Raw genomic sequence first — 243,793 nt, forward strand, 5'->3', positions numbered from 1 at the left:
CTGGGTGGATGATAGGGGGCCAGGAACAACTGAATACACCTGAGGTCCAGAAAGAATGAGGAAGGGAGATTTTGTTACCAAGTATGCAGAAATGAATGCATTCCCTGCCTGGTGCGTTCTGGGACTGGGGCTGTCCAGGAGTCTCTGTGCTTCTCCCTCTGCCCTGGGAGGCTGTCTCAGGACAGCACAGCCCACAGGCCCACCACCTCAGGGGAGCAGCAACGGGGCATGGTAGCAGGAAGATGTGGGCAAGCATGACGCAGGGAGCCCCTCCCAGCATGTGGCCACCTTCACTTGTTCGCACAGATCTGATTCAAATGCCAGCTCCATCACCTACTAGATATATGACCTTTGGGCAAATTGTTTAATCTCGTTAAAGCTCAGTTTCCCCATCTGTGAAGTGGGAATGATGACAGCAATCACTAGAGGGTGGTTGTGAGGATCCCATGAGCCAATGCATGTAAGCCCTTGTCACAGGGCCTGGACCACAGTGCAGTCTTGGAAATTCTTAATTATTAGCATTCTTCCCTTTTGCTACCCTAAACAGATTGCCAGACTAGATTAGTACCATCTCTCTGCACATTTGGAACACAGTTGACATCCTATGGCAGGATACTGGTAACTTCTGCCAAATGACCCTGCTGCTTCCATTTTCTAAACACAGCAAACCTGACCCTTCACGGTCAGCTTCAAGGATCAGGGGCTGGAGATCACGCAGCACAAACTCCACCCGGGCGTGTTCTCGTGCAAGAACCCGAGGAAACCCGACACTGCCCTATTGATCTCCTCTCTGGGAAGCTGGTGAATCGCGCATGTTCATTTTTCAACGCACTGTGTTCAGGACAGCTTCCTTCTTCTAGAAATTTGGGATGGAATCTCATAACTGATTGAGTCAAAGCACCAGGAGGAGGGTGAGTGTGCACGTACACGTGTGTGTGTGTGTGTGTGTGATCTTATTCTGGGTGGTTGCTGAGTTCTCATTTCTGGTTTTCATTTTATGGCACCTGCACGCAGCTCCAGCCCAGGCCGAGTAGGTCAGCCAATGTTTACGCCTGGTGTTGGCAGGTTAGCTTTGCCAGGAATTATGAGCACTGTTTTGAAATCTGTACTGATGGCACTAGATTGCAGCATGGCAATAATTACAGGACAACACAGAGTTTCACTGGGACAAAGGGTGGAGCAGCTCTTTGAGGTGAGATTACAGAGAGGCTCAAAACTGCCCCACCCTCTGTGTGATGGAGGGCAGAGGAGAGAAGGGCCCCCTGGGAGGAGTGGGGCACGCAGCTGTGAGCCCCAGCCTGTGGCAGTTCTACCCTCAAAAGCACAAGTAAACAAGTATAACACATGGGGTTGACTCCTCAGATGTTTGCAGAAGGTGCCAGATTATGAACCGCCGGTGGTCAGCGACTGTTCTCCCAGAAGCTGGCACGGGGCCTGTCTCAAAGTAGCTGCTCAGTAACTGCAAAATAGACTCCAGGATTGAGGGAATTTGATTAAAGCTTAGAACAGAAAGTAGCTGTCCCATCTTTGTGCAGTGCAGCTGGCTAAAATGAATACCAGATCTTATGCACATAAGGACATCTGACTGCCACTTTATTGGCTTCTGATCTCTGTTTCCTTTTAGGAATGCAAACTGCAGAGTCTCCCTGGATGTCATCTATATGAACACTCTTGCCAGCTTAGCACTATATTCCTGTTGGCATCGGTGTAGCATTTATGAACCTGCAAAATGCCTCTGATGATGATTCTTTGCTTCACTGGCTAAAAGCAAGGTCTGGGAGACTGGGGCATCTCCAGTTTCCACCGCAGGGTCCAGGTGGGAGCAGGGCAGGATCAGTGGATGTACAGTTGATGAGCCAGGAGAAAGCGAGGTCAATCTCTCTCCTGCCACCTGGGGTCCTGTCTCTCTTAAACCTGCTGAGTCAGACCGCCTGACACTTAAAGAAACAAGGAGAACAGAGGTTCCTTCTCTCTCCTGTGTTTTGCATCTGGTCTTCCAAATCATTTCAAGGCATCTTGTTCTTCCGAATAGCTGCTGACTACCGCAATCCATTTTAGGCAGACACAAGTCGTGTGAACCCAGCGTGCTGAGCTTGTGTCCCTGGCAAACTTCAAACTGGGTCTGATGCTGACTCCCTTATGCTCTTTACTGTGAACATCTCTTCTTTTTAGCATGAGAAGTTATCTTTGCTAGCTGAATCACACGATACTGCAAATATATTACTACCCATGGATAATTTCCTTCCAAGATTCCCCCAGCCTTCTGAGTTTAGAGCCAAAAAAGTTTTCGCTGTCTGGATAAACTGAATCTATGGGAGCAGGTTTGCCTTTTAGTTGTTGTCTTACAGACAATGGTAACTGATAGTCTTCCTTTCTCCTTCAGCAAATCGATCTCAGTTTTGGAAAGAACTGGCTGAAAAGCTGGTATTCCGACTTGGATCAAGAAGGTCAGCCTCATTGAAAAAAAAGGGCAGGTTTTCAATTTATTACCAAATCCTTTTTAGAGAAGGGCATAACAGCTGTCCTCATGGCTAGGTATCATAAGAGGAAATTAGAATTAAAAAATGTAGTGGTTTCTTGCTTAATGAAGACCGTCTTCTGGTTGCCTGTGTCCTGGAACCAGAGCCCTGGAAGAAGAGCATTTAAGGAGCAGTGGAAAGAACATGGAATTCGAAGCCAGATATGCTTGGTTTGCAATGCTGCTCTGCTGTTTCTATAGCAAAATCGAGAACCTCTCGGTGCTGTTTGATGGTCTAGCTGACAGTTAAGGCCCTGGCTCCCTGCCAATGCACCTGCGTTCACATCCTAGCTCTGTATTTTCTTTTTGAGCAGTTTTGGGCAAATTACTTAATACACCTTGGCCTCAATTACCTCAGTTGTAAAATGAGAATAATCGTTGTACCTATTTGTAAAGTTGTTCTGAGGATTAAATGACTGAATTTATGTAAAGCTTGCAGAATAATACCAGGGACCATGACAATCCACTCAGAAAAAAAAGTGGGGAAATGTAGCTGATGTTTTTACAAGTGAAGTTGTGAGGAAGATTAGAAAAGCTATCATTTATTATGTATTTATTTTTTTTTCCGAGGAAGATTAGCCCTGAGCTAACATCTGCTAATCCTCCTCTTCTTGCTGAGGAAGGCTGGCCCTGAGCTGACATGCATGCCCGGCTTTGTCTACTTTATATGTGGGATGCCTGCATGGTGTGCCAAGCGGTGCCATGTCCACACCCAGGATCCGAAGTGGCGAACCCCAGGCTGCCGAAGTGGAACGTGCAAACTTAACTGCTGCGCCACTGGGCCAGCCCCAAGCTACCATTTAAATATCTGGCTCCTACCAGATCCTCAGAATGCTTGCATCCCCCACTGACATTGATATACCTGGAACGTTTACTTATCATGAGCTCGTACAGAAGCTTTGAAAGAGGAAAAAGCAGGACGCAGATAATTTGAGGGAGGGTGTGTTAAAAGCACATGGCAGGTGAGGGTGTCCTTCCCCAGCCTTCGTCCCAGGAGGTCTCGGCCCTTCGTCCTCTCTGCCATCCCCTATGCCTCCTGACCTTGCAGCTCAGTGGAGGGGGCCCTTGTAGGATGCTGGACTGGATTCTCTCTCTTTGACGAACCTTTCTTTATAGGGCGGTTTTATCAAGAAAGTGGCCCCAGTCTGGACCCTGAGGCTCTGGCGTGGTGCACCTTCATGTGGAAGCACGGTGCATCCTCCAGAGCAAGGGTCAGCAAACTTCTTAAAGGGCCTCCCAGAAAGTAGTTTCCACTTTGCAGCCATATGGTCTCTGTGGCTGTTACTCAGCTCCACCATTATAGCTCCAAAGCACCACAGACAAGACCTAAAGGAATGGGAGTGCTTGTGTTCCGGTAAAGGTTTGTCCAAGGGCACTGAAATTCCATTTCATTTTCATGTGTCACGAAATAGTATTTTTCTCTTGATTTTTTTTTCTCAGCCGTTTGAAAATAGGAACACCATTCTCAGCTCGCAGGCCACACAAAACAGGTGCGGGGCTGTGTTTGGCGGGTGGGCCGTAGTTTGCCAACCCCTGAAGATCCCTTTTCCAGGCTCAAAGATTTCCTCTTGAAAATGTCTAGTCATTGTTATTTATTTTTTATTCTAATTTGATGTCAGACTTAATGCCGGCCGTATAGCTCACCACCGTGTGCGTGGGCTTTCTTCTCTTTGAGTAGACGTGATTTTGATCGTAACATTTGTGTATCTATGAACTACGGTATGGATGGGCTCATGTAATAATGGACTTGGGCAGCTTTGAGCTTTTTATTCTCTTTTTATTTCAGTTTCTGAATCAGTGTCTGATGGGCACTCATTAATTTTTTTATTGTGATAAAATACACAAAAGGTGAGGATCACCATTGTAACCATTTTGAAGTGTACAACTCAGTGACATTAAGTACATTCACGATGTTGTGCAACCATCAGCACTCTCTGGTTCCAGCAGTTTTTCATCACCCCATCCTTAACTTATTTTTCCATCCCTTTGGAGGTTGTCTATGCTACAGTGCGAGCTCTTAGAGGACAGGACCCCATCTTACAAGCAACAGTCAACGCTCCAGGAACACGGCGACAACTCTGCCTTCATCAAGTTAAGAGTCAAAGAGAGAAATTAAGACAGCTAGACTGGCTTTCAGGAAAAAAACAACAGTTACATTTATCTTCATATTTTTTCTTTCTTGATTTTTCTTTTATTCTACTGTAATTTTAAGCATGCAGTTATACACACCATGACTTGGTAGTTTCGTTTTTCAAGACTTATCCCCAAAATGAATTCTTTTCTCCTAAAATAACTATCACTTCAGTCTCTCTTTCTTGGTGAAGAGTGGGACCCCAACACTATAGCACAAGAACCAAACCAAAGGAGTCCAGTTGGCATAAAGAAGTAAAATAAACGTGTGTACATTTTCCTCATTTTGTTTTCATCCGCATAGATGTCTTTGACATATTGTTAAAGTAAAATAATAAATATTTAATAATTTAATGTTTAATAATCAACAATTAATGATATTTAATTAAATAATTAATATTCAAAGTAAAATAAATACTAAGTAAATAAATAAAGTAAAATAACAAATGGCCCATGGTAAAACACTACATCTATGTGAATCTTAACACTGCTGGATGAGCAGTAACCCTCTGTTTAAGACGAGGAAAGACCTAGCAGGTCCCTTTCACACTCTTCAGCTGTTTGTCTCAATATCTGGTTTCTCTAAACCAGGCATCCTCAGACTCATGCAGAAAATGGACTGTGGAGACACCCTATCCTTATTTTGGAGTCACAACCCCAGTGGCGTGCATGTAAAACTGAGTTCTAGCTCTGTCAGTGCAGCGCTTCAAGACAGCTTGGCATCAAAAATCCTTTTAGGTGGTTTTTCACCAATAGAAGCTTTCAACTGCCAATTTAAACTTGTCAGGGAGAAGGTGCTAGAAGGTCACGCTCCTGGCACGCCCAGTTGGCAATCTTCCGCCTAACCTCCCAGTTCCTGTTTCTTCGCATGAGGGAGAAGCATGCTTAACAAACCACGTGGCTTGGTGAATGGCGGGAGGGGTGAGCCTGAGATCGGCTCGTAGAGTACTTAAATCCCCAGGCACAGGCAGACGTGGGAGGAATCAATTTCCCCACAGACGTGGTAGTTTTCTCAGAACTGGGTTTACAGCACCTGTAATACATTATTTTTCCCCAAAATAAATATTGCTGCCTGAAGTTGTCTTCATAGCCACCATAACTCTTGTCAGTATTTTATATGTACAATATACATATATGTGTATATATTTATATATACATATATACTTGCATATACATACATATGTACATATATACACACGTATAATACATGTGTGTGAGTGTGTGTGTATATGTGTATATATACTCACACAGAAAGCCAAAAGACCAATGTGTGACCTCTAAGCTGGATTTGCGGGCTGCTAACCTCAACATTTCAGATCATCTTTTTTTTCTCCGGAAGGAGAAGGGATAACAGACAGTGCTTAGATTCTTGAGTTTAACTGAGGAATGTATTCTTCCCTGTGATCTATTCTGAGGCAGGAGTTTCACGACATCAGAGTGTGAATCCAGTTACCAAGTTGCCCCTCTTCTTCTCACCTGTCAGCACTGCTGCACACGATAGGAAGGAAATAGACTCTTAAATAAATAGACGAGAGGCTCTGATCTCTGCCACCAAGAATGTATTGGAAACCCAGAAAAGCAGTGAATGCGGGAGCTGAGCCCCGCCTGCCGGGGCCTGCTTGTGCCGCTGCGGCTATAATTGCCCTCCTGTGTACATTACAGCAGAGTCGCAGTCTGACAGGGACAGGCTGCAGAATTTGATCTGGGGAAGTTCTCGTAATTGGATTCTTAGACATGGGCCTGGATGGACCTTCACTTTGGCTGACTTGTCTGGACCATGTTACACCATCTACAAAATCCCAGGGTGTTTTTAGCAGGTGAAATGAAAGACTCAGTGTTGGAATGGCTTTCATGGGCATTCTCTGGGCTGTTTCACCCAGTACAGGCCTGACCACTGCAGTGCCCAGCAGATTCTTCTCCAGCGCAGACAGCAGGGAGCTCACTGCCTTCCTTCCCCACTAAGCCAGCACCCAGGGCTGGCCTCACGGGCAAGCGACTGACTGTACAGTTGCACAGGACCCACACTCAGAAGGGCCTCGCACTTGGTTTAATGCTCTGCTGTTGCTGTCTTGGAATTCTCAACTTTTGAGCAATGAGGCCCTGCATTTTCATTTTTCCTTGGCCCTCTCAAATTACGTAGTCAGTCCTGACAGCACACTTAAACTCCCCTTACCCACCAACCGCACACAGCACGTTGATGCAAATGGTCAACAATTATCTAGAACCCTCTCCCTTGGATCCTGCCCTTGCTCTTGCTTCCTGCTGTGCTCCAGGCTCTAATCCACTTCCGACTCTGGGCTTTTCCACCTGATTCCGGTGCTGCTTTGACTAGAAGTCTTGACACTTAAAGGTTAAACCCTCAGAGGTTGCAGGCTGTGTTCACGTCTTGGTTTTTCCCACTTCTGACGACTTGGGGTAAACTCACTGTCCCCCCCTTGCCCCCCCCCCCCCCAGCTCGGGTCACAAACTCCTGATGTAGACAGGCCTCAGCCCTATGGGTTCAGTCAGCTGATTCTATTTATAGAGAGTTATTTTGGACTTTTGTTAAAAATTCTTTACATTGAGCCAAAAGTCTACTTCCCTGTGACTCCTACACATTACCAGGTAAATGTGATAGATTACAAGTTATTGAATCAGCAAGTCAATTAACCCAGAAATAAACCTATTGAAATTAAGCATGTCTGTTATAGCTGACAATATTAAACACTCTCGCCCCCAATTAAAACATCAGAATGATTCTTCCAGTCATTGTTCACACATCCCTCCACAACCAGCTCAGCCTCAGACTTGCAGGTCAGCATCCAACAGACCATCCCCAAACCCCCAGTGTCCCCACTCACCTGCCTCTTGGCTCTCCCTGGCTCCCATTCAGATGGACCTGCTTATGGCTCTTTATCAGACCCTCTTCTCTGACCCCCTTACTCCTCCCGTGCAGCCACCAGGCCCGGCATGTCATTTCATGGTGACAAAAGTCTTCCTAAAAATCATTCACTGGGTTCTGTTTTGTACCCATCACACTGCTAGCATCCCCTGTGTGCCATGCCCTGAATTCTCCCCAGCCCTGGCACAGCAGTGTTCATTTTGACCAATGCTCTGGGTATGCATCCTGCAGCTACGGTTCCCCCAGACAGGACTGCAGCCACCTCCAACAATTCTCTTCTTTCCTGGACCATCCCTCATGATCTTCCTAGACTTGCTCGTGGTAACTCTCACACTCCTTTGTAGCACAGCCTTTCGATGGCACACATGTCGTGTGCGCAAGTGTATTTGTGTGTGTATGTATATGCATGTGTATGTGTGCATGCGTGTGTACATACACAAAGATCATTTCACTCATACCAAGAGGGTTCATTTCATTATGAGGAACTAGCCTCAGACATCATCAAGCCTCTGCCATTTGTGTTCTGAGGTCAACTTTAGCTCAGTACTCTATATGTTATATGACAGCATCTCCAAACTGCATCATCTCCTATCTAAACCCAAACCCCTGGTGGGCCCCCCAGGCCTACCTGCTGTTAATGAACAGCAGTGTTCATTAACCTAGTGGCTCTCGAACCTGGAAGTCCATCAGAATCACTTGGAAAACATTTTTTCTGTGTATATTCTGTGGTAGCACCTCAGACCACTGAATCAGAGGCTCTAGGAGAGGGACTCTGGAATCTGGATATTTCAAAAGCTCCCCAGGCTGACCCAAGTTTGAGAACCATTGCCCTAACAGCAAGCCATCCTCTCCCAAACATAAATAGAGCTTAAGCAGGCATCTGGTCTATCACCCTGCATGAGGTAGGTATCATTATCTCAATATTATGGCTGGAATAACCGAGGCCCTGGGAGACTATGTGACTTGTCCGAGAGGTAGAATGGTGCTAGGACTCAGCTCGTTTGCCTCCCAGGGTCTTCTCTGTCCACCGTCCATGGTACCGCTCACATGTGTGTGTAGGGCAAGATCTATGAGCCCTTGACACGTGTTTGCTATACCACATTCTAGCCCATAACCCTGGAACTGACTTGAGCACACAGGCCACATCCAGACACCACCTGCTTGAAGCTGCCTCTAAAACCCCATGGCCCCATCACAACACTCCCTACTCTGTGCTCTCACAGTCTTGCACAGAGCAGTCATGGAACTGTCGGGGGGTCATTTGCTCATTTGCCTGTACCCCACTACACTCCAGGCTCATTGAGATGGTTGTGGTGCTGTGGAATATGCGCAGACCAGGTTTGACTCAGTTTGGCCAGTGTTTTAGTTTGCTTGGGCTGCCATACAAAGTACCCCAGATTGGGTGGCTTAAAACAACTAAAGCTTATTGTCAAACAGTTCTGAAGGATGGAAGTCCGAAATCAAGTTGTTGGCACGGTTGGTTCCTTCTGAGGGCTGTGAGGAAGAATCTGTTCCATATCTCTCCTCGGCTTCTGGTTTGCTAGCCATCTTAGGCATCCCTTGGCTTGTAGAAACATCATCCTGATTTCTGCCTTCCTCTTCACACGGTATTCTCCCTGTATACGTGTCTGTGCCCAAATTTCCTTTTTATTATGTCACCAGTCATATTGGATTAGAGTCCACCTAATGACCTAATTTTAACTTGTTTTACTTTTGTAAAGACCCTATCTCCAAATGAGATCACATTCTGAGGGGTGAGGACACCAACATCATCTTTAAGGGAACACAATTCAACCCATAATAGCCAGTAACTGGTTTCATGACTTTGAGCAAGTATCCGAGACTCAGAATCTCAGTTTCTTCAACTGTGAAATCAGGATTAAAAAAAATACACACTGCACAGGCTTTTTCTTAATAATGATTATCAGATTCGACAAAGCAACTTAAAAAATTTTTTTAAAAACAAGGTATAAAACAGTAAGGTTAGTTGTTATAATTTGGGTTAAAGGAGGTGGGCAACTCTCCATGCTTTCTGTGTGTGTGTGTGCGCACGCACACGGGTACCATGGACTGTGACTGCCTGAATCATCAGCTCATCAGAGCCTGAGGCAGACTCTAACAGAAGCCATATATCAAGCAAACATGATGATTTCAAATTTTCACTCAAACGCAAGGATATAGCAGCACTGAAATCAAGAACCAGGCACCTTTGATGCCACTACGTCAGTCTTATCATTTCGTTCACAGTTAGTGGCATGTTCCCCAAACCTCCTGACCAGAAAGTCAGGTCTGGTTGGTCTGGGCAGGGCCAAGGGATCTGCATTTTACCTACGACTCAGGTGAGCTTGTTGGACAAAGTGGGAACGCAGGTGTAGCGGAACAGCGCCGCTCTCACCACGGTGGACCTGATTTCCCACCTTGGCTCTTTCTGCTGCTGACCAGCCAGGTCTAAGACACTGAATATGGGGACGGGGTTGGGGTGGAGGAGGTGCCTTAGTTTCCTCAACTTTAACCTTGTGGCTGACTTGAAGTTGAGATCTCAAAGTCCTTTCCAGCTCTAAAACATCTCTTTGCTTGTTGGTTCAGACATGTCTACATTATAATATGCTCCTTGGACAACCTCTGACATCTTTTTCCACATGTCTTTCCACCAGCTGGAGAGATGAGCGCTCTATGCTCAGTGGGTGTCCAGCCAAGCTGACCTGCTGATGGACCAGAGTAAAACATGGAGAAGAGCAACTGACAGGGGAGCCAGCCCAGGAATAGAATGACTTCAGCTCGATCTTTCCCCCTAAGGCAGGGGAAAGGCCATCTCGTTCGTTCTGTCCTCGAGGTTAAGTTGCCAATGAGCTGGACGTGTTCATTTTAGGCGAAGCTTTCCACACAGCCACTTTGTGAACCACTGTTAGGAAAGATGGTTGGTTATTTAAATACCCTTGGCAGACTAAGAGTTTTATGGTGAGCAAATTCTTTTGCTGATTTTGTTTTGTTTCGTTGGATGAAAGAGAGAGAGAGAGAGATCCTTCTACACTGCTGGTGGGAATGCAAAATGGTGCAATCTCTTTGGAAAACAATTTTCTAGATCCTCAAAACGTTAAACACAGAGTTACAATATGACCCAGCAATTCTACTTCTAGATATATACCCTAGAGAAAGAAAATACATCTACACAGAAACTTGTGTATGAATGATTATAGCAGCACTATTCACTATAGCCAAAAGGTGGAAACAACCCAAATGCCCATCAATGGATGAATGGATAAACAATTGTGGTAAATCCACACAATGGACTATTATACAGCCATAAAAAGTAATGAAGTGCTGTTACATCCTACAACTTGGATGAACCTCTAAAATATAACGTTAAGTGAAAGATATCAGACACAAGAGGTCACATATTGTATGATTCTTTTTATATGAAATGTCCAGAGCGGGCAAATCTATAGAAACAGAAAGCAGGTTAGTGGCTGCTGCCAAGGCCTAGGGGAAGGGGAAATGAGAGTGATTGTTTAATACTCCAGGGTGTTCTGCAGTGATGAAAAAGATTTGAAACTAGAGAGAGGTGATGGTTGCACAATATTGTGAATGCACTAAATGCCACTGAGTCATACACTTCAAAATGGTTAATTGTGTGTTATATGAATTTCACATCAATAAAAATATAGAGAAAAAAGGTAAGGAAGGGTGTGGTGGAGGGAAGGGAGGAAGAATGGGAAGGAGAGAGGGGGAGGCAATATTATTATTCCTGACATGTGAATTTTCTTAGTTTCAAAGATAATGTGACCATTGAGTCACTGAAACAGAACAGAGTATTACTCTGATTACAGTGACCACAGATCTCCTCTGAGGGGTGGCGGCTCAGCGTTTCCTTTCACCAGGAGCAGCCTTTGATACTGCAAGTCACGAGCTGCAGTAGCCAACATTAAGTCTCTGGGTACCGGCCGAGGCCCCTCCAGCGTTCTCTCAATCAAGCACCTCCAGCTCAGATGACTCTGCTCTGAGACTGAGCCACACAAGGCTCTTCCAGCCCTGGCGTCTGGTCAACCACCTCAAGGCTCAGTGGTGGGTGGCGTACCCAGGGGAGTATGAGCCCTTCTGGACTGCAAGGTCACTAGTCCTAGAGTCACTAGGGACCCCTTTTCATCAGCTCGTAACTGTATAAATCACGTTTTCCCTAGTGCTTGGCAGGGTAAAGACTTGGATTTAAAAAAAAACAAAACGAAACCTGATGGGGATTCAAGCTGGACAACAGAGAAGACAAGTTGGTCGGTCAGTCTAGAGAAGCATTTGGAAGAGTTTCAGCACACGTCCTTTGCTGCTGGGCTTTGCCGCCCTCATTCGGGTCCCTTTCGGACAGGTCTGGATATGAAGGTCCCAGACAGAGTTGACCACGTAACATAACCAGTTCAGTATGAGAATGGAGTTCTGCAGAATTGGTTAACTCACCAGTCAAACCCACATGGGCCGTGTAACTGACTGATCTTGGCCGCTTCCCTGGATTTCCCCAGTCAGGACCAGCCTGCTGGCAGTTTGGCGTCTACCGGTGGGCTTGAGCCGCCACCACCACCATCAGCCTTAACCAACGGCTGCTTCCCAGATCTCTGACTGAATCTACGTCCCGCTCAGGGGCACTCAGCACTAACTCTGACCATTCCTGGATTCGGGGTCTAGATGGGCTGTCGCTGCAGGATCTCAGCGGAGAGGTTATTTGAAAAGAGGCCGTTGGGACTCCCAGCATAGGCCTTGTCATGGTCAGAGTGAGGCACTTTCCAGGCTACGCATAGTGCACGTGCTCCCTCAGACCCCTCGGAGCGGAAGCTTCCCCACTGAGCAGGTGGCTGCACCCGGCCGACCCAGGCCCCTGCCCTATCCAGGACAGCCAGTCAGCTTTGTGGGGCAAGATGGACACTCAGCAGATGAGTCAGCATCACAGCCACCTGGGGGATGCCTGCTGGAGTCCCCTGCTCCATGGGAGAGGAGGGGATCCTCAAAGGGACAATACCTACAGAACCTCGCCGCAGTGAGCCTGTTCCGATGCCAAACTCACGGTTCCCTCAACTTTCTGTTACTACTGCTATTTTTTTCTTTTTTAAATATTTTGACAAATGACTTCATTGTTCTCCAGCCTAAGACTTTCATTAAGCACACAGTCTTTTAATCAAGTAATTAAAAGTAAAGGAAAATTTTAATTTTCAGGGAAAAATTCAAATTTCACTTAAAATTAAATGAAAACAGAATATAGTATTTACGCTAAAAGAAAAAAATGCAGCGTAGTTGTGCGACCGGAGTCCTGATCTGCTTTTCCCCCCAGAAGTGTAATCCTGCCTGAATACCGTCCTCCCACGCCCACAGTAGAATCTGTGCCAGATCATGTCCCCAGGGCTGGAGCTTCCAGGCTCCCGATCACATGGTACGGCAACTCATGCTTCTTAATCAGAGTATCAGATGATCTAGTCGATGCAGTCTTAGCTTTACAAAGCTTCTCCCCAGCAAGGCCTGCTCGGAGATTGTGAGCCTTTCCTTGGCTCCACTCCAACACCACCACTAGTTTCCTGTGCTGAGGGCTCTTTCACCGAGACTTCTCCTCACATGAGCCACGGCGTTAAAGCCCGGACCTGTTTCAGAGCGTCCATTGAGAGAGGGCCGTTCCACACTTGGCTTGAGTACTGGGGAAAAAGAGCTCCAAAATAGGAGACTGGGTCTGGGCTTCAATTCTGGCTTTGCTCCTTAGTAGCTGTGTGACTTTGTAGAAGTTGGTTAACTTCTCTGGGCTTCTATTTCTACATCAGTAAAACAGGACTTATAAACAGGATGCAAAGAGAGAAACAAGCTCAGGCCCCAGAGGGAGACAGAGATGCATTCAAACCCCAGCTCTCGGCCTTGTTCATTTGGGGACCTTGGCTGTCCCCTAACGTGCCAGTGCCTCAGATGTCAGCCTCTGTGAATGGAAGAGACTCTATCCACCTCTGGGATTTCTTGTGGAAATTAAAAGTGAAAATGTATGCACCATGCCTAGCATGTGGTTAAGCACCGAAGAAATGTTTTTGTTGACTATAAAATAAAGATAGAGGCCGACCCGGTGGCGTAGTGGTTAAGTTGGCGTACTCTGCTTTGGCAACCCAGGGTTCCCAGGTTTGGATGCCAGGCGCTGACCTACACATCCCACTCGCAGAAGAGAGGAAGATCGACACAGATCTTAGCTCAGGGCCAGTCTTCCCTGAGCAAAAAGAGGAGGATTGGTAACAGATGTTAGCTCAGGGCCAATCTTCCTTGAGCAAAAAGAGGAGGATTGGCAGCAGATGTTAGCTCAGTGCCAATCTTCCTCACCCAAAATAATTAATTAATTAATCAAAGAGAAAACACATCATGTGTCTATCTCTGTGGACTTTTGAAAGAAACAAATTAACAATATATGTGAAAATATGCCATAAACCATAAAGTAATGTAAAATGCCATTACCGTTATTGGAATCTATTTTTTCTCTCAGACCTTTCAAATCTTGAAAAAGTTAGAAAAAACAGTAGTTAAACATCCGAACATCCTTTCCCTAGACTTACCGATTATTATCTGCTCACCCTCTCTTTATATCTACCTCTGTCTCTATTTATCTACTTACCGTCTATCTATAATTTGTTGAACCATTTGAAAGTAAGACATCATACTCTACGCCGAAGTACTTTAGCAAATATCTCCTGAGAATAACGTTGTTCTCCTGTATAACTAAGTACTATTGTTACCCAGGACTTTCACACATATATAATAATATTATCTAGTATATTGTCTATACTTAAATTCAAATTTAAATTTCCCCAACTATCCCCTTATACAATCTCCCTTATAGCTATTTTCTGTTCCAATGAAGGATCCCACATTTCATTTGGTTGTTAGGTCTCTTTAGTCCTCTTTAATCTAGAACTGTGCTGTCCAGGACGGAAGCCCCCGGCCGTATGTGGCTACTGAGCACTGGAAATGTGGTTGGTCCAAACTGATTGTATTGAATACTTAGCACACATACGCAAGAATATTTATTATCTCATTAGTAATTCTGTATATCGATTGCCTGTTGAAATGATAATCCATTGAACATATTGGACTAAAAATATGTTATTAAAATTAATTTTACATCTCTTTACTTTTTGATGTGGCTATTTAAGAATTTTAAATTGCATATATGGCTCACATTACATTTCCATTGGACAGAGCTGCTCTAGAATATTCTCTCCTGCCTTTATTTTTCTTTTGTGACCAGACATTTTTGAAGAATCCACAGTTGTCTTGTAGACAATTGAATCTGAATTTGTCTGTTTCCTTTTGACTAGATTCCGGTTAAATCTTGCTGACAAGAATACGACCTAGATGGTGTTGGTGCTTCATGAGGTATCACGTCAGGAGGCTCACGGCATCAGTTTGTGTCATCGTTGGGATCACAAAGTCTGATCGCTCAGCAAAAGTGGCATCTGCCAGACTTCTGCAGTATAAAAGTCCCTTTTTCCCTTTGTAATCAATAAATAACTTCAGGGGTGACCTTTTGAGACCCTGTGAACATCCTGCTCCCATAACCTTTTACCCAATGGTTTTAGCACCCAGTGATGATCTATCAGTTATTCGTTAGTGGTTGCAAAAAGCACAGGCATTTTAACTTTTCATTTTAACTCAATGGCTTGACTAATTTCTCATTCTCTCACGTCTCTGATGCTAAAACAGGATGGAAACAATTCACTGCTCTCTAGATCTCATCATATTACTGGTTGCCTAGCGTTCCATTGTATAGAATCTGAGATACAACACAGTTTGTATAATCTTTATTGATGGTTATTTAGGTCATTTCTGGGTTTTTGCTATTAAAAATATTGATTCCATGAACATCCTTTTACACTGTCCGTACAATAATTTTCCTCCTTTGAGATACATTCCTAGAAGTGGTATTGCTGAGTATGTTTAATTAAATTTTTGACACCTATAGTCAGATTGCCCTCCAGAAATACTACGCAGTTCACACTTTCAGTGAATCATCCATGATGCTTTCAGCTGCAAGGGGCCACCAATCCCAACACAAATTGGCTTAAATAATAAAGACATTTATTGTCTCACACAAACCAGATGAAAGGTGTGATACACTCTATTTTTACTCAATTTCATTTTTAGAAAGACACTGGCTGTAATCCACCAAATGAACTTCACTTTTACTAGTTTGAAAAACACCCACCTAAGAACGAGCGGCTCCCATTCTGGAGCTGGAGATAGGCGGCTACCTGAACAAATCCTGACTTCCGTTAGGAAAGGAGGAATGGATGTCCATCATCTTATCTACACAGGGTAGCAGAGCACAGCTTTCCCCAAGACATCCTCAATCTAATAAGTGAATAAACTATCTCTCTTTTTTATTTCATCCACATGGGCAAGCAACATTGTATAGTGCAGGCTCTTGTGAGAAACCTGCCTGGGTTCGTAGTCTGGAACCACTACTTATCAGCTGTGTGACTTTGAACAAGTTATTTGACCTTTCTGTGCCTCTGGCTCCTCATCTCTAAGACAGAGACAATAATATCTACCTTATAGATTTGTTATGAGACTTAGAGAATTTGTGTAAAGTGCTTAGCACAGCAAGTGTGTTTCAAAAAGCAACTGCTTTTTCATTTGCAGATTTCTGTGGCTCTACTGAGATGAAATCTGGGTTGAACCCACCACACCAGGGAAAAGAAGTCAACATGCACTTGAGCTCTGCCAGCCCCACTGGGTCCTGGTTTCCCCAGACCCCACACAGCTCGTGGTACATGGAGAGCTTTGGGAAGAGCTGCTCGTGGGGCAGTGTGGACAGACCTGGGCCCTGTGAGGCCAAGAGAGTAGATAACAAAGACTCTGTCTTCTAGGGGCTTCATTAAGGAAAAGAAGGCAAATGAACATTAAAATACAAACACCCTCAGCACGTTTTACACATCGTACCCAGCTCCTTATCCCCTTTCATAGGTCCACGGCGGCCACTTCACCAAGTCCAGTGTCTGTCTTCCTTCGGGGTTCTCTATTTGGTCTGAGCTCCTTGAGCATCGGTCATGTCTGCCCATCTTTGAACAGGTGCCAGCATCTTGCCTGATATGTTGTGAGCCCTGAATAGATGGTAGATTTTTGGCTAAGTAAATGCAATTTGCAACTGTAGGGGAGGAAGACGTTTCCTCTACCCCCTCTGGGTCCTTCTGGGTTTTAAAGGAATTAAATTCATATGAGACAGAGTAACAGGAGAAAAATTAAACAAAGCTTTATAACATGTATACAAGGAGAGGCTCAGGCAACATGTGCAACTTGCCAAAATGGCTGAAGCCACCACCTTAAATATCATCTTCAGCTAAAGACAAAGGAGGATGTTGGGGGTGGGGGGAGTCAGTTACGGGAGGTTACCAGACAAGTACAGTAAGAAGAGCAAGGTTACTATGCATATTTAAGTCCTTGTCTTCCTCACTGATAAGAGTTTCTAGAATTAAGGTCATCCCCCTTCTTCCTGGTACAGAGAGGGAGACACCTTTACAGATGGAGATTTCCTTTACAATGTAAATGTCTCTTAACAAAGGATAAGTAAATTCTAATTTTCAGAGTTTCTTTCCTGTCTGCAGTTTTTTAAAGGTTACCAGCCCCAAACAGTCCTCACACCAATGAGACATATCTTGGGGGGCCAATTTCAGTCCCCCACACAACTATGCAGTGGAAGATGCCAGAGTAATTGGAGTGTAGTTTTTCCTTTGATTTCGGTTTTCCCTCTGGGATCCATAGTGGTTTACATACAAAATCTCATGGTTTTGTATGTAACAGAAGCAGAAATCCATAAATGAAAAGCAGTTACTTTCTGAAACGCATTTACTGTGCTAAGCACTTTACACGAATTGTCCCCTTTAATCCTCTCAACAAATCTATAAGGTAGATATTTTTATCCCCATTTTAGAGATGAGGAGTCAGCGGCTCCTTAACAAAGAGGTTAAGTAACTTGCTCAAAGTCACACAGCAGAGAATCAGTGGTTCCAGATTATGAACCCAGGCAGGTGTCTCACAGAGCCTGTCCTGTACAATATTGCCTGTATATGGAACCTCAGTGTTATACAGATGGAATAAAAAGGCAGTTGCTTTCTGAAATGTAAGCACACCTTATAGTATTAACTTGACATATAGAGAAGTCCCCTAGACTGGTGACACCAGTTACTGTAGGATAATGGTGACGCTGAAATTTCCAATGACCTTAAAAAATACTTGGGGTTTGGGGCAGCCACTTCTTCAACCTTCACTAGGGGAAATAATCAAATCTAGGTCCTCTCACTCTGTGACTAATTCCCTTTCTGGGGCTGTCCCATTATGCTGCCATACCCCCTGTAAGGACGAAGCCGAAGCCGTCAAGAGAGATTGTTTTCTAAGGACATATGCTGCATAGGACCAAATTCTATTAAGCCAGCCTTTGAGTCTAGACCTGGAGGGGAGATGGTATCTCTGTTTTCAAAATTGGGCTAAAAGAGGCAGTATCTGTTAGCATAACTGGCCAAGTTCTCAGTCTTCTAGGATGCCTGACCCCAACTCGTTCTCATCTCTTCCCTAGTGAACCGGCTTCAGACTCATTTTGGGGAGCTCACCGTGACCTAGTCTCCCAGGGAAGGGGGAGTTGGGCTGGCCAGGCTTACAGGCCCCTCAGCACCTTCCCAGGCATCATGCCTCCACCTGGGGCCGTGTTACAGTTACTCAGGGCCACAGAAATGGACAGCGAGAAACTAACGTAGCAAACCAGGAAAAACGACCCCCATTCAGTGTGCCAATGCCTTTATTTTAAAGCAGACCCCCTCTGAGGTCCCTTCTGACCCTGACATCCTGTCATTGTGAACCTAATAATATTTATCTAGACAACAGCGCATGCACAGTTGGTGACTTCCCTTGTTACTTATAAACTGCAAGGGTCGGAGGTAAAGAACTAAGTACAATTAAGTGTCTGGAAATTGAAATTGTTTCAGTTCTTGAAACAGAACTACTGAAATAAAACTGAAATTGCTTGAGGTCTAATTATTGGTGTACTTAGCTCTTCCCAACTGAAATCCTGGCCTGCTTCTCAGCTTTTGAGAACAGAGAATCTGATGAGACCAGTCCTCAGTTTAGAACTCGCCAGTGGCTCACTCTCCCCCCAGGATAAAATCCAACCCTTTTATCATGGTAAAAAAAGTTCTTCACAATCAGTTCCCTGCTTTCCTGTTAAGCCTTATCTCTCAACACCCCTCCCCTATGCCCCCAGCTAAGCCTCAGAGGTACTTCACCAACACGCCAGAGGTCTCTCTGTCTCTTAGTGAGCCCGGGGCACCCTCATCCTGAAACATCCCTCCACACCCTCACTTGGCTGAGGGAGTCTTCACACTTCTGTCTCAGCTAAGATGTCATTTCCTCCAAGAAGCTTCTCCCCTCCCCAACAACCCCTGAGTGGGTGCTGCTCTCGAATATTCCAACGGAGGAGCCAGCAATGTTCATGGCGTGTTATAATGGCCCATGGGTTTATGCCTCTCCCTCTCTGACCATAAATCCTTGAGAGCCAAGACTATGTTGCCTTCACTGCTACATTCCCAGCACCCAGCCATAGTGTCTGACGCTTAGTAGATGCTTGATAAAGATATGTTACTGAATGTTATTCATGCCCATAGGATTTTTGCTCTTTTTCTGCTATTTACAATGCAGTTATCTATCCTCTTTGTATACTCTCTGCCACTTACTGAGAACAACCAAGTGACTCATATTCTCTCCCACCCCAAGCTGACGCCACCTCATGCCATCCGGAGTCCTCTCCTTGTCCCCTCACACCCCCTGAGCCAAGCTTCAACCTTACTGTGTAGGAACTTGAATATTTCTTTGAGGAAAAACTCAGTTATTCAAATAAGGATTATAGATAATATGTATTAAATGATTACTATGTGCCGATCACTTTACAAAATTAACTTCTTTAATGCTTACTACAACATTATGAGGTACATTCTGTTATTCTCCCCATTTTATAAATAAGGAAACTGAGGTTTAACTCACTTGTCCACATTCGCACAGCTGTTCTGAGTGATAGAATTTGAGATTCAGCTTGGGCTCTGTGACCCCAGCACCTTCAATATGTGGAAACTGAGGCTCCAGAGACGGCTCAGAGCTCTCTGTAAACTTCAGGGCGGTCCACATTAGGAAGTTAATTAAACACTGTAGGACGAGTTTATATCAAGGGAGATAACATGCACAGGAAAGAGCTGAGAACTGAGAATGGACATGGAGAGCTAAGAGAAAGCAGGCACAGGGAAGAAGAGAAGCCAGAGCGGAGACTAAGCTGGAGCAGCCGAGAAGGAGAGTGGATAGACTAAAGCATCATAGAGTAAAGTGGAACATGTTCTAGAAGAGGATGATAGCGCCAAGTGCTGTATAGAGAGGTCAAGAAAGAAAAGTACCATAAGGCCATGGGATTGTTTCTCATGTGTTGATTGGTCGGGTTAATAATCAGTACGTTTTCTGGAGTGTTCCTGGGCATCTGCAGGGCAGAAAGCAGAGAAATGTCGAGGAAGCAATTTGGGTAACAGCAGCAGCAGTCAGAGAATCGTACTAGGACCGGCACAGAAAGGTGGAGGGAAATTTGTGTGTGGTTTCCGTGCTCCAAAGATGCAAAGCTGTGACATTAAGGTTGCTTGAAACCCAGAGGGTATCACTCCAGCACAACTAAAGCCTCAGAATCGCTCTAGGTTAGCAAATTGGGATTTGGTTTGAACACATCACCTGAGACAGCACTGACCCTACTGTACTGGGGCTCCTGAGATCATTTACCAAAGATCCAGATCTTATTTCAAGCTCTCCTTTCAGGCTCTGGCACCAGATAACATGGAGTATGGCCATTTCTGGAACTGGCTAGAACTATTTTTCATCTATAACCATTTAAATAATCCTTTACATGCAATGACAGCATTTACAAACTAAGATCATTCTCTTCAGCTTTGTCAGTTCCTAAGTAGTCTTTCAGCTTGGTCGGTAGAGTTTCTGAAACTCAGGGAATTTAAGACGATCTCTGCTAACACTGACCCCTTTGGAGGAGGACAGGTTTCTTTCCTTTTCCTTGGTTAAATAATAGATGAACTGGCATCCAAGTTGGCTTCAAAGTATGCGCACCACAGAGGAGGAATGGGACATACTGGTAGTAGTGAGAAATTGTAAGATGTTAAAACAAGGAACATCCAAACCTATCTAGCTCAAGCTCTCATTGTGCAGATGAGCAAAATGAGGCGCAAAAACGTGAAAGGGTTTGCTAGAGTCTCAGAGCTACTTAGTACCAGTACCAAGACTAGAGCCTAAGTTTCTTAACTTCAACCCAGTTCTCTTTCCACTATACTATGCAAAAAACAATTCATCAGGGGCCCGCCCAGTGGCGCAGCGGTTAAGTTTACATGTTCCACTTCGGTGGCCCACTGGTTCGGATCCCAGGTGCTGACATGGTATCGCTTGGCAAGCCATGCTGTGGTAGGCATCCCACATATAAAGTAGAGGAAGATGGGCACGGATGTTAGCTCAGGGCCAATCTTCCTCAGTAAAAAGAGGAGGATTGGCAGCAGATGTTAGCTCAAGGCTAACATCAGGGTTAATCTTCCTCAAAAAAAAAAACAACAAAACCAATTCATCAATCCACGAATCTTTGTCCTCTATCTAGCATTCCAGTATTTTAGCATCTAATACCACTTACTATCCCCGTAAGTATGCACTCTGCCTTAGGCAAGAGAGAAGAGAAGGAGACTGGCAGACAAGTTCTTCAAAACATACTGAGCAAATACCCAAGGAGTTTCTTAAGAGGCAACATAAGTTTTGGGGAAAGACCACCTGGGCTTTGGAATATTCACTCTTTGTTTTAGTCCTGGCTTCATTCGATCTAGTTTGTGACATTGGGCAAGTTATTACTTAAACTCTGTATTGCTTTCTTATTGCTGTTGTAACAGATGAGCTCAAACCTAGCAGCTTAAAACAACACAAGTTTATTCTATTACAGTTCTAGAAGAAGTGCAAAATGAGTCTTAGAGACTAAAACCAAGTGTTTGCAGGGTGTGGTCCTTCAGGAGGGTCTAAAGGAGAAATCTGTTTCCTTGCCTTTTCCAGCTTCTAGAGGCCACCTGTATTCCTTAGATTGTGATCCCTGCCTGTCATCACTCCAATCTCTTGCTTCCATCACCACATCTCCCATGGTTGACTTTGACCCTCTTGCTTTCCTCTTATAAAGGATTACATGTGATTACATTGGGCCCACCCAGATAACCCAAAATAAACTCTCCGTCTCACGATTTTTAACTTAACCACATCAGCAAAGTCCCTTTTGCCAATATAAAGTAACATATTCACAGGTTCTTGAGATTAGGATGTGGGCATTTTTAGGGGCCAGTGTTCTGTCTTCCACAAACCCTGTGAGGCTCAGAGATAACTCTGGGGACAATAATTTCCATTGAATAGTGTTTAGACATGACTTCCTACAAGAAGACTTTCTTGGCACCCCAAAACTGGGTTAGGGTCTCCTCCTATGTGCTCCCATAGCCCCCTGGGCTCACCTCTTTGCCCTTATAATACTATATTATAATTACTTGATCATGATTATATCTTCCACACTAGACTATGCAACTCTGGAGAGCCGGGACTGCACCCAATTTATTTTTGCATCTCTTGTCACCAATGTCTGACACATGGTAGTTGCTCAATAAATATTGGTTGTCATGAGGATTAAATGAGACCATACCAAATGCCCCGGGCTACCTAGCTCAAATGTGTGTTCAGGAGATGATGGATGCTTTTGCTAACACCCATTATACTCAAGAAAGTGGGAGACTTCCTATAGGTGCCAAGTAAGATATCTTCATCCCTAACGGGAAAATGCAAGATAACATGTCTTCTAGTTTAGAGACAAAGACCCTTTGGGGCACTTAGAGCCAATGTCATGGTTCATCTTTTCTGTTTTTATCATAATGTTGTTTTGTCCAGAATCCAGCACACATTTGCTGAAGAGAGAGTGCTGGCTGACTTTCAGAGGCCAAGTGGGACAGGAGCAGGTGAGAAGGAATAGGCTCACCACCTATATTTCTTCACCCCAACTGGGCAGAAGAGAAATGCAACCTGGGTCTTTCTTTACCCTTTCAAATGTTGTGAACTCTTGGCTTCTGTCTCTTTTCCTCTCAATGGGCTGTAATCGCTTTCCTCTACTAATGTTTACACCTGGTACGGGGAAGCATGAGAAGATGGGCAGCAGGCCAGTAGTTCTGGCCAGCCTCATAGAGCTGGATGCACTGTATTCTTGGAGTTGCTGTCTGGCCCCAAAGCAAGTCATTCTGCTTTCAATTTCTAAATCTATAAAATGCATGACTCATCTCACAGACGCCAAGAAATTCAAAGACTTTGTGTTCCTGCTGTTAAAAGGGAAAAGTTAAATAAAAATGCTGCTGTAGACATACCTATCAAACTATTGTTAGACCAAAGCTAAAGTCAAGGCTAAGGCAAGCTTTGATTTCATTTCAAAGCCTGAAGCAGAGGATCTAGTGCCAGAACGTTAAAGGGGCATGTTGCTTAAAGTGAGATGCCCTCCCTACAACTTGCCTTCAGATTCAAACATGTCCCGCGATAAGGACCCTGATTCCCCTACAGGTGCACACAGTAGGTCTTGAACCAGCATCCTTGCCTAACAAGCCAAGAAGTAACACGTATTGATTACACCGACAGCCAGAGCCTGATTGGCATACAAACCATATTTGCTGATAAAATTAAGTCACGAGGTCTGCAGAAGAAATTTTTAATGATTTATGAATGTGTTTCTATGAAAAGTATAACAAAGGAACAAATATTAAACCAAACTTAGTTTGCATTCAACAGGACACTTTCTTTCTAAGAAGAAAAAATTTTAAAATCAGGCCACCATGAGCTCCTCGAAGACCACTGTGTTTTCTTTATTTTCAAATCCCTGTCTTTAAAATGTCCTTAAAATAGTTTGTGCTCAAATAAATGTTGACTGGTTAATTGAATAGTCAAAATTAAGTATTCAACCGAACACTAGTGCTATTGTCTGTTGCAAGGATAAAAGGGGACTAGAAGTCACGGTTTTTGCCGCCCATTGGAGGCAATAGAGCAAAGGGATTAGAAAGACATATAGCAAAGGGATGCTGTACAAGTGAAAACAAATCTGCATTGACATGGAACTTATGCAGGTCAGTAATACTGATCATTCATTCATTTACTCTCTCATTTTTATCATTCAACAAATATTTTGCAAGTACCTTGGCCCTGAGCTAATATCTGTTGCCAATTTTCCCTTTTTCTTTTTTCCCCCCAAAGCTCCAGTACATAGTCGTATGTCCTAGTTGTAAGTCGTTCTAGTTCTTCTCTGCCGGATGCCTCCACAGCATGGCTTGATGAGCCGTGTGTAGGTCCATGCCCAGGATCAGAACTAGCAAACCCCAGGCCACTGAAGCCGAGCGCGTGAACTTAACCACTCAGCCATTGGGCCGGCCCCTATGCTCAGAGTCCTTGAGCCTTCTTGGACTTATTAAACGATCACATGGATAATGCAGTAAGGTAAGTGCTGCTTTAGCGAAGCAAGAGTTACCATGGAGCCCAAGGAGGATGCCAACCCAGGCTGGGGGTGACAGAGGGTCAATCTCAATCATGAAAGAGCACCTGCCTTCAGTCACATTATTTTCAAATGTAAGAGTAAAGAAGGGAAGTGCAGCATACTATTCTGGAAAGACAACTTGTCCCATACCTCAGGAACCTTAAGAGCCAATAGACTGGAAGTCCAATGAATGCTTCAGATTCAGAGATTTAGGACTGTGGTTTAACAAAACTAATAATCGTAACACAAGTGACCTTTTACTCTGGACAAAGGCAATCCTGCTATTATCATTATCACCACCAGCCTCTGTCCAGAGGAATAAAATTCCTCTTCACTATGCTCTACTTCTGTAGATTCCTGAAACTCGGGCCAGCCAACTCCCAACTGCCCAAGCTCTCCTGAACCTTCCCCTCTATTACAGATGGGGTCCCCGAGAAGCAGGAGGCTTCTTGAGCAAGCGATTCATTGGGGAGTATTCTTAGAAGGGGAGTGAGGAAAGCAAGATAGGACGGGGGAAAGTCCAAGCAAGGATGGGTCTCAGCTGGAAGCTGGCTTCAAGGTGATCCCTCCAGGAAGTTCTGGAAACCTGATCTGCACCACACAGTCAAACCCTCTTTTGTACTTCAGTGCCAGACAGCTGGTGAGGGTGGGGCATGGCCTGTGGGAGCCCTGACTCCTGTTTGCTAGGAGACCATTCCCAGGAGGAGGGAGGGTTTGTGCATTATCATCAGCACTCACTGCCAGGGACAGAAGCACCTGTAGGTAAAAGGGACCCAGGAGGGGCACCCCTAGCGTCTACCATGGAGAACACTGCTAACCACTGAGTTGAGTCCTCACTGTTGTGTTAGGAAAGGCCATTTCCCAGAATACAGGTGAGCTCAATTGAGGGAGATGTTGATGCCACAAAACCTGTTTCTTGCCATTATATGTATACACATTACCAAAAGCCTCTCCCCACACCCTTCATCCGTGGCTTCTGCCCCGTCTTTGTGTCCTACACTGCAAGCCAGGCCTCGCTACCTCCTGTTCCTTGAGCACTTTGAGCTCATTCTCTATTCATTTGCTTATTTTCTAATAGGAATATGCCCCCTTTGATATAGTGGTACCATTTTCTAAGGTGAGGATGGGATGAAACAGCATGGGGAGGGCAGAGCAGGGGGGGATGTGGGTATCAGGAGTTGTGTCTAAGGTACCTCTTAGGTGCCCAGGGAGCACTGTAAAAATAGACACTTGGATATGAGTCTGGAGTTGTGGTTCTTATAAGCAGCCTGCGTCAGAATCCCCCGGAGGGCTTGTTACAACAGATTGCTGGGCCCCCTCTGAGTTTCTGATTCAATTGGTCTGGGGTGGGGCCTGAAAATCTGCATTTTTAACAAGTTCCCAAGTGATATTGATGCCCCTAATTGGGAGCCATGCTCTGAGAATAATTAGTCTGGAGTTCTAGGAGTAGGTCGGGGCTGGGTATAGAACTGGGAGGCATTGGCATATAGACAAGATTTAAGCCATGGGATGATGCAAGATCATCTGAGACAGAAGGAAGCCCCAAGATGGTGTTATGGTTTGAATTGTGTCCCTTCCCGCAAAAAAAATTTCATGTGTTTGTTGACGAAAATAATCCATAACCAATCTATAAATGAAAATTTGGGATGAGTTTATTCTGAGCTAAAATCTGAGGACCATGGCCCAGGGCCTTTCTTCCCGAAGGAAGAAAGGGCACCAAAGAAGTGAGGTGTACAGAGTGGTTATATACCCCCAAACAGGATGTTTCACATATGATTGAAATGTCCATTTTACAATAGTCGAGAGACTGCTCTGTCGGCACAGCAATTGATGGAAACAGCAGGTAGGTCTGCTGTCTCGGTGAACACAGCAGGGTGGCAGGTTTGTTCTCCAGCTGGGTGGTCACAGGTGAGCTGGGTGGTCAAAGGTGAGTGCAGCAATCAGTTCCCTAGCCTAAGGAAAGATGCTTATCCCTAAGGAAATGCCAATGTGGGAGGAAGTTGCACCTTTATCTTAAGGCCATTTGTTCTTGCCATAGGAAATGTTTTAAAGCAGATGTACAATGCGTGCTCAACGGCCACAGTCAGGCCCTTTTGGAAAAAACAAAGTCAGGCCGGATGAGGTTTACACCAAATGGCTTCCACAGATACTCCGATATATCCTATTGCTTGCCATTTCAGTTTGTCATGTTGAATTTCTAACCTCCAGTGCTTCAGAATGTGACCTTATTTGGAAATAGGGTTGTTGCAGGTTTAATTAGTTAAGGTGAGGTCACATTGGAATAAAGTGGCCCTTAATCCAATATGACTGGTGTCCTTATAAAAAGGAAAAATTTGGACACAGAGACATGCACACAGGGAGAAGCCCATGTGAATATGAAGGCAGAGAGCTACTAGCCATGGAAGACCAAAGATTGCCAGCAAACCACCAGAAACTGAGTGGCATGGAGCGGAGTCTCCCTCACAGCCTTCACAAGGAATCAACCCTGCCGAGACCTCAATCTTGGACTTCTGGCCTCCAGGACGGTGAGACAATAAATTTCTGTTGTGTAAGCCACCCAGTTCATGGTACTTTGTTACAGCAGCCCTAGCGAATTAATATGACTGGGATCCACCAAAATTCACGGATCCAGTGGGCAGGGAGGAGCCAGCAAAGAAGAAGCCATCGGAAAACCAAGGAGAAAATGATATTTCTGAAGCCAAGGAGAGACAGTGCGTAAATAGGGGACTGGCTACCCACTCCAAAAGGTGCTGAAAAGTCAAGTCAAATGAGGACAGAGGGACGACTATTTAAACGGCAGTGTGGTCTCCGACAACCTTGAAAGGGCAGTGTTAGTGGAAAGGGAGGGGCCAGAGCCGACTGGAGTAGGTTGAAGAGAGAAAGCAATAAGGATGTGGACAGTTTTCCTGGGAGGGGCTGTGAATCGATGGAGCTGCAGATAGAGGAGAATTCAGGATCAAAGTTCCTTTTGTAAAGATAGCATCTTAGAAATAATTGATACTCCCATAAGACTGAAAGAAAGAGGGAGAAATTGATGGTACTGGAGAGAGGGGGTAACTGAGGGGGGAAGTCCTTGAGAAAACTAGAGGCATCTCAGAAGGAGTCGGGCCCTGCGTTCAGGGTAACAAGGTGAAAGGCTAAGAGTGAGGGGCAGAGAGGCTGATGTTAAATTTAGTTTTGTTTCTTGGGCTCTCAATAATCGATCAGGATTTGAGCAAAAGAGATATTAGAAAAACAAAACAGAAACAAAAACCTATGACTAAATGATTAAATTGGAGTCCAGACTGGAAAAAAGAGCGTGTGTTGGTGGGGGAGAGGGGGCAGTGGAAGAATAGCAGGGGGAATGTGTGAATTGTGAAATAACCATTGAAAGGAAGAGATGCAAATAGCAGTGTTTGCCAAACTAGGCTGGACGGTAAAACTGGAATTTTGACAGCCGTTGCAGAGGCCGGGGCTGCCCCGGGCTGTGCTTCTGTATGACGCAGGGAGCTGTTCTCACTCCTGTTTTTTTGACCAGCTCAGCTGATGGGAAAGGTCAAGGCACTGATACATTCCGAAAGTTCAAAATCTGTCATGCTTTATTCAAAGGAGGTAAAAAGATAGCCTTTACCTTTTATCTTCCCACCTGCCTAGGGCTGAAGCCCTGCATCCGGAGGAAGGAATTCTGGGAGTTCAGTAGCAGCATGACCTCATCTTCTAGTAGCTATTGACCTTTGGCCAATTACAAAATAACAATAAACGTTTATTAAATGCTTGCTATGTGCAAGGCACTGAGCTGAGTACTTCAAGTATATTATCTTATTTAAGCCTTGTGTAGACCTACGAGACATGTGACTTGAAAGGAATCTGAGGCTCTGGGTGGTTGAGTCACAGGAAGTGTGACAGAGGTACGCTTTGGAGCCGGTCTGTCTCCAGGCGCTGCATTTACCTCTGAACTTCTCTGAGCCTCAGTTTTCTCACCATAAAGTGGGACTAAAAACACCCAGGAGTGTTCCATGGATTACATGACGTAATGTATAAAGTTGGCTATAGTTAATAGTTTCAGCTGCTATTATAATACTGGGAATGTTTACATCTGAATAAAGGACTATCGAGGGAGAATGTGTTTGTATCAGTGTTGATATGTGTGTGTGACAGAGAGCAACAACGATCAGAAAGTGAGAAATTAGAGCTGACAAAGTGTTCAGTATTGTAGAGATGTTGTGCAGGTGCTTTCTCTTAAGTTTCTCAAATCCTACGATAGACACTAGTCCTTCAAGATGGTTTGACTTTTCAGGGCCGGAACTCGAATCAGGTGAATGGGGCCACTAGCCTCCGGTGTAACATTTCAGGGAACCCAAAAAACTCAGTTGTCAAGATAAACTATATAGATATATTTTTTACCCCTCTGAATGCACTGGTTCTATAAAAGCATGTGTTTGTCCTAAAACATTTTAAGATGGATTTTTGGTACTTTAGCTTTCTTCAAATGGGTGAAATGAATGATTTCTCCTTTTCGCCTTATTTTCAGACTTCTTTGGAAATAGTGTCTAAATCTCTATAGCTCTCCATTTCTGCCCAGAGAAGTTAGAAATTCTGTTTATTTTTTTTAATCGAGATATACTTGACATACGTTATAATAGTTTCAGGTGTACCACATAATGATTCGATATATGTATATATTGCAAAATGATCACCACAATAAGTCTAGTTAATATCCATCACTGCACACACATAGTTACGAATTTTATTTCTTGTGATAAGAACTTTTAATATCTATTCTCTTAGCAACTTTGAAACTTACAGCACAGTATTATTAACTATTGATGGCCTAGTGGTTAAGATTCAGTACTGTCACCACCACGGTCCAGGTTCCTTTTGCAGTCAGGGAACCACATTACCTGTCTGTTGGTTTAATACTGTGGCAGCTGTGTGTTGCTGTGATGCTGAAAGCTATGCCACCAGTATTTCAAATATCAACAGGGTCATCCATGGGGGACAGGTTTCAGCAGAGCTTCCAGACTAAGACAGACTAGGGAGAAGGATCTGGCCACCCACTTCCAAACAAAGAAAAATTGGCCATGGAAACCCTCTGAATAGCAGCAGAGCCTTGTCTGATATAGTGCTGGAACGTGAGAAGATGGTGCAAAAAGACCCTGTACACAGGGTTGCTAGGAGTTGGAATTGACATAACGGCACCAACAAAGAAATTTTAGGATTGTTTGCTCTATTTCTGTGAAAAATGCCATTGGAACTTTGATAGGGATTGCTTTGCATCTGTAGATGACTTTGGATAGTTATGAGCATTTTAACAATGCTAATACTTCCAATCCATGGACATGGAATATCTTTCCTTCATTTGCGTCTTCTTCACTGTCTTTCATCAATGTCCTACAGTCTTCAATGTACAGGTCTTTCACCTGCTTGGTTAAATTTATTTCTAGGTATTTTATTCTTTTTGATGCAATTGTGAATGTGATTGTTTTCTTCATTTCTCTTTCTGGTAGTTTGTTGTTAATGTATAGAAACGCAACTGATTTTTGTACGTTGATTTTGTATCCTGCAACTTCTACTGAATTTGTTTATTAGTTCTAAGAGGCTTTTGGTGGAATCTTTAGGGTTTTTAACGTATAATATCATGTCATCTGCAAATAGAGACAGTTTTACTTCTTCCTTTCCAATTTGGATGTCTTTTATTTCTTTTTCTTGATTAATTTTTCTGGTTAGGACTTCCAATACTATGTTGAATAAAAGTGGTGAGAGTGGGTATCCTTGTCTTCTTCCTGATCTTGGAGGAAACGCTTTCAGATAAATAATATTTTACTATAATATTTTTAAAAAATCAAATTGACAAACTATGGCCTGTGGGCAGCCACCCATTTTTATAAATAAAGTTTTAACTTCTAACTTACAACAGAATTCTTGGTTATACTATCATGCCAGCAAGCATATAAAATAGTTCTAGGGTATTTCCATACGTTCACTGATCCATCAATAAAAAGTTCATGTTCCTAGCATTTTTTCTTTGAATGCTTTATAACAGGTCATCATTTTTCAGCTTTGGATATAACTTCAGAAAATATAACAATACCCAAAATTACAAAAAAGTTCTCTATAAAATGACTAGGTGATATGGTGAGTCTTGGATCTACCCCCCAAAGTTACATAATGAAGCCACAGAATAAAGCTATATAATAAAGTTCTTTTACATGCAAAGTGTTTTACAATACACTGTTCAAGGTTAGGAATCGTGGTGGGAGTGTGCAGAAGGCCCTCATAGCTCTGCTTGGTGCAGTATCTACAACATAATGTGAGAGCTCTATCACACGATCTGTGTGTCTCGGCACTGGCATGCTCATCCTAAAACAAAGGATATTTACAGGAATTGTATGCACATCAGAATGAGGGCACCCTGCCATACTCAGCAACATTTATTCAGTTTTGAACACTAGTACTTAAGAGAGAAACCAAAATTAACTCATGATAAGGCTAATTGGAATCTAGACCTCGTTAAAAAGTTATTTCTCAGGGGGCCCGGTGATGCAGCAGTTAAGTTCGCACGTTCCACTTCTCGGTGGCCCGGGGTTCGCCAGTTCGGATCCCGGGTGCGGACATGGTGCCGCTTGGCAAAAGCCATGCTGTGGTAGGCGTCCCACGTATAAAGTAGAGGAAGATGGGCATAGATGTTAGCTCAGGGCAAGTCTTCCTCAGCAAAAAGAGGAGGATTGGTAGTAGTTAGCTCAGGGCTAATCTTCCTCAAAAAAAAAAAAAGTTATTTCTCTCTTTAGTAATCTCTTTAGATCCTGGAAACATTAACAAGCAACACCGTGGCTTTCATTTTGTCTCTAAGAGAAAGACAGGGAAAATTAAAGGAAGTGCTTTGCATCTGATTTATGAAAGACAAGCAGTTGCTGCAGCCCCCCTCCTCCAGAGAAGGAATTGCCCCAGGTAGGGTGGCTTCCCCTACTTATAAAAAGTCTGACCTTGGGCAGGCTGCTTACTCATGCATCTGTTTTGTCATCTCAAAAAATGGGGGGAACCACCTCATGGAGCTTTCCTGAGGAGCGAAGAAATCAATACAGGCGAAGCACTTAGAATATATGCAATACATAATAACTACTCAATAAATGATGGCTATTGTTAGCTATTAGAGATTGGCTACCCAAGCCTAAGGGAGGTCTGAAGGCAACAGGAACCAGACTAACAAGCATGGAAGAATGGATAACTAGAGGGAACGCTCACTCCATCTATCCTTCTCTCACTCCAGCTAAGAACAAATATGGCAGTTTCCCTGGACCCTATCCTTGGCCTGCTGCTCATTGCATTCCAAATACTCTCTGGGGGGTGATGACTCCTAAACCTAGGGTTCTATCCCTGATCTCTGGGCCTACTTCTCCCGGGTTCCCACAAGCACCTGTTGAAAACGATAAAAGAAATCTTAGCTAAATATGAGTCAGGAAGGCCTGTAGGGGGAGCTCTCATGCCCTATGACATATGGTCAATTACATTAACCAGAAAGAGAGCTAAGCTTGCATCTTGAGGGGAAGTAAAACTACTTTACAACTGAAGGAAGATTTCTCTCCCTACCCAGCAACAGTGCAGCCAATGAGAAACACCACAGCTCAGCCAATGAGAAGCCATTGCTGCCCTGAACGGTCACTTTCCCCCAATGGACTTTGGTTTAGAACAGCCCCTCTCTACTCCCCCTTTTTCTTTATAAAAGCATCTCCCCACTTTGTTTTCTGGGTTTGCCTGTAGTTTGCCATAGCGTGCACATCCTGAATTGCAATTCTTTTGGCTATTCCCAAATAAACTCATTTGAGGCTAAGATAGAGGAATTTGCTTTTTAAGTTGACACACCTCAGATTCAACATGTCCCAAACCTGATGTAGTGCCTCACTCTCTCTCCAGCTCACCAAACCTGCTCCCAGATCTTCTCTTTGTTGATGGAATTCCATCATAACTGCATCCCTCAAGCTGTTGATTCTCCTTTCTCAGCAACCTTCCAGCCAACCTGCCCCACGCTGAATCAGTAACCAAGCCCTACCAGGTTTACCCCTTACAGTTTCCTGAAACTGCCCCTGACTCTCCCTCTACAGCTCAGATCCTCATCATATTTCACCTGGTCTCCCTACCTACAAATGTGTCCTTCTCAGATCTACCACCTCCCCAGCCCACCGCCCACCCGCCATTTAAACTTTCAGTGACCTCCTCCTGCTTAACTGCCCAGCTTCCAACCATGACTTCCAGTGCCCTCCCTGATCAGGCCCCAGCCTATCCTCTGACTTCTTTTTTAGCACTTTCTGATTTGCACTTTATTTTCTAGCAGCTTTAAACTGCTGAGTGTTTCTCTGCTCACAAAATATTGCCTTTCAGATATGAGCCCGTATCTGGGCTCATGCGGTTCCCTGTGCTTGCAATGCCTTCCTCCCCTTCATCTAGCTCAGATCTGATGACATGTCCTTCAGGAAGCCTGCCTGGATCTTCCTCTCTCTCAAACTGGGTTAGATCTCCTTCCCCGTGAGACTGTCTTTGTCTTTGTCTTTGTCTTTTACGTCACAAGTCATTGCCCTTGCTGCGTAATATTACAGTTGTGCGCTTCACTCCCTAGACTGTGAGCTCCTTGAATTAGGAAATGCTGTCTCTTATTCATCTCTGTATCCTGAGCGCTTAGTATAGTGCCTGGTGCTTAATGAATAAATACTGAATGGATGAATATTTATTGAAACCCCCCACCTCTTGAGACAGAGTACCATTTGAAGAAACTAGATGAGGGTGGTACATGGTTCCCTCAGAGGGGAGCCACTCCAAAGACTGAACAAACAGTACAAAATAGCAGATATTTCATTTCAGAGCTGCAGAAGTTGAAACAGAAAGCAGGAACTCAGAGATGGCGGATAGGAGGGGTCAGAGATGGCTAGATCAGAAAGAGAGCTGCCCAGATGGACAGGTCACAAAGATTTGAGGGCTACCTTGGCGTATCACAGAGCTATGAGTATACAAGCCACCAACCCAGAGGAAAACTGAAGTGGTTATTCACTCATTCCACCAGTGTTTATTGAGCATCTACTAATGAGACAGGCACTGGGCATACGGCATTGAACCAAAAAGGCCTTGTCTCTATTCTCATTGAGCTTACCAGGTGGTGGGGAGACAGAAAGTACCAAAAGTAAGCAAAGAAATATATAATTACACACAGTAATAAGAACTGTGAAGGGACTAAACAGGATGCTGTGAGAAAAAATAGCAGATGGGGTGGGGAAGGTCTCTTTAAGGATGTGGTTTTTCAGCTGAAGTAGGCAAGGGCAGGAAGGAGCAGGAGGAGTCCAGGAAACAGGCCTGGGGGACTGGCTGTGGGAGGAACTAAAAGAGGCCAGCACAGCCTTGAAAACGTGGGCAAGGGAGATGGAGGCCTGACAATATCTGCATTTTTTCATCCATTGCAGATGGGAATGTAAGCTGCTACAGTCTTTCTAGGAGAAAACCCAGTGCCTTAAAGATATGTGCCCTCCTGGAGTCCCCAATTCCAGTTTTAGGAATCCTAAAAAAAAAAAACCCAATTACCAATTAAACTAATCTGATCACAGCTGTCTGAACAAGTCTTATTTATCAACATTTGTAATAGCAAAATAGGGCATTGATAAAATAGACTCCAGCACTACGCAGTAAATAACCGATAGTTTATTGGCATGGAAAGACGCTACAAAATTGCTCAGTGAGAAAACTGGATTACCAAAACATATAGAGTATGATCCTGTTTTGTAAAATATGTGTGTATATAGAGAAGAAATTCGGGAAAGAGCTATTAAGATTGGCTTAAGAGTGGCTATCTCCAGAAAATGGGAAATCGGGAGATTTTTGTTGTTGTCGCTACTGTTTTTTATCCATGGTGTCTAATTTTTCTAAATCAAAAATTTTAACTTTTTATTGAAGTGTAGCATACACACAGAAAAGGGCATCCATTCTATGCTCGCAACTTGATGAGTGATCACAAACTGAACCACCCATGTAAACAACACACAGATCTAGAAACAGAAAACTCCCAGCCTCCTAGAAGCCTCCCGTGTAGAATCCTATAGAACCCACTGTATTGTTTCTGGCTTCTTTCCCTCAACATCATGTTTTATGCAATTCTTCCATGTGGTTGCATTGAATTGTGGTAAATTAATTAATTATTTAAAATCTTACGATGTTAATAACTTGTCTTTTATAAATATGACACCTTAGAATTTAGGATAATCATCAGCATTTTTGTCACCTTATAAAGTACTTTTCACGGATATCGGCTGTAAGCATTATTATCCTCACTTAGACAAAGGGATAATTTACCCTGCTCAAGTTCACACAAAGCTGGTAGGCGGCAAAGCCAGGACAGGTTCATATCTAAATCCATGCCCTTTTTGCCCCACCTCATGGGATTAAGAGCAAAGGTAGCAGAGGATTAAGTGAAAGGAATAATTTGCTCACTTTTAGGCTCTTTAGACATTGAGACAATTATCTGGGACACTCGTTTAAACTTCTTTTCTGAAAACCATCCAGAATAGAATATATAGACCCTTTTAATTCAAAATGTGAATGTCCCATAGTCAACCAATTTCAATATTAATCATCTCTGGAGAGAATTTTTTTGCTAAAAATCTGTGATAACAACATTTCCCATTTAACCCTATTAATCATAGTGCCGTCATTATTATGTTGTATATGTCGTATGTGTACATGTATACTTGTCATGTGGATTTTATGTTTGCACATGTCCACTTTCCTCTCCAGCTTTATAATAATATCAATTATAGCCCTCGTAGTGAACATGGACAGGAGATTCACTTCTCACTCACAGATAGGCAAATTGGGGCACACTGTCAAATACCCGGTTACTGCAGGGCTTGGGGAGAACCCCGGTCCTCTGGCTTTCAGTCCACAGTGATTTGGACCACACATCACTGCAGCATAAAGTGAGAAACTTTTTTCTACTTGGAAACTTAAACATGGTCCTGATTGTTAACAAAACTGTGACAGTGTTGTTGGTGTTTTTCAAGAAAGTAGCTTTACGTATCATAAAATCCTATTTCACTCTAAGACCCATGATGATCGTTCTTTAAAACATTCTAGGTGTTTGTATTATGAAACAAATTTCTCAATCCAGTACTCTTCGTAGAAATTTCAAAAGAAATTAGGTGAATTAGTAGAGAAAACAGGAACATATCAGCTCAAATATTTGCTTAAGCAGGAACACAAGTATCCTTGTCCAGTAGGTTAGAGGTGTCAGCCGTTTAAAGCTGCAGCGAGGTAACAGAGGGGCTTAGTCTGAACTCTCCCTCTCCTTCCCCATTTCGACGTCCCCTCGTGTGGATATTCTCTTTTTTGCGTTAATTTTAGGGGAAAAAACCCCACAAACAAGCAATTCACATCTGCAGTCCTTCTATCTCTGAACCTAGCATTGGCCGCACTGTACGGGGGAGAATTTAGGAGCTGGATTCCCCCGGAAGTGGGCTCTGCATCCCCTTTCAGGAATCCAAAAACTGGAGGGTCTGTTTTTTCTGACAAAAGAGTAGTCATTGCAGGTCAAAGGACAATTGATAAGCCTATTTATTTCCCCAGAGACTTTGGCCAAGCCCTTCCCCCTTCTTAACTTTTCCTGGTCAGCAGCCTTGACCAGGCCCCAGGCCTTCTGTTCTGCCCTCCCTGTTGGGCTTTCTCCTCTTTGAGAGCCTCTGTGAATCTCTATCTTCACAGTTACCTTTTTATAAATAGACATGGGGAAGGGGGGAATCTTTAAACAGATGAATGAGGTCTCTGAGCTGTCGCCCTTCTAATGACATTTAGACATAAGGGAAATGCCTGCCGCAGCCTCCGGAGCAGTGAAAGGAGCCCTCAGAGCTCCGGACCTTCCCTCTTATCATGCAGGGTCCCCTAGGGTGGGGTGTTGGTCTAGGTGCACAGCTTGAGTGCTGAGTGAATGGAGAGCCTTCTGGCTTTCAGTGGGAACTCTACACTTAGAACATGCCCCATGGCGTAAATATTGACTCTCCTACAGAAAATGACTGAGCCTCAAGACTCTTGTTTGCTGACCTAGGCTATAACAGAGACTGGCAACTCTCAGAGGTCTTCTTTTGCCTTCAAGCTCGGAGAAATTTTCCTGCACAGTGTCAGGGAAAGGTTGAGTGAAAGGGGCTGCAGGGAGGAAGTAGCAATGGCCTACGGGTGGCATCTTTGAGGAGGTGTAGCGGGACCAAGCCTGTGGCCTGGGTGGCTGGTCAGGGTGAAAGTAGGTTGATCAAGGAAGGGGCTCTATGTGGAGGAGGGGTAGGGTCTCTAGGAAGAACCTCACTCTCAACCTCTCACTGAAGTTCAAAGGCCTTAAGAAATCCTCTTTTTAACAAGGTGTTGCTCTTGGCTTACACAACTAATAGTTGTGCTAGGCTCTTTGAATGATAAGCACCACATTCTGGATAATGATTACCTCTGAGGAGGGGCCACAGGAGAAACGTATCAATGAGATTTCATATCCATAACAATTGTTGTTTTTAATAAACGTTTTATTTTGGAATAATTTTGGATTTATAGAAAATTTGCAAAGATAATACAGAGAGTTCCCATATACCCTTCACCGAGTTTCCCCTAATGTTGACATCTTATGTAACCATGGTACATTTATCAAAACTAAGAAATTAACATTAGTACAACTAAAAATTAGACTTTATTTGGATTTTGTCAGTTTTTCCACTAATGTCCTTTTTCTGTCCCAGGATCCAATCCAGGATACCACATTGCATTTAGCATGGCCATACGGTTTTGCGTCTTTAAAAAGTCTGAAGAAATTATGGTAAATATTAAGATTTGATTAAACTTTCTTGATATGTAAACTTTCTTGTATGATTTTCTTGCAGCTGTAAAAAGAACAGAAGGTCATTATATTGCTTTCTAGCTAATATAGGAGAGAAGATATTATGCAGCGATTATGTGGGAGACTCTGGAAATAGACTGCCCAGTTCAAATTCTGGCTCCAGCACTCTCCAGCTGTGTTACCAGGTGGTTACTTAACCTCCCTGCCTAAATTTCCTATCTCAGAAAGAGCGATAATCACCATACCTCCTTTTTGGGATTACTCTGAGGCTTAAGTGTATTGGTTCATGTAAAGCGACTGGAACAGTGCTCAATAAATGTTAGCTATTATTATTAATTACATACATAATATTTCACAATAAATTTTTTTTAAACAGCTCCATTGAGCTTCTCTAGGTCCCACTTTGACAGGACATCACAATCTTCTTTGTACATTCATTACCCATGTCGTAAAACATACCACACCGTATTGTGATTATTTGTTTCTGTTGTGTCCTCAACAATGGACTCCACCTAGCACATCTCGGCAGAGACAGGATTAAAGTGTTCCCGGTCTGAAGGAAAGAAGAAATAAAGGGGGCAGGAAGGCAAGCTGAGCAGCTAGGAAGGATTTAGCAGTGATAAGAAGATAGAGTAACAGCACAGAGTGCTCCCAGCACGGGGCAGAGGGGCGTGGATGCATGGGTCAAGATGCAAAGAAAGAGCTCTCTGTACAGTTCTTTTCCAGAGTATGTGCAGTGTAGGGCCTGGGAAGAACTTTTCATCCCCAGGGCTGAACTGAAAATTCCAGTGCGCTTACCAACTGGAGCGCAACTGGGACAACGTCTGCAGTTAGCTTTCATCCTTGGACACTGGGTAACACGTCCCCCACCCCCACCTTCTTAAATTTAATCAGTTCAGTGACATTAAGTACACTCACAATGTTGTGCAACCATTACCACCATCCATCTCCAGAAGTTTTTCATCTTCCCAAACTGAAACTCTGTTCCCATTAAGCAATAACTTCCGATTCCCCCCATCCTCCCAGCCTCTAGAAAGCACAATTCTACTTTCTATTGCTATGAATTTGCCTATTCTAGTGCCTCATATGAGTGGAATCATACAGTATTTGTCCCTTTGTGTCTGGCTTATTTCACTCAGCTTAATGTCTCCAAGAATTTCCTTATTTTTAAGGCTGAACAATATTCCATTGTATATATTACCACGTTTTGTTTATCCATTCGTCCACTGATGGACACTCAGGTTGCTTCCACCTTTTGGCTATTGTGAAAATAAGGCTGCTATGAACATAAGTGTATAAACATCCTGCTTTCAATTCTTTGGGCAATATACCCAGAAGTAGAATTGCTGGATCATATGGTAATCCTATGTTTAACTTTTTGAGGAAGTGCCCCTTTTTACATATCAAGAAAGTATGCCAGGGGGTGGGAAGGTGGGGAGGGAGGATAGTAGTTCCAAGAATCAAGAGACAGGAGTCCTTAGAAAAGAGGTCAATTGAGTTTTTCCGTCCTCTTTGTAAAGTAGTGTACTATATGCCAGCCCAGCAGGGTGGCAAAGCATTTATCTTTCCCATCCAACTCATCTCTCACAGCTTCCAAACAGCAAGACATGTATCGAAGGCCTGGGAATAATAACGACTTGAAGTTTTATCTATACTCCACCCCTCCCAGTAACTTCTGACATATTTTTAGTGTGCCATTCTCTCATTTCTAATAAGAATAGTAGACAACCTATAAATAGGGTAAATATTTAATGAGTTTTATGTCTTCCCATTGATATTTTTAAAAGAGTCCAATAACTTTTTAGGGGATAAATGGTTTATTCCTCCTTGAATTTAATGCCAATTAATTTGTCATCGATCTTTATCAGATAAAAGATAAAACATTCTTTTTTTTTTTTTTTTTTTTTGGTCTGACCTATAGTTTCCATCCTTTTTTCCTTTTTGCATTGGTAACCAGGAATCTAGGCAAAATTCAGAGCCCAGCTACAGTAATCAGCTCATCTCAGGTGCCTAGTTATATTCAGCCAATTTGTTGTTATTAGTTCCCTCAAGTAGATTCCAATTCCTAGGACCCTGTGTACAGCAGAGAGGAACCCAGCCCTGTCTTTTTGCACCATCCTCTCACCTGGTGCTATATCAGACAATTCTCCACTGTTATTCATAGAGTTTTCATGGCCAATATTTTTTTTTGTTTGGAAGTGGGTGGCCAGGTCCTTCTTCCTAGTCTGTCTTAGTCTGGAAGCTCCACTTGAAGCTGTCCACCATGGGTGACCCTGCTGGTATTTGAAATACCAGTGGCATAGCTTTCAGAATCACAGCAATACATAGCCACCACAGTATGACAACCAGTAGATGGGTGGGGTGGTTCTCTGACTACTAGACCAGTTGGGTTGGCTTCACCCCATTTACAGAGTCTCTACTATATTTTCTGTCTTAAATTACCCTATTTTTTATAATGTCTAAGTTTGAGAACTATCTTGTGCCCTTTTAGAACTAGGCAGGATATAAATTCTAAATAAGGGAAAGTAATACTATACCTTTAGGAAACTAACTCTTTTATACCACCTGAGTCCCACTTAGTGCATTATAGCAATAGAATAATAGATATGCCCAGATTTTCGAGTTGGAAGTATCTTAGAGAAAAGCTACACTACTGTTTGTGTTGCCCTAACTGACCTGTTTATCTGGCAAAATCAGGACCTCCAAGGCCTCTAAGAGAGAGTCACTGCTACTGAGGATGTAAATCAGGCATTTTGGAATTTGCGTCAACTTTTTCAAGCCACTTGATATATCTCTGAGCATCAGAAGAATGTTTAACTAAATGGCAGCAACCCCTCAAAGGTGCTCTGTCTTCCAAATGAATCATTTGAATCCTACTCATTAACAAGGGTCTTCAAGTTCATAATAGGGCCAAGACATTTTCCTCCAGAAAGCTTTCAGGAGGAAAACATTAATTCAGTACACCAAGTTTTGATAGGTGACCAGACAGTGGTGGAATTCAATGAGTCAAGGAAGTATCATGATAAATGCAAGTAACACTTAAGTAGGTCTTCACAGGTTTTAAAAATACTTCAGGGCTTTTTTTGTGTGTGACAAAGAAAAACAGAGCTAACAAACTTTTCAAAGTAAAGAGGGATTTTTTTCCCCTAGAGGTATGCATTGATGGTGACTTTATCATCTGTAGCACTCAGACAGTTTCCATGCAGGAAAGATAAAGAACTTTCTCTCAGTCCCTTTGACCTACATCTCTGTTGGCTGTGTGCCACTGAGTTAAACTGGAGCTGATATGAGATGGTAAATACGGTCAAACCTACATTGTTTCACTGAGGGTAGCTGGGGGGGGGGGGGGGCGGTGGCGGTGCAGCTCACAGACGTGGCCCAAACAGTGATAGACATTATAGGCAGAGATTGCAATCACTATTCATTGGAAAGCTATGTACTGAGGGACAAACACATACGGCACATAATATATTAAAATACATTTAAAACTATTTGTTTCAGAACTAATTATAAAGACTATGTCACGCACTTTAGGGTTCAGCCAGGCGTGGAAATTGAGAACCAGAAGTAATGTGGTAATATCTATTATAAGCATCCACTTTAATAGCCGTTGTTCTAGCTCCACCATGATATTATAATATGAGTTTTTTTAGCTATAATTCTGCATCCAGAATATAACATGATTAGCATCAATTTCTAGCTACAGTAATAACCCTGAAACTTCTGAGCAAATACATACAACACATAGTAGTCATTCAACAAATTCATAGCATCTACTCTGTAGTGTATATACACATGTATGCATTGCACACACACACACAAACAGAAGTCTAGTTAGCAGTTAAGAGGATGGAATTGGAAGTTAAATAGGCCTGGATTCACATGTTGGTGCCACCATTTAAAAGCAGTGTGATACTGAGCAACTATCAGATTCCTTATCTATAAAATGGGAATAAAAATACCTACCTGGCAGAATTGTTGTGAGGATTAAATCCAATAAAGTTTGTAAAGTGTTAGCCCAGAACCTAGCTTAAATCCTCAATAAAAGGTAGCAATTTATTGTTTTTATACACACATGTACATATACTAATAAACTTGCTAATAAAAATACTAACTCAGAAGTCCATAATCCGCCTGGGATTAAAAAGATAATGGTAGCTTTTAATCAATATTTTAAAAAAGAAATAATAGCAGGAAAAAAAGGAGAGAGAGAGATGCCAGCACAAGGAAGGGCAAAAAAACTACATTCTGAGTTTGGTGAAAGTTTGCAACCAGATGGTTCGTGGCAGTGGCTAGGCTCAGGACTGACATTCTGGTGTATAGTTCAGTTCTATGTCCTCCAAGGGCAGCAGAATTCTCAAATCAAGAGTAATGATGAGCCTCTCGGGGACAGACTTAGGCCCGCCCCCTCTGCAGGAGAATCGGGGTGCTATGACTCATAGGAGCCACCATGAGATCACTAACTGGAAATCCTTGCTGCAGCTACACTGCAAAGGAACCAGGCTTGATTTGCCAAACACCCCATGTGATCCAGGCATGGCCACCTGCCAAAGAGCCAGAGGGAGAGCAGGCCACTCGCCTTCCTGGCAACACAGAGATTTCCTAGCCCTATCACCGAACGAAAAAGCTGCATAGGGCTGACAAGAAGCCATTTCCAATGAAGATTTGGCTTTGGATAAGAGTAGCTGTAGTGACAGAATGTTTGGTGCATTGCCTCTTTCGGCAGCTTCTTTATCCTTCCATGGGGAAGTTGTGTTCTGAGGTTCTTGCCCAGGAAGCTATTACCTTCACCATCTGCTCCTGCATCTTCCTCCGGTGACATCAGAGTGCAGCAGGATTTGCCTTTGCCATCTAATGGGGTTTCAGGCTGTTTGACTCAACTGTGCATGTTCATGTAATGCCAGGAGAATGAGACTACTCTAAGTCAGCTGAACAGACGCCAGAAGTTAACTGCAAACAAGCGAGACCCAGCTTGTTTAACAGCGTAGAGGAGACCAGTTTCACTGCAGCTAACAGAGTAGATGGTTGCTAACTAGCCCGCAGTGAAGATGCCTACAGAGTGACTACCAAAGAGAAGAGTTCCTTGCTCACCTGAAGAAGGTAATCACTGTGCAGGTAGGTTAAAGTGTTTCTGAGACTTCCCAGTGCCAGCCAAGAGTGTGGGCAGCTTTGGTGGGCAGGCTGGGTACAGGCTGAGAGCTTTAGAACCACTGAGAAAGGGGATTAGCAAATGGATTCCTGGCAGCCCTGGTGGTATCAGGAGCTGGTTCCTACATACTGCTTGCTCAGAGTGGCCAAAGACTGTGCAGAAAGGAAAGAAAATGAAGACATTTCTCTGGAATGGGATGAGCCAAGACCCTCGTTGGAAAGAGTCCAGCTCTGATTCTTGGTTGCCGGTAAACTGAGATTGTTTGTCTGGGGTGTGGCGTAGTTACAAGGACTTGTCAATAAATGGGTGCAGATGGGCTCATGAGGAATGCTATTAGCCAAGGGGCACCAAACCCAGCATATCCAAAATGCATTCCTTCTTTCTCTCTCTCTCTCATCCCTCACTGCTAGCCCTCTCTAACCCTTCAGCCTCTATTATATTCCCTATGTATGCTAAGGATACCTTAAGTTCCTCCTATCTTAGAGACTAGAGACTGGTCGAGGAGGAAGAGGGAGGCAGCCCATAACTAAGGATTGGCATGGGGAATTTTGAAGAGATACATAAGAAATTCCTTGGCTAGAGTTGGAGGGGAAGGGAAAGACTGTGGATGAACTGTGAAGGACAGCTAGGAGGAACAAGAATGCCTGCCAAATTGAGAGGGGGCTAAGAATAGTAGGGACGTCAGGAACTTAGAGATTGAGAGGTAAGAAGAAGCCCAAGAAGAGTCAAGGTTGAGAGAGGTCTTGAGCAATTGTTCTGTGAGCCGGGAGACCTAGGCAGCATGTGGGTGGGTGAACCTGTCTGGTGGGGGGTGATCAGAAGTGGATGAAAAGACAACTCTGTCCACTCAAATGCCAAGCAAGTAGCCTGGGAGCTGTCCTCCACTCCACAAGCCTTCTCACTCCCCACCTCTCCTTGGTTCCCACATCCTCCCAAACAGCCCTCTCCCTTCCCACATCCTCTCAGCTTGGGCCCTCATAATGTCTCTCTTGGGCTTTTGCGAGAGTCTCCCTACAGTGTCCCTACCTCTAGTCTCTTTCCCCTCCAATCCATTCCTCACACAACGGCCAACATTATCTTTCTAAAGTGCAAGCTTGAACATGTCCCCAGGCTTAAAGAGCTCCAGTGGCTTCCCATTGCCTACAGAATAAAGCCCAAACTTCTTTCATGGCACGCAGGAGCCTTCAAGATCTGGCCCCCCTGTCACTGCAGCTTCAACTGCTATAACTTACCTGCAAGTATCCAGTCACCTAGATTATTTGCTGTTCCTTCAATATGACCTTGTAATTGCCTTCTTACTTCCTGATGTTATTCTCTCAGTACAGAATACCTTTTCTTCTGTCCTGCCTACCAAACCTCTCTTCATCTTTCAAGACAAAGCTACCCCCTGTGAAGCCTTCCAACCCCCCTCCCTTCAGATCAGGGCTAATTGTTTTATCTCCTATTCTTTGTGTGTGTGATAAAATGTATATAACATGAAATTTACCACTTTAACCATTTTAAGTGTATAGTTCTGTGGCATTAGTACATTCATATTGTTGTACAACCATCATCACTACCCATCTCCAGAAATTTTTCATCATCACCAACTAAAACTCTGTCCTCATTAAACACTAACTCCCCATTATTCCCTCCCCCGGTCCCTAGCAACCATCATTCTACTTTCCGTCTCTGTGAATTTCACTCTTCTAGGTGACTCATACAAGCGGAATCATACAACATATTTCCCTTTGTGATTAGCTTGTTTCACTCAGCATCAGGTTCTCAAGTTCATGCATGTTGTAGATTTCCTTTTTAAGACTGAATATTATTCTATTGTATGGATATACCACATTTTGTTTATCTATCCATTTGTCTATGGATACTTGTGTTGCTTCCACCTTTTGGTTATTGTGAATAATGCTGCCAGGAACATCAGTGGTATAACTATCTGTTTGAGTGCCTGCTTTCAGTTCTTGGGGTATACACCTAGAAGTGGAATTGCTGGGTCATATGGTAATTCTAACTCCTAGCCTTTGTCCTCAAAGGTAATCATGCATGTTAAGTGTACATCTTCAATATGGTAATGTAGCCAAATATAAATTCCCTTGGAGCAACGTTAGATAATTAAAGCACAGCAAAGACCTGCAAAGAATATTTGTCTCTTGCCTGCAGTAAAAGTATGTTTTCCACATGGAGAAGCTGCAAACCAGTTGAAACACGACAGTGCTAATAACACTTGAACTCTCAAATAAGACTCTGGCAAAAGACTTCTAAGAAAATCCTTTCAAGAAACCCAGTTAGTACGTTTTGTCATTATTACTTTCTTATGATCTGCTTGGGAATTTGGAGTCAAGAAACCCAAGTTCCAGCCCTGCCCTGCTCCTTACTAACAGTAAGTTACTTCATTCTCTCGGCTCTAATTTTCTGATTTTACTGTCAGTAAAATAACAAATGTCCCTGTATGTTCACAGGAAATGAGCAAGCCAAATGAAAACATTCTGGTAACCTAAAAAAAAAAAAAAAGGATCATCTGAATTGTCATAATGATTGGCATGCCATGCAACACTGGGGCACTTAGCAGACTTGCGTGGTAGTAAATTGGACTCCTGGTCCTCTGTCAAAAGAAGCTAACTGGAATTCTTTAAAGGATGGAGTGCAGCAATGCTTGATCATTCCCATCTGGATAAGAAAAATCTTTGAGTAAGAAGTGGAATTCCAGGGACATTTAATGAGTGATAGGAAAGCTGCCAGTGGGATTTTAAAATGTGGCAGTTGAGGAGACAGTTTTCCATAAATAAAGAATAGGCACAGAGAAAGAAAGCCTTGAGCCAAGATTATAAAAAACGCTCTTGGTAAAAATAGATGGTAAGTCCTATACAATATGTATGCATTCCATCCAGGCAGTATCAATGTGATGTTTTTTTGTTTTGTTTTGTTTTGTTTTGTTGTTGTTTTTTCTCCCCCAGTCCCCCCAGTACATAGTTGTATATTTTAGTTCTGGGTCCTTCTAGTTGTGACATGTGGGACGCCACCTCAGTGTGGCCCAATGAGTGGTGCCATGTCCGTGCCCAGGATGCAAACCGGTGAAACCCTGGGCCACCTTAGCAGAGCACACGAACTTAACCACTCGGCCATGGGGCCAGCCCCCAATGTGAGTTTTTATGAAAACCTGAAGGTAGAATAAATACTCTAACCTACTTCACCTGGTTATTTCTGGCCTTTAGTACATATTAGGTGTGGCAAAAATGTGTTTACTATAGTCACTGTTAAGGTGTTGGTGCCAAATTATGACACTTTTACTGCGTAATAAATCAACACAGCTTCCTTGCCTTAGAAGAACTGACCAATAAACTTACGTTTAGATCTTAGAACCTCCATTCTTCTCTCCCGTTTTTCAGAATGTCTGTGCTATTGATTCTCCAGAAGGGAAAGCAGTATAAGGCAAGACTACTGATTTTTTTCACATAGACTGATAAATTAATATTGAATGGGATATATTTTTGCTCCTTCATTCCTTCCTCTCTACTCCCTGAAATTGAAGAAGTGGCCAGTCAAAAGAACACATGTTTGGAACAATTACAGAATTCAGGTGATATAATCAATTACTTATATATACAAGATAGAAGGCACTAGGCTATCCAGGTATAGCAGTTAAATCAAAGAAAAACTGAGACAGCAGTTCTTCTGAAAATTAAGATCCATTTTCAGAGCTGTCAGTTTATGTATATTTCTCTATTCTCGAGAATTCAGAAATAATGTGAAGAAAAGAAAGGTATTTAGTATGTGATAAAGGTGGCATTTCTTTTTTTTCTTTTTTAAAGATTGGCACCTGAGCTAACAACTGTTGCCAATCTCCTTCTTTTTTGGGGGGGGGGTTTTTCTCCCCAAATCCTCCCAGTACAGAGTTGTATATTTTAGTTGTGGGTCCTTCTAGTTGTGGCATATGGGATGACGCCACAACATGGCCTGATGAGCAGTGCCACGTCCGTGCCCAGGATCCAAACCGGCGAAACCCTGGACCGCTGAAGCAGAGCGCATGAACTTAACCACTCGGCCATGGGGCCGGCCCCAAAGGTGGCATTTCTAATTAGAAGGGAAAGATGAGTATCATGCATGGCGCTAAAACAAGAGACTATCCATTTGGAGGAAAACGTTTTTTCCCTGTTCTCTTTCCCTTTAAATGGTGTCTTTCACACTTATTCTCAGGCATCTGGTTAGGGTGCCAGTAAACAGAGGTGACAGTTGAGGTGAATGTTGTCGGCACTCAACCATTTCCCACGGTCTGTTCCTCCTTGGCTAATCCAGTCCCCAGTGGCCAACGATTTATCTTATTTTCAAAGATATCTACTATGTGTCTGACTTGAATTTATCAGACTTCAGGAAACTCGCACATCCCTGCTGCATGTGTCCCAGTGATGAACATTCTAATACCATTCCTCTTTGGTAAGAATCAGCCATGGTGGGTAGGATGTTCACCTGATAGCTGCCTTCAACATGGGAAGAACTCAGTTCGCCTGATGCCTGAGTTGGGTGTGGTGGATAGCAAGCACAGGGTTAAAAGCCAGGTTTCCAACAATTAGCAGAGGCACAGCTGCCAGTAAATGCGGTGTTGTCTGCATCCCATCACAAAACCCTTGCTCTCTATTAGGCCTAATTATCAGTCAGCAGCTGAGTTCCAGAAATGGCGCTATAGGTTGGGCAGGAAACAAGTCAAGAGAGGTTATCCTGAGGGGTGAGTGGCCCTGTGATGGTGCTTTACAGTACATTTCCTGGTCATCTATTACTTTGATTTGGTGACTCAAATTCTGGGCTGATGCTTTTAATGTCTGGAAAAGAAACTTGTACAGTATGAGCAGCAAGAGCAGAAGCAGGGCTGTAATCATTATTTTTACTTTAGGATTCTGGTATCTGATTCTTAGGGAGAGTGTCTGACGATGGGGGCAGGGAGAGTGGGAATGGAAGGGGGAGTATCTTCCAGAAATCACATAGAATCAAGAGTAGCTGAGCCAAGTGGCAGCTTGCACATTGGCCACGAAGTCCCCCCATAGGGACGGAGTCACTTGCCACAAAGCCACTTCCCCCTTGCCCAGGGAAGCAATAGGTTTTGGTGAGACTGTCTCCTGGCCAGGAGTCCTCATCCAGTGAAGGCTGAGCTCACCTGCTCCTGGGATGTAGCCTTGGGGCTTTGCTGATTAAGCAACTCTACCACGCTGACCTATGTGAAGTGACATGATTTTTTTTAAATATGGATAAAAATCCAGAAGACTACATTATTAAATAGGTCCAAATATTTTTCAATATCTTGCTTATTTAAGGACCTTTACAGTTCACAAAGGTGCTTCAATATGTCTTATCTGATAAACTGTTTTCCTCAGATATCTAGAATCTAGAACCACCCTGTCTTCTCTATTTTATATTTCAGTGGTTGGTTTTCCAACATAATGTCTGCATTTTTTCCAACATGACTGTGTGTTTCGGACCTCTTTTCCGTGTTGGATACTGTTATACTCCCAAACAGATTACACATTTTATTTTCAATAAGATGGCACACCTGGGCTGCACCTATACTCCTAAGTGATACCGCTGTCTCAGAACTTTACTCACGGAATAGCTGCATTAAAAAGACACAAGTTGGCAGTAAGTCAACTGTTTACAAAATGAGTTCTATGCTCCCATGGAGTCCTGTGTTTCCTGCATTGCTCCAGTGTCAGCACAAGCTGGGCAGGGCGAAGCGTTTACGCTTCAGTTCAAGGCTCCAGGCGTACATCCGATGAAGGGAGTGACCTCCCTCCGCCATGGCTGGTGTGCCGCAGGCCTCTTCACATGGCAGAGTGGGGCCACTCGCTTTTCTCTGATGTGACTACTTGGTTGCATGGATACGAAGGAAATGCTGCCTGGGACCAGTGATTCTACAGATACTTTAGTGAAAACAGGCCTTCCAGTTTTTAATCTCCGATGCCTTTAAAGCATCTTTGAAATTTCAGGATTTAGAACTACTTAGGATGCTGGTGGGGAGCAAATTTGGATACCAGACACTATGTCATACATACAATCACTCCTTCCCTTCTGCAACCCAAGTTTTATTATTAGATGAGCTGTGTACCAGAGAAACTTAGAAGGAGAGCTTCCCCAGAATACTCTTCACTCACTCATATGAACGATTCCTGGAGAGCCCCACCAGGACCCCTACAACTCCCACCATCTGAATTCCAGAGGTAAACATAGTTTAGGCTTAAGGTGGGACCACACTACATTAACATTCAGTTTTGACTCCAAATATGTGGCAGCTCTATGCCTCTCAAACTAGTTTACATAGGGAACTGGGGAAGCGATTATGTAATTTTTACAAGTTTGATTTCTCTTTACAGCACTTTACTAACAAACAGGGTGCCACATCACAACGCACGCAGATATATAACGCATCATAACACAGATATATAAATATTCTGATATTCCAGGCACAAAAATAAAGATGTAAATAAAATTTTCCAAAGTGTAAGGAGACACACAGCCTCTAATAACTGTTGACCATGAGACAATGGGTAATAGAGAATTCTTCCAGCTGCTTGTATTCTTCAGTACTATCATCTTCTTCATTTATTCAAAAAATTCACAAAAAGCTGAAATACAATCCCCACAACTTAACAAATTCAAAGTGTATTTGAGAAGACAAACGAATAAAAATAATAACAGTTATTGGGAGGTAGGGGAGGTTGGGAAGACTATACTAGATTGTGTTCTGGCTTCTCTGTCAGACTTAGCTGGGATATTCTTTACCTTTTAGCAGACAAAAGAATAAAATACATACTTTAATTTAAATCCTAAATTATAAATACCAAAAGGGCAGGACAATGCCTTTGTACATTCAGTGCAGTCGTATGCCAGCACAGGATAAAAATTAATTGAGACATCAAAGCAGTTGGGTGGGACAGGGCATCTTTCATCTGTGTGATGGAGTAGCATGCTGGCTTAGGATAAAGCTTTATTCTTTGGTATCTGGTCCTAATTAAAACAGATTCTCAGGGCAGCCTCATGGCCTAGAGGTTAAGTTCAGTACATTCTGCTTCAGTGGCCCGGGTTTGGCTTCCAGGCACACGGACATACACCACTTGTCAGCAGCCATTCTGTGGTAGCGACCCACATGCAAAATAGAGGAAGATTAGCACAGATGTTAGCTTGGGGCAAATCTTCCTCACCAAAAAAAACCCAGATTCTCCACCAGCCACTCTGGAGAGTCAGCACACCCTGTTATTACAGTTGTGATATGCAGTATCAGCATCCCACTAATTGCTACAAAATGGGCCAAAGATAAGACATTTATTTACCCAAGAAGAGTTTAACCTGTGTTTTGAGGTTCTTCAACAAGTGATTGAACATTTTAAGCAATATGGAACCTGACTTAGTTAAAAATGACCAGGATGAAATATGGAGCAATTATCTATCTGGCTACAGTTGAAGCAAAAGGAAAATATTAATCATCTTCATCCACCTCCTGCCTGCCTTCTCAGCATCTCTTACCCTCCCTGAAATGTGGCTTTTACTCTTTCTACTTTGGAAAGGACCTTCAAGCCACTATGATCTCTCTCCCCAGTTTTTACACATATTGTTCCCTCTCCAGAATAGTGCTTCTTAAACTTTAATGTGCATTTTAATCACCTGAGGATCTTGTTGAACTGCTAAGTAAGACTCAATACTAAGTATGAAATGATAAGTAAGTATGGAGCATGTCCTGAGATTCTAGATTTCTCACAAGTTCCCAGGTGATGCTGGTCCAAGTAGGAGCACGGGCCTAGAACACACTGCCTGGCCCATCTTGGCCTAGCTGCACACATAGATTCTATAGATTGCTACAAAAAAATAAAAACGACAACCTCATCAACTACAAGAACAAAACAACAAACCCTTTCAGAGACCAATCAGCTTGCCAATGCTTTATTGCCAATTAATTGGTCAAGAAAGGGCATTAAACATGTGCATGACTATTATTGCCATATTATAAAGGAATGTTATTTAAACTCCAAAAAAGTAGGAAGGGCATAGTTTCAGAATAGAGGACAGCCTTTTGAATTGAACAAACTTAACTTTGTGAAAAATTCACTACATTGATCTCATTTTTAAAATTTTGTCCTAGACTGCGGACACTAAAAGCATTTAGGAAAAACTGACCTGCCTGAAGCCTGCTGAGCCTTTAAGTCTCAAGTCTAGAGTCAGCTTTTCTGAGAAGCCTTTTCTGATCCTGGATGTGGGGTTGGGTGTCCCTCTGCAGTACCCCAGAGATCCCTGTGTGTGACGCTGTCATCACCCTCATCACTATAATTGCTTGTTTACCTGTCTGGAGTCCCCAACAGTCCTAGAATATCTTTCGTCTACCTTTGTATCCCAAAGCCTTGAACACAGAAAATTCCTAGTAATTGAGTGAAGGCCTGAAATAATGGATCAATCTAACAATCTTCCTAGTGGATTCTGTGCGTGGTATGAGGTCAAGTTAGAGACATTTTTTGAAGTGGTCCAAAATTGTGATGTGAATGAAATTATAGAGAAAGTGTACATATGAAGAATCCTTTTATGTAGCACAGTTTTTTTTGAGAAGGCAGTTAAACGCATATATATCTTTTCCTGTTCCTTACCTTGAACCTGACTGGCCCTTTTCAACTCTTGCCTTGAACTGATCAAGTGACACTCTTTTCTGTGAACCTGATGATAACATGAATTATCTCTTTGTTTTTCTGGTCTTCTGAATGAGGTATCATGAGCTTTAAAGGGTCCTTGTGATTTTTTAATCTGTTCCAATCCACTGGGCTCTTAGCTTTGTCAACACAAATGGATAGCAAATAAGCATTTCTTATGATAACTTTTCATTATTTCCTTCCACTTCTTAGCCACTTCTTAGTCTGTTGTGTAGGATAGACTTAGTTTGTTCTCCCAAAATAAACAGCTCATGCAAGTTAACAGGTTAAAGTTAATCATAAATTTGTTGACCAAAGGAATATATTGTGAATCAAGACAGACAAATATCAAGTATTAAAATGAGAAACGGCAAGTAAATCACTTGGCTAAGAATTATGTTCAACAATGGACTCAAAACCCTCTTTGTTCAATTATGATGATGGTAATAATAACAACTTAGTGTGTGCATATTATATATATATATAAAATAAGTAACTAACACACCTGTAGGCATGCACATCAGTTCATCAGTTACTAGAAATTATTTCTGGGATGATATCACAGAAGACCTTTATTTTCTATATTATATATTTGTCTTAACATTTGTATTTATTACTATAGCATATATTTTCTGTTCTAAGCAGAAAAACAATTCAGAATTTAAAAAGAAAAAAAAAACTTTTACGAGAACTAACAACACTGTTGCCCACAAGTACAGTTTTTCCCTTCGCATGAAGTTTCCACAGCAAAGACGGCAAGTTTGTGTTGTTTTAACACTTTTAGCTGGTTGAAAAGATCACATCATAAATTTTTTTTTATATTTACAAATACTTTAATGCAATTACATAAGAGTTTTTAAAGTAAAGTATACATACTTTTGGGGATTTAAAATGCTATCAGTGATTTAGAAGAGAAAATTACCTAAAAGATTCTTAAGGAAACCTAATCTAGTAAATTTTGCAAAAAGGAGTAGATGTTGCTAACCAACTTAATGGAGACACTAATTATGAATTGACCTCTTCAATAAAGTTTCAAGGTACGTATTAAAAAAGCACATCTTTTAAAGATTCAATTCATCCTAATAAAGTAAAGCACTCCAAAACTAAATTTATACATCGATAATTTTTTAATGTAGCAATTCCGTGGTCTGTAGTCAGCTGTGGACCATCTGTACAATTTTGACCATGTTACTATTACTGAAACGACAGCCCTGTTTCCCCTCTACTGCATCTTCACAAATCCATTTCTGCTCCAGCGCAATGTGGTGGGCATTAAAGTTGTCGAATTTCATCTAAAATTATAAGTAACTTACCATTTGGATATTTATTTGAATTTAAACAAAATTTTCTTTTCTTTCTTTCTTTTTTTTTTTTTTTGCTGGGAAAGATTCATCCTGAGCTAACATCTATTGTCAATCTTCCTCTCGTCCTCCTCTCCCTCACCTCACCCAGCCAAAGCCCCAGTACATAGTTCTATATTCTAGTTGTAGGTCCTTCTAGTTCTTCTATGTGATGAGGGGTGTGGTTCCATACCCGCAAAGTGAACCCAGGCCACCAAAGTGGGGCACGCCGAACTTTAATCACTAGGCCATCAGGGCTGCCTCTAAACAAAATGTTCTTAATTAAACCATTCATTCAATTTACTGAGTGCTTACTATGGGCCAGGTACTGTTCTGGCACTGTGATACATCACAAAGAGAACAAAGGTTCTTAGCTGCCTTAGAGAAGCTTATAGTCTAAATGGGAGAGACAATAAAAATAAACATGGTAAGTGGGTAAATTATGCAGCATTTAGAAGCTGATAGGTACAACAAAAGAGATGACATTTAGGATCACACCATGCCAACTCTCAGCACCAGATCTCAGTGCCAGAGAACCTATGTGTTCTTTAATAAAATGAGTTTTAGCGGTGTATTAGTCTGCTAGGGTTAATAATAAAATAATAAAATACTACAGACTGGTGGCTTAAATAGCAGAAGTTTATTTTCTCACGGTTCTGGAGGCTAGAAGTCCAAGATCAAGGTGCTGGCAGGGCTTGTTCCTGGTGAGAGCTCTCTTCTTGGCTTGTAGACAGCTGCCATCTCGCTGTGTCTTCACATGGCCTTTCCTCTGTGCACGTGTGGAGAGCTCTGGTGTCTCTTCTGCTTCTATATAGACCCCAGTCCTACGGATGTAGGCCCCATCCTTATGATCTCATTTAACCTTAATTACCTCCTTAAAGGTTCTATCTCCAAATATGGTCACATTGTAGGTTAGGGCTTCAACATATGACTTTGGGGGAGTGGGGAGGGGCAGACAATTCCATCCATAACAGATGGCATTTGTGATATGAGGGACACTCAAGTGTGGGGCCCAGGGCAGAGTTCCCTCTTGCCTAGGTTTAATGGCAGTGTTGAGGTAGACTTCATTGAGAAGGTGAAATCTGAGCAAAGACATGAAGGAAGTAAGGGAGTTATGTGGCTAGCTGGAGAAAAAGTATTTCAGGCAGAGGGAATAGCCAGTGCAAAGGCCTTAAGGCAGGAATGTGCCTGGAATGTTGGGTAAACAGTAAAGAGGCCAGTACGTCTGGAGAGATGGGAAAGGAGGAAGAGATAAGGTTATGGGGAACCAGAGGGTATAGAGCTCTGTAGGCCGTTGTACGGACTTTGGTTTGTACCTGAGTGAAATGGGGAGCCAGGGCAGGTTTCTGAGCAGAGGTGTTCCATGGTCTGATTTACATGTCCATGTAGGCATGAAATTATTATTTGAAGGTATTTTGGGGTATAATTAATGTGAAATTATGCAAAATACATTAACTGCATCTTTTAAAATCTTGAACTTATAATCTCATTTTAGAATCTAATTTTAGAGTCAAATTATCTGGAGAATTTCCCACTTACAAAGTTTGCCAGTGTGTGATGTATACATAGGTAGGTCTTCCTCCTTGGTATCTATTACTTTTTCTCTATTCTTTCTTCTATTGTGTATACTTGATTACAGATTTTTTTTGTGTTCATTTGAAATCTTTTAAACTAAGTTTATCTAATATGTATACTTAATATGGATGTCCTAAGATACTCTCCAACCAAGTCAAAACTGCAGCAGCTTGGTTAAAATACTTTATGATTCAGATATACAGACAAAAAAGTAGTCACAAATAACATCACTTTGTGCCTTTTAGAAATAAATAATACTTTGAGGGTGAATTGTGTACCATTGTCACATAAAGTCTGTTTCATTCTCTTTGGGTTGAATGAAATCATGATTATCTGTTCTCTTCCATTCAAGAGAAAACAGAAATTGATGTGTTAGCTAACAATTCTGTGACTTCTGTTGTCCATTAAAAAAAAAAGAGGTCTATTTGAGATTTGTGGGTGACAGTTGATATGTAAATAAGAGTAGGTTAGTTCTAGGTAAAACTGTGAAATAGGCCAGGTTTGGCTTCCTCTTCTTCTGAGTTCAGGAAAATTCACACGAATATCTCCAATATCCAGGACAGTACCTAGACACCGTAGGCGCTCATTATCTGTTAAATGACGATTTCCCTGGGACATTTCTTTCACTAACTTGTTAGGAACTTCGTGCGCAGCCCATCCCTGGAGTATTTGCATTTTAAGATTGCCAGAGGAAGTGGGCAACCTCTGCCTAAAGCTATTAACTGCTAAAGGTTGAACTTCAGACGTCAGTGGAGAGATATTTTCAAGAGCGGAATTTTCCCCCGAGAGCCCCTTCAAACCACATCACTGGGCAACTATTTACTTTGCCTGTCATTGGGTCAGATGGGAGTTTGAGGTATTAAAAGTTGCATCTGGTGTACGGCCTTAGGATATAATATCCTGAACTATTCTATTTCTTGATACCTGTGCAAAAATTACTGGAATTGTTGATTCTAAAGCAATTCGAGTCAATTTGTAGACCATTAGCTTACAGTTTGTATTGTTAGGTAGGACTTGAACCCTGGACCCTCAGACCCCAAAGTTCAGCCTTCTTCCCAATACTTTTGACATTCCGCCAGAAGGCCTGTCACAGTGACTGGGTGGTAAGGAGGCTTGTCTTCTAAAATGACAAAGTGCCAGCAGCGGCAGCAATCCGTCAGCTGTATGCTGGGCCCGGCAGTCAGTGATGCAGCCAAAACATCCTTGTATTTAACCTACGGCTCCCACCCTCTAGAGGCACCGCTATTTTAGGGCATAAAACGCTGACAGCGCACGCTGTACATGAAATGTTCGAAGAGGGCTAAGTTGAAAATTACACATTTGCGTTAAATTAATTCTACGGTGCCTTCGTAAACCTCTTTACGTTGCTTGAAAGAAGCCTACAGTAACCCTTGCAAAATGACTTTTTCCAGGCCCCAGAAGAAGGCTGGCGTTCCTCGTAGGTACGCTTCCTCCCTCCCTCTCCTAGTCCCTTCGCATATTTCTTCTACCCCTATCCTCTGAACCTACACAAGAGGGACACGAGGACAGTCTGTGTTGAATGGAGGAAGCGGACGCTGCACATGCGCCCGACGCGTTTCAAACGGCGCTCGCTCTCCCCCGGGCCTGACGCAGCCCGCCTCTCGGGGCACCGGGACCGTGAGGATGCGGGCCAGGCCTCCTCTGCGCGCGGAGGAACCCCACAGCCCCCAACCCCGCGGCTCAGCCCGCCCTCCTCCCTCCCCCATTGGCTCAGCGGCGCCTCGCGTCACGCCTGCGACGGCGGCGCTGCCCGACCAGCAAAGGGCGGGGCTCGGGACACGCGAGGCGGGGCCCGCGCGCACGCGCAGGCGAGCGGGTCTGGGTCCAGACGGGGGGAGGGAGGGGGTGGTGTTCCCGGTTTCCCGGGTTACCTGAGGGGGCGGGGGTGGGGAGTTCGGTGGCGGCGGCGGCGGCGGCGGTGGCAGCGGCAGCGACGACGACTCCGGATTCTCCTGGTGAGGGGGAGCGCGCGGCGCTGGCGGCGGCAACAGAGCAGGTAAAGGCGGCCGCCGGGTGCCGACGGTGACAGCAGAGTGCTTGGGATACCGGCCCCTCTCGGTGGCCTGGAGGAAAGGCGGCTTGCGGGTGTTGGCAGGCTGCCCGGGCTGGGGGTCGCGGCCGCCTGGCTGAGGGCGCGGGGCCCCCTGCCGGATGCCCGGCCCGAGCTGCTTCTCCGCCTCCGGGGCTCCGGGACGTCTCCCCGCGGCGCGGGCCGCCTTTGACAGCAGCCGAACGGCGGGCGGAGTTCCGTCCGGCCCCTCCGGACCTTTGCGGGGGCTGCGCGGCCATCCGCCACTAACTTTATTTCCCCGCGCGCGAGGGTCGGAGGTCGCGCAGGCTGGCGGCGATTTGCTGCTGTCTTCAGTTTGTTTGTTATCCTGTGCCGGGGCACCCCCTCCTCCCCGACCGGGCCCAGCCTAGCGGGTGGACGACTAGAGTTGACGGTGTGCCGCGCCACCACCCTTGCGGTTCCTTGCGCTCTTGTCCCGAGGTGCTCGCCCACCTGTCATCTCCCCCATGTGCCTTGGTCCGCTGCTTTTCTCCTGCCTGTGACACCCTTTGCCCGGGCGAGAGACTCTGCGGAGGTTTCCTCTTGAGACATCTGCCCTCTGTCCTGGACATCATTGGAGCCTGGGCTGAGATGCCCCTTCGCCTCTGGCGGGATTACACTGTATGGGAAATAACCCAGGAAGACCCCGGCGCCACAGTGTGGAGGCCAACGGGTTGTTTGGTGGTGGCGGGGATAAGCTCAGAGGATTTAAGAAACGCTTCCTCGCCCTGATTATTATCCGGTTAAACAAAACAAAACATTCCCTATATGCTCTGCAGACCATACACACCCAGGGACAGGACTTGGGAGTTGGTGAGGTTTGTTTTAAGCAGATAGAAAATTTTAAGGGAGTTGAATCTTGTGTTGAATACATTGGTGTTGAATTCGGACCAATGTTTTCTTGAGTAATGAATTTCGCTCGCATTTTCCCTAGGGTTTCTTTAATAGGTTGATAGGACAAACTGAACTGGGCTTTTCTTCCTGATGGTTCTTGGCTTCCACACCCAGAAACCTTATGCTAATAAAGATGTTGACTCTGAGCTTTCATTTTATAGATGTAGATAATTAATATGGGTATCTGTTTTAAAGAGCTTTGCAAGTAGCCAGCAACTTTTTTCTGATGGGCTCTTTGCTATCATCCATGCTGTTACTGCAAAGGTTGGAGAATTTGCAGAAGAGAGGGCATAAGAAGAAAATGAGTTACTATATAATTTACATAAAAACAATTTGTAAACTATAAAATCATATATAAATTTAGTAAATGCTTACATTCTAGTGGGAGGCCTCAGATAATGAACAAATACAGTATGTGCTATGTCAGATGGTGTTAAGAACGATAGAGAAAAAGCAGGGAGGAGGGAGGATAGGGAATGGAGAGAGGGGTGCAGTTTTAGCTACAGATAGCCAGAGAAGACTGCCTGGAAAGATGACATTTGAGCCCAAGACCAGAAGGAAGTGAGAAGGTAATCCATGCACCTCTCTAGGGAAGAGTGTTCAAGCAGAGGGAAAGGCATTTGCAAAAGCTTCGAAGCACAAGTGTACTGGGCATGTTTGAGGATAGCAGAGAAGCTGATTTGTCTGTGCTGGAGTGTGCAAGGTAAGATGAGTAGAAATGAAGTCTGAGGTAAGAGGGAATAGGGAATCAGGTTGGTTGAGGCCTTGTACACCTTTGTAAGGACTTGGGCTTCCACTCTGAGTGAAAAGGGGACTCATCTCTTTGAATCGAGGAGGGATACCATCAGACTTGCCTTTTAAAAGGGTCGCTCTGGTGGCTAGATGGACAGTAGACTTTGTTTGGGGCCAGGCGGGGAGGGGTTGGGCAGGAGCAGAAGCAGGGATATCAGTTCGTGGACTCTTGCCGTAATCCAGGCCAGAGATGATGTAGCTTGGACCACAGTAGAATTGGTGGAGTGGTTGATTTGTGGGAAAGATGAGGGTGGAGTCAACAGGAGATTTAAAAGACACCAAAATTTTGTCCTGAGCAAGTAGAAAGATGGGATAGACGTGTACTGAGGTGAAGTTTATGAGAAGAGCAGTTTGGTGAGGAAGAGGTTTAAGAGTTGATTAGAAACAATAAAATTAGACATCTAAGTGGAGATTAGTACTAGTAAACCTTAGTGACTTTGTATTGAGGACACTTTTTATATCATCTTGACTATAACAGGGACTTAATATTTTCACCCATAAACTGCCAACCTTTTTCCTGCTCATTTTCTTTTTAGTTCTTTCGACTAGCCTAGTCATTCTTTTCAGCAAATCTAGTTTTGTTTTTATTTGCTTGCTCAGAGCATCTGTTTGTTAGTGTCAGTTGTAGAGAAAGCCATATAATCTAGAATTTCAGAGTACCTTTTTAGTTTGTTGCTGTATTTAACTTGAACGCCTTCATCTGATTAATCTTTTTCTGAATTATGTTTAGATGCCTGGCTTAAGTTCACGAACTTTTTTTTTAAGCCTCAGTAATCTTGTTATCAAATGTGGTTTCACTTCACTTGGCCATTTGTGAAATTAAAATGGAAATGACCTATATTTTTAATACTTTACTAATAGGTCAGTAATATACAGGGATCATCCCAATTCTTCTGTTTCATTAAAGTTGGCTGTTTCATTAAAGAGGGCCATTGCATGTTAAATGGAGATCTTTTTCATCAAGTAATGCAGTGTTTGGAGCAATAGAATTTGACCTGTAAAACTTGTATCAAAAATATATCAGGCTCAGGGCCAGCCCAGTGGCACAGCGGTTAAGTTTGCACGTTCCGCTTCAGTGGCCCAGGGTTCACCAGTTTGGATCCCAGGTGCTATACACCCCTTATCAAGCCATGCTGTGGCAGGCATCCCACATATAAAATGAAGGAAGATGGACACTGATGTTAGCTTAGGGCCAGTCTTCCTCAGCCAAAAGAGGAGGATTGGTGGCAGATGTTAGCTCAGGGCTAATCGTCCTCAAAAAAAAAATAATAAATAATTATATATATATATATATATATATATAAAATCAGGCTCGGGGCTGGCCCCATGGCTGAGTGGTTAAGTTTGCACACTCTCCTTCGGCTCCCCAGGGTTTCGCCGGTTCGGATCCTGGGCACCAATGTAGCACTTTTCCTCAGGCCGTACTGAGACGGCATCCCACAAAGCACAACTAGAAGGATCTACAACTAGAATATACAACTATGTACTTGGGGGCTTTAGGGAGAAAGAAAAAAAAAAAAAGATGGGCAGCAGATGTTAGCTCAGGTGCCAATCTTTAAAAAATATATATACATATATCAGGCTCCTAGAATTTAAGGTCTGCCCCTTCCATTAAGAACCGAGGTAATGAGCTAATATTTTTAAATGGATTTACAACCTAAATATATCCTGAAAGTATATAAAAATCTTTCAAATTAATAACTAATTATAAACTGATCTTGAAGTTGATGGAGACACTATATTCTATTTGATACTACTATCATTTGCTGTTGCTTCTCACCAGTATTTGTCCTTGTACCTCTTAATCCTTCTGGGCTTGTTTTATGGTAATTGAGAGAGTTACATTTGGAAATTTTGAATGCTTTCCAGGTCTAACTGCTGGGAAGAAAGAAAAAAGAAAAATCTTATCTAATAATATGAAAGAGTAATGCTTAAAGTGTGATCATCTTAATTAATCAAGAAAGGAATCAAACAGTTTTCCAAAAGGCTAGTCATTATTGCAGTCAAATGTGATTCTTTGAAATTGAAACTCAAAAAGGATGAGGAAATAGCAGAGCTTCTAGCTACTGTAAATGAGGGGAAGAAATAGATGAATGATAAGATAGAGTACTACACATATTTTATACAACTGCTGCCACTTGTTTTTAAAAAGTAAAGAGAATAGAAGATTTTTGCCAGAAACATGAAGAATTGCATATTTTAAATTTAAAAATGGAGTGGGGGGAGGTGAAGCCAAGAAACTATACATTGAACATCTTGAAACTGATTCTTAGAAAAATTATAGACCAGATTGCTGAACAGATGCTTCATGATTTATGATTAGAAAAGAAAGCCCTCATTGCTAAGACCCAGAATTGGTTTTTTAAGAACAAGTCATATTAACCGCATGCTCACTTTGCCAAAGATATAATAATATTAAATAATCTTTGTAAGCACCTCACATCTTAGAGTTCATTCCCATTTATTATTTCATTTAACCCTTACAACCTCCCTGTGAAGTGGTGTCAGATGAGGAGGGCCCCAATAGTGGGAGCCCTTGCAAGACACAAAGAGGACAGAGGTGGGAGATTTTAGAAAGGACTTGCTTAGATATGGGGTAAAGATGAGGGAGGGATCAAAGTGGGCTTTAAGGATTCTACATTATCTGGGTGAATGGTGATGCTGGTAATTGGTCTTAATTTTAAAAATACAGTTGGAGAAGTAGATTTGGAGACATGAAATTCATCAGTTCACACCACTTTGGTGGAAATAGTTGTTATATTTTCTTTGTTGGAACTGACTCAGACATAATTAAATTTTTAAAAATATATAGGTCTGGAACTTGGGAGAGAAGTCTGGAACAAATTTTAAAAATCTTCATTCATTTAGTAAATATATTCTTTCAAATACTTTTGGTAAGGAAAGGAGGACAGTGGGTGGAAGCTTGAGTGGGGAGATGTGATCAGGGAAGGTTTCTTTTTCTTTAAAGATGGTAGACTCAGGGACACTTAACTGGACTGAGGGAAAGGGGCCATTGAAGAGGAAAGAAAATTGAAGCCACAAGTGAAAGGAGATAATCAGACATAATCTCTGAGGAAATAGAAAGGTTGGGAACAAGAGCATAGGTGAAAGGGTTACCTTGAAGAAGAGCGGTGATGCATCTTCCTATTTAAAAAAGAAAAGGAAATAGGGAATAGGTACACTATAAATAAGTATCCAGGATGGCATCTCTTGTCTCCATGAAGCAAGGTTATCTGCTGAGATTGAGAAGGAAGAGCATGGGTTGAGGTGTGTTTGAGGGGAAAAGAAAAGTTACTATTGTGATTGGAAAAGGGACTTGACCAGGGACAATGACCTAATTGCTGAATAGTGATAAACACCCTTGAAGTCACAAATGTAGAAAGAGGCCAATCAGAATAGTTAAGCAGCTTTCTCCAGCAGCTCTTTATAACAGTACAGAAAGCAAATAGGCTGAACCTGGGTAGGGATTGGAAGGGAAGGTAGGATGGAGAACTTGGGTAGGGTGGTGGTATGAATCAAGAAATTGAAAGGCTGAACCATAGTATCCTGCTTGATTAAGGAAGAAAGCCAAGCCAAGATGGGGCTGATAAATGTGGAGAAGGAAGAATGTGAAGAATCTCAGTGAGTAAGCCGAGTAAAGGAAGTAAAGGAGTACTAGAGATGGGAAAATAGGCACATGGGATGTGAGAGTCGTAAATTTAAGACTGTGGAGTTGGAAAAATTGCAAGTGATGATAAAGGCCAGGATATGACCAATGATGGTGGGTAGCCAAGATTAATGGTATTAATTACAATAGTAATATTAGTAAAAGCTACTATTCATTGAGTACTTTACTAGTCACTATATTAGATGCTTTCCATAGATTATCGTACTTATTTTTCACAATTATTCTGTAAGGCACATGTTAGCTTCTCCATTTTACAAATGAGAAAACTGGGGCTCAGTGAGGTTAAGTAACTTTCCCCAAGGCACACAGCTGGGAAGTACTTGAGTCTTTCTAGCCCCAAAGCCCTTATGCCCTACTGCTAAACCAAGCTAGCCTTCTGCCAAGTAGGGGTCACTGAAGAAGATGAAGTCAAAGAGCTCTAAATCCTAGTATGCTGAGATTAATTGTTATTACAGATAGTAAAGCCCCCAGAACAATAGATCTTGTGTGGAGAGGAAGACAGAGTTGTATGACAAAAAGTTCTCAGTAAATGGAGATGAATGACTCCAAGGTCAATAGGTGACAACTATAAATATATAATATAGCCTTAGAAGTGGATAAAACGGGGGGCCAGCCCGGTGGTGCAGCGGTTAAGTGTGCACGTTCTGCTTTGGCAGCGCAGGGTTCGCCGGTTCGGATCCTGGGTGCGGACTTGGCACAGCTTGGCACCCATGCTGTGGTAGGCGTCCCACATATAAGAAAAGTAGAGGAAGATGGACAGGGATGTTAGCTCAGGGCCAGTTTTCCTCAACAAATGAGGAGGATCGGCAGCAGTTAGCTCCAGGCTAATCTTCCTCAAAAAAAAAAAAAAAAAGTGGATACAATGGGATAATAATGATGCCCAAGTCACCTTTGGAAACCCGAATAACACTGACTTGTCTTCCTGGGCTGGGATCTGGGTGTATATAGTGATTTTTTAAGAGGAGGAGATGAAGTGATCCCTCTGTGTGAATGTAGAGGATATGGGAAAGTTTCCTAGTAATAGAACTAGGGTTTCTAAAAGTAGGGAGTAAAGAATCCAGGGAGGGAGAAGGATGGGTGGGCAGGTAGGGTGATCATATAGTTTATTGACCAAACAGTTGTTATTTTGAAAATGAAGCTATTAATTTCAGTAATAGTTACTCTGGGAAAACGGGCATAAACCAGGACTGTCCCAGGCAAGTGGAGATGGTTAGTCATATTAGTGATAGGTAACCAGAGGAGCTGTCACTTCAGAAAGAGGTTGTGGAGGCTGAGAAGGAATGAACTGAACCCTAAATTAGAGGGACGTAAATGGAGCTTATTAGCCTAAGATTATTCCCTCTAGCCCCGTGGTACTGCCCTGAAATGTTCTGGGTATGTCTCGTTTTATAAGGGTCTGGAGATTTGAAGGAAGTTCTGGATGCATCTTTAGATGAAGATTTGAAGGCCGTTAACATATAGATGATACTTGAAACCTTACAAGTGGATGAGATCATCAAAGAAGAACATGAAGAAAGGGAAGTGAGGAGGGGGAGAGAATCCAGAGGCTCACCAACATGAAGGAGCTGGCAAAGAAGAATCCAGCCAAGGAGACTGAGAAGGAGTGGTCAGAGGAGTAGGAGGAAAACCAAGAGATTTGGCATCTCACAAGTCAAGAGAGAAGAGAGATTTAAGAAATGAATGATTAATAGCCTCATTTGCTTCGTGTTCCTCAGAGAGGTCAAATAAGATAAGGACTGGAACGTGTCCATTAGATTGGATTTGGCGCTTAGAAGGTTATTGTTGGTAGTGGCCTGAGTAGTTTCGGTAGAGTAGTATGGGCAGAAGGCAGACTGCAGTGCACAGAGAGGGGAGTGGAGGCGGGAAGACCGCTTCTGGTATAGACTCCCCTGGTAATCTTGAAAGAGGAGGGTGGCAACAGGATTTTTTTTTCTTTTTAAATTTAGGCAGTGAAGAAGCCATTGGAGATGAGGGGTTAAAAACTAAGAGAGAGCTGTAAGTCCAACCACTGCCTCCTGGTAATGTCTAGTCAGTAATTTTGTTGTCATTGAAAGACTGAAAGTAAGAGGAACTTCATAATAACTACAATTTGTCGGAAGCTGGAATGGGTGGGAAGAGTTGATTGAAAAGAGAGAATTCCTAATTTGGGTGAAATATTGGAAAGTGACATCTAGATTGTGGACTAACCCTAGGATTCTATTTTTTCCTCTACTTTTAAACTTTTTTGGGGGAATGGTTTAACCATGTTCCACACCCACAATTGTTATTGGGATGGTTTACTACTTTCTAGGGATTTCTTATACTTTTTTTTTTTTTTTAAGTTACCTGTGTCTTTGTACATTGGAAATATTTTCTGGTTAAGTATATTTAAATTTTCTGTTGTAGTAGTGTTTGATTCTTGGCTGAATTTACTTTTTTAGTAACTTCTATTTATTTAGCATAAGTGAAATCAAATCTTTCTGCTTGTTTTAGTATTATGAACTTTTAAAGACCAGTGATAGTATATTAATTTTTTTCCTTTCTTTTTCCTCTTTAAGATTGCTCTGATTGTAATTTGCTACAATGGAATTTTTGTTAGTTCTTGTTCACTTGTTTGAGTTGCTTAGATGGAAGAATAGTCATAATTGCATACATATTATTTCAACAACATAATTATTATACTTAGTTTAGATGAGTACAAAATTAAAACAATGGTAAGAATGATTTCCTCTTTTATTATAGTAATGTGGCTTATTTGAAAGGGCAACAAAACTTATTTATCAGTTCATAAAATGCATTCATTGTTATTGCTTGTGGGCATTCATTCATTGAAGTGCAGAATTCAGTGTATCCTGACCAATGGTAAAAGGAGATTTTACTGGTGTAACTGTAGGACAGCTGCTTATATCCATCAGCTTGCTCTTATACTACTCTTTAATATTTACTTGTCTAGATTTTGTTGAACCTTTAATGCATTATGATTTAGAGTTTATTAAAAATTAAAATCCTTTGTCATTTTCTGGATTTCCTCTTAAAGATGCTTCTAAAGACAGTAGTGCTGACAACTATTCTTGAAGTTTTTTCTCTGTTAGCCTTGTTTAAATATTTTGGAGACTATTTCTAAGTCATACGTTCCACACTACTGAAATATCTTTATTTTCTCTTCAGCTTATTTTTAAAAAACAGAATTTCAGTAAGGTAGTTTTGACAAAACCTGATTATGCAAAATTTAAGGAAACATTTAGAATGTGTAATTTTAATCTTAATCTTGATGCTTAGTATTACTATATTACTGTTTTCTGAATGTTGTACTGTCATAAAGTTCACAGCCTAAAAGACATTTAGAGATGCTCTAGTTTTGTTTTTGTTTTTGTTTTTGTTTTGATATGTGTAAGAAGAATGGGGATCAGAAAGATTAAGCACTTTGCCTGAGATCCTGAAGAGAGTTTGAGGCAAAACAGAAAACTGAGTTTCTTGACTTTTAGTCTAGTATACTTTCTACTATACCACCAACCTCTGGACATTTTAATGCATTTTAAGAAAGTAATCTCATAGCCGAGAGATACCGTACACATACATAGAAATGATAGTGTTTGTTTCTAGTTGGTAATTCATTTTTAACTGTAACCGTTTTTCTTCACATATGTCTGCATTTAGACCGCAGTGATAGGAACTAAATTGTGATGCTCCCCATTGTGGTAGAAAAAATATTAAGTATATGTTGAATTTGAAATGCATTTTCTCGGAAAGTGTTTAATATATTTTCCTTTTTTACTTCTGTTCTCTATCACTCCTAGTCCCTATGACCTTCTCTCCTACTATCCATCTTCATGGATGGTTAGGGAGCAATAGGTTAAGCAACCGGATCTCAGCTTGATCTCACTGTTATCTTTCTGATGTGAAATGTTTTGCAACAGTAAACACATTTGTCTGTAACTGACTGCCTCAACTAAATTGTTTTCTTTGAAAGAGAAGCTAGTTTTCATTGTGTCTATAAGAATTACGAAGGAATAAGAGGAAACTAGTACTGTCTATACTTGCAAGGTGTCTTTAAAGCTTGTAAATATCTGTGTTTAGGGGCTGGCCCGGTGGCGCAGCGGTTAAACTTGCACGTTCCATTTCTGTGGCCCGGGGTTCGCCAGTTCGGATCCTGGGTGCAGGCATGGCACCGCTTGGCAAGCCATGCTGTGGTAGGTGTCCCATGTATAAAGTTGAGGAAGATGGGCATGGATGTGAGTTCAGGGCCAGTCTTCGTCAGCAAAAAGAGGAGGATTGGCAGCAGATGTTAGCTCAGGGTGAATCTTCCTCAAAAAAAAAAAGATTAAAAAAAAAGATTAAAAAAATCTGTGTTTAGTATTTCTGAAACTTACTTTGCAGAATCTTTTACCTTATACAAAATATATATTAAAAAATATTGATCATTATGGTGTTGCCATATAAATTATTTTTATTATTTTCATTTCACATTCAGGATAAGGCTCCAAGCTGTGTTTTTAGTGTTCCTTTAGGAGGTATGGAAAACCATCATGTCTACAATTGATTTTAAAGAACTTTTAAACTGTATATTCTAAATTATAATATTTAACATAGGAAGAATAAACATCCAAGATTTTATTGCTGAAGTTGTTTGTTTTTAATCTAAAAAAATTTTGGTAAGGCTTTTAGGTGTTTCTGTAGTATTTTCCTTAGTACCTTAAATGCTTGCTGTGGAATGGAGAGAGGCTTTTGTAAATGTGTCTATTTATTTCTCAGAGTTTTAGTCTTGGGGAGATTTCCTAAAGGAATTTGAATGTTAAATATTTTCAAAGTTAGTATTAAGTGAATTGGTGTTTATTTATTGAGCTTTTGCCATTTGTGGCACAGTGTTAGGCACAAATAATTTTTTTTTTTTTTTAACAACTAAGGCCTAATTTCCCTTCTTGAGGAAAGTATAGTCTAGCTTGGAAAGAAATAATACAATACTGTAATAACAATGTAGTGAGTCCTAAGGTAGAGACATGTAGAAAAGTAATTGATTGGGGGTTAATGGGAATTTCTGTAGCAGCAGCACATGATTAAAAAAAAAATAGTGAAATCATGTTGAAAAAGTGTGTACCTTAAGGAGGAATTATGGGGTAGTACAGTGTGATATGAGATGTGTTGAGAGATTAGAAAGGTTAGATGGTGGAGGGAATTGCATAGCACCATAATAAGGAGTTGGGATTTTATTCCCTAGGAATTGGAGTGTCATTTATGATTTTAAGGAATGTGAGTGACATTTTTAGCAGTAGTAGAATTTAGATTGCAGGGAAAATAGACCAGGCAGACTGACCCAGTAAGAGGTTGTTGGCATTGTAAGTGAGAGGAAATGGGCCTGAGCGTGCTTAGGCATAAGGTTAGAGGGGAAGGACCAAATTCAAGGTGATGATCATAATAGCTAATAATTCTTGATCTTCCTACAATCTGCCGTGCACTATGCTATGCATCTCATTTAATTTTAGTCTTCACAATAAAGTTAGTTCTCTTAGAAACTCGGTTTTATAGGTAACTAAGGCTTACAGAGAGGAGGTCAGGTACCCTAGGTCGTAGACTTAGCGAGTAGCAAGGCTATGCAGGGATGAACCAGCAAGCTGCCAAAGGAAGAATTGACTAGGTCCCAGATGAAGTTCTATTCTGGTTTCTCTCCTGAGTGACTGGATAGAGGCCATTAACTGAAACAGGAATGAGGAAGGAAGAATTGGTTTGTTGGAGGGAGGACTCAATGTTTGCTTTCAAGAATAGAAATTTATGTACAGAGTACAGTGAGATTACCTGGGTCTGATTCCTGCCTCTGACACTTAGTAGCTCTGTGACTTTGAGCAATTGCCTAACCTCAGTATGCTTCAGATCCAAACATGTGACAAATAGGGATGTAATTGTACTTATGAGATTGTTATGAGGATTAAACCGACTGCTATAGTAGAGCGTTTACTCTAGTGCCTGATGTGTCATAATCAGTCATCATAGGTGTTAGCTCTTATCATCATCATTATTATCATTATTCTATAAAAATCCAGAGATCTGTTTTGAATATGGATAAGCCATTCAGTATAAAACTTATAGCACATTCCTTCTGGCAGGGATATAAAGCCAGGGGAGATGATTTACCTGGATGGGCCTTCATAGTTTCCTTTGGTGCAGCCTCGCTATAAGCCCAACGTCTCAGAATTTTCATTTTTTTATGGTGCTTATGACCAAACGTAGGTTCTTCTCAGATATCTGCTTGCCCAATTTGTTTGTTTTAGGGAAAATGAACTGTTTGTTGAAGGGCTTAAGTTTGATACATTTTGGTGTGACTTCCTTTGAGTTTCCTTTACAATTCTACCTTGCTACACTGTGCCTGGGTTTCCTTTATTTCCTCGTCAGCTTTGTCATACGAGGAGCCAGGATGACCTCTCCCCTCTGGGCCAGTCACAGGTTTCAAGGCAACTATAATGGAGAATGTTAACCAAGTCTTCATGGGCTTGAGGAGGGGGAAGGAAGCAGGTGGTGGTGTTTGTCAACTCCCTGAAATATGAAAAAAATAGTATGTACACTTTTCTGGGGCCATTGCTTTCTTAGATCTCCCCTCTCCCCCCGCAAAACCATTGCCCTTTTTTCATTTTATTGTTTCTTTATTTGAACAGCCCATACAGTTCTACATAAATTGAAAATATTTCATTCAACATATTTCTGTATTTTGTTTAGCCTAAATGCATAATATAGAATGAAAGTAGAAAGAGTACAACTGTTTTTTCCCCACATTTACTGGCTAAGGATTATTATAGTCCTACATTTTTAATATGGTACATCTAGGTCAGAGTCAACTTTTACTCCTTTTGTGTTGCAATTCCAGTTAGAGCTGAAAGTGTTACTTCTTGTTAAAATGTAAGCACTTCTTTCTAGGAGGAGCAGAATCTTTTTTTTCCAATTCATTTACTTCTTGATGTAAACGAGAAATGTGAAAACATACAGGAAAATATAATGTGAAGCAGTGGAACACCTTGAGAAGTTTGGGGTGGCAGGCTGTATCGCCTGGAGGGGTGTAACAGTGTGGGACAGAGAGGCGGGATCACTGCCTGCTTACCATTACGTCAGTCCCAGACCTCACCACTAAACTGCTCTGACACATAGCTTTCGGAAAGTAGTTTAGCTGAGAGAAGGCTCTCAAAAACTTCATGCAGTACTAAGAAGAATATTGGGTAGGAATCTGAGGACCTAGCTATGAAGTCCTGTGACTTTTGGGAAATCTCTTGACCTCCATTTGCCTTAAAGTTTTTTTTTTTTTTTAAAGATTGACACCTGAGCTAGCAACTGTTGGCAATCTTTTTTTTCCTTCTTCTTCTTCTCCCCAAAACCCCCCAGTACATAGTTGTATATTCTAGTTGTGAGGGCCTCTGGTTGTGCTATGTGGGACGCCACTTCAGCATGGCTTGCCAAGAGGTGTCATGTCCATGTCCAGGATCCGAATCAGCGAAACCCTGGGCCGCTGCAGCGGAGCTCGAGAACTTAACTACTCGGCCACGAGGCCGGCCCCTGTAAGCTTCTTATCTGTAAAATTTTTTTTCTTTTTAAAGATTTTATTTTTTTCCTTTTTCTTCCCAAAGCCCCCCAGTACACAGTTGTATATTCTTCGTTGTGGGTCCTTCTAGTTGTGGCATGTGGGATGCTGCCTCAGCGTGGTTCAATGAGCAGTGCCATGTCCACACCCAGGATTTGAACCAACGAAACACTGGGCCGCCTGCAGCAGAGCACGCGAACTTAACCACTCAGCCACGGGGCCAGCCCCTCTTATCTGTAAAATTTTGAGGGAAGTACTAAGGTCATTTAACTTTGTGAGTGTTGATTCCAGAATAGATTCTCATTATCAAATCATTCATGAAATGCAAACTCCCCTGCTGTTTTTCTTTACTGGCAGTGAACTTGTTACTTACTTCAATGGTAATTGAAAAAACTTCGTTTTGAGTATGGCAGCTACTTCGTATGAATGGTTGTCTTCTGAAGGTTCATTTCTAAGGTGGTTGTTTAGAACGTAAATGATTTGCCCTTACAGACAATGTTATATGAAGTGTTTTTATCCATAGGGCTCTTCTTCTCCAGGCTGTTTTAGGTTACACTATACCTGAATGTGGCCTTGTGAGAGAACCCTGGGAAGAAGGTCTGGGGAAGTGCAGATTGCCTCATGAAGCTTAACTGGCTTACTCTTTGCCTCACATGCTGCTGCCCTACTTTTGGAGCCCTTGCCCAGATCATCGTGGCCACCGCAAATGGCTTGAAGGCGTGGGAATCCCCTCTCCCCTTGCCTGATAGGCAGGGTGCTGGGGGAGGGTGGGGTAGAAATGTGTTGCTAGTAATCGAAGGTGGAACTCTGAATTCATTTTCCCATGGGGGCATGTATTACTCAGACTCCATGGGCTCTGGAGTTCAAAGCCTTAACGACATTTCCTTCGTGATGCCACATTAGTGCCCAAGGAACTGGAGACCACAATGCAAACTTCATAAGGATGTGTGACATCCTGACTTCCATTCGGAAGTTCTTTAGTGCAGAATTCAGAAAATCAGGTTCAGTGTTTGTCAAGAAGGGCCTGAGCTCTAAACAACTGCTATCATCTAAACGACTGTTGTGAGTTCTTTTGAAGTTAATTGGTTCAATGAAAGTTGAACATCCCTCCAAGTATGGTGAATTATCAGTAATTAGGGGGTTGTGATTTGTCTTGTGGAAGTTTTTAATTTGTGAAACCATTTGTCTTATTGCTAAAGTGGTTTTTATGGATTCTCTCATTCAATTATTTAATTTAGAACTTTGTTAAGGTGTCATATCCTTCCCTAATCCGCATTTTAAAGTCCAAAATTTTGTTAAAACACCCATTAAAATATATTTTAATTTTTCATTTTCAATGACTATCAAATTTTACTTCAGTTTTCTCAAGAGAATATTTATTATCCACTATAGCATAGGTTGTAAACATCCTTATGTTAATAAAAAAATGTGGTATGCAAATAGTATCCTAGCGAACTTTCTGTTTTAAATGTGTAGTTGGGGAATTATTCTAGTGGTTATTGTTTAACACATCTAGTATGACCAAAAATTTACAAGGTAAAGCTCAGATTAACAGATATTTGCTTGCTTAAATATTGTATAATTTAATTCAGCTCATGTGCCTTAACTAGCTTATTCCTTAGAATTCTGTTAGTCTGAACAAGGTCAGGTCATAGTCTCTTCTCTCCTCCCCCACCCAAGTTTCCTGCATTTCAAACATATAGCTCTGTGTATATAGTTATAGTTACGAAAGTTTGTAGAGAGAGAGATTTTTCTTTTCTTTTCTTTCCTTTTTTTTTTGTGAGGAAGATTCGCCCTGAGCTAACATCTGTTTCCAATCCTCCTCTTTTTGTGCTTGAGGAAGATTAGCACTGAGCTAACATCTGTGCCAGTCGTCCTCTACTTTGTATGTGGGACGCCTCCATGCATGGCTGATGAGTGGAGTAGGTCCACACCTGGGATCCGAACCCAAAAACTCTGGGCTGCCAAAGCAGAGTGTACAGAACTTTAACCACTCGGCCACCGGGCTGGCCCCTAGAGAGAGATTTTTAAATCTTGTTTCCAAGTGTACAGATTGCAGGTGAACTTGAGTAAAGGTTCTGGATGACATTTAGAGATGGTATTTAATGTTAAGGAAACTTCCTTGCCTGTTGTCTAATTTTTAATTGACCTAATAGAAAGGCTGTCTCTTCTAAACTTGGTTATTTTAGTTCTAACTAATTAGCTCCAAAAACATATAACTCCAAGACAACTGTCATGGAACCTAACCATGGGACTTTGGACCTATGGGCTTCAGTTTTTGTCACGTGTAGAATGTAGGATTGGAGAATATGATGTCTAAAGTTTCTGCCATTGTGAAAATGTGTGATCCTAACTTGTTTGTGTTCATTCCTTTATTCATGTCATTTATGAAGTGATATAAATAGTGTGATTTTTTTCTCCTAAGGTTTTTTGATTTTTACTGATGTGTTGCAAAGAATATATGAAATCATTGGGAAAGTCACTAATCAGTCTATAATCAATATGTATTGAACTCTGGAGAGATGAGATTTAGCATAGTTAAGAGTCCATATCAATCAAGCCTATTTTCAGGAATTCTGCTTCAAATTGTGGCAGATTCTGATTCAACAGAATTTATTAAGTACTTATTACTCTGTACATTATTTTGTTTAGTTCTCAAAATAGTCCTCTGATTTATAGCAGTCTCCTCCTTTTTGGCACATAATATATTTTTGAAAAATATTGTTTCCAGTGGTAATTTCTCTAATATTGTTGTAATTTAGAAATTTAGGCAAGTATATCATAGTACTTTGAGTTGGAGTCTACCAGGATTTTTGGCGTTTGGTGAGAGATTGGGAATTGAGTCCCTCAGGTGTTACTGTTTGATGAGGAAAAAAGTATGCCTTCTAATCAGGCTATAAGAATAAAGTTCATTATTATAACATTTTTTCTTGTCGTTTTCCCTTTATTGCTTCTTTTCCGGAGAAGTCACAAGGCAGGGAAAAGGCAAAATATACAGTTGCTCCCTGCTTTTATTTTGAACAGCTCTTTGGAAACTACATCGTCATAAAGCAGAACATCAACACCTCCCCACAAACTGTTCTGTGAGGAGAGGCTGCAGTGGTCTCTTTCTTCCTCCAGATGGCACTCTCCGTTGTAATGTGTTCAGCTGGTGCTGAGCATTTTAAAGAGAACTGTGACATTTACCGAGAATGTTTATATGTTGTTAGAGAATCTCTGAAGATCCACATATCGACTCGGTGGGATAGACATTGTATAGAAAAGACAGCCAGACTTCACACAGCTCTATGTGACTGGCTAGTAATTGCTAGATTCCCAATCTGCCCCCTTTGTTTTCACCAGTGTCACAATGATGACTATTTGACTATTCAGAACCGATTCAGAAACTAGCGAAAATAGAATGAGTAAGCAGATTAATAAATATTTATTGAATAAATAAGAAATATTAGTTGAATGAATGAATGAATGACTGAAAAAGGGAACTGTAGCACAATGGATTCTTCCTTTCTTATCACCATGCCCACTGGCTGTTTGACAGTTCTTGAGGAAGAAACATGGTGATCTAGGGAGCACTTCTTGCCCTATTGTTGAGCTTGAGATTTTATTTTCAATGGTAGATGTCATGTCAATGGTAGCACTGACTAAAACACAGAAGTGACAAGGTATTAAAAAATGTCTAAAAGTTAAGAATATCGATAGTAATGACTTGGTGTAGGGGGCAGGTGTAGTAGTTCTGTATGTCAAGAAGATAAATGTGTGAAGATCCACAAGACTAAGGGTGGTGGCTTAATTCTGTGATCTTTTGGGTAATAGGTTGTGGAAATTAATCACAGAACCAGAACAGAGCTAAGATATCAAAGTCAGTTGTCCACATGTCTGTGGGAAGTCTCACTCAATCAAAACAGAGCCACTGTTGACTTATTTTATTGACCATTTCATTTCCAGAAGGTAAGGGAAATAATCAAGGGAGCTGATACTCTGAGCCTGATTTTGACACATTGTGAGGGCTGAATTAGACAAGTGAACATAATGGGAATCCTGAGAGAAAGGCCATGTCATTCATTCAACAAATTCAACAAATGACCGAATGCCTTCTATGAGCCATGTACTGTTCTAGATGCTACAGATTTAGCAGTAAATGCAACAGACAAAATCTCTGTCATCAAGGAGCTTTCATTTTAAGTGCTTACAATGATCTGTTGTCTGAAAAACTAGCCTCATGGTTACTTAACTGCAGTGACCTTAACTTTCACTTCACTTCAGACACTTACCTGCAGGGTCACACTCTGGGTGTTGTCATCATCTGGAACTGCTTGTTCCTGAAATCTAAAAATTCCAAGATCCTTCTTTCCCACATTTTCTGTTCTTCAGTCTCCTAGGGATTGATTACCTGTATTTTTCCTGTGTATCAACATTTGCCTGGCCTCCTTCTCTTTCCTGTCCAGCCTGTATCCCATTTTGACCACATGGATTGTTTTCTCACCTGTACCCTTGATTGTGTTCCACTTGTGCTTCTGCTGCCTCCACCCACCAAAACTCCCATTTCTAGATCAGTGATACAATCTGCATTCCCTACTATTAGATCAAAGTAGCTGAATCCTGCTGGAGAATCTCAAATATCAGGAAAATTGATACTACCAGAAATTGATGGTTTTCAGCCTCTACTGAGCTCTCAGCCCACTGGGAAATCATTTTATTTATCCTTGGCCACTACTCTTTCCATTCTTGTTTTCCTGCTTCTCATTTTGCATTTTGACACCAAATTTACTGTAATTCTCTCAGAAATTTGACTTGAGCTGCTCTTTCTGTCTGTAATGACTTTCTTCCCTCCTTTTCTTCCTTTACCTGTTCAACTTTTCTCAAAGATTGCCTCCTTCATGAAGCTTCCCTGACCACTGAAATTGGGTTCAGTGCCCCTTATCAGTACACAATTCCCTGTGTATTGTTTGCCTTTGCCATCATAATGTGATCTTCTTGGGGGCAGAAACTGAGATTACTTCCACATTTTGTATTCTTAGTGTCTGGCACAAAGTGCCAAATGATAGCCAAATGAATAAATAATAACAGGAAGAAGAGAATGAAGCAAAGCTGGAATATAGAGAATTGGGAATAAAGAGTTCCTAAATTTCAAAGAAAAGATAGGTGAGATGCCACAAAAGGGAAAGTGGTTCTAAGGTGGCCATAGACAGAGTCTTTAACGAACAATTGGAAATCGTATGTGAGAAAAAGGGGTAGGTAAAGTGGCCAAGTGAACTCAAATTTAAAAATAACATGTGCGGAAGAAGGAAAGAGGGATATGAAACAAACAAAAAAGGATATAGATATAGCTCTCTCATAGAAAAGAGGAACACAACCCTATGAGAATAATGAGCTGAGGTTTTGAAAAAGGTTAAGGCTGACCTTTTACATTTTATATGCAGAAAATGAAAACAACAAATAATACATTCATTTAAACAAACTGTCCTTATAATTGGATACAGAGAGTAAATGAAACTTCTCAGCTTCTGTTTTCTTTCTGTCTTGTCTGACATGAAGAATGATCTACACACCAACTAATAAGGATGTAAGTAAGAATATTAAGAGGAGAAAATTTAAGCCCAAGATTGGGGAGGAGTTTGTACCAGAACCTCTGGCTGCTCTAAATGAGTTCACATCTCAGGTTCAGGTTCTGAGAAAATTTGTTAATGTTACTGATGAACTAGTAATCTTTGAGTAATTGCGGTGAATTTGAAAACTTTTAGAAGACCGTGGGGGAATAAACTTCCAAAATTATAAAAAAGAACGTAGATTCCATAGATCTTAGTGAGCTTGATGTTACTTCCACAAAAGATTCGAGAGATCATTTTTAAATATATGCAAATATTTACATAAGGAAAAGATGAGCAGTCAGGTTATGGGGTTTTCTAAGAATAATTCATTCCAGATAACCCAGTTTTCACTTTAGGCAAGCATGCTACATGTACCGATTAGGTGAATGCTGCAGCTGTAATATTTCTAGATTCCCATAATATATTTGACATCATCTATTCTGTCATTCTAGTCTTGGAGACATGATGGAGAATTGGACTATAGCATGGGTTCGTTATGGAACAACAGAATTCAATCTTAGTTACTTATTGTCAGCCTCTCGGAAGTCTCTTAGGGGCTGCTGGTTTTGACCTTGTTCCACTCGTCAGTTTAACACCTGCTTCCACTTCTCACTCTCAGCTGGTAACCTTGCAGTTTGTTTCACTGAGAAAATAGAAGTATCCAAACCTTGGTCCTTTCACTGCCAGATATACTCATCTTCCTGCATCTGTACTCATGTACTCTGTCATCCTTCGTATTCCTTTAGATGAACTGTCACTGTTCCTAGATCTTATACATTGGATACTCTTTATTTTGCCTACCCTTTGTTCATGGAATTATCTCCTCTCATTCTAATTTTTCATCTATTTTTCCTTTCTCTGTTGGAGAAACATGCTATACAAACATGCTATAATCTCTCTCTCTTTTTAAACCTCCCGTATCCCAGTCTCCTTCAAGCTAACACCCATATTCTTGCTACCTTTCATGGCAGAACTTCTCAAAAGAGCTGTCTAAACTCCTTGCCTCCATTTCCTCACCACTCTTTGCTACTCCACTGAGACTACAAGTCTTGGACAGGTTTGTCAGTAACTTCGATGTTTCTAAATCCAGTGGCCAGTTCCCAGTCTTCGTCTTACTCAACCTCTCAGCAATATTTCCTGTTTCAAGCTTTCTTCACTTGGTTTCTGAGAGGCCCCACTCTCTTGATTTTTATTCTGCCTTACTTGTTCCTTCTCGGTCTTCTATGGTGGATTCTCCTCCTCTCCCTGACTTGATGACGCTAAGCCCAAGGCTCAGTCCTAGAATCTCTTCTCTGCTCCATTTATACTCATTCTCTATGTCCCCACTCTTCAGACTTTAGCCACTAGCCACAGTTCTATCATTGTGGAACATTCTATTGGACAGCACTGCTCAGGGTTATTTCATCCTTCTAGTCCCATTAAAATACATCTATATGCTGATAACTTCCAAATTGATTCACTAGTTCCAGCCTCCCCTGAACTCCAATTTGGTATATACAAATGCTTACTTGGTTTCCAGACACCTGTCAAAGTTAACATGGCTAAAACAGAACCTTATTTTCCCTCCCATCCTGCTCTTCTGTAAGTCTTACCTATAAGTGGATAGTGCTGTTCTTCACACAGCCTTTAAAAACCTTGTGGTCTTTTTTTTGGTTAGGGGAGGGAAGGGTGGGCAGGAAGGAGACTTCCTTTCTTAGGGAGAAACAGTTCCAGGGGAACACTTCTATTTCCTCTTTCCACACCTTACTTCAGTCACTGAGAAGTAGGAGTGAGTGCCTTTTCTCACTCTTTGTAGTAATTTTTAACTTCTCTTTTTCTTTTGCACTCAGTATCCAATGCGCCAAACATGTGCTAATCTCAAAGCCCAGGAATACTCTTCTTGGATACCCACAAGGCCCATTTTCTTACTTCATTCAGATTTTTGCTCAGATATCACCTCTTCAGATATTTCTTGTCCACCCTATCTAAAATAGCACTCTGTCACTCTGTACCCTTCTTCTGTTCTCCTTTATTTTCATAACACTTACCACTGCCTGACATTACAATGTTTGTTTTTCATCTGTCTCTACCCCACTAGAAACCATGAGGGGTAGGGATTTTATTTTTTCTCTGTCCCCAGTGCAAAAAATAGTAGCTGGCATATACTAAATGTTCAGTAAACATTTGTTGAATTAAATGTCATATTGATGCAATTTCTGATGACATAAAACTAGGTGGTGTAGCTAATACATTGTCAGTTTTTTGCTTTTTGTTTTTGCCATTCATGTTTTATCCTTTACCAGTCACCAGTATTAGAGAAAATGAAATCTATTTTTCTGAGAAGGTGGTTTATATCATGATAGGTATTTAGTTATTATGCTTTTCATATATGGTAAATTTTAAGAATACAAAAATTTGGGGGCACTGGGCTCATGGCATAGTGGTTGAGTTCAGTGCACTCTCCTTTGGTGGCTTGGGTTCGGATCCTGGCCATGGACCTGTACCACTTGTCAGCCATGCTGTGGCAGAAACCCACATATAAAGTGGAGGAAGATTGGAATGGATGTTAGCTCAGGGCTTATCTTCCTCAGCAAAAAAAAAAAAAAAAGAAGAAGAAGAAGGGGCCGGCCCGGTGGCGCAGCAGTTAAGTTTGCCCGTTCCGCTTCTCGGTGGCCCGGGGTTCGCTGGTTCGGATCCCGGGTGCGGACATGGCACTGCTTGGCAGCCATGCTGTGGTAGGCGTCCCACGTATAAACTAGAGGAAGATGGGCACGGATGTTAGCTCAGAGCCAGGCTTCCTCAGCAAAAAGAGGAGGACTGGCAGTAGTTAGCTGAGGGCTAATCTTCCTCCAAAAAAAAAAAAAAGAAGAAGAAGAAAAAGAAGAAAAAGTTTTGGTAATATTGTTGGAAGCAAGTTTTATTTGTTATGACATTATAACAATAGTTGTATTAGCAGTTGAAAATTATAGTAATAATAATGATTTTTCAATCTGGCATTGTAGCTATAAAATGCAAAAAGTAATAAGGCAGAGTCCCTGGCCTTAAGAAACTTGTGACCTAGCAGGTAATACAGTCATATAGATAAGTAACTACAGAGTGTCCCTGTGTTTTGGAAACAGAGGCGAATATATATAATGCCCTAAAGAATCTTCAATCTATTAAAAACTGTATTTCCAGATTTTATGGGCACTTGGTATAATATAGGGTGATAAAAATTAGAATACGGCTATGTATAGAGAGTGATGGCAGAGTAAGGAGCGCTAAGCTGACTATCCTGGCAGATAGAACTGTGATCTTGGGTAGAGTGAAACTCCATGGATATCCAAGCTGGGCTTTGCAAAATACAGAGATAAGGAAGCCTTGCCAGTTTAAGAGCATTAGAGAAATGCCTCAGCTTGGCCTGCAAATGTCCCTCAATGAGAGAGAAAAACAGAAGGATCCAGTTGTCTGCAAGCTTTCAATTGTAATGGCTGCGCTGAGTTAGCTGGAATCATTGTAGCATCCCAAGATAGATGTCTCCAGCTGATAGTAGTCCAAGCTAGAGGGTGCTAGTAGTCAGAGCAATCAATATGATACCGTCTTTATGCTCATAATTTGATTGATAATTTCCCCTTCCATAATTTTAGAGGTAAAAATATATGGATGATTTTGATTAGCTGAGGAGGCAGCAGGTGCCGGTGTAGAAGGTGTAATGAGACTCCATTCTAGGGATGTTCCATTTGGTTGAGCAGTTGATGCACTGGCCACTGGTGCTTGTCCAGCAGAGTGGCCTTGTGGGACTGAAATCGAGCCTGCGCTTTGATAGCTGTGTGCCTGATGTGGGGCTGCACCAGCCTGGGAAGAGGTGTTTTTTCCTAATTCACACGAAGCCTTGTGTGGTCTAATAGCAGCTGTGTCGGATTTCCTGCCTACTTTATCCTCAAGTGCCTAGAATAGTGTGATACAAGTACTGAAAGGAATTGAAGACAGTTCTCTGGATTTGAGCATTTTGAAGCAATTAAAGATCATTCTGATTAAAAAACTGTGGTTCAAAGTAAACCTTCATGTTTGCCTTATAACTGTAATAAAATATTTTGCGTGCCTCTGCCTGGTAAGAACTATAGAGAAGGGGGAAATAGCTAACTAAAGAGAAGCAACTTGTTGCTATCCCAGAAGTAGGAATTTATCCTTTACTTACTATTCTAGAAAATTGGTGGTCTAGTGGTTAAGATTCACAGCCCAGATTCGTTTCCCGGTCAAGGAACCACATCACTGTCTGTCTGTTATGACTCTGTGGCAGCTGCCTGTTGCTGTGATGCTGAAAGCTATGCCGCCAGTTATTCAAATACCAGCAGGGTCACCCATGGTGGACAGGTTTCCACAGAGCTTCCAGACTAAGACAAACTAGGAAGAAGGACCAAGCCACCCACTTAGGAAAAAATTGGCCATGAAAACCCTGTGAATAGCATTAGGACATTGTCTGATATAGCGCCAGAAGGTGAGGCGACGGTGCAACAGACCAGGCAGGGTTCTGCTCTCCTGTACACAGGGATGCTAGGAGTCAGAATCAACTCTACTGGCACACATAACAGATTCTAGAAATAGCCTTCATTGTATTGTACACAAAAGATTAATTCATGTAAAAAATTCAACCTGGATATAAAATTTGGTGGTGGTTTATTCATTGTTTGTTAGTGTTTTCTGAGTTTGTGTGTATCTTCAAATATCTTTCACTCTTACAGGAGAGTAATAACTTCTCTGTCCCATAGTATGTAGAAGATATTCCACTGCCTGCCAGATTCCAGTGTTGAAAAGACTGAATTTCCTTCCTTTGTAGTTAACTGGTGATTTACCTCGAGGTTGTAAGTTAGGAGTTGGGAGAGGAGGGGTAGGGAGCTACAATCAAGTTGCCTTGTTGAGATAAATATGTTCCCAGACTCCTGCTCTCAAGATTCCATTCTTGAAGCTATAGGCATTTTTTAGTGTGCTCTTGAGATTCAAAAATTTTGTTGGCTGTTTCATACATCAAATAGACTGGCCACTGGTTTTTATGTCAGAACTTTATTTGTTAAAATTATTTGTGTTTTACTATTGCCATTAATATGTTTGTCTTTTTTTTCTTTGCAGTTGAAGCTTTATTCTAAGAATTATTTGTTTCATCTAGTTCAAGAGCTCAAATTATAAAGACTCTAAATGTTACAGAAGTGTTGAAAGATTGGTAAGTATTTAATGTAATAAATATTAGGAGTCAGAATACTTAGTTCAGTCTAAGGCTTTGAAATGACATAGTTATATGACATGAATTAAACCCCAAAGTAAAAACAACGAAACTTTCCATTAGTAGAGATGGATATATAAATTGTGGTTTATTCATATAATGGCATATTGCACAATGGTTTAAAGGAATGAACTTAATGTTGAGAGGGAAAAGCAAAGTTATAAAAAGATACATATAGTATACTATTTATATAAATTTTAAAATAACTAAAGCCATACTGAATATTTTTATGGCTATAAACATATAAAAATTATAAAAATATGTATGGAAATGACAAACACCAAGTAGGGAGGGTGAAGAGGTGTGGGTGGGGTCTGACTTTGCTGTACTGAAAGGTCTGATTTCTTTATACACGCACACGCACACACTGACCTAAACATAGCACAATGCTAATACTTACTGGATCTGAGTATTGGCTATAACCTCATGTTATATGTTCTTTGTACTTTTCTGGGTATTTGAAATATTCAAATAAATCTTTTAAAAATACCATGCAATCATCTTTTCACTTGGCATCCAGAATGGCTGAAAGGCATTCAAATTCAGCATTCCTATTAGATGAGAAGGATGAAATGAGTATTTCTTAATGTGCAAAGCAAAAATGTGCCCCATCACCCCTACCAATGTTGTTCTAATGCAGTTAGACAGAAGAATAGAAACTGTGTGAATATTGGATAGGAAAATTCAAAAGTTTTGTTATTTGTAGATGGTAGGGTTTTATATCTGGAAATTCCCAGAAAATCAAAAGAGTTCGGTAATAAGTTTGGATATATGATTAAATTTGGAAATATCAAAATAAATCTACTTCCTTTATGCCTCCTATATACCAGTTTTCTATCCTAGTTAGAATATATAGTGGAAAACAAAATCCCATTCAGAATAATGGTGAAAACTATAAAATACCTTGGAATAAACCTAACAAGAAATATGTAAAACCTATTATATGAAGTAACAGCACTTTCTACTTCAAGGAAATAATAGGATAAATGTGCAAGTAGTATGAGGATGTCCATTACAGCTTTGTTTATAATAATAAAAAAATAGAAATAACCTAAATATTCAACAATGGGAGATTTGCTACATCTGTATAATGAAATATATGTAATATATACATGCAGCGGATGCCATGCAGCTGTTAAAAAGAGTAAGAGAGGGGCCAGCCCAGTGGCTCAGTGGTTAAGTGTGCATGTTCTGCTTCAGGCGGCCCTGGGTTCACCGGTTCGGATCCCAGGTGCAGACATGGCACTGCTTGGCAAGCCATGCTGTGATAGGCGTCCCACATATAAAGTAGAGAAAGAAGGGCACAGATGTTAGATCAAGGCCAATCTTCCTCAGCAAAAAGAGGAGGATTGGCAGCAGATGTTAGCTCAGGGTTGATTGTCCTCAAAAAAAAAAAAAAAAAGAGTAAGAGAGAGCTCATGTGAATAGATTTCCAAAATATCTAATGAAACAAAGCACGTAACAGATCATTTATATAAAATATTTATGTAACTGTGTATATATTTTATGAACGTTTTTAGATCAGGAAAAACATACATTTCTGCATATATTATGCTTTTTACTGACATGGCATCTTGTGATTTTAGAAAGTGGGGTTGAAATTATTTCCTCATTAATTGTCGTATTTAAAAATCTATGTTAATTTCCCTTATCTTAATTTCTAGAAGATAGGCCTTATTTATTTATTTATTTATTTTTGAGGAAGATTAGCCCTGAGCTAACATCCACTGCTAATTCTCCTCTTTTTGCTGAGGAAGATTGGCCCTGAGCTAACATCTGTGCCCATCTTCCACTACTTTATATGTGGGACATCTGCCACAGCATGGCTTGATAAGCAGTGCGTAGATCTGCACCCAGGTTCCGAACTGGCGAACCGCCCCCAGGCTGCCTAAGTGGAACACAGGAACTTAACTGCTACGCCACCCGGCCAGCCTGATGGGCTCTAATTATTACCGTGGTTTTTTAGTTTTTCATGTTTTTAATATTTGTAAAGTTGCAGTGTGCCTTGCAATTGATGGTGTCTTATAAGCACCAGTGGACTGCACTTGTGAAGGAGTTGTTCTTGCCTGCTCATGAGTGAACTTGGTCATAGCTATTCACATTGTCAGTGCTTCATTTGAGTTAATGCATTGTCGGTACTATATCTGATGAGTTTTAAATGTTTCCTGGTTGTTCTCTGAAACTTTCTGCTGATTTCATCTGGTAAGATCAAGAAAGTACCAGCATCAAAACTTATAGAACAATGTCAGCATCTTTGGAAGAAAATCTCAGGAACAATAGTATAGCACTCTTAAAAAATGTTGCGTAGTGGATGGTTTTCATGGGCCAGGTGATATTGTATGGAAAATTTTAAGTGATAAGAAAGCCTTGTGTTATAGTTTAATTGGCAGTGTTTTTTCTTTTTTAGTGGTACACTAGATAATTATGTATCTTAAAATCAGTAAGAGATTAGGTGAAATAAATTAATAAAGTTGGATAAATATGGACTGAATACAAATTAAGTTATTTGATTTATGGAGCAATTTTACCCTATGAAAGCTTACAAAGAATCAATATTATATATAATAGAGATCACTGCTGCATTTTGGGATAATAAGTGATGTATGTGTAATTTTTTTAATACTTTTCTGTCTTTTGCCTCATGTCCAATAATATTTAAAATGATGATTTTATACTAAAGAGGGGATTGTTACTGTAATAATACCTAGAATTCTGATGGGAATCCAAGAATTAAACCATCAAGCCCTAGGATGAACAGTAACCAAAGTAGTATTAGGAATTTCTTTGGTCTCTCCCTTTCATGTTTATTTGCTTCTCTTTGTATCCTTTTGGTTCATTTTCACCCAGTTGGCTTCTTCTGAGCCTCAGCTACCTCAGAATGAGCACCGCAGGCCCATCTTTATGATACTTTTCTGCATAACTGTGCTCCTTAATTCAAATTCCTATGAGGGAGAAAGAAAACTTTATTGGCCCAGTGCCTCTTTGCAAGTTGTACCACACAAGTCATATCTTGCAGGCAGCATGTTTGCTGGCTTCTCCTGACTCAGGTTACGTCAGTTGATTAGGGCTCAGAACCTGGCTGTTATTGTCATATGATGATGAGAAGGGAGTGAAGGAAGACTCCACAACACACATTTAATTTAACCTCTCCAAGTTAAAAAATTTTTAAAGTTACTGGATGTCTCAAAATTACTTTTAGCCCTAAGATAAAACTATTTTGAAGTTCTTTGAGGATTTTATTGTTCTTGATTTTTCCTTTTCTGAAGATTTATACATTTTTTTTACTTTATGTTTGTGTTTTCTTCTCTCTTTTGTCTGCTTTACCTTACTATTTTCCTTAATCTGGTAATGTCATATTGCCCTTTGTTTGATTCGACTGTGAAGCAATAAGTGAAGTGGCATAACCTTAGCTGCTAGAATTCTTCAGTTTTTATTCACCTGGTGGTAAATCCCTTGTTCCACCCATTAACTGAACTCCAGTGTGTAGGGAGGGTGGGTCAGTGATTGTGAGTTTTATCAAGTGAAAACAGTTTATATTTTTAAGAGATTCATTATCTTTTAAACCATGTAGAGCAAGAATATAAGTAATGGGTTCATTTTTATTCTATGGTGAGGCTATTTAAGGGAGAAAGTCTGGATCTGCCTTAACTGCCACCACTCACTAGTGTTTTCTGTCTGGGTGCTTCACTTACCCCTTCTTGGTTATGCTCTGGCATTTCACAGCCAGGACTAATTTCTGCCATATAGGATTATTTAAGGAGTACCTGACCAGGTCAGAACTATGTCCAAAAAGATTATAGAGTTAAGTACCGATGCCCAGTAATTCAAAGTCAGTCTTTAGTTAAAAACAAACAAACAACAAAAAGACATTGTTTTAAACATACATTTTTGTTTTTCTAATCTTTTTTGTGATATTTATTTTATAGCTCGGTCATGAGCACCGACAGTAACTCATTGGCACGTGAATTTCTGACCGATGTCAACCGGCTTTGCAATGCAGTGGTCCAGAGGGTGGAGGCCAGGGAGGAAGAAGAGGAGGAGACGCACATGGCAACCCTTGGACAATACCTTGTCCACGGCCGAGGATTTCTGTTACTAACCAAGCTAAATTCTATCATTGATCAGGTAACATTTTCATATCAAATAATTTTTTCATTAGTATATTATAATTAATTATAGGTGCATAATTTATGGGTTACATAGTTTCTAAGAGTCTCTTTGAGATCAAGTCCTATTTCTCACATCACTCCAATAAAGAAAAGTAGCACAATTTATGAACATATTGTTTATTTGGATACTTTTCAAATTATCTGAAATATCTAGAATTACAAATGGCCTTTCTTCTAAAATGGCTTTATATATACTGTGGTTTTTATCCTAATATCAGTGTGAGATAACTACGATTATTGGTAGAGATATAAGATCATGATTCAAAAACATGATGAATTTGCACTTTCAATAAACACCATATATGTTTTTGAAAAGTTTAGCATAAATTATATTTAGGGAGCTTACTCATTCTGGAGTGAAAGTAGAGAATCCTTTGTGTAAACTAGTAATTACTGAGTCCCTTAGCTTGTATACATCTAGTTTTTTGCACACTATTGTGTTTGCTTAAAGTATTGTATGACCATATGGCATTTTGCTGTTTCCTTATTATGGAATTAACAGGATTTTAAAGTTAGTGGGGACTATAGAGATGTGTTCATCCAACCTCCTTTTGTAGATGAAAAACTGAGATGCAGAAATATTAAATAACCCAGACAAGGTTAACTTGAAGCCTAAATGTGACTTATACCTTTGTTTCATTTTAGTAGAAAACAAATAATTATTTTATGAAAGAAAAACTGTACCATCTGCTTTCAGGAGACTGATTAATGTAGTTAGATAATAATATTTCATTTAACTTGAGAAGATAATAAGGTCATGGTAGCATCAATATGACAGATATTTTTAAACACTTTAAATGTTACTTTAGATGTAAACTTAACCATTGTTAAAATTTTTTTGCTATGAAAGCATTTTGCTAATAAGTACATATATTTGGGTAACTATAGAGACTAAAATTACACAGTGCCTCTGTTTTCACTATAAACTGAGACACCTAACAAATATAATCAGGAAATATTTGTTCACTATGGTGTCTACCTGTAATGGAATTTTCCAGAATATTTGCAGGTTTATGTATTTTTATTATTTTTCATGAATGTGATTTATTAAATGTGACTAAATGTAACTTAATTTTTATATATTTGTATGACTTTTTTAATAAATTTAAAAATCAGAAAAAATTATTTATTAGACTATGTGTAGTGTTTTTATTTCAAAATTTTGATGTTTTAATATGTATATTATGCTCTGTTGTCTTCTTACCCCACATTAGAACAATTCATTGCTTTCTCTTTTTTTTAAGATGCTATGCAAATAGCATCAGAAATATCAAGTACCCAGGAATAAATTTTAATAAAATACGTACAGACTTCTGTATAGAATTCTATAAAACATTGTGAAGAGGAATGAAAGGAGACCCAAATAAATGCAGAACTCATAATTTTCATGTATTGGAAAAATCAATATTGCAAAGATGTCTGTTTTCTCCATATTGATCTATAGATTCCAATGCAATCTTAATCAAAATTTATGATTTTTTTGACAGCTGTATTGAGAGATAATTCACATATCATAGAATTCACCCATTTCATATGTACAATTTGATCGTTGTTAGTGTAGTCAAAGATAAGTGTAACTATCATCTCAGTCAGTTTTAGCACATTTTCATCACATCAAATAGAAACCCCCTGCCTTTTTAGCTCTCGCTCCTCTTCCCCTTGCGATTCCCCTCAACCCTAAGCAAGCACTAATCTCCTTTCCGTCTGTAGATTTTATGCTTTCTAAGTCATGAAGTATCTTTTAATGCATTATGAAATGACTGAAATCATTGAAGTCATAGTTGCAACAATAGTTTTTCCTCTGGTAATATTTTTTATCCTCTTTTCCCTCATCACTCACTTTTTGGAATGTCTGTAGGAATGATAACAGGAACAGTAGAAGAAGAGTGAAAATAAATAGCCATTTAAAAAATAGGGCTTATCAACATTTAATTGTTTATACCAGAAAATGGAGAATGATCATTTGGATCTTTAAGGGGCATTTAATTGCTCTGGTTTATTCATTTAAGGTAGAATCAAAACACTAGATTCAAAGGTGTACATTTCAGGAGGAACTTTAGCTTTTGTATCTGTGCTTCTCATGGATAGGAACACTTCGTGGGTACTCTGGAGAAGAGGCAGTTTAAGCCCTTGCCCTTCCACTGCAGTCCTTTTGTACAAGGACTTTATTAGTATATATTTATTAATAGATAGTTAATATCGAGTGTTAATCAGACTTTTTATTGGTATATAATTTACGTATAGTAAATGCACAAATGTTAAGTGTCTGGTTGGATGAGTTTTGACGAATATATATACATCTATGTCACCTCCATCTAGATCAATGTTTAGAACATTTCCACCTACCTAGAAGGTTTTGTCATGCCCCTTTTCAGTCAACCCCTCCCCTTTCCCCACTGGAAGATAACCACTGTTCTGATTTCTAACTTCTAAGTATAGTTTTGCTTGTTCTAGAACTTTACATAAATGGAATCACGCAGTATGTACTCTTGTGTCTCAGAGATTCATCCATGTTTTGTGAATCAGTAGTTCCCTACTTTTTGTTTCTGGTTAGTATTTTGTTGTATGGATATACTACAATTTATTTACCTGTTCACCTGTTTAATCGTTTGGGTTTGTTTCCATTTGGCTGATATTAATAAAGCTGCTGTGAACATTCTTATAAAAGTCTTTGTGTGAATATATTTTCATTTATGCTGGGTAAATATCTAGGCATACAATTGCTGGGTCAAAGAGCAGTTGTTTAACTTTAGAAGAAACTGCCAAACTGTTTTTCAAAGTGGTTGTACCACTTTTCATTCTCACCAGCAATCTATGAGAATTCCACTTGTTCTGCATCCTTTCTAATATTTGACATTGCCAGTCTTTTTAGTATTAGTCATTCTAAGTGAATATGAAGTAGTATCTCACTGTGGTTTTAATTTGCATTTCTCTGACAACTAAGGATGTTGAGCACTTTTTTGTGTGCTTATTGGCCCCATTTATATATCTTCTTTTGTGAATGTCTGTTTAAGCCTTGTGCCCATTTTTAAAGTCCAGGTATTCATTATCCAGTTGTAGTTGTTCTTTATGTATTCTGGACTCCAAATATGTTCTTTGTGGCTTACCTTTTCATTTCTTAGCAATGTCTTTAGAAGACATTTTTTCTTTTGTGATTAGTGCTTTTTGTATCCTGTCTAAGAAATCTCTATTTTGCAACCCCACAGTTACAAAGATATTCTCCTATTTTTTTTTCTAGGAGCTTTTTAGTTATTATTTTTACTTTTAAGTCTGTGATCCATTTTGAATTAATATTTGTGTATGGTGGGAGATAGGAGTTACGCTTCCTTTCGGCTCCTCCTGCCTGTGTAGATACCCAGTTGTTCCAGCAACATTTCTTCTTAAAAGTCTGCTCTTTCCCCCACTGAATAACCTTGACACCTTTGTTGAAAATCAATTGACCATACATTTAAATGTGGGTTTATTTCTAGACTCTATTCTGCTCCATTTGTCTGTCATCTCCTCTTTCACTAATACCATACTGTTTTGACTACTGTGGCTTTCATGGTAAGTCTAGAAATTAGGTGGTGTAAATTCTCCCATGTGTTCTTCATTTTTGAGAATGTTTGACTATTCTAGGTCTTTTGCATTTCTATATAAATTTTAGAATCAGCTTATTATTTCTACAAAAATGCCTGTTAGGATTTCAGTTGTGATGGCACTGAATTCAGAAATCAGTTTGGAGAGAATTGATGACAATGTTGAGTTTCTCAATCCATGCACATAATATAAATCTCTGTTTATTTGAGTCTTCTCTAATTTCTCTGCGATATTTTGTGATTTTCAGTGTAGAGGTCTTGCATGTTTTTTGGTTAAATTTATTCTAAATATTTTATTTTTTGGTGCTATTGTAAATGGCGTTTACAATTTTTATTTTCTGTTGTTTGTTGCTCATAGACATAGTTAATTTTTGTATGCTGACCTTATGTCCTGTGCCTTTGCTAAATTAACTTATTTACATTTATTTTGAAAATTTTCTGTAGATTCCTTAAGATTTTCTATGTACATAATCATGTCATGTGTGAATATGATAATTTCACTTCTTTTCCAATTTTTATACCTCTTATTTCATATTCTTGCCTTTTGCACTGACTGTTAGTGCAAAGGTGGACGGACTGATGAGAGTGGACATCCTGCCTGTGTCTGACCTTAGAGGGAAAGTGTTCAGTATTTCACCATTAAATGTGACATCAGCTCTAGGTGGTTCTCAGATGCCTTTTATCAGGATGAGGAAGTTCTCTTCTCGACTTGTTGAGAGTTTTTAATCCTGAATGGATGTTGGATCTTGTCAGATGCCTTTTCTGAATCTATTAAGAGTATCATATTATTTTTCTTTTTTATTCTGTTAATGTTGGTTAATTACGTAAATGGTTCTAAATATTGAAGCAACTTTGCATTCCTGGGATAAACCCCATTTGGTCATGATTTATTATACAGAGAGATGTTAATCTATTTATTCTAATGAAAAAAACAGTCCACATAAATAGCAAAAATTTATTCTTTTTAATGGTTATAGATGGCAGAGTTGAAGTTTATGGACAGACTCTTACAAGTTTTTTGAAAGAAACTTGACCCAGCCTAAAAAGTAACAATTATCTTTGATTTTGATCTTGGTACCAGTATCAACTACATGGGTAACTTTAGTGACTTAATTGCTCCATATCTCAGTATCCTTGTCAGTAACATAAATACATCTAGTTGGGTGACTTAAAAGATCTCTTCCAACATAAAAAATTATTGTTTCTGTGTAATATTTGATAATAATGTTTTCTGATTTCTTCTATACCCTGAGTTTGAATGTGTATAGCTTAATTCTGATGTAATGAGTAGAAAATTAAAATGATTTATTACCAACACAATATACCAAAATTAAACTAGTATACACAATCTTGCATTGTAAATACTACTTTTAAAATTTCAGTATGTATAATTTTCATTCCTGTTCACACTCTGTGAATGTTCTATAAAGTTGTTACTTATTTTGCTAGTAAAATATGAAGTTTTATTGAAGGAGGTTATACATTTATGAACAAAATATACTTTAAAAATTATAATAGGTTTCTTTAATCTTCAGCTATTTTCTTGTAAGAGACTACTTTATTCTTCCTACATTTTTGTAGTTTTATCACTTTAATATATAGTACTACATAAATGGCCTATCAGACTAATATATAAAATAAGTATAATAGAAAAATACTAGACCTTTAAAAGTGTGGCTACACAGTTCATTCACTGCTTTATTCAGGAGACCATTAAGCACTTACTGCGTGCCAGCATCTCTGCTAAATGCAGAGATAAAAGAACAGAGACTGCCTTTACCAGCAGCTCTTAGCTTTTGAAGAGATGGACAGATAAACAAAAAAATGATGACAAAACAGTGTAAAAGTACAGGAAAGGGTGTACAGGAAAGGGTCATCAGGAAGTGATTCTTAGAGAATTGACATCTCTAAGTAGGGATTAGCAATGTAAAGAGGTAGGAAGCATTAGACCAAGGGAACTGCAAATGCAAGGATGCTAGAGAAAGAGAAAGAACAGCACATTCCATGAACTACAAGTAGTTGAGGGAAGTTAGAGCAAAGGCTGCATGTGGGGTTTGGCTAATGAAGAGACTGGAAGACAGAGGCCATGTGATGGCAAGCCTTGTGTACTGTATTGAGGAGTCTTAATTTTATTCTGAAAACATTGGGGAGGTTTTTAGGCAACAAAATAGGCAATGAAAATTATTCTTCAGATTTGACAAGTTAAGTCACTGGTAATATTATTAACGAGAATTGTTTTAGTAGGAGAGTAATGCAAACTTTTAAATACTGTAAAGGTATTAACAAGCGAACTTTTAGTATACTACATCTAGTTCTACAGATTCTGTTTATACACATGCCAAGGTTTATCTATGCATGTTTAGTCTGGCAGGGATGAGGGAGTGTGGGGCATGCAGGCATTTCTACTTCTTGTAGTAGTGAGAATATGATTGCAGTGGAAATCTTAGCCACTAGACAATGGTGCTATCCACAGAGGGTAGATAATCCATTGAGTTATCTCCCTTTACACCCAGGGTAGTAAATAGGAGCAATGAGTCTGTCAGTTGATTGTGGTTTAACAAACCACATTTCAAAAACTTAATGGCACAAAATAACAGTGAATTGTTTGCTCATCATTCTGTAAGTTGGCAGTTCAGGTAGGCTCAGCTGGGATAGCTGCCTCTGCTCCTTGTGGTGTCAGCTGTGCTTACATCTGAATGTGCAGTCAGCTGGCGGAAGACTGAGGGCTGTTGGATGGGGCTGTTGGCCAGGCTGCCTCAGTTCTCATCCATGTGGCCTCTCATTTTTCAGTAGGCTACACTCAGCTTCTTTACATGGTGGAGGAAGCATTCCAAGAGGGTGAGGCTGCAAGAAGTCACATAACATCACTTCTGCTGCCTTCTATTGATCAAAGCAAGTCACAAGGCCAACACAGAATTAAGGGATGGGAACATAGACTCCATCACTTCATGAGAGGAAATAATTTATGACCATGTTTTATCTACTGTAGTCTTTTCTCTGGCCACAACTATTAGCATTCCTTCCACATTCTCTCCTTCCCAGGACTCTCAAAGTATCATCCCATCATGGCATCTGGCTCAAAGTCCATGATCTTGTCGTATACATCAGTTCTGGGTGTAGATGAGGCTTCCAGGTGCAGTACTTTTGTTGCAGCTCTTCTTCACTGAGAGACTTGTGAACTAAAAAGACAAGTTATCTGACACACACACCCTATGTACAATGATGAGATGGGGGCATGTTAACCACAATAGATACTTGTATTCAAGAAAGAAAGTGATGGGAGGCACATCACTGATCCGCTGAAATCCAGTCAAGCATGTGTTGTCACACCCCTATTCTAGGGGCGGGGAATATGTTTTTCTTCTGTGGGAGTAGTTCCCGAATCCATGGTTCTCCAAGACTCTTGGCTCCACCCTCTGAGGTGTCTTTTCTTTTCCATAATAGATGGCCCATAATTTGCAGCTTTTTCACTCTGCTTCCTGGGTCGCCAGTGGGGACCCAGAGGTCTTTTTGCATTGTGAACTATGTTTCTTTTTGTCCAAGCTGTTAATATTTTTTAATACTACAACTTTCTTTAAAAATATTGTGGGTTTCCTCTGAATCTTAATGGAGTTCATGCCATTCCCCAAAAGCCACATCTGTAATTGTTTTTGAGACAGACTTCTCTCTACTATGGGGTAAGGCTTGTGTGGAACAATCGTCAAGATTCCTAGTAGTACTTTTGTCTGACAGTGTTTACTAGGTACCACCTAAATTCTTTCTGAAATCTTAACAAAGAGTATTATAGCTATTTAATAACCATTCTTTGTTGGGAGGACAGGCAACAGGGGCCGTGAGCTGTGGCTTGCTGGCCAAATCCTGCTGCCAGTGACCTATTTTCGGACAACCCACAAGCTAAGAATAGTTTTTGCATTTTTAAAGGATTATTAAAACAGAAGAATATGCAACAGAGTCCACATATGACTCACAAAGCCTAAAATGTTTACTACCTGGCCCTTTACAAAAAAAGTTTGCAACCCTGGTCTAATTCAAGAAAAACTATTAGCATAATGTTTGGCATCATGGGAAAAACAGTACTATACTGAGATATCAAAAACGTTTGACAAAATTCATCTATTCTTGACAAAAGCTCTAAAAATAAGATTAGAGGGTTTCATATACAAAAAGTAGAAAAACCAATAGTATTTTTAATGTTTTACAATAGAATCAATATAAGAATAACCCTTTATTACTATTTCCATTTGATACCATGTTTTAAAAACATGCAATAGTAAAGTGGAAAATGAAAGTAATGACAGCTAAATATGAGAAAGATGGAGAAATAAAAATACCATTTTTAAAGTGATGTATAGAAAAATCCAAAAGCTCATCCAGATAATTGTTCAGCAAAGTTATAGAAGACAAACTTACATTGTTTACTTTAGGTATGGCTATACAGCTAGAAAATAAAAGAAAAAAGATTCTATTTACAGTACTAATGAAGAAATATTCATATCTGTGTGCATGGACACATATAATAGAAATAATAAAATTTTGATAGAAGAAATAAAGGACTTAACACATACACATGTATTTCTGCTTATCTCTGGAAAATTAGACTTAATTAGCATGTCAAAATGCTGATTTAAAGTAATACCATTAATACCAGTTAAAATAACTTGAGTAGTCTTCTGTCGCATTTTGGATACAGTCCAAGTTCCTTAGCATGTCATCCTGAGGTCCTTGAACCCCACTGATCTGGTGCCCACCTGCTTTTGCAGCTTCCTAGGCATCCGTCTGGTTTGGAATCTCAGCCCTTCCCCCTGACTCACTTGCCCTTTCTCAACCATCCTGCCACCACTACTTCTGGATGACTAGGACAGGCAGTTAATGTAAAATCCAGTCTAAACAGAAGAGTACTGAAAGGGACAGTGCCTGGCACCTGGTAGGTACTTAAAATATGTTTCTTGAATTTACCTGGAAAATTACCACCTGAATGAGAGTAATTTTACTGTTTATTCTTGCTATGGGGAATTTAAAAAGGCAATGACAGTCATTTTCCCTGCAGAAGGGAAACATAAAAATGTAAATATTAAATGAGAAGTAATGTGATTTCTGTAGATTGGACAGTGTAGGAATAGCCGGGGAATGGATCTGTTTATGACATACATTGCCTAATATGGCACATTGAGAACTTTCCACTTGGATGGCATGAGATAACACCTCTGGATACTCTGACTGTTGTGTATACTTAGGACCTTGGGAGATAAAACTAAAGCTTAGTTTGAAACAGAAGGCTACAAGTTCTAGTTTGACAGGGTGCCCACAAATAAGAGAAAAGGATTTCATGACTTGCAAAAGGATAGAATTACTATGTGATTTCTTTGGGACTTGAAAGGATAGATGAATCTGGGAATATATGATACCTAAAAAAGTGATACGTCCAGAGGATTAGAGAGAGCTGCCCCCACTGTTGTACTGGGCAGCAGGGAGGTGAGGGGTGTCCTCCTCAGGACCGCAATTCCAGCAGAGGTGGCAAAAAACAAAAAACCTGTGCTTGCTTCAATCTCATTCTTTTGAAAAACCCGTGGTTTCCAAGAATTAATCCACGTGGATGAAACGGGGGAAAAAGGCATGAAGTCCTGAGCGGGAACGGTAACCTTGGGTTGGTGTGGGGGGAAAAGCTTCACAGAACAGGTATTGCTGGGGCTGGGCCTTTAAGGTAGTGAGGGATCCTTTAGCTAAGTGGGAAGGAGTGTGTCATGCCAGGAGGCAGGAATGCTTGATGATGTGGCAACGATGATTTACCAGTGTCCTGTTGTGGAGCAAGGGCTAAATTAGAAGGACAGCATGTCTGTAGCCCTTCTTCACACACCTTTGAGGTTTCTGCAAGCTCCATTAGAATGTTGTTAGTTCATCTGCTGAACATAAAGAGTCAGATTAAGGAGGACTCTACAGGAATAATGTGCTCAAAATTGGTCTACACTTTTTTAAAGACCATATACGTTTTGCTGGCATCTTAAAAAATGTTGAGGTACATACTGAGTATGAGCTGTACATGGAAATGTTATCTAGACGTCTTTAATCTTGCTAATTTCGAAGTAACGCACATGAAAATGGGGCTTTGTGGCACAATTTTTACTTTGCATCCAGAGTTTAAAGTCATTTATGCAGATAATGTTTATTAACATTGAGCAGCAGAAAAGAAGGATGATTGCTAAGAACTAGGGCCCCAGCTTGGAGTCCATTCTCTGAGAGAGGACTGGGAAGTAGGTTTAGAAAAGTTTCCTATCATATTTAGTGATAAATCCAAACTCTTTCGCATGGCCCACAAGGCCACCTTAGATCTGGCACTGTCCACCTTGCTGACCTGTGCCTTCCAGCCTCATCTCCTAACACTCTCCCCCTTGCTATTCATGCTGGCCTGCTTGCTATTCTATGAAAAAGCCAAGCCCGTTTCCAACCTTTTATATACTTCCTAGAAGCCCTTTTCTCCAAATCTTTGCATGGATTCCATCTCATCAATTATCTGCTCAAGTGGCTCATCCTAAATAGCCTATCTAAATGTCTCCCTTTTCATCAATCTGTAATCCTTCCCCTGTTTAACTGTCTTCATAGCACGGCATTCTGTCTGAAAATTTCTCATTTGTACCCATTATCTTCTGTCTCCCCTGCTAGAGTGTCAGCTTTGTGAAAATGTGAATATTGTCTTCCTTGTTCACCACTGCGTCCAAAGTGTTTGGCACAGAATAGGGGCTCAATAAGTATTTATTGAAGGAGTAAAAGAGGGAAATTGGCATTCAGACATTAACAGTCAGCAAGTTGATTGCTGTACTGGTAGTAAATCAGGAACGTGAAACCTAACTGTACCAAGCGGGTATTAGAGAAGTCTCCCCACAGAGGAGCTGAGACCTGAAGAATGAGTTGGCCTTTGGCAGATGGGAGGATGGTGACAGGAGGACTGTGAGAGCAGTGTCTGTGAGGAAGACGTATTAGGGAGTACAAACACCAGTGGTGTTCAGGAAACCCTTAAGAGCTGGACATGTGATGAGGGGTCAGGTGTGGTTGTGGGAGCTGAAACTGGACAAGTGAATAGGAATCATGTCATGAAAGGTCTATAAGCCTGAAGAGGAGCTTAGATTTTACTTTTGAAGAATTTTGAGCCTCTTCATAACATAACCAGGATACTAGAAGGAATAGTCTGAATGGTATGTCTCTTCTTTCTCATTCCCTTCAACTCTTCAGCCTATTGTAATCTGACTTGTATCCTAATCACTCCATTAAAACTGTGTTTGTTAAGGTCATTAGTGACCCTCTTCTTGCTAAATGCTTTTCTGCCATCATCTTACACAGCTAAAGAACAACTCCTGACCCAGTTAACACTTTTTTTCCCTAAACTATTCTCTTCCCTTGATTTCTCTGGTTCTGCTTCTCTTTTGGGAAGCTATTTCTCAGTCTCCTTTCAGGCGTCTCTTTAGCACTACCATCCTTAATTCCTTAAATGTTCTCTAAAGCTCCTTTCTCATCAGTCTTCTCTCATCATTCTGCATACTCTCCCTAGGAGGTCTCACATATGTCCGTGACTTCTGCCCCAAGGACTCCCAAGTCTTTTTGTTTACTTCACATCTCTTTCTTAAGCTCCAGATCTGTATATCCAACTGTTTACTAAAAGGCTCTCTCCATTTGGATATCCCACAGACATCTGAAACTTAATATCTAAAAAGTGAATCCATCATCTTTAGCACTCCTAACTAATAGCACTCCTAAATTCCTGTCTGGGTAAATACATTGTCCGTCACCTAGTTACCTAAACCAGAAACCTTCGAGTTCTTTTACATCTTGCTTTTTCTCCCTTATACCCCGTAGATAATCAACTGCAAGTCATTTCACTTCTCCTCTATAGTTTCTCAAATATATCTCCTCATTTTCAATTTTACCGTCAGAGCACTTGAGATCATCATTATCTCTCATCTGAATTATTGTTTCCCTGCCTCTAACACTGATCGATCCCTTCCCCTCTGCCCCCATTTCTGTCCTCTGTACAGAAGTGGCTAGAGTGTTCTTTCTAACAAGCAAGTCTGATTATATCACCCTGACTCCCTCCCTACGGATTGATGTGAAAAATTTAAAGTTGATTTGTCATTAATTCCTTGACCACCCATGTCCTAAGTGTTCCAAGTCTTGCTCTCTAGCTCCAGTCCCACTTCCACACTTCTAACTGATAATGATTGCTCCTTTTTCTGAACTCCTGTGCCACACGTGGGTACTTTCTCATCCTACATGCCTTCTATTGTTCTTTAACTGTTTGTGTGTAACGTATTTTATGGACCAAATGAGAGGACCTTCTCCAGGGTTTGGACCATATCTTCCAGAAAGGATAAGACAGTAAGTGCTGTGGATGTAGTGTGCAGTCAATAAATATTTATTGGATTACCTTGACTAATCAGTCTTTCTCTTTATATATTATTTATTAATAATGTCAATTTCTCTTTTTAAAATTGTGTCCCCTGACTTTGACATTTAACTGCATGAAGACTTGATGTTTTTCTAGTAACTTCATGTTATTAGTTTGCTAATTAATAGGGCTTAACTTTTCATTTTCACCTAGCAAATTTGTTTTCTCATAGGTGAGGAATTCTTGCAATGTGCATGGTGGTAATAACAGCTCTTTTTGGAAAAATCAGCAAGAATGTGCTAAATACTGTCAAATACTCTTACATTCTTCTGTCACTGGAAAGGCTTATAAATTGAAAAGTATCACAGCTTTAATTGGATTTAAGATAGGTTAATTTGATTCTTAGCTTCTCAAATGCAACCTTTCAAGAAAAAGGATTTTTGGTCCAATTTAAGACAAGGTATTAGGAATTAATGTGTCTCAGGACCTCAGAACATAAAGGATTGTTTTGTTTCTAATACAGGCATTGACGTGTAGAGAAGAACTCCTTACTCTTCTTCTGTCACTCCTTCCACTGGTATGGAAGATACCTGTTCAAGAAGAAAAGGCCACAGGTATGTTTCTTTTCTTTATCGTATCACGTGTGTCATCAAAATTCCACTGGGCACAAAAGTCCCTCGAAAAGTTATTTCTGCCTTATGGTTGATACAGTTCAAATTCAGAACAATATATATTAGTATGATACTTAAAATGAAAAATTCTATGGGCAAACGCATTTCTGTTTCTTTTAATAATACAAAAACCATGGTGCTTCTTAGGGGATTACTCAGTGTAATAATGATGAGAAAATATATGAAGAAGCAGAACACTTAACAAAAGGAGCAAATCTAGGTATGCAGCATAACATCTGAGAAATAGACAGTGCAAAGTTTGAAGAAAGACATAAAAGTTAATTTGCTTAAAGAGTGCTTTCTATTACCAGTACTCTATCAATGACTTTTGCAGTTTAGTTTTTATAATGTTGCTTTTAAAGGATAAATTTGAAGTAATATTTTGTTTCAAGGCTTGGTAGAATGATTCCACTTAAGGTCAATACATATTTTTAATTTCTCATTTTGAAAAAAACATATATATTGTATTAAGTGTATGAAATTTAGTTTAAATGTTTCAGTGGAGGGATTTACAGTTTTCCCCCTTGACCGTTTCTGGGATATGTGAATTGTGAGACGTTTAAGGATCTCTCAGGTTTAAAAAAAAAAAATCATTCTGTATTGTATTTTAATGCCATATGTGCATTTTTAATACATTTCTGGTACGGCGCTCTCTTTTTAGGGAGTTATCTAAAGTCTTATAGTCTTGTTTTCCTGCTTATTTGTCGGTTCACTAGCTCTCTGTTCTTATTTTCTTCTGAATGTGTAGAACTCACAAATTGTTAATCACTTAAGAAATCTGGTTACTGTTCTTTGGGGAAGTTGCCTTCATGACTTACATCTTTTGCATAGGTGGAGTTTGTCAGACTCCTTTTAATTTCCCCCTCCTTCTATTAATTAAAGCACATATCTTTTATTTGCAGATTTTTATTTATTCACTCTAAATTGCAACTATATTTTTCAAATAGGTCTTTTTACATATTATTGCAAAGGGAAATGCCAATTTCATTATGTTTTTAATTAGAAAGGAAGATTTATTCATTTCCCAAAGAAATAGGTATTGAGTTCTGACCGCATGTCGGGCCCTAGGTTCCAGGCACTGAGGATGACACAGTGATGCCTATACCTGTGCCTAGTTCAGTGCATGGCACACTCAGTAAATATTTTGAATGAAGAACTTTTTTAACCTCAGTCTAGGAGAACATTTGGTATCTACTGTAGATTTTGAAATAGTTTTGAAAAATTCTAAAGTTCTTAAGTTGTATGAGGACTATAAACTAAATACTATTTTTGAGTATTTAAAGTCTCCTCTATCTTAATTATGGCACTATTGGAGGAGATTGGTAAAATGGTATGAACAATAATGCTAAATACCAGATAATCTAAAGAGTCTCTTACGTTGATGATAGAATGCAATATATGGTTTTAAATCAGATTTACTTTCCTAATTCTATTCTCCTTAGTTGTTTTCAAAATGTTTGAATCCTTTGAACTAAAGCCACCTGGTACTTAGTGTGAGAAGGATAAATGTGGGGGGAAGTGACCCAGAGACATAACAAATAACTACAGGCAATCAGCCCCACAGTAAAAATATACTGAGGATAAACTCCTAAAGTGGATGATAAATAAGAGGGTAATCACCTATGTGAATTGAATTTAAAAAGACTTCAACATATTCTAAACTTTCTTTCTTCATTTCATTAGATTTTCATCTACCATTCTCAGCTGATATAATCCTGACCAAAGAAAAGATCTCAAGTTCGCAAAGATCTGCTCAGGAAAAATTATATTTAGAAGGAAGTGCCCCATCTGGTCAGGTTTCTGCAAAAGTAAACATTTTTCGAAAAAGCAGACGACAGCGGAAAATTACCCATCGCTATTCTATAAGAGATGCAAGAAAGACACAGCTCTCCACCTCAGATTCAGAAGCCAATTCAGATGACAAAGGTATAGCAGTGAATAAGCATAAAAGGTCCCATCTGCTGCAGCATTTTGTAACACACTCTCCTAAAGAAGACCACCTTACAGCTGAACTTGACCACTTATCAACCAAAGAAGAACACACTCCTCCTGATACCATGGCTTTGGGAAATTCCAGAGAGATTATTCCAAGAAAGGAATCAAACTCTGACACTTTAAGTGAGCCAGCTGCCTTGTCTATTATCAGTCACATGAACAATTCTCCATTTGACTTATGTCATGTTTTGTTATCTTTATTAGAGAAAGTTTGTAAGTTTGACATTACCTTGAATCGTAATTCTGCTCTGGCAGCCAGTGTAGTGCCCACACTGACCGAATTCCTAGCAGGCTTTGGGGACTGCTGTAATCTAAGCGACAGTTTGGACAGTCGAATGGTTTCTACAGGTTGGACTGAAGAACCGGTAGCTTTGATTCAACGGATGCTTTTTCGAACAGTGTTGCATCTTATGTCAGTAGATATTAGTACTGCAGAGATGATGCCAGAAAGTCTTAGAAAAAATCTAACTGAATTGCTTAGAGCAGCTTTAAAAATTAGAACTTACCTAGAAAAGCAGCCTGACGCTTTTGCACCAAGACAAAAGAAAACACTACAGGAGGTTCAAGAAGGTTTTGTGTTTTCAAAGTATCGTCATCGAGCTCTTCTTTTACCTGAGCTTCTGAAAGGAGTTCTGCAGATCATGATCTGTTGTCTTCAAAGTGCGGCTTCAAATCCCTTCTTTTTCAGTCAAGCCATGGATTTGGTTCAGGAATTCATTCAGCATCATGGATTTAATTTATTTGAAACAACAGTCCTTCAAATGGAATGGCTGGTTTTAAGAGATGGAGTTCCTACTGAGGCCTCAGAACATTTGAAAGCCCTAATAAGTAGTGTGATAAAAATAATGAGCACTGTCAAAAAAGTGAAATCAGAGCAACTTCATCATTCAGTGTGTACAAGAAAAAGGCACAGACGGTGTGAATATTCTCACTTTATGCATCACCACAGAGATCTCTCGGGTCTTCCGGTTTCGACTTTTAAAAACCAGGTTTCCAAGAACCCATTTGAAGAGACTGTAGATGGAGATGTGTATTACCCTGAGCGGTGCTGTTGTATTGCAGTGTGTGCTCATCAGTGCTTACGCTTACTTCTACAGGCTTCCTTGAAGGGCACTTGTGTCCAGATTCTATCAGGTGTTCATAACATCGGAATATGCTGTTGTATGGATCCCAAATCTGTAATCATTCCTTTGCTCCATGCTTTTAAATTGCCAGCACTGAAAAATTTTCAGCAGCATATATTGAATATTCTTAACAAACTTATTTTGGATCAGTTAGGAGGAGCTGAGATAACACAGAAAATTAAAAAAGCAGCTTGCAATATCTGTACCATTGACTCTGATCAACTAGCCAAATTGGAAGAGACCCTGCAGGGAAACTCATGGGATGCTGAACCTTCCTCCAGTTTATCAAGTCCTTCTTATAGGTTTCAAGGGGTCCTGCCCAGCAGTGGATGTGAAGCCTTGTTGTGGAAGTGGGATGCCTTAGAGACTTATCAGAATTTTGTTTTTGAACAGGACAGATTACATAGTCTACAGATTGCAAATCACATTTGCAGTTTAATCCAGAAAGGCAATGTGTTTGTTCAGTGGAAACTGTATAATTACGTATTTAATCCTGTGCTCCAAAGAGGAGTTGAGTTAGCACATCATTGTCAACACCTTAGCAATACTTCAGCACAAACTCATGTGTGTAGCCATCATAACCAGTGTTTGCCTCAGGAAGTGCTTCAGATTTATTTAAAAACTCTGCCTGCCCTGCTTAAATCAAGGTTTGTATGCATGCGTGTATATAGGTATTTTTTTCCCATTGTGTGCTTTTGACTGTGTGCTAAAGTGTATGCATTTGAACTTCTAACCCTGATAACTCCAGGGCCTTGTCAGTAGTGTAATTGTCTTTACATTTTATTCTTTCCTAGGATTTAATTTCAGTTTAACAACAAAAAGCGCTCCCATCTCAAGTCAGATTTTTTTTTACCATTTATTTTTATTAATTGTTTGTTTGTCTATTTTTACTGAAGTGGTTATAGAGGAGAGGGTAGAGCCATTGATTTTAATTTCTCAGTGGAAAAAAAGGTAAAGTTTTAAATTATTTCTGAGAAAAAATGGACATAGCAGATATCCAACAGCAGGGACATGGTTAAATTAATTATTTTATATTTGCTCAATGGAATATCATTGGCCATTAAAAATAAGGTTTACAAAGATCATGTTGGAACATGAAAAAATGCTTATAATATTTTATGGATAAAATGTGCAAAATTTAAAATATTGTACACTTATTTACAACTGTGTAAAATATGCACATATATAAAATGAGAAATTATTTGTCAAGGCAGGGGAATTAAAGAGATTATTATTTTTTACATACCATATTTACGTTTATTACCTAAGCACTATATTTAGAAAAACTAGAAAATACAGAAAAGCAAAAAGAAGAAAATTAAAATTACTTAGAATTCTACCAGTGGATTTTCCAGATTTTGTGATCATCAAGTCTGGTACTAAAAAATAATTTTATAAATAAAGCTTGCTTTTGATTGGTAGTCTGGCCTTTCAAATTAATGTATATACCATTTAAAAAAATATATAAAACCTATCATCATTATCTTTACAATCATTTTTCTTTTTAATTCCTGATATTGTGACATTGTTTAAAAGCAACTGACTTTGAATTGAAAGTTTTGTAATTCCTTGGCATATTTGTGGACAACCTGGATCTTTGCTGAGATGACTTATATTAAGGTTATTAGTAGCATTCCAGTGATCCACACCCATGGGTCGCACCTGAGACAGAACTGAAAATCTTCAGATTTGTAGTTTAGTCCTTTCCCTTTATGAGGTGCAGATTTAAAACAAAAAGTCATGAGGGAACCATCAGATAGACAAACAAATGGACACACAAATGCCTGCCTATTTTCAGAGTGTCCACGTAAAGTATGGCAGTGGTTGTGGCATTTAGAATTTATGTAGAATTTGCCATTTGGAGGAAAATATTCTTCCCTGAATTATTTCATTTAACTTGGGATGCATGTAATCCTTTCTTTTCAAATGCTGCCGGAGCCATACATGCAGTATTTGAAGAAGGATGTGAAAGGAATTAGGAAGTAACTTGACATCCTGCTTATATATAACTAAGAACTTCAGCCAGATAATTGATGAATTAAATTAGGTAGTGTTTAGTATATACCGCATGCAGCAATGGCTTATTTAAATAGTATATGTACCTATTTATAAATGATGTTTCTATGTGTAAAATCTCTTGTATGTTTTTTTTTCCTCTCACAGGGTAATAAGAGATTTGTTTTTAAGTTGTAATGGAGTAAATCAAATAATTGAATTAAATTACTTAGATGATATTCGAAGTCATTCTCTAAAAGCATTTGAAACTCTGATAATCAGCCTAGGGGAACAACCGAAAGATTCTTCAATTCCAGGTATTGATGGGATAGACGTTGAACAGAAGGAGTTGTCATCTTTAAATGCAGGTACTTCTTTTCATAACCAGCACGCTTATTCAGATTCTCCTCAGAGTCTTAGCAAATTTTATGCGGGCCTCAAAGAAACTTGTCCAAAGAAACAGAAGACGCTTAACCAGAATGTTCATATCAACATGATAAATCTATTCCTCTGTGTGGCATTCTTATGTGTAAGTAAAGAAGCAGAATCTGATAGAGAGCCAGCCAATGAATCAGAAGATACTTCTGGCTATGACAGTACAGCGAGTGAGCCTTTGCATCATATGCTGCCATCTTTATCTCCCGAGAGCCTTGTCTTACCTTCTCCCGAACAGATGCATCAAGCAGCAGATATTTGGTTAATGTGTCGTTGGATCTACATGTTGAGTCCAGTTTTCCAGAAACAGTTTTATAGGCTTGGTGGTTTCCAAGTGTGCCATAGATTAATATTTATGATCATAAAGAAACTATTCAGAAGTCGTGAAGAGGAACAAGGGAAAAAGGAAGGAGATATAAACATAAATGAAAACCAAGATTTAAACAGAACTTCTGAATCCGAGGTCACTATGAAGGAAGATTTATTATCTTTGACTGTAAAGAGTGACCCTACACCATCAGAACAGGATAGTCTGAAAAGGAGTGCTGAGAGTTTACATAAATTAGAGTCACAGCATATTTCTTCCATGAATGTGGAACAAATTTCAACTACTAAAGCTGCTTCTGAGGAAGCGAAGATATTTACGAGTAAGGAAAGTGAGCCCTCACTTCAGAGCATACGACTTTTGGAAGCCCTTCTGGCCATTTGTCTTCATAGCACCAGAGCTAGTCAGCAAAAGATGGAATTGGAGTTACCTGATCAGGTAATAAGTTGTCCTTCGTCCAGCTATTGTGTAATATATATGTTTTTAAATTTCTAACCTAATACTATTGTCGTTTTCTTGTTCCAAAGAGTCTAAGTTCTGAGAAGCTCCTGTATGCCTAGCACAGTAGCAGGTACTGTGGAAGACACAGAGGGGTACATGACCCAGTTCTTGCCCTCAAGAAGCTTATAGTTTAGTTTGGACTGCAAAACCCACATGTGACAAAGTTACCAACCCTGAAAGGCATTAGATATGCATTAAATGTCAGACGAGTAATAAAGGATATTGTGTTTCAAAGTTCAAACGTCACAATCTTGGTGTGGTGTGCTGTTTGGTGCCTTGCCAAGATCCCTGTTACCCATCTGATGTACCCATCTGCCATCTATTGCAGGTCTGCTAAGGACTCACACCTGCACCCGTCTCCCAAGGATTACCTTTTGCTGATGGGAGATGCCCCATCTAGAGATGCCTGGGAAGGGGGTTCATGGCCGCTGACTGATGGATATGGCTCCAGGGGGGTGGGACAATCTCTGTGGTGCAGTTCAGACTCCAGAGCGTGCCATGGAATTAGGCTGGGGCTAGACATTTATTCTGAAACCACATCCTTGCCTGGATTCTCCTCCTGACATACTCGGCTTCCGTCATACCTTTACAAATTTCTTCTGAGAGCACTTCTCAACAAAAAAGGAATCCCTAGTTTCAGGCCTTGCTTCTAAGGAAACTTTGAATTTGGCAGATCCCTTCTTTCCTTGCTAACTCACCCCTAACTGTTCTGTCAGCCACAGGCTCTCCTACTATAGCTCCAACCTCCATATTGCCTCTTGTCTAAAACATCTTGATGGTTCCACATTGCTCACAGTTAAACTCCACACTCCTTACGATAGCATACAAAGCCCTTCGCAGTCTTGCTTTCACTTCCTTGTTTAGCTTCATTTCCTCCCACCCTTCACGTCGCTGCAACCAGCTATACTGAGCTGACGGCTTCATCAAGATGCCGTTCTTTGCCATTACTTCTGTACTTTTGTACATGTTCTTCTGCCTGGCATATTCTCTCCCTCTGTTTCTATGCCTGCTGTCTCCTACTTGTTCTTCATTGTCCACTTCATACAACCCTTCCTCTGGGACACTTTTGACAGGTCTCTCAGGTACCTTCTCTCTTTTCTATTCTCAGAGTACTTTGTTCATAGCTCTAATATGGTCATCATCATATCTGGTCTGTGTGTATCTGTGTCTCATGTTGGTCTGAGAGAATTCTTTAAGGGAGAAGTCAGTTTCTTATCCATCTTTATGGCCTCATCACCTAATATAGGGACATAGGCAAGCAGCAAGAATTCCCTTCAAAGACAGAAGGGAAGGAGTCAAGAAGGGAGAGAGAGAAAAGGATTAGAATGTAAGTGCTTCTTAAGGTCTTAAGGAATCTCTAAGAATAAGGAATTTATAAAATCTAGAGATGGTTAATCAAAACTCTGAAGTTTCAGCTAATCATTTTTTTATGATACATTGAAATTCAAAACCAAATGAGTATAGCACTTGATAAATGAAAATGTTATTAATTGATTATAAAAGTAGGATGTTTGTATAAGAGCTAGATATTTATAGTCATTTTACATTCATATCAACTGCAAATAAATGGGCTAGCCTTTTACTTGTTAAGTAAATATTAATTTATCATTTATTTTGTCACTTTAATTTTCTTAAAACATGTTATTAATATTCTTAGTCTCTTTTATTTTACCTTAGAACTTGTCTGTGGAAAATATATTGTTTGAAATGAGGGACCATCTTTCCCAGTCAAAGGTGATTGAAACAGAATTAGCAAAGCCTTTATTTGATGCCCTGCTTCGAGTTGCACTGGGGAATCATTCAGCAGATTTTGAACATAATGATGCTATGACTGAGAAGGTATGAATCACATATGGTCGTGTCGTTTGGGTATGACTAGTAGAGGCAGAAGTGTGTGGGTTGGGACCAGGACACTAATGAATGTGGTTAGAACATGTGGCCAGGATTGGTCAGGTGACTTTGATGGGTCATATCTCCATCATCTGGGATGGATAATATTTACTCAGTGCCCTATCGTATAAAGAGCAGGAGAGCAATATGACATGCTTTTCTTCATCTAATCTGGAAATTTACTGAGAATTACTCCCAGTAAGATGGAAATGTGTTATTTGATAAGTATTACATATAACTGGTAGTTTATTAAATGATAATTCAGAGGTAGTGATGACTCAGCCATCTTTTCTGATCCTATATTGGTGCAGCTAATATTTCCAGAACTCTCTACTCACTTTAATTTTAAATCACTCAACATAGAAATGACTAGTACTTGCATAGAAAATAGCAAATCATAGTTTTTTAGTTGCTCAAGTTAACTTTTTTCTAAAAGAACAATTTTAATTTATTTCCTGAAACTTTGATGCATTTTTAGTTCATTTCCCTCTCCTTTCATGTTTTTTTAGCTTTAATTAATTGTCACTTGTCCTTTATTTTTATATAATTTCTCTTTAATTCCTTGGTCTAGCCATATATATGACATTTTATAATCTTTTGCCATAATATTTTATGTTACTATTTGTCATAACTTAAAAACTTACTGAAATAGGCCTTCACCATATTACTGAGTCAATTGGTTAACCAGAAAATGTTCAAGTACCTACTTTATTCTACCTTTTATTAATGTTGCAATGATAAAGTACTCTGAGCTTCAAGTGAAAATGTTTTCTAAAGACGTTAGTAGCATTTTTATAAGAAAAGGAAATTTCATGCCACAAGATATCACACAGGAAGTTAATGCTGGAACTCTTGATTTCTGAGATGCTTTTATAGACAATTGTGTTCTGAAATCTTAAAATTAATCTCTTTGGAAAATTTTCATGTCTTCTCTGGTTATCTAATTTATGAAACATTTTATTTATAAAAATCCTATGAAAAAAATCTTTTTTTATGAACTAATGAGTAAAACTAATTTATATTTACTACCATTAAGTTGCAAGAAGTATATTTCCACCTCACTGTGGTTTTTAGTCATTTCTTATTATATAACTAGAATGAAATTTCTTAGACTTATTTTTCAGTGAAACTGAAATGACCTGTAGCTTAATCTGTTAGAGACTCTTTTTTGTGAAGAATTAATAAAGTTATCTGAGAGATTCTGGAAAATTTTGCTGCATGAATTTCATAATTTATAATGGTTAATATTGATTCCTAAGATTTTTTTCTCAAAGAAAATACTGAAGCTGTCCTTAAAATGACTTTTGAGTAATAAATATTCTATTACTAAAAATGAGCAAATGTTACAACTTTTGCCTTTTAATTACACTGATCTTATAGAGTCATCAATCGGAAGAAGAGTTATCATCCCAACCTGGTGATTTTTCAGAAGAAGCTGAGGATTCTCAGTGTTGTAGTTTTAAACTTTTGGTTGAAGAAGAAGGTTATGAAGCAGATAGTGAAAGCAATCCTGAGGATAGTGAAATCCGGGATGATGGTAAAATGTCACTGAAGTGATTGGATTTGCAAGTCAGGTTGTTAATTAGCAAAATGGTTCATAATAATACCAGTTTAGAATTTTTATTGCCTTACAATTTAAAAAGCACATTGCGTCATCATTTTATTTGATCTTCACAACAAATTCTGGCATTTGTGTATTCAATTTAAAACAATGAGATATGTTTTGTTATCACAGACATTGACTGAGTGGCTTAGAATACAGGGTGGAGAAAGTCCCTGCTCTCATATATATTCTAGTAGAAAAGACAAACAAGGAGTATCAGAAATAAACAGTGTGAAGAAATAAAACAGGGTGATGTGATAGTGATTAGGTGGTCAGGGAAGGCCTCTCTGACAAGGTTACATTTACATTGAGGCCTAAATAAAAAAGATCTCTCCAGACAAACATTGACAGGAAGAGCTTTTCAGGCAGTTTATTTTAAAGATTAAATAATATAAGGAATGCAGACATCTTGCTGACATCCAAGGATCCTGCAGCGTAGATTTCCTCTTAGTTCACCATGGCCCGACTTGTCCTCAGAATAGAGCTCCATTGCACATGATCCTTTGTCTCTGGGTTTAAAACTTATTTTCTCTTTCCCATCAAGTGAGTGGGAATAGTCACAGATGTTCTACTTAAAGGGCTTGATGGACTCATAGCAGGGTTTTTGTTTTGTTTTTAACTATGAAGAGAATGAAAAGAACAAAACAACAGCCACAAATTGAAAGAATGTATATGTATATGTATGCACATATATATACACACACGTATATATTCATATAGCTTATTTGGTTTATTAAACTTTTTGTTTGTTTCCAGTTTTATTGAGAAATAATTGACGTATGTCACTGTATAAGTTTAAGATGTACAGCATGACAGTCTAACTTACATATATTGTGAAATGATCATCACAGTAGGTTTAGTTAACATTCATCATCTCATGTAGATACAATAAAAAGAAAAAAATGTTTTCCTTGTGATGAGAACTCTTAGGATCTACTCTCTAAACAGCTCTCCTGTATATCATACAGCAGTGTTAGCTGTAGTCATCATGTTGTACACTACATCCCTAGTACTTATTTATCTCATAACTGGAAGTTCGTACCTTTTGACCGTCTTCCTCCAATTCCCCCTCCCCCTACCCTCTGAGCCAGTCATTTTTGAAAAAATATTGGTTTAATGGTGTTTGTTTTATCATAGTACAGACATTTTATAATGACTGTTTTATTCCTTTTTTATAAGTTTGATAACTAGATCTTAATTTAAAGAATTCTGGTCTAGGTAGAAATTTATAATTTTCTTACTATCTGAACATTTTTTAAGAGCATAGCAATCTCTTTCAGGAGCATATCCATTAAATTTTCCAAAATGTAATATTCATTGAGACACTGTCATTTTCTCACTTATGAAGAAGACAAAGCAGAGAATTCATCCAAACAATAGCCAAGACTACCATTTTCACAGATTTATGGGCAGGCAAATGAATTAACCTGTGATTTAGGTATTTTGGGGTTAGAAAGTTTGGGATAGTATTTTTTTTCCAGTTATGTCAGAGGAATATGTAATATCTGTATCACATGTCTATAAAAACTACTGTTGATAATATTTGTAGTTCCATTGAAGATCAAAATTACTTTTAAGGCTACTCATTTATCTTCAAAATATCCATATGACTTGATTATTCAGGATACACCTTGTAATCAAAAGTCATGTTGTAGGAAAAGGTTTTGTGGGCATCTTCGTATGAATACCACTTTTGCCACTAGATCTCCTAAGTGATAAATGAGATTTGAAATATTTATTAGTGTTGAGGGAATAAAAATAATCCTTTCTTTTCCCCTTTCAGAGGTAGACTTAAACCCTGAAGCAGAAGGTTTGAGTGCATCAAGCAGTCCAAATGACTTACTTGAAAATCCCTCTCAAGGGGAAATGATATATCCCGAGATTTGCATGCTGCAATTAAATTTGCTTTCTACTAGTAAAGCCAAACTTGATGTGCTTGCCCATGTATTTGAGAGTTTTTTGAAAATCATCAGGCAGAAAGAAAAGAATATTTTTCTACTTATGCAACAGGTAAAAGATGCGTTTAGTTATATGTGATCAATATTTATCACACTCATGCCCCAATACTCGTCTCCTTATTTATAACCCAACTTATCTGAAAATTATTTGAGATGATTACTTATCTTTTATAATCCTTAGGTATGTTTTTACCTGTAAGTGGTATTCTAAAAATCTAATTCCATAGTTCTCTAAAGTAACATAAAAAATTAATGTTGTCATTGGTTAACTAATATGAATTAAGTATATTTCTGAGAATGGGTAATATTTTTTAAATTGCATTTAATTTTCATATATCATCATTGTTTTGAAAAATCAGAAAATAAAAACTGTATGAAAAAGACAATGAAAATTATGTGTAATCCTTCACATAGCATTCTTTCCAGTTATTTTTAAATATATGTGTATATAAGTAGACTATCAAATAATTTATTATTACATTATAGTTACTTCATGCTTTCATGAAGTAAGATTTAATTTCCTGTGTTTTGCTTTTTAATCTTCAGGGAACTGTGAAAAATCTTTTAGGAGGGTTCTTGAGTATTTTAACACAGGCCGATTCCGATTTTCAAGGTGCGTTGAAACTTGGTTAGTTTTAAACAATAGCTTTGAAATTATTTTGTTGTTATGTGAAATGAAGAGTTGATAATAATGGCTTCCATTGGCATAGTACTCTGTGGTTTCAAAAGTAGCTTTATATGCATGATCTCTTTTGTTCCTCAGAACCACCCACTGCAATAGACATAGTATAAGTATCTTGATTTTATAGAGTCGAAACTCTAGTTTCTAAGGGATTGAGTGAGTTGTTCAGGGTCATATATGTAGAAGTGGCATTGCAAGGCCTGTAACCCAGTCCAAACACTTCATTGGTGCTTTATCAGATTTTGATTGAGGATCTACTCTCTACTCTGTACTTTCACAGACATTTGAGAAGTTCATAATGAATATGTAATATGATCATATTATATGTAATAGGTAGAAACCTAGAGTTTAGTTGGAGAAACTTAAATATTAGTTGGAGAATTAAGGCTAACATGCACAAAGCATTAATTTGGGTTTCTTGGATACTTCCTCATGATTAAATTCGAGTTATACATTGGGGGCAGGCATACCTCAGAAGTGATGTTGTGCCTTTCTCAGTGCATCATCTCTAGGGGTTCATGATATCTGTATCTTATTACTGGTGATGTTGACTTTGATCACTTGGTCAAGGTGGTGTCTTGCTAGGTTTCTCTATTGTAACATTACTATTTTCTCTTTATAGTAAGTGTCTTGTGGGGAGATAACTTGAGGCTATGTAAATCTCTCTTTTCTCATCATACTTTAACCCACTAATTTTAGCATCCTTTTGTGATTTTTGACTGAAACAGTTAATAGTGTAGTGTTGCCAAATTGTGATTTTTCTGTTTCCATCTTTCCTTCTACATTTATTAATTGGGATTGTACTGTAAGAAAAAGCTTTCCCTTCTCCCCCATTTACTTATTTATTGCATGAGTATATTTTTATTTATTGTTCTAGGCACTTAGTGGACCCTTTGGATCTGAGGACTTATTTTCAGCTTAGCTCTGAGAAATTCTATTCCATTATCCGTTTTTTTTTTAAAGATTTTATTTTTCCTTTTTCTCCCCAAAGCCCCCTGGTACATAGTTATGTATTTCTAGTTGTGGGTCCTTCTATTGTGGCATGTGGGATGCCGCCTCAGCATGGCTTGATGAGCGGTGTGATGTCCGCACCCAGGATCCGAACTGGTGAAACCCTGGGCCACCGAAGCAGAGCACGAGAACTTAACTACTCGGCCATGAGGCCGGACCTCCCCCCCCCCTTTTTTTTTTGAGGAAGATTAGCCTTGAGCTAACATCTGCCACCAATCCTCCTCTTTTTGCTGAGGAAGGCTGGCCCTGAGCTAACGTCCGTGCCCATCTTCCTCTACTTCATATGTGGGATGCCTACCACAGCATGGCTTGACAAGCGGTGCATAGGTCCACCCCCGGGGATCCAAACCAGTGAACCCCGGGCCGCCAAAGTGGAACGTGCAAACTTAACCCCTATGCCACTGGGCCGGCCCCTTCGAGAGATATTTTTAAATCTCTCACTTGATGTGCCCCCAATGCCCACTGCCTCCCCCACTTTTTTTGCTATGTGTTTCTGCCTTTTTGTAATTCTGTACTTTTAGTTCAGTGAGTTTTCATTAGTAGACAAAGGCAAATATATATACGTATATATGTCTCAATTCCCTCATTTTGAACTGGAACCTCTGAGTTTTGAACTGAAAAAAAAATCTAAGTACATACACTTTACTCTGATCATATTACCTTCTTACTCTAAAACCTTCAGTGGATTCATGTTATTTGCAGGATAAAGTTCATGCTATCTTCTAGTCTTGTTGCCAGTTTCTTTCCACATACACCTACTGTTACACTACTGCATCAGTTCACTGCTTCTACAAAATATGTTTCTTAAACATGGCTTCTGTTTTCGGGTTTCAAATCAGGGTGGTTTTTGTCATGTCTAAAATGGAGATAATATTTAATTTTAAGAGTTGTTTTTGTGAGGATCGACTGAGATAGTGCATGTAAATATACTTTGAATACTGTAATGTGTGCTACAAATGTTAGTTATTATTTTACTCTAAAAAGTTCTCTGAATTTGTGTACCACTGATTGTATTTTATGCTCACCCCCATGATGGAGTAAAGAAAATTTTCAACCTAATTCTTTGTGATATTTAAGTATTTTCCTAATTATTAGTATTTCTACTTTTATTTACATCATCGAATTTTCTATATAGCAAGTGATAGTTGTATTTAGAAAGTGATAGTTCAAGATAAGAAGGTAGCAAACTATTTTATGGTACCTAACAGTGTCAACTTGTTTAATGTATGCTGTATAAATTTATGCTTCTTTTAATAGTACCTTTGTTTTACTTGGAGTTAACCAATCTTTAAGAAAAGTGTTTTTGTCGGTTGGTTGGTTGGTGTGCATTTAATTCTATTGCTATTTCTTGAGCAAATTTTTGGATTATTAGATTGTTTATAATCCATTTAAGATTGACAGCAGTATTTGATCTTTTTCAGTGAAATTGCTTATTCAGTTCCTTTAATTAAGTGTGTACTGGCTTTAATTTTCCCCCTCTATCTTTCTTTAATTTAGTATGCCAGAGAGTATTGGTGGATCTTTTGGTATCTCTGATGAGTTCAAGAACATGTTCAGAAGAGCTAACCCTTCTTTTGAGAATATTTCTGGAGAAATCTCCTTGTACAGTAAATATAATTTAACATTTTTTTCACTGATACCTAATAGAATTTTTTTTTAATTATTTGGAAAGCACTAAGATCTCTCTTTTCTTGTGGTAATTATACAGTCAGTTCCATGTAATGTCTGAATTTCTCTATTTTATTACTTGCATATATTTTAACCATTTCATTTCTGTTTTGACCAACCAGGTATATCACTGGGATCATAGTCCCTTACCCCATCCCAACCCCAGTCTTTGTGCTTAAGAAATGCTGAATAATTTTGATTACTAAAGAAAACTTAATTATGAGTAATGATAACCATTTTGAGGATTATCTTTTTTGGGGGAAAATTATTATCCACTCTTCAGTTATCTTCTATCACTTTTCCTTTCCACTGATGTAGCTTAACAGACTTGCAGACTGTTCTTTGCTGAGAAACCTATTTTTATAATGAAATATAGACCAGAAGCATAAGCAAATAAAACAAAACCTTGGAGGTACTTTTTTGAAGCAAGATTGGATGTTCCTAGCCCTACCCATTTCACCACCCACTCCAGGTGTGTGGACCCTGAGGGAGCTCTGAGGAACACAAGGTTAAAAACCACTTGTGTGGACAATTGAGAACTGACTGTATAATTATGGAATGTTTCTATTACTTCTTCTGGGTGTATTTCTCATTGTCATAGTGTTAGATGTTATTTTATGCATGAGTAGGGCATTGTACTAGGTTCATCTTTTCTATTTACTTGTCTTATCATTGCTTTTCCCTTTAATTAAATGCTTGTTTTCTCTCATCTTTTCTGTACATTCTGCATTTCAGTTTAACCAAAACCTTGTAATTATAAATAAAACCTAAAAACCTTATTTTAGTTTGCCAAACACAGATGAAAGAAAATTTATTTGATTAGAGAAAAGACGTAAAATAAGTTGGAAAGTAATTGAGCACTCAATTTTATCAAGCCAAACATGCTATAAATATCATTTAGAAATTTGGAGAATTTATAAAGTCTCTGGTTCTATCCTTCACTTAACGGTAATTGAGGGGCTGGCCTGTGGCCGAGTGGTTAAGTTTGCACACTCCGCTTCAGCGGCCCAGGGTTTCCACTGGTTTGGATCCTGGGCGCGGACATTGCACCGCTCATCAGGCCATGCTGAGGTGGCATCCCACATGCCACAACTGGAAGGACCCACAACTAGAATATACAACTATGTACTGGGGGGATTTGGGGAGAAAAAGCAGGAAAAGAAAAGATTGGCAACAGTTGTTAGCTCAGGTGCCGATCTGGAAAAAAAAAAAAGAGAGAAACAATTAGAGTCTACATGGAAATAAGCATCTTTCTTCGGTAGAAATTATTCCTGGTATAATTATTGTATTTAATTTCTAATGCTTAAAACCAACTCATAACTTTTAGGTTTATACCATAAAAGCATTTAAATCTAAAACAAATTAACCACAAGGGATTACATATTTTAAGAATGAAATCTCTGTTTCATATTTTATCTTAACTACACAAAAAATGAGAATTTAATGATGTCATAGATAGGAAGGTATTTAAATGGGAATGCTAATAATGTATATGAGTATGTTTGTATTTTTATTTAATACCTGAATTTCAAGATTATTATGTGTCTTATAACATGATTGGAAAGTTTTATTTGTTTCTCTTTTTCTCTAGGAAATTCTTCTTCTGGGTCTTCTGAAAATTGTTGAAAGTGATATTGCTATGAGCCCTTTGCAGTATCTAACCTTCCCTTTGCTGCATACTCCCAGTTTAAGCAATGGTGTTTCATCGCAGAAGTGTCCTAGAATTCTAAACAGTAAGGCCCTGGGCTTATTGAGAAGAGCACGAGTGTCACGGAGCAAGAAAGAGGCTGACAGCGAAGGTTTCCCCCAGCAGCTGCTTTCCTCCTGGCACATAGCTCCAGTCCACTTGCCGTTGCTGGGACAAAACTGCTGGCCACACCTGTCAGAAGGTTTCAGCGTCTCACTGTGGTTTAATGTGGAGTGTATCCATGAAGCAGAGGGTACCACAGAAAGGGGAAAGAAGATAAAGAAAAGAAACAAATCATTAATTTTACAAGATAGTAGTTTTGATGGAACAGGTATGATGACAGCGTTACCTGTTACACTAAGCTTTCTCACATGGCAATTTTGGTTGAGCAGTAACAATATAGCAATGGTCTAACTTACTCTTAACATGTTCTTCACCTTAAATGCCTAGTAATGGCAGGTCCTGACTTACCAAAGGCTGAGTTGTGAGATAGCCTTGCAAACTCCATTTTCTTCTGTACTTTTGCCTCATGTGTGTATGTATTGGTGGAGGACAGGGGGAACCACCATATATACAACTACTCTGAAGGTCACCAGTCCCATTTCTTGCTGCTTTCCTGGTCCCACTACTGGATTAGGGTGGCTCCTGATGTTAGGAAAGGAAAGGCTAAAACCCTATAACCACTTTCCATCCTTCTTCTACCTATTTCCCAGCCCCTATTAGTCAGTCCCCATTTCACCTCCTTTCTCTCTTTTAGTTCAAGCTCTCCTTCTCATGCTGTATCTCACCTCAGTGCCCCTCTCCTAGTCTCTGTCACAGAATGTTTAAATGCATCAGCCATTCTCCAAAGTTAGAATAGATTTCATTCCAGTCCTTTCTACAATGGATCGAATTGCTGTTATGCTGCAATGAACCTGCATCTTGTTCTCATGTGACTGAGGCAGAAGGAACCTGTTCCTTAAAAAGTGGTTTATGGTGGTGGGAAGTGAAGCAGGTAGGCTAATTCTCAGGGTCTGTGGGATGAATGAAATGACTAGACGAGACAGATGTGTAGGGATTTATGCTTATATGGACGTGCTGGCCTCAATAGTTCTTCATCCCACAAATCTTACCCACCCTGCAGGAGCCTCTGCTTTAGGACACTAGGCCTTTACTGGTTCTGATTTCTGAGGGAGGTCCTGTACCACTGACTTATAGATGGAAAGGAAAATCCTTAATGACACTGTCAAGACTGAAGGGTGGGAAATGTCACCAGATAGCCACAATTGTGGCTCTGAGGTCACTTTTCCATAGACTCTTTTCCATGTTATTAGCATAGCATACTTATGTACTTTTATGGGTTAGTCTAGGAGGCCAACTTTTAAAAACTCTTAACAGATAATTTGTAATGTTTTAGGTAGTTATAGCATTTTCTTTTGTGAAGTAAATTTTGCCACCTAAGAATTGATAATTCTGAAACAATATACATGTGATATTATAGATGATGATGCTATCTAATGTACATTGAGTGCTTTCTATGTGTGCCTCGCTTTGCTAAGCTCTTTCTATATACATTTTTAATCTTCACGACAATTCATGAAGGGTAATTGTTTATACTGTTCATATTTGCAGATAAAGTTAAGCAGCATGACCAATTTGTATAGCTGATAAGTGATGGAAAGGGATTTCAACCCACCCATATTTAATTCCAGAGCTTAATTGTCACTACTACACTATAAACTGTGCAGATTCCCTTGTCATATTTTAAGTGGGGGCAATCCCAATGTAAATAATTTATTATAAAATGAATAAATATACACAATGACCTGAGAAAAGTAAGTATTGGGAAAAATTTATTTAAATTTTTATTGTAAAGATGTGTTAGAAAACATATTTTAGGGGCTGGCCCCATGACCGAGTGGTTAAGTTCATGCGCTCCACTTCAGCAGGCCAGGGTTTCGCTGATTTGGATCCTAGGTGCAGACATGGCACTGCTCATCAGGCCATGCTGAGGTGGCGTCCCACATGCCACAACTAGAAGGACCCACAACTAAAATATACAGCTATGTAGTGGGGGGATTTGGGAAGAAAAAAGCAGGGGGGAAAAAAAGATTGGCAACAGTTGTTAGCTCAGGTGCTAATCTTAAAAAAAAAAAAACAAATTTTAGAAAGAGAATTTTGCATATTTTACATTTTAAAAGAACATTTAAAATAGTATACAGTAAGAAAATTTTGAAGCGCAATGAAGAAAATACTACAGTGATAACACATCCTTTGCTGCTGAACCGTGTGCCATTGAGCAAGTTATTTAACCTCTCAGCACTTCAATTCTGTCACCCTCAAAATGGGAATAATGTTTACCTCATAAGATTGTTGTGAGCATTGAATTACTTATAAATATTATTTTTAAATTATTGTAAATATATTTGTAATATATTTTCTCACTCTATCGTTCCTGGGTACACCCTGGTTTTTCTTCTAGTCTTTTATTTGTGCAAGTGCAGATTTGATACAGGAACATTTTTTAATATCACATCAGATATGAGTTCTCTATACATCTTATATCTTGGGCAATAGTCCTCAAAATAATCAATGAATTGGGGCCAGCCTGGTAGCACAGGATTAAGTTCGCACATTCTGCTTCGGCAGCCCAGGGTTGGCCGGTTTAGATCCAGGGTACAGACCTATGCACCACTTGTCAAGCCATGCTGTGGCAGGCATCCCATGTAGAGGAAGATGGGCATGGATATTAGCTCAGGGCCAGTCTTCCTCAGCAAAAAAGAGGAGGATTGGAGGCAGATGTTAGCTCCGGGCTAATCTTCCTCAAAAAAAAATCAATGAATTTAACTCTTTATTTTTAAGACTATTATCTTTGCTAGGGGGAGTATTCTTAAAAATTGGTAGTGATTATACCTATTGAAAAATGGCACCTAATATAAATGCAGTCTAATAATTGTTAGTGCTCATCTTCTGTAAAAGTTTGAGCCTTTGGACATGCATTTTATATTTTGGTACATTTAATTAACATAGCTTTACATAAAGTCATGCATTGTAGTAATAGGGAGCATAGATGGCTTGAGGATTCAGCTCTTCCTTACATTTATAGGTAGTGCTAGGTTTTAAGTGATGAGAAAGAAAAAGATGATCTATCAGGATGAATAACCAGATAGCCCAAAACATATAGCACTTACCTTAGCTTGCCTTAGGGAAACATTTTAGAGTTTCAGAATTACTTAACAATTACATTCAAAGATTACTAATCAGGGAGTCTAAAGGAATATATTCAAACACCACAGTTTTTCTAAAAGGAATTTTAATATGATAAGTTTTTTTAAAAAGATGCTATCGTAATAATTATAGGGTGACTTTTGGTAGTGTGAAGCATGTGACAATGGCATGTACTGCCTGGGCAGGGGTCCATGATGTCTCCATGGCCCATCTAATCGATAAAAGAATCGTGGCACAGATTGTAACAGGTCACCACAGTGACATCACAGCAGTTTGTTCATCCTGCAGTTAGCCCTCGGTTATCGTATATTTTGAAACATTTAATGACTTAAAGCATGCAATAACTGTTTTCACTCTGTGCTTTTTTGGAGTTAACAAACTTTGGAAATATTGTTGTTTGAACAGGTCAGGTTTAGACATTCTGAGTAAATAATTTATTACAAATGAACAACCATGCTTTATATTCTTTTAAATTTACTTTTCCCACAATTTTTATCAAATGTTTTACTGATCATTCTCACGTCTTTTTATCATAGAGAACAACAGACCGGAAGGTGCAGAACACATAAATCATGGTGAAAGACTCATAGAAGAAGGTTGTATTCATATGATTTCATTGGGATCCAAAGCATTGATGATCCAAGTGTGGGCTGATCCCCACAATGGCACTTTTATTTTTCGGTATTGATTATCTTTAACCCCCTACGAATAGCTCATGTATTTAAGTAATTTATGTAAGAGACATTAATGTGAAATCTGCTAATGAAGATAACTATAGCAAAACAGAAAAACTTTGTTAAAGAAGATACATTCTAACAGTTATTAATATCACCTTTGTAATAGTTTATTATTCTATCCAAAAGCTATAGTTAAACTCTAAAGTAGATTATGTTAATTCTCAATTAGATTTTAGACCAAATACTTTCTGAAGTCTTGTCTATGGAAGTATTCTATCATATTACAATGATCTTAAAATGTTATTATCAGACAGCTGTTTTCCATGCAGATTATATATTTAACAGCCGTTGTCTAAGAAGCTCAGATTCTCCTTGCCATCTTGTCCTTTGTTCCTATATCCCCTTTGTTAACTAGAATAGATACAAGTCTTTTATTTGTATTGAGTATGAATAGTATGATACTGTTTTTATAAAACTTAACAGTAAGCAAACAATATGTTATTTAGGAATAAATGCTTTATAAATGTTATGAAGGTTGCTAAGTACTTTATATACATTATATCCTAATTCTCTCAGTAATCCCTCAAAGTGGGTTAGACCTCCAATATATGCTAAGTACTTTATATACATTATATCCTAATTCTCTCAGTAATCCCTCAAAGTGGGTTAGACCTCCAATATATGCTGGCATTTAGACATTTAGGTACAGTGTGTATTAATTTTTGTATGAACCAAATATTACATTGTAATTTCTAAAAGGGCAATGACTATATAAATAGTAATAATAAAATATTTTTTGTAAATTGAATTCTGAAAATTATTGCCTAAATTATTAACAGCAGCAAATGAGCCAATCTATTTTAGTTCATGAATTGAGGTCGAAATAGAATAAAATAACTAAGCAGATTATGGTGTAAAACCTTTGTTTTACCTACTGACTCTTCAAGTTAGTTTAAAAATAGAACTGATTTTTAATCTCACTTAAATATTTAGAATTATAGTTATACATGTGTAAAAAACTGAGACCAGAAATTTATATTTTCAGCCTATGTCTTTTCTCTTTTTGTGTAGTGTGTGCATGGATTCCAACGATGATATGAAAGCTGTTTTACTAGCACAGGCGGAATCACAGAAGAATATTTTCCTCCCAAGCAAGTGGCAACATTTAGTGCTCACCTACTTAGAGCAGCCCCAAGGGAAAAAGAGTATCCATGGGAAAATCTCCATATGGGTCTCTGGACAGAGGTATGAAACATTTTTAATAAATACTTAGTAATCTCAGTTACAATTTTAAGTTTAATTAGTCTGTTATAGCTTCTGAAACTTATAGCTTACAGCAAACTATAGATAAAATTTACTATATAGTAATGAAGGAATCTGTGTCAGAGTTGGATATTTTCTCCTATTTATCACTTTCGTACAAAATGAATTTCCCATAGAAGTAATTGTTGAAAATTAATATTTGGGACTGGGGCGACATGCAGAAATTAGACGTTTATGTAGACTATGTATTAGATCAAGGAATATAACCTATAATTTGGTTCTTCAAGCCCATTTATTATAAAAATGAATCCACAAGGAATTATTTAAATTGTGTCTAATAACGCTAATACCTAAATTAAATCGGGGTTTCAAAAGAAATTAGAATGACTAGAGGAAAATATAAGCCAATGTATCAAGTGATAGGTTAAGATAGGGTCCTGGAAATATACCAGGTGATGGATTCAGGTATAGTACTATATGATTTTTACCAACCAGGAGAATTGTGGGTCAAGTTAATAAGAAACATTTTGTGGAATATCTTAATGTAAAATTTAACCCTACGAGAGCATAAGGTATCTTGGATTTCTAAGAGTTGGGAAGTATGTTATTGAATGAAAATAGCATGAAAGGGGATACAGAATTGGAAACTAGTGTAGTATGGGAAAAGATCACACTGGCTGGAAGGAGGAGTCTAAGTTGAATAATGAGAAAGAAAAATGAATGGGCATGGTGAAACTACCTGACAGGAGGCTTTGCATGCCAAGATCAGGAATCTAGGTATAGTCAAATGTGAAATATTGCATACCTATTCTGCTGCACACCTTTTGCTAGGTGTTTTATGTACATTATCTCCCAATTCTTTCAAAAATCCCTTGAAGCAGATTAAACCACAAAAATAACGTATACCCTTAGCACAAATTAACCTATTTCTTTCAGTTATTTGTTCATCCAAATATTTATTGAGGAGTTACTGTGTGCCAAGCACATGGCATATTAGGCCTGGGGGCAGTAGTAAACAAGACAGCCATGTGCCCTGCCTTCTTGGAACTCACAGTCTAAGGAGGAAGCAGACACCAGCAAACACAATTAAATGAATATATGCAAAGTATAACAAATACTGTGAAGGTAACAGGTCCTGAGACAGAAAATATCAGATTTGCTGCTTAAGAGAGGTGGATCAGGGAAGGCCTGTGTAGGAACAGGTTATCCAGGCTGAGACCGAAGAAGGAGATGGAGCTTGCCGTGAACAGGAGGAAGGAGGAGTGATCCAGGCAGAGGAGAGGGCCTGTGGAAACTAAGGGAAGACTGTGCCGGGTCGTCGCAGCAAGGGAGGCTCCAGGACTTGATCACTAACAGCTGTCCTGCCTCAATGCTAGAGGAAGGCAGGGGAGAGGGGGCTTGTGAATGGCTTTAGGATAGCCAGTCCACCGTGTCTCCACAGGAAAGGACAAACTTTGGAAATAAAATCAAAAGTTCAGTTTTGGTTTCTTCATTTAAAAAATACATGAAAATACGTTGTTGAAGCTTAATTTCCATATTCCAAATAAAATATTTTCTGAGAAGTTCTGTCTTCACAGCTGCCCAAGCCTGAAGGGCAGCTGTAGCCAATCAGTAAATTTTTTTTCTAGAACTTAGAGTTAGATCATCGGAGTCGAGGGTGGAGCTGTCAAGTAGAGAGCCTCTTTCTGCTGGAATCTCCGCCTCATTTCCTGAGCTCTCATCATATGCTAGGCTCTGTGTTAAGCACTTTACACAGATTACCTCGTTTAGTCCTCCCAAAAGCACTATAGAGTAGGTATATTATCTCTATTTTATATTTCAAGAGGCCATTTTTAATAATACATAAAGACACTGAAAAACAACTTATTAATATTTTCTCTTTAATTTCTATTAAATTAATAGCACACAAATCTGGTGGGAATATATGGCACCTAGTAGACACTTAATATTTGTTGAATTCATCTTGCAATGCTGTCTTCACCCTTAAAAACTTTGTTAGGTCATATTGCCACTAGGTGGCAGTAGTGTTTCAGTCACAGCCATTTATTTGGTTCAAGAAAGAGCTGCGTTACCTCACTATAATGTTGTACATCAAATATACCTCAAAAAAAGTTATCTCACATATTTCCTTTATTAAAAAATATTCCTATCAAAATAATTAAGTTTATATGTTAAATATGAAACAGGAAGCCTTAGGGGAAAGTTTTTAAATAAATATATACTGAAATAGAATTTCTCATTAAGAACTAACCATGTTAGCTTATTCTAAGTCTTTATCTTATCCACAAACTTTGCCTTTACAAGTTACTTTCATTATCTTCATATGGAGCTTTAACATTCTTTTTTTTTTTTTTTTTTTTTTTATATTTTTTAAAGATTTTTATTTTTTTCCTTTTTCTCCCCAAAGCCCCCCGGTACATAGTTGTGTATTCTTCGTTGTGGGTTCTTCTAGTTGTGGCATGTGGGACGCTGCCTCAGCGTGGTCTGATGAGCAGTGCCATGTCCGCGCCCAGGATTCGAACTAACGAAACACTGGGCCGCCTGCAGCGGAGCGCGCGAACTTAACCACTCGGCCACGGGGCCAGCCCCGAGCTTTAACATTCTTAAACCAGAGGTAGAGTTTGGCACTCTGCAGTTTCAACCAGGTGATGAAGTCCTCCCGTCATGTGTGTCTCTCCATGAGAAACCATCAGTTTACCTTTTCCTTCTCTGCCTTTTTTAAGGATTCCTGTAATCTTTGTCCATGAAGAGAAACAAGAGACTAATCAAAAGCTCTGTTATGACTTAGCATTGAAAAAACAGAAAATGCAGAAAAGCATAGGCATTTCAGTGGCTAGTCAGAACACAACCTGGAGAAGTGATATTCTTTCTCTGATTGGTCTTTGAAGGCCTCATGGAGGACATGAGATTTTGGGAATTGTTTACCAAAATGGGCGACTTCTTGGTAAAATTAGGGGGAGGTGTTTGGTTTGAATCTGTAAACCAGGAAGGCACATATGCAGAAGTCAAACGGGAAAGAAGACTTGCAGCGAAGTCTGGTCCTTTTCCCCTGGCCTGGTGTAGGGTCATCAGGCATCTCTGTTCTTCTCCCTCCTTCTAGGGTTTAGGGACCGCCAGCAACCTGGACCAAGAGACAACAGAATCAGTTCTCTTTCCCCACCTCACCGACTATCTGATACTGAACCAAGAAAATTGTTCAAGAATTTCCCATTGTTAAACATTAATACTTTTAAAATACTTACTACTCAGTCCTCACCGAAGTAATTGATTTAACTCTGTTTTTAATGTAGGAAACCTGATGTTACTTTGGATTTTATTCTTCCAAGAAAAACAAATTTGTCATCTGATAGCAATAAAACATTTTGCATGATTGGCCATTGTTTATCATCTCAAGAAGACATTTTACAATTGGCTGGAAAATGGGACCTAGGAAATTTACTCCTCTTCAATGGTATGTTTTTCACCTTCAAAGCATTTCCGAATTTTTCTTTCAGTTGACAAATATTCAGATAAATTAATTATCATGGATAAAATATTAATCCTTGTTTCTTCATTTGTACTTAATAAGTATGTATTTCCTAGATTCCAAGATGCACTTTTAAAATATTTTAACTTTTTTATAATCTAGATGTTTCTTATAATTTTATATATACATTTAATGGAGAGGTGTACATTGTACACCCATCTCCCCTGAAAAAGAGAAGCTTATATTAAATCAACTTTATTTTATAATCCTGAAAAATGTAGTATTATGATGGATGAACTTAGAATGGTTATCTTTTTTATTTATAATTTTAGTGTATTTGATAAAAATACCAACTTTTAGAGAAAAAAAATATGTGATTTAAAACATATATGTCACTAAACCTGGCACATAATGGCATTCAGACGGTGTTTATTGAATAGATAGATGGATGAATAGAAGGAATAAAGATATCAATTCATATTTCATTTTAAAAAGGAATTTACTGAGGTATAGTTTTCATTTATTAAAAGAAAACAAAAAAACCTGTTTTCTAGCTTAAGGAGCAAATAGAAATTCCATGATTTTTTTTTTCTACCAAGAACTTCACAGTTAAGTTATATCCATTAATTCATCTTCCATCTGTATTTGGCATAGGTTATTTGCTCAATATACCAATTGGGAAATTGAGGCTTTATCAATTTTATAAGATATAGTGAACAACTGAAAGAATCTGGCAAAAAAGAATAGCTCTTGGTTTCTTGCTTTTTATGAAAAATTCTGGTTGGAGAGTTTATTTAACACATTTATTTAAAGTAAATTAAATTTACTTTTACTTTAAAATAAAAATAAATTAAAGTAAAGTAAAGTAAAATTACTTGTTTAAAGTAACTTTATTTTTCTGCTATTCAGGAGCTAAGATTGGGTCACAAGAGGCCTTTTATCTATATGCTTGTGGACCCAACCATACATCTATAATGCCCTGTAAATATGGCAAGCCTGTGAATGACTACTCCAAATATATTAATAAAGAAATTTTGCAATGTGAACAAATCAGAGAACTTTTTATGGCCAAGAAAGATGTGGACATTGGTCTCTTAATTGTAAGTTTTCATTTTATATGTTTTAACTTTATCGTAACTGTACATATGTATGTTTATTGACTGTGTAGTTAACTATGAATTAGATTCTAAAGTTTGTGTTTTTTTCCTCAACATTTTCTTTCCACAGAACATGATATTTTCTGAAAAAAAATTGAAATACTTTGACCTCCTCAGAATTTGTTTTCAGGTTTCAGATTTTCATCCAGTTTTCCTTGGAACTGTATTTATATACACATATCAGTTTAGTTTATGCCTATTAATAATTCAAGAAAAATGTTTATGATATAGTGAAAATATAACACGTGTTAGCCTAAAAAATATTGTGCATTACATTTCCTTTCCATACTTATAAATACTAATTTTTATTTGTAATAATAGTTTTAATTACATATATTCAGATTTTAGAATATTCTTTAATATCAGTAATAACTAGGAATTTTGCTTTCAAGATATTGCTAACTCTGCTTACACGAGACTCTCAGATTGCTTTTTATACCCTATTCTAATATTTTGTTCTACTAGTATGCAGTTTAGGAGCTTGTGGTGGATATTTTTCATTACAGCAGCTAGAAAACTGAGCCTTCATAGTCTTAGAAGATCTGCTAAAAACTGGTAGATCTGACTGTGAAACTGTGCTCCTCCTTATCTTGCATCTTTGGAGAGGTACAATTATAGGTCAGAGGTATTTCTTACTTGAAAGAGACTACTATTTTGGAATGTATTTTGTTGTTGTTAACGAGGTGTATCTTTCATAATCAAAATAAATTTGTAAGAATAAATTAAACACAGCCAGCCCTGATGGTCTAGTGGTTAATATTTGGCGTTCTCACCTCCGCAGCCTGGGTTTGTTTCCAGGTCAGGGAACTGCACCACCTGTCTGTCGGATGTCACACTGTGGCAACTGCATGTTGCTGTGATGCTGAAAGATATGCCACTGGTTATTTCAAATACCAGCAGGGTCACCCGTGGTGGATAGGTTTCAGTGGAGCTCCCAGACTAAGACAGATTAGGAAAAAGGACCTGACTACCCACTTGCAAAAAAATTGGCCATGAAAGAGCCAGCCCTGGTGGCTTAGTGGTTAAGTTTGGTGCACTTCACTTTGGCAGCCTGGGTTCAGTTCCTGGGTGCATTCCTACACCACTTGTCTGTCAGTGGCCATGCTGTGGTGGCAGCTCACATAGAAAAAAAAAAGGAAGATCGGCAACAGATGTTAGCTTGGGGCAAATCTTCCTCAGGAAAAAAAAAAAGTTGACCATGAAAACCCAATGAATAGCAGTGGAGCACTGTCTGATATAGCACCAGAAGGTGAGAAGATGGTGCAAAAAGACCAGGCAGGGTTCCGCTCTGCTGTACACAGGGGCACTAGGAGTTGGAATTGACTTGATTGCACTAACAATAACATTTGACTAAAGTAAAGGAGAAATTCTAGTACATATATTTTGTAAAATATAACTCTTAAGTTGTGTTAAATATATATCTATGGTAAAATAGATATAGAGTAGATACCTATGCAATTTAACCGAAGAACTGATATTGGCCTACAATCTTTCTCTCCCTCAGGAGTATTGAAAAATGAGGGTTGGGGACATTTTGACTGTCCACTATTATAGAGCAGGGGTCTAGGGATGCTAAATGTTCTTACAGTGCATGGGCAATGTTATATGACAAAGAACTATCCCACCCCAAATGTCCCACCATTGAGAAAACATGCTTTAGGAAATGGTTCTCAAACCTGAGTGCATTGACTCACTCAGATGACTTGTTAAAACATAGACTGCTGGGCCAGAGTTTTGGATTCAGTAGATCTGAAGTGTGGCCCAAGAACCTGCATTTTCAACAAATTCCCAGACAATGCTGATGCTGCTGGTTGGGGACCACACGTTTGAGAATCTCTGCTTTAGAGAGACCAATAAGCTCAAAACAACAAGTGTTTGTTCAAATAATTTAGCTCTGTAGTTTTTGGTTAATCCGTTTGTTTTCACACCCACACAAAAATATTTCATTAATCCTTTTATTTTGCCTGAAAAGAATATAGGATATGTAAGTCATAAAATTCAACAGAAATGATCATAAATGAAAATTCTATGACTTTTATGTGAAAACTATTTTTAGAAAGCAGATTTCTTAAGCCTGATTTAGTAATTTTGGGCTTATGAGGTATGAGTGGGCAGTCAGGCAGAGATGGTGCCCTTCTGGCAAGGCGTTGGTGTCAGGTGGGACTTGTTTCAGGTAGACAGGCATTTTATCAGCTTTCTGATGAAAAATACTGAAGGTTTAAAATTTTGTTTAGGCAGCATAATCTTGTATGATAGACTGAGGAGTCAGTTTAGTTGGTGTGCAGAAATGCTAGATGGTGCCTGGTGAAAGTGTACTTGAATAGTCATGGGTTGACAATGATCAAACCCAAGGCCCCCACTGGCTTCTGTGAGAAGACCCTGTACTATAGTACATTGTTTCCCCGAGCCTGAGCTCCTGCAAGCTGTTGCCACTGAGAGCATCTCAGAGTACATTTTGCATTTAAAAGTTGCCATAATTTTTAAAGTGATAAATAGAAGCTTGACAGGGAGCCAGAAGCTGATCGAAACTACCCTCTGCATGGGACAAATATTGAAAGTTCTATTCAATTTTCGTTGGGTGCACTGATAGCCTGGAATTTTATTCTAATAGGAAGAAAGATGATCTAGAGTCACGTTTAAATGAGTAGCCAGCCCATGAGCAAATACAAAGCAAGAATTTTGAGTACGTTGACCCAGAGTTCCTATCCCATAGGGTTGTAAACACTGGTTAATATTTATAAGTGCATAGAACAGTGCCTGGTGTGTAATGAGTGTGGTATAAACAGTTGGCTGTTGTTAGTAGTAATAGTAAATATAATTTAATGTTTATTCTAAAATGATCGAAGCTGGATCTTTCTCAACCTTGATGGGGTTTATACCATTGATCGCTTCTAAATGAAACTGATCTTTTCCATTCTGGGGAGCCGCCTTGCCTCTCATGTTCATCTTTGTCTAATGTAGTGTCTGTTTTTTTTTTTAAAGATTTTATTTTTTCCTTTTTCTCCCCAAAGCCCCCCCGGTACATAGTTGTGTATTCTTCGTTGTGGGTTCTTCTAGTTGTGGCATGTGGGACGCTGCCTCAGCGTGGTCTGATGAGCAGTGCCATGTCCGCGCCCAGGATTCGAACTAACGAAGCACTGGGCCGCCTGCAGCGGAGCGCGCGCACTTAACCACTCGGCCACGGGGCCAGCCCATAGTAGTGTCTGTTTTTTTTACAACAAAGAAAAATATTTGTTGGGTGTCTTTTTTCACTTTGAAATATTTGCTGGTTGATAACTTACATTTTAAACTTTGTTTGCTTACTGAAGGAAAATATTTGTGTTTCAGGAAAGTCTTTCAGTTGTTTATACAACTTACTGTCCTGCTCAGTATACCATCTATGAGCCAGTTATTAGACTTAAAGGTCAAATGAAAACCCAGCTTTCTCAAAGACCCTTCAGCTCAAAAGAAGTTCAAAGCATCTTATTAGAACCTCATCACATAAAGAGTCTCCGGCCCACTGAACGTAAAACTATTCAAAGCATTCTGCACGAGATTGGTGGAACTGGTGTTTTTGTTTTCCTCTTTGCTAGGGTAAGAATCACTGATTATAGTTTTATTTAAAGAGAAACTACTTCTTTATTATTGATAAATTTCAGGGTTTCTTTTTCATTATAAATAAAGCTATACATCAATTGTATTAAAGTTTTAAGATTGAAAAGTCATATATTATTTAGGATGTCATTAAGCTTTCTGCCACAGATGGTTAAAATTTCTTTTAATTTATCAAAATTTTAGAAGTTTTCTGTTATCCAGAAATTAATTGGAACAATTAAATGTTAAATGTCAAGCTTTAAAATTGCCAAGGAGAAAAAAATGCATGCTGTAGTAACGATATAGAAGAAATGTATTCTAAAACTAATATTTGTAACACTCATTTTTCCCTTGAAGCTTCCAGATGCATGGAAAAAAACAAGGGTCAAAAAATAAGTACAAAAAATAATTTATTTAGCTTTGAAGTTTTTTTAAAGAGAAGGAGAAATATAAAAATTTTGACACATACCATGAGTACTATATTAGAATAAATTGTTTCCTTATCTTTTCTGTTTAGTCATCCAAGGGCAGGGACAATATCTTTCCTGACATAGAGTAGGCAGACAATAAATATGTACTGCCTGTTTCAGGGATTGCTGAAATCCAAAATGAGATAGGAATGGTCTCACTTCGGTGCAAATCATCTCCACTTCCTCAGGGTCCAGGTCCCTGTTTAATTAAAGCAGCCTGATCTTCTTTCATCCTCACAATTTTATCCCTAAGTATAACTTATGCAACATTATCAGATTTTCACACTGTCTCCCTAACTAGCTTGCTTTCTTTAGTGGGACCACATTTGGTTCATTTTGCAATAAGGGGCATATCAGTGTTATTATTACTGTTCTAAACATTTTGTTAGCATTTGACCTACCATACTCTAAACTGTCTTTTCTTTTCCTCCTCTTTCTTTTTCAAACTTTTTTTTTGCACTTAGTATCTAGTTGAATAAATTTTCCCTTAATGTTTTAAAATTTAAAGCTTTTCATTTAACTCCTTATCAATGTTTTGTGATCTCCTTTTATAATTTTGTGTAATTTCAAAATATATATCCTTCGTTTTTCCTCTTTCCTCAAGTTATTGAATATAAGTTTGTTATGAATACTGTTACATGGAGACTAGATCCTAGAGAAAATAGTTAATTTTTTATCTGACGTACATTTAGGGTCTTGCCAATAAGACTTTTAAAGTATGTTTTTACATTTAAAACTTGGAGACTTTGTTCAGCGTCCTTCCTACAAACATAAAATCCAGTCTCCTTAAAATCCTTGCCTGCATAGCCTACCCTCTAAACCTCTCCACCATTTAGCCACATAGAAAACCTGCAGCCTCCTAGATGTGCCATGAACTTCCAGTTTTAGACCTTTACGCGTCTCCTGTCTGTCTCCCACCCCCGCCAGCTGTTATCCCTACTTCCTAGGATTATGCTCTCTTTCCAGGCCATCTTCTCTCCTAACCCAAGCACAGTGGAGTCAGAAGTAGTTTCGGTGCTTTTGTGGCATTCATATTGTCTCACTCTTCTTTGCCTTTTATCATGATGATAAGGTGTATGTTTCGTATATATAGTATTTGTTCACAAAGCATTGTTTGAAGTACAAGGCGCAATCTATGGTTTTTAGACATGCATCTTGTCTTTTGACTAGACAGTAGGCCCCTTTGGGGGCGGCTGTCATGCCTTTTACTTCATCTCCTGCGGCATATAACACAGAGCCTGTTTGTTGATTATCAAAACTTTGAGGCATTTTGCTGACATTTCAGATAGCTAATAAGATGCTACTGACTTCTAAGGTGTTAATGTTATTTTAATTCATTTAAAGTATATTTAAGAGACTAAAAAACATGAAATTTGTGTCTGTCAGTTTTGTTTATAATTCATGAATAATTATGAAGTTTGAGCAATAAAAAATAAGGTTTCAAATGAAACTGATGGACTGATATAACGAAATGGTAGATAATCACACGTTAAATTTTTGCTCTCAACAAATTAGAAAAAAAATCCACTTTTTTTTAGGTTGTGGAACTCAGTAGCTGTGAAGAAACTCAAGCATTAGCACTGAGAGTTATACTCTCATTAATTAAATACAACCAACAGAGAATGTGTGAATTAGAAAATTGTAATGGGCTTTCCGTGATTCATCAGGTTTTGATCAAACAAAAATGCATTGTTGGCTTTCACATTTTGAAGGTATGTCCTCATACAGTTTGTTCTCGTAGTTTGCTACACAGCGATACTTCTCTCTTCATTAAAGTCTCCCAGTAATAGAGTTTTGTGTCTCATTTATTCCTGAAGAAAATGAAGGGAACTCAATAGTGTACCTTTAATCAAACTGAGGTACTCTTCTGGTTTCTTTCATCATTTAAGTAATTACATTTTTGTTTTCTGTAAAGCATCTTAGAAGAGTAACAGAAAAAGTAAACTTGTAGAATTTTAAATCTGGATGAGCCAGAGATGTCTCCTAGGCTGGCCCCTCTTCCTGTAGACTGATAAAATTGAGACTCACAGACACTGTTTTTTGCTTCAGCTCCTGCAGTTATGGAAGAGGGCCCAGTTCTCCAGACGCCCGATGCTATGCCATTTCCATTAGGCAGTGCTGCTGTAGAGTTTGTTTTTTAAAGCCATATTAAGTTTTTATTATGATCTAGCTGTCATCATAAATAAATACTTTTCTAACTAAAAGCATTTGATAACAATTGTGTAAGTATGTCTCTCTGAGGATACTAGTACTAAGGTAAAAGACTGTGCTTCCACCCATGCCCCCACCCTCCAACTCTGTAAACTCTCATGACCCATACATTTGTGTCATGAATCCTTACTACTTTTTGGAAAAGATTTTAAAGCCTAACAGATTCATTAAATTTAAAAATTAAAAATAGAATGTGGTTTATTTTACCCCATGTTTGAAACTGAATAATCATTTACAACTATTTAAAAGTTTGTATTTTTCTAATTATTTGAATTGTTTTGCAAAACAAATTAAAGGTACTTTGTGAAATGTTGAATTATTCACTGGTTTTCCTTTGAATTTAATGTTATGACTGCTAAGATTGAAAGCTTAATGTTTCTGTTGAATTTTTGGATTAATCAATTATTGATGCATCTTGTGTTAATGCTGATTTTCTATAGATCCTTCTTGAAGGTTGCTGTGGTGAAGATATTATTCATATCAATGAGAATGGAGAGTTTACACTGGATGTAGAGTCTAATGCTATAATCCAAGATGTTAAACTGCTAGAGGAGCTATTGCTCGACTGGAAGATATGGAATAAAGCAGAGGCATGTACTTTTTTTTTTAATGGTAAAAAACGCATGATATAAATTTACCCTCCTGACAATTTTTGAGTGTACAGTAGAGTATTAACTACATATACTTTGTTGTATAACAGATCTCTAGAACTTTTTCATCTTGCTTGAGTGAAACTATACCCATTAAACAACAACAACTCATTTCCCTGGCCCCCCAATCCGTGGCAACTGCTGTTCTACTTTCTGTTTCTATGAGTTTGATTACTTTAGATACGTCATATAAGTGGAATCATTCAATATTTTTCTTTTTATGATTGGCTTATTTCACTTAGCATTATGTCCTTAATGTTCATCTACGTTGTAGCATATGACAAGATTTCTTTCTTTTGTAAGACTGAATAATATCTCATTGTATGTATAGACCACATTTTCTTTATCCATTCATCTGTCGATGGACGTTGAGTTTGCTTCCACATCTTGGCTACAATGATGCACTATGCAGTGATGCAATAATTCACATTATTGTGAATAATGCTGCAGTGAACATGGGTGTGCAAATGTCTCTTTGAAATCCTGCTTTCAGTTCTTTTGGATATAGATCCAGAAGTGGGATTGCTGAATCGTATAGTAGTTCTATTTTTAATTTTTTGAGGAACCTCCATACTATTTCCATAAGACCTGCACCATTTTACAATCCCACCAACAATGTGCAAGAGTTCCAGTTTCTCTACATCCTTGCCAACAATTATTGTTTTCTAGTTTTTTGATAGTGCCGTCCCATGAGATTGGAGGTGATATCTCACTGTGGTTTTGATTTGCATTTCCCCTGATTGTTAGTGACAATGAGGGTCTTTTCATGTACTTGTTGGCATTTGTATGTCTCCTTTGGAGAGATGTCCATTCAGATCCTTTGCCCATTTGTTACTTGGATTATTTGATTTTTTTATTGAGTTGTAGGCACTCTTTGTATATTTGGATATTAATCCCTTATCTGATATATAGTTTGCAAATATTCTCTCCCATTCCATAGGTTGCCTTTTCACTCTGTTGATTGTTTCCTTTGCTGCACAGAGAGGCATGTACTTTTCACTATTCATCTAATCTTTCTTCTGGAGAACAGAACAAATTTACTACTTCAATGTAATGTTAATTGTAAATGGAAGTGTGGAGATTATTTTGTGTGCAAGATTTTGAGCAGCCATGGGTAATACTAAGCTAGAAGATCAGGATCAAAATTTGGGCTGACTCGGAATAGCTATAGTAGTACTCAGGCTGGAGAACCTCATTTGAATCAATTGAGGTCTTGCATTTACCATAAATTCTGAAAGGGGATCTTGCTAAGAGTTTGAGTGGTCAGGTCAAGGAAAGGGAAATGGACGCACTTCTGAGTAGAGGAGCCAAATTGCCCAGGAGTCATAGAGCTGAATCAGGGAATGTAGGGCAAGGCTATGAAGTCTTGGCTTCATCATAGGCATAAGGTAAGGAACATGGTTTGTTCTTAGGTCTAGACAAAGCATCTCAACAACTGGATGGATGGGCTGGTCTTCACAATGACCCAGCAAGGGAATGAATATAGGACTGTTTCCTTTCTGCCCTGGTTTTAAACAGTCTTCATGTTATAGGCTCTACAAGCTCCTCAGTTCTAGTGCAGACTGTGATTGCCTAAAGTTGTTTAGAGTGTAACAACATTATCATCAAATATAGTTAATTAAAGACCAATTCAAAGTGTATACCTTTCAAATTTTTTAAAAATTGATTATTCCCAAATTTGGCAACAGTCCCCCAAAATTTACTCATTATCAATAATGAGTTGTGAAGGTGAAAGAAACTTTTCTAATATATCATTAATAAAAATAAATTTTGACCAAACATGCTAGAGGAAACACAGAATTATTTTTCCATTTTTCCTATAGAAAATTATATTACAAAATTATTGTTATATGAAGAGGCAATCAAAGAATATGCAGCCACAAAATATAGGGGGAACTATTATAGAGTTGTGTCAAGCAGCTAACTAAACTGTTGCTTTTTCTGGATTTTATGGTATTTATCAGTTTTTAACTATAATTTTAACTGTAATTTGTTGTGATTTCTTTTCCTATTCTGAATAAATACTCACTTTCTGAATTAAAAAATGCCATATACAGGTGTGTATAAAAATATATGTAATGTTGCAGGGAGAGAAAGCAAGTGAACGTAGTGATAGCCTATGTAGACAAAGTAGAGCCAAAGCAGTATAAATATAAACATATAATAATCAACTCAATTGTAGGTTGGAAGAGCAAACCTAACTAAATGGTGAGCGATTGTTTTAGTTACTATTTCACAAGAGGATGCTAATTTGGGGTTGTTTGATTAAAAAACAAAACCTATTTTATTTAATTAATAAGTGATAGACACAAATACTTCTATGGAAATAAAGTTTTCTCTCCTAATTAATAATTTTTTAACTGAGTTTGTTTTTGGCTTTTGGTTGGTTGTTTACTTTGGCACTATTCTGTTTTGGTTATATCTTACAGGCCTGAGTCAAGTTTTCATACTTGAGCTGCCTTGCTTTCTGGTTTTCATATGCCTCTTTCTTTGAGGGCATCTTGGCCCTGTCTTATGAAGAGAGAGGCCTTGGTTAGAATAGTATGATTAAGTCTGTCAGTTCCTCGGCCTTTTCATTGTTCATTACCATCACATAACGGCAGGAGAATGACAAGACCTGCAACCTGGCCAGTTAATTTTGCTTTTTGTTGAGGCCAGCCCCGTGGCTGAGTGGTTAAGTTCGCATGCTCTGCTTCAGTGGCCCAGGTTTTCGCCGGTTCAGATCCTGGGTGTGGACCATGGCACCACTCATTAGGCCATGCTGAGGCGGCATCCCACATGCCACAGGTAGAAGGACCCCCAACTAAAATATACAACTATGTACTGGGGGGATTTGGGGAGGAAAAAAATCAGAAAAAAAAAATTTTGCTTTTTGTTGACAGCTTTGTTAAAAGATCATTCTGGGTAATAAAATGAGATGAAGATTATCTTTTAATGTTCGTTATCTATCTAAGGTTCCTCATTCTCTATTATTGTGGATAATTTAAGATTCAACGTGAGAGAAGTATTTTTAAACCAGCTTAAAAGGATGCTAACTACTGTTTGAAGATACACAGTAATTGTGCAGAGTATTCAATTATTTGGACTTAAAAGTAAATTAATCCAAAAATGCAGAATTTTTACATTGTCAATGACTTTTTTCAATTTAGTACAGTTTGTTCTAAAATAAGTTGATTAAATGCTGTATACACAAATTAGCATTGAATTTTATACATTTTTAATAGTACTCTTTGAAAATAAATTAGTTGGAAATAATTATATTGATAATTTGTGTTTCTCTATATTGAATAAATCCCTTAAGATAAGTCACCTTTCAAAAATACTATGTCATTTAATGCCACAGAAAGGTTAATGTAGTAAGACACCTAACACAATATTGCATGCAACGTAAGTATTTAGAAAAGGCCTGTTGACAAAAAAAATAATAATAGTCTTGAAATAATTTTAACATTTGCTTTAATATATACACAATATTAAACTGATGTATTGCATGTCTTCTAAAAAGCACACAGCCTGTATTTCAACTGTTGTGCTGATTGGTGTGTGTTTATTTTCTCAGCAAGGTGTTTGGGAAACTCTGCTAGCAGCTCTAGAAGTCCTCATCAGAGCAGATCACCACCAGCAGATGTTTAATATTAAGCAGTTATTGAAAGCTCAAGTGGTTCATCACTTTCTGCTGACGTGTCAGGTTGTGCAGGTACTTTTCATGTAGCTTTACTTTTGGAGATATTTTCTGTAGTGGTGTTTCTGTTTAATAACTCAATACTACGGACTCAAATTTTTGTGGAACTTTCAATGGAATTTTTTCTCTTTTCCATCTTCCCTGCTCTCCCAGATGTCGTCTTTCAAGAAGTAGTATAGGAGTTTTTCAATCCCTGCCTCTTATAGCTTGATTTTCATAGTCATCACTCCTAAGTCAATTACAAAAGAACAACTACTACTAAATTTCTGACATATTTCTTTATGTTGGGTTATAATAATAATTTTGTAGTCTCTTGAACATCAACAATAGTGAAATTTTAACTTGTTCTAAGCTTTGCACAGTGGCAGGTTCATAGCCAATGAGGTTTATCCAAGGTGGAACTTGTTCCACATTCCTTAAATAACAAATACAAGTATGTATTGTTTTAATAAGTATGTGTTTCTTGAAGATCTATTATATGTACTAGAATTAGCATATTGAAAATATATCTAAAATATTATATTAAAAAGTGGCACTAACTTCACCAGTTGCATTGTAGTGTCTGTGCTGTGGCCTGGCTTCTAGTTAAATTTATTTCTCTGATTCACAGACGTCGTTTCAGCTTGGTTGGTGTATTGGACTACTTTTCAAGTTTGTTTTTTCAATGTCTGAGTCATCTGTTAGAACTTTATCAGGTCAGATAAGTATAGACATTCCATGGGATTAGTAGTATTTTCTTTATGTTTTTGATGCCTTTGTTTCAATGACGCTAGTGGCTTCTCATTGTACTTGGGATAAAATCCAAAATCTGTGACCGTATCTATAAGAAGGCTTGTATGATCTGGCTACCACTCCAGCCTCATCTTTTGCCACTGCAGCCCCTAGCTTTCTTTCTCTTCCTTAAACAAGTGAGGCTTTTTCCCACCTCAGGGCTCATGATATTCTTTCTGACTGAAAAGTTACTGATTCCATTCTTTTCACCTGGCCAACTCCCGCTTATCCTTCATGCCTCAACTTTAAATTGACTTCCTGAGAGAAGCCTTCCCCGCCCTTTCCATCTAAGTTAGCCCTCTCCCCTTTCTACGCTTACTCTCACTCTGCACATAGACAATTTGTCAGTTTTATGTTGTTTATGAGAATTTGGTTTATTCCCCTCTGTAAACCTCCAGAGGGCAGGCATAAGGTTTTTTGTTGATCACACTGTAACCCTAGTACCTAGCACATATAGGCACCCGCTAAGTATTTGTTGAATGGATGAATTCTGAAAAAACAAAATCAAAAACATTTTATTGCCTTTCTTGGCTCCTGTGGTAAATTCGACTGTTGACTTCAGGAATACAATACAGTGGTCTCTCAGGCCCCTTGCTTACTGAATATTTTATGTATCATTTAGGCATCAGTTTTTCTCTAAATCAGTTTTTTGTATATTTATTTTAAACATTCTTGGCCAATTTTCAGTGAGCTCATATGACAGTGTGAAGTTTTTATTCAGTCTTTGCATGTCGTAAAAGTAACACATAAACTTAGAGATTTCAATATATATTCTCACTTCCATCTTATTTATAGAAATGTCAGAAAAATCCAGTTCCTAATTCCATTTCCTGAGAAGTATATTTCTTCACCCATCTTTATTCAAAGAGCCCATTTATCAAATTAATAGTATTTATTAAGAATAGCTTTACGTTAGGTATCATGGGAAGTATATAAAGAAATGAACTTTGTTACCTTTAAGATATCTCACACTGTTTAAGAAAGATTAATAAATTGGTAGTATATTGGATGTGAGGCAGTTTCATTAGTTCATGAGTACAGTGTAAAGAACCTGAACTTTGGTGATGAAAATGGGTGGGTAAAAGTAGGGAGCAAATATGAAGGAGATTGTAAAGACAGAATTAATTGGACTTGATTCCACCTAAATAAGAGCTGCAGGAGAAGTCAAATATATAATATGAAATTTTAAGCTGGGAGATTCGAAGAATGATAGCATCATCAAAGAAAGAAAAATTGAACATGCAAGGTCTGTGGTTTATACATTCTGCATTTGAGATTACAGTGGGATGTTTGGTGACAGTGACCACTAGGCACTTAGATGTGCAAGATTGGAACTGGCAAGAGGGATTAGAGAGCAAGATTGGGAATTGTCTGCATTGATGTTATAGTGAAGTCGTGGGCATAGATAAGCACTACAAGATAAAGAAATGTAGTGAAAGGTCGTAGAGAGCTGAGGCTTGCAACTCAGGAAATACCATTTTCAGGTATAAAATAGGAAAAAGGGGCTATTGAAAGAGATGTAGAAAGAGTAGTGAAAGAGGTAAGAGAAGAACCAGGAAACTCAGTAAAGTGAAAGCCAAGGCTGGGCAGAGAAGGAAGGAACCTGTCCAGAAAGAGGTAGTCTCTAGAGCCAAATAATGTAGAAAGTTCAAAGAAAATGTAGGCAGATAAAGGGCTTGGAAATCAGCTTGGAAATTCTTAATGGCTTGCAAGATTTCAGTAGAATAAAAAAGGCAAGAATCAGATTTCAGGGACTTGAGGCAGCATGTATGGTGGAATCATTAGAGGCAGTGAGAATAAATGATGTTTAAACAGTCCAGCAGCAAAAGAAAAGAGAAACAGAGTGTTAGCAAAAGGTTCTCTAGAGGTCAAGTTAAGGGATTATTTTTTTAATGAAATAGAGTAACAGCGACTATTTGTAAGGAGTCAGTGGAGAGGGCAAGATTGAAAAAACATGGGCTGGGATAGACTTAGGAATGAATAATTGAGGTGACAACCAGGAGAGCTGGGAAGGTATAAGGGCCATGATTTAGAAAACAAGACAGATGGTTGTAGCAAAAATAACAGAGAATTGGAAGTCAGGAGATCTATGTGCTCTTGGCAGGGCCGCTTGACAGTTGTGAGATCTTGGCAAAGGGGTTTTGTGCTTTCTTCTATAGACGGTGTTCTCTTCTTAAATCAGAGGTAGTCAGACTAAACTGTTTCAGAGTTAACATCTAGATTTTAAGTTTTCTGATTCAGCAATACACAAGAGTAAATGAAGAAGAGTGGATGTAGAGATATATCGTATATTTGGACACAGGGAGAGGGAAGCTCAGGAAGTTTACCTCCCATAGCCTTGATCTAGAGGCCAGCTGCTACCCACTGGGGAGGTAGAATTGAAGAATATAAATAATTTACTTTATATCTGTTTTTATTTTTAGTAATTGCTTAGCATTCTACCAGGTCTCATTATTCCAGGCAGTAGATGATGCAGTAGAAAGAGTTCAGAGGTCTGAGTTTGAGTTATAACTGCATTACTTATATGGTTTTTTGCCTGGTTTAAGTTAGTCATATAACTACTTTGAGCCTTCATATTCTATGAATGAAGGATGAAACCTCTCAGAGCTGTCGTGTGAAAGAGCTTTGTTAACTGGAGCATACTGTATTAATGTAAGCAGCTTTTTCTGTCAGAAATTTTCCCTTCTGATCCCGTAGTAGCAGAAGTACTAGTAGTAGCAGTAGTGATAATAGTACTAACACTAGCTGACATCTGTGTAGGGCTTCCTATAGGTGAGGCATTATTCTAAGAGTTTGTTGATTTAATCCTTAGAACAACCCTATGAAGTAGCACTAGTATTATTCCCATATTGTAGATAAAGAAGCTGAGGCATGGAGATGTTAAATAACATGCCCCAGATCACACAGCTAGTGAGTAGAGGAACCAGGGTGCCAACCTAGGCAGTTTGGCTTCTGAGTCCATGCTCAGGAGTGCTATAATACGGCTTTGCCTTTGTTAATTAAGATAAAAGGGGTAGAATTAAATTGCCATGGGTTTCAGTGAATTTTTAATAGCAGAATTGCTTGATTTGACAAATACTAACTCAATTTAGTGGTAAATATGGTCAGACTAGAGCACTAAACCAACACAATCCTATCTTAAAAAGAATATCCTGTTTAAATGAAAAATGTTAGTTAAGTTGACAGTTCTATTTAAATCTAAAGAGAGTTTGATTTTTATTTTTTCAGGAACACAAAGAGGGGCAGCTTACATCCTTGCCCCGAGAGGTTTGTAAATCATTTGTGAAAATTATAGCAGAAGTCCTTGGATCTCCTCCAGATTTGGAATTATTGACAATTATCTTCAATTTCCTTTTAGCAGTTCACCCTCCTACTAATACTTACGTTTGTCACAACCCCACAAACTTCTACTTTTCTTTGCACATAGGTAGGTAATAATCGTTTTTGTTAGATCTTGGCTATCTCCATTTCCGTTTTTTTTCTTCCCAGTTGATCCACATTTGTTTGATATTCATTGAATGAGCTCTATGTGCTAGAAACTGCCCTACTTACACACTGGGAGTGGGACAGGGAAGAGGGCTATAAAATGAACCAGACATGGTCTCTGCCTTCAGAGAGCTTAAATGTCAAGAGAAGAGAGGAGACATACTCAAATAACTATAGTAAGAAACAGTATTTGGTAAGTACCTAATAGGTACAAAAGAAGAACTAATTAGATTTCAGAGAAGTGTGGGTTTCATCAGAGAGCTGTGGAGAGAGAAGATTTAATAGATTATGGGATATCTGACATGAGCATTGAAGAATTTAGGTAGAATTTGATACGTAGATTGGAGAATTAGCGTGCCATTAATTCTCTAAGTTGTGTTTATTTGTTTTAAGCAAAGGGATATGATCTAAGTGAATTATTGCTGTAGAATTCAGGAAAGAGAAACTACCCACATAGAAGTGAGTTGAAACTCTGAGAGTAGATGAGACCACTGAAGAAGAGTATAGAGAGAAGGAAAAAGGAAGCTAAGGGTAAAACTAGTGGTAGTAATACTAGTTAAGAGAGTAAAACCAGAAGGAGTAATCATTATTAAGAGAAAGATGAAATAATCAGAGTTTTAAAAGAGCAAGGAAAATATAATGTGGTAAGAAAGCAAGCAAGGGTGTATCTATGAGAAAGCTAGACAGTAAATTTAGAAAGGAAAACTGATTGTAAAACAGCCATTTTAAGGAATGTAATAAGTGAATAAAATTATTCTGAATCAGTGAAAATCCGAAGGAAATTGGATTTCATTTGGACAGCATGACTTTGTGTTAGGTTCAGCACACATTTACTGAATAAAAGACTGTCAAGATTCTGGGAGCAAGGTAGCAAAGATCAGTAAAATATGGTCCCCTCCCTTAAGGAGCTTACAGCCTAGTCGAGGGGAGGGAGACATAAACAGACAATTACACTGTGTGGAAAGCACAGTGATATAGAAGTAAATATTTTGTTTTCTGGTAGCATGGTGAGGGACTGTTTCCTGGAGGAGGTGATGCCTGTTCTGAGTCTTAAAATTTGAGTAGGATTTGAAAGGACAGGGCTTCCAAGCAAAGCAAACAGCTTGATAGGGAGCTATGAGAAATAGGTGTTGCGAAGTGTAATGTAAGAAACAAGGCTGGAAAGAGTTCTGGGGACAGATCTTGGAGATTCTTGTAGACAAGAAGCTTAAGGTTTATTTAGAGTTTATTTAGAGAGGCAACAGAGAGCCATGGAAGGTTTTAAGCAGAGATTGACATTTGATAGAATTCTGGTAGCTGTGAGGATTTGAGGGTGACCAGATGTCCATCACAGATAGCATTTAGAAGTCTGACAATAATCCAGGTGTGAGAGGTGATAAGAGCCTGCATTATAGCACTGTACTGGGGATGAGAAGAGTTCAAGAAACAGGAAATAGTCAGTAGAACCTGGAGACTGACTCGATGTGGATAAAGGAAAGGTAGTGGTCAAGGGTGGCTCCAGGTTTCTACATGGGAAATGGGTATGTTTTCCAAACAAACCAGAGAACCAAACAGGAAAAGTGAATGTAGGGCAGAAACGTGATGCAGATTTAGATTTGTTGCATCTGTGGTGCATTTAAGAAATCCAGTTGAATTTACAGAATGAAGCTCAGAAAGAAGGACTAAGCTGAAGGTATCAATTTTAGAGTCATATTAAACAATGAAGGGAATATATGAGAATATGACACAGTCCTTTCCTCAAGGAATGAACAGATGAACAGTCTCCTTGGAAAGATCATATAACATATAAAAAGTGAACAGTTAATGTTAAACTGTAGAAATAACTAAGTACAGTTGGAATTCAAAGAAAATACAGGTTAATGTGGCTAGGAATACTCAACAAAAAAATCTCTAGTAGGAAATTCTAGAGTCCAAGGTACTCACATATCAAGTGTGCGTTAGTATAAAGTATGCCATATTTTTTCACATTGAACATCTTTTTGTAAAAATTTGTATTTGTTGATTTGCTTTTAAAGTTATATTTTTGTCTTATTTTTTTAAATTTTACTATCTCAAAAAATTTTTTGATTCTAGATGGCAAGATCTTTCAGGAGAAAGTACAGTCAATCATGTACCTGAGGCATTCCAGCAGTGGAGGCAAGTCTGTTACTAGCCCTGGATTTATGGTAATAAGCCCGTCTGGTTTTACCGCTTCACCACCTGAAGGTAAAAATAACAATAATGAAATTATAACCCTTCCTGATTTAGTTCTGAATGTTAATAGATAAATAAATTATGCATATTTTAGCAGTATAGTATAACCTGATATTTAGACTAAATAAACGGAAGGTTAAACTTAAAAATTATAGAATATATTTAAGAAATCCGTTTCACTATTCTCTGGTATCAGTAACTCATAGTCAATATAACAAGAGAGACTCAGGAGAACTTAGGAAATGGATGAGGCTCATGTTATCTTGCTCTAGAATTCTCTCTCCCCTCTTATCATCATCGTTTGTTTTTTGTTAAGCTTCTGATTTATTTTCCCATTTTCTTCCAAAGTTTTGTTTGGCTTACTCTCCTTTCTACCTAAGGAGAATGGCCATCCAATACTCCAGCCTTCACAGTCCTTGACTCTGGAGACCTTTCCCTCTCCTTTGTCTACCAATATGTGTGCATCTATCTTGGACTTTATCATTATCAAGAAGGCTTCCCGCCTGTGAAACTCAGTATCCCACTCTCTAGTAACAACCTACTCTCTTTCTGGTTTCTTCATCACCATCCCAGGTACCCTCTGCTAGTTTTCCCGACCAAGCCTAGATCCTATTAGCCACTAATTTTCTTAACACTATCTTCAGTTTCCTTGTCCTCTTGGCCTTTTGGCATTCTTGACCTGAAAAACCATAATCTTGCCTCAGTCTAGCCATCCTCACACTGCTGAAAGCTGCTAGGGAAAGTCATCACTGAGAATTCCTCCCATTACAAGGGTCTCCAGCTGTACCTGGCCTTTTAATGCTGCCCTATAATTTTTCTGTGTGTTCAGAATCAATCCCCTCTTCTATTTTCATAGGAACTATATTCAAGTCTTTAAGCTTACAGTACTTTTCTACCTTCCTAATTTACTCTTTATGAAATGTCTCGTGTCTACTTTCATAGAGAAAAAAATAGATACATGTCTCCTAGTTGTGAACTGGCCATACGTCTTTTCCTTTCCTGACTGCCATCCTCTTCCATACAGAGATATTGCTTTTATTGTCAGTCCAACCTAGTCTTGTCTCTAGCTGTAATCCATACTATTAAATTGTGCAGGTAAAATAGAGATATCAATAGATAGGATGATATATATGGGTATTAATCTTCAGTTTTGTTTCTCTCTCAAAGTGTTTCAGTTATTCTCTAGCACATTTTATGGCCCTTTATTATAATATTTTAAGACAGTGTTTTAATTAGTTTTATTTGGATTTTTATAGGAAATGGCTATTTGTGTGTATGTGTTAGGAAGATTGGCCCTGAGCTAACATCTGTGTGAGTCTTCCTCTATTTTATGTGGGATGCCACCACAGCATGGCTTGATGAGCAGTGCTAGGTCTGCATTCAGGATCCAAACCTGTGAACCTTGGGCTGCCGAAGCAGAGCACACGAACTCAACCACTACGCCACCAGGCGGGTCCTGGAAATGGCTATTTTTATGAATCATTATGCATCACTCTGAAACATTTTCAAATACAATCACACCCCCATTTTCCCCAGGTCTTTTGAACAGAATCTTTTGGCAGCCTTACCCCTCCAGCCAAAATCTAGAAGTAACTAGGAAAAAAAATTACCGCAAAACCTATGCTCTAAAGCAGTTCATTCAGTGCCTATCAGTGCTTCTCAAGTTTTAGCACACAAAAAAATCACCTGGAGAGCTTGTTAAGACAGAGATCCCTGGTTCCGCCCTCATATGCTCTAATTCAGTAGATCCAGGGTAGAGCCTGAGAATGTGCATTTCGCAAAATCACACAGGTGGTGCTGATGTCCATGCTGCTTGTCCACAGACCACCCCTTCAGTAGCATTCTCTTATACCCCTGCACCTTCAGTGAGAGTGATTTTTCTGATCTCCTCCTACATAGAATATTAAAAGCTGCAAAATGGAGAACTAGAGCAAGAAGAGAAAAAACTATTTCTTCTCACTAATACAGCAGGAAGCAACTACAGAAATGGAGGGGAGAAAGAACGATCTAAGGCCATTTAGTCTAGTAATAATAACAACAAATACAACTGTTACCACCATTCATTGAGCACTTCTTATAGGCCAGGCACTATGCTAGGTATGTCACAAATATGATCTCACTTAAGCCTTAAAGCAACCTTGCAAAGTAGATATTCTGAAACCTTATTTTACATTTGCAGAAACACACTCATGTAATTAAATGATTTACAGAAGGCCACCTAACTAACAGAACTATCACTTGAATCCAATTATAGCTAGTTGCAAAGCCCGCACTCTTTCCACTATATCAAACTGCATCCTAGTGACTTCTAGCCTGAGGGAAATTCTTTCACTTAATTCTGTTAATTTCACTGCAGTAGAAGCCTTAATCCTAATGACTTTGAATTGTTCAGCCAACATTATATTTTGTTAAGGAGGCAGGAAAAGATACACATTTTTAGAAGATTTTAATAAATAGTGATAAAAAGAATAATAGTTTTGGCACTTAAGAATTTGAAGCATTAGTTGCTAGGAACATTAACCTATATGGATTCTTTAACATTGCAAGATAAATGGACTATTGCTATACTTGTGACTGATAGTGGAGAAAATAAGTCATCCCACTTAATAGATTTTTAAGTGGCATTTTTCTGTCTATTCTTACCAGGAAACAATTCCTCCAATATTATTCCACGAAGGATGGCTGTCAACATGCTGCGTTCTAGAAGCCTGCCAGCATTTCCTACTTCTTCACCTCTAATGCAACCACGGAAACTGACTGGAAGTTTGGGTTGTAGTATTGACAAGTTACAAAATATTGCAGATAATTATGTTACTTCTCGCCCAGAGAAATGGAATCCTCTGGGGAGTTCCGAGACACTGAAAACAGGCAAAGAAGATGCATTTCTCAGTAGCTGTGAGTCTGCAAGAACTGTTTGTGAAATGGAAGCTGTCCTTCCAGCCCAAGCCTCTGTCAGTGGTGTCCCAAAAGGATCATTGGGATTTCCAGTGGTCAAAGAGTTGGGAGCAGAACCCAGATCAGACGATGACAGTCCTGGGGATGAGTCCTGCCCACGCCGACCTGATTATCTCAAGGGACTGGCCTCGTTCCAGGGAAGCCACAGCACTATTGCAAGCCTAGGGCTAGCTTTTCCTTCACAGAATGGAGCTGCAGCCGTTGGCCGTTGGCCAAGTCTTGTGGATAGGAACACCGATGATTGGGAAAACTTGGCCTTTTCTCTCCGTTATGAACCAAACTACAACAGAACTACAAATGCTCACAGGTACTCACATGTTTTTGCACACTGCCCCCCACCCTTTTTTTAAACTATTCATAGAAGATTCTCTACACTTCTAGAAGTACTTTCATTATGTTGCTTCTTATAATATAACATATATATTAATAACAAACAGAAAGATACCTTTCTCTTTGTTTTAATACTAGATAATATTGAATTCTGTACTTAACCAAAAGCTAAACCATAAGTAGCTCTCAAAGAAAAAAATATCTTATAGTTTATTTAATTCCTTATTGCTATTGGATAAAAACTTTTCAGTTCAGGGAAATTCTAAGGTTTATTAGTTTCCAAAAGCACTAAAGTAGCACTATCCAATGAATCTTTCTGTGATGGTGGAATTTGGATCTGTGCTGTCCAATATAGTAGACACTAGCCACATATGCCTATTGAGCACTTGAAATGTGGCTTGTGCAACTGAGGAACTGAATTTTTTATTTAATTTTAAATAGGTTAAATAACACAAGTGTCTAGTGACTACTGTGTTGGACATCATAGATATGGAATAGAATAGTGCTTAGTAGACTAATGCCTAAAATATCGGTGATAAACACTGATGGCAAATTTATTAATCACAGTTAAATTAGGAAATGTTCTTTAAACCTTATGAACTTTTGTTTCACATGTTAAAATTATTACTGTTCATCACAGTTCTTAAGGTAATCATCATGTACATTTCTCCCTGTTGTTGTGTTAGTAAGACTTTTTGGGTCTCTGTTTTAGTGTAACTGAAGACTGTTTGGTACCCATATGCTGTGGATTATATGAACTCTTAAGTGGAGTTCTTCTCATCTTGCCTGATATTATGCTTGAAGATGTGATGGACAAGCTTATTCAAGCAGATACGCTTTTAGTTCTTGTTAACCACCCGTCACCTGCTATACAACAAGGAGTTATTAAAGTAAGGGCGAAAATTAGATGTGTTGTTTTAATTCAGAAAAATAAGTATATGTGTAACTTAAAATTTGAATACATATGTTAAAGTAGACCTAAAGCTTTAGTTTATACTTAGGAAGTAATAAACTGATATTGTTTGTTACTTCTTACTCATGTTTTTATATGTTTTATCATCCAATTTTAAGTCTCTCTCCATATATTGATTCATATCAATATGTTTTTTTAAGTCTACCAATTACTAGGAACGTGTAGTTCATTGGAAATCTCTCCTGCAGTGTAGTATCGAATCTTAGACATTTGCTTCAGGTTTCAGCTCAGATGTCACCTTTTCAGAGGGGCCTTCCCTGATCACCTTTCAAAATAGCCTCCTCCTATCTCTACTTCTCATTTACTCCATCATAGCATCCTAGTTATGTTTTTTAATTATCTTTTTAATTTATTTCTGTACTTGTTTTTTTAATTTCTCACACTGAAATATAAGCTCTATGAAGGTAGGCATCTTGTGTCTAGTATATAATAGGTACTAAGTATATTATTGAATGAATGAATGCTTGATATAAATAGAAAACAACCCGATAGTGAAATGATCTTTTAAAGATTCTTGTTTTCTTTAGTCTGACTTGACATGGGATATTGTTTAATCACTTGCAGTTCAACCCACTATTTTTTGAATATCCATTCCTTGTACAAAACACTGGGCTAGTTGCTATATAGGGCATAAAGGGGAATAATAAGCCCATACATTCAAGAAGTTTATAGTCTAGTTGGGGAGAGAAACATATAGCCAACTAAGTAAAATGTAACGAATTCTGTGATGACTGCTTCCATGGCAGTATTAATAAAGAAGAGTGGGAACATAGGAAGATCAGTTAATCCTGATGTGTGTACCAAGGAGGGATTCATGCAAAAGGTGTATTCTGTATTATGCTGGAAACTTAGAAAGCTTTTTAAGTAAGGCGGTAAATAGATGTGTGTTTTGGGAAGAATAGTCAATCACCACTGTGAGGGAGTGATTGCAGGGGAGAGAAAGGTGGAAATATTCTTAGTAGGCTATCACAGTAGTCCAGGGGAGAAATGATGAGTTCCTATTCTAGGCAAGTGGAAAGTCCTATTCTGGAGTTCCTATTCTGGGGAAGTAGAAAGTCAAAGGACAGAGATTTGAGAAACATTCACTGGAATAGAAGAGAGGTACAAATTACACAGGGGGAATCAAAACAAGAAAAGCAAAAGTGAGGTTAGCCTTGAAATCTAGGAGGATGGTGCCACTGTGCTCTAAGGTCAGAACCACAGAAGAAGCAAGTTTGGAAGGAAAAGTAATTAATTTGGTTTTACATATGTTGCATTTAAGCTGCTAGGGAAGGACGAAAATTTAGGCCTGTGCTTAGGATAAATAAGCTGTCAAGAAGTCTAGAAATAGAGGTCTAGGCTATGTATATGTGCATTTGCAGAGAGAGCATAGTACAGTGTTGACTGATTTTTTTTCCTTCATTCGGCTCAAATATTCTACTTAAAACTCGACGAAGGCTGCCAGACTACTAGGTGTCCATGCTCAGCTAAAAAGCCAGCTTTCCCATTACAAAAGTATTAAGATCTCCGAGGTAGAGTCATCATTAGCATTCTATAGTAGTCAGAGACAAAGTTCATTTCTGTTTTGCTATGGAGGTGGCATATATTTTTTTGAGCTTTCTGTGTTCATAACTTACAAATACAAATATAATACACTGATTTATATACATTACATAAAATTTTTAATACATTATCTAAACTGTCTTAAATTTTTTCCTTAGCTATTAGATGCATATTTTACTAGAGCATCTAAAGAACAAAAAGATAAATTTCTGAAGAATCGTGGCTTTTCCTTGCTAGCCAACCAGTTGTATCTTCATCGGGGAACTCAGGAATTGTTAGAATGCTTCATTGAAATGTTTTTTGGTCGACGTATAGGCCTTGATGAAGAGTAAGTGGGTTCTTCCCTCCACTGTAATTGGAGATCTTTTCTCCTAAACATAAAATTTATTAAACTCACTCTTAAAACTATTTTGTCACGTTTAGAAAAAATCTGCTAAAAGTAATTTTCCAGGTGAATCAATTTATTATTTTCCATATGATTTCTTTCTAGTATAACTTATTGCTTTGTATTGCATTCACTAGCTAGAAACTAGAAACAAATAAAAATGCTGCATCAAATGAAAGAAAGTGATAGTTAAGATTTGGCATAGGTATTAACATAAGAAGGAAGAAGAAAAAATTGGCCATGAAAACCCTATGAATAACAGCAGAGCATTGTCTGATGTAGTGCTGGAAGGTGAGAGGATGGCACAAAAAGACCAGAGTTCCGCTTTGCTGTACACGGGGTCGCTAGGAGTCAGAATCGACTCCACAATACTAACAACAAAAATTAACATAAGAAGATTAACTGAAAAGAAAGGTGGCTCATGTACTCTCAGCCACAGATTACATGAATGACCCTTAGAGAAGCCAGTCAGTCCCCTCAGATCCTTCAGCTTATCTGGGAGAAGAGTAAATCCCTCACCTGGAATTCCTGGAATACTGATTGCTGAGATTTGACCCTGGTGTAATGCTGAAGGATTAGCAAATAAGTACAAAAATAAAAGGATATTTTCTCCCAAACCAAAAGTTTGGCAGAAAAATTGAACTGTTATTTCTGACTATGGTAGAGTACGAAAAAATGTGTCTCTGTCTTAAGTGTCATCCTACTTATTAAGTCAACCAGTTCAGACCTTGAGGAATTTACTTATGACTTGTGGTAATGACAATAGTATTTTTCATTTGCATACAGCTTTTGGCTCTTTCACAGCAATTCTGCATTATCTCATTTGATTCTCACAACAGTCTTGAGTAGAAAGAGGGCAAATATCACCACATGTATTTGATAGATAAGGAAAATGAGGTACAAAATACTTAAATAATTTCCCTCTATTACAGAGGCAATAGTATTGGGACACGGATTCAGTATTCATTCCCTTTGCTAGACCTCTTTTTACTAGCTCACTGTCTCTCAAATACTATGCTATTAGTATTTTCCTGTGTACTTGTTACATAGCCCCTAAAGCAAGGGTTCTTTGAACCCCTAAGGACAAATCAGTCAGTTAAAACCATGAAATTGTATACATGTTTCATTTGAATGTTTGTGTATTTACTTGGGGATAGACTTCTAGCAACACCTTTTATCTTATTATTGGAGAAATCTATGATCTAAAAAAGATTAAGAATCCTTACTCCCCAAATTTGTTTTTTATAGTCTTAAAATCAGGTTAACAAAACAGCTCATATTGCAATCATTTTTTTCTTATGTAGTGGTTAATTGCTTCTAACATGCTCCTGTGTATTATTTATTATAGATTTGATCTGGAAGACGTGAAAAACTTGGGACTTTTTCAGAAGTGGTCTGTCATTCCTATTCTGGGACTAATAGAGACCTCTCTGTGTGACAACGTGCTCTTACATAGTGCTCTTTTACTTCTTCTCCAAATATTAAACTCTTGTTCTAAGGTAGCAGATATGTTGTTGGATAATGGTCTGCTCTACGTGTTATGTAATACAGTAGCAGCCCTGAATGGATTAGAAAAGAAGTAAGTTTTAAATCATTATTTAAAACTACATCTGGTAAATACTTCGGAAAGGGAAAACGTTGATGATAGGTTACGTTTTTCATAATCCTTTCAAAGAACATTTTTCCTACAAAACTGATTAGTATATGGCAGAGAACTTGAGACTGAATGTCTCACTTCAAAAGCCTCTGTTTTGAGCTTGCCATGCCAGCCTACTTTTAGCATACTGTATCACTGTCTACTACCATAAATTAATTTCTCATAGCCAAAAGTACATTGGCAGCACTAAAAAATTTGTTAGGAGATTATATTTTTGTTTGGATTTTGTACCTTTGGCATCTGCAGTTATGGTGTACAGTATAATATTGTTATTAGCATAATGTTAAAATCTAAATCTCCAGAAGCATCATCTTATTGCACATTAAACTGTTAAATATTGTGTATATTTTTGCAGAGAAAACAGAGCATATCCTTGGTGATTTGCTAGGCCAAGGAGGCTATCTGAGTACAAGAGAGACTTTTTGTACTCAACTCAGTTCAGTCTTTATTGGGCATCTATTATATTTAGGATCTGTGTGTCTGAGGCATATAGGAAATACAAAGTATTATATTTCCTCAAAACGCTTAGTCTTGATTATAATACAATGCATGAAATTGGTGAAACTTGAGAAGGTGATGGCAGGCTTCTTCTAAAAGTAGTTTGTTGTTTTTTTAAAAAAATAAATTGTGCTTACTGAATGTCCCCATATGCTACTCTATTAATTGCCGAAGACAGCTACCATTGCTAACTCTTGCTTGATTTTGAAAAAGTGCATGGAGAGAAGTATTTAGGCTTAATATCACACACTGAGGTGGATTATCAAGGTTAAAAATTGAGGGACAGGGACCGGCCCAGTGGTGCAGCAGTTGAGTTCGCACATTCTGCTTCTCTGCAGCCCGGGCTTCAGCAGTTCGGATCCCGGGTGAGGACATGGCACCACTTGGCAAAGAGCCATGCTGTGATAGGCATCCCACGTATAAAGGAGAGGAAGATGAGTATCGATGTTAGCTCAGGGCCAGTCTTCCTCAGCAAAAAGGAGGTTTGGCAGTAGTTAGCTCAGCGCTAATCTTCCTCAAAAAAAAAAAAAGATTGAGAGACGGAAGTAGCTAATTCATATTTGTTGGGTATTTATAAGTGATTAATATGTGTTCAAATCTACTATCTCTCTTAATCCTTAAAATAACTATAACTTATATAAGTGAGATTCAGAGAGGTTAATTAATATATTCAAATTCACATTCTCTGAGAAGCCTTCTTTGAATGTTCTTATACAAACCCACAAAACCTTCATCTTTAGTATGGAAGAAACCTACCTGTGTGTTGTCTTGTGTTAATCTCTGTTGTTGCACTTACTACCATTTACTGTTTATAGTTAGCTCTTGTTGGCCCTCTGCAAGACCAAACTTCTTGACAAAAGCCACAACGTATCTTATTTCTATACCTAGCATCCAATTGATATTACCTGCCGTAAATAAGCATGAATAAATATTGACTGTATGTGAATGCATGAATGCTGGTAGAATGAGAAGTTAAACCAGTTTTCTTTGTCTTAAATTATTCTTTTTCTTTAGTGTTCCTTTGAATGAATACAGATTGCTTGCGTGTGATATACAGCGACTTTTCATAGCAGTTACAATTCATGCCTGCAGCTCCTCGGGCTCACAATATTTTAGAGTTATTGAAGACCTCATTGTACTGCTTGGATATCTTCAAAATAGCAAAAACAAGAGGACACAAAGTAAGGCTTAATTTTTGTGGATTTCTGGAGGAGTTGTATAGTAGCCAAAAATGTTATTTGAACCTAATCTCTTTCTTCTTAGAAACTGTTTTACTGAAGATTTATACTTACTTTTGTGATGATATCTATCAGCTTTAAAAAGAAGGTTTTTTAAGTGGCAAAAATGTTTAAAAAGTGATGGCCTCGATGTAGTTAATAGCTGGCAGCATGTCCTTAAAAGAAGTTGATGATTTTTCTTACCAAGTAGAATTTCAAGGCTTATGTTGAATAAGAATGTCTTTTAGTTTCTTTAATGGCAGATATTAAAGTGAATGTGAAAAAGAAAAATGTGAGAATTTCTGGTTAAACTTTTGCCTTGTATATTAAAGAGCCTATTCTTTAAAACAATTACATAGAATAAAATAAATTTGTGTGCTAATATTTTTCCATTGAATTTTTATAGTGACCATTTGGAAATTCACTTTAAAATTGCTTTTAAAAACAGTTGAAAAATGTTTACTACCATCAAGAACCCATGTTGATCAAAATTTTTAAATTCATGTCTAATAAAATATTATTGGCAGTTTAGATATTGCATGATATTAAAATCAGTTCAATAAAATTAACAACCACATAGCTTGAAAATATTCTAGTATCTTCTGTTTTTAGATATGGCTGTTGCACTACAGTTTAGAGTTCTCCAGGCTGCTATGGAGTTTATAAGGACCACTGCAAATCATGACTCTGAAAACCTTACAAATTCATTCCCGTTACCTTCTGCTCCCCATCATGCAATATTTCAAAAGCGGAAGAGCATTGCTGGTGAGTATTGAAATAATTTGTGTGTGTGTGTGTGTGTGTGTGTATGTGTGAGGAAGATTAGCCTTGAGCTAACATCTGTTGCCAGCCTTCCTCTATTTTTTGTATGTGGGATGCTACCACAGCATGGCTTAATGACTGCTGCATAGGTCCAAGCCTGGGATCTGAACCTGTGAACTCTGTACCGCCAAAGCACAGCATGTGAACTTAACCACTATGCCACCAAGCCAGCCTCATGAAATAATATTTTAATAATTATAAATTGAAGATAGCTTGACTCTCCTATATTCTGATGCCATTCACATCTTAAGAGTATTTCTTAGTTTAAAAAGTCAAACTAGGGCTGGCCCTTTGGCCTAGTGGTTAAGTTCAGTGGTCTCTGCTTCAGAGGCCCAGCTTTGGTTCTCGGGCACGCACCTGCACCACTCATCAGTGGCCATGCTGTGGTGGCATCCCATATACAAAATAGAGGAAGATTACACGATGTTAGCTCGGGGCCAATCTTCCTCTCACACACACAAAAAAAGTTAAACTATAAAATTTGAGAAAGTTTTTCTCCTAGAGGAAACTGTTCTACTGCTTTCTTTTCAGTGCTTTTCTTATTTAATTATCTCTTGAGCACCTACCATATGCTAAGCACCGTGTTAAATGTTGATGATACAATGATCAAAAAAGCAGACACAGATTCTGCCCTTGCTGAGATTATAAAATTGTAAAGAAATATAGAACATAGGAATAGAGACAACAACAGGGCAACCTGATTTGCATCAGGAGTTAGAGAAGTCTCTGAGGAGGTGAGGTTTCAGTATAGACATAAAAGGGTAAGAAAGGAGTTAGCAAGGCAGGGAGTCAGAGGAAGAGTGTTACAGACAGAATGAGTGGCTTATGTGACAGTTCCAAGGCAGAAAAAGCTAAGCTTGTTCAGAGAGCTGAAAGAAAGCAATTTAGCCAGAGTGTAGTACTTGATGAGGAAGTGATATCAGATGAGAATATATGGGATGGCATGGGCCAGTTCACCTATAATCATATAGGCTGTGTTAAGAAGTTTAGATTTCATCCTAATGGGAAATTATCAAAGGTGTTTAAGTAAGAGGCGTGACATAATCAGAGTTTTATTTTATAAAGACTGCTCTGGCTTCTGTGTAGGGAGTGGATTAAAAGAGAGCAAGAGAGGTGGTGGGAGTCCAGGTGGGAGGCTATTGCAATGGTCAAGGCAGGAGATGCTGGTGGCTTGGACATGGTTAGTATGCATGTGACATAAGGGCTTGCTGTAAATTAGTACATATCATTAAATAATAGGTATTAATATTGTTAGTCTTCCTTATTTTTTCCACAGAATCCATTATGATCTTTATATACATAATCCAGAAAGATAGCATAAACACCTGCCCACATAGACATTAGATCTATATACACACATATACATGTACATGTATGTATGATAGTCGATATTTATGTACACACACACACACACCTATCTCCAAACAGAGTACTTGGGAAATTGTTTAAAGTTTAATCACTTTTTCAGTCTTAAGACCTTTTATATTCAAGTTTTTCTTCTACCTATGTTAAGGTACTTCATTGTGTTCAGTGCTATGCCAAATTTTAAAACCATGTGAAAAACTCATCTGTAGAGGAAAGCCTCTATATACCTTGGAAAGCAAATATACGTTGTTTTGCAGTAGTATGTTTAGATTAGGCTAAATAAAGCCTTCTGTAAATAGAAGTTCTAAAACATCTGCATAGCTAAACTTAGTGCCCCATACATCCTTCCTTCATTTAATATCTGAACACAATCTCTCCTCTTGAGCTGCCTTCCCAGTTGTATCTCTTTTGTCCCAGGTAGAATTCCATCTCACCAAATTTGGCAGTGATACTCAGCTTCCTACATGCCAAAAGACGACTTTGGGACCAGCTTTCCTTTTCAGGATTCCTTATGTAGTCAGTGACTCCTTAGTTAGAATTTACCCTTTGTGGATATAGGAAAGTGTACCTTTACTACTTTCACAAATTCCTGCTGTTTCTTCCTGGTTGATATTTCTCATTCTCATATCCGTTTCTTCTCTGCTTTTATACCTAGGTCCCTGGTGTAGTTTATGATCAATTTGTGCCCAGGCTAACGCAAATAGCGCTCTTGCTATTTTTTGTTTGGTCTGTGATTTCTCTAACAATCTGTCATCTCTCTCTTTAAATACTAGCATTTTTATCACCTTGAGCCTCAGAGCCCTGCATAGCTCCAAGTTTGTTATTGTTTATTTTTGGTTTGAGTCGTTTTAAAGTGGATAATGGACTTTTAATCCTTTTTCTAAATTATTCTCCTTTTTTTTCTGATTCCTCTAGCCTCTTATACCGGGCTTATGTTTTTCACTCTCTCTAAGTAAATGCAATTGCTGTAAGCCACATGAGGCTTATAGAATCCTACAAATTTCGAGTTTGATAAAAGACCCTCGAAGTCATCTAGTCCAGCTTCCTCATTTCACAGATCCACTGAGGCGTAGAATTAGAGACTGCTAGATCAAGAATACCTACACTCTTCCCTTTGTATCCTATACCACATCTACTCATTCCAGGTCTGTCATATCTTTAGGACTCATCTCTCAGGGCTCTCCCAAGAATTCTTCCTGTTTTAAATGCTACCTTATTTGAATTCTGTATTTGCGAACCCAGTTTACAAAATACCACTTTATGTGTGTTAAGTTGCTGCTTTGCATTCCTTCCATGTTGTTTTACACACATATTTGGGAAAGACTGTGTTTTATTTCTTCACTATTAGTCAAAAGTTATTGTTGAAAGTATATTGGCTTTGTACACTATAGGTACAAAATACCAAAGCTCCTCTGTTTCTGAGCAGTATCATTATAAAACCCATTTAAGTCCGTTTGTTCATGGTACTAAAGTGACTGAGAGGGATTTGTATTTCCATCATTTAGATAATGAACTGTTCCTTCAAAGATTTAAAACAAGCTGTTCTCATTAGTGACAAATGTTTTAGGGGAATGGTTTTTCCTAAATAGACTCATTTGGCATTTCTTGAAAACTGCTGAGACAAGTGACACCTCCAACCCCACTGTCACCCCCTGTACCTCCAGCAGGAATTCATGGGGACAGCTGGCAGCTGCAGCTTCTATTATGGCCACACACTACATTTTTTGAAAATAGACAGATTGACTCAGACTGTGAACCCCAAGATATCCCTGGCTTAGGACCAAAGTTTCTTCAGCAGCACTTTCATACATCTAGATTTTAACTTCTCCCTCTTAGAGGAGTTGGGTACTGTTTTACTGCGGGTTAGTCATCTTACAGCCTAACTCATGTGTACCATTCTTCTGCTCTACAGCCCGTGGTTCCCTACTGCCCAGCAAACAAAGCACTGACTCCTTAGCTCGGTGTCTTTTTGTAGTATAGAGATATGTGAGAGAGAGAGAGATGTGATTTTGCCTAAATGATGTCATATTCTACCTACTGTTTATAAACTGATTTCTATTTCTAATCAATACATTGTAGACATCTTTCCATATAATATAAATGTTCTTTATGTTTAATGAATGCATAATGATCTATTATATTGATTTGCCATGATCTTCTTCCCTAATGTTTATCATGAACAATGTTTTTTTACTTGTTTGTTTTTGCTATTATAAACAAGGTAGCAGTGTACATTCTTTTAAATGTATTTTTTTCACTTTGCTTATCAATTTGAAAAACATAACCTTAATGCATGAAGGTAGACATGAGCATTAGGGTATTATTTAAAGTGCTACACATATATTTAAAATGTCATAAATAAATATAGATGGACATATAAATGTTGTATTAATATAATTCTCACACTGATGAACTTCCTTTATATTTCAACCATTAATAACAGTACCAACTATTAACAACTTTTGATTCTTTGGATGAACATTCATTGTGTTTTATGTCCATTTTATTTAATCTGCAAAACAACCCTCTTTATCCATTCATTTAACTATCAAATATTTATTGAACATCAACCATGAACCAGTTATTATTTTATCTGCCCTCATGGAACTTGTATTTTACTGGAGAAAATGGTCAATAAGCATGTAAACAAATACATTTAGTATACTGTCAGATAGTGGCAAAACTCTACTTGTGAGGTAGGCTCTATTTTACTTTTTAATCCACATCTTATGTGTGAGGAAAGCGAGGCTTAGAAAGAAGTATACTTAAGGCCACACCAGCTCGGTGTAGCTTCACAGCATGAGTGCTGAAATACCCTCCCACTTTTTTAAGTACATAGTACCGAAGACTTAACATTTCCTTATTCAGTATATTGCTGTGCCTCGGAATTATGATTATCAGCTGCTTATACAGCATGACAGTTGTCAGAGATGTAGACAGTAGGAAGAATCTGCTTAAACTAAGGACATAATCTGACAATATTACCTTGAGCATATCTCAGATATGACTTTTTTTCCTTTTTATTTGCTTAATTTTTGTCTCAAAATGACTCTACCCACCAAAATATGTTAACTGATCAAAAATACTGATTACATGCAAAACTGGACAATCTAAAATGCTATTAAAATATTTAAATATCTTGCAGGATAAGTCGTTAAAACCTATCATAATTTAGTCATATGTGAGTAATGTTTACAGAGGCTACTTATGGAAATTGATATATGTTTTCATAATTTAAAACAAAGGTTCAATTCCAATGAAGGGTTCCATTATTCCTCATCTACCAAGACGTCATTTTGGTTCCTATGGTCAACTTCCAATGCCCTTCTCCTTCAGTCCATTAAATCGAGACTCATCCCCGTTTTCTCCTGGATCCACTACCTGTGTGGTACCTCTCGAAGCAGGTGCGGTAATGGTGCAGGAACGCCACTCCAACCTGTTCAATCTGAGGAAACATTTCTCAGGAAATGCTTTTGTAGGATTGAATCCCAAGGGATGCATATGCACCAAATCACTTTAATAGCAAATCACTGGAATTATATTCACCTTTCTGATCTCTTCATTTTCATTTGACTGATTTCTACTCTGTCACTATATATACTTTTCAAAACTACTTTATAAAATTGAACGATGGCAATTATCCAGAAAGAGTAATATTCTTACTAAAACGTGGTGTGCTTTAAAAATCTGTTGGTTATTTTCGAATACTAGGAAGTGAAACAGTATTTGAAAATATTTTGTCAAAGCATTCTGAACTCCTTAGGGCCGGCCCCATGGCCGAGTGGTTAAGTTCACGTGCTCCACTTCAGTGGCCCAGGGTTTCTCTGGTTCGGATCCTGGGTGCAGACATCACACCACTCATCAGGCCACGCTGAGGCAGCGTCCCACATCCCACAACTAGAAGGACCCACAACTAAAATATACAACTATGTACTGGGGGGATTTGGAGAGAAAAAGGGAAAAAAAAAAGAAGATTGGCAATAGTTGTTAGCTCAGGTGCCAATCTTAAAAAAAAAAATTCTGAACTTCTTAAACCCTTTTAATTCTTTGAGTTTTTCAGAAGACTCAAATTTTGCCAAATGGTATCCATCCCATTAAGCTACGGTACTAGCTTCAACATTCTTATTTAGGATTTTGAAATCAGAAGTACTGTTGCACTTCTTCAAAGGAGAAACATCACTTTCTCTTAATCACTCTCTTTCTTTTGTACAAATTAACTTTGAATTAAATAAGATTCTTTTCATAGTCTGATAATCAAAATGTTGCAGCAAAAATAGTTTCCTTGAGCCTTGTTAATGCTAGTATTTGACATTTTAATTTATATACTTGAAGGTCCTCGAAAATTTCCCCTTGCTCAAACTGACTCTCTTCTGATGAAAATGCGTTCAGTGGCAAGTGACGAACTTAATATGATGATGCAACGGAGAATGAGCCAGGAGAACCCTGTCCAGGCAACCGAGACAGAGCTTGCACAGAGACTGCAGAGGCTCACCATTTTAGCAGTTAACAGGATTATTTATCAAGGTAGGACTAGACAATAAATATGTTCTTGCTCAGATATTAAATTAGTAGGAAAATATTTAAGAGGGAACTGATAAGTGTTCAAATTTTTAAACAGCATTATTTTTTCATTCTTAACATCCACACTATTAAAACAACTTCTTATTTGGAACTAATTGGAGGTCTACTTTTGTTTTTAATTGAGTTCATAATAGTTTACATCAATGTGAGATTTCAGTTGTACATTATATCTTGACTGTCACCACATAAGTGCTCCCCTTCACCCCCTGTGCCCACCCCTGTCTCCCCTTCCCCTGGTAACCACTGAACTGTTTTCTTTGTCCATGTGTTTGTTTATATTCCACATATGAGTGAAATCCTCTGGTGTTTGTCTTTCTCACTCTGGCTTATTTTGCTAAGCATAATTCCCTCTAGGTCCTTCCATGTTGTTGCAAATGGGATGAATTTGTCTTTTTCTGTGACTGAGTAGTATTCCTTTGTATATATACACCACATCTTCTTTATCCAGTCATCAGTCGATGGGCACTTGGGTTGCTTCCATGTCTTGGCTATTGTGAATAGTGCTGCAACAAACATAGGGGTGCATATGTTTCTTTGGACTGTTCATTTCAGATTGTTTGGGTAGATACCCAGTAGTGGGATAGCTGGGTCGTGTGGTAGTTCTATTTTTAGTTTTTTGAGGAATCTCCATACTGTTTTCCATAGGGCTGCACCAGTTTGCATTCCCACCAGCAGTATATGAGGGTTCCCTTTTCTCCACACCCTCTCCAACATTTGTTATTTTTAGTCTTAGTGATTATAGCCATTTTAACAGGCGTAAGCTATCTTAGTGTAGTTTTGGTTTGCATTTCCCTGATGATTAGTGATGTTGAACATCTTTTCATGTGTTTATTGGCTATCTGTATATCTTTGGAAAAATGTCTGTTCATATCCTCTGCCGTTTTTTGATTGGGTTGTTTGTTTTTTTGTTCAGTTGTGTGAGTTCCTTGTGTATTATGGAGATTAACCCCTTGTCAGATATATTATTTGCAAATATTTTCTCCCAATTGGTGGGTTATCTCTTTGTTTTGATTCTACTTTCTTTGGCCTTGCAGAAGCTCATTAGTTTGATGAACTCCCACTTGTTTATTTTTTCTTTTGTTTCCCTTGTCTGAGAAGACATGGTATTCGAAAAGATCCTTTTTAGTTTGATGTCAAAGAGTGTACTACCAATGTTATCTTCCAGGAGTTTTATAGTTTCAGGACTTATCTTCAAGTCTTTGATCCATTTTGGGTTTATTTTTGTGTACGGTGTGAAATAATGGTCTACCTTCATTCTTTTGCATGTGGCTATCCAGTTTTCCCAACACCATTTATTGAAGAGACTGTCTTTTCTCCATTGTATGTATTTGGCACCTTTGTCAAAGATTAGCTGTCTGTAGATGTGTGGTTTTATTTCTGGGCTTTCAGTTCTGTTCTATTAATCTGTGTGCCTGTTTTTATACCATTACCATGCTGGTTTGATCACTATGGCTTTGTAGTACAGTTTGAAGTCAGGGATTGTGATACCTCCAGCTTTGTTCTTTTTTTCTCAGGATTGCCTTAGCAATTCAGGGTCTTTTGTTGCCCCAAATGAATGTTAGGATTCTTTGTTCTGTTTCCCTGAAGAATGTCATTGGGATTCTGATTGGGATTGCACTGAATCTGTAGATTGCTTTGGATAGTATGGACATTTTAACTATGTTTATTCTTCCAATCCATGTGCATGGAATCTCTTTCTATCTCTTTATGTCATTATCAATTTCTTTCAGTAATGTCTTATAGTTTCCTTTGTATAAGTCCTTCACCTCCTTGGTTAAATTTATTCCCAGGTACTTTATTCTTTTAGTTGTGATTGCAAATGGAATTGTATTCTTGAGTTCTCTTTCTGTAAGTTTGTTATTGGAGTATAGAAAAGCAACTGATTTTTGTAAGTTGATTCTGTACCCTGCAACTTTACTGTAGTTGTTAGTTATTTCTATTAGATTTCCAATGGATTCTTTGGGGTTTTCTGTATATAAGATCATGTCATCTGCAAACAGCGAGAGTTTCAGTTCTTCACTCCCTATTTGGATTCCTTTTATTCCTTTCTCTTGTCTAATTGCTCTGGCCAGGACCTCCAGTACTATGTTGAATTAGAATGGTGATAGTGGGCATCCTTGTCTCGTTCCTGTTCTCAGGAGGATGGCGTTCAGTTTTTGCCCATTGAGTATGATGTTGGCTGTGGGTTTGTTATATATGGCCTTTATTATGTTGAGGTAATTTCCTTCTATCCCCATTTTATTAAGATTTTTTATCATAAATGGCTGTTGGATCTTGTCAAATGCTTTCTCTGCATCTATTGAGATGATCATGTGGTTTTTATTCCTCAGTGTGTTGATGTGGTGTATCATGTTGATTGATTTGCAGATGTTGAACCATCCCTGTGTCCCTGGTTTAAATCCCACTTGATCATGATGTATGATCCTTTTGATGTATTGCTGAATTCAGGTTGCCAAAATTTCATGAGGATTTTTGCAGCTATGTTCATCAGCCGCATTGACCTGTAGTTCTCCTTTGTGTTGTCCTTGTCAGGCATTGCTATCAGCATGATGTTGGCCTCATAGAATGTGTTAGGAAGTGTTCCATCTTCCCTAATTTTTTGAAATAGCTTAATAAAGATAGGTATTAAATCCTCTCTGAAAGTTTGGTAGAATTCCCCAGGGAAGCCATCTGATCCTGAGGGTTTATGCTTTGGGATGCTTTTGATTACTGTATCAATCTCTTTCCTTGTGATTGGTCTATTCAGATTGTCTGTTTCTTCTTGATTCAGCTTTGGAAGGTTGCAAGTGTCTAAGAATTTATCAGTTTCCTCTAGATTTTCCATTTTGTTGACATATAGTTTTTTGTAGTATTCTCTTATAATCCGTTATATTTCTGTAGAGTCTGTTGTTATTTCTCCTCTTTCATTTCTGATTTTGTTTATTTGAGCTTTCTCTCTTTTTTTCTTTGTAAGTCTGGCTAAGGGTTTGTCAATTTTATTTATCTTCTCAAAGAACCAGCTCTTTGTTTCACCGATCCTTTCTATTGCCTTTTTTGTTTCAATAGCATTTATTTCTGCTCTGATTTTTATTTCTCTCCTTCTGCTGACTTTGGGCTTTGTTTGTTCTTCTTTTTCCAATTCAGTTAGGTGTAATTTGAGATTGCTTATTTGGGATTTTTCTTGTTTGTTAAGATGTGCCTGTATTGCATTGAATTTCCCTCTTAATATGGCTTTTGCTGCATCCCCTATGAGTTGGTATGGTATGTTATCATTTTCATTAGTTTCCAGATATTTTTTGATTTCTCCTTTAATTTCTTCAATGATCCATTGCCTGTTCAATAGCATGTTGTTTAGTCCCCACATCTTTGTCTCTTTCTCAGCTTTTTTTCTTGTAATTAATTTCTAGCTTTATAGCATTATGATCGGAAAAGATACTTATTTCAACTTTCTTAAATTTATTGAGGCCTGCCTTGTTTCCCAACATATGGTCTGTCCTTGAGAATGTTCTGTGCACACTTGAGAAGAATGTGTGTTCTGCTGTGTTTGGATGGAGTGTTCTATATATGTCTATTAACTGGTTTAACTTTTCATTTAATTCCACTGTTTCCTTGTGGTTTTCTGTCTGGATGATCTATCCATTGATGTGTGTGGAGCATTGAGGTCCCCTACTGTTATTGTGTTGTTGTTAATATCTTCTTTTAGGTTTGTTAATAGTTTCTTTATGAACTTTGGTGCTCCTGTGTTGGGTGCATAGATATTTATAAGTGTTATTTCTTCTTGATGGAGTGTCCCTTTGATCATTGTATACTGCCCCTCTTTGTCTCTCTTTACCTGTCTTATCTTGAAGTCTACTTTGTCTAAGTATTGCAACACCTGTTTTCTTTTGTTTGCCAATTAGCTTGGAGTATTGTCATCCACCCCTTCACTCTGAGCCTGTGTTTGTCACCGGAGCTGAGATGTGTTTCCTGGAGGCAGCATATTGTTGGGTCTTGTTCTTTAATCCATCTCGCCACTCTGTGTCTTTTTATTAGAGAATTCAATCCATTTACATTTATTGTGATAATTGATGTATGAGGGCTTAATGCTGTCATTTTATCACTCATTTTCTGGTTTTCCTGCATTTTCTTTGCTTCTCGTCCTGTGTGTTTTGGTCTACCCATTGAATTATGTAGTTTTTTATGATGTGTTTCTTTGTTTTCTCCTTATTTATTCTTTGTGTCTCTGTTCTGCTTTTTTGTTTAGTGGTTACCCTGAGGTTTGTATTCAGAATCTCGTGTATAAGATAGTCCATTTTCTGATGACCTCTTATTTCCTTAGTCTAAACCGATTCAGTCCCTTTCCTCCTCCCCTCCTAAGTTGTTTTTCTCATATCTTATTCCATCTTGTGTTTTGAGTTTGTGGTTAAAATGAGAGGATTATCTTTGTTTTTTGGTGTTTTCATTCCATTTAGCTTAATGCTATACTTGAGTATTTGCTATCCTATTCTGATTCTGTCTACCTGTTTATCTCCTTACTCTGTGTTTTGTGACCCCTTTCTCTGCCTCCCTTTTTTTTTCAGGTATGAGGGCCTTCTTGACGATTTCTTGTAGGGGGAATCTTGTGGCTACAAATCCCTTAGCTTTTTGGGGGGAATGTTATTTCTCCCTCATATCTGAAGGATATTTTTGCTGGATAGAGTATTCTTGGCTGAAGATTTTTGTCTTTTAAACATTTGAATATGTCGTTCCATTCTCTCCTCGCTTGTAAGGTTTCTGCAGAGAAATCTGCTGAAAACCTTTGTAGGTTATTTTCTTCTGCCTTGCTGCCCTTAGTATTCTTTCTTTGTCACTCATTTTTTCCAGTTTTACTACTATATGCCTTCCTGTAGGTCTTTTTACATTGACAACTCTAGGAGCTCTGGAAGCCTGTTCCACACAGATGTCCCTCTCTTTCCCTAGGTTTGGGAAGTTCTCTGCTATTATTTCTTTGAACGTGCTTTCTGCTCCTTTCTCCTTCTCTTCTCCTTCTGGAATACCTGTAATTCTTGTGTTGCATTTCCTTGAGTTGGATATTTCTCGGAGACTTTCTTCATTTCTTTTTAGTCTTAGTTCTCTCTCCTCCTCTGTCTGGTGCATTTCAACCTGTCTATCTTGGATTATGCTGATGCACTCCTCTATGATGTCCACCCAAGCGTTCAGGGAATCCATACTTTGTTTTATCTCTTCCATGTGTCTTTCATCTCTAATGTTTCTGATTGATTCTTCTTTATAGTTTCAATCTGTTTTGTGAAGTAGCTCCTGAACTTGTTGAATTGTTTCTCTTCATTTTCTTTTACCTCGTTGAGTTTTTTGGTGATAGCTATTTTGAATTCACTGTCATTTAGATGACATATTTCTGTGTCCTCAGGACTGAATTCTGGGTACTTGTCATTTTCTCTCTGGTCTGGAGATTTGATGTAACTTCTGATGTTGTTAGAGGAAGTGGGTCGGGTCTTTTGCATTCTGGTATTATTTGGTTGCAGTTACCACCTGTCACCACTGGGTGGGGGTCGAGAGCCGTGTATTCTGAGCCCTACGCCTTTGGTCGAGATCCCAGGCAGTGGAGCTGCACTGGGTGGGTGGAGGGAGGGGCACTTCCTCCTGCATGCTCTCCAGGCATTCTCACTCTCGCTATCTGGTCTCCTGGGATGTTGGCTTGATGAGGTCACCCCCTGTGAAAGCTTTCGCCTCATTAGAGGGCTTCCCTCTAGGCTGCAAGGGCCCAAGGGCTTTGTTGGTGTTCCCGTGAATGAGCATCCTCTCCCCTGCTCCTTCCCTCACGGATCTTCCCGTGGTTGCAGATTACAGACTTTAGCGGAGGGAGCAAAGTTCTCTCTTAGCCCATTCCAGTTCCTCCGAGGGAGACTCCAGCCTCTCTGCCCTTTGTCATGTGGCTTCCTGTCTCTCCAGTGTTTTTGTGTTGTGTTAGGATGTCCTCTGTTGGAGTATGGATGCTCCTTTTCGTTGTATATTGGAGGGGAGAAAGTCCCAGGCAAGTTCACTCTTCCATGATGCTGACATCACTCCTCTGAAGTCCACTTTTTAACGTGTTAAATGCAGGCCTAGATTGACCATTGAGTTTTAAACAGTACAGCACCTCCAGTATATTTTTTTAACTTTCCTGTGAGGTAATCATAGAGTCACATGCAGTTGTTAAGAAGTATTACAGAGATCCCATGTACCCTTTACCCAGTTTCCCCCAGTGGATCATGCAAAACTATAGTCCAGTATCACTCCCAGGATATTGACATTAATACAGTCAAGAAATATCATTTCCATCACCACAAGGATCCCGTATGTAGACTTTCATAGCCACACCCACTTTCCTCCCATTACCACCCCCTCTTTAGTCCCTGGCAACCTCTAATCTGCTCTCCAATTCCATTTTTCATCATTTCAACAATATCATTTAGGGGCTGGCCCCGTGGCCGAGTGGTTAAGTTCATGCGCTCCTCTTTGGCGGCCCAGAGTTTTGCCGGTTCAGATCCTGGGCGTGGACATGGCACTGCTCATTAGGCCACATGGAGGTGACGTCCCATATGCCACAACTAGAAGGACCTACAACTAAGATATACAACTATGATGGAGGGTGGGTGGTTTGGGGAGATAAAGCACGAAAAACAAAAAGAAGATTGGCAACAGTTGTTAGCTCAGGTGCCAATCTTTAAAAAAAAAAGAATATCATATAAATGGACTCATACAGTATGTAGCCTTTTAAGATTGGCTTTTTTCACTGAGCATAATTCTCTGGAGAGTCATCCTGGTTGTTGCATGTATCAATAGTTTGTTCTTTTTTTTGTTTTTGCTGAGTAGTATTCCATAGTATGGATACACCACAGTTTGTTTAACCATTCACCTGAAAGAACATCTGTGTTGTTTCTACTTTTTGGCTATTGCAAATAAAGCTGACTGCTATAAACTTTTATGTGCAGGTTTTTGTGTGAACACATGTCTTCATTTTTCTGAGATAAATGCCAGAAGTGCAGTTGCTGGGTTGTATGGTAGTTGTGTGTTTTGTTTTTGTAGAGAAACTGCCAAGCTTTTCCTGAGTGGCTGTATAATTTTGCATTCCCACCAGCAATGTATGAGTATTTGAAGTTGTCACTATTTTTAATTTTAGCCATTCTGTAGTGATATCACATTGTGCTTTCAATTTTCATATCTGTAATGGCTAATTATTTATATATTTATATATATAAGTTGTAATACCTAGAGCATCACTAAAAAGCTATGTGAAGAAATACACTCAAATGCACTATAGATAAGTCAAAATGGAATTCTAAAAAATGTTCTAATAACCTCAAGAAGACAGGAAAAAGAAAACAATAATTGTTCATCACTGGAAAAACATAATGCACTGGAGGGGTTTTTTTTTAACTTTTCTAATTTATATTTGGGGCAACCAGTTCCCAGGCTAAACTCTGAAATGGAACCATTGTTATCATATGCACAGCATTTAATGGGATAGCACAAGCAGTGAAACAGCTTTGCACATCCATCTAATGTAAATATCACGTGGTCTTTTATGTTTGATTTGTACAAGAACCTCATGGCTTTAATAATTTCACAGTTTAATTCATCTTCATTAGTAAAATAAATCTTTAATGTACAATTGCATGACTTATGTATGTTTAAATGTCTACACTGTTTTGGGTGAATTCACTTTTTCTAGTATATTGTGTCTTCTGCATTTAATATATCTACCACATATTTATCTTGTGTTAACTGAATTACTAATTATGTAGAATATTTTTATCAACATCATTACCATTTGTAATATCTAGGTATTAGTGATTTGACTAATTTTTATTCTTTTTTTATTTCAAAGAGTTTAATCCAGACATTATTGACATTTTGAGTACTCCGGAAAGTGCAACTCAAAGCAAGAACTCAGTTTCCCAAACTGAAATTTCTGAAGAAAATATTTATCATGACCAGGCTTCAGTTTTCAATCCATTTCAGAAAGAAATATTCACGTATCTGGTAGAAGGATTCAAAGTATCTGTTGTAAGTAAATTAATTACTTGGGAAATGTTTATTCACACAAAAAGCTAGAGGTTTTGTGTATCTGTATTATATGTTTTCAAAATCATATGTGTATTCTTTCACAGTTTTCTGAAACTCAGACAACCTGAAATTTGAGTAATGGAGTAATATATACAGCTAATTTACCTTTTCAAAAGGACTCACTTCATGCAGCATTGGTTTTTTTTTTTTTTTTAAAGATTTTATTTCTTCCTTTTTCTCCCCAAAGCCCCCCCAGTACATAGTTGTGTATTCTTCGTTGTGGGTTCTTCTAGCTGTGGCGTGTGGGACGCCGCCTCAGCGCGGTCCGATGAGCAGTGCCATGTCCGCACCCAGGATTTGAACCAACGAAACACTGGGCCGCCTGCAGCGGAGCGCTCGAACTTAACCACTCGGCCACGGGGCCAGCCCCCCATGCAGCATTGGTTTTTAAGTCTGTAACCTGAAGGCCATTTTCTATTATTACACTTTAGTAAGATCTGCATCAGAAAAGAATAGGGCTTTCATGATTACTTTGAGAGTTTAAATTAATAACCTGTTTTTAAAGGACATTATTTATAGCTAGTTACTCTTGAATTATTATTATGAATTATTATGAAGTTTAGATCTTGGCTTAAACATATTGAGTACCTTCAAAATTACATAGAGAATACTGATAAGTGTCAGGCTACATTTGTCATCGACTTACTTGGGTTTCTGTAGGTCACTTACAGTTGATCATAGGGAACAAATCAGTCAGTTCACTCCATAGATACCGGAGGCTGATCTATTTCTAGCAGAACTCATAAATCCTGACTCTGCCAATCTCTAAATCTAAGCTAGGTTTTGATGTCTGCAGATTCCACTTAGGACTGAATCATTTATACAGGGCCCTTAGGACTAGGAATGTTTGGAAAGCCATTTCCAAAACTCCAAATAAACCCTAAAATGTACTGATTCTAGTTTTCAACCAGATACAGGAGATTTGATCAGAATTGGCCCAGCCTTACTGGGACCACAGTTGAAACAGCTTATTTGGTTATTTGTTAGGGAATACTGATGGTCAATTTATATGCAATTTTTGATTTGTGACTTTTAAACTCAGTATTTTTAGTACTAATTGAAGTCTTTATTATGAATCCTTTGTCTTTTATTTTGCAAAATCAATGCAGATTTAGCTACCATTGTTCTTTGATGGTTCTTTTTTTGTTTGTTTTAAATTTCCAAGCCCTAGGTAATTTTTTAAGTGCTTAGGACAGTAGCTTCTTCATCCATCTCTCTTTCTTTAATTGTGTCAAATATACATAACATAAAATTTATTATAGTAACCTCTTTCTAAGAGTACAAGTCAGTGGTACTAAGTACCTTCATATTATTACACAACCGTTACCACTGTTCATCTCCAGAACTTTCTCCTTATCCCAAACTGAAGCTCTCTGCCCATTAAATAATAACTCCTTATTACCCCTTCCTCCAGCCCCTGATAACCACTATTCTACTTTCTGTCTCTATGAATTTGACTTTCTAGATACCTCGTATAAGTTAATCATACAATATTTGTCCTTTTGTGTGTGGCTTATTTCATTTAGCATAATGTTTTCAAAGTTCATTGTGTTGAATTAAGTATCAGAACTTCATTCCTTTTTAAGGCTGAATAACATTCCATTCTATGTATATACCACATTTTGTTTATCCCTTCGTCCATTTATGGACATTTAGATTGTTTCCACCTTTTGGCTATTTTGAATAATGCTACTATAAAGCATTGGTGCATGTCCATCTCTTTTAAACACTCATTTGAATGAATGTGTATGTCTTTTAATTTTGACTATTAAAAATATCTAGAATTAAAATCTTTAGGGCTGTGTTGATGTTAGTATATTTTTGGTTAAGAAGTCTGATCCTAATTCATTCCTGTTTTGATTTAAGGGTTCAAGTAAAACCAGTGGTTCCAAGCAGCAGTGGACTAAAATCTTATGGTCTTGTAAGGAAACCTTCCGAATGCAGCTTGGGCGACTACTAGTGCATATTTTGTCACCAGCTCACCCTTCACAAGAGAGAAAGCAAATTTTCGAAATAGTTCGTGAACCGAATCATCAGGAAATACTACGAGATTGTCTTAGTTCATCCCTGCAAGTAAGTATCTCAGCACTTCATAAGATATGTGAAAACTACTGGTGAAATATAAAATTGTACAAAACAAGAACTGAAATGAAACTGTTCCTTCATGCCTAACATTATGAATATAGTTTTCTTACCAGGCAAACATCACCTGAGGTCTTTCTTCAGATGCTCTATGCCAGACTCAATTTGATCTCTATGTTTATTTCCCATTCCTTTTGATGGTGCTTAAATTAAGTAGTAGTATATCTGAGTTCTTGTAAGATCTTTTGTAGTTTGTTACTAAATGTCAAAGTGTTTTCTTTAAGAACTGTTTGGAGCCTTTTGTAAAAGCATTATATTGTACATAAACCATCTATACTGAATAGCTCCACCAACAGTACATATAACATATTTCAAAAAATATGTACAGTAAGTTAAAGTGGAAAAAAACTTGATCATTTGGAATGATCAAAATCAAAATATTTAAAAGAATTTCAGAGTCTGTAAGTTTTGTCACATACAGAGTGATAGATGGAGAATTAAATGGTATAACCATTTTAGACAGCTGTTTAGCAGTTTCTTATAAAATTAAACATACACTTAACCTGTGCCCCTAAAATTCCATTTTTAAGGAGTTACCCAAGAGAAATTAAAACGTATGTCCATAAAAAGACTTGTACAAAAATATCGGAAGGAGTAGGAGCAAAATGGCAGGGTGAGCTGACCCGGGACTCTCTCCCCTCCAAAGTGCAACAAAGGACTGAGAAAAAAACCCTGAATTTCAGTTAATGAACCTAATGCCAGGACTCAAAGACCTACAGTATCAAAAGACAGAGGACGGAACCCCTACTGCCTGCCTCGGAGGAGCTGGAACGGGGTAGGAGAGAACATCGCTTCATCCCCTAGAAACCGGGATTGCCGCGCAGGACCAGGAAGGAGCGGGGGAGGGGCCGTGTGACCAGGGGATCGTCTAGGACTCCCGCCGCTGGTACAGTGGAAACCCGCTGACGGGGGAAAGCTTCCGTGCACAGGGACCCCATAAACCCAGGGCCCCGGGAGACCAGAGAACAGAACTGATCGAATCCAGATGGGTGCACAAGAGAAACCACCGCTGCCCCTGCCCCGGCAAAGCGCACTGGGCGCCGCCACCTTGCCCGAAGGCGGAGAGTTCAGAACGCGCAGCACTCTGCCCCCATCTAGTGGCGACAGGCTGTAACTGCAACCAAATTCTACCACCATGAGAAAAAACCGCTCCTGTACCATCCAGCAATTTATAAAAGCCCCAGACCAGAAGGAAAACAACAAAAACATAGAATTAAGTCCTGAGGACTTGGAATTAGGTAAACTAAATGAAAATGAGTTCAGAGCAGCTATAATCAAAAAACTCAATGAGGTAGAGAGAAAGATAGAGAAACAAGCCGAGTTCTGGAGTTACTTCACAAAAGAGATTGAAATTATAAAGAAGAGTCAAAGAGAATTACTGGAGATGAAAAACACAATGGACCAGATAAAACAGAATACGGATTCCCTGAATGCCCAGGTAGACTCCATAAAAGAGCAAATTAGCATAATCGAAGATAGACAGGCTGAATGGCTCCAGACAGAGGAAGAAAGAGAACCAAGGATTAAAAGGAATGAGGAAAGTATTAGAGAGCAGATTCAATGAGGAGAAAGAATTTAAGGATCATAGGAATTCCCAAGAACGTGGAAAAGGAAAATGGAGCAGAAAGTGTGCTTAATGAAATTATAGAAGAGAACTTCCCAAATCTAGGGATTGAGAGAGAAATGTGTGTAGAGGAAGCTTTCAGATCTCCTAGATTTGTCAATGTAAAAAGACCTACTGCAAGGCATATGGTAGTACAAATGGCAAAAATGAATGACAAGGAAAGAATACTCAGGGCTGCAAGACAAAAGAGAATTACCTACAAAGGAGCTCCTGTCAGACTTTCAGCGGATTTCTCTGCAGAAACCTTACAAGCTAGGAGAGAATGGAGTGACATATTCAAAGCTTTAAAAGATAAAAATCTTCAGCCAAGAATACTCTATCTAGCAAGAATATCCTTCAGATATGAGGGAGAAATTAAATCTTTTCCAGACAAACAAAAGTTAAGGGAATTTGTAACTAAAAGTCCTCCACTACAAGAAATCCTCAAGAAGGCTCTCATATCTGAAAAAAGAAAAAAAGGAGAAAAGGGTCACAAACCACAGAGTACGGAGACAGATAGAGCCAGAGTAGGATAGCAAATATTCAACCATAGCATTAGGATAAAGGTAAGGAAAATACCAAAGCCAAGACGATCTTATCACTCTTAACTACAAACTCATATCACAAGTTGGAACAAGAAGTGAAAATAATAATTTAGGAGGGGAAGAGCAAAGGGACTAAATTAGTCTAGGCCAAGCAAGTAAGAGACCACCTGAGAATAGACTATATTATACACGAGATTCTAAATACAAACTTCAGGGTAGCCACTAAACTAAATAACAGAACAGAGACACAAATCATAAATAAGCAAAAATCTAAGAAACCCAGCATAAGAAATTGCAGTATCAAATGGGTAGGATAAAGCACACTGGAAGAGAAAAGCAGGAAAGGCAGATAATGAGCAACAGATTGACAGCTTTAAGTCCACATGCATCAATAATCACTCTTAATGTAAACAGGTTGAACTCTCCAATAAAAAGACACAGAGTGGCAAAATGGATTAAAGAACAAGATTCAACAATTTGTTGCTTCCAGGAAACGCACCTCAGCCCCAAGGACAAACACAGTCTCAGAGTGAAGGGGTGGAGGACAATACTTCAAGCCAATAGCAAGGAAAAAAAAGCAGGTGTTGCAATTCTTATATCAGACAAAGTGGATTTCAAAATAAGACAGGTAAAGAGAGACACAGAGGGACAATATATAATGATCAAAGGGACACTTCATCAAAGAAATAATGCTTATAAATATCTATGCACCCAACACAGGAGCACCAAGGTTCATAAAGCAACTATTAACAGACCTAAAGGAAGATGTTAAAAACAACACAATAATAGTAGGGGACCTCAACACCCCACTCACATCAATGGACAGATCATCAGACAGAAAATCAACAAAGAAATAGTGGAGCTAAACGAAAAACTAAAACAATTGGAGTTAATAAACATATATAGATCACTTCACCCTAAAAAAGCAGAATACACATTCTTCTCAAGTGCACATGGAACATTCTCAAGGATAGACCGTATGTTGGGAAACAAGGCAAGCCTGTACAAATTTTAAAAAATTGAAATAATAACAAGCATCTTCTCTGATCATAATGCTATAAGGCTAGAAATTAATTACAAGAAAAAAGCTGAGAAAGGCACAAAGATGTGGAGACTAAACAATACACTACTGAACAACCAATGGATCATTGAAGAAATTAAAGAAGAAATCAAAAAATACCTGGAAACTAATGAAAATGATAACATACCATACCAACTCATATGGGATACAGCAAAAGCTGTATTTAGAGGAGAATTCATTGCAATACAGGCACATCTTAACAAACAAGAAAAATCCCAAATAAGCAATCTTAAACTACACCTAACTGAACTAGAGAAAGAAGAACAAATAAAGCCCAAAGTCAGCAGAAGGAGAGAAATAATAAAAATCAGAGCAGAAATAAATGCTATTGAAACAAAAAAGGCAGTAGAAAGGATCAATGAAACAAAGAGCTAGTTCTTTGAGAAGATAAATAAAATTGACAAACCCCTAGCCAGACTTACAAAGAAAAAAAGAGAGAAAGCTCAAATAAACAAAATCAGAAATGAAAGAGGAGAAATATCAACAGACTCTACAGAAATACAACGGATTATAAGAGAATACTATGAAAAACTCTATGCTAATAGAATGGATAACCTAGAGGAAATGGATAAATTCTTGGACTCCTACAATCTCCCAAAGCTCACTCAAGAAGAAGCAGACAATTTGAACAGACCAATCACAAGGAGAGAGATTGAAACAGCAATCAAAAACATCCCTAAGAATAAAACCCCAGGACCAGATGGCTTCCCTGGGGAATTCTACCAAACTTTTAGAGGGGATTTAATACCTATCCTTTTCAAACTATTCCAAAAAATTAGGGAGGATGGAACACTTCCTAACACATTCTATGAGGCCAACATCACGCTGATACCAAAACCTGACAAGGACACCATGAAAAAAGAGAACTACAGGCCAATATCACTGATGAACATAGATGCAAAAATTCTAAACAGAATTTTGGCCACCAGAATTCAGCAATTCATCAAAAGGATCATACATCATGATCAAGTGGGATTCATACCAGGGACACAGGGATGGTTCAACATCCGCAAATCAATCAACGTGATACACCACATCAACAAACTGAGGAATAAAAACCACATGATCATCTCAATATATGCAGAGAGAGCATTTGACAAGATCCAACAGCCATTTATGATAAAAACTCTGAACAAAATGGGCATAGAAGGGAACTACCTCAACATAATAAAGGCCATATATGACAAACCCACAGCCAACATCATACTCAATGGGCAAAAACTGAGTGCCATCCCCCTGAAAACAGGAATGAGACAAGGATGCCCTCTATCACCACTCTTATTTAACATAGTACTGGAGGTCCTGGCCAGAGCAATCAGGCAAGAAAAAGGAATAAAAGGAATCCAAATAGGGAGGGAAGAAGTGAAACTCTCACTGTTTGCAGACGACATGATCTTATATGTAGAAAACCCCAAAGACTCCATTGGAAAACTCTTAGAAGTAATCAACAACTACAGCAAAGTTTCAGGGTATAAAATCAATTTGCATAAATCAGTAGCATTTCTATATTCTAATAACGAACTAACACAAAAGAACTCAAGAACACAATACCCTTCACAATGGCAACAAAAAGAATAAAATACCTTGGGGTAAATTTAACTAAGGAAGTGAAGGACCTATATAATGAAAATTACAAGGCCTTTCTGAGAGAATTGGATGACGACATAAGGAGATGGAAAGACATTCCATGTACATGGATTGGAAGAATAAACATAGTTAAAACGTCCGTTCTACCTAAAGCAATCTACAGATTCACTGCTATCCCAATCAGAATCCCAGTGACATTCTTTACAGAATTAGAACAAAGAACCCAAAAATTTATATGGGACAGCAAAAGACCCTGAATTGCTAAAGCAATCCTGAGAAAAAAGAACAAAACGGGAGGCATCACAATCCCTGACTTCAAAACTTACTACAAAGCTACAGTAATCAAAACAGCATGGTACTGGTACAAAAACAGGTGCACAGATCAATGGAACAGAATTGAAAGCCCAGAAATGAAACCACACATCTATGGACAGCTTATCTTCGACAAAGGAGCTGAGTGCATACAATGGAGAAAAGAAAGTCTTTTCAACAAATGGTGCTGGGAAAACTGGAAAGCCATATGTAAATGAATGAAAATTGACCATTCTTTTTCACCATTCGCCAAAATAAACTCAAAATGGATCAATGACCTAAAGCTGAGACCTGAAACCATAAGGCTTCTGGAAGAAAACGTAGGCAGTACACTCTTTGACATCAGTATTAAAAGGACCTTTTTGGATGCCATGTCTTCTCAGAGAAGGGAAACAATAGAAAGAATAAACAAATGGCATTTCATCAGACTAAAGAGCTTCTTCAAGACAAATGAAAACAGGATTAAAACAAAAAAACAACCCACTAACTGGGAAAAAATATTTGCAAGTCATATATCTGACAAAGGCTTAATATCCATAATATATAAGGAACTCTCACAACTCAACAACAAAAAATCAAACAACCCAATCAAAAAATGAGCTGGAGACATCAACAGACATTTCTCCAAAGAAGATATACGGATGGCTAATAGGCACATGAAAAGATGCTCATCATCGCTGATCATCAGGGAAATGCAAATCAAAACTACACTGAGATATCACCTTAGACCCATTAGAAGGACAAAAATATCTAAATCTAATAGTAACAAATGTTGGAAAGGTTGTGGAGAGAATGGAACCCTCATACACTGCCGGTGGGAATGCAAACTGGTGCAGCCACTATGGAAAACAGTATGGAGATTCCTCAAAAAATTAAAAATAGAACTACCATATGATCCAGCCATTCCACTACTGGCTATCTGTCCAAAGAGCTTGAAGTCAGCAATTCCAAAAGTCCTATGCACCCCAATGTTCATTGCAGCATTATTTACAATAGCCAAGACATGGAAGCAACCTAAGTGCCCATCAACAGACGAATGGATAAAGAAGATGTGGTACATGTATACAATGGAATACTACTCAGCTGCAAAACAGAACAAAATCATCCCATTTGCAACAACATGGATGGACCTTGAGGGAATTATGTTAAGTGAAATAAGCCATTTAGAGAAGGATAATCTCTGTATGACTCCACTCATATGAGGAATTTAAAAATGTGGGCAAAGAAAACAGATTAGTGGCTACCAGGGGAAAGGTGGGGTGGGGGGTGGGCACAAAGGGTGAAATGGTGCACCTACAACACGAATGACAAACATTAATGTACAACTGAAATCACACAAGATTGTAACCTATCATTAACTCAATTAAAAAAAAAAAAAAGACTTGTACAAAAACATCCGTGACAGAGCCAGCCTGGTGGCACAGCACTTGAGTTCACATGCTCCGCTTTGATGGCCTGGGGTTCGCCAGTTCAGATCCCAGGTGCGGACCCATGCACCACTTATCAAGCCATGCTGTGGCAGGCGTCCCACATATAGAGGAAGATGGGCATAGATGTTAGCTCAGGGCCAGTCTTCCTAAAAAAAAATCCTTTTTCATAATAGCCAAAAGTTGGAAATAACCCAAATGTCTATCAACAGGAGAATATATAAACAAATTGTGATATATTTATAGAATAGACTATTATACAGCAATAAAAAGGAAAGACTGCTGATACACCTACCATTATGAATGAAGCTCAAAAACATTGTATTGGTGAAAGGAACAGCCAAACACAAAAGAGTACACATTCTGTAATTCCATTTTATATGAAGTCCATGAACAGGCAAAATTAAGATATGATAGAATTCAAGACAGTAGTTGTCTCTGTGAGGAGCGGGGCAGTGAGAAGGGTAATTGACTGGAAAGGGGCATCAGGAAACTTTCTGGGATGATAAAAATGTACTATATCTTATTTTAGGTAGTGGTATACATGGTATGCATACTTATTGCATACATGGGTGTATGCAACTGTCAAAAATCATAGAAATGAACACTTAACACCTGTATGCTTTATTATATGTAAATTATACCCTTACAAGTAAAGTAATAGCTGATATATAAGAAAGAACAGGTATACCTTTAATACCTGGGAAACTCAGACATATGATATTAGGATCCAAAAGGTTATAGTGTTGAAGTGATATTTTTAGATGCTCTTTCCAATATTAAGGCTCTCCCAAGTGCACTAAGGGCATTGTCTTCCCTTCCCAAGGCACAAGTATATCCAGCCCCAACGTCTCCTCTGTGGAGAATTTGAAGTGGTGTTCTTTCGTTTCTTTGTACTCAGCAAAGTTGCCATCCATCAAAATCCAAGCCTGGTGTTCGTATTCCTCTTTTTTGCATACCAGCTTCCCTTCTACACTACTCTGTTTTGGTCAGTGGTATCTTTATTGATTTTAGCTTGAAACATTGGAACTATGGTTGACTTTTTCTTCTTTCTTGAAATAAGAGAGGCCAAGGCTAGTCGTTTATTTAGCTGTGTCTTTCTCAGTAGTCTGCTGGCCCCATCCTAGTTCACGCTTTCACCTCTTATGCTCAGATCACTGCCATAACCTCCTCTCCACCTCAAGACCAAATTACTGTACCTGATTTTTTTTAAAGATTATTAAGGAAACTTTCAAACATACCTAAAAGGAGAAATCAAGAAAGAATTCCACGACTATTATCCAACTTTAATTTTTCCTTGTAGTATTTTGAAACAAATATCAGGTATCAAATTATTTTACCTGCAAATACTTCAATATGTATCTCTGACCAATAAGGTCCTTTTTAAACTTATTACACAATAATATTAACAATAGTTCATTATCACCTAATACCCAGTCAGTGTTTAAATTTTCCCAATTTTCTTATAATTTTTTTAATAGTTTGCTTGATTCTGGATCCAGACAGTGCCCACACATTGCATTTGTTTGATGTTTACTAAATCTTTTTAATCCGTGGCAATTACCCTCCCCAACCATTTTTTAAAATGTCATTTATTTGTTGATGAAACTGGGTCATATGTTGTAGAGTTTCCCACGTTCTGAATGTGGTTGATTGTGTCCTTGTGGCTCTAGATCTAGAGACTTTATTAAATTGTAGTTCTTCATTTCATATTTGTTTTTGTGTGTGTTTGTTTAAAAGAATACTTTATTAGGAGTGCTTTGCATTTTCTATGATATCATAGCAGGAGGCACAGAATGTCTAGTTGCCCTGCTTTTAAATAGATGGTATCAGCCTGATCCATCCAGTATAAACTTCGCCCTCAGTCTTTAACTTAGTTAAAGTAACTAAGCTAGAACTTAGTTCTAGCAGCCCTTGATGATAGTTGCCAAGAGCCACTTTTTCATTAGCAGTTGCAGAATAGGGATCTCCAGCCTCTATTAGCTCTGATTCTTCTATAAGGAAGAACATTCCCTTGTCAACTACTTGGCTACCCTAAAATACAGTCTGTGTAGAAAAGGCAAGATAAATGGTTCTTTCTTTCCCCTATTTATTAATTTTTAGAATAATGAGTTGGTGTCCTAACAACCTCCAATTTTTGTATTTGTTTTTATTTTTGAAGTGTCATTATAGACTCAGGTATTTTTAATAAATGTTTTTATTTCATAAATTTTTATAAAGTTTACAAATTTTTAATAAAGTTTATAAATTTTCAAACTATTGCAGTTATAATTCTGTTTGATATTCAAATTAACACCCCTGTAGATTCAAGTTGTTGTGTTCTTTTAGCATGGCCTTTTTAATTTTTAACAAGTTGGTATGATTTAACTTCCTTGCTTTCTGGAACAGAAGAATGTCCCAGGCTCATCTTGTACATTTCCTTCCTCAGACCTGGAACCAAACTTTTCCCCCAAAGAAGCCTGTATTTGACTTTAATGAGATAATAGTATTTAGAGACTACAAATGTAGGACTACGTACATTCATTTCTGTTGGGTTGTCATTTCTTCTCAGCCTTTTTAATGGACAAAGCTAGGAAATTTGTATTTTTTAGGAAGAAAAATAAATCATGAGTTCGTACTGACACTTTCACTTTTTCTTGGATTTTATATTTTTATTTTTGTAATTAATGTTGATAACTTTGGTTCCTGATGATACTAACATAATTACTTATTTGCTTTATCTTTCCATGTATATATAACATCTTCAAAATAAGGTAACCAACATTACACTGAAAAACAAGCCCGCTGAATGCAGTTTAAGATTTCCTTGTGGTTCTTCTTGTTCTTAGGATACTATTATGGGTGTACAGTGAAAATACTGTATTCTAAAAGCTTTAAATAAGTTTCTTTATTTGGTTATGCCACTAACTTCAACTAAGTAGGGGGTTTTTTTCTTCTTTTTTTTTTCTATTTTTAGGGATTCCATTGTGTTTTTATTTGTTTAATTTTGTTTTTAATTATGTAAAATGTCTACATGCTTCAAAATCAAAATTGTGAAACAGCACATTCAGAGAGGTTCTAGCTTTTATCCCTATACCCTCCCCGCATTCTTTCCCTTTCCCTGTAGGTAACCATCTTTGTTTTTTATTTCTTTTGAAGATATAAGCAAATCTGTGTACACACATGTAAGTATATATATCTCCCCCACTTGTCAACACAAAGAAAGATAGTAAACTATGCACACCTTAATCTGCTTTCTTTAGCTAACAGTTTATCCTAGAGATCATTCCGTAGCAGTATACAGGGATCTTCTCCTGCCTTTTTTGCAGCTGCCTACAAGCTGTATTCTGTTTGTACTTTGCCTGATTTTTAAAGCTCCAGGCTTCTTTTCTGCTGTTACAGCTCAAGTCTGATTAATTCTCCAGTCTGTAGCCCCTCCTCCTTTCAAGATAGTCTCATCCTTGTCTCTTGCAGCATCTTCACGTTTTGTGTATTCCTACTGCCATGCTGCTTTATTCATGTTGTCCCCCCAGCATGAAACGCTTTATTTCCTCTCCTTTGTCTGTCTGTATACCCATTCTGTTCATTTATCCATATACCCAGCTCACACTATACCACCTTCAAAACCTTCCTCCTTTTCTTGAATCCACTTGAACCCTTCCTTCTTGGAAGCTTCATTGAAAATTTTATTTTTACATGTTTTAGCATTTTATGATTTTCTAAGGCTTTGTGTTTAATAGATTAAACTCCTTTTGAGGACTGAAAACAAGACTTTTTTTTTTTGCGTCTAACTCCACTAACACCTTTTCTAGTTCCAAGAACTATAATCAATAAATGAGTGATCAGAGGATGTTAAAATGAGATATTAGCAACAACTTTGGTGTTTAAAAAAATCATGTGTTTCTTTGAATATTCAGAATGAATAAAAACGTTTCTGATAGTTTTTCAGGATGGTTTTAGAATGTCACTGAATACTAAACTGAAGTATTTTTAGAGTTATATCAGGGACATTACTTTTAAGACACACATGTGAAAATATTCTAGTCATCTACCATTTCTCCTTATTTACCAACTCTTCAGGTCTTTTACTCATGAGCATCTGTTCATTTTTCTCTTTTGGTCAAGTAGCAGCTGTCTCCTGACTAATTTAAAATGTTGCATTAAAATGAGCTTTGCTATTTCCATCATTGCATATGTTCATCTTTTGCTTTTGGGAAGTAACATACTGTGATTCAGCATGTTAATTTAAATATCACCCAAAACGTAATAGTTTCCAAATCCATTTGTTGACATTTAATACTCTTCACAGTTTAAAATGTCATAAAGCCAAATGCAGTAGTATTTATATCGGTGCAAATTTTTTAAAGTAAAATTATGCATGTTTAACTTGTTGCCAAAATTAATGTCTACTTAATACATAGTGTACATATAACGATCAGGTGTAATGTCTATAGCATGGAAGGGCCACTTAAAAAATTATTAATCAAAATTCAATTTAGGTTTACTCTGTGAAGAACAATTGTTGTTACCCTGAGTAACACTCTAATTTTGGTTATAGAGTCTGTTCGTAAAAGCTTGGCCTAAACCAACTCTTCTCTGTACGTACACATAGAACTGAGTGCTGGTTTTGTAGTTGTTCACCTTTTGTTCTCCCTAGGGACTAGTCAATGCTTACAAGCGAATGCAAAGATAGGCTTTTGTTTTGGAATGTTCACCAACATCTACTATACTAAGCTGAAATCAAAGGAGTAAGAATTAATAAGCATAATTCTATTACCTTGAAGTTTAAAGGAAAGTTTCCCTTCCAGTTCAGTTTTTCTGTGAAAAGAACTAAGAATTATTTCCTTTATCCCAAGCTTATTTCCTGTGACAAATAGAAATGGCAAGCAATAGGATATATTGGAGTATATGAGGAAGCCATTTAGGGTAAACCTAATTCGGCCTGCCTGTTTTTCCAAAAGGGCCTGACATGGCCACTGAGCATACATTGTGTATCCACTTTAAGCATTTCCTATGGCAAGAACAAATACCCTTAAGATAAAGATGCAACTTCCCCCCACATTAGCATTTCCTTAAGGATAAGCATTTCTCCCTAGACTAGGAAATGATCGCTGTGATCACTTGTGACTGCCCAGCTCACCTGTGACCACCCAACTCACCTGTGACCACCCAGCTCAAGACAACAGACCTGCCACCCTGCTGTGTCCACTGAGACAGCAGACCTGCTACCTGCGGTGTCCATCAATCGCTGTGCCAACAGAGCAATCTGGTGACTATTGTAAAAGGGACATTTCAATCATATGTGAAACATCCTCTTTGAGGGTATATAACCACTCTGTACACCCCACTTCTTTGGTGCCCTTCCTTCCTTGGGAAAAGAAGGCCCGGGCTATTGTCCTCACATTTTGGCTCAGAATAAACTCACCCAGATTTTCATTTATAGATGGGTTATGGATTATTTTCATCAACACCTATATTCGTTCAGCAAATCCTTTCCCAATTCTTTCCTTAAAAGCTTGGTTTCTTGCTTTTCTTTTCCTTCTTTCCTTCCTTTTGACCTTTTACAATGAAAATTTTCAAACATACTAAGAAAAGTAGAGGGAATAGTATAATGAATAGCATATAACCATCACCTAGATTTAACAGTTGTTAATATTTTTATTATATTGGTATCATTCCTTCTTTTTCTGAAGTATTTTAAAGTAAATTATAGAAATCACAACATTTTTCAAAAGACGTTTTCCTATGTAACTATAACAACCTAGCAAAATTAGCGTATACCCTAATATCATCAAATATCCAATGCATAATCACATTTCAATTGTCCCAAAATGTCTGTTTTAACTGATTTGTTCAAACCAGATCCAACCAAATAAATCTAGCAATATAATTTAAATTAATTACTGTTAAAAAATTTAAGTGTAAAAAACAAAAGTTCTTTATTACTAAAAAAATTATTACTTTTTTTTTAAAGCATGGACCCAAGTTAGTTTTGTATTTGTCAGAGTTGATACACAACCACCATGATGAACTGACTGAAGAAGAACTGGACGCAGCAGAACTGCTTATGAATGCTTTAAAATCATGTGGTCATAAGTGCAGCCCTCCTAGTGTGTCAGCAAAATCAGACCTTGTTAAAATGATCAAGGAGGTGAGTCAGTGACGCCGTAACTGTTTCTTAGAAGATTCCGTAGAATATAATATAAGAATGATTGAAAGAATTTTTTATCATGGAGTATCACTGATAATGAATTTGAAATAATTTTTTTACTTTATATTGCTTTTTTACTATAAGAGAAAATATAGGCTTATTTTAAGGAGTGTTTTATTTTTTTCTCTATTCATTCTTGTCTGTTATCAGTAGCTTTCAGCAAAGGAAAGATTTTTATAGTCACAAGCAAGTTGAAGCATAAACCTTGAGTTATGGGTTCGTTAATGAAAAAGCAAAATAGGAAAGCAAGCAACTATGCAAACCTATCAGGTGTGGCCACCCTGGTTAACTATTGTAACCTAATTTCTTTGACCTAGACTGTATGGAAACAAAGGGGAAATACAACATTATTTAAGTGGTTAATATAGTTTAATATTCTGGTCTCCTGGGGAATATTTTTTCTTTGTTAACTTGGTTTTAAAATTAGTTTGTTGGGCTCTGTGCCACCATTAAATGATAAGTTTTATATGGTATATTGTCCAAATCTTTTAGGAACAAAAGAAATATGAAACTGAAGAAGGTGTGAATAAAACCACCTGGCAGAAAAGAGTTAATCATAATCAACAAAGGTAGGATTTTATGTGTTCTAAAAGTTATGTCTTTTAGGAATGTATTAGATTTCACATATACTTTTAGTGTTAAAGTGCCATATTTTGATATACATTAATGTTCTACATATGCTTACTTATGGGCAATCTTGTTTGTTTAGTCTTTTTCAGCGTCTTGATTCAAAAGCAAAGGATATATCCAAAATTGCTGCAGATATCACCCAGGCAGTGTCTCTGTCCCAAGGAATTGAGAGAAAAAAGGTGATCCAGCATATCAGAGGAATGTATAAAGTAGATCTCAGTGCTAGCAGACATTGGCAGGAACTTATCCAACAACTGACGCACGATCGGTAAGCGAAGTGGGACATTTTCAGGTTGTCTTCATGAATATTTTATCTATTGATGTTAAAAATCATATGTAATTCTTCCAGAATAACGATTCATAACACTGTTTCATTAGTTTAAATGTTCTTTGTTTAATTGCTTATGATTTCATCTTGAACGATAATCCTATGAGAATATTTTTTAAAAATTGTTGGGGGTGGGGAAGATAATGAGAGAGAGAGGCATTAGCTCTTCTGGATAGTAAAATCTGTATATTGGCTTTAATTTTTAATTCTGATCTTTGTAAAAGACTAGAAAAATCACTGAAAGAGGGTAGTTGGGAAATAGATCTTTTTCTAGCTAAGACTTTAATAATATAATTTAAAAATACAAATAACGAAAAGAGGGAAACTAAAGTATTATTCTCTGAATTTGGTTAAGATAACTGGTTAGTATGACTTTGAGGTGCTCAAAAAACTAAGCATTATACACTAAGGCAAATTCCAGGTAAACAAAAGAATTAAAATCAAAAAGTTTATAAAGTAGAAGAAAATAGAGTGTTTATCAACTCTCTGATGGATGGATCACTTTCTAAACTCAAACACAATAGAAGAAGCTACAAAGAAGAAATGAATGGATTTGAACTTTAATTTTTTCCGATCTATTTAACAACCATAGCAACAATAAAACATGAAAATTTATTTTCAGCAAATATGTCAGTTAATATTTTTATTATTTAGAAAATTCATGTAGATTTAAAAGTAAAGTATCAAGATCCCAGAAGTTTGAATGAGCAAAAGACGTGAATACACTCTTTACATAAGACAAATACAATTAATAAACAGATGGGAAAATATCCAATATGGCTAGAGGCTAATTTGGTTTTTTGAAACCTTTAGATACCATATTTAACTTTTATGTTACAAAATTTTTTTAGGTGCTATTATCCACAGCAGGAAGAAATGTATCCTCATCTCTGGTCAGAGATTTCATGGCATTGTATGCTTTGATAATATATGTCAGAAACCATACAAAGATTTTATTTCAAGCTCCAGTTATCCTATTTTAGTCATTCTATCCTAAGGAAAATACTCAAAATATGGAAAGGCAATAAACATAAAGGTTTCATCTCTGCATTGTTTATGCTAGTGAATAATTGGAAACAACTTAAGTATATAATAATAGTAACAGGATTGAATACATTATGATTTATCCACTTAATGCAATATTAGCCACTTTAAATGATGACGATAAAGATTATAATGTATTTAGTGAAAGAAGGCAGGATATAGAAATGTATATTCATAATAATTATAACTGCAATTTTTAAAATGAAGAAAATAACTACTACCAGTATTTTGGTATGCTTAGGGTAGTAGAATTAAGGGTGATGTTTTTCCTCTTATCTATTTCTAAAAATATATTTAATAGGATTAAACTATTTTCTTTCATTTAAAATATTTCTTTGTATTTAAGCATTTTAAGAAATGTGATTTAAACTATAGAAATGAACGAATTTTATTTGTTATATTAGTAGGCAAAATGGGAAATGTAAAAACTTAATTTGGAAAATGGATTTTTCTTTTAGCTAGCCATATTAAGTCCAATGTATCACTAAAGCATACATGTTGCTAAAGCATTCATAGTAGGCATGAATATATCTTTTTAAAAATTTAATAGATAGAAAAACCTGGTAGCAGAGCATGCCTCCAGGTGGGGAACTGGGAGACTAGGATTCAGGAGCAAAAGGGCACTTATTTTTTTTATGTCGTTCTTTTAGAAACTATGTGTATGCATTCCCTAATCTAATATATAAACAGCTGGGTTTTTTAATTGAATAGATCCATTTTGATTTATTTATTCAGTTTTTATAACAATTTTTTTTAAAAGCTATAAGTACTTCTTCAGATTGCCACTTAAAACGTTCTTTTATTTTCACTTGCAGAGCAGTCTGGTATGATCCCACCTACTATCCAACTTCGTGGCAGTTGGATCCAACAGAGGGGCCAAATCGAGAGAGGAGGCGTCTACAGAGATGTTACTTAACTATTCCAAATAAGTATCTCCTTAGGGATAGACAAAAATCAGGAGGTAATAGTGGCTTCTTGACTCAACATATAAATATAGCAGATAACTATGGTCATTAGATAAAGATAATATGTAGTTTTTCCCTCAACAGATGTGGTCAAGCCACCACTCTCTTACTTATTTGAAGACAAAACTCATTCTTCCTTCTCTTCTACTGTAAAAGACAAAGCTGCAAGTGAATCTATAAGGTAAATTTGAATCATAAGATGTTCTCTCTTTTGTTGAAGGACTTAAAGATTTTAAGTTTACTGTAGTGTTTATGTAATATTTATTTTAGATAATGCTGTGGTTTAGGAAAGGTCCTAAACATGGCTCAAGAGAGGACAAGGTTGAATGGCCAAAATCCAAAAGGAGTAGACATTTTTGATGGCAAGGACTCATTGGACTTCAGTCGTCGTGCTCTGGCCCTTGTTTGCATATATATATTTTCATAGTTGACTTTTCTAATGACTTTGTGAAGTATATGGTGCTGCTGGTGGCATCATCAAGAGGCAATCTAGTATAGTCATTAAAGGTTCCAATTCTCCTTCCTTCTCTTACAAGCTGTCTGATCTTGGGCAAGTCTTAGCCTCTCTGTCTCAGTTTCCTTATCTGTTACATGAGTAAGATAATCACACCCGAAGTATCATAGTATTGTTAAGTATTAAGTGGGTCAGTGTATGTTAACTATGGATAGTATTGTCACTATTTTTGTGGTGGTAGTTATTACATGCCCATTTTACAGATGAAAAACTGAGACTCAAAGAAGATAAGTGACTTGGCTAAAGAGTAGAGGAACTTTTCTGATTCTAAATCTGTGTTTTTCCTAGAATAGTAGGCTTCTTTTATGTGTTTGAAATATCAGAGACATGACCCAATGTTTGCTTATTTACTAGAAAATAGAAAATACTGAAATCTCCTTTAAATAATTGAATGCCTATATCCTGCATACAGAGTATAGGGATTATTAGTCGTCTTTTTAAAGTTTCAGTCATTTTCTCCTCTACTATAGAATGTTAAAAAATGAGATAATATTTTCCTGTGGGTTTGGACAAGACATCTCATGCTTTTAAAACTTGTCTGCTTTTCTGAAGTCTTTTACTAGATAAAATAAAACTTACACTCTGTAAAATTGATCAAAACATTTAATCATAGTCATTTTAAATATGTTTTCACAGAGTGAATCGAAGATGCATCAGTGTTGCACCATCTAGAGAGACAGCTGGTGAATTGTTATTAGGTAAGTCACATTTTGAAGAGTTTTACACATATTCACCCTGCTGTATTTTATTCTTAGATAATTTGAAGCATTATTTGACACACAGCCATTCAATCAAATAAGTTTTCTCTAATATCACATAGGTTATTTTGCTGTAACATTATGTAGAATGCATGTGATTCATGAATGTAAAGAAATGACAGTCATTTTCTGAAAGGCACATGAATAGCATTTTAATTTTTATAAAATTGGCTTTCTTCATGAGTATACATTTTTATATTTAGCCATCGCTTTTATTATATATCAATTTTGATTTTTAAAGTGAAGAACTATTGGTATACTTATATGCCTACTGTTTTAACAGATATACCTATGCATAAGAAATATATCCACCTTGAGATTGTTCATAATTTACATTTTCTATTGTGCTTCTGAGAGAAAGGCCAAATTTTCGATCCATGGATACCTATATAGTTACATTTGGTGAGAAATTTTTTCCTCAAAATATGAAGGAATAAAGTTATACCCCTTGGTGTCTGTTTCCTTGAAGAACCAATTTGTACGCTGTAGGCCAGTTGTTCTCAAAACGTGGTCCCCAAATCAGGAGCATCAGCATCACATGGGAACTTCTTAGAAATGCAGCTCTCAGGCCCCAGCCCAGACCTGCTGAGCCTGAAACTCTGTGTATGGGGCCCAGCAATCTGCCTTTTGATGAGCCTTCCAGCAATTCTGTTTCACCCTCAAATTTGAGAGTTCCTGCTGTAGGCTAAAGCTCCAGCCTCCAAAGCCCAAGATGCGGAGCTTCAAGCTTGCCGTGACTGAACCCCAGGGTCACAAGGATGGAGCTGGTACCCTTCTCTGAGCCAGCCATACCAGTGCTCAGTGGGGACCAGCACGCAATGCAGAGCTCCAAGGAGTTCCTACCGTTTGGATACGTGACATACGGACATGTGTTAACAACAGCCTATGAAGCAGGAAAAATTGGGGGGCTATCTTTTAAGGCCTGTTCGACCCTGTTGAGTGTTTAAGTCAGCAAAATAATTAAGGATTACTCTTGCTAGAAAATTTGATTTACAACTTGACTCCAGTTAATGTGTGACAAAATAAAGCAAATGAATATGCTAGTCACATAAGAAGAATACTGGTAATAATAAATAGCCTACATTTTTTAAAAAATGAGTGCCAGGCACTGTTAATAAGCATTTTACATATATTCTAATTTAATTCCCACAGTAACCTTGTGAAAAAGTCCCCTCTCATTTTTTTAATAAGGAAACTAAGGCACAAAGAGGTTAAGCAACTTTCCCAAGAGCTCATGGATGCCTTCAAAAATATTTATTGAGTGTCAGGAACTGTTTCTGGGTGCTGAGATTCAAATTCAGGCCAACTGATTCCAGAGGTCATGCTTTCAACCGTATAGGGTAATAGTGCACATACATTTTAAAACTCATATCCAGTTATTTTCTGCAGGTAAATGTGGAATGTATTTTGTAGAAGATAATGCTTCTGATACAGTCGAGAGTTCGGTGAGTAGAGGCTTAAGTTTGCACTTATATAAATCTAGACGAATTCCAAAAAAATGTATAAATTCAGTGTAACCAGAGAGCAGGTAGAACTATTAGAGTACATTTATTGTCCCTCTATGTGTAGACTGGTCTGAATTCCAAACATTTTTTTAAAGCTAATTTTAGAAAGAAGACCATGCCATCTCCTCTGGCTTATGGTCTGAGTCTCATAGCAGTTAGTATTATGAGTCAAATTCTGAAGTGCTCCTGTTATTTCGATTTATGTCCATTCTTTCCCACACTGTCCTCTGTAGTGACAAATAACTGCCCCCCTGACACTCCCAGTCTACTATCAAGTACATAGCTTAAGTATTCTTGATACTCATTTAGCTTAGTAATCATAATTTTTATTCTTCTGGAAATACTGATATTAATCAGAAAATAACAAAAAAGACTCTTAATTCACATTTTTTGTATAGTAAATCTTTTTATCCGTTTCATTTGGCTCGTATTCCATTAAAATATTGTTTGGAGATCTGTGTAATAGGAGAAATAAGGCTTTTTGTTTCAAAAAGTTCTAAAGCCAGGAATTCCTAAGGATACACTAAACAAGATTATATGTGATTTAACAGTGAATACATATTTGATTTCAAAGAAATTAAGTGAAAACAGAATTTGGTTATAAAACAAATACTGTGGAAAAAAATCATGAAAATATTTAATATAGCCAAAAATTAAGTAGGCATTCTTTCATGATTTCTATAGCTATTACCACAGAATTATCCCAGCTAGTAAAAGTATAGTTATGTTATCTTTCAAGATGTATCTTTTTAGTAATGAAGGAATTTAATAGTTGATATATAAGCCGACATTTTTCTGGGTCCAAAAAGTGACATTTTCCACATTTAAAACTCTCCTAAAAATACCCTTGCTTTTAGTAGATTGAAGGAGCCTTCCTTCCTCTGTACTTTTGTAGCATTTGTTCTTACTTCTTATATGACATTTACTACTTTGCATTTTAAATATGTGTACAAAAATCCCATGCCCCCTTTTGTCCTATACAGATGTATTTTATGTAGAGCACTTAGTGGAGCACTTTGCCCATAGCGCTCAGTTAATGTGTGTGGAGTGAATGAATGAACGAATGAATGAATGAATGTTGAAGCTAAACAAGGAGCAATTTGGTTTTAAGTATGATAGTATTACATTTTCATTAAAACATTTTATTTGTAATATACTTCTTGCTTCTACTTCTAAAAGTTAGTTGGGACTCAATACAGTAGTAAAGCAAACACAAAGCAGGGCAATTCACATTTTCAGATTTTTAAATAAGGCTTTGGAAAGATGTAGAGCCTGGGATCAGGTAGCTACTGCAAGTGAGTTCTAAATTTTGCTCTGAGCTTCCTGTTAGCCAACACAAAAGCATAAGTACATGCAGTTTTCCAAAAGGGAAAGCTGATGGAAAAAAACAAGCTAGGATACAGCTTTATTTGATCAGATAAATTCTAACTAGTTTTAAACTTTGGTAGAAGCTTTTTTCATGAATTTTCTATTAAAAGCATCAAGTGACATCATTCATGTATTCAACTGCAATTTACAAAAGATTTAGATGTGTTCTTTTAAGTTTTTCTTGATTTTGTACTTTGGGAAGAGCCCAGTGACGGTAGGAGGTGTAGGACCTATGCCCCTAACTCTTCATTCTAGAATGTGGGGCTAAGATTAATGCTCTGCAGGAGATCCAGCTTTCCCGTACACACTTATCATCTACTTCCTCTGCTAACCACATAGAAAGGGAATGTAGCTACTTGCTACACACTGGTTTGTGAGCTTGCATTCAGTGGGGCTGTATTTGCAGGAATGCGGTGTTAGTTACAGGAGACTGCTTTGCCTTTGCTGGATGATTCAGGGACATGGGAACTGTTTCATAGCTTGGGAATTCCCAGGCCATGGAGATAGGTTGATTTTAACTGAGAGCAGAGCCATAGTTATGAATTCTCAGGCAGAGGCTTTTTTTCTATTCTCCAACCAGACCCCAGGCCAAAAGAGACAGGCTTCCTGGTTATTCCTCTTTATTGATGGGCACATTTGTTTGTCTGCTCTTTCACTGGGAACATATCCCTTCATGAGTTTTAGCTTTCTGAAGGAATTTCAGTGCCACACTGTGATCCAGAGAACCCAAGCCCTCATCTTTTGTCCTCAAGTGGGTGTTAACCTAAGTCACTTAGTTTCTGAAACTGGAGTGTGTGCATAGGTGTATGGGCATGTGAACACATACACAACTGGTTGGCCAAAGTTATAGCTGTTTTTCAAATTTCTCTTTATTTTTGACTCCTGGGGGTTTCATTTCCTTTACTTTCTTGCAAGCTCAGCTCTATATTTAACAGAATATTTGCTTAGTAAAATAAGTCAGTCTAAAAAGGCTACATACTGTGTGATTCCAACTACATGACATTCAGGAAAAGGGAACACTATAGAGACAGTAAAGAGATCAGTGGTTGCCAGGATAGGGAAAGGAGGAAAGGAGGAGGGAGCACAAGAGAATTTTAGGACAGTGAAACTATTCTGTATGATACATTTCATTAAACATTTGTCAAAACCCATAGAACTATACAGCGAGTGAACCCTAATGTAACCTACAGACTTTAGTTAAGAATAGTATATTCAGTATTGGCTCATCAATTGTAACAGATGCACCACACTAATGTAAGACAGTAATAGGGAAACTGAGTGTGGAAAGGGGATACATGAGAACTCTCTGTATTATCTATTTAATTTTCTGTAAACCTAAAACTGCTCTAAAAAAAGTAAAGTCTATTAAAAAAATAATACAAATAAAGTCTATTAATTTTTTTAAGTTTCTTAAATTTTACCCAGAATTTTGAAATGTTTAGTAGTGGGAAGATTTTCAGTGATTCTTATCTGCCATTTTGCCACAAAAGAAAGACTTTGCATTTCATTTTGAGAATTTTTAAAAATCTAAAATTAAAATGATTATTTATATTTCATGTGATGCAAATAATTTCATCTTTTTCTTTTGTCTTAGAACCTTCAGGGAGAATTGGAGCCAGCATCATTTTCCTGGACATATGAAGAAATTAAAGAAGTTCACAAGCGTTGGTGGCAATTGAGAGATAATGCTGTAGAAATCTTTTTAACAAATGGCAGAACACTCCTATTAGCATTTGATAACACCAAGGTAAATTCAGCTTTCTAATAGATATCTATTTTTGAAGTGATCATGGAACCAGTGTAACTTTACTCATACTGATTATATGAAGGGTTAACTTACTTAAACTTTAATTCACAGTTTCTGAAATCAAATAAAAATTGCCTTATGTCTTAGTCCTAATTAAAGTAAATGCTTGGTTATATTAGTATTATTTTTGTCCTCCTAAACTGTATTAAATTCTGATTCCCCAAAGAGACTGTATCTGTAAAAAGTAAATGAATGAACACATAACCAACTTGAAGGGGGTGGTTCAAACTTGATGGTAGATTCCGTTTCTGACAAGCCCTTTCTTGACCCCCACATCTCTTCAGCTGCTATTTGTCTGCTCTCTTTTATAGACAACCTCTTAGAAAAAGTTGTATATGCTTGCTGCCTCCCATTCCTCCCCTCCAATTCTCTTTTGAAATGCTCCAGTCATATTTTTTTCTCACCATTCCACCTATAATTTCTCTGGCCTGGGTCACAGTGACCTCCATGTTGCTAAATGCTACGGTCACATTTCTTAGTCCCCATCTTACTTGACCTATCAGCAGCATTTGACACAGCTGATTATTCTCTTTCTTAAAAGAAAAAAAAAGCCTTCCTCACTGGACTTCTGGCTTATCACCTCCTCTTAGTTCTCCTTTGACCTCACCAGCCATTCCTTCTCAGTCCTGTTCACGGATGCTTCCTCGGAGTGTCTCAGGGCTCATATTCAGACCTCTTCTCTTCTCATCCAGTCCTGTGATTTTGAATACTATCTGTGTTCCAACAGCTTACAAATTCATATCACTACCCAAACCTCTCCCCTAAGTGTCGCACTCAAATGTTTAACTCCCTACTTGCATCTCCACTTGCAAGTCTAATTGGCATCTCACATTTAACGTGTACAAAGCTGAATTTCTAATCTTTCCCCCAAAATCTCTTTATAATTTCCCCATCTGAGTAAATGGCAACTCTAATCTTTCTGAATCCCAAAGCCTTGGGATTATCCTAGACTCCTCTTATTCTCCTATCTCCCACACTTACTCTGTCAATAAGTCCCGTTGGCTCTCCCCTCAAAATACATCTAGAATCTGGTAACTTCCATTGCTACCATCCTGCTCTCAGTCGCCAGCATCTCCTGCCGAAATCATTACAACACCCTCCTAACTGGCCCCCCTGCTTCCATACTCCCCCGTCTTTCAGACTGTTCTCAACGCAGCAGCTGACGTACGTACGTGGGATCATGGCATTCCTCTGCTCAGAACCCTCCAGTCACTTCCTGTGTCACTCCATTAAAGCCAAAGTCCTTACAATAGCCTAATAAAAGCACTCAAGAATCTGGCATCTTGTTAACTCTCTGAGCTTGTCTTCTACTATTCTATCCCTCAATCTCTCTACTCTAACCATGGTGACTTTCTTTTCCTTGAATATAGCAGACACACTGATGCCTCAGGGCCTTTGTGCTTACTCCTCCCAGGAATGCTGCCTAGAATGCTTTCTTCTTAGAAATCCATATGACTCACTCTCACTTTTTTCAGGTTCCATGATCAAATGTCTCCTTATCAGAGAGACTTTTCCTGACTAAATAAAATAGCAGCCTCTCTCTCACTCCTACCCCCAGCATCCCTTATCTCCTTTACCTTACTCTATTTTTCTCTGTAGGACTTAATAGCATCCAACATTGCCTCCCCAATAATAACGTAAGGACTTTGTTTTGTTAAGTGCTATGTCTTCAGCACCTTGAACATACTAGTATGTAGGTGCTTAATGAGTATCTGTTGAATGAATGAATGCTTCCTTTTTCTTGCAGAGTTCAGTATGCAGACTGTCATAAATTCCCTTCCATCAACCTTAGCTTCAGCAGTTGACACCCTTCAGATTTAGACTACAGGTTTAGGTTTTTGCTTTTGTCTTGAACCTATTCTTCTTTTTTCAATTGTGGTTAAAAATACATAACATAAAATTTACCGTCTTGACCATTTTTAAGTGTACAGTTCAGTAGTGTTGACTATATTCATATTGTTGTGAAACAGATCTCCAGGTTTAGGTTCTTAAACACTCTGTGATCTTGCCTTTTCCATAACTGTAGCCACATTTTCTCGTTCTTCTCATTGACTTTTAGTCCCATCTCTGATTATCTGCATCTGTGGCCCCTCTTCCTAGCCTGAAGCATATACACATTTAAGATGAGTATTTCAAATTTGCTTTTAGCAAAGGCCGGGCTCGTCTGTTTTTTTCCATTCATTACCAATTGTCATTTAATTGCTTCGGAAGAAATCAGCATACCCTTTTCCTGTGACAGAACTTTTGTGAATCTCTAAGAAAATCCATGTATTAGTTTTCAATCAGTAATGAAAATCAAATATCCTCTCTTACATAGGATATTTTATTTCATTCTCATGAAATAAATATCATTTCCACCCCCCACCGTGTTACACGTGTCATGACTGCAGCACAAAGGGTTTAAGCAGGAACACAGACTGGGTCTTTCTGATTCAGAAAACCGTGCTCTTTCTACTCATTCATGTTGCATTTATTTAGATGAAGTTTCTTCTTTTTCCTTTATTGTTTTTTTTAAAGATCTGTAATAAGTAACTTTTATATGTAAATTTTTTCTTAGTTTCTTATTAACAGATTTCTCAAAAAATTTTCTTGGGGGACTTGAGATTATAAACATGCCTATAATATCATGAATTCTTTGGAGAAAAGTTTCAGTAAGCCTAAAAATAAAATTTTTTTTTTCTCCTTCCCTTGTAGGTTCGCGATGATGTGTACCACAGTATACTAACAAATAACCTCCCTAATCTTCTGGAATATGGCAACATCACTGCTCTAACAAACTTATGGTATACTGGACAAATTACAAATTTTGAGTATTTGACTCACTTAAACAAACATGCTGGCCGATCCTTCAATGATCTTATGCAGTATCCAGTGTTCCCGTTTATACTTGCTGACTATGTTAGTGAGACCCTTGACCTCAGCGATCCATCAGTCTACAGGTAACTAAAAACATCATCTCCTTTTGGCTTCATCCATGTGCGTCATTTATTTCATTAATGTTCTTAATCATATATAGAGTGAATATATAGTGAACCCCTATATGTCCATCACCCCAACAATTATGAAGATTTTTGCCAAACTTGCGTCAATCTTTTTTCCTTTTTAATTTAAGACGAATCACAGACATCTATGTCAATCCTATGTTCTTCAGTAAACATCTCTTGAGGAAAAAAATAGAACATTTTCCTACATAACCACAGTGCCATTATCACATCTAAGAAAAGCAACAGTGATTTTATGCTATTATCTAATATCCAGTTCATGTTAAAATGTCCCTTGATTTATCAAAGACGTCTTTTTATAGTTGATTTGCTTAAATCAGGCCCAATGTCACCTTTGGCTGCTGTGTCTCTCAAAACATATATCTAGAACAGCCTTCACATTTTTGTCTTTTTCTCTTTCTTTCTTCCCGACATGGCTTGTTGAAAAAAAACAGATCATTTATCTTGTAGGATGTCCCCCATTTTCATGTTACTATTTAGCTTTTTCCTCTAGCTTCTGTATTTACGAGAGACTGGAAATTAGTTCTAAAGTAAAGGCTTGATTAGATTCAGGTTCAACTTTTTTTGGCAAGAATCCTTTTTAGGTGCTGGTGTAAACTTTATATTGCCCCATATCAGGAGGCAGATGATATCCCACTCTAATGATGCTTAGATTGATCCATGGGTCCAGGCTCTCACTGAACTTGTTTCTTTCATTGATGATTATTGCTTGTGTCAATTATTTCACTAGAGGTTACAAAATGATGATTTCCTATTCTCTCATTTTTCTCTACGTTTATTAGAAGAAAACATACGAGATGAGCCTGGGATATTTTATTGTATCAGAGAGCAAGGAAACTAATATAGTCTTGTATAAAGGACTTGAAAAGAAAATTTTCACACTCATATTCATTGAAGCATTATTCATAATACCAAGATGTGGAGGCAGCCCAGCTGTCTGTCTGTGGATGAATGGATGGCAGAAATGTGGTACATACATACAATGGAGTATTATTTAACCTTAAGAAGGAGGGAAGTCCTATCACATTCTACAACGTGGATGAACCTTGGGGATATTGTGCTAAATGGATTAAGCCAGTTGCAAAAAGACAGATACTGTGTGATTCTGCTTGTGTGAGTTGTCTGGGGTAGTCAAACTCAGAGGCAGAGAGTGGAATGGTGGTTGCTGGGGAACAGGGTGGTGGGAGGGGAGAGATGGGATGTTGTTGTTCAGTGGGTGTGGAGTTTCAGTTTTGCACAATGGAAAAGTTCTAGAGAGCTATTGCACAACAGTGTGAATATGGTTAACACTACCGAACTGTGTACTTGAGAATGGTTTAGGATGGTAAATTTTGTGTTGTCTTTTTTACCACAATTTAAGAAAATAAAGCACTCAGAGATCAACTTGAAGTGGCTGTCACTGCCAAAGATAGGAAAATCTGAGCACCAAAAAGAATAAAGACTATAATTGATTGAAACATATTTAAATAAAAAAATACTTGTTAATGATACTTTTTTAAATGTCCAAAAAACAAAGCAAAACTAAATTCTTTGGTCACCGTTGATATAACTAGACACAAATTCCTTGCTTTTGAATTGTGGCAATTAAAAGCAAAGAATTTAGCATTTATCCTGCCTTTCCTGAATGAATTGCATTTAGAGACTAAATAGCCCTGGTTGATGAGAGTATATTCTGCTTATTTAGTTTAAAAAATATACTCTTATTTAGTTTAAAGAAAAATTGACTTCAAATATTCTATTGGTATAGTAGAGTATTTTAATTATAACTGCTAAATAATCAGGCCTAGTTAAGACAGTTTTTAGGAAATCAGATTCAGTTTAATGTTTTTGTCAATTTAAAAAAGAGCAAATGGCACATTATTTATTTTTAGACATTTTTATACAGTGCTGATGGACATTTAAATTTATATACTACTGGTATAAATAGATAAAATCTTTTTGAAAGGCAATTTAACAATATATAACCAAAGAACTCTTCAAATGTGCATACTCTGTTTTAACAATTTAACTTCTAGGACCTTTTCCTTAGGAAATACTTAAGGATGTGTGCTCTATCAGAAAGGTTCCCAGCAGTAGTAGGTGTCATGAGGGCAAGAACTCTGTCTGGTACATTGCTGATAACGGTGCCTGGCACTGCAAGCAAAAATTTAGCCATAAAGATAGTCCTCATATCAATTTTTTAAGTAGCTAAAATTTAGAAACAACCTAAATGCCCAACACCAGGTTTGAATAAATTGTTATATGTTGCAGCTAGTAAAAGTGGTATTGTAGAAATATATATTATACATGGAGGGGGATGTTCTTTTTTTTTTTTTTCTGAGTAAGATTAGCCCTGAGCTAACATCTGTGCCAGTCTTCCTCTACTTCATATGTGGGATGCCGCCACAGCATGGCTTGACAAGTTGTGTAGTCCACGCCTGGGATCTGAACTCGCAAACCCAGGCTACCAAAGTAGAGCACGCAGAACTTTAACCACTCGTCCATGGGGTCAGCCCCAAGATGTTCTTTTTATTTAAAAAGTGAATATACATACACAGATAAGCACAAAGACATCTGGAAAGATATATACCAAAATGTTTTACCTGTGGGTAATAGTATGTGCCTGATTTTTGGTTTATTTTATTTGCTCATCAGGAATTTCTGATTTTTCAACCACAGCAATAGGTATTACTTGTGTTTAAAAAATAAAAAAACTGTTCACGCTACTTAGAAAAAAATTGCCTGCCAGTATGTCAAACATGATTTCTCTTCTTTTGAGAAATGAATTTGTGTCTATTCTATAAAACTATTTTTACTTTTTAACAAAGTTTTTAGGGTTAAAAAGACCTCAAAAATAAAATGTTTACTATTACTAATTTCGATATCCCTATCAAATAATTCTCCAAAAAAATAGATATATCAACATCTGGCTAAGCAGACCTGGTTTGACTTACTGAAATTTGGGGAAATCTGAAGTTGATCTAGTTACGGTGCCAGATGTTCAAACTCCAGTTGCCTCCATCCCAGTGCCGGACCAGATGGCTCCTCAGCCAGGGAAACCTGTCCTTCCTCATTGGACCTTTTTCTCTTGCTCTTTTAAGTACCGCACAGGGAAGCTGCTTGACTCTGTAGCTTGTAAAAGTGAGGATTCATCCTTGGGTTCTCTTGCCTCCCTGATACAGTGCGAACACCAGCACAGACACATCCAAACACATGCACTCATTCTCTGCACTGTGCATAATGGTGTCACTCACCATCTATGAATTAGATAACAAAATATTTATTTCAATACTCAGACTCCACATCTCAACTTGGTCACTGTAAGCATGTGTTGTTTCTTGAGTTTTCACTAACTAGCCTAATAATTACATGGCATCTTCTCATGATCCTATTTCCTGTCCAAACTGCCCTTTACTCTTCACTGCCTACTGGTGTACAGTCTGGAAAATCAGGATAGGAGTTTCTAGGGCTTGGTAGGAGTCAGCTGCCATGAACAGCGTCAGTTATGATTCTGGAGGAAGTAGAGGAAGCAGGGAGGCAAGGGGTAGCAGCAGCTCTTCTTGTATAGGTTACTCATCAGTCAGGAATTCCTAATACTGGTATGGATGTGTTTTTAAAAATTCTACCTTAATAGTTTATGAAATAATAATTTTGGATGATGAGTGTTAGTTGTAAAGCAACATGTGTAAGCACTAAACTAAGGGCCGAGTATTTTGTTGATCACTTATTTACTTACAGGATGCAGACATCTAGACAGCTTAATGCTGACAGTATCAAAACACTCCATATTTTTTCCATCATCTCTTCCTTTACAGAAATCTCTCTAAGCCTATAGCTGTGCAGTATAAAGAAAAAGAAGATCGTTACGTGGACACATACAAGGTAGGTTTAGCTTTTACTCATATTTTGATAAGTGAAAACTGGGATTTTGTTTTATAAACTTGTGTTTTACCTAATTTTAAATTTATAGTATTGATCTTCTGTTTTTCACTTCCTTGTGCTTTGATTGACAAACAACTGGAAATCATTATATGATTTTAAATTTTATTCTGTGTCTCAATTCTCTGCAAATACTTTGCCCGGAAAAAGAAATACATTTATTGTGGCATAAATTGGAAGCTAATAAAAATCATTGTTATATTCAAATATGTAGATAATTTTATTCCTTATAAAAGTCACAAAGATTTCCAGGGACCTGCTATTTGTGTCCCCTAGTATTATTTATATAACAGTATCAGCATATTCATAAGGTACCATAATCCCTTATTATTCATATTCAGCATATTATGCATTAGTTTATTAACGGAAATTTACCATATTTTAAAGTTTTAAAATAGAAGTTAATTACCTATTTCTGTAAAATTAATATTAATGGAATTCTGTTGGCAATTAAGAAAACTCATTAGCCACATGTTGCATTCTTTACAAGAGTATAAAGTTAGGAGCAGCTGAAGCAGTTTTCTCAGATTCATCACAATGTTTTCTGTCATAGTTCCAGAAGGATACCTCCAAGCATCTCACAGCTGTCACTGCTTGATTCTTCTGCAGTTAAAAATGGGGCAGTGCTATGGGAATCAAGGAGAAGTGACTCCAGAAAATTCACTGTCACCTGACTTTCTTATCAGAGCCAGACAGAAGCCATGAGAGATGAGAATAGTGACAGATATCAAATATTTGGTTGAGCTTCCTACTTTATGATGGGAAGATGAGTAGTGAAAAATCACCGTATTCTTTATCTCTGTGTAACCACACTGCAAAACAGCCGTAAGATGTTCTCTTAATACCTAAGAATTCCAATAACATGGTACAGTTTTTACATTTCTATTGCATTACCACCACTAGAGAAGCATTTCTCTGAAGAACAAGGCATTACATCTTGAAACCCTCTTTTAAAATCCAGTCTCCAGGGATAGTAGTGGCTCTCATTTGAGCACTTGACCAACTTAGACATCATGAGCCGTTAGTTGGGAGCCAGAACGCTGGGAGGTAGGGTGCAGAACAGGTGGGTTTTCTATGAGGGAATGAGAGTAAAGGTGCAGACTGTGAGATGCTTCTCGAGTCTTCACGTCTCAGCAGGGCACCAAGGAGGAGACTCCCAGATACTCAAGGTGGCTGAGGTCCAAACACGAGTAGAAGGGCAAGCCATGAGAATGGCATCAAAGCGGTAGCAGGGAAGGTTGGAAAAGACAACGAGCTAGGCTTCTCCAGCTTTCCCTGGAGCTCACTATCATGAATTCTCTCTGATTCCCTGTTTCCTTCAGTACTTGGAGGAAGAGTACCGCAAAGGAGCTAGGGAAGATGACCCCATGCCTCCGGTGCAGCCCTACCACTACGGCTCCCACTATTCTAACAGCGGCACTGTGCTTCACTTCCTGGTCAGGATGCCTCCTTTCACGAAAATGTTTTTAGCCTATCAAGGTAAGGATGGTTTTATAACTATCTAAAAAGTCTTTCTGGGTCATTAGAAAAAAGTCTTGACTGACTTCCTGAAAACATATTGACACTAATCAAACCACAGGAGAAAGAATTCTATTTATTCCTTTGACAAAATTTTCTTCAAAAGACCTGCAGTAAGCCAAATCATCTTGCTAAGGTTTCAAATTTGGCTTCAAATTAAATGTATCTAAGTTTATAAAAATGCAATTCACCTTTTAAAAATTAAGATGTAATTCACGCACTGTAAAATTTACCCTTTTAAAGCATATGCATTTCATTTTTTAAAGGTGTTCAACTTAATAATTATTTCAGATCACGTAAGTTATCTTTGAACCCAAAAGGGAGGGAATATATTGTTGTAATTTATTATAAATAACTAGTTAACAGGAAAACCACACTGCCACCTTCACCATAGTAACTTTCTAGTTAATAATCTACCTCAGCGTTTTCAGTGACAGCCTGCAGGCCTGCAGATGACTTAGACAGAGGTGAATTTTCTAATTTGTGTGCAAATGGGGACACACTCACCCATCAGTTTCTAATGAGAACCGTGGTATTAGTTCTGTAGTTGTTCCTCATGGCACCCAGAATCCTTTATAGAATCATTATCCATTCATTTTACTCAACACATCTTGAACTTCTTTATATATTTTTACTCATATGCAACCTCTTGGAGGAGTGAATTTTGTATTCTCTCTACTTGGTCTATAAAAAGGTGCTTTCTTAAGCTGCCACACGTGGCTTAACGATGGGGATGTGTTCTGAGAAGTGTGTTGTTAGGCAATTTCATTGTTGTGCAAACATCACAAAGTATACTTACACAAACCTAGATGGTATAGCCCCCTACACACCTAGGCTCTATGGTGCTAATCTTAGGGCACCACCATCATATGTGCAGTTCGTTGTTGACTGAAACGTCGTTATATGGTACATGACTGTATTTGTCCCTCTGTAAGTACACAGATGTTCCACGTGACAGCTGTTCAAATATTTGAAGATTTTTTCCCTGTTGCCTTTCTCTGTCTCCGTCTTGTTTATCCCCAGGCTAATTATCCTTAGTTAATTTGACGTCAGATTGAAAGCCTCCTGTATGCAAGGTCTTATCCCACCTACTGCAAGGAATACAAAAAAGAAATAAGACAGTTCTGTACTTAGTAGAGTTTTAAGAACTAATGTTTAAGCCATCCTTGTTTACTCTGGTTTCCAAACCTGTCACTCTTCTGATCATCTTTCTGGATGTGTTCTGATTTGTGAATGCCCTTATTAAAAAGTGGCAGTCCCAAAATGAAAAAGAATATTTCAGATGTGGTTTGGGAACACTGCAGTGTATAACAGAACTGTTACTTCCCTCTATTTCTTTTAACATAGCCCAAGAATCTATTAATATAAAACTCTTAATCAACTAAAATTTCTTACCTATTTTTACGTATTGCTATTATGCTAGGTTTTCTTCATTGTGTATTTAAGAATTTTTTCTTTTAGAAAAAGACTAACTCAGTCCCCATTCAGTTTCATCTGATTAGTTTAAAAAGATTTATGTTGGCTTTTGAATTTATTTCTAGACTTCTGGTTTAGTCCAGGGTTTCTCACCTTGGCACTGTAGTCATTTCGAGCTACATAATTCTTTTTTGTGGGGACTGTTCTGTGCATTGTAGGGCATTTAACAGCATCCCTGGCGTCTGCCCACTGGATGCCAGTGGCATCCCCCCAACCAGCTGTGAGAACCAAAAATGTCTCCAGACATTGCCAAATGCCCCCTGGGGGCAAAAGTGCTAGGTTTTGAACCATTAGTTAGTACATGCATGTTCTAGATTATGGGAGTTTATAGTATCACTTTTTTAAAAAATTAATAAACTACAGAGAAAGCATGAACAGAACCCTCAATGTGCTGCTCTTGTTCCACAATTCCGTAGTCTCTACTCTAGTTACTGTGACTCCACCATAGCCTTACAGAATTGCCTTTAGTTCTTCTGGATTCCATTTAGATTGATAACTTTTTCTCCTGAATGAGCTAGTGAGTTAAATATTTCTTTAAGTGGGCTTCTGTACTTTCTGAGAAAATAGAACTATTTATAAACCTCATTTCTTCCTAGATTTTATTTAGTGGCCAGCCAATGCTAACTGATTTGACAGAATAGATGAGAAAGCAATAAAAGCAGTGGAAAATGTTGCCCCACAGATCAGCTCAGGCTTCAGGGAGAAATTTAGCATGTCTCTTTAAAATTGTACCTTGCCTGATGCTGAGATCTGTCTGTGACAGATTGTTCAAACTTCAGCAAGTTCAGAGGAGTTGCAGATGGTACAGCCTAGTTCCTAAGAAGCATCTGCACTGTTTTCAGGGGCTGGCCTTTGGATATCATTTAATATTCTAGGCCTGCCCGAAGGCTGAAAAGTCTAGTAACTGTTGACAGAGAAGAGACAGGGTCAAAATTCAATTCTATGGTATTAATAGTCTACACCAGGAAAACTTAAAGGAGTGCCTATGCTTAGCTTTATTTTCATTCATAGGAAATCTTACTTAATTCTTTAGCTTATGACATCTAAAAAGCAATACCCTCATGCCCAAAAGAGAAAAGAAAGAAGAAAAAGTGGTCTTAACAGGGGCCACTCCAGTGGCATAGTGGTTCAGTTCTCACACTCCACTTGGTGGCACAGGGTTCACTGGTTTGGATCCCCGGCACGGACCTACGCACTGCTTGTCAAGCCATGCTGTGGCAGGCGTAGAGGGAAAAAAGTAAAGTAGAGGAAGATAAGCACGGATGTTAGCTCAGGGCCAGTCTTCTGCAGCAAAAAGAGGAGGATTGGTGGATTGGCAGCAGATGTTAATTCAGAGCTAATCTTCCTCAGGGGAAAAAAAATAGTTTTAACAGTTAGAGGTGAAGGAATAATTTTGCTTCTTTGTGAGGAAAAAACTATTTTACCTACTTGAGCTTTAATTTTCCTCCTTTCATTCGTTCAATAAATAAATCATTATTGAGTACCTAGCATGTGCTAGCTTTGGGTAATACACCACATCCTTGCTTTTATGGAACTTTCATTCTACTTGAGTAGACAGATAATAATCAATTAAATAAATAAATGGTATAAATTTATTTAGTTATATGTATTATGAAACATAATACAGATTAAATAAAATAGTGCGGTCTCAAATTATATATAGAAATATTTATTTTCAAGAACATGAATAACCTCTCTTAAACTAGGGACAAATAAGATGAACATCATTTCAGTCTTTTTGAAGTAGCGGAAGTAAGTTGATTATAAGAGGCTCCAGATGGAATCAGGTCTTTGTGTCTTAATTGTATTACTTGTATTTTTTTCTAGATCAAAGTTTTGACATTCCAGACAGAACTTTTCATTCTACAAATACGACTTGGCGCCTCTCATCTTTTGAATCCATGACTGATGTGAAAGAACTTATCCCGGAGTTTTTCTACCTTCCAGAGTTTTTAGTTAACCGTGAAGGTATGGCAGTAAATCATCTCTTATTTATATTTCTGAGGGTTTGTAGTTATTTTATAATTTTCCAAAAAGAAAAATAGCTTTTGTAAGTCCTAAAATTTGAGTCCCCAAATAAGAGAAATACCTTTATTTATTAAGTATATAATTTTATTTCTGAGTGAGCTTGAGGATTTTAAGTATTTCATAGGATGAAATATATTTGGAAAACTGTAACTTTTAACTATCAAAAGTATTTGTAAATATGTATTTTAATTTTGTTACAGAAATTGCTTTATTTTTTTCTGATTACAAAAGTTATGTGCTCATTTAAAAAAAAGAGTCATGAATTTATTGCAAGTACAATGTAAATTAAGCAAAGTCTCAATGATTTTATAAGGAATGACCAAGTTGGAAATAAAGCAATCTAACCAGAATTATCTAATAAAGGAATTCTAGAGGATAAAAGCAAATTTTCTGTGATGCTAGCGACCAAGAATTTTGGCCAGTCTTACCTGTTCTTTAATAGAAGATCAGTTAACCCTTTAAGACGTATCTTTGTGTCATTTTCCTACATTACTTAATTTTGTGTTTTTATGTGACCTGTAGGAATATGTGAAATTGAGAATTATATCTTTAGACAAGATAGTATTGGGCAAATTACTTTAGAATTTTATTCTGTACTAACTGGCCTCTATGGGTTTCTTTGGAGAATGATTAATAAGTCCATGCTGCTGGTTACCTGGAGCATGTTTCATAGGGTTGCCCAAGTGAGAAACACCTCAGTGAAATATCAGCACCTGCAGTTTGGGGTACCTGCCTTCTGGCTTTCAGTTTGGGACTCAGGTTTAAATCTACGGCTTGTTGTCTCTATCCATGGTTTCTTATTCGTATCTTCCAGTCATCTGTGGCTGCATAACAACCCCAACACTTAGTGGCTCAAAACAACAACAAAATTATTATCTATCACAGTTTTCGTAGGTCAGAAATTCAGGAACAGTTCAGCCAGGTGGTTTTTGTGGTTTTGTTCAGGGCCTCTCATGCAGTTACATTCAGTTTGGCTGGAGCTGGAACAGCCAAGGGAACAGAGCAGCTGGGGGCTGGCAGGCCTTGCTCTCTTCCATATACTTTTCCATATGGTCTCTCCACATGGAATAGTTTGGGCTTCCTCACAGCATGGTGGCCTTGGACATCCCACTTAGCAGCTCAGGGTTCCAGAGTCAAGCGTCCTAAGAGAAAGATGAACAGAAGCTGTAGGCCTTTTCCAACCTAGCCTTGGAGGTCACACAGCAACACTGCCACTGTGTTCTGTTTGTGAGGCCGTCATAAGTGCCTGCCCACATTCAAAAGGAAGGAGCATAGACTTTGCCACTTGATGGAGGAATAGCAAGATTCTAGAAAAGCATGCAAGACAGCAAGTGTTGTTATAGCCATTCTTGGAAAATATGATTTGCTATAATGTACATCATGTCATTCCCTGTCAACATTCCTGTGGGCCTGTGATTATACCTCCAGTCATCTGCTCTGGTCTACCTCTGTCATGTGTCCCCAGAGCACCTGAAAGTTGGGACTGATTTGAGTTTATAGAGACCCCCTGCCGCTCAGCCCCTCCCCAACTCAGTCCTTAGATACCTCATTCACTATTGTTCAATCGGTGAATTCCTGCTGTTTCTCCCGAAGCTGCCCACACAGAGTTCTGTGGGTGCTCAGCCAGTTCGTCTTACATCACCTGCAGCTGTCTGTGGGATGACTGCTGAGCTTTTTGAGATGACCCCTAGCCCCTCTCCACATTAATTTTATATGAGCCCTTGGTTTATATTTCACATCGCATCATTTCAGAATACTTCCAAAATTAGTAAAGATCCTTCTAACTTTTCACAAGATCAAGAAGTAGGCAGAGAGCAACTTAATTTTATGTGGAGCATAATCAGCTTTTAAGAGGTCCTTTTTAATTTTTATTCTGTTATGGTGTTCAGATTTTCTATCCAAAAAGGTATCGCAAAAAATCATTTCTGTTCAAAGTTAACATTTCTTTTAGGACAATTTTGTGTGTGGGTGTGAGGAAGATTGGCCCTGAGGTAACATCTGTGCCAATCTTCGTTTATTTTGTATGTGGGATGCTGCCACAGCATAGCTTGATGAGCGGTGTGTAGGTCTGCGCCTAGGATCCAAACCCATGAGCCCCGGACCGCCAAAGCAGAGTGCGCGAACTTAACCACCCTGTCACTGGGCTGGCCCCACTTTTAGGACAATTTTTTTAAACACTTCTGATATTTTTGTGTATACTAGCAGACTAATGAGACAATTAGATTACAGTTCATTTATGTCACTGAAGAATCCTCTTATTCAATGTGTTGGGATAATTTTGTTATCCACAGGGAAGCTTAGTAGAAATGAAGTCAGGACAGACCTGCAGACTTACCATAAAATTAATAGATGAAGACCCTTCATTCTAGGAATGTGTATACTTTGTATTAGTTGGGTTTTTTAAACTATAGAATGCTAATATTTACTAAATATAGTCTTAAATTTATTATATTGTTAACACCAATAATTCAGAAATGCTTTTACAAAGTTTCAGTTTGATTTTAATCAAGTTTGCAATTGGATACTTAAGCACTTATTGCATTTGAAGATTTGATAAGTAGAACATTGGCATTAGCAGGCAATGATTTTCTGGGTTTTTTTCAGTCAGATATAAAGTGGTAGAAGGATAAAGTTGAGAGATCTTAAACTTAATTGGAATAGCATTAATCCATGTAGCTCTGTTAGTAGGTAAGTAAGTAGATGAGCAATAGTGTTTCTATCCTGTTTGCTCCTTTTCCTGGTTACAGCACACAATGACTGTTTCTGTAAACTCTTAAGACCTGCTCAGTGGACCAAATGAAGCATGCTTTGGGGGAGATAAATATTAATGCTAATCTTCTCTTTTAGGTTTTGATTTTGGTGTGCGTCAGAATGGTGAACGGGTTAATCACGTCAACCTCCCGCCTTGGGCACGTAACGATCCTCGACTTTTTATCCTCATCCATCGGCAGGCTTTAGAGTCTGATTACGTGTCCCAGAACATCTGTCAATGGATTGATTTGGTATTCGGGTATAAGCAAAAAGGGAAGGCTTCCGTTCAAGCCATCAATGTTTTTCATCCTGCTGTAAGTGACTCTTTTATAAATCTGCATTTATATAAGGTAGAACCTGAATATTTAAAGGTTAGCTGTTAGGCTATTTCTTTAAAATACCGAAGTTATCAAAGAGAATTGGCAATGACACTAAACTGTTACCCAGGATTTTTCAGGTTTTATATTTCACCTCTTTAAAAACAACTAAGATACTATATGTTGAGGGTTCCCCAAGACTACTGCCAGGTTGTATGAGAACTTAAAGACTCAGCATGTAGTCGTACTTACAGCTAAGGTTTATTACAGTGAAGGATACAAAGCAAAATCAGCAAAAGGAACAGATGCATGGGGCAAAGCTGAAGGAAACCAAGCACAAGAGACTTCTCCTAGTGAATCAGAAAGAACATACGTCCTCCAGCAACAAATTGTGATGACACATGTGATGTTGTCTACCAGGGAAGGTCATTAGAGACTCAACACCCAGGGTTTTTATTGGGAGCTAATCATGTAGGCAACCTGTCTCTCACATGTGCTGAAATTCCAGACTCCCAGAAGGTGAGCAGGTGTTCAGTATAAATCACATTGTTTGTACAGTGTAGGTGCAGTGAGCTACTCTTATCAATTCTGGAATGGTGGGAACTCTTCTGAAATCCGTATTCCCAGATACCAGCCCGGGGCAACCTTGCAAGCAAGCATTTCCAAGGAGAGTAGTTCAGGGCTGCCATGTTAACACTTTTCTACACACTATCCTGTATACATATTCTGTTTTAAAATGACATCATTTTTCCTTATTGCGTAAACAGTATTTGTGCCTAGTTAGAAAAATGTATAAGATACAGACATGAAAGAAATTTAAAAATCAACTTTGATATCACCATCCAGAGATAAATATCAAAACCACCTTCTAGACTTTTTTCTATATGTATGTATCATTCCATTTACGTAATAATAATAATACTTATTCCAAAATATGGCTATATGATAATTAACCAGTCTGCTATTGTTGGATATTCAGTTAGTATTCGTTTGCTATTAAAATTAATATTCCTGAGGTCATTTCCTTATACTAATACTTACTTCCTTAAGATAAATTCCTAGAAACAGAATTGTTATATTTTCACATCTACTTTTTAATGTTGTTGCATAGGCTACCTTTTTTTAAAAAAATCTTGTCTATTCAAGAAACATTTATTTTGCTAGACTCTGGGAATTTGAAGGTGAATAAGATTCCAATAGGGAGAGTAGGGCTAGAAGGAAAGTTGGGGTAATTGGGCCTGCCTGGATGTGGTAGTAGCGTCCAAATGAGGCCTCTGGAAGGACATTCCGCAAGGACTGAGATGTAAAAAGGCAAATTATCAGGAGAAAGCTATTTCCTGGTCTTGCCTTGTGGCTGCTTAAAGACAACAAGTACAACAGATTACCCATTAATCCACTGCCTAAGACATTTAGTCTTTGTTTTCCTAACTTTAAAATTAGGAGGTGGAGCTGAAAAAAACAGTAGAAAAGATCAATGAAACTAAGAGCTGGTTCTTTGAAAAAATAAATAAAATTGACAAACTTAGTTAGATTCACCAAGAAAAAAAGATAGCTTGAAGTTAGATGGTGGAATTAGATTAATCTTGGACTTCCCCTCCAACTGTAATTTTCTCTGTAGATTTATCAAGTGGCTGTAACAAATACAGCTAAAATACACACATTGAACCTACAGTAACACATTCTATATCTGGGCTTATTTATGCCAGAGATCTGTTCCTGAATAGTAGTTTTAAAATAAAAATCTCTCTAATCCAGTTTTCTCAGTGATTATTTTGAATACCTCTAGGGTAATAGAAAATTAAATTTCTTTTCTTCTTTTTTTTTTTTTCTTTTGCTGAGGACCCTTGGCCTTGAGCTATCATTTGTTGCCACTCTCCTCTATTTTGTGAGTTGCTGCCACACCCTGGCCACCGATAGATGAGAGGTACACCTGGGAACCAAACCCGGGCTGCCAAAGCAGAGCACACCAAACTTAATCACTAGGCCACCAGGGCTGGCCAAGAAAGTTAAGTTTCTTAAGAAACTTAAGGTGCAGAAGAGAGAATAGACAGATTTACTGATTACACCAATAGAAGATAAATGCTATGGCAAAATATTCTGAAAAAGGAGAATAATACAATTTGACTGGTGAATAGTAGTTTTATACATAAGAGTAGCATAAAATAAAGGCATGGCTTCAGGTATAATTGTTGAACCTCATATTTGATCTAAAATGTAATTTTAAAAATCACTTAGGAATTTTGATATTAACCTCAATACACTCTTGTGCCTATAATCCTGGCACATGTTTCAATTATTCTTACGTAAAATTCACATTAAAAGTAACTCATTTTACACAGCCGACATTACCCTGATACCAAAACCAGACAAGGACAACACAAAAAAGGAAAATTACAGGCCAGGATCGGTGATGAACATAGACGCAAAAGCCCTCAACGAATTAAGCAAATTAAATACAACAATATATTAAAAGGATCTTACACCACGATCAAGTGGGATTTATTCCAGGGATGCAGGGATGGTTCAACATTTGCAAATCAATCAATGTGATACACCACATTAACAAAATGAAGAATAAAAATCACATGATCATCTCAATAGATGCAGAAGAAAGCATTTGACAAGAGCCAACTTCCATTTATGATAAAAACTCTAAATAAAATGGGTATAGAAGGAAAGTACCTCAATATAATAAAGGTCATTTATGACAAACCCACAGCCAGCATCATACTCAATGGTGAAAAACTGAAAGCTATTCCTCCAAGAATAAGAACAAGACAAGGATACCCACTCTGTCCACTCTTATTCAACATGGTACTGGAATTTTTAGCCAGAGCAGTTAGGCAAGAAAAAGAAACAAAAGGGATCCAAATTGGAAAAGAAGTAAAACTGTCACTATTTGTGGATGACATAATTCTATATATAGAAAACCCTAAAGAATCCACACAAAAAAACTATTAGAAATAATCAATGAATACAGCAAAGTTGCAAGGTACAAAATCAACATACAAAAATTAGTTGCAGGGGACTGGCCCCGTGGCCGAGTGGTTAAGTTCACGTGCTCTGGCTTCGGCAGCCCAGGGTTTTCCCCGGTTCGAATCCTGAGCGCGGACATGGTACTATGCTGAGATGGCAGCCCACATGCCACAACTAGAAGAACCCACAACTAAAAATATGCAACTATGTACCGGGGGGCTTTGGGGAGAAAAAGGAAAATAAAATCTTTAAGAAAAAAAATCAGTTGCATTTCTATACTCTAATAATGAACTAACAGAAAGAGAAATCAAGACTACAATCCCATTTGCAATCACAATAAAAAGAGTAAAATGCCTAGGAATAAATTTAACCAAGGAGGTGAAAGACTTATATACTGAAAACTATAAGACATTATTGAAAGAAATCAAAGAAGACATAAAGAAAGGGAGGAATGGAAAGATAGTTCATGCTCATGGATTGGAAGAATAAACATAATTAAAATGTCCATATCTAAAGCAGTCTACAGATTCAATGCAATCCCAATCAGAATCCCAATGATGTTCTTCACAGAAACAGAACAAAGAATCCTAAAATCTATATGGAGCAACAAAAGACCCCAAATAGCCAAAGTGATCCTGAGAAAAAAGAACAAAGTTGGAGGTATCACACTCCATGAATTCAAAATACACTACAAAGTTGTGGTAATCAGCATGGTACTGGCAGATAACCAGACACACAGATCAATGGGACAGAATTGAGAACCCAGAAATAAAACTACACATCTGTGGACAGCTAAACTTCAACAAAGGAGCCAGGAACATACAATGGAGAAAGGAAAATCTCTTCAATAAATAGTGTTGGGAAAACTGGACAGCCACATGCAAAATAATGAAAGACCATTATCTTACAACCATATACAAAAATTAACTCAAAATGGATTAAAGAATTGAATGTAAGACCTGAAACCATAAAACTCCTAGAAGAAAACATGCAGTACACTGCTTGACATCGGTCTTAGCAGTATCTTTTCAAATACCATGTCTACTCAGGCAAGAGAAAAAAGAATAAATAAACAAATGGGACTACATCAGATTAGAAGGCTTCTTCATGGTAAGGGAAATCGTCAACAAAATGAGAAGACAACCCACCAACTGATAGAAAATATTTGCAAATCGTATATCTGACAAGGGGTTAATTTCCAAAATATATAAAGGACACACAACTCAGCACCAAAAAAATGAACACTCAATCAAAACATGGGCAGAGGATATGAACAGACATTTTTCCAAAGAAGATATGCAGATGGCCAACAGCCACATGAAAAGATGTTCAACATCACTAATTATTAGGGAAATGAAAATCAAAACTATGAGATGATACTTCATACCTGTCATAATGGCTATAATTAACAAGATAAGAAATAACAAGTGTTGGAGAGAATGTGGAGAAAAGGGAACCCTTGTACACTGCTGGCAGGAATGCAAACTGGTGCAGCCACTATGGGAAACAGTATGGAGATTTCTCAAAAATTTAAAAATAGGAATACCACATGATACAGCTATTCCACTGCTGAGTATTTATCAAAAGAACATGAAATCAATAATTCAAAAAGATATATGCTTCATTGCAGCATTATTCACAATAGCCAAGGTGTGGAAGCAACCCAAGCGCCCATCAATGGATGAATGGCTAAAGAAGTGGTGTATATATATATATACAATGGAATACTACACAGCCATAAAAAATACAAAATCGTGCCATTTGTGACAACATGGATGGACCTTGAGGGTATTATGCTAAGCGAAATAAGTCAGGCAGAGAAAGACAAATACCATATGATTTCACTCATATGTGGAACATAAACAAACGCATAGATAAGGAGAACAGATTGTTGGTTACCAGAGGGGAAAGGGGTGGGGGAGGGGGAAGGCAAAAGGGGTAAAGGGGTAAAGGGGCATGTATGTATGGTGACAGATAAAAACTGGACTATTGGTGGTGAACATGATGCAATCTATACAGAAACTGAAATATAATAATGTACACCTGAAATTTACACAATGTTATAAGTAAATATGACCTCAATAAAATAATTTTTTAAAGTGTCTGCATGATGAAATATACCACATAATTCTCATCTCACTGGAATTTTTTTCACTGAGTCTTTTGGACTCTAGAACTTTAGAAAGGATAGAGTTTATGCCATTGTTGTAGGAATTTAATGAAATTCAATTCATGGGGCAAAACAAAGTATAGTGACTAAGGACACCGTCTCTGAATTTAGAATTGAGTTCACATCCTCACTGTGAGTCTGCCACTTGCTATGCGACCTTGGGCAGATAGCTTAACCTCTCTATACCTGAATGTAAAAATTTGTTAAATGTGAACAATTATACCAACCTCATAAATAAGGAAGGAAATGCATATAGGATAATGTCTGCCATACAATTAAGTACAAATCAGTGTTAACTTTTTAAAAAGGAATGTAGAAATGCCTTTTGATCTTAATTCATCATTCGCTAATATGAAGTTTACTTAGAAACTGATGGCACAGATTGTGAAGAAGCACTATTTTCAAATAAATAAAAAAGAGTCCTAGCTAGAGGATTATTCCATCTTCACTGGAATTCTTGAGTATATTAAGTCAATTGGCCATTAAGAATGACCGTGCTTAGATAAGTATTTATAACAAGTATTAGACCCCTTGTAGTGGTGGTGGTGGTGGTGAGGGGAGTAGTGTTGAAGATTATTTAACTTCTGAAGAATCTTTGAAATTTCATTTTAGAATTTATAGAAATGTTATAACTAGATATGTAAATGAAATTTACTCTGATTAAATTCTAAAAGCTAAATTGTACAGGCGGGTATACACAAAACATGACAGATCTGTACCCAGCTACTGACAGCTAGCTTTAGAAATAAAAGAGTAAATAAATGCACATCGCTCTCCATCTGACTCTAAGGGATGACAACACTAAGAAGAAAAGTATAATAACACCCTTTACATTAAAGAACTTGGAATTTTCACTGCTTCTCCTTCAGATTCACTTAAGGTTTTCATTAGAGCCTAAATAATACTCTCTTGAACTACCTACCAGCATTGTATTTTAACTTTATCTTTGCCTTTTCCTATATATCACTTTGGACAAATGACTTTTTCAATAATTTAGTATTACACATGAAGTCTTTTTTTTTTTTTTAATACCAATACTAGCAGGGGAAGAAAAGGACAGTAACAAATCCTGAATTTTTATTCCTCTTCCAGTCTGATTATTGCCCTAACTCCCTTTTCTCTTTAGTTTCATGTCCTAAGAAAGGTGATAGTGTGAAGGACACCATTCACCTGGAACATTAAGTATACAAACCTGTCTGCAAGGTTTTGGTCAAAAATGGTGTACCTTGACTTTGTTTCTCATCCAGTCTTCTGCCTCCTGCGTGGGAGATGAAGCTGTCCTGCCTCCATCGACAGCCTTGCCAAGTTGACCAAAGGAGGCTGAAGGGATACATTTCACATTACAGCCACGTTCTCACGGCCAAGTTCTAGTCAGTTTCAGCAATATATGTAAAAACCTCCAAAGCAAACACAAAGAGAGGAAATCAAAATTAAATTAATTCTCTGCAAGGATAGATAAAGCAAGGATTTGTTGCTCTTGAGTTTACAAGATGGAAATCAGACCTTTGCTTGGGTTTCAATGATACTGGTATTCAGATTCCCAATTCTTCAGTGCAGAAAAGAGGAGAGATACAGACCTACAAAAATCTAGGTTCCTTACAACGTCAAGATATGTAAGCAAATAGTCTCAATAGTACTTCAAGATGGTGTATGTGAGTTAGCGACAGAAAGTCATCCTGAGAAACCAGCCATTGTGTCTTTAGAAGAGAGGAATCAGACTGTCTTTGAGTATATTAACGTCAAAGAACAAAAGGGTATTTAGTTATCACATAAAATCAGGCAGATACAAATGGCTTTGAACTTCTAGTCCTCATTTTTATGAATTGAGAAAATTGGGCTGGGACAGGGTCCTCTGCTTTTCTTCAGACTCTGTGTTGCCATACAGCTGAAAAGTCTATTGTCTCCTTCAATTTTGTTGACTAGTTGAAATGATTTTGACTAACTCCTTGACTTTAGTTTTCTGACCAATATCTGACAGGCAGCTGCAGAAAAAATCCAGCCACCTACTAATCTGCTTGCAGAAGCTGACTTATTTTGATCAACATAATTGAAAATCTTGTTATTTTTTCATCAATCCTCACTGAAAGACAAGACCAAAGAAAAATCTCATTTGCTTTTTTTGAGATATAGTCAACATATAACAATTATATTAGTTTTCAGCATACATGATTCAATATTTATACATATTGCAAAATGATCACCACAATAAGTCTATTTAATATCCATCCCCATACATTGTTATAAAATTTGTTTTCTTGTGATGAGGACTTTTAAAATTTCCTCTCTTAGCAACTTTCAAATATGCAATACAGTATTATTAGCTCTGAGAGTACCATGCTGTACATTACATCCCCATGACTTATTTATTTTATAACTGAAGTTTGCTCCTTTTGATCCTGTTAACCCATTCCACCAACTCTCCTCCCCCTGCCTCTGGCAACCACCAATCTGTTCTCTGTATCTGTGAGCTTCTTTTTGTTTGTTTGTTTTTTTAGATTCCACATGTAAGTGAAATCATACAGTACTTGTCTTTCTCTGTCTGACTTATTTCACTTAGCATAATGCCTTCAAGATCTATCCGTGTCACAAGATTTCATTCTTTTTTATGGTTGAATAGTATCCCATTGAATACATGTATATCACATTTTCTTTATCCATTCATCCATCAATGGACACTTAGGTTGTTTCATATCTTGGCTATTGTAAATAATGCTGCAATGAACATGAGCATACAGATGTCTTTTCAAGTGAGTATTTTTGTTTTCTTCAGATAAATACCCAGAAATAGGATTGCTGGATTATATGGTAGTTCTAGTTATAACTTTTTTTTTTTTGGAGGAAGATTAGCCCTGAGCTAACATCTGCCAATTGTCCTCTTTTTGCTGAGGAAGACTGGCCCTGAGCTAACATCTGTGCCCATCTTCCTCTACTTTATATGTGGGATGCCTGCCACAGCATGGCTTGCCAAGTGGTGCCGTGTCCACACCCGGGATCTGAACCGGCAAACCCCGGGCCACTGAAGCAGAACATGTGAACTTAACTGCTCTGCCACCTGGCCAGCCCCTCGTTATAACTTTTTAAGGAAGCTCCATACTGTTTTCCATAGTGGCTGCACCAATTTACATTCCCACCAACAGTGCACGAGGGTTCCCTTTTCTCCAAATCCTTGCTAACACTTATATTTTCTTGTCTGTTTGATAAAGCCATTTTAACAGGTGTGAGGTGATAGCTCATTGTAGTTTCAATTTGCGTTTCCCTGATGATGAGTGATGTTGAGCATCTTTTCATGTACCAGTTGACCATCTGTATGTCTTCTTTGGAAAAATGTCTGTTCATATGCTCTGCCCAATTTTTTGGTGAGGGAGATTGGCCCTGAGCTAACATCTATTGCCAGTCTTCCTCTTTTTCCTTGAGGAAGATTGTTGCTCAGCTAACATCTGCACCAGTCCTCCTCTATCTTGTATATGGGATGCTGCCACAGCATGGCTTGATGAACGATGTGTAGGTCCGTGTCTGGGATCCAAACCTGCGAACTCCGGCCTGCCAAAGTGGAGTGCGTGAACTTAACCACTACACCACCAGGCCGGCACCTCCTCTGTCCCTTTTGTGACTGGGTGTTCATTTCTTTGGTTATTGAGGTGTATGAGTTCTTTGTATATTTTGGATATTAACCCCTTATCAGATACATGATTTTCAAATATTTTCTCCCATTCAATTGCTTGCCTCTTCATTTTGTTGATGATTTCCTTTGCTGTGCAGATACATGAAGTCTTGTATGATATTCTCTGGTCTTAAATTAAAAATCAATTTCAGAACATACCTAATTAGCACCAATCAGTCAAGATACATTATTTTCATTCACCCGTTCAGAAACATTGATTATTCCTATTCTGATCTCAATGAGACCATTAATGACTACTAACTTGATCAAAAACATTTTAAAATCATTTTCATTTGAAATGGAGAAGAGTAAACCATTGTGTAGAGAATAAAACAAGTTGTTATTTTCCCCTTTAGTGTTATTGCCAAGTTTTGCTTTTTATATACCTGTTGTTCTCTTTTACTCTTCAGACATATTTTGGAATGGATGTCTCTGCAGTTGAAGATCCAGTTCAGAGACGAGCGCTAGAAACCATGATAAAAACCTATGGCCAGACTCCGCGCCAGTTGTTCCAGTCAGCCCATGCAAGCAGACCTGGATCCAAGCTCAACATTGAAGGAGAACTTCCTGCTGCCGTGGGGTTGCTAGTGCAGTTTGCTTTCAGGGAAACCCGAGAACAGGTCAAAGAAGTTACCTATCCGGTATGTCATTTAGATTCAATAGAATTCAGGAAAAACTGATTCAGCTTCTGAGATGTCAGGCCCTCTCCTAGGCTCTAGGGACAGTGAAATGAATAGCGTGGTTCCAGCCTGAAGTCGTGTGCCAACCAGTGAACACGGATGCATGCATTTAACAGCAATATTCTCTGTGTGATAAATGCCATGTTAGTGATATGAAGAAATTGCTTTGGGGAGCTCAGGTCAGATTTTAACCTCCCTGAGGGTTATTACCAGGGAAAGCCTCAAGGCAGTAGCATGACAGGAGTTTGCAAAGGAGAGGAGAGGAGCCATCAGGACTAGAGAACAGTTTGAGCGTGGGTATCCAGTGCGAACGTGCATGGCATGCTCTTGGTCATCATCTTCCAGCAAAAGTACTGACCAGGAGTGTGAATGTTTTGGTTTACAATTAAGGGAAAACCTTACATGTTTCTTTGTCTTTCCCAGATTATAATGATAAAAAGTATTGCTTCTTAAAATAGGAAGTAGGTATAATTTTTACTTTGAAATAGAAAAATAAAGCAAGCAAACTTTAAGAGTGAAATGGGTTCTAATCCTCAACTGAATTCTTCATTATAATGGCAGCATAAGATAGGAGAACATGAATTGTAAAGTGGTACAAAGGTTTATAGGAGGGAGTCGTGGAATAAAGATTTGCAGAAGTGAATCACAGAAAATGAAAGGGCAAGGGAAGGAGGTTGTGAGGGACCTTAGAGATGAAATAAAGCAGCATATCGCAAACTGCAGTAATCTGTGATTGATTTTAAGAGACAACAGTTTTCACAGACCTTGCCCTGACAATCATTTTTTATAATAATGTTACTTAAATACACTAAATGTAGAACACTAAATGTAAATTCTTTATGCTCCTAGCTTACATATATCAAATTTGGATGTTAAATACAAACAAAATTTATACAACCAGTAAAATTCAAATTTAAAACATCAATATGATAGGCAATGTTGTTTTCCTGAAACCAGATCACCAATGTTGTGTTTCATAGTTGAAAGCTATATTTTTTGTTCTGTGTTTACTTGTGAGTTTTGCTCTTAAGATTTTGAAGCCTCACAAATCATGTTAGTCATTATCATTACCAGGGTCATTATTTTTAATTAAATCTATTATTTTAACATGTCAAAATAATTTAATAGTACATCCCTGAAACATTATATATGCCATTTAATTTACTGCCATACTTATTGCTAATTAACTGCTTTAAGTCAATCTGTATAAAGGATCTGAGCGGTCTGTCTGCTTGCAGTGGGAATGTGGTACCGTCCTCATTCCCACCTCAGGATCTCTGCAATGACTGTTCCCTTCACCTGGAGTGACCTCTCCCCAGATAGAGCACCAGTTTGCTCTCTCATTTCACTCAGGTCTCTGGTCAGATGTCACCTCCTCAGGATCTTCGCTGACCCCCATATCTAAGACAGCAGCTCCGTCATTCTCAGTCCTCTTCCCCGTCTTTGTTTTTCTTCATAGCACTCTCCCCACCTGACATATGTGTATTTGTTCATTATTTGTCCGCTCCCTTATCCCAGCTAGAATGCAGCTCCACGGGGACTGGGACTGTACCTGTCTTCTCCATCACTGTGTCCTGCAATGAGGAACACATGTTTCTATATGCAAAGCATGGGGGAAGTAGAAAAGTATAAAATAATTCTTTCCCACAAAGGGCTTATAATCAGATTGCTTTCTCTTACTTTGTTTAGAATTTAAATTAGAAGTAATTCTATATTTACTACCTTTTTAAATAAAATCATACTTTTTACTTTCCTCGATTTTAGAGTCCTTTGTCGTGGATAAAAGGCCTGAAGTGGGGGGAGTATGTAGGTTCCCCAAGTGCTCCAGTACCTGTGGTCTGCTTCAGCCAACCCCATGGGGAAAGATTTGGTTCTCTCCAGGCTCTGCCCACCAGAGCAATCTGTGGTTTGTCCCGAAATTTCTGTCTTCTGATGACATACAGCAAAGAACAAGGTAAAATAAAACCTAATGAAAATCATTCTAGGTGTATCTTTTATGCGATTTGAATGTTTCCAGCTCATCTGTGCTGCTATTTTGTTTTATTTCTAAGTTTTCTGAGTGCTTGTTGAAAAACTCTGCTCAAATTTGTGGTTATTTAATGCAAAGTAGGAATTAAAACATGCTACATAAAAAAAATGGGAGTTAAATGCCATGCCATTTGAAATGAGAGGAGGAGTTTGAAGGAGACAAGAATAAATTGTTATGCTCACAAGATGAAAATATTATCAATTTTATAGAAATGTGCACTTTGAGGCTCTTGAATCCAGAATAGACAGACATTTAACCAGCAAATCTAGTACCTCAGAAGATATAGTCATGAGATTAAAACAAACAAAACAAAACAAGGAAGTTATGACAGCCTTGAAAATAGGTTTTAAAATACATGTGCCTGGGAAGCAATCCTTGTCTCACGCTCCGTGCACTAACTCGCTAAAAGCAACACATGGAAAAGTGCTGTACAGTAGAGGCCCTCTTCATATTTCTAAATGTCACCTAGACCCTGGAAAACTAGGGACGATTTCCACTCTAGTCACCTCTCAGCCCTTCCAAATTGACATTTCACTAAATGCGGAAGCACTCTCCCCACTTATTAGGCATGGGCTTTGGGCGCTAAAATGAATGACTGAGGGCACTCATCTGTTCATATCAGGCGTGTGCAGAGTTGCCTGAAAGCCAGCGTGTGGACCAGACCCCTCTTAGTAGTCTGCACTGTTAGCATTTAAACTTACTTTCTCTGCCCTGTGCTCCTCGGGGTCCATAATGCCTTCCACCACATAGAGCACCACAATACGAGGATGCCAGTACCTGTGCCAAACATCAGTCACGTACAGAAATTGTGTGCTGGCTGGACTGCAGTGCTTTTAGACTCACTCTTAATTCTATCATGAAATGAATGATTGCCTTTATAGTTGTTAGAAATAAGAGAGGCTGCACACCATTTTATCAAAGTTTAGTGAATTAGTTGGTTAAGGTGCTTCTGTTTAATCATAATTATTGTGATATCAGTGGTTTTTTCTTACTAGCGTGTTGCAATTAGATGTGAGATGTGTCACAGTAATTTACCTACTAATAAGACTTAAGGTGCCAAAATTTGTGAATAATTTACCTTTAAAAAGATTAGAGTGGATTGAAGTTTCTCTCTATTCAGCAGAAGAGAAGGGGCTAGTATTATCACTTAGCATGATGAGACTTAAATATGTCAAATATAATTGTCAGCCTATCTTATTTGTGCCACTACAGTCACAAGCCTTTAATAGCTGTGTTCGTTCAAACTGCACTTTATTTCCTTGAGGAGTGTGCATGAAATTTGTCAGAATCTAGGTGTGTCCAGGGAAGTGGTGTACTAATACAACGGTTATGGCCCTCGCCTCAGGAGGCACAGTGTCTGAGCTCTCATCCCAGCTCTGCTACTTCATAGCTGTGTGACCTCGAGAAAATGACTTATGCCTTCTGAATCCTGGCTTTTGATCTATAAAATGGGAATAACAAAAGGATTTACCTCACAGGGTAATTTACTATAAGGATTAAATGAAATAATGTAAGGAATGCTTAGCAAAGTGCCTATTCATTCTGAGTGCTTAATAAATTTCCATCGGACTGTCAGCATCCTGGGGCCAGGGACTATGTGAGCATTCACTGCTGTCCCCGGCATATAGCAGTCCACGTGGGCATTCCATCGAGGCACTGAATGGATGAGAGGATGGCTTACAGATGGAAGTTAGGTTATGTGTTAACAGCTGCAAAGTGTTGAGCGCTGTTATATCAAATAAGAGTGTAGTTTTGCTTAGTTAGACATGCATAATAAATGTAAGCAGAGATCATTTTAGTGATCTTAAGCCCAGTATGGGCCAATTACTTGAGAATTGACTGTGCCTCAGAATTGCCTGAGATGCTTTTTTCCAAAATATACTTGCTTGGATCCCATTTGAGAGACTGCATCAGAATCTCTGGGGCTTGAGTCCAAGCCTACACATGCTGAAAACACAATTTTCTTGCAAACTCCTGTTTAAGGTCCACTGTTCTAATAGGTAAAGGAGAAGTTGATTTTTCTTTTTTTAAAAAAAAAAAAGGTGGTACATCTTGTATTGCTGAAATGAGAAACTGGGAACAGTTGTTAAATATACTTGGTTCAGTGAGCACTTGGTTTCTTGAGCATCTACCACATGCCAGGCATTATGGTAGAATTTGAGAGGTCCTGAGACTCCGTGAAACGTGGTTCCTTTCCTAGCAGCTTGTATTCAGAGGAGCTTATGTTTAGTGAGTATATATCCAAGTTCCTTTAGTGCAACACTGATGTCCACATTTGGTATTATACTCAACGAAATAAAAAGAAACCTGTGAATTACATTGTCAATGTGCTTTTGAGCCATTCAACAAATACATTGTTTTATTCCTCTATATGCTGGGCATTATGCTAGGTACTGCAATAACTAAAGCACAGTCTCTCTCCTTAAGGGACTTAAAGCATTCCAAGTTTCAAGAGCAGTACCAGTTATAGCATTTCTGCTGCATTAGCTATATTCAGTATACCAACAAGGCATAGATTATGAATAGTACTGAAAAGGGATGTCAAAATGTCCAAATCTGTATCCCAAAAGGATATGATACTGTGTTGTGAGGAAGAGAAAAGAGAACCTTGTTAAATGAAGCTCTGCTTCTACTCCAGCAGTGTTCTCTTTCCCATGTTAATAGTTGTCCAGACCAGTCTTTCAGCAGGAGTAGCTAGATAGTTATTTAAACAGTATCTACTTCATATTTATTTTTAAAAGTAAAGCTATTGCAGAACGTGAGTAGAGTAAGCTTGACTATCATTGTCTTTCATAAAAATTTCTTAATAGAAATATTAGTTCTAAGTCAAATAAATCCCAATCAAAACACCACAAGTGAAAAAGAATACAGTTCCACCATTAGAATCCCATTAGCGTTAAAGGAATAAAACTAACATAAATTGGCCCGTCTTATGGATATAGAGACGCTTTTGCACTGGAATGATACTGTGTTCTGCTATGTAAATTCAGCCTTTAACCTGCCATTTAGGGAGGCTGTCAAATAACAGTTGAGCAGTGGCAATCTGATACTTTTATTTCTCTTTCTTCCTGAGGTGTGAGAAGCATGAACAGTACTGACATTCAGTGGTCAGCCATCCTGAGCTGGGGTTATGCTGATAACGTTTTAAGGTTGAAGAGTAAACAAAGCGAGCCTCCAGTAAACTTTATACAAAGTTCACCACAGTATCAGGTAAACTTTTTATGAAGTACTTCATAATAATAATTAAATATAATGCTTTCAAAGGAGTCAGACTGATAGCAGCTAGTCTTTAGTCTCCTGCAGTTAGTCCAGTCAAGAAGCTGATGCTGCTGGACGTCTGCCTTGTTTATTGTACTTACAGACTTCCTAACTGCCGCTATTCTGACTTTGCCCCCAGAATTTGTCTTCTGCCCAGTATCTGTCTCGTGGACACAGTATTGTAGCCTGCTCCTCAGCATGAGCTAATGGCACAGCGTTTCAACAGAATCAGCAGTGCTTTCTTCTCAATGTTCACTTGCCTTTTGTCACGATGTCATTTTCTATAACCAGAGTGCCATCTTCTATAACTGCTTTTTCCTAAATGGACTGGGTGATTGGGCGTCATGATGTGGTAGAAGGAGCATCGGGCCTAACTGAAGCGCTGTGGTCTGTGTTAGTGTCCTGGCTTTGTTATTTACTAGGCAGCCTCTGACAAATAACTTAACTTTTCCAAACGAGTTTCTTTCCTCCTCTTTAAAACTGGGGTAATAGCACTCCCACTGCTTTCTCCTAGAGCTGTTGTAAAAATGTTTCCAATGTTTGTGAAAGTACTTCGTAAACTATGAAACACCATATATTTAGACAATACTGCCACAACTTTTTCCAGCACTGATTGTGTGTTAAACTTTATTTCTTTCACTTTCTTTCCATGGGAAGTTCTTTTACCATTTTCTGACTTCCACCAGCTATATGACACCTGCTGCCTATTGATGTGTTCACGTGCCCTAACATTTATTCCCATTCCCTGAGCACTTTAGAAAGGGAGTAAGCTACTTTTGGGGAATTTTTGTCAGTGAAAGAATGGACAGCAATAACTTGTTTGCTTAACCCTGTATACCTGAGAAAAGGGTCATCGCCTTTTGTTAACCTGCTTACCAGTAAACTAACAAAAGGAAGAATAAGAGACAGTGGAAAACAACCTTATTAGAAATTTTAACAAGAACTTAAGCATTGCAAAATGATTCCTATCATGTAAGTTTGGCACACAAACATCATTAAAGATGAAATAATACTCTCATAAGCCCTTTTAGCAAAACACTATGGTTCAGATTCTTTTAGCAAAATACTAATGCTAAAAGAATGTAATAATGTACCTCCAGTCAAATGACTGACTGGATGAAAATACCGTATTTCATTTTCATCCTTAGAAATATGTTGTTCACTCAGTACTTTAGTTTGAAGAAATTCGTCTAGGATATTATCATATGAAGACTCACACTCTGAGATTTCACATATATGATCAATTTCATCATCATTAGAGATTAGAGTCCTGCTGTCTCTCTGTCTTCATCCTCTGATTGATCTCATAATTGTGAAACATACTCCTCTGTCAGTTTTCTTCTATTTTCTATTATCAGTAGAAGATGAAAAATTCTGAATTCCCAACTGTGTTCAATGAAAGCTAAAAGCAGAGTACAGAAATGGTGTCTCTAGTCTTCTTTTATACTTTCTTGAAAGATGACAGTATTCTCTGGACAACACAATAAAAAAAACAAAAGAAAATTTATTTCAGATATTACATTATCCTTCCAGGAGATCCATCATTCTTCTTGTTTCATCATCATTCTTTCTTATTTTGTTTGTTTTATTTTAGCATAGTTGGGAATAATTAATGAGTAGTGATAAAATAATTCCTAGAATGATGAAATAGCAAAGTGTTTCAAGATAGAGGAAAAATGAGATTATTAATATCCTGTAATGTAACTTAGGTTTATAAAATAGTTCAGTAGACCCATATGGCAATTGCAAGACAGAATGAGCTTTATTCTATATATAAAAAATAAGTACATTTTTGCCTTGTTCTTTGGAAGACCTCTAAGAAAAATAAAAGTCATGAAATATCAGTCCTTAAAAATAGTTAGAACTCGGGCTGGCCCCATGGCATAGTCGTTAAGTTCTCATACTCCACTTCAGCGACCCACGGTTCATCAGTTCAGATCCTGGCTGCAGACCTATGCACCACTCATCAAGCCATGCTGTGGCAGGCATCCCACATGTGAAGTAGAGGAAGATGGGCATGGATGTTAGCTCAGGGCCAGTCTTCTGCAGCAAAAAGAGGAGGATTGGCAGTGGATGTTAGCTCAGGGCTAATCTTCCTGGAAAGAAAAATAGAACTATTCAAGAAAGAAACTCAAAAAATAAAATTGGAGGGGCCAGCCCCACAGCCTAACGATTAAGTTTGACATGCTCCACTTTGGCAGCCTGGGTTCGGCTCCCAGGCGTGGATCTATACTATTTGGCAGCCATGCTGTGGTCACAACCCAAATACAAAATAGAGGAAGATTGGCACAGGTGTTAGTTCACAGTGAATCTTCCTCTAGGGAAAAGAGAGGAAGATTGGCAACAGATGTTAGCTCGGGGCAAATCTTCCTCAACAACAACAACTAAAATTAAATTAAATTAAATTAAAATAAAATAATCCATTGGACTCTGATGATATATTGAGAGTTAAGAGCCAGATCATAGAAAGTCTTTTTTTTTTTTTCGCTTGAAGAAGATTAGCCCTGAGCTAACATCTATGCCAGTCTTCCTCTGTTTTACGTGTTGCCACCACAGCATGACTGATGAATGGTGTAGGTCTGCGCCCAGGATCTGAACCTGCGAACCTGGGCTGCCAAAGCAGAGTGTGCTAAACTTAACCACTAGGCCATGGGGCCGGCCCCAAAGGTCATTTTTTAAGGTAGCAGATACTTGAACACATTTGTAGGTCCAGGAGAAGAAGCTAGCAAAAGACACTCTGAAATTCTAAGAGAGAGAGGACAAAGATTGTGAGGAAAATTGCAGGCGGAGTGGGGCTGGCCTTAAAAACAGAGAGCCTTCCTCCTCTAAATGAGAAGACACTGAGACAGTTTGAGGCACAAAGGAGGGAAAAGGATGAGGTCTGTGGCTGATGACCTCCATCCTCTTTGTGAAGTGTGAGGGTTTTACTGACTGTGGGAGAGGTGGGACTGAAGAAGGGGTGCAAGGGAGCAGAGCAGTTGAGGACAGCTGCTGTGGACATAGCCCTGGGGTCAGCTAGTGCCCAGAGGAAGACTTGTCGGGCCGAGCAGAGTTGAGCTGACCTTCAGTAGTGCCTCCATGTTTAGAACTGAAGGGTTTATAATCCCAAAGGAATAATCCCAGATTTTTTTCTCCGCATTTATCTTTCCTCCTCCTCCTATATAACAATCTCTAGAACTGTTAGAAGCAGTACCTCTATTTGTATGTATCCTGTTTCCCCACAAAAGACAGAAAAAGAAATAAAAGTAAAAATCAGGTAAATGTGTGAAACACACACAGACTCCACCTTGGATCTACTCAATCATGGATCATTTTGTTTAAATTTCTGAGAAACCAATGGCCACATGTGTGTATATATCTACAGAAAAATGTAAAATCAGAGACAATGCATTGTAATACATTTTAATTTGGAAACAGCTTTTAGACATCTGGCTTAAAGTTACAGAATACCCTATTATTACATCTTACACCATTCTAATCGTGTCAAATGTTTACCTCAAATTTTGTGATATGTTTTTTAAATAGTTGTCAGAAAAGTAGAAGCATTTCTCATGCTTTTTAAACATGATAACCTTTGATTTGTCCTTTCTCAAAGGTGACTAGTTGTGCGTGGGTACCTGACAGTTGCCAGCTGTTTACCGGGAGCAAGTGCGGTGTCATCACAGCCTACGCAAACAGACTCACGAGCAGCACGGTAGGTCCCGCTCGTTCTGTGGTTGTTTGGGATTTTCATGTCAGTGAGGCCAATATAAGCTTGATGAAGTATAATTCACTTTGTATAAGATTAACTTAAAATTTTTGTACTTTAATCTTTTCTTCACATAAGCTCTTAAAATGTGAAAGGTCACATATCTAACTCTTTAGTTTTAGGTTTATTAGAATCACAAAAAATTCTGAAAATAATTGTGAAGGTCTTATTTTTTGGTGTCAGAGACAGATAGTATTTTGAGTTATCATCTGTTTTGTATTTATGCTTTGTCATAACATTTTGATGTTTGCTTGCTGTATTCTCAGTGTCAGCTTAAGAGTATACCACAAGATTCTATAAAATTTGGAAGCTTAGAACCCCTCGTGTCCAACATTCCTGTATTCTCTGGGTAATTAAATGATAGCAAAATCCAAGTAGCCTGTCGATTTCTACCACTTACTGGAAGAAATTTTTTTTTAGCCACTCACTGAATCTCTAGAATTTGAGAATTAAATTATAAAACAGTCTAGTGAAGAAAAGAAGAACCTTGTGCAATACTTCTTTTAATTCACTGTTGCTCCCTTCTTGAATCAACTGTCTGTGATGCCATTAAGGATAAGTGGCAAGTTTAGGGTGATAACTCAGTAATTATCATTCTAATCTAGAACTTTCTCTGTGTTCTTTTTTTCTATCACAGTTTTCTCCATTATATTATTAAATACGTTTTACTGGGTAAAACCCGTATTCTTAGTATAGAATGATGCTAGGTTCCTCTTACTTTTCTGTCCAAGTTTATTCCAGTTTAAGCCCTTGTTAAGGTTCTTTGCCATGATCCTCAAGGTAGAAATGTGACCATAATATTGTTTCTATCTCTTAGCCTATGGAGCCATTAAAATGTTTTAAGCAGAGTAATATGATTCAGTCAGCATTTTGAAACAACCGCTGTAGAGCCTGCCAGGAGAAACACTTAGAAGGGAATGAGACTGGTGGCGGGATTCCAGTTAGAAGGCCGCTGCAGGCAGGCAGGCTGTGGTGGAGGGCTCCTTAGCAGGAGACAGGCACATCCCGGTTGTTGCAGGACAGTGAGGTGTGCACTCTAAGACAGAAGGACACACGGGTTAGAAGAGCACAGAAGAGGAACCAACCGGATGTCAGAGAGCCTGGAAAGTTACACGTGAGCTGGATCTTAAAGGATCATTTGAGCTAAGTGGAGAAAAGAGGAAAGAGTATTTCAGGAAAGGAAACTAACAGTATGGGATAAAAGGCTTGGTAATTTGGGGCATGGTGAATACTTTTGTGTGTAGTTTAGAGTGTAGCCTGCTGGGGAGGAGTGGCGAGAACAGGCCAGGAAGAGCGGATTGAGGTGAGCTTCTCATATGCCATTGTAAAAAGAGGGCTAAAGAGTCTGAGCAGAGGAGAGTCCTAACTTTTGGAATGTCTCATTTTTACCCCCAAAGACCTAAAATGGATGTTAATTTTATAACATCTCTAATATTTATTGCTACTATCGCCTTTCATCTTCTGAGCTCACCCTTTTGTTTCCTTTTTCCTACAAATATATTCTAGTCACTGCTGCTAGAGCAGTTGTCTGCTCGTGTACTCAGGGAATTTTGCACCATACCATAGACACTTATTTAAAAACTACCTTCATCTTTTGTTTTTTATTTCCTCTTGCTTTTCCCAACATTTTGAACAGCCTTGTTCTTAGTTTTCCTTACTTCCATTCTCCGTATAATTTTAATTTTTAATCCTACACTAACACAATGTGTAGTATAGGTTAAAAAAAAATAAGTTGTTAGTAATTGTGCACAGCATAGCTTTGAATATAGCAGATAAAAAGTGTAGCTATTATAATTTGAATATAGCAAGACATGCTTTTTAGTTTTGAGTTATTGTAGGCTTGTGAAGTCTTATTTTTCTTACTTTCCCTCTGTTATGTATTTGCCTGAAAGTAGATTTTTCAGCTTATTTATAAAGGTTTTCGTTTTCTCCTAAGTATTAATAGTATTAGGTAATCAGGTCTTGAGATTAACAGTTACTATTTAAACCATGTCCAGAAATGCATCGTAGCCGTGTGGTTTTATCATTGTTTTATTTGAGGAGAGGTTACTTGGGTTTTTGTAGATGTTGCTGTGGTTGCCTTCTCTCAGGGACTGTCTCACCATTTTGGCGTCACTAGAGCTGCAGCTGTGACCCTGTGCCTGAGGTTAGCAGGAGGCACCTCATATTCACTAGTTTTTGTTCTCCCAACTCACTAAAGGCCAGGGTTCTACAAATATTTATGTTCTCATTTATGTTGGCTTTAACACAGACGAAAAACAGGCTCCCCAGGTGCCGGATAGAATACAACCAAAATAATTGTTGGAAAATATTTTCAAGGGGTCTTATGAAATACCTTCCATAAGTCACTTATATATTAGAGAAGAATATATATCTTTTATATATTTTATCTTTTATCTTATAAAAGTGTTAGGTGATTTTAAAATAGTTGCTCGAGTTATTTTTTTCACTAATTAAATAGTGTGGCCACATCATCTTCATTTACGTAAACAGCTGTATTTCTCTTCTCTAAATTGTGGTGGTGGAAGATTATATATGCAGTTTATCCAAGGTAATATTATGTCATTCAAGAGCAATTTTTAAAAGAAGTAGGCCAGCACAAGATTCCTGCTCTACCCATGCAAATTACTTTCTGATCCATCAGGGAATCACTAGTAACGCTCACTCTTGTAGTCGTTAAAGTGCAAAGTCTATCCAGTTATCAGCAACTCCTGTAGGGGCCCTGTATTGTGTTTACCCCATAAATATTATTCATGGTCGTGGAGTAAAAAAAATACACACACACACACATATGTGCATATACATATGTATGTGTATAAACATATATAAATATACATGTGTGAACTCCCAAGCCAGAGAGGTGAATAAGCAGGAAAGGGGCTTTAGCCTGGAGAGCATTTGTCAATCCTGGATTATTGACCCTGTCCTTGGACAGCCTCTTGTGAGAGGAATGGAAAACAGTGCCCAAGGACAGAACAAGCTGGGGAGTCCCAAGGAAGCCCTTCTCCAAAATGCTGGTCCCTAAAGGGCTATATCCTAGGAGTGAGGATGAGGCTAATGGGACCAACTCTTGCATAGAATTATGGCTTGGGCTGGAATTCCCTGATTAGTCCAGGATCCTCAAGACTTGACTTTGGGTAAGGTGTCCCTAGACTGTTATGGTGGTCCAGGTCATACTTGCATTCTATTCCACAAATAGAGGAATTTCTACAAATAACTTTTTAATGTAATGACAAGTATACAAAACCAGGCACACAAATTTGCAGATAGAAAATGAATATGTGAAAAAGCTAAAGTTGGTTATAATAAGAGAAATGCAATTTAAAGCAACCTTGATTGCCATTTAAAACCTGGGAAATGTTCATAGATTTAGAATGAAAAGTGAGTCACAAACTAAAATGCTGCAGAGCTCAAGCAGAGAATGAAGGGGCTGGGCCTTTTAGGGCAGGGAATTCCTCTGTCCTAGGGACCTGAAGCATGCTCTGAAAGAGTTCTGGGCACATCTCCTTGGCCCTGCAGACTCCTGGCCCTGTGCGGAGGTTCACAGTCAGGAGAGCCAGAAGAGGCCCAGACCCAGGACTCTTGCCCTTGCTAAAAGCCCATCTGGTTGCTGTGATTGTGTTCACTTGAAGATCACGTGCCCTAGCTAAACAGAAGCAACTGCTACACAGCTCAAGCCACTTGTGCCAAGGAAGAATGTGAGCCTGGTGTTGCCTAGTTGTTTGATTCTTTAAGTGTAAAATATGTATTTATATGTAGGCGAAACACTAAACTACATAGCACCTAAAGCAGATGACGTGCAGCTAGGATATCAACACAGATCTGTTGAAATCAAAAGATCAACATTGTTTCAAAACAATGGAGAGCAAAAAGGCAAGATGCAGAAGATACCTAAAGAATAACACCACATACATAAAGTTTATCAACATGAGAAACAATACAGTATGTCGTTCACGGTTATAGTAACATATAGTAGAATATATGTTCCACATGCATGGGAAACATAAATACAATTGAGGACAGTAGTAACTTCTGACAAGGGAGAGGAAATAGGAGGTAGAACAACACACAAACTATGTAATGTTTAATGGTATCTTTATTTAAAAAATAAACTGATCATATAAAATGTTAAGATTAGTTTGAGTGGTCACTATACAGCTTTTTATTACGCTTATTCTTTCTACTTTTCTATATTCTTTGAAGTGCAAGTATTGAAATACTTTATGACAATAAACAGCTAGCCTAATGATAACAAGAGTCAAACCCCGTGTGGACATCTGGCATCTGTGAGTCAATGTGGACCTTGGAACATCAGTTTGCAACCTGTGATTTACAAAATCAATCCATAACTATTGACAAGGAATGGTGGTATTAGTATTCATCACCATTGGTGGCATCATGAATTGATGCAAAGCCTTTGAAAAGTACACTGTCAAGAACTATAAAATTAGTAATATTTACTAACCAACTAGTAAGATTTCTGGAAATGTATTCTAAAGAAATATTTAGAGGAGGAACAAAACTTTTATACATGAAAGATTTAATTATGGCATCTATAATTTTGAAAAATTCAGCAACAATTTTAAATTTTATCAATAAAGCATACTCAAGTATATTATGGTATATTAACTATATAGAATATTGTAACACCATTAAAAATAATTTTGAAGACAAAGTAAAAAATGGAAAATGCTTATGCAAGAATGTATAAAATAAATAGAAAATAATTTGTATGGCAATAATCAAAATTATAAAAATACATGTATATTCAGACAAAGACTGGAAAAGAATAGACAAAAATGGAAAGCATATTAGCCGGTGAAATTATGGGCAATTAAAAAAATTTTTAATGTTTATTAGTTTTACTCTAGAAAAAATTGAACTGAATTGGATTGAAAAATGATATGTTTGAGAAGAATGTTTGAGTCACTTCAGTTTTTCTTTTTGAGATACAGTACTAGGATACCATTTGTCATGGTTTTTATCTTATACTTTACTTTTAATTTCAGCCTTCAGAGATAGAAATGGAGTCTCAGATACATCTCTACGGGCACACAGAAGAGATAACCAGCTTATTTGTTTGCAAACCATACAGTATAATGATAAGTGTGAGCAGAGATGGAACTTGCATCATATGGGATCTAAACAGGTACAGAAGAAGATCTCCAACTCAAACGTAGCTCTCTTTAATGTTTCAGTTCTTACTGTATGAAATAGACGCACTAAAATAATATCCTTACCTTAGAATAATTTTAAACATGAAATACGAACTTTACCTTTGTAATCTTATTGAAATCCAAAGATCAGTTAGGAATGCCTTATGGATAAGAAGTACATGTACTAAGGAAAAGAATTATACAAATAAGAGAATATAATTATATTTAATATGATATGAAAATTCATGTCTTTGGTTTCAGGTTGTGCTATGTACAAAGTCTGGCCGGACACAAAAGCCCTGTCACGGCTGTCTCTGCCAGTGAAACTACAGGTGACATTGCCACTGTGTGTGATTCAGGTGAGCTAGCCCCAAAACCACAGCACAGGGTGGAGGCGCTAAGAGTGCATCAGCCAGCTGGTTACATCATAGGTTAAACTGTTAGGTTACAGCTCTCAGGTCCCTGCCAGGCTAAAGAACTCTGGTAATGGCATGTATGCATATTGAAATACGGTAAGGTCCAAGATTGAATTCATCAATTTAGGCATCAATTTATGCAAAAGTTCGTTGTCATAATTTAACTTTTTTCTGATATATGTAATATTGCATTTGAACACATGTAAGTTAAGCAAATTATTGTTACATAATTTTCTGACTTTTCTTGGTTTTTGTTCTTCTGTCCTTTTTTGGTCTTGCTTTTTAACTACTAACTTTGCTACCTTCCTCCTGACTAAATGAAAAACATCAGCAGGTGATCAACTTTGAATATATGTCTTCTAGTTCCTGAGAGACAACAATAGTATAGTTAAGAAATAGAGGTATAATTTGCCTTAAAATTTACATGACAAAGATATATCTCCTAATTAAAGGTCTTGTTTTTGGTTTTTATTTTTTCATGTATACATATATAAAAACTTGATGCATCAAGCAGGAAAAAACAGATGAAAAGTTCATGAATTTTCTGTCTGCATTTCTATTCTTAAGGATCTTAAAATTGAAAGGATCCTTTGAAGACTGTTTCTTTCTGTCCACTCAGTATAAAATATCTTCGACACATGTACAGTGGGTGCTCCTCTATCCTTGGCTTGCATTTCTGATATTGTTCGTTTTTTTCTGACACCAAATATGTGGTATCTTTCCAAATACCAGACAGTTCTCCAATTCTCTAACACCAACTGGGCGTCCAACAATGCAATTCGATCCTGACGCTAACGACTTGAAATTAGCAAGTTTGGGAATTCCCAACACTCCCCACCAGGTTCAGTAATCCTCTAGAATGACTCACAGAACTTAGTAAAACACTATACTTATTACTGTAGTTTATTATAAACAACAGAAATGAGCAGCCAGGTGAAGAGGGACCTCTGGTGAGATTGGGGGTCATTCCCTGTGGAGTGAGAGTGCACCACCCTCCTGGCTCGTGACTGTGTTCACCAGCTCGGAAACTCTCCTAACCCTGTTGTCTAGGGGTTTCTCTGAGGTTTTGCTCTGTAGGCGTGGTTGATTAAATCATTGGCCAGGGGTAACTGAGCTCCATCTCCAGCTCCTCCCAGGAGGTGGGAAGATGTTCTAAGTTCTAACCCTCTGATCACGTGGTTGGTTTTTCTGGTGACTGTTTCCCATCCGGAAGCTGTCTAGGGCCTCCCCCAGCGGGAGTCAGCTCATTAGTATCCTAAGGCAGTAAAATTACAAGAGTTTTAGTAGCTTTATGCCAGGAACCTGGAAGAAAGACCAAATATTTATTTTGTTATATCACAGATATCTCTTGGAGTTTTATTGTTGTTTTTACAAAACATGCATTCAATCTTTTATTCACGAAAAGTAATGTCTTCAGTCATGCTTAAATATTTCAGAGGTGAAATGTTTGCCAATCTTAGCCCCCAGTCATAAAGTAACATCATGAAAACATTTTATTTCCTAATCATCATAACTAAGGGGAAGATCTCAAACGGTTGACTTTGGTAATCTGTACAATTGTGGGCAAATGATTGATGACTTTGCTAATTATTCTTCCTTAATGTGTACATTAGCAGCTTTTAGTGTGTCATATCAAGAGGGATCTAGGGGAATAACAGAATGGTTATTTGTAGAGAATTCTCTACTTTCTTGTTTTGGCAACATTTGAAGTTAGGACTGATCCTGAGGGAGCTGAATTTTGTAAAGTTAATTACTTTCCTCCTGCCAGTGGTGATTTATATCTGTGATATTATATTAGCTAGTCACATGGGAACAAGAAACAAAATTACTTTTGCTGCAATTACCAACTTACTAGTAGGGTATTCAGGTGTCTCTAGGCAGCACACAATGCAATAGAGTGATGGCCAGAACTTTTATTTCCAATTTGAACAAAAAGTTCTCAACTTTTTTAAGGCCTCTTGATACACGTATAAGGGAAGTCATAAAGAGCATTTAGTATATAGAGAACATAATAAAAATAATGATTTTTTAAAAGAGAGGCCAAATTTATGTTCTATGACTCAGACTAGAGTTCATCCTCCTATTTTTATAGTCCAAGAAGGGAAGAAAGGTATCAAATTTATCCTACCCACAGTCTTGACCCTTTAGTGAGTACTGTCCAAGTAACTTTGAAATCAAAATTAAAAATAAAAAAAATAAATGTGTATATATGTTATATGTGTGTGTGTGTGTATTTAGGTAATCTCAGAAATTTCTGCATTGGGACTGAAGTTACACTGGCAAGCTCATTCCTCCTGATCCTAATTCCTAGCATTTATTATGGAATGTGGTTTTTATAGTGATAAGATGTGAAGTTTATTAAACTATATAAATATTATAATTGATGATTTCTTTATTTTTTTAAATCATTCTGCCACTGGATCAAAATGTATGCCTTTTAACTAGGGTTCATAACCTGGTCATGTGTTGCCTGTGGCATTATAAAATTAATATAATATTCTAAGATTCAAGAGAGGGGGTGGTCCTCCAATTTATTTTAATTTTGGTGAAGATGTATGGGAAGAATAGAGTCTTTTTTCAGGAATGCGTAGCTTTCTGACTTTTAGTTGATGTGCTAAATTATACATGATATCAGTTTAGTAACTTGATATTGGGTAAGGGCCTTGATTTTTTTTTTTTTTTTTTTTTTGATATTTACAATCTCAGGCAGATGAGTAGTTACTTGGTTTTGCGGTAGCCCAAGTTGCCAGGTGATCTGCTAGGGTAATTTTTTGCCTATTAAGTTCCATACCATACTTCAGAGAGTCCAGGACCACATTTAGATTTTTTGCTTTGAAGGACTAAGCCATGCAGTAGCTACGGATTACAATGACCAACCCCTACATCAATATCTTTTATGGATATCTATCCAATGACTTTACTAAGCCTTCTAACTTTACTGGTACACGTCTGGTTAGTTTATATATTTTTTAAATCTTATCAGATAGTAAATTCAAGAGTGAAATGTAGACTACTCATGGAAAAGATGTTTATCTTCTACAATTACATTTCTTTAGCATATTGAGTCCTCTACATCTTGATGCTTTATTTAGATTCTCTCTCCTAATCAATGTTCTGCAATGGGAAGTCTTAGTAGAACACTGAGCATTTTTTAATCTGTGTGTGTGAGTTAAAATATATTTAACATAAAAGTTGCCATTTAAACCATTTTAAAGTATACAATTCAGTGGCATTATTACATTCACAATGTTGTGCAACCATCACCACCATCTATTTCAAAAACTTTTTCCTCACTCCAAACAAAAACTCTGTAACCGTAACTCCCCATTCTTCCCTCCCCCACAACTCCTGGTAACCTCTGTTCTACTTTCTGTCTCTATGAATTTGCCTATTCTAGGTACCTCCTATAAGTGAAATCATACAATATTTGTCCTTTTGTGTCTGGCTTATTTCACTTAGCATAATTTTCAAGGTTCATCCATGTTGTAGCATATGTCAGAACTTTATTACTTTTGATGGCTGAATAATATTCCATTGTATAGACATACTACATTTTGTTTATCCATTCATCTGTTGATGGATATTTGGATTGTTTCCACCTTTTGGCTATTGTAAATAATGCTGCAACACACTGGGCACTTTGGTTTGTGATATTTGAAGGTCTTTAGCCTATCTTTAAATAAAGAAGCATTTCCAATATTTGTTTCTTTGCTATAAAATATGAAATATTTTCATTGCCTTAATAAAGGAGGGAAATTTTCTACTTTTACGTTAGTCCTAATGGTGAGATAAAATTAAGTTAGTAACACTATGCCATCAAAATTTAATCATGCCTCTACACCTCTCTCTTTATCAGCATGAGAATATTTCTCCAAAGAAGGCTGGACGCATCATCGTGAGGCCCCAAATCAGCAGCCCCATTTTATAGAGGATGGCAAGCACTTATTGCCTCCTCTACTCCCTGGAAAACTAGAAGCAGTTTGGTTACTCATGGTCTTTGGAAAGAAAAAATTAGTTTAATAAGACAATGACTGTCTAAGATTCAATCTTAGACAGTCTGAAGAATTTGATGTTTTTTTAAGGATTAGTTTTTATCTCAGTTAACTTTTACAGTAACTTTTTTTTTCTTCAGAAGTCACATAAGTCACTTCTTATAGTTGGTTTCACAGAATATTTTCTTCTCTTTTTGGAGATTGTTTAGATTTCTAGGTACTTTCAAATTCAGATTTGGTAGTTCATATGCTGAAATATTATGATTAACACAACAATTTGTGATTGATTTACCTTGTTGCTCTACAGTATAGTTTTCCCCCCACTGGTCACTGTCTCTAGATAAATATGCAAAGCTCTGTATGACTTATAATGTAGTAATTCCAATGAGACAGCCTTCAGTCATGAGTTGCACATTATCCTCATCACTAAAACGGATGAGTTTGGCCCTAGCGATACCCTCTGGGGCCCACTGGCGGGGGGGGTGTTCTGAGACTCCCACTCTCTGCTGACCTGCGGGGTGATTTTGGTGTTTTAGCTGGTGGAGGCAGTGACCTCAGACTCTGGACAGTGAACGGGGACCTCGTGGGACACGTCCACTGCAGAGAGATCATTTGTTCTGTCGCTTTCTCTAACCAGCCCGAGGGCGTATCTATCAACGTGATTGCTGGGGGATTAGAGAATGGAGTTGTAAGGTAAGAGGAGTTTAGATTCTCATTGTCTGCTTTGTTCAGGAAGACCAGTAGTTTCAAAAATTAATTTTTAATATCTAGGTATGTTAATATTTAAGAGATTTAAAATCACCTTCAGGTATATGTTCTTCACTTATTCCGGTTTTATTTCTAAATAATGAAGATAGCTTTAGTGCAGCTTTGAAATTTTATATTGTTTGTTAACTATAAAAGATTAACAATATGAAAATATACAGAATTAAGTTTTCTTGTCCCCACACCCACCCCCTGCAAACTTTCCAGAAGTAACTACTGTTGATCGTTTATTGTGTTTCCTTCCAGATGATTCATAACAAATATGTAGGCTTTTTAGTGAAGGAAATTTTAGTTTGCGTAATTAGATGATGTCTTTTTCCCCCTCTAGGCTATGGAGTACGTGGGACCTAAAGCCTGTGCGGGAAATTACATTTCCTAAATCAAATAAGCCTATTGTAAGGTAAACTCCCTCCCCCCACATTTTTCATACTAGACTTTGTGGCTGTATTTTTGTTAGAGATATTAAAGCACACAGACCTAAAGAAATATGTGATGAGAGTCACTATAAACAGCCGATGAACAGTCGTAATCAAACACCAGGCTGTCCTGGACCCAGTGGAAGAGGAGGCACAGTCCTTATCTTTATGGAGCTTAAAATTTGAGTCAGGAGCTCAGGGTCAACAGAAGGGAGGCTGGGACAGTGCCCAGGGAGGGCCTCTTGAATTATAGAAGCTGTGTTTTTTTCCTTCCTTATGGAAAATAGCATAATGGTGATTGATAGCTCTAGTAGTGTGCTTTGCTCTGTTAACAAATCCGAGGTTAAAAACTCAATTGGATGTAAGTGATTTAAATTTTACTTTTCTAAAATAAATTTATATTCAATGTACTAACTTTAAAGTTTAATGAAGCTAAGTTAATTATTTATTAATGTTACATTTTTACCCTTTCCTCTTTCAGGGAAATGAAATATCTCAAACTTGTCAGCAGGGCAGTTAAACTATATTAAAATTACAGTTGCAACCAGTGAGTTGTAGGCAGTCATTTCGTTCGTCTCTCTGCTCCAGTAAAGACGTCTTAACTTCTTTACTGTAATTTCTATATGATCACCAATATGCTAATACAACTTTAAGAGATAATATACAAATGGGATTTTTTTTTGCAGCCTTACATTTTCCTGTGATGGCCACCATTTGTACACAGCAAACAGTGATGGGACCGTCATTGCCTGGTGTCGGAAGGACCAGCAGCGCTTGAAACAGCCAATGTTCTACTCCTTCCTTAGCAGCTATGCAGCTGGATGAACGAGAAAGAAGTTCGCTTTCTCCAAAGCACTTTAACTCCACGCTAGATTGTTTGACTTCACAAGATTTAGGAGGTTGAACCTGAAAAAATGGATGGCCGAACAAACCATCCAAATAATGCTAGAATCTATTCCTCTACACAAAATGCTGCAGGCTCACAAGGTCCTGGAGGAAAGTTTTGTTCTAATTTAGTGATAATCTGGAGGGCCCTGCCAGTGTGCACTAACCAACAAGACTTAAGTCTTGCATGGTAAATTAAAATCGTATTCTTAAAGGTTTTTCCACAAGGGTGTTCTAAAGAAAAGATTAGGGTCTCTCCTTTTTCCTTTCTCTCTTATTTCAAAAGAGCCAGTAGAATTGGCTTAAACTGGTCAGCTAATTGTTTATATAAAATACTCTGAAGAATTATATTTAAAAAGTTTTGGGGCCGGCCCCATGGCCAAGCGGTTAACTTCTTGCGCTCCGCTGCGGCAGCCCAGGGTTTCACTGGTTCGGATCCTGGGCGCAGACATGGCACCGCTCATCAGGCCATGCTGAGGCGGCATCCCACATGCTACAACTAGAAGGACCCAGAACTAAAATATACAACTATGTACTGGAGGGCTTTGGGGAGAAAAAGCAGAAAAAAAAAAAGATTGGCAACAGTTGTTAGCTCAGGTGCCTATTATTTAAAAAAAAAAAAAAGGTTTTATGCTGAGATAACCGCCCCCTGCCCCCAAAAAAGGAAAGAAAAGGATAAAGAATTCAGTACCTGACAGTTGCTTTCTTTGAGAAGTGAAGTGAATTATTCGGTCGGTGCCTCTGCAGCAGACATTTCATGGAGAATATGAGTATTAAAACTAAAGAATCTCAATGTTAGGCAGTTTTTGCCAGTTGCCTTCTTAGCTCAGAGTAGAACCAGAACTTTTTGAGAGCCACAACAACACAGGTATCTTTGATTTCAGACACATTCTGTTTCTTCATCAAAATTCCACTTAAAATCCATAACACTAGATAATGAATAGCTTAGTTGAGTCACTAAGATTTAAACACAATGATAATTCTTTCAATATCTGCCATTTACAGAGCATTGAATACTTAACTGTTTGCAATAGAAATCCTCCATTATGCAGAAAGTTTGCACAGATATTAATAATACAGTCTAGATGAGGCACTGTGTCTAATGTTGAAGACGAGTTTTCTTCCCCAACACAGAGTTACAAAGAAGAGGAGACAGCTTACTTTGTTTTAAACAAGAGGCAGAATAATTCTTTCAGGAAACAGTTTCCACTGTTTCTGCTCACTTATACTACCTGAGAATTCTAGGAACAACATAAAAATCTAAGTGTATGCCACAGCAAACTTACACGCCATAAAAACAGAGTTCCTAACAGTCTTGGAATGGTCTATCTCTACCGTGATAGTGTGGCTACATTTGTCCTTGGGGTGCTGCTTTATTGGCTTTGAAGACACTGTAAAATAAGCTTAGTAATATGTTACTGTGGGGTGAAAATATGTGTTCCTGCCTAAGAATAATTCGTGTGTTTGTAATGGAAATTTAATTCATATGGTGTTTACAGAACTACTTTTGTAACTTCCAGACTTTCTAAACCATTCTGCTTAAAAACTGCATAAAATGCAATTCTGAAGTCTCTGCTGTCAGGATAAGTGCAAGAGGAAGCAGTGGCCACGTCTGCTCGCAACTGTAAACCGCTTCCGTAGCAACCATAGAACACGTCACAGGCTGCACTTTGATCCTGGTCTACACAGACCAGGTATTAACTCTGAAGTCCAGATAGGTGCAGAGGTAAGATTATTCCTATTCACGTTGAAGTGATTTGCTTTGTTTAAAAAAAAATGCAGCTATTGTCTAGCTTTCATTTTTCTACTGAGGACTTTCAATTAATCCCCTATTAAAATAGGGTTGCTACTCAGTCCTTTTTTTTTTTAAGGCTGAATTTCATCATTTATCTAAGGAGAAAATATGCAAAATAACTGGTCTTCTTAAGAGTGCAATATTATATTTTTATGTAAAAATAAAAATTAATTTGGGGGGATTATTTATTGAGCATGAAACATAATATGTATATGTTTGAAACACTTCATAATGTGCATGTTGTAGCAAACATTTCTGTAAATTATCACAAGCTCTCTTATCTTTGTATACACTGCCACTTCAAACTGGGAATAAATTTCATAAAAACAGATTTAAAGGCTGTTCTTTATACAATTTAAATATTATGACCAGACCTCAGATTGGTGGCTTCCTTTTTTGTAACCCACATAGGTTCTCTCTGTAGCTCCCCTATAAATTTATATCCCTAGAAAAGGATACCTTTCATTGCTTAATTGTGGTCTTTGTGAGAAACTTACCACCCTTACGTGGAGTTTAGACAGCAGTCCTAGTTGGGAGCAAACCACTCATTTTAAAGAAAAGACCATCTGCCCCTCCCCCAAGAGCAGATCTATATTGAGCCCCTGCTGTGCACCCGGCGCTCCATTAAGTGCTGAGGACACGTTGTTCCCTGCGCTCCTGGAGGTTGCAGGCTGGTGGAGGAACATGCTATCAGGAACAGGCAATGTGGGCAGTTAGAAAATGCGGCGAGTGCTGTGAAGGTAGAGTACAGGGTCCTCTGAGAATATAACAGGAAGAATTCGATTTAGATCAAGGAGTGTAGGAAAGCCTCTTGAGAAAGTGAAATCTTTGTTGAAACCTAGTGGATGAATAGAAATTTGACAGGTGAAGATGGGAGCAGATGTGTTCCAGACAATACATTCACAAAGGCCTGAGGCAGGAACGTCAATGAACAAAGGCCCAGGGAAGGAAAGAGCCTCCTGTATACACCTCGGCTTCTCTGGTGGCTGTTGCAAAATGGTGGGTGAATTCAACAAACAGCAGTCCAAGAACCCAGAAATATTCCTTTTTTTCTGCTTTATATCTGTGATATTTTAAGGGTTCTCAAGACTAGAGCATACCTGTTTCTAGGTGTCTGTCCCCAAAAGAACTCAGGAGCAGCCTCTGTTAGTGTAAGCCTGCCAAACTAAATGTCCCCTGCAAATCTCAGATTGACTCTTCCTTTCAACAGCGTTCATTGAATGCCGATTCTGGGCAAGCCCAGTGCTAGGTGACGGGGGAGGGGAGGGAAGAGGAGGGAAAACTTTCCAGCTCTGCAGAGCTCACACCTGGTGATCTGTGTCTTGCTATTTTGGATGGCTTGTTAAAGTTTTGAATCGAAGGAGAGCTGCAAGTTGTTCCATTCTGGTGCAAGATGGCAACATAGGAAGATCCTGAGCTCACCTCCTCCCATGGACACACTGAAGAAATCCAAAATCTAGCTGAGTGACTCCTACAGCTCAGGTGAATGAAAAAAACCCACATCGAAATGGGTAGGAGAGACTGAGATAATCTCGCCATAGACCCCACCCCTGGCTGGCAACCCACAATCAGGAGGGAACTCACAACTCCAGCTTCTTGCTGAGGCTTGAACCCCACATCTGGCACCCCAACTTTTACAACCTGCACCCAATCTACCCAGTGGGGCTTGCATCCCCCAGACCCATAAGGCTTAGTGAACTGAGAAAATTCTTAAAGGGCTCTCGTGGACCATGACTAACCCTGGCTACCCACAAGGGCACAGTGCAGAGGCAGGCCAGACTTTCTGTAGGAGAGACCTCTTGCTTATCTTAAAAGCTTCAACCTGAGGGGCAGGCATTTAACTTAACACACATCTAGAGGCCACTGAATTACTCTCCAAAGACTGTAGAGGCCAGCAGCTGCCACCTTTGCACTCTCCTTCTGCCTTGCTCCAGGTTGCTAGTATCTCCCAGAAAGGAGCCTGTGCACATGTCTGGGGCCCCAGCTTTTGCAGCTGCCACCCAGGAGATGCTCCCTGATCACCTGGCTCTGGGGGCCAGTGGGACTTAATATTCACAGGTCCCACAGGACTGTAATAAACAGAAACAGTTCTTAACCAGCTGCCCCTCCAGGGCACAGCACAGAGGCAGCAGACAGAAACTCCCAGTCTTTCCATGAAAGAGGCCTATTGGGTTATCTTCATAGCCACAGCCTGAGGGGCAGGCTTCTAATTAAACACACATCTAGGGGCTGACTGCAATCCTCTCCAGAGACCAGGGAGGCCAGTGGGTGCCATCTTTGTGCCCTCCCTCTACCCTGCCCCAGGTCACCAGTGCCTCCAAGAAAGGAGCTTGTGCACATGTCTGGCATCCTGGCTTCGTGCCTGCCAACCAGAGGACACGGCCCTTGGTAACCTGGCTCTGGTAGCCAGTAGGGCTTGTGTTCATGAGATCAAAGGGATGGTAGCAAACAAAGAAACAGTTCTTAACTGGCTATAACCCCAGGACTCAGTGCAGAGGGTGCAGACAGAAATACCCATCTCCCAGTCCTCCCCTGAAAGAAGTATATTCACATTAAAAGCTGCTGCCTGAGGGTCTAGCTTCCAATCAACCTGAATCTGGATGCTGACTGAGATCCTCCTCTTTGGAACACTGATAGGTCTTGGCACACCCTCAGCTACTGAGAGCCACTAAGAACAAAGCCGGCTGCTTGGACAGTCACAAAGACTTGAGAGACAATCGGAAACTAGGGCAGGGTTGAACAGTAAGTTTCATCTCCTGCACAAGACCACTTCCTCAAGACTGGGAGAGGTGGCTGCTTTATCTAATGCATAGAAACCAACACTAGGAGTCAAGGAAAATGAATAAACAAAGGAATATGTTCCCAATGAAAGAACGATAAAATTTCAGAAAAATACCTTAATGAAACAGAGATAAGTGATTTACCTGATATAGGGTTCAAAATAGCAGTCATAAAGATGCTCACTGAGGTCAGGAGAACAATTCATGAACAAAGTGAGAATTTCAACAAAGAGAAAGAAAATATAAGAAAGTACCAAACAAATCATACAGTTGAAGAACACAATAACTGCACTGAAAAATACAGTAAAGAGTTTCAACGGCAGACTAGATGAAGCGCAAGAAAGGGTCAGTGAACTCAAAGACAAAGCAGTGGAACTCATCCAATCAGAGCAGCAAAAAGAGAAAAGAATGAAAAAGAGTGAAGCTAGCTTAAGGGACTTATGGTACAACATCTAGTGGACCAATATTTGCATTATATGGATCCCAGAAGGAGAAAAGAGACAGAAAGGGGCAGAAGACTTATTTGAAGAAATAATGGCTGAAAACTTCCCTAACCTTGGGAAGGAAACAGACATCTAGGTCCAGAAATCCCAGTGAGTTCCAAATAAGATGAACCCAAAGAGACCCACACCAAGACGCTTAAAGTGTCAAAAGTTAAAGAGCTACAAGGTCAATATTTACGAAGGTGAGTAGGGAGGAAAGAAATTCAATAGTTTAACTTATGGAGGTTGAAACTATTGGAGTTCTTGGATTATCCACGTTACCCTTATTTTGCTGATTACCCTTCAACTATTCCCAGTTTGTTCCAAATTGTGGGCAAAATGTCCCCATTTGTTCCCAGTCTGTCCCAGTTCTTGGACAGCTGTATTATTTTTCAGTATACTCCTCAGGATAACACCGAATATGCTATGAAGCCAAAGCACTTCAAAATTTAACTGGCTTAAATCCTTTCACCAGGAAGACCAACTGAAAAGCATTAGCTGTTGGGGTGGGTAGAGTAGAGGGAGGATGAAACAAAGATTTGCCATATGAAATAACAATTCAAGATTGAGGTCTGCAGTGTGCTCGGTGTCCCACGGATCTGTCTCTTGCTTCAACAGCGTTTGGATGGAACAGACCCCTGGGGCTCCCCTTCTTCCAGCCTCCGACTACCCTCCAGCCTCTTTTCCGGTCGCAGCCTTCGGACCAACTTCTCAACCATCCTCTACCTCCGGTGGGACCCACCAATACCGTTTTTTTGAGCTCAGCTCCTTATTGCCGATGAAGCATGAGCTCCCACATTCGTCAGAATTATTCTACCGAAGTGGAGGCTGCCATCAACCGCCTGGTCAACTTGTACCTACGGGCCTCTTACACCTACCTCTCTCTGGGCTTCTATTTCAACCGCGATGATGTGGCTCTGGAGGGCGTATGCCACTTCTTCTGCGAGTTGGCGGAGGAGAAGCGCGAATGTGCCAAGTGTCTCTTGAAGATGCAAAACCAGCATGGTGACCACGCCCTCTTCCAGGACTTGCAGAAGCCGTCCCAAGATGAGTGGGGTACAACCCTGGATGCCATGAAAGCCGCCGTTGTCCTGGAGAAGAGCCTGAACCAGGCCCTTTTGGATCTGCATGCCCTGGGTTCTGCCCACGCAGACCCCCATCTCTGTGACTTCTTGGAGAGCCACTTCCTAGACGAGGAGGTGAAACTCATCAAGAAGATGGGCGACAATCTCACCAACATCCAGAGGCTCGTTGGCCCCCAAGCTGGGCTGGGCGAGTGTCTCTTTGAAAGGCTCACCCTCAAGCATGACTAGGAGCCTCCAGAGTCCAGCGGCCTTTGAGGGGGCCCCTCTGGCATCCCCCTGGTGTCGGAGTTTCTGCCTGAGCCCATCTCCCTGCAGCCACGAGAGAGAGCTTTTTAACTACCCTGGAGCCCTCTGCCCACGCCGTGGACCAAATGGAAACAATAAAGCTTTTTGCAAAAAAAAAAAAAAAAGATTGAGGTCAAAGGGAAGCAAAAGAGTTTTAGGTTCAGCACAAACTGGTATTTTGGAGTATCGTACAAAGAATGTCACATTACATACAATATTTATCAGATATTTTCCCCAGGTTATGTCCAATTTTAAACTCCACAATTAAAGAAGCAGCTACATTTGCCAATACAACATATATGCACTTGGGTGTACATTGAGTTGGGAAGGAAGTGCCACTAATTTTATTGTGTGCTCTATGACCCGAACGGAAAAATATGTCCTACCATTTTGGAAACACTGGATCGCAACTCAGCTATTTGAGAGAAATTAAATAATACAATGTGTCCTCTGAGGCCAAAATGGTTAGAAAATCATTTGAGACTGGGCTACCATATTCTTGCTCAAGTGCTGAGCTCGTTCTTTCATGAACAAAGTTAAAGAAAGATGAGTTTAGAAAAGATTGTTTGTGGCAAAGTTTGGTTCATTTCAAAGCGAATTAAACTGGTCTTACCCAAACTTCTGAAGGCTGATAACAATAATTTCATTCTCAGATTTTAATTTTGTTAAAAGAGCTTTAAAAATCCTGGGAATCCAGTTTTAAGCATTTAGAAAAAAGACTATGTTTTCTGACCTTTTAGGAAAAATTAAGCTATAATTTTCATACTTGTTGATATGACCTAAAAACAAATGGTTAATTAGTTAATTTCATTATGTACTTTCTATAGATAATATTCTACATACAGTCATGAACTGCATAACAACATTTGAGTCAACAATGGACTGAATGTATGATGGTGGTCCCATAAAATTAGTACCATATGGCCTTAGGTGTGTAGTAGGCTATACCATCTAGGTTTGTCTAAGTACTGTAGGAGAGGAAGACATTTCCCTCCATGCTTCTAGGTTCTTCTGAGTGGTCTAAGAATTAAATTGATATCAGACAGATTAACAGCAGAAAAACAAACAGAAGTTTAATAATATGTATACATGGGCGAAACCCAAGAAAACTGAGTAATTCATCAAAATGGCTGAAGCTCTCACCTTAAATGCCATCCTCAGCTAAAGACAGAAGATGTTGGGAGTGGGGAGAGTCAGGCTTCAAAGAGAAGGACAGCAATTCACAGGCAGGTGGAAAGGAGCAAATGTTTGGGAAACAAGTGTTTGGCAGCACAGAAACAGAAGAGCAGGGGAGGACAACAAACAGCCTTCTCCAGGTTCCTCCCTGTCTATCACCTGGTTCATATTACGCTAAGGTGAGAGCTCACTTCCTGAGACAGGTTTTTTTAATCTGAATTCTTTTAGGCATTAACGGTGAAAGTAACAAGAAGAACCTTCTGAGTCTTTTGCTTCTTAAAAATAATCAGTCTAAAATAATCCTCATGTTAAAGAGAGACATTTTGGGGTGGCAAATCTTATTCCTCTTCAGTACATCTATGATGTTCACACAACGATGAAACCACCTAATGACAAATTTCTCAGAACGTATACCTGTTGTTAAGTGATGCTTGATTGTAGTAGTGTTTTATTACAACCAAGTGAAATCTACTCATGTGTGCTCCTAGTTACATAAGATTAGACATCTATTTTATTTTCTAGGAAGGTCTGGAGAACACAGTTGTGAGGTCTCATACGTATTCCACAGTCCTTTCTACCAGGTGCATATTTATATCCAAACACTGTTTTTCCGTCCTCAGTGCAGGCACCATTTGCAGAGCCAGTTTAGTTCTGCATCATAGATACATGTGCCTGATGCTGGTGCTCTCTTAGGGAGCCATCCTCTTCCCCATCATTCTATGTTAAATTAGTCATCTCTTTCCTACTGTGTTTTCCTGCATTTTAAATTTCTTTCAGTTATTACAATTTATTATTTTGAATATGCTTAATGTTGGAAAATCTTTCTCCTATGAACATATAAGTGTTTTGAAAACAACCAAAAGTCAATCAGAGCTGAATCTGATAAAATATTTGGTAACTGTTTTAGTCAAAAACAAAGTATATTACAAGGTAGTAAAAAAAATTGTGTGATTCTGCGGTGATTCCAAAAGAGGAATTTTTTAATATTTTGAGCAACTTACAGCATCATTGGAATAGGGTAGATTAGGTGTGCATACTGGGAAAGATGAATGAGAGGATATGGGGTGGATGGGTGGATGGATGGATGGATGAGTGGGTGAGTGAGTGGATGGATGGATGGATGGATGGATGGATAGGGGATTGGGTGGATGGCTAAGTGGATGCGTGTGTGGACAGATGGACAGACAGACTGTATGTCTCATTTGTTTGTTTCTTTGCTTGTTTTTAAGAAAACTTCCCAACTCAGAATGAACTATCAAGTCCTGGGTTGCCTTTCCTTATCTTTGGATAATGTCTTTCACAGATTATGAAGCCCACACTTGGGTTATATTCACTTACACACTTGCCTCAAGTTTCTTCTTTGCTAAGAAACTTCCTACCTTGGAGTGAACTTATTTGACTTTCCCCAAAGAGTGCCCTATCTCTTTTCTTGTCCTCTGTTTTAGTAGATCACAATTCTTCCATGTTTATCTCAGAATAATTCTTATACAAATATTAAAATAGGATAAGAATGACAGAATTGTGTATCCATGTCCATTCAGGGATTACAATAGCTCATTATAGAGCCACCAAAAAAGGTTCATTTACAACCCTCTTTAAGACCAAAAATTCATTTATCACTCAGGGATGAATTGTGCCAGAAGCAATGAGTTTCTCTTTCAATCTGTTAATCCTTATATTTTCTCTCTGCAATAAATCACTCCATATCAGACGATATTTTGCGGTTTTTAATTATCATTCTATCAATTGATCCGTGAAAACTTTTATTGAGGAATAATGTTCAAAAGGTAAAGCTTTTTTAAATTTTCCTTCTAAGTGGGGCAGGTCATCACCAAACTGTCTTTGCCAGATGCTTAAGAATATTTAAAATTAAGCAAATTAATAAGCACATGGGTTTTCTTGATGTCCCATTAAACACAGAGTCCTATTTAACATTTTTTGAGCCTCTATAACTTACCAGACTCAAAGATTTATAAGATCTGCTCTCAAAAAACTATAAAATGGTGGCCAGCCCTATGGCCGAGTGATTAAGTTCGTGCACTGTGCCTCAGCGGCCCAGGGGGTCACTGGTTGTGATCCTGGGCACAGACATGGCACCGCTCATCAGGCCACGCTGAGGCGGCATCCAATATGCCACAACTAGAAGGATCCACAACTGAAATACACAACTAAGTACTGGGGAGCTTTGGGGAGAAGAAGGAAAAATAAAAATAAATTTAAAAAAGACTTAAAAAAAGCCTCATAAAATGATAGAGGGAGACATGTTTAAAAAAAAAAGAATTGTGATACAATGAAGTAAATTTTGTAATAGAAACTTTTACATATAGAAGTGACTAGAATGGAAAGTGGGAGAGCAGTCAGTTCCCAAAGGTATTAATGATTTAGCCAAATCTTGAAGAAAACAGAAATCTACTAGATTTGGGCCAAGATAGAAGGAAACCAATGGTGTCAAGACTCAAAGGTGTAAGAAAGCAGGATGTGGAAGCAGTGAGTGTCTCAGGGAGGTAAGGTGAAGGGAGGGGATGGGGAAATGAACTTCTGTGTCTGTCCACTGTGGGAAAACTGGGATCAGACTCACCCTGCAAACATACACAACTGGAAACTGGAGATAATATATGAAACAATGACTTTCAACAAATGGAAAACAAGCAGCACAGGGCTGCGATCCCTCAGAAAGAGGCTGCAAACTAAGTGAACACTGTCATTGCCCCAGCTTTCTGCCTGGGGACACTTCCCAGCTACAGTGCTGAAGGGGATCCTAAGAAGAGGAGAGAAGTCTTGCTGAGATGAGGAGACAGAGAGTGGAGTCTGAGCAGGCTGAGAAACTGGAACTCACGGCACAGAGTACCATAAGAAGGTTGCTATGCACACACAGTAAACCAGATTCCTATGTGTGGAGCCCCTGGAGG

At 38.5% G+C, this 243,793-nt stretch overlaps 2 protein-coding genes, 1 long non-coding RNA gene and 1 pseudogene across 12 annotated transcripts; 3 read left to right on the plus strand and 1 right to left on the minus strand.

The window, feature by feature from the left end:
- The first annotated feature begins 664 nt into the window (after positions 1-664).
- Positions 665-4,932, plus strand: LOC139082552 (uncharacterized). The gene is made up of 2 exons (XR_011538658.1): positions 665-911; positions 1,625-4,932. It is a non-coding gene; the product is annotated as an uncharacterized lncRNA (long non-coding RNA).
- A 36,473-nt stretch (positions 4,933-41,405) lies between these two features.
- Positions 41,406-235,407, plus strand: LYST (lysosomal trafficking regulator). 10 transcript variants are annotated; one of them, XM_070568416.1, is made up of 56 exons: positions 55,448-55,684; positions 79,302-79,392; positions 83,379-83,577; positions 96,097-96,187; positions 97,928-100,010; positions 101,527-102,556; positions 104,297-104,458; positions 105,890-106,046; positions 107,896-108,122; positions 108,617-108,683; positions 111,261-111,370; positions 113,023-113,449; positions 116,862-117,006; positions 118,074-118,247; positions 121,556-121,716; positions 122,641-122,831; positions 126,216-126,461; positions 128,470-128,643; positions 129,583-129,736; positions 133,356-133,489; positions 134,085-134,169; positions 137,474-137,512; positions 137,604-137,672; positions 139,805-139,936; positions 142,571-143,186; positions 143,922-144,099; positions 145,883-146,052; positions 147,458-147,688; positions 149,279-149,445; positions 150,094-150,246; positions 154,914-155,072; positions 156,001-156,192; positions 164,075-164,253; positions 166,180-166,386; positions 178,964-179,140; positions 179,693-179,769; positions 179,910-180,098; positions 182,018-182,163; positions 182,252-182,348; positions 183,318-183,379; positions 184,829-184,884; positions 187,907-188,059; positions 190,814-191,058; positions 194,916-194,982; positions 196,362-196,518; positions 199,861-200,001; positions 202,909-203,126; positions 212,347-212,577; positions 214,381-214,570; positions 217,719-217,855; positions 221,499-221,597; positions 226,661-226,800; positions 227,069-227,166; positions 231,752-231,908; positions 232,309-232,380; positions 233,083-235,407. In XM_070568416.1, the coding sequence occupies exons 3-56, from the start codon at positions 83,386-83,388 to the stop codon at positions 233,219-233,221; spliced, it is 11,550 nt and encodes a 3,849-aa protein (XP_070424517.1). In that variant the 5' UTR covers positions 55,448-55,684; positions 79,302-79,392; positions 83,379-83,385; the 3' UTR covers positions 233,222-235,407. The 10 variants fall into 10 exon arrangements, with proteins under 10 accessions (XP_070424507.1, XP_070424508.1, XP_070424517.1 ...); XM_070568427.1 differs by having other exon boundaries at positions 129,583-129,732; positions 133,352-133,489; XM_070568406.1 differs by lacking the exons at positions 55,448-55,684; positions 134,085-134,169 and adding an exon at positions 41,406-42,070 and having other exon boundaries at positions 137,474-137,672.
- On the minus strand, positions 52,711-58,860 carry LOC139083697 (cleavage and polyadenylation specificity factor subunit 6-like). The gene is made up of 3 exons (XM_070622160.1): positions 58,777-58,860; positions 55,560-56,105; positions 52,711-52,916 (listed from the first exon to the last, which is right to left on the minus strand). Exons 1-3 carry the CDS (start codon positions 58,858-58,860, stop codon positions 52,770-52,772), a joined length of 777 nt encoding a protein of 258 aa, XP_070478261.1. The 3' UTR covers positions 52,711-52,769.
- On the plus strand, positions 235,407-239,833 carry LOC103547679 (ferritin light chain pseudogene; annotated as a pseudogene).
- The last annotated feature ends 3,960 nt before the right edge of the window (positions 239,834-243,793 follow it).

This window comes from Equus przewalskii, chromosome 1, assembly GCF_037783145.1.
Source record: "Equus przewalskii isolate Varuska chromosome 1, EquPr2, whole genome shotgun sequence".
Lineage (NCBI taxonomy): Eukaryota > Metazoa > Chordata > Mammalia > Perissodactyla > Equidae > Equus > Equus przewalskii.

What these genes read in the sequence shown, in the direction of transcription:
- LOC139083697 (XM_070622160.1), bottom strand. Translation starts at nt 58,860, where the DNA reads ATGCCGTCTCAGTACGGCCTGAGGAAAAGTGCTACATTGGTGCCCAGG. An exon ending in CCCTGGGGAGCCGAAGGAGA is followed by an intron (nt 56,106 to 58,776) that starts GTGTGCAAACTT and finishes TCCACCCGCTAG; the next exon opens with GCTGGGCCCGGTCGGGGAGG. An exon ending in CCCCACCCCCGCCCCCTCAG is followed by an intron (nt 52,917 to 55,559) that starts GTAACCCGGGAA and finishes CTACATCCGTAG; the next exon opens with GACTGGGGTCTATATAGAAG.
- LYST (XM_070568406.1), top strand. Translation starts at nt 83,386, where the DNA reads ATGAGCACCGACAGTAACTCATTGGCACGTGAATTTCTGACCGATGTC. An exon ending in AGCTGGTGAATTGTTATTAG is followed by an intron (nt 183,380 to 184,828) that starts GTAAGTCACATT and finishes TATTTTCTGCAG; the next exon opens with GTAAATGTGGAATGTATTTT. An exon ending in TAGCATTTGATAACACCAAG is followed by an intron (nt 188,060 to 190,813) that starts GTAAATTCAGCT and finishes CTTCCCTTGTAG; the next exon opens with GTTCGCGATGATGTGTACCA.